Source organism: Panulirus ornatus, chromosome 5 (genome assembly GCF_036320965.1).
Source record: "Panulirus ornatus isolate Po-2019 chromosome 5, ASM3632096v1, whole genome shotgun sequence".
In the NCBI taxonomy this organism is placed as follows: domain Eukaryota; kingdom Metazoa; phylum Arthropoda; class Malacostraca; order Decapoda; family Palinuridae; genus Panulirus; species Panulirus ornatus.
In genome coordinates this window covers 38,272,879-38,561,236 of record NC_092228.1, presented here as the reverse complement: position 1 = coordinate 38,561,236, position 288,358 = coordinate 38,272,879, and the positions used below count along the sequence as shown (strand labels likewise).

The following is a 288,358-nucleotide window of genomic DNA, read 5'->3' as shown; positions in this document are numbered from 1 at the left end:
ACATTATGAAGAATGATATCTGACCTATGGTTCAGTAGGGAAGGTGTTATAACAGATCGGCAGGTGAGGATGAGTGATACAGAGATAAGGTCATCATGATAACATAGTGATGATATAGATAACCGTACTGAGTGGGACGAGAACTGCCGTAGTTAACTATAATCACTTAATATGGCCGTCAATGTTGTTACTCACATGAGCATGGTAACATGGAAGTCTTCACTTATAATGATGATGACTTCCTTAAAGTACAGCAGCTTTATTATGTTAGCTAAGATGCCACACGCATTTTATCGACCAACCCCAAGGGGTGGGTGAACAGCTGGGTTGACTGTGGACCGACTGCCGCATCCAGGATTGGAACCTACACGCTGGACCGTGACCGCCGGCCCGTGAATGCGTCATGGTCAGTATGGTTAACCGCCACACCACATCTACTGCCGTACATCTTCCTGGACTTGTTGGTTCCATGTAGGGAGGGGCGTGGGCGGCTCTGGGGGTGGTGTGTGCAGGCGTGGGTGGGTCTAGATGTGATGTGGGCGGTCGTGGGGTGGTGTAGGCGGCCCTGGGGGTGGCGTGGGTGACCGTGGGCGGGTGGGATGCACGTGGGTTTAGAGGCGTCACTCACTTGACGCACAAGAATTAATGAGCCGTGAAAAACAGATTGTCATTAGCCAAGCCTCACACTTACACGCTCACTTACCCTCTCTGTGTCAGTACTTGTCTTACCTACTGGTTATAGTGATCCACAACCATCACTACTGCTCTACCTACTGGTTATGTTGATCCACAACCATCACTACTGCTCTACCTACTGGTTATGTTGATCCACAACCATCATCACTGCTGCTCTACCTACTGGTTATGGTGATCCACAACCATCACTGCTGCTCTACCGCGTCCATTACATTAACACAGAGAATTGTTTTGGTAATATATATATTCCAACATTCTATAACATAACAACTTACAAGTATACCACAGGAACCTTTGACAGCACGTACCATCTAGATGGTTCTCGTGTTCTGCTTGTGGTTGTTATCTGTTAGCAACCATTTCCTTAACTGGTTCTACAAATGGAATGTTGCCTATCACTGTGAGGGGGACCTGGGGCAGCCACAGCAAGACCTAGTGAACATTGATGACCTGGTGAAAGACTGCAGGATTGGTTTTCACTTCTTAGCTAACAACTGTTGTGCTGGAAACAATCATTTTGTCTTCATCTGGTTGTTGTTTAGGTCAGGTATAGCGATAGATGGCTGTTTATTCCTGTTTCTTTTAAAAAATTGTAAAATGATAAAATTATCCTTACTAAACATTAATATTTACCCTTTTCTCTACAATATCAAGTTAGATGTTTCTCATGACAACATATGGGTAGGTGATGTTTCTCATGAGAACATATGGGTAGGTGATGCTTCTTATGACAACATATGGGTAGGTGATGTTTCTCATGAGAACATATGGGTAGGTGATGCTTCTTATGACAACATATGGGTAGGCAGAGTGGTTTGTCAGGCTCATGTGTTCACCTTCTTGCTTGGTCCTTGCCCTCGGATCGTGTGCATCAAGTTGTTTTGTTAAGTGTTGGCAGGTTTTCTTCCCACAACCTGCCTGGCCTCCTTCATACAGGTCTTGGGTAACAGTAGTTCTGGTAGTGTTGTCCAGATAACTTTCCCCACAACTTACAAGTTTTGTAAACACACTAGCAGCACTGGACCCAAGTTTACGTGTCGTCATACGATTGAGCAAGGTCTGGTGAGGTAGGTCATAATGATGATGTCTTTAAAGTTATGTACAACTTGTACACGAAGAAGATACACTAATGAACGAGCAAGTTGTGACAACACAGCTGGTCGCTAGATATACTGTTAGGTTCTCCAGTGGTCTGAAATGATGATAATGAAACGCTAATACTTCATGTTGGTAACTTTAGTGTTAACCATAACATGGTCTCTGTCACTAGAGAACATCATCTCCATCACTGGTATAAATATACAATATATACAGCTGCAATATATACACTGCGCCTAAGAAAAAAAACTAAGGAATACAACATGTTATAGAAATTCAATAGTATAATCTATTTTGATACACAATTCAGAAATAATGCAATAGAGAGGCCTAAGAATTCACATTTACCCTCAGAATGTGTATATATCATAGTGCAGATGACTCAATCACAAGTATAATGTGTAGCGCTCATACACGCCGCCTCATAATACAATTGTATAATGCAGGTTGTAAGTAATATGATACAGTATACTTGTGATGTATGACAGATGTAGGTTGTGGTGTAGACAGTCTAACTGGTAGACTTACCACTCGTGTTAAATTTGCCTCTATGATACTAGGGTTATAGTATATCACAACTCACGCTCCTCTTGGTTGTCACAACCACGTAAGAATTGTTAACATCCAAAAGATTTTCAGGTTGGGTCATTTTTGTCAGATTTAATAAGTTAACTGAATAATGATATCATGTTATCATGATGAGCAAAAACTTATCGTATATCCCGTTTTCATTGTAAGGTTGTTGAAACATTCTCACATTCGGTTATAACAGTCCGAGAGATTAATCCTTGGGAAGTTGTTATGTATTTTATCGTAACAACACCGATCCTACAAGTGTTGTTAATGTTAGTTCTGACTCGTTGTCCATCAGTTATGTACCGTGTGGGTACACCATCACTGCATGGTCAACAACACATGTATAGTGGCCATGCACAGTGATGTCCTGCAGTCTACAACACGTGGCGCCTACCATACAACTGTTGTAGGATGGTTCACTACGTACATTACGACACGTGATACCATACGACTGTTGTGGCATGGTTCACGACATGAACTATCTCCCATACTGGAGGTTTACACTCACTCCCAAATTTGAACTTACATTGAAAATGTGACTGTGGCCTGATGTAGATATTATCATTAGTGTGTGAACTGCACCACTACTGGGGAGAATGTCTCTCACTCACAACTTTGATAACTCATTAACGTCATCCTGAGTGAGGGACTCATGTGTCATGATATGATCATGAGTGAGGGACTCATGTGTCATGATATGATCATGAGTGAGGAAATGAACATTGGGGATGACAGTACGACCCCAGGGTAGGGTTATATTACATAATAATTAAGTATGTATCTCATACTAACAATGGAGGACGGCATTTGATTATGAGAATTTATGTTAATTGTTGAATAGAAAGAAAGATGTGATTAGCAGAAATGTTCATAATAAGTGAAATCTGATTAGTGAAGCAAATATTTACATCACTTACAAATGCAAGAGAGTTTTAGAAAAGAAATGATTTCATTATTAACTAAATGACGTAATAATTATCTTCATTAGTTTTAACTTGATAGTTTACTGAATATAAGGCACGTGAAGTGTGTTGTGGGAGACACTTACCAGGGTACTGTCTGCCTCACTGACCCAAACATTAAACATAACATATATATAAATTCTCAACAGTCAACACACATAGTTCCGTGCTGGTGTTTTACAAGTAATATTATTTACGTGACGTCTACATTCACCATACACTATGAATACTCTTCATTCATCCATCTTACCCATGAGTTTCACCAACTTCATAACATAGTTGTGAATTTCCCATTATCCTAGTGGACTGCTTAGCTCAGGCCCCACACAACCTGTTTATTATAAACGTGTTGCGATGCAGTTGTCCCTCACTGCCGTAGAATGTAGGGAAGAGTGGTATGTGTCATGAGGGCAAGTGTGTTCTCATATTGTCACTCATCATTACAGACATGAAGATGATGATTGTAATACATGTTACATGATAACCCCCCCCCCCCCATCCATCTCGAACAAGTCATATAAACAAACTTTTCATAGAAAACATTTTATTTTGTGTTTGTAATTACGAGAGTAAGCGGTGGTATGTATGTGTTACCATTACTAGGAGGAGGAGGAGGAGGTGTCCACACTGCTGTCTGGACCTGTGTCATGTTGGGTCGTGCAACTTGCAGAGTGGAACAGCCTTGTTGGGAAGGAAGATATACTGTTAAGGTCGTCTCTCACACTTTACTACAGGCAGGACAACCTTAGTGGCAAGGGAGTTCATCACATCCACTTGTTCTGGTTTTGTTTTTCTTGTATTTTTCCGCCGCCTTTTCTCGTGTGGGTCACGTGACTTATGCACTTTGGGTCAGGTCACAAGTTTCCTCCTTTCCTCCTCCACACTTCACTAATCGTTCCCACTGTACACCATGGGAGCCAATATCTGTGTTATCAGCTTGTCCAGGGAAGCATCAGGCACATTATCGTCTACTGAAGTACAACACATAATAAATACATTATCATTATACACCATAAGCAAAATATATTCATCTCCAAAAATAGCATTTGGCATAATTTTCATTTGTTAGTCTATAATGTATTGGTAGTCACAAGGCACATAGTTAGCCAGAGTGGGTTGCTTCACCCACCCAGGGTGGGTCTGCTACCTGCAGTTGCTGGGTGGCTGGGGAGAGCTGACCCAGTCTGGTGCAGGAGACGGTGAGTGGCCACGGCTAGTGAACCTCAGGTCAGGTCAGGTCACGGGCAAGTGCACTACCTGTGGCCGGGGTGGGTGGGCGTCTATCTGGAGGAGTAGTCGTGGTAGGTGGGTGGCTGGCGGTACAACTGGGAGTTGAGGTGTGGTGGTGTCGGGTAGGGTGGAGGGTATACTGGTGAGGTACGGGTGTAGGGTGAGGCCCGAGCCTTCATGGTGGTGGTGCTGCTGTAGGTGTAGGGACCGTACATCGGGACCGTAGGTGCACATGTCTGCAGCGTAAGGCTGGGTCAGGGAGGAACATTGACCTCCACTCCCACCACCCCCGCCCTCCAGACGGGGGTGGCTGTTGAGGGCGGGCGTCAGTGTGGGAGGCGACCCCTGCAGTAAACTGGTGGGCGTGGTCATACTCGAGCCGCCCATCATCCGTGACACCAGACCAGCCTCAACCTCGCAGTCATCTGTGGGACAGAGGTCAAGTGGGGTCAACGTGGGTCGGTACACACACACACACACATAGTGCGACACAGGATAATGAGTGACCTCACGTTTCGTGCCTTCATGAGAGAGGACCACTCTACACTGTAGTACATGAGAGAGGACCACTCTACACTGTAGTACATGAGAGAGGACCACTCTACACTGTAGTACATGAGAGAGGACCACTCTACACTGTAGTACATGAGAGAGGACCACTCTACACTGTAGTACATGAGAGAGGACCACTCTACACTGTAGTACATGAGAGAGGACCACTCTACACTGTAGTACATGAGAGAGGACCACTCTACACTGTAGTACATGAGAGAGGACCACTCTACACTGTAGTACATGAGAGAGGACCACTCTACACTGTAGTACATGAGAGAGGACCACTCTACACTGTAGTACATGAGAGAGGACCACTCTACACTGTAGTACATGAGAGAGGACCACTCTACACTGTAGTACATGAGAGAGGACCACTCTACACTGTAGTACATGAGAGAGGACCACTCTACACTGTAGTACATGAGAGAGGACCACTCTACACTGTAGTACATGAGAGAGGACCACTCTACACTGTAGTACATGAGAGAGGACCACTCTACACTGTAGTACATGAGAGAGGACCACTCTACACTGTAGTACATGAGAGAGGACCACTCTACACTGTAGTACATGAGAGAGGACCACTCTACACTGTAGTACATGAGAGAGGACCACTCTACACTGTAGTACATGAGAGAGGACCACTCTACACTGTAGTACATGAGAGAGGACCACTCTACACTGTAGTACATGAGAGAGGACCACTCTACACTGTAGTACATGAGAGAGGACCACTCTACACTGTAGTACATGAGAGAGGACCACTCTACACTGTAGTACATGAGAGAGGACCACTCTACACTGTAGTACATGAGAGAGGACCACTCTACACTGTAGTACATGAGAGAGGACCACTCTACACTGTAGTACATGAGAGAGGACCACTCTACACTGTAGTACATGAACTACACTGACTGGATGTGACTGACGAGAGATTCATTAATGACATGATTCATATATTACAACACCACACTGAATGATATTGACCAAAGCTAGATACAATCATGCTCAACTCGAATTAAAGATAGTAATGATAAAGATAAGATACTAATGATAAACATAAGATAGTAATGATAAAGATAAGATAGTAATGATAAAGATAAGATAGTAATGATAAACATAAGATAGTAATGATAAAGATAAGATAGTAATGATAAAGATAAGATAGTAATGATAAAGATAAGATAGTAATGATAAAGATAAGATAGTAATGATAAAGATAAGATAGTAATGATAAAGATAAGATACTAATGATAAAGATAAGATAGTAATGATAAAGATAAGATAGTAATGATAAAGATAAGATAGTAATGATAAAGATAAGATAGTAATGATAAAGATAAGATAGTAATGATAAAGATAAGATAGTAATGATAAAGATAAGATAGTAATGATAAAGATAAGATAGTAATGATAAAGATAAGATAGTAATGATAAAGATAAGATACTAATGATAAAGATAAGATAGTAATGATAAAGATAAGATAGTAATGATAAAGATAAGATAGTAATGATAAAGATAAGATAGTAATGATAAGAAATATACTTGCAGCAGGAATTATCTTGACGTGCTGAGGGAGGACTGTTTGATATGCACCTGCATGAGATTACTCCGCTAGTGGAAGTCGCCTTTGGCGTGGCTGTATTACTGTGGTTACAGTCCTACCAGATGATTTCTCACTGCAAAGAGGTTTACGTTACCCTGCCACAGGAAGTACCACAACCGTAGTCTCCAGTAATCTTAGCAAAGAGCTCCTGGTAACACGAGATTCTCAGAAATGGGTTCAGAGTAAATAATGACACGTCAAGAATGCCACATATCTCTTCCTAATCTTCACTATGTTTCAGTAAAGGGCCGGCTTTCATGTGGACTTGGGTCACTGACTGGAAGTTCCAACGTAAGAAAGTGATGAATGGTGTGATGGGAGGCGACTCATCAACGATATGAGTAATATTTTGTTGTCTTCCTCATGACAGTAAAATGTTTGAAGGCAGGAAACCTGTACGTATATGTACTGGTGTCGTCTTGGTTGGAAGAGATCATGAGAGTTAGTTACTGTGTGATATAACGAGGATGAAGGAGCTACAGAAAAAAAGGAAGGTGAAGAAATCTATTGAAAGTTTGGAAGGAAGTTACGATAATTGTGAACCATTAATGTGACTGAAGAATTGTAGGATGATGATATGTAGACAACAGAGGAACTGTACTAAATCCTCTGCCCATATGTTAACAACGTCTTATTACAAAAACGCGCATGCTTATATTTTCTTACGTTTGAGGTACGGTATCTATAATGATGTGGTGGTGGAGGAAGACAATAGATGTGTGTGGTGTGGTGGATTAAGGTCAACATTAATTCTTGGAAGTTGTGTCAGAAATGATCGATAATGTTGGCGTCGGGAACTGCTGACACTCACTCATAGCCAGAAGTGCCACTCTTTACCCACAGGTGTGGAGGCAGCCATAATTAGCAATCTTGATTATCGTGAAAATGATGGTAGTCGGAGGTGAAGCCATTACGAGGGGAGTGGTTGTGGCGTTGGTAGCGGTGGGTAGATGGCTGGGGTGTTGGTGGCACTGTAAGCAGTGCCATCATTTGGTGGTGAGAGACGGCAGCGTCAGCCGGGTATGTCAAGTATGTCGCCACACACACACACACACACACACACACACACACACACACACAAGGGAACTTCTCCTGCACCACCCACCACCCAGAGACAAGTGCTCTTAGCAAGACATGCAACACACACTCGCCGGGCAGCCGTAACGTTAATCGTTCCACTACATCCGTTGTCTGACCATTAAGACCAGGTGGGCTAGCCCCTCTACCGCAGCCTCAGTACTATGCTCCACCAGTCACAATGTCCTGGTGCGCGGCAGATTTCACATGTCTCACCAGTACCATAGTGCACTACAAGTCACCATCTCTCAGTGAGTTGCAACCCTTCATCATCACCAGTCTATACATACATTAACAACTTCCATACACTCCCAGCAGTTTGATAGTAGGAAGATCTCTGCCACACTTTAGCATCCTGCATACAGACACGCAAGACCTCTGTGGCTCTCTCTCTCTCTCTCTCTCTCTCTCTCTCTCTCTCTCTCTCTCTCTCTCTCTCTCTCTCTCTCTCTCTCTCTCTCTCTCTCTCTCTCTCTCTCTCTCTCTCTCTCTCTCTCTCTCTCCACCTTCGTTGACTTCACCAGAGCTTTGGACACAGTCAGCTATAACATGAACACCAACAAAGCCATCAACTGAGAAATGGCTTTCCTTCGTTCTGAGGCTTCCTCAGTAAGCATCGTCTGGCTGTACGTATCTGGAAGGCCATAAGGGAATTGTATTTCATCAACAATTTATCAAGCCAACTTTGGAGTACTTCTTGCAGTCCTTGTAAACTGATGGAAACGTAAGTTGCAGTCCCTCACCTGCAGCGTGGCAGGAGAGCAGAGCATGGGACCCTTGTCTCCTCCTCCCGTATAATGATGACCTGATGGATGCCATTGTACCATCAGAAACAAAGAATTATTCATAATTTACTACATAATTTATTTTCCTTATTTTCTGTATTTTGTCTTCTACTTTCCTCTTTGATTTTTCGTTCGTTCTGTTTACGTTCCAAGTTTTGTGTCTGTATTTATTTTCCTGTCTCGTGTGTGTGTGTGTGTGTGTGTGTGTGTGTGAGCCATGGTGACGCTTCCTCCTCCACTGAGGGCGCCCTCCTCCTCCTCCTGTGTTCCCCCCCGTCCATTCATCTGGTGGGGCAGCGCCTCAGGTTGGCTGGGAATCTTTATTTCCCTTGCTGGCTCACAGGGTCCTGCCCCGGGCACGTAACCCTCCCCGTCCCACACCTGCAGTAATGACCCTTACTGTTACCCTGGGTAAGGCTGGGTATGTGGTGGTGGGTGAGGGCTGGATCCTTCACCAAGCTTTATGGTCGACATTACCGAGGTAAAGGGTTCAACCCACACCCAGAATGACAAACATTTTACTTAGTGGAGCAGCAACATTGACGGCGGGGCACGTGTCACCCAGCTTAACCAGCCCACCTAACATGCTAGTGCCACACCACAGATTTGCATACTGTTACTGCTCGATCTACAGGTATTTGAAGTTAAGACTTGCTTAAAGCCTCTACCTTCTCTTAACAAGAGGCTGTCGGTGTGAAGGTTGTGGCCCATTACGTAGCGGCTCCTCATCCTCCACTGACACACTAACTAACCATAAACATGAAGAACAGACCACATAAATAAATAATAGACGACATAAACCTGGGAATACTGAGGGAAAATGGTTGACAGGCGTGTGGCAACAGCGGCCGCCCGCCCACCTCGTGCACTTGGCACTAACCATCGTACAGGCTAATTAGCTTGAAATATGAATACAATTATGGCCGGGAACTTCCCAACGACCAATAAAGCAGATATATAACATGGTCGGCGTCGCACATCCCTGCTGCAGGTCACATGACGACTGGGGCACGACCTGCAGGTCACATGACGGCTGGGGCACGACCTGCAGGTCACATGACGGCTGGGGCATGACCTGCAGGTCACATGACAGTACTTGGGTGATGGGTTGAGGACATTACCTACACACATCGTTAACTGGTACCTTATAGTCCTGGTATAACTATGTGATGTGTTGTTCGTACACGATCTTACTTGTATTTTCAAACATTTTAATGTTATCAAATACCACATGGAAGTCCTGAGTGAATAATAACCCATCATGTAATGAGAAATCAGTTGTGTTCTGTGTTGCATGTGAAGTTTGTAATAAGATGTATATTGGCCTAACTGGTTCATCTTTAAAGGATGATAAATATTCAGTCAGGACAACCTCACAATCCAACGTAGTATTCAGACATACAGAAGATGATGATGCCCATCTAATGCTTTAATGGGAGTTAAAAATTGCTTGCCTTTGTGTGTGACAGGAAGGCTTATTGTTGGCTTAACAAGATCAGCTAACCGCGTCATAAACATGAATAAAGGGACGAAATGTGGCATATTAAACAACGCGGGATGACCTGACCTCCATTGCCAGGTAGAGGGACAGGTCACTTAATCGTTGTGGTCAACCATTACTTGTTGGTCAGATCATGTGTTGCTTCCTTGTTTCCTCATTTTGGGTCAAGTCTGGTTTTGTATAGATTTATCTTCCGTCTTTATCCTTCAAAATGGCTGGAAATATCCTGGAAACCTTGAAGTTTTGCTATGTATTTTTCCAGCGAGGTTCATCGTAGGGGGCTGGGTCATCACCGGTACGACGGTACACTACGGGCACGTCACTATGATCCACTACACAACAACCCACATGGTTACTGCACGTGTGGTACGCACGTCCCTCACCCCTCTCCCGTCAAGACCGGGGCCTTCCTGTACGACCGACGACCCCAGCTTCACCTCCCCAGCAAGACGAGCCGTCGCACCCCCCCCCCCCCCCCCTACAGCACCATCAAGACATAGTACATACTTGCCTTCCTCATTACCCTGATGAACTACCCGACCTATTAATTCTTCTATAACTGAGCCCCGCAGGCAGGCGACGTCTGGGGAGCGTAGGTAACGTGTACGGTGTTAGGGGTTGGGTGATATATGGGAAGGGGGGGTTGGGTGGGGTGGCAGGAATGACGTAGAGGGGTGAGCAGGGTAGAATGTGTGGGGTGTATGTGAGGCTCGTCACACGTGCCTGAGCGTGCCACAAGCACACCTACCTGACCCTCCTGTGTGTGGGTGGGAGGTGACGGCTCACTGTGGTCGTGTTGGTCACCAGAGTCTGTCTACCACAGACAGGTAGACGGCACTAGTGCCGGCCAGGGGTTACCCTCCAAACTGTCTTGTAACACTGGATATTGTGGTGGAGAAGATACAGGTTGTGGTGGAGTCCAGGGTGACAGATTGTGGTCGTTGTATGTAAACACTCTGGGGTGCCAGGTCTTGCCTCCTCTGTGGTTCCTCAGTGATCATTAACATTGTATTGTTTTTATGATTCAGAGATTTTCATGAAATCAAGTCTCTTCTCAAAGTCTTCCATCTCGCTGTGTACTCAAGTGTTTCTTGATATTCACCAAATATTATCATGTTTTACGTGGTTCACGGGCGTACAGGTATAACACTGGTACAGGTCTGACATTGTGGTAGTAGTTGGTGAAGACTGTGGTGGTCAGCCCAGCACTACGTTGTCTTCAGGTCAGTGGTGTTCAGACTGCCAGAGGCGGCCAGCTTTCCTGAAGTGTTATGGATCATAGACTGACTCAAGTTGTTCACAACAGTCGACCTTCCTGACTTATTATCATGAACACATCAGGTAGGATCCGAGGCTGCCACAACCTGGCCTAGTAATGGCGCCATCTTCATGCTGATACCAAACTTGAATTTTATCATAACCAGTTTTCCCTGAACAACAACAACAACTTGTGCCACAATTAATGTTTATTTATCATTATCTCAGGATCATTTCCTGACACAGTAAACATGTTATTCGACCACGACCATTGTAAAGGCTCCTCTAGCCCACCACGGACGCGCTACTTACATTAAATGGGAAATGTGGACTACTTTGCAGTGAAAAGTTCTTAGAAAAGACTGTACAACCTCACCAGTGACCTTCCACTTGTGGTGTCATCTTGATCCGGCGGAGTATATATATATATATATATATATATATATATATATATATATATATATATATATATATATATATCAATAATGGAATCAGTGTAAATGCAGGTGGTTCATGTGTTTCATGGTGGGGCAATATAGCAACGGTAGTGGGTCTGGTGTGACAGAGCCACAGTAAAGAGGTTTGGACGCGTCAGGAACGTGTGTGAATCATGTTTGTGGCAGTACAGCCAATGTTTGACAGTACGGCTTCTGGGTCTGGCTGCTCTGGCAACACTGGCTGTCTGGGCCGCTGATCAACGGTGGACATAACTCTTGCTCCCCGCTACATACGCACCATTAGAAATAAATTGGTTCAAATGCTTGATTTGACATTTAATATTTCCTCTCCAATTTATTAAGTGGTTCCTTGTGTCACTTTGGTGTGCGTGTGGCCCGCTCGCCCGCCTCTCATATTCAACCAAGTTGTATTCGTCAAAAGGTTTGAATTAAGTTATTTTCAGTGAGCATTTCACCTTTAGACACGGTCTTTTCCGGCTGAGATCTTTGAAATTATTTGTACCAGTGTGAGTCATGATTGTGGCCTTGTTTATACATAGCGGGGTCGCAGGGTAATATATAAGCTATGTAGTTAGTGTTGTAAGTGTCACTTATAATGGTACAAGAGGGATGGAACACACAAGATAGTTCCCAAATACTTAGGTTTTTATGTGTTGGCAAGAATTTTTATCTGACATTATGTACAGTTGTTGGTTTTAGAAGTGTTGGCGGTAGGTTCAGTCCAAGTCAGTCATGGCTGACGGTCCGGCTGACTGATGATGTACCTTCCCTCACTCCGGTGGTCCAGACAACACAACATGGTTAGTAATGTGACTGAGTCAAACATTCATTATATCATGCCAGCTGGTTCCTGCTGATCCATATGTTCTTAGTGATCTTCACAAAGCTTTACATTGATATAAAGACGCGTCATGTATATGGTCAACAAGAATATTTACAAACATTTAATGTTAAACGTTCTTACTTACATTTGTTTACTCAGATATGAAGCCGTTAAGCTTCGTTAGTTTTTATATTTAACGGGACAACACTAACTGTATTAAAACATTAAAATGTTTGAGGAATGAATTTAGAATTGGGAGGTTAGCGTTCATCTTTCTTGACTACCACGGGACTGAACCGTTCAGCTGGGCGCAGTTCTCCAGCTGTGGTGACCGTATAGCGGAGGTTATTAGGACGTGACGCAATCTTGCCTTTCTTCTTGTACAGAATTTTCTCAACTCACACTTTCTCTCCTCCTCGTGGAGGCTTGTCTTGAGGCAGCCCATCTCTAGGAAGACGACCGCTCTTATCCCTTCAACTATTCCCCCATTGTTCTCATTTCTATTTTCTCCTAACTCTTTGGAACCTTCCTTTATCCTCACAGAGGGAGAGAGAGTAAAATGAGTGGAAATGGAGAGTAAAGTGAGAGGGGAAGGCATAGTAAAATGAGAGGGAAAGGAGAGTTGGGTTCCTCATGAGTTCTATAAGGAACAGATCCTAGTACATGTGGTTTATTATATATATATGTATAACATCGAGCAACCTTTCCTGCCATCAAGACTCACCGAGACACTATCTGTTCCACACCATTAATGACACAATACTTTGACTCACCGTTAAGAGAAAAAAGGTCATAAAACTTGGTTTAGTTTGCGAGTTGTGTCACACATTGTGTACTGTCACACAATGCGTAGTTTCACACAGTGTGTAGGGTCACACAGTGTGTAGGGTCACACTGTGTAGTGTCACACAATGTGTATTGTCACACTGTGTAGGGTCACACAGTGTGTAGTGTCACACTGTGTAGGGTCACACAGTGTGTAGTGTCAAGATTGTGTATACAACATTAGAGAAATCATTATGAGCAATAGTTGTTTTCTTATGACGATAATGTGAAGCCATCTACGTAGTTCATGCATATGTGGACGGTCTGTCTGTCTGTCACAAACATTTTCATAAGGTTACCAGCAGCCCAAGTGTTCCTCCTCCTCAATAAAGAAAACAATTTGTCACTCCAATTTGTTTTGAGTGTGAGTTGTTGAGGTCTAAGTGTGAGGTGGGGGGAGGGGGTCTCATTAAACCTTCATGTTGTCTATGACATTACTAGATGTATCTTCCAACATGGTAACGTACTTGGTAACAATCAGACTGATGAGCTGTTTGTAACTGGAGTTTGTAACGTAATAACGCAGAGAATTATTTGCATAATTCTTGTTGAACCTTTACAGTGAGAGCAGAGATTCGTAAGTAAATATTTGAGGATAATTAGGATTGGCAACTAATACTCCAATGAGCCACCAATACCCGGCACACCACGTGTTCTCGCGCGTCCGAATGTGTTGCCTTACCCTTGGCATTGTCCTGTGCTCTTCATTTGAATGTTGGTATAGTGATATCTGTACGGATACGAATGGTTGTGTTGTGGTGCAGGCCTGAGAATGATATCACTGCATATAACGAGGAGCCGTGTGTGTGTGTGTGTGTGTGTGTGTGGTGATAACCTGTGTATGGTAAGAGGCGTGAGGTAGGAGGAGGATGGGAAGCATGGTGCGGGTGGCAATAATTTGTGTCACGTGCCAACTGCCAGTGTCGTCCTGATGTGAGGCTCTTCCCTACCTCCTCCACTCCTCATCTTCACACCTACAACACCAGCCAGTCAGCCACTCATTGTTTGTGACTATTGTACTGGTTGTTGTATATACCATGTGAGACCGAGAGGAGCATACAAGCCAAGATCAGCCACTGCCACGAGGTAGCGCACTTCTGGCCTATCATGTTATTATAAGTGAAGACATCAGTAATTAGACTGCACCTGTGAGACGTATAACGGGGAGAGTTGAGCGGAGGAAAAGGTGGAAATATATTGAGAGGGAAAAATGGATGACACATGAACAGGTTCACTTTCCAACAAAATATATGCAAGATATCACTGTTATCCCATGATGTACAGTATGTTGTAACCTCTCATGATGTACAGTATGTTGTAACCTCTCATGATGTACAGTATGTTGTAACCTCTCATGATGTACAGTATGTTGTAACCTCTCATGATGTACAGTATGTTGTAACCTCTCATGATGTACAGTATGTTGTAACCTCTCATGATGTACAGTATGTTGTAAACTCATTATGTACAGTATGTTGTAACCTCTCATGATGTACAGTATGTTGTAACCTCTCATGATGTACAGTATGTTGTAACCTCTCATGATGTACAGTATGTTGTAAACTCATTATGTACAGTATGTTGTAACCTCTCATGATGTACAGTATGTTGTAACCTCTCATGATGTACAGTATGTTGTAACCTCTCATGATGTACAGTATGTTGTAACCTCTCATGATGTACAGTATGTTGTAACCTCTCATGATGTACAGTATGTTGTAAACTCATTATGTACAGTATGTTGTAACCTCTCATGATGTACAGTATGTTGTAACCTCTCATGATGTACAGTATGTTGTAACCTCTCATGATGTACAGTATATTGTAACCTCTCATGATGTACAGTATGTTGTAACCTCTCATGATGTACAGTATGTTGTAACCTCTCATGATGTACAGTATGTTGTAACCTCTCATGATGTACAGTATGATGTAACCTCTCATGATGTACAGTATGTTGTAAACTCACATGATGCACAGTATGTTGTATACTCTCATGATGTACAGTATGTTGTAACCTCTCATGATGTGCAGTATGTTGTAACCTCTCATGATGTACAGTATGTTGTATACTCTCATGATGTACAGTATGTTGTATATTCTCATGATGTACAGTATGTTGTAAATTCATGATGTACAGTATGTTGTAACCTCTCATGATGTACAGTATGTTGTAACCTCATGATGTACAGTATGTTGTATACTCTCATGATGTACAGTATGTTGTAAACTCATGATGTGCAGTATGTTGTAACCTCTCATGATGTACAGAATGTTGTAAACTCTCATGATGTACAGTATGTTGTAAACTCTCATGATGTACAGTATGTTGTAAACTCATGATGTACAGTATGTTGTAAACTCATGATGTACAGTATGTTGTAACCTCTCATGATGTACAGGATGTTGTAAACTCATGATGTACAGTATGTTGTAAACTCTCATGATGTACAGTATGCTGTAAACTCATGATGTACAGTATGTTGTAAACTCATGATGTACAGTATGTTGTAAACTCTCATGATGTACAGTATGTTGTAAACTCTCATGATGTACAGTATGTTGTAAACTCATGATGTACAGTATGTTGTAAACTCATGATCTACAGTATGTTTTAAACTCTCATGATGTACAGTATGTTGTAAACTCATGATGTACAGTATGTTGTAAACTCTCATGATGTACAGTATGTTGTAAACTCTCATGATGTACAGGATGTAAACTCATGATGTACAGTATGTTGTAAACTCTCATGATGTACAGTATGCTGTAAACTCATGATGTACAGTATGTTGTAAACTCATGATCTACAGTATGTTGTAAACTCTCATGATGTACAGGATGTTGTAAACCCATGATGTACAGTATGTTGTAAACTCTCATGATGTACAGTATGTTGTAAACTCATGATGTACAGTATGTTGTAAACTCATGATGTACAGTATGTTGTAAACTCTCATGATGTACAGGATGTTGTAAACTCATGATGTACAGTATGTTGTAAACTCTCATGATGTACAGGATGTTGTAAACTCTCATGATGTACAGTATGTTGTAAACTCTCATGATGTACAGTATGTTGTAAACTCTGCCAGTATACCCGTAAGAGCAACCATGATATCATGCCCGAGAATTGTACCGTTGTGCTCAAGGATCGTACCTACGGGCTCAAGGATCGTACCTACGGGCTCAAGGATCGTACCTACGGGCTCAAGGACCGTACCTGCGGGCTAAAGGATCGTACCTGCGGGCTCAAGGATCGTAGTTACGAGCTCAAGGATCGTACCTACGGGCTCAAGGATCGTACCTACGGGCTCAAGGATCGTAGTTACGGGCTCAAGGATCGTACCTTCGTATGAAAGCAGTACTTTTGTAATGATGTTAAGAGATTTTACAGGAAGATATGAAATGTACGTTTGTGTGTGTTGAAGTGTACAAGCGAGCATCACCTGTGTGTGTGTGTGTGTGTGTGTGTGTGTGTGTGTGTATCCCTCATCATATATCCTCTCCACCTTCCCGTTTTCTTCCTAGTAATTATTATCACAAAAGTCGTAACGTTGATACACAGTGTAATGTTAGGCGAGTGTACTGTATTGTGATGATACACAGTGTAATGTTAGGCGAGTGTACTGTATTGTGATGATACACAGTGTAATGTTAGGCAAGTGTACTGTATTGTGATGATACACAGTGTAATGTTAGGCAAGTGTACTGTATTGTGATGATACACAGTGTAATGTTAGGCGAGTGTACTGTATTGTGATGATACACAGTGTAATGTTAGGCAAGTGTACTGTATTGTGATGATACACAGTGTAATGTTAGGCGAGTGTACTGTATTGTGATGATACACAGTGTAATGTTAGGCGAGTGTACTGTATTGTGATGATACACAGTGTAATGTTAGGCGAGTGTGTGGTGGGGTGGTGTGGCCAACGTGTTGACCATCATGACCGAGTGTGTGGTGGGGTGGTGTGGCCTACGTGTTGACCATCATGACCGAGTGTGTGGTGGGGTGGTGTGGCCAACGTGTTGACCATCATGACCGAGTGTGTGGTGGGGTGGTGTGGCCAACGTGTTGACCATCATGACCGAGTGTGTGGTGGGGTGGTGTGGCCAACGTGTTGACCATCATGACCGAGTGTGTGGTGGGGTGGTGTGGCCAACGTGTTGACCATCATGACCGAGTGTGTGGTGGGGTGGTGTGGCCAACGTGTTGACCATCATGACCGAGTGTATGTATGGTGGTGTGGCCAACGTGTTGACCATCATGACCGAGTGTGTGGTGGGGTGGTGTGGCCAACGTGTTGACCATCATGGGACGAGGTGTATATCATGGTCTTGCCATCATCGAAGCCTCGTACTGTCTTAATGGTCGTATTCGTGAGATCAGGAGTATAAATGGAGGACCAGTGTATGTATTACTGCCACACAAACACAAAGACTTACTTGTAAGAAGCCATGTACAAATTATATTCTTTGTGGCTACTGTACCAACAGCAGTGTGTGTAGTGGAGAGTGCTGGGGTAAAGTGTGTTACTAGCAACAGTGTAGTGGTGAGTGCTGGGGTAAAGTGTGTTACTAGCAACAGTGTAGTGGTGAGTGCTGGGGTAAAGTGTGTTACTAACAGCAGTGTGTGTAGTGGTGAGTGCTGGGGTAAAGTGTGTTACTAGCAGCAGTGTAGTGGTGAGTGCTGGGGTAAAGTGTGTTACTAGCAGCAGTGTGTGTAGTGGTGAGTGCTGGGGTAAAGTGTGTTACTAGCACCAGTGTAGTGGTGAGTGCTGGGGTAAAGTGTGTTACTAGCAGCAGTGTAGTGGTGAGTGCTGGGGTAAAGTGTGTTACTAGCAGCAGTGTAGTGGTGAGTGCTGGGGTAAAGTGTGTTACTAGCAGCAGCAGTGTAGCAGGGGGAGGGAGGGGGGGCTGGAGTAAAGTGTAACTGGTAGGGTGCGTGTGGCAGCGTGGTAGGTTACTGTCTCAGCTCCTGACACCTTCCCCAGACACTAACTGCCCCCCCCCCTCCCCTCTGTGTGTGTGTGTGTGGGGGGGGTGTGTGTCTCGCTCTGTGTTGTCCCCCCCCCCCCCCCAGCTCACCAAATGCACCCACACGCTTTCCTGGCTCTGTTGATATAGGCTTTGTTCATGTAGGCTCTGTTGATGTGGACCTGTTGTTTCTGACCGTGTCGATGTTTTGATTTACACACACACACACACACACACACACACACACACATATATATATATATATATATATATATATATATATATATATATATATATATATATATATATATAGAGAGAGAGAGAGAGAGAGAGAGAGAGAGAGAGAGAGAGAGAGAGATGCAAATGTAAAGGGTTTCAGTGTGTCTTAAATGTATACAGTGGAGGGCCTTACAACACGAGTGGATGGCCTCCGGAGTTGTTGTTCTACGGTTGTGGATGGGATGTGAGGGACGGGGAGGGGATGTGAAGGAAGGAGTGACGTTTGTTTGTTTGTTGTGATAGTGAGGAGGGCGTCCCGTCGTGTATGTACTACCAGACAGTGTCCCCCTGCCAGTACTGGACCTTCTGTACTACCAGACAGTGTCCCCCTGTACTACCAGAAGACAGACATCATGGGTGTGAGTTATAAAGGTACACTTGTGGTGAGACTTTACCCACATGATGCTACGCCAGAAGGGGACTACCAAGATGAGGATGGGGAAGCAGGGACATCATGACGTGTGTGTTGCCAGTGTATTATACACCTTGACTACTACGGTACGACCCTCCCATGTGTGGCATGACCTTTGACCTGGCTATCATACCCTAAGGTCGTGCTAATGGTCTTATCGTCGTAGTCAAGGGTGGTAGAGTGGTGTGGTAGTTAGGGGTTCTACGGTGGTAGAGTGACGTGGTAGTTAAGGTGTGGTGTGGCAGTACTGTATTGGTCAGCGGGTCGTCGGTACATCAACATGATGTGTAGTGTTGGATTTTGGTCGAGTATGGTGTGAGGGAGGATGTTTGTGGAGACATCATCTCATGCTTGTCTCTGACTATATCCACAGGTCCTGTCCCTCATGCAACGTTAACCATCACACACAAGGTGGAGGTGAACGACCCACTCACAACTACCTACGATGGAGGGTTCCTCATTAAGCAAGGTTAGCGCGTAGTGCTCACTGCAGGTAAGCTTAGCATGAGGAGAGTGGTGTGACTCACATATCATCATGTGTTATGTGTGTGACATTATATGTATGGTTGTCCGTCACCCACGTGTGGACGACATACAGTACTTGCTAGCACTCCGTTATGTCTTGCATTATAAATATTGACCTTAAATTATCATGTCACAAATGTGAGCAAACCAGGCCTCCCCCTCTTTACGCTCGTTCAGACCCAACATGAAGTTTGGTGCCATTCTATATTGATAGTTCAAACATCGTCGTGATGTATTACTTCACAGTGATATTAGGTAATGGTCACATCTCCATTATGAACATTCACACAGACGTAGAGATGCGTCAAAACAACTGTCATCTCACAAGTCACTGGGAACGAGACAACTTTATACTACTTATGTTAGATTTTCCTCAGAGCAAACTGTGATGTTGATATAATTATTACCGCAACGCAGTGCGACGTGTCACTGTTGTGTACGTAGGTTTAATAATACGTGTATCCTCATGGATGACTCTCATACGTCATACCTTGGATCACCACATTGACCGTGTCTTGCTTATGATGATAATGATACTGGCTAGAGGAGAAGGGTGGGGTGCGGGGCGGGGGAAGGTGTGAGTGATGGATGGATGGGAGGCAGCCTCACCTCTCACTGTACGTACATACGTACGTGCACCTACCTACCTTCCTTCCTGACACGTAAACATTAGACAGGACCGACCTCCAGACCCACCCCTCCATCATGGCCGGTGTCGGATGTTCCATCCGTCTCCCGGGAATATACGTGCCAATTATACGATAAGCCTGTTTACACACGACACTCTCTACAAACATTAGCTTTGCATGAGGGTAAATCCACCCACCATGTGCAGGTAGGTATGGTGGAGATGACAGGATTTGGACAGTTGCAGCTTGGTTACCTGGGTGAGGCTTTGTAAACAGTCGTTAGTGTTATTCAGGATCGGCAGTGATGTCATATAAACATTTTCTTGCCATAAGATAAGTTTAGTAAAATCATATATGGAGGAAATCGAGTATGTGTACATTCGTTTTATTTTGATGAACAGATAACGCGCGACCAAGACGAGATCGCTTGAATAAGCCCCATAAAACGTGTCAGATATAGTTAGACCACGCAAGAATTCATTCCTCGGATACATTTATTGTGAGAGGATGTGCAAATAAGCCTTAACTACAAGACACCCACAAGACAATAAATATGAGAACGTACGATAGTTTGTGTAGGATCGTGCGTCCGGCAGCGGAGACAACAGCTTGAAGCTATAAATCTTGGGAGGACCGACGCTCGGGGTGTCGACCGTTACCACTCGTGCAATTGTTCACACACTTCACATTATACAGTTTTTCATAACATCTAACCAAATCAAATCAACGTTAGTTTGTGTCATTGAATATGATGGGAATCATGAAGTGTCTGGTAATATAGTGGAGTTGATGCACTGTCTTGTTATAAGGTTTGGATGATGATCACTAGTGGCCTGGAATGCTCGTTGTAGGGGACAACTGAATCTGCTTCTTGTAGCACTTGGGCAACATTTGTTATGTTGGGCTAATGTGAGAAGATTTAACCTAACCCAAGCAACCGGTACTTCACACGTCGTCTTATGCAAAATAGTTTAGTAAATTGTTTGTGTGGCACCTGGTGACCCGGCCTCCCCCGCGTCACATGACCTAAGGGCCAACTTGACCTATTCATCTTGGCGAAATGTTTATGCAATGAATAGTGTGTGTCACAGTCGTGATTAATGGCGGGGTCCTGGGGATGTGTTTATTGACGCGACGGGAGTCTAGTCCACCGCTCCCTGGGTGGTGTTGGGGATGGAGGTAATGGTGTTGGGGATGGAGGTAATGGTGTTGGGGATGGAGGTAATGGTGGTGGGGATGGAAGCAATGGTGTTGGGGATGGAGGTAATGGTGTTGGGGATGGAGGTAATGGTGTTGGGGATGATTGTGATCGTTGGTAATGGTAATGGCTTTCGAGGAGTCAACATGAGACTACAGGAATGGCAGTTGACGTGATGTTGGAGGAGGGACAGTTGACATGGTGTTGGAGGAGGGACAGTTGACATGGTGTTGGAGGAGGGACAGTTGACATGGTGTTGGAGGAGGGACAGTTGACATGGTGTTGGAGGAGGGACAGTTGACATGGTGTTGGAGGAGGGACAGTTGACATGGTGTTGGAGAAGGGACAGTTGACATGGTGTTGGAGGAGGGACAGTTGAAGTAGACATGAGAGTACAAGAGAGCAGAAGATGTAGTCATGAGAGCAGTTATAATGAAGGTATTATGGGGAGACAGTAGACTCATGTAGGGGAACACTTAGCTATGTATATTATGTTAAGAAGGCCCTTCTGATAGTGTGAGTGTGGTCAGGCACCAGCTGACCACCACACATCTCTCACTCAAACCATCTACAATATGAAGATAATGACGTCACTCCCGAACATCCTACATATAGCACATGAATCATAATGTACATATTTCCTTCTAGGAAATGACGTAGTAAGGCACCTCATGACCGTGAGTGCATCATATCTTACAGTACAACCCTCATCTGCTACTGTATCCTCCTGATCATGAGTGACTCACTCAGCAGTGTGAGGTAGGGAGCACCTCAGACATCTTACGTATAATGTAGATTACCCGCGTTAGTGAGGCTGTGTGGCAAGCAGGGGAGCACACAAAAACGTGAGAACCATGAGGTAAAGTGAGAATGACTGAGGCACTTGGTGTAGACAACACTGGTGGAGGAGGAGTAGTGAGGTAGTGACTGTATGACAGGGACGGTAATGTCCCACGTGGGTCAGTGGAGGAGGAGTAGTGAGGTAATGACTGTATGACAGGGACGGTAATGTCCCACGTGGGGTTTAGGACAGTTAGGGACGGGACGTGAGGCTTGGTAAGATGAACGCTGTACAGTTTGTCATCAACATTTTGACTGTAGAAAACGTGGAAATATGAGAAACAAGAAAATTAGAAGGAAAAACAGAATGTCGAAGAAGAATACTTGAGGAAGTTGGGAGAAGGAGAGTATAGACTCTGTGGTTGACATGACACGAGCGAGTGTTGTGTGTTGGATGATGAGGACATGATCGACGTACAGGATAACATGAGAAATATCAAGATGAAACAAGACGAACACTGTGCTACACAGAGACGGAGCAGGAGGAGGAGTGAGCCTGCAATTGTTAACATAGGAAGTAACGGTGTTTGATGATGTCCTGCAGGATGGTAAACATCCTATCCTCTGATAGGATAGGTCACCACCACACTACCCTTGTCACAGGATGAGAGACTATCCTCTAATAAGTCCTTAATCACTTGAGCATAAAGTTACGACCCTTGGGTATGATGGCTTAACCTTTCATCTGACCTTGAAGGTGTAGAGGAAGGTGATATAGGTCACTTGGTAGTAATGATAGGCTAGAGGGAGGTAAAACATTATCCTGAACACCACAGATGATAGGCATTAATGTTACAAGTGAGGCATCGTCTTGTGTGGCAGTGACCATACTATATACTGTACCTAACATTATAACCTTGTGTACTGCACACAAGATTATGATGATGATAACACTGAGGGAGGAGGTAGGTGGAGCACACACACTACACTGATGCCTGGTGTCGCTCTTGGTAAGGGAGAAGGTAGGGGGAAGGGAGTACAACGAGGCGTGGGGTCTCCACCCGTGCTACACAGGAAGAAGGAAGACTAAACGTAATGAAGGCAAACACGTCAAGGATGAAAACCAATATATATATATATATATATATATATATATATATATATATATATATATATATATATATATATATATATATATATATATATATATAAAGTTGAGGAAGGAAGGTAGATATGATGATATGTAGAATGACAAGTGAGGAAGAAAGACAGACAGACGAGGAGAGGCAGGAGGTCAGGGGAGGTTACGGGTCAGGCCAGGTTAGAGGGCCAGTGTGACGAGTGATGACAGACACAAGGTGTGCATCACGTCAAGATGTCAGCACCAGCCTTAGATGGTGTGGGAAATGTCTCCACAATAATTTGATCTTCATTTGTACAATCTTTATTTGTCTAACTAAACATAGACGAACTATTTGATGGCACGAGTGAGGACTGGGTGGTGGGTGACCACCAGTATACAACGTGCAGGAGGTACTACAATATATGGGTCTACGAGGGTGGCAGGTGGGCCCACAGTGGGAGCTTACGGACGCTGAAGGTACCCCTCCCGTCAGTGGGGGAGGGGAGGGGGGTGGGGGTAGGATACATAAGATACATCTGGCCAGGCAAGACAGACGTAACCCCTCACTCTGACCACAACCCTCACCAGGCAAGACAGACGTAACCCCTCACTCTGACCACAACCCTCACCAGGCAAGACAGACGTAACCCCTCACTCTAACCACAACCCGCACCACAACTCACAGGTTTCCCTTCCCTCTCATGTAACTCATCCTCCGTCCCCTTAGACGCTGTAATAACACACACACACACACACACACACACACACACACACACACCTCACTTGGACATCAGTTCAGGACAATATGTAAAGTTGTATTCCTCACAACCGCACAGTGTGCCCACCTGTCATCATCCTACGTTCATGTATTGTACCCACTGTACGTTCTAGAGTGGCCTCCACCCACCACTAGATACGTGTCCTTCACCCACACTCCCACTGGAACGCTTTCCCTATTTATATCAGTACAATAAACGTTTTAAAATTAAAGATGAAGAAAACCTTTCTTTCTGTCATCCTCACCTGGGATCCTGACAACTGGCAGGGTGGTTGTTGTGTGACGGCTGGGTGGTGGCGGCACTGACCAGTTCACACGTGTGCAGCTCCTGGGCACTGACCAGTTCACACGTGTGCAGCTCCTGGGCACTGACCAGTTCACACGTGTGGCAACCCTCGGTGGTTTACCCAGCTTTTTCAACTTTTTGTTGTTGTGGCGTCGCGAGCCACGCCAAACGTTTTCAGTTTTCTTTTCCCGATTATTACCATTGTGTGGAACATAGTGCCACCATAGTGGTGAGGAGATGGCTGGAACGTACTGATTAAAGGTGTAATCACCGTCCATTGTTGATGAGCACGTCCCAATAGACTACTGTTATGAAGGTAAGATATAAGTACGTACAGTGACTTCAGTGCGATTATACTTCCTTCACAACACTAGGACTAGGAATAAGGTGTTCTAGGCTGGGGGGGGGGGGGGTATGAAAGTCCGGTAAACCATTAAATAAGAGAAGCGTCTGTCTGGCCAGTCAGGTAGCAGCTGGCCCCAACCATCCACCAGTGTAAAACTCGTCTTTCCCAACTTACCACATCTTGTACCACACTAACACCTACCACATCTTGTACCACACTAACACCTACCACATCTTGTACCACACTAACACCTACCACATCTTGTACCACACTAACACCTACCACATCTTGTACCATACTAACACCTACCACATCTTGTACCATACTAACACCTACCACATCTTGTACCATACTAACACCTACCACATCTTGTACCATACTAACACCTACCACATCTTGTACCACACATATTTATAATTTTCTGACAATTTTTGTTCATGTAAATATGAAGAAACAGGATCCTTCGCAAAATATACATCTAACGTGAGAGAGAGAGAGAAAGCATTTCCGTGTTAGCTAATAACATTAAGGTTGTTGTTGTTGTTGTTGTTGTTGTTGTTGTGTAAGGAAGGGTAAGTAAGCAGTGCAACCTTTACATTACTGTCAGTAATTATAGCTATTAACGTGTAACTTGTATAAATAAACATTGTAAAAACAACTGGGAGATAAATGAGAGAAGGACTCTGATAAAAACAGTGACAATGAGTGAGTGATGCCAGTGAGTGGGAGGGTCAGCGCTGAGTGGATAATTCGCGTAGGCTACCACTCTCCGTTTTCTGTAAGTCATCCACCCACCAACATGTTTGTTGTGACACAGTCAAGTATATACCTAGTATACCTACATATATATATACCTATACCTACATACATATATACCTATACCTACATATATATTGATGTAACGAAATATGTGGCTCAGGATTAGATGGTGTTGCTCCTGTTTATGTAGGTTGAGGGGAGGGGTCACCACATGACAGCTGGGAGTGGGGGAGGGGTCACCACATGACAGCTGGGAGTGGGGGAGGGGTCACCACATGACAGCTGGGAGTGGGGGAGGGGTCACCACATGACAGCTGGGAGTGGGAGAGGGGACACCACATGACAGCTGGGAGTGGGAGAGGGGACACCACATGACAGCTGGGAGTGGGGGAGGGGTCACCACATGACAGCTGGGAGTGGGAGAGGGGACACCACATGACAGCTGGGAGTGGGAGAGGGGACACCACATGACAGCTGGGAGTGGGGGAGGGGTCACCACATGACAGCTGGGAGTGGGAGAGGGGACACCACATGACAGCTGGGAGTGGGAGAGGGGACACCACATGACAGCTGGGAGTGGGGGAGGGGTCACCACATGACAGCTGGGAGTGGGGGAGGGGTCACCACATGACAGCTGGGAGTGGGAGAGGGGACACCACATGACAGCTGGGAGTGGGGGAGGAGTCACCACATGACAGCTGGGAGTGGGAGAGGGGACACCACATGACAACTGGGAGTGGGAGAGGGGACACCACATGACAGCTGGGAGTGGGGGAGGGGACACCACATGACAGCTGGGAGTGGGGGAGGGGACACCACATGACAGCTGGGAGTGGGAGAGGGGACACCACATGACAGCTGGGAGTGGGGGAGGGGACACCACATGACAGCTGGGAGTGGGGGAGGGGACACCACATGACAGCTGGGAGTGGGGAGGGGACACCACATGACAGCTGGGAGTGGGGGAGGGGACACCACATGACAGCTGGGAGTGGGGGAGGGGACACCACATGACAGCTGGGAGTGGGAGAGGGGGACACCACATGACAGCTGGGAGTGGGGGAGGGGACACCACATGACAGCTGGGAGTGGGGAGGGGACACCACATGACAGCTGGGAGTGGGAGAGGGGACACCACATGACAGCTGGGAGTGGGGGAGGGGACACCACATGACAGCTGGGAGTGGGAGAGGGGACACCACATGACAGCTGGGAGTGGGGGAGGGGTCACCACATGACAGCTGGGAGTGGGAGAGGTCGTTCCTTAGATTGTTCCCGGCGCTACTTCGCTCACGTGCAAAACGGCGAACAAGTAAGAAAGAAAATGATGTAAAAACACCAGAACCCATAACCAGACCCTGGGAACCGAAACTTTGAGGTAAGGCTGAGAGAGAGAGAGAGAGAGAGAGAGAGAGAGAGAGAGAGAGAGAGAGAGAGAGAGAGAGAGAGAGAGAGAGAGAGAGAGAGAGAGAGAGAGAGAAGGTCTGAGGAAGTGGTCAGGTTGGTGACTTCATCAGTCGAGTGTGGGAGGTGGGGCTGAAGAGGTGGTCAGGGGTGGTCACTTCATCAGCAGACCAGAGGAAGGGGGGGGGTGGGGGGTCAGGGAAAAAAGGAGGGAAGAAACCAGTAATGTGATGCCCAGCATCAACACGTCCAGAAAGACAAATTGTGGGGGTGGGGGTAGCAGACAGCTGCTGGGACACACACACACACACACACACACACACATACGTGCTGGTCGTGCGGCCTGGTCGTACGACTAATACTACTGATAATAATGTTAATAATAATGATAATAATAATAATAATAATAATAATAATAATAATAATAATAATAATAATGATAATGATAATAATAATGATAATGATAATAATTAAAGATTCAATGCATTAACGATTGAATGCATTAACAGCAGGTAAAGGCCGAAATTTACCGAGAGAATTGGTAATATAAACATTATGGCCATGACGGAGAGGTGGTGGTATGGAAGGCTGAACGTACAGCACGTACACTGTGATGGTAGAGTGTAGATACTGTGATGGTAGAGTGTAGATATTGTGATGGTAGAGTGTAGATACTGTGATGGTAGAGTGTAGATACTGTGATGGTAGAGTGTAGATACTGTGATGGTAGAGTGTAGATACTGTGATGGTAGAGTGTAGATACTGTGATGGTAGAGTGTAGATACTGTGATGGTAGAGTGTAGATACTGTGATGGTAGAGTGTAGATATTGTGATGGTAGAGTGTAGATACTGTGATGGTAGAGTGTAGATACTGTGATGGTAGAGTGTAGATACTGTGATGGTAGAGTGTAGATACTGTGATGGTAGAGTGTAGATACTGTGATGGTAGAGTGTAGATATTGTGATGGTAGAGTGTAGATATTGTGATGGTAGAGTGTAGATATTGTGATGGTAGAGTGTAGATATTGTGATGGTAGAGTGTAGATACTGTGATGGTAGAGTGTAGATATTGTGATGGTAGAGTGTAGATATTGTGATGGTAGAGTGTAGATTATTACTGATGATGTTGACAGTTGTTGGGATGATATTATTCTAATAGCCGTCTGGTGGTGCCGAACTGCAACCTAGGAACGAGGGATCTCTGGTTGCAGGAGGTGATGGTGGCGTGAATGGTGTAGTTTCTTCCCTAAGTGTTGGATGAGGTGGATGTGATGGCTGGGAGGAGCAGTGTGTGTGTGTGTGTGTTGATAGGTTGTGTTAGATGGAGCGAACTGACCAACCTGGAGGAGGTTGGGGCCTGGTAGGGGATGGGACAGGGTTGTAAGTCATTGAGTTAATGAAAGAAATTTCCCCGCTCCCTATGGTTGACGCTTTGTTGTTGTTGTTGTTGTTGAGTGTGTGTGTGTGTGTGTGTGTGTGTGAAGGCGTCAGTGGTGTGTGTAAGCTGGGGAGGAACATGAGCTGCTCACCAGAGAAACTCATGTACACTTTACTAGTTAAGTCGGTCGCCGTGCTTGTGTGTGTGTGTGTGTGTGGTGGCAGCCTTTGTGTCAATAGAAACAACAGGCGTGGGCCTGAGTGTAACCTTCCGGTGGGAGGGGACCCCTGCTGGGACATTTGTCAGCCCGGGACACCCAAGGGTGGGACGGGAAGGACAGGAGAGGAAGATGTACGACGACAGGACAGAGAGGGAGAGGGGCAGGTGGAGTTATGGCTGGCGAACCTTGGGACAGTGATGGAACAGCTGGAGATAACTGAGAGAGAGAGAGAGAGAGAGAGAGAGAGAGAGAGAGAGAGAGAGAGAGAGAGAGAGAGAGAGAGAGAGAGAGAGAGAGATGAGTTTTCGCCATAATTTCTGCTGTTCCATGTAGCAGGTCATCATACCCAACTAATGGACCGTTGTGCTCAAGGATTACCCAAGCCTAAGGTAAGTGATTATGATAACCTGACTTACCCAAGTGTAAGGTAAGGTCAACATTGTAAGTAATGATTAAGTTACTATGAACCATAATGTATATCTATATGTTGTGGCTTGACGTGAGTGTTGGGCATGATAGTTGGCACATGTGACGGCCATCAAGACAGCATCATTAAGTAACGTAAGTCAATAATTTACTTTAAATAAATCTAAAGATTTTCCATTTTCGTCGTAAAAGTTACGAAATATTATAATTATATCTTGAGTTCAGCAGCCTTATAGCAGCTTCTACACACACACACACACACACACACACACACACACACACACACACACACACACACACACACAGAGTATAGACATTACACATGTATACTGCCTCCGTCAAGGTAACCTTCTCTCCTGCACAACACATAAACTATAACCCTTGACCACCACCATGGCACAACCGGCTGCTAAGCAACAAAGTTGTAAGCCTTGAGCAAGACCTTGCTTACCATGGTATGGCCTTTATACGAGTCTACAGGCTCAGATCAGAGGCCATGTCACCATACTAGTAACGCCTTGTTCAAGGGTTCTGTCGTCGTACTTAAGGGTCGTAATATGGCACTCAACGGACCTAGTGTCGTGCTCTGGGGTCGTGCTGTTGAGTCACTTGATGGTTGATACAATATTACTCATAAAACTGATAAAAGTTGAAGATATCATGACGCAAGAATCCCTCAGTGTGTTCTGGGCAGAGGGAGAGGGAAGCGTGCAGCGGGTTGGGTGTGTTTACAAGGTGGGTGCTGGAGCCTCTCCCTGCCTCACTGTTTACAATGGTCGTGATAAAGGCTATGTTGGCATGACAGAGGCCGTGTTGGGGTGGGTTGGGGGACGACCCCGACATACCTCCACCTGTAGTCAGTGCAGTAGGAAGGTCGGGAGCGACTCTTGGTGTAATACGGAGCAAAGCGAGGCGGACCAGATATGAGTGTTCACGGGAACTGTGTTGGTGTCATGATAAGTGCCAAGACCGCGTGAACAGCACCTTACTGCAGGAGCCTTATGATCCCGCAGGGTGACAGGTGGACCTGTGAGGAGTATATGGCCTCGGAGTAGGTGGAGCCAAGTGTACAATGGGTACAGTATCTGGGCATCTGGAAGAGGTGTTCACTACAGTGTTATGCTTGGCAAGTTATGATCATTGTCTTGGCTTGATGTTTACATCTCAGATACAGAAAGATATCCACGAGAGTTTCCTTCATTGTCATCAAGTTGCAGACTCTTCCTACCGGACCACATGTCAGTTTCAGCTTTTTATTTATATTAAATTGTATCTCGTAGAACGACATTTACTGGGAAACATGAAGCAGACGTGAGAAAGGAGAGTTCTCAAGTCATGGGGTGTCAGGGAGGGTCGTGTTTCCCATCTAAGGACAAACTTACCACAAGATCTCTTGTTGACGTGAGCGGGAAATATAACATTGTCTGCCTTCCTGCCCTACCTTACTACGACTGGGGCAGGATCTTACCTAACATTACGACCTTACCTTCCTGTGAGGACTGGGGCCTTACCTTACCTTCCTGTGAGGACTGGGGTAGGAGCTTACCTTTACTTTCCTTGATCGAGGCATGGTTCTGGTAGCCGAGGTAGGATGACATAACTGGTTGGTGCCGCTGCTGTTGCTGCTGCTGTTGCTGCTGTTGTTGTTGTTGCTGCTGCTGCCGCTGTACTCCTGCTGCCGCTGCTGCTGCTGCTGCTGCTGCTGCTGCTGCACGCTGCTGTAGCACAGTGCCCCCGCCGCCTCCCGCGCCAGGCTGCTGTAGTTGGTTCAGCACTTCCACCACGCTGTGAGGGAGGCAGGCACGGTGAGTCGGGATCAGTGTTGGATGATAACTGATCAGGTATTGTCCAACCCCTTCAACACCACCCGATGACCCTCGCCTACCATAGGTCAAAAGTCAGGTTATCATACCCAATGGTCGTACTTAATGGTTACATGGTCGTATGCTGGCAGTACTGGCGGAATACATTGACATCTTACGGGACCGGTAGAAACTATTGATGAATCCTACAGGATCAGCAGAATACATTAAGTAATCCTACAGGACCGGCAGAATACATTAAGTAATCCTGCAGGACCGGCAGAATACACTAAGTAATCCTAGAGTCCCTGTATAATACAATGAGTATAGTTAGTGTATTGTAGTGTAGTGTAGAGGCAGCCGTGGTTGGCGTGGTGAGATACAAGCAAGAGGAGTGTTACATAATAACAGTACAGCCAGGCAACACTCACCACTCGTCTGGGTCACAATCACGGAAGCCTTTAGCGAAGGGGTTGCTGGCGATCTTCAGCTGTGTTATCTGTGGGTCAGACAAGACGACGAGGTCAGTGTAGGTCACGACGGTACTACTACTGCTTTGTGTCACAGCTTGACCTGTGACATGACAGTCATCTGTAAGGTCAGTAAGACCCCCAGCTTGCACTTAATAGGGTCAACGACAATTCATCTTGAGTTATAAGTATTGTAGGAAAGTTTGCACATGAAATGAACTAAGGTGGATGGAAGTTGCTAGGGAAACGAGAGAGAGAGAGAGAGAGAGAGAGAGAGAGAGAGAGAGAGAGAGAGAGAGAGAGAGAGAGAGAGAGAGAGAGAGAGAGAGAGGTCTCCACACAAGACTACTACATACATACAGAACATGAAGAATGTAAGCAGGCAGCAGGCGGGCCGTCCTTCTTAACTACTGTTGCCAACCTTGTCTTGCCACATCACTTATCATATAATGAACATCTTGCCTACCATTATGACACACACACACACACACACACACACACACACACACTATTATGAAGCATTGAATTACCTGCCCCCTGCCTCCCCTCCCCCCCCCTACACAGTATTAACATATGTATAGTCTAGATGTACTTATGTCCCCCCCCCCCCCCCCCTCCCTCCCTTGTATTATGTAGAGTGTAGAAGTACATAACATGGTGGATGTTCCTTGATATGTGTCGTGAGACAGTGTTCAGTCCCTTACACCCCGGCTTCCCTGCCCCGCCCCTGCCCCCGGGAGGGAGCCACTAGCCGTGACCCGCCTTATCAGCCAGTATCAGCGGCAGTCACATGCGTCACGCGCCTTGACGCGCACGACAAATTGTTACGACGGTGTTACGCCCGCCCTCTTACCCGCCAGGGAAGGTGACGGCCAGTCATGTCATCATTAAGTGTCGGTCGGCGGATTTATTATAAACAAATTGTTGTAAATAGGAAGAGAGTAATTGTTCCCACACGTGCCACATGTATGATACTATGATATTTACACACACACACACACACACACACACACAGACCCAGTAGTGCGTGCGTGCGTGCGTGACTGACCCTATGGTTCTGGTAGGCGGTGACAGCAGTAAACTTGGTCTCTGGGAAGATGAAGGTGCTGAAGTTGTCAGTGTTGGAGACGTCCTCGGTTTTGGGGTTGACGTAGACCACGTGGAACCTGGGCTGGTAGCGATGCATCGAGTTGAGGATGATCTGCGGGCGAGGCGGGCTACGTCAGGTGGGTTGTGCCCTACCCAAGATACGGGCTACGTCAGGTGGGTTGTGCCCTACCCAAGATACCGTAACATGAACCAGTGATCACGAAGAAGAAGGTTAACAAGTGTATAAGGCGGGGTTCGTTGGCGACAGTGTTGATCATAATTTGATCATGAGTAATGTAAGGGTACCATGTAGGGCTCTCAGTCAGAAGGAAGATCATAACAAAATAGGACAAGTAACTTGTATATTGACATTGGAGGAGAACATAGTGTTAATGGTAAGAGGTGGATAACATAGTGTTAATGGTAAGAGGTGGATAACATAGTGTTAATGGTAAGAGGCGGATAACATAGTGTTAATGGTAAGAGGTGGATAACATAGTGTTAATGGTAAGAGGTGGATAACAAGATGATATTGAAGTTCATGCAAACGTCATAACCAAGAGTGTTAACACACACACACACACACACACACACACACACACACACACACACACACACACACACACACACACACATACGTCACTCAAGATATTGTCTTAAAAATGTGTTGACATAAACGCTTGACGCACTATTGCTCAAGGTGGAGTCAGGTAACACACACACACACACACACACACACACACACACACACACACACACACACACACACACACACAATATAAAGATGCCTGAGTATGATGAAATTATCTAATAGAAAATAAGCTTCAGGATTCAATGTAAGAGAAACTTGAAAATCTGCATCGTCCCTACCCGGTCGCCATGTACAATCTGTTGGCAAATATTACAGTGACATTCAAGTGTATGGATGAGGAAATATTGACAAAAGAAGCTAATCATATCCTACATAAGGTCAAAACTAGAGTCATCACACCTAAAGACACACAAAGAACTGGTAGATAATGTACAGAGGAGGGCGACAAAGATGGTACTGAAGTTAAAGTTGCTGAATTAAGGAAAAGACTAAAGGTTTATATTTGGTCACCTTGCAGGAGAGAAGAGTGAGAGGCGACCTGATCACCAGATGTAAATTTATAAATTAGACCGATGACGTGCACTGTAAACATTTCCTCAAGAGATGCGGGGACAGAGCAACCAGAGAACACAACATGAAACTTGTACAATAAAGATATAAAGAAGGACTTCGTATAGTAACAGATTGCTAGATGATTGAGGACATATGTAACGCCGACGACAGCATACTGAGTGTAACAGTGTGTATGTTACATGTTCAGTGAGCCACGTAGGAGTGTACACACCTCTGTAGGGAGTCGGGTCATGACGACAAACATACACAACGTACGTGGCCGTTGTCGTCCAATTGGTTGTTGGTCAACTTGAGCTTGTCGAAGGAGAGGACCTGCTTCATCCACTGACCGCCCTTAGCTGGGGAGTCTGGGTGTACGTGGATCCTGGGTGGTGAGTTGGGGTCTGCCTTCCCTGCCACGATCCAGGACGAGCTGTGGGAGGAGGTGATGGTGACGTGTGTAGATAGTGATGATGATGACTCATACAGACCAAGCTTGGGCGTGCAGACAGACCACTACAGGTACAGACTGGCATTTCTAAGACAGGGGTGACAGACCCACTGTTTACTAACACACACACACACGGGAGAACGAACGCCCTCTCATTCATACAAAGAAAGACATATAATTTTGAACATAGTGGAACGACTCACATACACACGAATATATCTAACACGTGTGATGTAATACACATGAAATGTGGTCTAAACTATTTGCCTCTAGGCATCCCGAGAATCGAACCCCAGTCATCAGTGTGATAGCCAGATAGCCAGCTAGCTCATCGTGGCCTGGGGGTTTGGTTACCTGGCTTCCACAGTGATGACCCGGGGTTCGATTCGCGGGGTGCCTAGTGGTAAATAGTTTACGGCAGATGAGTGCATTACAAGATGTATTAATACAACAGATATCAGTAGGTACACACACAGAGAGAGGCAGTGACAAACCTGTGAAAGGCGTATCTGTAGCGTTTGTCGTCCACAGGAACAAAATCCATCATAAGCATGTAGTCACTGCTGGCGTCCATACCAAGAAGCCTCACTTGGAACGTGGGAAACATCCGCCTGTTGACGTCACACATGATAACACATTACGACCACATGTTAGCATTGATGACGTCACACATGATAACACATTACGACCACATGTTAGGAATGATGACGTCACACATGATAATACATGACGACTACCTTACATGTTAGCAATGATACGGCACGAAATGTTACAGTAGTAGGGTCAGGAAGGTGGATGATTACAGATACGGTCAGGAGGATGGTCACTATTGTGGGTACGCCTAAACCTTAGCAGAATTTGCTGGTCATTATCCATGTGAGGACGCCACTATGATCCCTGGATGTGATGACCTGGCCATGTGAGGACAACAGTATGACCCCTGGATGTGATGACCTGGTCATGTGAGAAGGCCAGTATGACCCCTGGATGTGATGACCTGGTCATGTGAGAAGGCCAGTATGACCCCTGGATGTGATGACCTGGACATGTGAGGACGCCAGTATGACCCCTGGATGTGGTGACCTGGACATGTGAGGACGCCAATATGACCCCTGGATGTGATGACCTGGCCATGTGAGAAGGCCAGTATGACCCCTGGATGTGATGACCTGGTCATGTGAGAAGGCCAGTATGACCCCTGGATGTGATGACCTGGTCATGTGAGAAGGCCAGTATAACCCCTGGATATGATGACCTGGACATGTGAGAAGGCCAGTATGACCCCTGGATGTGATGACCTGGTCATGTGAGAAGGCCAGTATGACCCCTGGATGTGATGACCTGGTCATGTGAGAAGGCCAGTATGACCCCTGGATGTGATGACCTGGTCATGTGAGAAGGCCAGTATGACCCCTGGATGTGATGACCTGGTCATGTGAGAAGGCCAGTATGACCCCTGGATGTGATGACCTGGTCATGTGAGAAGGCCAGTATGACCCCTGGATGTGATGACCTGGTCATGTGAGAAGGCCAGTATGACCCCTGGATGTGATGACCTGGTCATGTGAGAAGGCCAGTATGACCCCTGGATGTGATGACCTGGTCATGTGAGAAGGCCAGTATGACCCCTGGATGTGATGACCTGGTCATGTGAGAAGGCCAGTATGACCCCTGGATGTGATGACCTGGTCATGTGAGAAGGCCAGTATGACCCCTGGATGTGATGACCTGGTCATGTGAGAAGGCCAGTATGACCCCTGGATGTGATGACCTGGTCATGTGAGAAGGCCAGTATGACCCCTGGATGTGATGACCTGGTCATGTGAGAAGGCCAGTATGACCCCTGGATGTGATGACCTGGTCATGTGAGAAGGCCAGTATGACCCCTGGATGTGATGACCTGGTCATGTGAGAAGGCCAGTATGACCCCTGGATGTGATGACCTGGTCATGTGAGAAGGCCAGTATGACCCCTGGATGTGATGACCTGGTCATGTGAGAAGGCCAGTATGACCCCTGGATGTGATGACCTGGTCATGTGAGAAGGCCAGTATGACCCCTGGATGTGATGACCTGGTCATGTGAGAAGGCCAGTATGACCCCTGGATGTGATGACCTGGTCATGTGAGAAGGCCAGTATGACCCCTGGATGTGATGACCTGGTCATGTGAGAAGGCCAGTATGACCCCTGGATGTGATGACCTGGTCATGTGAGAAGGCCAGTATGACCCCTGGATGTGATGACCTGGTCATGTGAGAAGGCCAGTATGACCCCTGGATGTGATGACCTGGTCATGTGAGAAGGCCAGTATGACCCCTGGATGTGATGACCTGGTCATGTGAGAAGGCCAGTATGACCCCTGGATGTGATGACCTGGTCATGTGAGAAGGCCAGTATGACCCCTGGATGTGATGACCTGGTCATGTGAGAAGGCCAGTATGACCCCTGGATGTGATGACCTGGTCATGTGAGAAGGCCAGTATGACCCCTGGATGTGATGACCTGGTCATGTGAGAAGGCCAGTATGACCCCTGGATGTGATGACCTGGTCATGTGAGAAGGCCAGTATGACCCCTGGATGTGATGACCTGGTCATGTGAGAAGGCCAGTATGACCCCTGGATGTGATGACCTGGTCATGTGAGAAGGCCAGTATGACCCCTGGATGTGATGACCTGGTCATGTGAGAAGGCCAGTATGACCCCTGGATGTGATGACCTGGTCATGTGAGAAGGCCAGTATGACCCCTGGATGTGATGACCTGGTCATGTGAGAAGGCCAGTATGACCCCTGGATGTGATGACCTGGTCATGTGAGAAGGCCAGTATGACCCCTGGATGTGATGACCTGGTCATGTGAGAAGGCCAGTATGACCCCTGGATGTGATGACCTGGTCATGTGAGAAGGCCAGTATGACCCCTGGATGTGATGACCTGGTCATGTGAGAAGGCCAGTATGACCCCTGGATGTGATGACCTGGTCATGTGAGAAGGCCAGTATGACCCCTGGATGTGATGACCTGGTCATGTGAGAAGGCCAGTATGACCCCTGGATGTGATGACCTGGTCATGTGAGAAGGCCAGTATGACCCCTGGATGTGATGACCTGGTCATGTGAGAAGGCCAGTATGACCCCTGGATGTGATGACCTGGTCATGTGAGAAGGCCAGTATGACCCCTGGATGTGATGACCTGGTCATGTGAGAAGGCCAGTATGACCCCTGGATGTGATGACCTGGTCATGTGAGAAGGCCAGTATGACCCCTGGATGTGATGACCTGGTCATGTGAGAAGGCCAGTATGACCCCTGGATGTGATGACCTGGTCATGTGAGAAGGCCAGTATGACCCCTGGATGTGATGACCTGGTCATGTGAGAAGGCCAGTATGACCCCTGGATGTGATGACCTGGTCATGTGAGAAGGCCAGTATGACCCCTGGATGTGATGACCTGGTCATGTGAGAAGGCCAGTATGACCCCTGGATGTGATGACCTGGTCATGTGAGAAGGCCAGTATGACCCCTGGATGTGATGACCTGGTCATGTGAGAAGGCCAGTATGACCCCTGGATGTGATGACCTGGTCATGTGAGAAGGCCAGTATGACCCCTGGATGTGATGACCTGGTCATGTGAGAAGGCCAGTATGACCCCTGGATGTGATGACCTGGTCATGTGAGAAGGCCAGTATGACCCCTGGATGTGATGACCTGGTCATGTGAGAAGGCCAGTATGACCCCTGGATGTGATGACCTGGTCATGTGAGAAGGCCAGTATGACCCCTGGATGTGATGACCTGGTCATGTGAGAAGGCCAGTATGACCCCTGGATGTGATGACCTGGTCATGTGAGAAGGCCAGTATGACCCCTGGATGTGATGACCTGGTCATGTGAGAAGGCCAGTATGACCCCTGGATGTGATGACCTGGTCATGTGAGAAGGCCAGTATGACCCCTGGATGTGATGACCTGGTCATGTGAGAAGGCCAGTATGACCCCTGGATGTGATGACCTGGTCATGTGAGAAGGCCAGTATGACCCCTGGATGTGATGACCTGGTCATGTGAGAAGGCCAGTATGACCCCTGGATGTGATGACCTGGTCATGTGAGAAGGCCAGTATGACCCCTGGATGTGATGACCTGGTCATGTGAGAAGGCCAGTATGACCCCTGGATGTGATGACCTGGTCATGTGAGAAGGCCAGTATGACCCCTGGATGTGATGACCTGGTCATGTGAGAAGGCCAGTATGACCCCTGGATGTGATGACCTGGTCATGTGAGAAGGCCAGTATGACCCCTGGATGTGATGACCTGGTCATGTGAGAAGGCCAGTATGACCCCTGGATGTGATGACCTGGTCATGTGAGAAGGCCAGTATGACCCCTGGATGTGATGACCTGGTCATGTGAGAAGGCCAGTATGACCCCTGGATGTGATGACCTGGTCATGTGAGAAGGCCAGTATGACCCCTGGATGTGATGACCTGGTCATGTGAGAAGGCCAGTATGACCCCTGGATGTGATGACCTGGTCATGTGAGAAGGCCAGTATGACCCCTGGATGTGATGACCTGGTCATGTGAGAAGGCCAGTATGACCCCTGGATGTGATGACCTGGTCATGTGAGAAGGCCAGTATGACCCCTGGATGTGATGACCTGGTCATGTGAGAAGGCCAGTATGACCCCTGGATGTGATGACCTGGTCATGTGAGAAGGCCAGTATGACCCCTGGATGTGATGACCTGGTCATGTGAGAAGGCCAGTATGACCCCTGGATGTGATGACCTGGTCATGTGAGAAGGCCAGTATGACCCCTGGATGTGATGACCTGGTCATGTGAGAAGGCCAGTATGACCCCTGGATGTGATGACCTGGTCATGTGAGAAGGCCAGTATGACCCCTGGATGTGATGACCTGGTCATGTGAGAAGGCCAGTATGACCCCTGGATGTGATGACCTGGTCATGTGAGAAGGCCAGTATGACCCCTGGATGTGATGACCTGGTCATGTGAGAAGGCCAGTATGACCCCTGGATGTGATGACCTGGTCATGTGAGAAGGCCAGTATGACCCCTGGATGTGATGACCTGGTCATGTGAGAAGGCCAGTATGACCCCTGGATGTGATGACCTGGTCATGTGAGAAGGCCAGTATGACCCCTGGATGTGATGACCTGGTCATGTGAGAAGGCCAGTATGACCCCTGGATGTGATGACCTGGTCATGTGAGAAGGCCAGTATGACCCCTGGATGTGATGACCTGGTCATGTGAGAAGGCCAGTATGACCCCTGGATGTGATGACCTGGTCATGTGAGAAGGCCAGTATGACCCCTGGATGTGATGACCTGGTCATGTGAGAAGGCCAGTATGACCCCTGGATGTGATGACCTGGTCATGTGAGAAGGCCAGTATGACCCCTGGATGTGATGACCTGGTCATGTGAGAAGGCCAGTATGACCCCTGGATGTGATGACCTGGTCATGTGAGAAGGCCAGTATGACCCCTGGATGTGATGACCTGGTCATGTGAGAAGGCCAGTATGACCCCTGGATGTGATGACCTGGTCATGTGAGAAGGCCAGTATGACCCCTGGATGTGATGACCTGGTCATGTGAGAAGGCCAGTATGACCCCTGGATGTGATGACCTGGTCATGTGAGAAGGCCAGTATGACCCCTGGATGTGATGACCTGGTCATGTGAGAAGGCCAGTATGACCCCTGGATGTGATGACCTGGTCATGTGAGAAGGCCAGTATGACCCCTGGATGTGATGACCTGGTCATGTGAGAAGGCCAGTATGACCCCTGGATGTGATGACCTGGTCATGTGAGAAGGCCAGTATGACCCCTGGATGTGATGACCTGGTCATGTGAGAAGGCCAGTATGACCCCTGGATGTGATGACCTGGTCATGTGAGAAGGCCAGTATGACCCCTGGATGTGATGACCTGGTCATGTGAGAAGGCCAGTATGACCCCTGGATGTGATGACCTGGTCATGTGAGAAGGCCAGTATGACCCCTGGATGTGATGACCTGGTCATGTGAGAAGGCCAGTATGACCCCTGGATGTGATGACCTGGTCATGTGAGAAGGCCAGTATGACCCCTGGATGTGATGACCTGGTCATGTGAGAAGGCCAGTATGACCCCTGGATGTGATGACCTGGTCATGTGAGAAGGCCAGTATGACCCCTGGATGTGATGACCTGGTCATGTGAGAAGGCCAGTATGACCCCTGGATGTGATGACCTGGTCATGTGAGAAGGCCAGTATGACCCCTGGATGTGATGACCTGGTCATGTGAGAAGGCCAGTATGACCCCTGGATGTGATGACCTGGTCATGTGAGAAGGCCAGTATGACCCCTGGATGTGATGACCTGGTCATGTGAGAAGGCCAGTATGACCCCTGGATGTGATGACCTGGTCATGTGAGAAGGCCAGTATGACCCCTGGATGTGATGACCTGGTCATGTGAGAAGGCCAGTATGACCCCTGGATGTGATGACCTGGTCATGTGAGAAGGCCAGTATGACCCCTGGATGTGATGACCTGGTCATGTGAGAAGGCCAGTATGACCCCTGGATGTGATGACCTGGTCATGTGAGAAGGCCAGTATGACCCCTGGATGTGATGACCTGGTCATGTGAGAAGGCCAGTATGACCCCTGGATGTGATGACCTGGTCATGTGAGAAGGCCAGTATGACCCCTGGATGTGATGACCTGGTCATGTGAGAAGGCCAGTATGACCCCTGGATGTGATGACCTGGTCATGTGAGAAGGCCAGTATGACCCCTGGATGTGATGACCTGGTCATGTGAGAAGGCCAGTATGACCCCTGGATGTGATGACCTGGTCATGTGAGAAGGCCAGTATGACCCCTGGATGTGATGACCTGGTCATGTGAGAAGGCCAGTATGACCCCTGGATGTGATGACCTGGTCATGTGAGAAGGCCAGTATGACCCCTGGATGTGATGACCTGGTCATGTGAGAAGGCCAGTATGACCCCTGGATGTGATGACCTGGTCATGTGAGAAGGCCAGTATGACCCCTGGATGTGATGACCTGGTCATGTGAGAAGGCCAGTATGACCCCTGGATGTGATGACCTGGTCATGTGAGAAGGCCAGTATGACCCCTGGATGTGATGACCTGGTCATGTGAGAAGGCCAGTATGACCCCTGGATGTGATGACCTGGTCATGTGAGAAGGCCAGTATGACCCCTGGATGTGATGACCTGGTCATGTGAGAAGGCCAGTATGACCCCTGGATGTGATGACCTGGTCATGTGAGAAGGCCAGTATGACCCCTGGATGTGATGACCTGGTCATGTGAGAAGGCCAGTATGACCCCTGGATGTGATGACCTGGTCATGTGAGAAGGCCAGTATGACCCCTGGATGTGATGACCTGGTCATGTGAGAAGGCCAGTATGACCCCTGGATGTGATGACCTGGTCATGTGAGAAGGCCAGTATGACCCCTGGATGTGATGACCTGGTCATGTGAGAAGGCCAGTATGACCCCTGGATGTGATGACCTGGTCATGTGAGAAGGCCAGTATGACCCCTGGATGTGATGACCTGGTCATGTGAGAAGGCCAGTATGACCCCTGGATGTGATGACCTGGTCATGTGAGAAGGCCAGTATGACCCCTGGATGTGATGACCTGGTCATGTGAGAAGGCCAGTATGACCCCTGGATGTGATGACCTGGTCATGTGAGAAGGCCAGTATGACCCCTGGATGTGATGACCTGGTCATGTGAGAAGGCCAGTATGACCCCTGGATGTGATGACCTGGTCATGTGAGAAGGCCAGTATGACCCCTGGATGTGATGACCTGGTCATGTGAGAAGGCCAGTATGACCCCTGGATGTGATGACCTGGTCATGTGAGAAGGCCAGTATGACCCCTGGATGTGATGACCTGGTCATGTGAGAAGGCCAGTATGACCCCTGGATGTGATGACCTGGTCATGTGAGAAGGCCAGTATGACCCCTGGATGTGATGACCTGGTCATGTGAGAAGGCCAGTATGACCCCTGGATGTGATGACCTGGTCATGTGAGAAGGCCAGTATGACCCCTGGATGTGATGACCTGGTCATGTGAGAAGGCCAGTATGACCCCTGGATGTGATGACCTGGTCATGTGAGAAGGCCAGTATGACCCCTGGATGTGATGACCTGGTCATGTGAGAAGGCCAGTATGACCCCTGGATGTGATGACCTGGTCATGTGAGAAGGCCAGTATGACCCCTGGATGTGATGACCTGGTCATGTGAGAAGGCCAGTATGACCCCTGGATGTGATGACCTGGTCATGTGAGAAGGCCAGTATGACCCCTGGATGTGATGACCTGGTCATGTGAGAAGGCCAGTATGACCCCTGGATGTGATGACCTGGTCATGTGAGAAGGCCAGTATGACCCCTGGATGTGATGACCTGGTCATGTGAGAAGGCCAGTATGACCCCTGGATGTGATGACCTGGTCATGTGAGAAGGCCAGTATGACCCCTGGATGTGATGACCTGGTCATGTGAGAAGGCCAGTATGACCCCTGGATGTGATGACCTGGTCATGTGAGAAGGCCAGTATGACCCCTGGATGTGATGACCTGGTCATGTGAGAAGGCCAGTATGACCCCTGGATGTGATGACCTGGTCATGTGAGAAGGCCAGTATGACCCCTGGATGTGATGACCTGGTCATGTGAGAAGGCCAGTATGACCCCTGGATGTGATGACCTGGTCATGTGAGAAGGCCAGTATGACCCCTGGATGTGATGACCTGGTCATGTGAGAAGGCCAGTATGACCCCTGGATGTGATGACCTGGTCATGTGAGAAGGCCAGTATGACCCCTGGATGTGATGACCTGGTCATGTGAGAAGGCCAGTATGACCCCTGGATGTGATGACCTGGTCATGTGAGAAGGCCAGTATGACCCCTGGATGTGATGACCTGGTCATGTGAGAAGGCCAGTATGACCCCTGGATGTGATGACCTGGTCATGTGAGAAGGCCAGTATGACCCCTGGATGTGATGACCTGGTCATGTGAGAAGGCCAGTATGACCCCTGGATGTGATGACCTGGTCATGTGAGAAGGCCAGTATGACCCCTGGATGTGATGACCTGGTCATGTGAGAAGGCCAGTATGACCCCTGGATGTGATGACCTGGTCATGTGAGAAGGCCAGTATGACCCCTGGATGTGATGACCTGGTCATGTGAGAAGGCCAGTATGACCCCTGGATGTGATGACCTGGTCATGTGAGAAGGCCAGTATGACCCCTGGATGTGATGACCTGGTCATGTGAGAAGGCCAGTATGACCCCTGGATGTGATGACCTGGTCATGTGAGAAGGCCAGTATGACCCCTGGATGTGATGACCTGGTCATGTGAGAAGGCCAGTATGACCCCTGGATGTGATGACCTGGTCATGTGAGAAGGCCAGTATGACCCCTGGATGTGATGACCTGGTCATGTGAGAAGGCCAGTATGACCCCTGGATGTGATGACCTGGTCATGTGAGAAGGCCAGTATGACCCCTGGATGTGATGACCTGGTCATGTGAGAAGGCCAGTATGACCCCTGGATGTGATGACCTGGTCATGTGAGAAGGCCAGTATGACCCCTGGATGTGATGACCTGGTCATGTGAGAAGGCCAGTATGACCCCTGGATGTGATGACCTGGTCATGTGAGAAGGCCAGTATGACCCCTGGATGTGATGACCTGGTCATGTGAGAAGGCCAGTATGACCCCTGGATGTGATGACCTGGTCATGTGAGAAGGCCAGTATGACCCCTGGATGTGATGACCTGGTCATGTGAGAAGGCCAGTATGACCCCTGGATGTGATGACCTGGTCATGTGAGAAGGCCAGTATGACCCCTGGATGTGATGACCTGGTCATGTGAGAAGGCCAGTATGACCCCTGGATGTGATGACCTGGTCATGTGAGAAGGCCAGTATGACCCCTGGATGTGATGACCTGGTCATGTGAGAAGGCCAGTATGACCCCTGGATGTGATGACCTGGTCATGTGAGAAGGCCAGTATGACCCCTGGATGTGATGACCTGGTCATGTGAGAAGGCCAGTATGACCCCTGGATGTGATGACCTGGTCATGTGAGAAGGCCAGTATGACCCCTGGATGTGATGACCTGGTCATGTGAGAAGGCCAGTATGACCCCTGGATGTGATGACCTGGTCATGTGAGAAGGCCAGTATGACCCCTGGATGTGATGACCTGGTCATGTGAGAAGGCCAGTATGACCCCTGGATGTGATGACCTGGTCATGTGAGAAGGCCAGTATGACCCCTGGATGTGATGACCTGGTCATGTGAGAAGGCCAGTATGACCCCTGGATGTGATGACCTGGTCATGTGAGAAGGCCAGTATGACCCCTGGATGTGATGACCTGGTCATGTGAGAAGGCCAGTATGACCCCTGGATGTGATGACCTGGTCATGTGAGAAGGCCAGTATGACCCCTGGATGTGATGACCTGGTCATGTGAGAAGGCCAGTATGACCCCTGGATGTGATGACCTGGTCATGTGAGAAGGCCAGTATGACCCCTGGATGTGATGACCTGGTCATGTGAGAAGGCCAGTATGACCCCTGGATGTGATGACCTGGTCATGTGAGAAGGCCAGTATGACCCCTGGATGTGATGACCTGGTCATGTGAGAAGGCCAGTATGACCCCTGGATGTGATGACCTGGTCATGTGAGAAGGCCAGTATGACCCCTGGATGTGATGACCTGGTCATGTGAGAAGGCCAGTATGACCCCTGGATGTGATGACCTGGTCATGTGAGAAGGCCAGTATGACCCCTGGATGTGATGACCTGGTCATGTGAGAAGGCCAGTATGACCCCTGGATGTGATGACCTGGTCATGTGAGAAGGCCAGTATGACCCCTGGATGTGATGACCTGGTCATGTGAGAAGGCCAGTATGACCCCTGGATGTGATGACCTGGTCATGTGAGAAGGCCAGTATGACCCCTGGATGTGATGACCTGGTCATGTGAGAAGGCCAGTATGACCCCTGGATGTGATGACCTGGTCATGTGAGAAGGCCAGTATGACCCCTGGATGTGATGACCTGGTCATGTGAGAAGGCCAGTATGACCCCTGGATGTGATGACCTGGTCATGTGAGAAGGCCAGTATGACCCCTGGATGTGATGACCTGGTCATGTGAGAAGGCCAGTATGACCCCTGGATGTGATGACCTGGTCATGTGAGAAGGCCAGTATGACCCCTGGATGTGATGACCTGGTCATGTGAGAAGGCCAGTATGACCCCTGGATGTGATGACCTGGTCATGGAAGATGGAAAATTAAACTTTTAAAAGAGATATGATGTCATGATTCCCCTCCCGCCATACCTGTATGAACTCTCACACAACAATGTGTTCATACGTTCGTGGGGTCAAGATGGCCGCCCATATAAACCTGCACCAACATTCTTCACTCAACCCAACACCATGGTCTCCTGTGTTATCACCCACACTATGGTCTCCGCTCCTGCCCGACACCAGCGCTTGCGTGAACATGATGTTCCTGTGAGGTCTCCCGGACCACAGCCCTGGTGACGTCCGTCCAACCCACCACCTCGGGGGACGTCCGTCCAACCCACCACCTCGGGTGACGTCCGTCCAACCCACCACCTCGGGGGACGTCCGTCCAACCCACCACCTCGGGGGACGTCCGTCGGACCCACCACCTCGGGGGACGTCCGTCCAACCCACCACCTCGGGTGACGTCCGTCCAACCCACCACCTCGGGGGACGTCCGTCCAACCCACCACCTCGGGGGACGTCCGTCGGACCCACCACCTCGAGGGACGTCCGTCGGGCGCACTAGCCTGAAGGACTCCAACTGCCACAACATCCGGACACAACACCACCGTTTATATAGAGGTGTCCGTGCGTCCGCCCGGCCGTGGCTGGGATTCATTGCATGTGATTTACGAGGCGGCGAACGTGACTGACAGATTAGCACAAGTGTTTGTGGTGGGCCCCGGCTGACCAGGGTCCCCACACAACGAGTCAATCATCCAGAGGGAGAGAGAACGTTACGATAAAGACATTATTACTGATAAAGATGGTGGATTATAGCTGTTGTTGCCATGGTCTACTGAGAGAGACTGTACAGTGCGCCACTGTATATGTACAGGATCACAGGGGCCAGGCCCTGGCTGGTATTACATGCTGAAGCAATGGTTTTCTGGAAGACTGATCATCTTGTTTCTAAAACTATTGACCGTTTTGGTCTGTTCTGTGTAACTTTCTCTCAAAAACTTTTATTGAAACGGAAACATGTGGCAACTTCAGTGGATTTCTAAGATTGATACCACAATTGTTATAATCAGTTACCAAACTCAAAACTGATACTTGGCTTTTTTTTCTCGTTATTTCCGGTCACAATCGTTAAATGATCAATTATATTTCCGTGTTGAATAATCCATTTTGATGATTGTAGGCAAACACCCAAGTGAGTCCTCCATGATGGCCTGTATCGCTCCTTAATGATATGAATTTCTCACCTATGATATATATAATTAAAGTTCATTTTATGTTTGGTCAGAAAAATGATATACAATTTGTTTTGATGTCTTGTTATGAGTTTGAGATTGTAAGAGTGACGAACTTTGTGTTAACTGAGGCTGAACTAAAGGACAAGTCATCCATGTGTGAACGTAAACATGAAACTCATGTAATATAATCAAGATATTCAAGTACAATCTCCATTACCGCCCGCTGGTTCCTGACTGACCCTTGGTGCAATAATTATCTAAATGTAATCTACACTTTCTTATAAAATTTCCATGGTAGTACAGATATAACATTCTTCTTATTATTATCGATATTATTGATATCATTATCATTATTATTATTATTATTATTATTATTATTATTATTATTATTATTATTATTATTATTATTATCCCTTCGTACAAGATGGCGTTATCTCTCATGGGGTTTGCCTGTTGTTGTTGTTGTTGTTGTTGTTGTTGTTGTTGTTGATGTAAGGACTGGTGGCTTCTGCTGTCTGTGTGACTTGAAACATCGAGGAATGTAAATCCTCTTTCTCTCCTGCAGCAGTTAATCTGGTCATGGACCATCAAGTGTCGTGTTCTCTCTCCTGCCAGATACCACCAGGCCTTCCTATACACCTCGCCAGCTTCTCCCCGACTCCCTCCTCCAACCACTTCCTGCAGCCCCTCCTACCGTGCCTCCCTGCCCGTCCCTCGCCTCATAACTCAGGCTTGTTGGGCCAAGCGTGAGTCGTAGGCATTAGAGAAGTTACACTAGAGAAAAGCTTGTTGACAGTGGCTCTCAGTGGTGGGACAGGCGCGGGCAGAGGGCGTGTGATAGTGTCGTGTCCCGCGAGCGAGACAATCTGCCCTCCCGACCCAACCCGCCTCTTAATTGGATTTTCTGAAGGGCGTGTGGGCAGGCGGCCCTGGGAACGATAGAACATGGCAAGTGGCACACTCCCAACCCTTCCCATCCCGGGCGCGACAGAACGTAGGGCAAGTGACACTCCACGTCCGACGGCGACGCTGTAGGAGCGGGGGTTCGTGTGTCAGCCAGCCAAGTGGTGGTCAGGAACCGCTGGTCAACACAGGTGGCCAGAAACACCTCGTCCCGGGCCACAGCAGGGCCGCCCGCTGGCCCACTCAGCACGGGATGGTAGGCCACCCTGAACTGGGAGATGGGCCACCCAGTACAGGGACTTGGGCCACCCAGTATTGCGAGTTGGGCCACCTTGTACTGGGAGTTGGGCCACCCAGTACTGGGAGGTGGGCCACCCAGTACTGGGTTGTAGGCCACCCAGTACTGGGAAGTAGGCCACCCAGTACAGGGAGTTGGGCCACCCAGTACTGGGAGGTGGGCCACCCAGTACTGGGAAGTAGGCCACCCAGTACAGGGAGTTGGGCCACCCAGTACTGGGTTGTAGGCCACCCAGTACTGGGAAGTAGGCCACCCAGTACAGGGAGTTGGGCCACCCAGTACTGGGAGGTAGGCCACCCAGTACTGGGTTTTGGGCCACCCAGTACTGGGAGGTGGGCCACCCAGTACTGGGTTGTAGGCCACCCAGTACTGGGTGATGGGCCATCCAGTACTGGGAGGTGGGCCACCCAGTACTGGATTGTGGGCCACCCAGCACTGAGTTGTGGGCCACCCAGTAATGGGTTGTGAACCACCCAGTACTGGGTTGTGGGACCACCCAGTACTGGGTTGTGGGCCACCCAGTACTGGGTTGTGGGCCACCCAAGAGATAATTAGAGGGCAGGAGCCGGCCTTGACGTGGGGGGCGGTCTGGGGCCGCAACTCGACCCTCGCCTGTGCTAAGTGCAACTGCAGCCCCTGGCCCCCCCAGACCCCCCACCACCCACGCACGTGCCACATCATTTATCCCAGGACGAGCAGTGACATCTCAAGAAGTAACTAATGGCGATAATGTTTTCACAATAGACTTACTTGTCAGTGTATAAACAAACCAAGATTTTGAAAGTCAAAGATAAGTCATCAGAAGGAGGCAATACGGTCGCTATCAGGTGTACGTCCACACTGATAACCTCCTCATCTCTGGCCAGGAGAAACATCACGAGTGTTTTGTTTACTGCGTCATCCTCGTGTAACTGGTCCAGTAGTAGTTGGAATGACTTTCGTTACCCAGGACATACAAGGCTACCCCATTATCTTCCCCAGGATGAACAAGGACACCCATACGTTCTCTACCTCGCAGTAATACAGAAATCCCCTTGTATATCCCGGGACGAACAAGGGCGAAATATTCTCTGCCCTGGGACAAACTGGGATAAAAGTATTGGTTTCCTGAGGAGGGAGAATAACGGGCTATATCGTGCCCCAGGAACAGACGACGTCATGTGGTTAGTAGCTAGTCGTGCTCGGGTTGTTGGAGGAGCAGGAGACTGATGTGTTGAGAAGGTTAGCCTCACCTACCCACGTTAACCTGGCAACAGGTGAGGTGAGTACTTCAGTGTTGCTTGGTTCTTACTCTTGGTGAACCATGACACTTGCAACACCACCTGATCCCTCCCTCCCTCCCTCCCTCACTTATCCTGGCTCGTATTAACACTACTTTATGATAAGTCTTGTAGTGGTCAGTCATGATGATACCTGCAATGCACCATAACAAAACCCATAATGAAGTTTGTTCTTACACTAATGGTGGCCACTGTGGTTGAAGAAACTCTCTTAATCTTGTTATTCTCCAGTGGGACACTTGGCCAGGTGTTTCTCAATGATCATATTATGTTTTCCTCAATCATACTAATTTTACACAGTGTTCTGCCCTGCTTCCCTCTTCCTGTAGTCCTCCAGCAATGTTATTATTGAAGGATTTTGGCTATGTCTGTGTACGAAGCTGTCTTTTGTTTAATGTTTGTGTACGAAGCTGTCTTTTGTTTAATGTTTGTGTACGAAGCTGTCTTTTGTTTAATGTTTGTGTACGAAGCTGTCTTTTGTTTAATGTTTGTGTACGAAGCTGTCTTTTGTTTAATGTTTGTGTACGAAGCTGTCTTTTCTTTAATGACATTTTGTTGATTTGTCCACCATTACCACAACACGTCCATCATTACCTTCCTGAGGCAAACGATGCAAGCCTATAGTATAGTGGTACACCTGCTGACCTGCTCCATGAGGTGCAGGTCAAAGGTCATACCATCATACCCAAGGATCGTGGTCCTCCTACAGCTGATCTCTCTCTCTCTCTCTCTCTCTCTCTCTCTCTCTCTCTCTCTCTCTCTCTCTCTCTCTCTCTCTCTCTCTCTCTCTCTCTCTCTCTCTCTCTCTCTCTCTCTCTCTCTCTCTCTCTCTCTCTCTCTCTCTCTCTCTCTCTCTCTCTCTCTCTCTCTCTCTCTCTCTCTCTCTCTCTCTCTCTCTCTCTCTCTCTCTCTCTCTCTCTCTCTCTCTCCTCTCTCTCTCTCTCTCTCTCTCTCTCTCTCTCTCTCTCTCTCTCTCTCTCTCTCTCTCTCTCTCTCTCTCTCTCTCTCTCTCTCTCTCTCTCTCTCTCTCTCTCTCTCTCTCTCTCTCTCTCTCTCTCTCTCTCTCTCTCTCTCTCTCTCTCTCTCTCTCTCTCTCTCTCTCTCTCTCTCTCTCTCTCTCTCTCTCTCTCTCTCTCTCTCTCTCTCTCTCTCTCTCTCTCTCTCTCTCCTCTCTCTCTCTCTCTCTCTCTCTCTCTCTCTCTCTCTCTCTCTCTCTCTCTCTCTCTCTCTCTCTCTCTCTCTCTCTCATTCATCCAACCTATACAAAACTGGTCCTGTACTGCACAAAACTGGCCTCGTACTGTGATGGTGTACAGCACTGGTCGTGTACTACACTTAACTGTCATATCGTCCGCCCTACACATCAGCCTCGTCTTGTTTTCTTCCTCAATATTTTCTTAACATACAGAGATGTTGTCTTGCCCAAGACTGGAGAGGCAAGTGAAGCTATCACACACACACACACACACACACACACACACACACACACACACACACACACACACACACACACACACACACACACACACACACACACACACACACACACACACACATACACACACACACACATACAGAGATGTTGTCTTGCCCAAGACTGGAGAGGCAAGTGAAGCTATCACACACACACACACACACACACACACACACACACACACACACACACACACACACACACATACACACACACACACACACACACACACACACACACACACACACACACACACACACACACACACATACACACACACACACATACAGAGATGTTGTCTTGCCCAAGACTGGAGAGGCAAGTGAAGCTATCACACACACACACACACACACACACACACACACACACACACACACACACACACACACACATACACACAGTTAATTTCTAAATCGAAAAACACTTTCACTGGGTCGCTGCAGCTCCAGAGTTGCGTTGCAATAAGTAGCAGGAAAAGCTTGGACCCATTTAAAGAGATAATCTCTCCGACGTAATGTACTACCTTTCTTCCACTGACGATGATACAACTGTACATAAGGTAACTTTGACGGACAACCTAACCACATGCAGGCAGAGTCCAATGACGTCCTGTATATAACATACATGTATACTGCCCCTACACCCTCTACCACAGTGGGCCGAGTCCACGTGGATACTGCCCCTGTAGCCTCTTCCCAGCATCTATGTAGCCTCTCTCCTAGCACCTCCAGTCCTTCTACAATCTCCCTACCTACCGTCCACACCACCTTGTGTGAACTACACCCTAAACCCTCTCCCCGGCACCCATGGATTCATTCTAGCACCCCAAGCATCTACTTCACCCCTGGACCCCTCTACCCAGAATCTCGAATGTGTTACCACACCTGATCCCTCTCCCCAGCACTTCTAGACACTCTCCCCAGCAACCCTAGGCACTCTCCCCAGCAACCCTAGACACTCTCCCCAGCAACCCTAAGCACTCTCCCCAACACCTGTGCTGTGTATACCCCATGCTTGAACATGTGCACCCCTCCGTGATATCTGCACCATCCCTGGACTGTCTCCACCTCTCCTGGACAATCTTCACCACCCTTAGACCATATATAATGGTGTATACGTTTCCATGTAGGGATGGTATACGCACCATATATAGTGGCGTATACATATATAGTGGTACGTATACGTTTCCATGCAGGAGGGGTTTACGTACCATATATAGTGGGGTATACATTGCATGTAGGGGTGGTATATGTACCATATAGAGTGGAGTGTAAGTTGCATATATGTGATGTGAGAGGGACTTGTTGAGCAGGCAGGTATGGATGATTCATGACTGCCACAACTCACCTGAACACTACCTACCTAGTCATGCATGAGTGTGTGGGGCAGCTGTAGGTCAAACCTGCTCATATACAACCTTATAGTAAGTCATACACCTTGTGAGTGACACAACAGATAGTGTGTTATATTCTTTACAACACCTCTGCTCCTCCTCCTCTGATGACACATAAACCAACACTTTCTGCCATGTTATCAACATTGTTGTGAGCGGTACTGACCCAGTCTGTACCCCAGGGTGGTACAGTATCACCATGTGTACCTGTACTGGTCCAGTACAGGGTGGTACAGTATCACCATGTGTACCTGTACTGGTCCAGTACAGGGTGGTACAGTATCACCATGTGTACCTGTACTGGTCCAGTACAGGGTGGTACAGTATCACCATGTGTACCTGTACTGGTCCAGTACAGGGTGGTACAGTATCACCATGTGTACCTGTACTGGTCCAGTACAGGGTAGTACAGTATCACCATGTGTACCTGTACTGGTCCAGTACAGGGTGGTACAGTAGTATAACGTGTTCATCTGCAGATATACTTAGGTTCTTCCTCTTATGTTTATAGTGTTGAGGCTTGTCAGGCCTTGTTAATGTTACGTCTTAACGTGAAGGTTTAAGGCAAATTACCTCATGCATCACTGTTGGCACACCTCATAACTACTACCCAATAACCTCATTACCCATAAATCATCATGATAATAGACTTCAAAATGTCAAAAGAAGTTGGTCCAATATATATAGTTGGGGAAAAACTCATTAAGAAGTGTGAGGGGAAGTCAGTAATGTGGCCCCAGGCAAATTGGTGTCACGTGGGTTCCCCACTAATGGCCCCGGCTCTCGTTAAGGGCGGCAACCACACATTAAAACCCTCCATCCAAAACAATAGAAAACGACCAATGTAAACATTGGCCAGAAAAGACTGGGGTAAACTACAACCGTGGCACCCCCTGCCCTGGTGCCCCGCAGCCTTCCCTACCCTGCCCTGGTGCCCCCCAGCCTTCCCTACCCTGCCCTGGAGGCTCCCAGCCTTCCCTACCCTGCCTTGGTGCCCCTAAGCCTTCCCTACCCTGCCCTGGAGGCTCCCAGCCTTCCCTACCCTGACCTGGTGCCCCCCAGCCTTCCCTACCCTGCCCTGGTGCCCCCCAGCCTTCCCTACCCTGCCCTGGAGGCTCCCAGCCTTCCCTACCCTGCCCTGGTGCCCCTAAGCCTTCCCTACCCTGCCCTGGTGCCCCCCAGCCTTCCCTGCCCTGCCCTGGTGCCCCCCAGCCTTCCCTACCCTGCCCTGGAGGCTCCCAGCCTTCCCTACCCTGCCCTGGTGCCCCTAAGCCTTCCCTACCCTGCCCTGGTGCCCCCAGCCTTTCCTACCCTGCCCTGGAGGCTCCCAGCCTTCCCTACCCTGACCTGGTGCCCCCCAGCCTTCCCTACCCTGCCCTGGTGCCCCCCAGCCTTCCCTACCCTGCCCTGGAGGCTCCCAGCCTTCCCTACCCTGCCCTGGTGCCCCTAAGCCTTCCCTACCCTGCCCTGGTGCCCCCCAGCCTTCCTACCCTGCCCTGGAGGCTCCCAGCCTTCCCTACCCTGCCCTGGTGCCCCTAAGCCTTCCCTACCCTGCCCTGGTGCCCCCAGCCTTTCCTACCCTGCCCTAGAGGCTCCCAGCCTTCCCTACCCTGCCCTGGTGCCCCTAAGCCTTCCCTACCCTGCCCTGGTGCCCCCCAGCCTTCCCTACCCTGCCCTGGAGGCCCCCCAGCCTTCCCTACCCTGCCCTGGTGCCCCCCAGCCTTCCCTGCCCTGCCCTGGTGCCCCCCAGCCTTCCCTACCCTGCCCTGGTGCCCCCCAGCCTTCCCTACCCTGCCCTGGAGGCCCCCCAGCCTTCCCTACCCTGCCCTGGTGCCCCCCAGCCTTCCCTACCCTGCCCTGGTGCCCCCCAGCCTTCCCTACCCTGCCCTGGAGGCCCCCCAGCCTTCCCTACCCTGCCCTGGTGCCCCTAAGCCTTCCCTACCCTGCCCTGGAGGCCCCCCAGCCTTCCCTACCCTGCCCTGGTGCCCCCCCAGCCTTCCCTGCCCTGCCCTGGTGCCCCCCAGCCTTCCCTACCCTGCCCTGGTGCCCCCCAGCCTTCCCTACCCTGCCCTGGAGGCCCCCCCAGCCTTCCCTACCCTGCCCTGGTGCCCCCCAGCCTTCCCTACCCTGCCCTGGTGCCCCCCAGCCTTCCCTACCCTGCCCTGGTGCCCCCCAGCCTTCCCTACCCTGCCCTGGAGGCCCCCCAGCCTTCCCTACCCTGCCCTGGTGCCCCTAAGCCTTCCCTACCCTGCCCTGGAGGCTCCCAGCCTTCATTGCCCTGCCCTGGTGCCCCTAAGCCTTCCCTACCCTGCCCTGGAGGCTCCCAGCCTTCCCTACCCTGACCTGGTGCCCCCCAGCCTTCCCTACCCTGCCCTGGTGCCCCCCAGCCTTCCCTACCCTGCCCTGGAGGCTCCCAGCCTTGCCTACCCTGCCCTGGTGCCCCTAAGCCTTCCCTACCCTGCCCTGGTGCCCCCAGCCTTTCCTACCCTGCCCTGGAGGCTCCCAGCCTTCCCTACCCTGCCCTGGTGCCCCTAAGCCTTCCCTACCCTGCCCTGGTGCCCCCCAGCCTTCCCTACCCTGCCCTGGTGCCCCCCAGCCTTCCCTACCCTGCCCTGGAGGCCCCCCAGCCTTCCCTACCCTGCCCTGGTGCCCCCCAGCCTTCCCTACCCTGCCCTGGTGCCCCTAAGCCTTCCCTACCCTGCCCTGGTGCCCCCAGCCTTTCCTACCCTGCCCTGGAGGCTCCCAGCCTTCCCTACCCTGCCCTGGTGCCCCTAAGCCTTCCCTACCCTGCCCTGGTGCCCCCAGCCTTTCCTACCCTGCCCTGGAGGCTCCCAGCCTTCCCTACCCTGCCCTGGTGCCCCTAAGCCTTCCCTACCCTGCCCTGGTGCCCCTAAGCCTTCCCTACCCTGCCCTGGTGCCCCCCAGCCTTCCCTGCCCTGCCCTGGTGCCCCCCAGCCTTCCCTACCCTGCCCTGGTGCCCCCTAGCCTTCCCTACCTTGCCCTGGAGGCTCCCAGCCTTCCCTACCCTGCCCTGGTGCCCCCCAGCCTTCCCTACCCTGTCCTGGTGCCCCCCAGCCTTCCCTACCCTGCCCTGGTGCCCCTAAGCCTTCCCTACCCTGCCCTGGTGCCCCTAAGCCTTCCCTACCCTGCCCTGGTGCCCCCCCAGCCTTCCCTACCCTGCCCTGGAGTCCCCCAGCCTTCCCTACCCTGCCCTGGTGCCCCCCAGCCTTCCCTACCCTGCCCTGGAGGCCCCCCAGCCTTCCCTACCCTGCCCTGGAGGCCCCCAGCCTTCCCTACCCTGCCCTGGAGGCCCCCAGCCTTCCCTACCCTGCCCTGGTGCCCCCCAGCCTTCCCTACCCTGCCCTGGTGCCCCCCCAGCCTTCCCTACCCTGCCCTGGAGGCCCCCAGCCTTCCCTACCCTGCCCTGGTGCCCCCCAGCCTTCCCTACCCTGCCCTGGAGGCCCCCCAGCCTTCCCTACCCTGCCCTGGAGGCCCCAAGCCTTCCCTACCCTGCCCTGGAGGCCCCCAGCCTCCCCTACCCTGCCCTGGAGGCCTCCAGCCTTCCCTACCCTGCCCTGGTGTCCCCCAGCCTTCCCTACCCTGCCCTAGTGCCCCTAGGCCTTCCCTACCCTGCCCTGGTGCCCCCCAGCCTTCCCTACCCTGCCCTGGTGCCCCCCAGCCTTCCCTACCCTGCCCTGGAGTCCCCCAGCCTTCCCTACCCTGCCCTGGAGGCCCCCAGCCTTCCCTACCCTGTCCTGGTGCCCCCCAGCCTCCGCTACCCTGCCCTGGAGCCCCCAGCCTCCTCTGCTCTGTTGCCCCCCAGCCTCTCCTGCCGAGCCCTGATGCCCCCAGCCTGCCTTGGTCGTATGTATGTATGTACGTTTTCGTGACAATAAACACACATATTTATCTGTCTTAATAAACTGGTTTGATCGAGTCTTTTGCTTCAGTTGGATAGCACTGTATTCCCTCCAAAGGCTGGCAGTTATATTGCGTGTGTCTTCACTGTGTTATAATAATAAGAACGTCGTCTTCTCTCCTTTTGTCCAAAACATGTTTTGTGAGATACTGATATCTGTGGTCAATATTTCTCAGATACTGATATCTGTGGTCAATATTTTGATATCTGTGGTCAATGTTTTGATATCTGTGGTCAATATTTCTCAGATACTGATATCTGTGATGAATATTTCGTTGGTTCAGAGTGACTTGATGAAGTAAACACGAGGCTTTTGGTCGTAGTGTTAGGTTAAGTTAGTAACATGTTTTAGTGTTAACTTTCCCTCTTAATGTATTCGTTATCTGACCATCACTCATTTTCTTTCGTAAATTCCATGAATTGTTCGCTCTCTCAGTTCGTTATGTGCTACAGGCGGGTTGACCCTCACACACCCCTCCTCGCTGGTCTTGACTCCGCCCTCATCCCATGTGTGTGACCCCATATGTGTCACCTGGGCCAGCATGACCATATGTGGCCCCATATGTGTCACATGGGCCAGCATGACCATATGTAGCCCCATATGTGTCACCTAGGCCAGCATGACCATATGTGGTAGAAGTAATGTCTATCATGTTTTTATCATGTGAAGTAATTGGTAAATGTCATTAATGTCTCTGATAACCAGTTATCGCTACCCAGACTCACCCCTGCCGCGGTTTACTACTTCCTCTCTCTCTCTCTCTCTCTCTCTCTCTCTCTCTCTCTCTCTCTCTCTCTCTCTCTCTCTCTCTCTCTCTCTCTCTCTCTCTCTCTCTCTATTTTTGTTTCTTTTTTTCTTTTTTCTTCGTACTATTCGCCATTTCCCGCACCAGCGAGGTAGCGTTAAGTACAGAGGACTGAGCCTTTGAGGGAAGTCCTCACTTGGCCCCCTTCTCTGTTCCTTCTTCTGGAAAATTAAAACCGAGAGGGGAGGATTTCCAGCCCCCCGCTCCCTTCCCTTTTAGTCGCCTTCTACGACACGCAGGGAATACGTGGGAAGTATTCTTTCTCCCCTATCCCTAGCCTCAGGGAAGCAAGTTGTTAGAAGCAGTGAAAAGTTTTTATCGAGGATGTAAGTCATGTGTGCGTGTAGGAAGAGAGGAAAGTGATTGGTTCTCAGTGAATGTAAGGTTTGCGGCAGGGGTGTGTGATGTCTCCATGGTTGTTTAATTTGTTTATGGATGGGGTTGTTAGGGAGGTGAATGCAAGAGTTTTGGAAAGAGGGGCAAGTATGAAGTCTGTTGTGGATGAGAGAGCTTGGGAAGTGAGTCAGTTGTTGTTCGCTGATGATACAGCGCTGGTGGCTGATTCATGTGAGAAACTGCAGAAGCTGGTGACTGAGTTTGGTAAAGTGTGTGAAAGAAGAAAGTTAAGAGTAAATGTGAATAAGAGCAAGGTTATTAGGTACAGTAGGGTTGAGGGTCAAGTCAATTGGGAGGTAAGTTTGAATGGAGAAAAACTGGAGGAAGTAAAGTGTTTTAGATATCTGGGAGTGGATCTGGCAGCGGATGGAACCATGGAAGCGGAAGTGAATCATAGGGTGGGGGAGGGGGCGAAAATCCTGGGAGCCTTGAAGAATGTGTGGAAGTCGAGAACATTATCTCGGAAAGCAAAAATGGGTATGTTTGAAGGAATAGTGGTTCCAACAATGTTGTATGGTTGCGAGGCGTGGGCTATGGATAGAGTTGTGCGCAGGAGGGTGGATGTGCTGGAAATGAGATGTTTGAGGACAATGTGTGGTGTGAGGTGGTTTGATCGAGTAAGTAATGTAAGGGTAAGAGAGATGTGTGGAAATAAAAAGAGCGTGGTTGAGAGAGCAGAAGAGGGTGTTTTGAAATGGTTTGGGCACATGGAGAGAATGAGTGAGGAAAGATTGACCAAGAGGATATATGTGTCGGAGGTGGAGGGAATGAGAAGTGGGAGACCAAATTGGAGGTGGAAAGATGGAGTGAAAAAGATTTTGAGTGATCGGGGCCTGAGCATGCAGGAGGGTAAAAGGCGGGCAAGGAATAGAGTGAATTGGATCGATGTGGTATACCGGGATTGACGTGCTGTTAGTGGATTCAATCAGGGCATGTGAAGCGTCTGGGGTAAACCATGGAAAGTTCTGTGGGGCCTAGATGTGGAAAGGGAGCTGTGGTTTCGGGCATTATTGCATGACAGCTAGAGACTGAGTGTGAACGAATGGGGCCTTTGTTGTCTTTTCCTAGCGCTACCTCGCACACATGAGGGGGGAGGGGGATGGTATTCCATGTGTGGCGAGGTGGCGATGGGAATGAATAAAGGCAGACAGTGTGAATTGTGTGCATGGGTATATATGTATGTGTCTGTGTGTGTATATATATGTGTACATTGAGATGTATAGGTATGTATATTTGCGTGTGTGGACGTGTATGTATATACATGTGTATGGGGGTGGGTTGGGCCATTTCTTTCGTCTGTTTCCTTGCGCTACCTCGCAAACGCGGGAGACAGCGACAAAGCAAAATAAATAAAAAATAAATAAATATATATATATATATATATATATATATATATATATATATATATATATATATATATATATATATATATATATATTCCTATGAGTCCACGGGGAAAATGAAACACGAAAAGTGTTTCATTTTCCCCGTGGACTCATAGGAATATCTTGATCACGCGCAAAATTGTGATCCTTTCCAATATATATATATATATATATATATATATATATATATATATATATATATATATATATATATATAATGTGTTTTTTAGGTTGGGATGGTGATAGGCAGGCTGCAGAACATGAGAGAATGTAAGGTAATAATAAACTGTGGGAAAGGCAGTGTTGGCCAGTTTATTTACCGAAGCTGTAGCAATAAACCCACAACACTAAGACTAAAGGAGGTCACTATGCTCACCCTTGACCCCTGTAGTCTCAACTATATAATTAGGGAAGTTTGGTGTGATGACTCCCATACTGGTACACACACACACACACACACACACACACACACACACACACCAGGTTCCACAGTTCTGGTACCAATGTTTGGATCACTGACCCAGCAGCACTGGTGGAAGATCATGTAATACTGGTGAGGTAACAGCGGTAGCAGCAGCAGCAGCAGCAGGGTAGACAGCGTGGTAGACAGTGTTGTCATGTGGTACGCACGTTGTCCTTCATGTTGATCAACAACAGTTGGTGAAGCAGGTGTGTGGTGAGGAGGTGACAGGTGAGGAAGCAGCTCTGGTGGCGGGCAAGGGTCGGAAGAGCCGTGATGACAGCCTGCACTCACAGGTCAAGCTGCCGCGCTGCTCATGAATGACAGTAATGACCAGGGTCATCACCTAAGGAGGAGTCTGTCCACTTGCAAACCTTCTCCAGTCCAGCCTCTTAATGACCACAAGGGCCAGACCTCAGGGGCCAGACCATGCTTCTCAACACCTAGCTACATACAGGTCCTGAACCACAGCCATCCCTCACAGGTCCTGAAGCACCGTATTGAGCCGTTAACGTGCCTCACATGCCTGACACAGGATGACAGTCTGGTGCAGAAGTGAACCTGCCGCTTCCTCACACACCAAACATATTCCTTAACACATTACAGCAGGACACTGCCGCCCTCACCTCCTGCAGGATACTGCCGCCCTCACCTCCTGCAGGATAATGCCGCCCTCACCTCCTGCAGGATACTGTCGCCCTCACCTTCACCTGAGCCCCAGTAGTACGTGAGCAGACGCGTGTCCTCCTGCTCTTGTGGCACACATCACCATCATCACACACTTGTCACATATCCTGCAGTCATGAAGTGTGAAGGACGTTCCTGTCGTGGAAACCCTTAACCTGTGACCCAAGCCATCGTCACCCCCCCCCCCCCAGCACCGTACACTTCTTCAACCCACCTAACCTAATTAAAACCTCTCCCGCACACCCCAGCGTGCGCTACGTACTTCATCCTCACCGTTAACAGACCATTATCGTCAGTTTAGTAATACGTTAGCGGTAATTTGCGTTGTCTGCAGTATCAACTACTGTTATTGAACGTTACTGGCTCCAGCATCTCGTGTTATCCTTCGTCGTGAACATGGTTCAGCGCGGCCGAGGCCAATTTTTTTTTATTCATAGGTGAACAGATAAATGATTAACAGAATGTATAAATTGCCTTCATAACTTGATCAGCAAGTTGTAAGAACCCTTGATGGTAATACTGAGCGTGTATGTAAGACTTATATAGGAAGACTGTAAGTAAGGTTGTCCAGTGGGTGGGTCTTATATAAGGGTTATGTATGATCATAACTGATACGCCACACGGGCAACTGAATGCCTTCAGCAGGACCATCTCATTATATGTAAACTGTCGTGAAAAAATAATAAGTTTACAATCACAGTTCACGTGATGATATATTTCCTACGTCACCCGTTACGTGACCATGTGAGGTAGTGTCACGGGAAGGTCACAATTATGTTTGAAGTGGTTCCAACAATGTTATATGGTTGCGAGCCGTGGGCTATAGATAAGAGTTGTACAAAGGAGGATGAGGAGATGGAGTGAGTATTTTGAAGGTTTGTTGAATGTGTTTGATGATAGAGTGGCAGATATAGGGTGTTTTGGTCGAGGTGGTGTGCGAAGTGAGAGGGTCAGGGAAAATGGTTTGGTAAACAGAGAAGAGGTAGTGAAAGCTTTGTGGAAGATGAAAGCCGGCAAGGCGGCGGGTTTGGATGGTATTGCAGTGGAATTTATTAAATAAAGGGGGTGACTGTGTTGTTGACTGGTTGGTAAAGATATTCAGTGTATGTTTGGTCCATGCTGAGGTACCTGAGGATTGGCGGAATGCATGCATAGTGCCATTGTACAAAGGCAAAGGGGATAAAGGTGAGTGTTCAAATTACAGAGTATAAGTTTGTTGAGTATTCCTGGGAAATTATGTGGGAAGGTATTGATATATATGTATATATATATATATATATATATATATATATATATATATATATATATATATATATATATATATATATATATATATATATATATATACACACACACATTAGAGGCGATGGTGGCGTAGCGGGTGTACCTGGGTGATCACACACACACACACACACAGTACTGAGTGAGTGACTGACCTGCCAGCCTTGGTGACGATCATTTCTGTGCCCAGTTCGTTGAACTCGTCCCACAATGCCTTCATCTCCAGACTGGCCGACACGTTCACCAGTTTAGGATGTAGCGGCTTCTTCTGTTGTTGTTGCTGTTGTTGTTGTTGCTGCTGCTGCTGGTGCTGCTGGTGTTGGTGGTGATGCTGCTGCTGGGGTTTCTCTCCCAGGGACATAGGCTCCTCCTTCTGGACCTTGAGAGGCGAGCGAGGAGAGCCGGCCCTGGTCTTGGAGAGGTCGTCCTGTTGGGTTTGGGTGCACGTCAGCTGAGACGGGTGGTAACCGCTGGTGGTGTAGTCTTGCCTGGTCTTGCCGGCCGCCAGCAGGCACGCTGAGGGCAGAGAACCTCCGTCTGAGTGGCTACAATACGTTCTCAGTCAGGCAGGGGTGGGGCAGGTACTCGATTGGAGGAGAACGCAGGGGGACAGTGGGCTGGGGAACATGGGCAGGTCATCACTCACTCTACAGAACATACTTCAACAACAGTTACAAGAACAGTGGTACAGCTGGGGTTGATGGTACAACTGGGGTTGATGGTACAGCTGGGGTTGATGGTACAGCTGGGGTTGATGGTACAGCTGGGGTTGATGGTACAGCTGGGGTTGATGGTACAACTGGGGTTGATGGTACAGCTGGGGTTGATGGTACAGCTAGGGTTGATGGTACAGCTAGGGTTGATGGTACAGCTGGGGTTGATGGTACAGCTAGGGTTGATGGTGCAGCTGGGGTTGATGGTACAGCTGGGGTTGATGGTACAACTGGGGTTGATGGTACAGCTGGGGTTGATGGTACAACTGGGGTTGATGGTACAGCTGGGGTTGATGGTACAGCTGGGGTTGATGGTACAGCTAGGGTTGATGGTACAGCTGGGGTTGATGGTACAGCTGGGGTTGATGGTACAGCTGGGGTTGATGGTACAGCTAGGGTTGATGGTACAGCTGGGGTTGATGGTACAGCTGGGGTTGATGGTACAGCTAGGGTTGATGGTACAGCTAGGGTTGATGGTACAGCTGGGGTTGATGGTACAGCTGGGGTTGATGGTACAGCTGGGGTTGATGGTACAGCTAGGGTTGATGGTACAGCTAGGGTTGATGGTACAGCTGGGGTTGATGGTACAGCTAGGGTTGATGGTACAGCTGGGGTTGATGGTACAGCTGGGGTTGATGGTACAGCTGGGGTTGATGGTACAGCTAGGGTTGATGGTACAGCTAGGGTTGATGGTACAGCTGGGGTTGATGGTACAGCTAGGGTTGATGGTACAGCTGGGGTTGATGGTACAGCTGGGGTTGATGGTACAGCTAGGGTTGATGGTACAGCTGGGGTTGATGGTACAGCTAGGGTTGATGGTACAGCTGGGGTTGATGGTACAGCTGGGGTTGATGGTACAGCTAGGGTTGATGGTACAGCTGGGTTGATGGTACAGCTGGGGTTGATGGTACAGCTGGGGTTGATGGTACAGCTGGGGTTGGTGGTACAGCTAGGGTTAGTGGTACAGCTGGGGTTGATGGTACAGCTAGGGTTGATGGTACAGCTGGGGTTGATGGTACAGCTAGGGTTGGTGGTACAGCTGGGGTTGATGGTACAGCTAGGGTTGATGGTACAGCTGGGGTTGATGGTACAGCTAGGGTTGATGGTACAGCTGGGGTTGATGGTACAGCTGGGGTTGATGGTACAGCTAGGGTTGATGGTACAGCTAGGGTTGATGGTACAGCTGGGTTGATGGTACAGCTGGGGTTGATGGTACAGCTGGGGTTGATGGTACAGCTAGGGTTGATGGTACAGCTGGGGTTGATGGTACAGCTGGGGTTGATGGTACAGCTAGGGTTGATGGTACAGCTAGGGTTGATGGTACAGCTGGGGTTGATGGTACAGCTAGGGTTGATGGTACAGCTAGGGTTGATGGTACAGCTGGGGTTGATGGTACAGCTGGGGTTGATGGTACAGCTAGGGTTGGTGGTACAGCTGGGGTTGATGGTACAGCTGGGGTTGATGGTACAGCTGGGGTTGATGGTACAGCTGGGGTTGATGGTACAGCTGGGGTTGATAGTACAGCTAGGGTTGATGGTACAGCTAGGGTTGGTGGTACAGCTAGGGTTGGTGGTACAGCTGGGGTTGATGGTACAGCTAGGGTTGGTGGTACAGCTGGGGTTGATGGTACAGCTGGGGTTGATGGTACAGCTAGGGTTGGTGGTACAGCTAGGGTTGGTGGTACAGCTGGGGTTGACGGTACAGCTAGGGTTGGTGGTACAGCTGGGGTTGATGGTACAGCTGGGGTTGACATAAGTAAAAGGCGAACGCAACAGTCAAATGGGGGCATTATGACAACAGTTATGTTGTGAGGAGACTGTGCTGACTCTGTAACAGCAGTTATGTTGTGAGGAAACTATAACAAAGTCACATCATATAAGACTTTAAAACAAACACAGTGTTGTTACCTGGCCCAAGGGTTCTTGAGTCAAAATGTTACATTCCCAGGGTTATAATCTCATTTTCTCCAGTGTGTGATGTCTCCATGGTTGTTTAATTTGTTTATGGATGGGGTTGTTAGGGAGGTAAATGCAAGAGTTTTGGAAAGAGGGGCAAGTATGCAGTCTGTTGTGGATGTGAGAGCTTGGGAAGTGAGTCAGTTATTGTTTGCTGATGATACAGCGCTGGTGGCTGATTCATGTGAGAAACTGCAGAAGCTGGTGACTGAGTTTGGTAAAGTGTGTGAAAGAAGAAAGTTAAGAGTAAATGTGAATAAGAGCAAGGTTATTAGGTACAGTAGGGTTGAGGGTCAAGTCAATTGGGAGGTGAGTTTGAATGGAGAAAAACTGGAGGAAGTGAAGTGTTTTAGATATCTGGGAGTGGATCTGGCAGCGGATGGAACCATGGAAGCGGAAGTGGATCATAGGGTGGGGGAGGGGGCGAAAATTCTGGGAGCCTTGAAGAATGTGTGGAAGTCGAGAACATTATCTCGGAAAGCAAAAATGGGTATGTTTGAAGGAATAGTGGTTCCAACAATGTTGTATGGTTGCGAGACGTGGGCTATGGATAGAGTTGTGCGCAGGAGGATGGATGTGCTGGAAATGAGATGTTTGAGGACAATATGTGGTGTGAGGTGGTTTGATCGAGTAAGTAACGTAAGGGTAAGAGAGATGTGTGGAAATAAAAAGAGCGTGGTTGAGAGAGCAGAAGAGGGTGTTTTGAAATGGTTCGGGCACATGGAGAGAATGAGTGAGGAAAGATTGACCAAGAGAATATATGTGTCGGAGGTGGAGGGAACGAGGAGAAGAGGGAGACCAAATTGGAGGTGGAAAGATGGAGTGAAAAAGATTTTGTGTGATCGGGGCCTGAACATGCAGGAGGGTGAAAGGAGGGCAAGGAATAGAGTGAATTGGAGCGATGTGGTATACCGGGGTTGACGTGCTGTCAGTGGATTGAATCAAGGCATGTGAGGCGTCTGGGGTAAACCATGGAAAGCTGTGTAGGTATGTATATTTGCGTGTGTGGACGTATGTATATACATGTGTATGGGGGTGGGTTGGGCCATTTCTTTCGTCTGTTTCCTTGCGCTACCTCGCAAACGTGGGAGACAGCGACAAAGCAAAAAAAAAAAAAAAAAAAAATATATATATATATATATATATATATATATATATATATATATATATATATATATATATATATATTTTTTTTTTTTTTACTTTGTCGCTGTCTCCCGCGTTTGCGAGGTGGCGCAAGGAAACAGACGAAAGAAATGGCCCAAGTAAGTAATGTAAGGGTAAGAGAGATGTGTGGAAATAAGAAGAGCGTGGTTGAGAGAGCAGAAGAGGGTGTTTTGAAATGGTTTGGTCACATGGAGAGAATGAGCGAGAAAAGATTGACCAAGAGGATACATGTGTCGGAGGTGGAGGGAACGAGGAGAAGTGGGAGACCAAATTGGCTTCACATGCCCTGGTTCAATCCATTGACAGCACGTCGACCCCGGTATACCACATCGTTCCAATTCACTCTATTCCTTGCACGCCTTTCACCCTCCTGCATGTTCTGGCCCCGATCACTCAAAATCTTTTTCACTCCATCTTTCCACCTCCAATTTGGTCTCCCACTTCTCCTCGTTCCCTCCACCTCTTACACATATATCCTCTTCTCGTTCCCTCCACCTCTTACACATATATCCTCTTTGTCAATCTTTTCTCGCTCATTCTCTCCATGTGACCAAACCATTTCAAAACACCCTCTTCTGCTCTCTTAACCACACTCTTTTTTTTACCACACATCTCTCTTACCCTTTCATTACTTACTCGATCAAACCACCTCACACCACATAGTGTCCTCAGACATCTCATTTCTACCACATCCACCCTCCTCCGCACAACTCTTTCTAAAGCCCATGCCTCGCAACCATATAACATTGTCGGAACCACTATTCCTTCAAACATACCCATTTTTGCTTTCCGAGATAACGTTCTCGCCTTCCACACATTTTTCAACGCTCCCAGAACTTTCGCCCCCTCCCCCATCCAATGACTCACTTCCGCTTCCATGGTTCCATCCGCTGCCAAATCCAGTCCGAGATATATAAAACACTTCACTTCCTCCAGTTTTTCTCCATTCAAACTTACCTCCCAATTGACTTGTCCCTCAACCCTACTGTACCTAATAACCTTGCTCTTATTGACATTTACTCTCAGCTTTCTTCTTTCACACACTTTACCAAACTCAGTCACCAGCTTCCGCAGTTTCTCACCGGAATCAACCACCAGCGCTGTATCATCAGCGAACAACAACTGACTCACTTCCTAAGCCCTCTCATCCACAAGAGACTGCATACTTGTATGTATATATATATATATATATATATATATATATATATATATATATATATATATATATATATATATATATATATATATCTTGACTCTCGTCAAGGCTCCGGCAAATGTTACCTATGAAAAGTTACATTTATAACATGCTTGCTCAAGTATAACCTATTTATGTAGAACTGATAACAGATTCATTGCAATTGATAATAATAATGATAATAATAATAATAATAATAATAATAATAATAATAATAATAATAATAATAATAATAATAATAAGTTAAGAGTAAATGTGAATAAGAGCAAGGTTATTAGGTACAGTAGGGTTGAGGGTCAAGTCAATTGGGAGGTAAGTTTGAATGGAGAAAAACTGGAGGAAGTAAAGTGTTTTAGATATCTGGGAGTGGATCTGGCAGCGGATGGAACCATGGAAGCGGAAGTGGATCATTGGGTGGGGGAGGGGGCGAAAATCCTGGGAGCCTTGAAGAATGTGTGGAAGTCGAGAACATTATCTCGGAAAGCAAAAATGGGTATGTTTGAAGGAATAGTGGTTCCAACAATGTTGTATGGTTGCGAGGCGTGGGCTATGGATAGAGTTGTGCGCAGGAGGATGGATGTGCTGGAAATGAGATGTTTGAGGACAATGTGTGGTGTGAGGTGGTTTGATCGAGTAAGCAACGTAAGGGTAAGAGAGATGTGTGGAAATAAAAAGAGCGTGGTTGAGAGAGCAGAAGAGGGTGTTTTGAAATGGTTTGGGCACATGGAGAGAATGAGTGAGGAAAGATTGACCAAGAGGATATATGTGTCGGAGGTGGAGGGAACAAGGAGAAGTGGGAGACCAAATTGGAGGTGGAAAGATGGAGTGAAAAAGATTTTGTGTGATCGGGGCCTGAACATGCAGGAGGGTGAAAGGAGGGCAAGGAATAGAGTGAATTGGATCGATGTGGTATACCGGGGTTGACGTGCTGTCAGTGGTTTGGATCGGGGCATGTGAGGCGTCTGGGGTAAACCATGGAAAGCTGTGTAGGTATGTATATTTGCGTGTGTGGACGTATGTATATACATGTGTATGGGGGTGGGTTGGGCCATTTCTTTCGTCTGTTTCCTTGCGCTACCTCGCAAACGCGGGAGACAGCGACAAAGCAAAAAAAAAGAAAAAAAAAATAATAATAATAATAATAATAATAATAATAATAATAATAATAATGATAATATTACTAACAGTAATAATAATAATGATAATGATAATAATAAAATATGATTAACGTTGTAATTGATAATAATTATCACTTTTACTGTCATTGTTCTACTGCTTTTCAAATTTAGTTTATGTGAATGAGAGGCGCGCTATTAAGCAAGGTTCAGCCCTAGCTAGTGTGGGCCAGCCTACATATCTTCATCTGTATCTTATCAACACATTAAGCTCACCAGCCTGGCACAACTGGCTGACCCTCGCCCGGCACAGCGAGTGCACTTTTCCCAGCATAAATCTGGCCGCTGTGTAAGTCAGCAGTGAGCAGCGACACCCGCCATCATAACAGATGAGCCGTTGGTTCACTCAGCACTTCTTTCGTGCACACATGTTCTTGTTGTATGGTGCAATCCTTTATCATAATGGCCTGTTGTTGTGTTTATTATTAGTGGGTTATTCCTGTATGTAGCGACCTGGAGTATGGATGCATTTACGCATCCCAGACTCCCTTCATCCTTTAGCTACTGTCTCTCAAGGATGGCGGCTCAGGATTTGTTTATTTATAGTGGGTTGTTTCAGAAAAACTTAATGGTACGTATGAGTAAACCAGCACACACACACACACACACACACACACACACACACACACACACACACACACGGTCTTATAGGAAGGTTAAGGAGCATATTATTGTGTATGGGTTGAAGTGTTTATCATGTTTACTTAGTAAGGTAGATGTGGGAAACTTACATGAAGACTTGGACCTCATAAGGTCTCTACTTCGTGTTTCTTGTCTGGAATTATGACTTTATTATTATTATGGGTTATCTCAGGATTTAGTGAGACACAGAGATAAAATCTTTCTATGAATAAATTGCGTTCCACTGGTCTCATGGTTGTGTTCTTATGTTATATTGTACTTTATAGTATATGAACATTTGTTTCAGTGTCAGGAAACTACAGCCAAGATGAAATTAACATAAAACTTGGTTTTCAATTTTCGCAAGAACAAACATTTAATTCTTTGCCATATACATTGTATGATGTTTGTAGTAATATATCATCCCGTATGTAAACGTGTTCAGGTTGTTTACTAATGAGAGCAACACTGGACAATGTACCATTTCTACTGTTTGTATGGCCACTCGAATGTGACATAAACCACCAGACTCCTTCAACATGTGGTCACCTGCTCGGCTTCTGGCCTACACACTTAACATGTACACATACCACGATGAAACGACCATGCAATTATACTACTAATCTACGGTTTTCCTTGTAACATTTTCAGTTTATTATAAAAGAAAAATTGAAAAATACTTTTAGTGAAACACAAGTTGGTGTTGTGTTGTATTGTGTTGGCTAGGGTTGGAGCGCCGGTGTTGGCAGCTTGGGTCGGAGCGCCGGAGTTGCTTATTTTTCTTACATTAATTATGGAGTCAAGCTCTCCACGCTTGACTGTTACAAGAAGCCATGTTTTTGTTGCAACACTGAGGAGCCTCTGCTTGCAGGACGAGCTTGGAAAAACAAATTCAGGTTGTCAGGTTGTTACAGCAGGCCTCAGAGCAGAAGTAGCGTGTTCTTATGATACATCAACCTCAGCCATCACCTGTAACATACTCTCCTGCGTAGTCCAACCTCATCAACATGGCATCAGTAACCATCCTACAACAACACAACATCACCACCATCGGTAAGCTTACCAACATCAATATCATGTTATCGGCAAACGTACAATGACGACATCAACACCGTACCATCATCATAATATCGGGAAGCGTAATGTACATCAACAGTGTAGCAGCATCAGTTTATCGTCGAGTGTAGGGAAACATCAACACAAGAACAACATCATCATATAAGGTAAAGTTAGCTACATGAACATGGCTCCTAGATCATGTCACCATAACACAGAACCAGGAGCACAACATGTTGTGATGTGACACACACACACACACACACACACACACACACATACACACACACACACACACACACATCGTGTCCTCAGGAACGCTGAAAAACAAACACAATATAAAGATGCGTGCATGGCTCCCTCGTCGCAAGCGGCACATGTCACACATTGCTTCATCTTTTCCTGTATCCAAATTGAAGATAGCAATCTGACATTTATTCTCCAGTCAATACACACACACGCACATGTTGTACATAACTCTGAACATTTATATTTTGCTGGAAAAGGATATAAGTAATAATGCAGTTTACATCGGATGTTCATAAAACGTTTGTAAACATCATATATATATATATATATATATATATATATATATATATATATATATATATATATATATATATATATATATATATATATAGGGTTTCTTGGTCAGTGTGAAACTTTTATATACGTCATATATAGGGTTCTTGGTCTGTGTGAAGGTTTATATATTCATTATTAACATAAAAATGGTCCTCCACAATTGTTTAGTGGTGTCAGTGTAAGACTGTTAATATAGACGGTTAATAACAATTGACAACTGATGTTTTTATGGATGTTGTTAGTAGAGACACGATGGCTACATCTTAATCATTGTTTACGTTGCTTCTAGGTTGTGTGGGGAACAGCAGCTCGTAGCTGCTGGTAAATCTCAGAACAGAGCAGCTTACTAAAGTACATTACCAGGCTAGTTTTTCTGTCGTATATTTTATCTTGCCGTAGCCACTCACAGCATTCCTTTGAAATTGGTTTGGGTCAATGTTTCTCCTCCGTAGATGTGCTGACATAAGATAGTAGCCAGCCAGCCTACAGCGGTGGTGGCCACCAGTCCACCCACAACTCCATTCCTTCTAGCCAAACTCAGGGACGCTACTCACTGTGTCTCGAGGTATCAACAAAACCAACACTCGCTCTATCTCCCACAAGCAAACACAGCACGTTAACCACACCACTGTATCAGCTGGTAGGCTTATGAATTGGTTATAACAACACTTGGCTGGATGGACAAACAGTAGAGGGGTAATGTTATCAACTGTTGATCGCAGGATCTGAATTTGATCTCGGCGTCTGAATTTGACTGTTCCATCCCTGTTGTTCAGGTCTGGCGCTGTGTTCCATCCCTGTTGTTCAGGTCTGGCGCTGTGTTCCATCCCTGTTGTTCAGGTCTGGCGCTGTGTTCCATCCCTGTTGTTCAGGTCTGGCGCTGTGTTCCATCCCTGTTGTTCAGGTCTGGCGCTGTGTTCCATCCCTGTTGTTCAGGTCTGGCGCTGTGTTCCATCCCTGTTGTTCAGGTCTGGCGCTGTGTTCCATCCCTGTTGTTCAGGTCTGGCGCTGTGTTCCATCCCTGTTGTTCATGTCTGGCGCTGTGTTCCATCCCTGTTGTTCATGTCTGGCGCTGTGTTCCATCCCTGCTGTTCAGGTCTGGCGCTGTGTTCCATCCCTGTTGTTCAGGTCTGGCGCTGTGTTCCATCTCTGTTGTTCATGTCTGGCGCTGTGTTCCATCCCTGTTGTTCAGGCCTGGCGCTGTGTTCCATCCCTGTTGTTCAGGCCTGGCGCTGTGTTCCATCCCTGTTGTTCAGGCCTGGCGCTGTGTTCCATCCCTGTTGTTCAGGTCTGGCGTAGCAATATCTTTCCCCATGTAGGATGCTTGGTAGTATTAACATGTGTATAAGCCTATACTATACCACTAGTCTGACCTCAAAAGAATGAAAGTTCCTTGTTTGTAATCTCCAGTAATGATGATGATGATGATGGGGGAGGTGACCGCATCTGTGGTCGTTGTGTGGACAGTGTGCATGGCTGTCATACTTGACCACCTCAACAGGTGGTGGCGGTAGCACCAGTGTGAAGAGCCGGGCTCACAAGTACGTACTTAGAGAGGGTATTTAACTCGTTGTTGGGTTGGTAATCGTCCGCAGACCGACGACCACAATCTGTTAAGTAGTCGTTTACTTATTTAACCTTAACACGTGTGGTGACACGAGCAGAGGATGGTCACCCTGGAGTATATTAACCATACCAGCAGAGTGTGTACTGATGATGCTGTATCACTTGTATGTGGCAACACACACCTACCAGTACACCATGACAACCATTACCCCAGCTACCAGTTACCCAGCACACCATGACAACCACTACCCCAGCTACCAGTTACCCAGCACACCATGACAACCATTACCCCAGCTACCAGTTACCCAGCACACCATGACAACCACTACCCCAGCTACCAGTTACCCAGCACACCATGACAACCATTACCCCAGCTACCACTACCCAGCACAACATAACAACCATTACCCCAGCTACCAGTTACCCAGCACACCATGACAACCATTACCCCAGCTACCAGTTGCCCAGCACAACATAACAACCATTACCCCAGCTACCAGTACCCAGCACAACATAACAACCATTACCCCAGCTACCAGTTACCTAGCACACCATGACAACCATTACCCCAGCTACCAGTTACCCAGCACACCATGACAACCATTACCCCAGCTACCAGTTACCCAGCACAACATAACAACCATTACCCCAGCTACCAGTTACCCAGCAAACCATGGCAACCATTACCCCAGCTACCAGTTACCCAGCACAACATAACAACCATTACCCCAGCTACCAGTACCCAGCACAACATAACAACCATTACCCCAGCTACCAGTTACCTAGCACACCATGACAACCATTACCCCAGCTACCAGTACCCAGCACACCATGACAACCACTACCTCAGCTACCAGTTACCCAGCACAACATAACAACCATTACCCCAGCTACCAGTTACCCAGCACACCATGACAACCACTACCTCAGCTACCAGTTACCCAGCACAACATAACAACCATTACCCCAGCTACCAGTTACCCAGCACACCATGACAACCATTACCCCAGCTACCAGTTACCCAGCACACCATGACAACCACTACCTCAGCTACCAGTTACCCAGCACAACATAACAACCATTACCCCAGCTACCAGTTACCCAGCACAACATAACAACCACTGCCCCAGATAACAGTACACCATGACAACCACTACCTCAGCTTGCAGTACCCAGCACACCATGACAACCACTACCAAGCACTTGTTCCCCTCCAGCCACATGTACTACCACAAACACACCAGCAACTAACCGTACTGTATCTAACCTCTTCCTCACAGGTGTTTCTCTCCCATCCATCCACCACCTACGGGTGTTGTACTGGACAGTGAAAGGGCCGGGCATAGGGGTGTGGTTGGGGTGGCAGTAGGTAGTGAGAGGGCCGGGGGTAGGGGTGTGGTTGGGGTGGCCTGTTAGTATACAAGACCCTAAGTTTACCTTAGTGGTCCGCCACACTATCCTCCCCCCACCCTGGGTCGTCCTTCTCTCCACCAGCAGCTACTGACGCTCCTCATTCCTCATGTTCCCTGGGTCGTCCACCAGCAGCTACTGACGCTGCTCATTCCTCATGTTCTCTGGGTCGTCCACCAGCAGCTACTGACGCTCCTCATTCCTCATGTTCCCTGGGCCGTCCACCAGCAGCTACTGACGCTCCTCATTTCTCATGTTCCCTGGGTCGTCCACCAGCAGCTACTGACGCTGCTCATTCCTCATGTTCCCTGGGTCGTCCACCAGCAGCTACTGACGCTCCTCATTCCTCATGTTCCCTGGGTCGTCCACCAGCAGCTACTGACGCTGCTCATTCCTCATGTTCCCTGGGTCGTCCACCAGCAGCTACTGACGCTGCTCATTCCTCATGTTCCCTGGGTCGTCCACCAGCAGCTACTGACGCTCCTTATTCCTCATGTTCCCTGGGTCGTCCACCAGCAGCTACTGACGCTGCTCATTCCTCATGTTCCCTGGGTCGTCCACCAGCAGCTACTGACGCTGCTCATTCCTCATGTTCCCTGGGTCGTCCACCAGCAGCTACTGACGCTCCTCATTCCTCATGTTCCCTGGGTCGTCCACCAGCAGCTACTGACGGTGCTCATTTCTCATGTTCCCTGGGTCGTCCACCAGCAGCTACTGACGCTTCTCATTCCTCATGTTCCCTGGGTCGTCCACCAGCAGCTACTGACGCTGCTCATTCCTCATGTTCCCTGGGTCGTCCACCAGCAGCTACTGACGCTGCTCATTCCTCATGTTCCCTGGGTCGTCCACCAGCAGCTACTGACGCTCCTCATTCCTCATGTTCCCTGGGTCGTCCACCAGCAGCTACTGACGCTCCTCGTTCCTCATGTTCCCTGGGTCGTCCACCAGCAGCTACTGACGCTCCTCATTCCTCATGTTCCCTGGGTCGTCCACCAGCAGCTACTGACGCTCCTCATTCCTCATGTTCCCTGGGTCGTCCACCAGCAGCTACTGACGCTGCTCATTCCTCATGTTCCCTGGGTCGTCCACCAGCAGCTACTGACGCTCCTCATTCCTCATGTTCCCTGGGTCGTCCACCAGCAGCTACTGACGCTCCTCATTCCTCATGTTCCCTGGGTCGTCCACCAGCAGCTACTGACGCTCCTCATTCCTCATGTTCCCTGGGTCGTCCACCAGCAGCTACTGACGCTCCTCATTCCTCATGTTCCCTGGGTCGTCCACCAGCAGCTACTGACGCTCCTCATTCCTCATGTTCCCTGGGTACCAGTCGTTTTCTTGTGTTCTTTATGAGGATTATCTTTGGAAGATTTCTTAACATGATTTTTTATACTTGTTTATAGTTGCTTGGTTCTGTGTGGCTTTGACTGGTGCGCTCTCTCCGGTGGGTTCTGTCACTTACCTCTTCACTATACGTTGAACAGTGATGTGTGGTGAGTTGTGTGTGACGGGTTATGTGTGCTGGGTTGTGTGTGACGGGTTATGTGTGGTGGGTTGTGTGTGACGGGTTATGTGTGGTGGGTTGTGTGTGACGGGTTATGTGTGGTGGGTTGTGTGTGACGGGTTATGTGTGGTGGGTTGTGTGTGACGGGTTATGTGTGGTGGGTTGTGTGTGATGGGTTGTGTTTGGTTGTGGATAGGAAGCTGTAGCGTCGATGTGTTACACATGACAGCTAGAGAATGGATGTGAGCTGATGAAGCTTTTTTTCGTCTGTTCTGTCCTGACGCTAATGCAGGAGACGGGGAACAAGCAAGACGAGGTAGCTTCAACAACACACGAATATAAACCGGAATAAGAGCCTTACATCTGGAGCTAAGTCCCACAAACTACTACGCCTTGCCTGCTTCATATGTCATGGTTCAGACTATGGACAGCACGTCACCCCTTATATACCACATCGATCCAGTTACTTCTGTCCAGAGCACGCCTATCGCCCGGGTACCCCGGGTACCCAAAGGCAAATCACTGCATCCTTTCATCTCTTCCTCCGTCTTTCTCTGACACAAGACTCCTGTCAGTCTTTGCTCATTCTCTCCTCACGGCCTAACCCTTTCAGCATAGCCTGGTCGGTGCTCAGAGTGAGCCTGCTGACCTTACCACCACACTCCACTCTTACAGCAACACTCCCTGCACAGTCAGGCCGCCTTACATCACATATAGACCGTCCTCAACCAACACAACTACTTACCTACCTTCCTCCTTTCCTTCATACATCACCATCTTTTCTCTGATTTACACTGACCTGACCTCTCCTTACACTAAACTACTTAAAGCACGAGAGAGAGAGAGAGAGAGAGAGAGAGAGAGAGAGAGAGAGAGAGAGAGAGAGAGAGAGAGAGAGAGAGAGAGAGAGAGAGAGAGACTTTTGCTGTTGAATAATAATTTATGGACAGCAGGAGTGTCGGGGAGGAGTAGATGATAAAGCTGTGAAGATAAAGAATTACGTGCATGATTGACAACGTGTGGTGAGGGAGTGAGGCCTGCCTGAACTACTACTGTTGCTGCCACCGACGGGTTACAATGACTGGAGAGAGTGTGAGGAAGGAGGTGGATAAAACTGTTGTGTCTCAGTTTAGAGTAGGAACTTGGGTCAGTTATGATAAGTATGTTTGTAAGAAAGTGATGTGCTGATGGTCAACAGTCACTAGGGTGTTAGCGTCATGTAGGTTGTAGCAGTGTGGCCACTCTACCATACGTCGTCGTATGTGGTGAGATGGAGGGGCGTGGCCGGGTATACGTGTCAGTTGTTTGTTTTGATTGTGTCAGTGAGGAAGACAGTACACCTCCATGCCAGAGTGTTGGTCACCATCAGGAAGCCATCATGACCTTGTCTTTCCTATCACCGACCCTTGTTATGTTGCCACACACTTGTCAACTACCTGGCTGAACATTACATCTCTCAAATTTTTCTTGCATTGTATTCTCTCTCTTGAATGTTTTTTATTCGTTTAGTGTATCTCATTTATATTCGAAGTCATATACCGTGTCTTACTTAAGTTTCAGCGTATGTATTGTTACATTGTAGTGTGTATTGGTGTTATTAGTGAACATATACGAAAGAAAAGAACAAGAACTTCGTTCCAGATGCTATGAACACAGGTCATATACTGTATATACAGGTCACACACTCTATATATAGTGAGATACTCTGCGGACAGGTCAGATACTCTATATACAGGTCAGATACTCTATATATAGGTCAGATACTCTGTATACAGGTCAGGTACTATGTATACAGGACAGATACTTTATATACAGGTCAGACACTCTATATACAGGTATTATGCTTAGGGGCAAGAATTACAGTTTGTTGATTGTTTTGAAGTGTTTACGTTCATGAACTACATTTCCCTTACACTTGTGAATTAGTGTTTTATTGTTATCTGTTAGAGTGTATGTCACATTGTATGTACAACTGGCATTAGATATTGAAGGTAAGAATGTTAGGGTGTATGTCACATTGTATGTACAACTGGCATTAGATACTGAAGGTAAGAATGTTAGGGTGTATGTCACATTGTATGTACAACTGGCATTAGATATTGAAGGTAAGAATGTTAGGGTGTATGTCACATTGTATGTACAACTGGCATTAGATATTGAAGGTAAGAATGTTAGGGTGTACGTCACACTGTATGTACAACTGGCATTAGATACTGAAGGTAAGAATGTTAGGGTGTATGTCACATTGTATGTACAACTGGCATTAGATATTGAAGGTAAGAATGTTAGGGTGTATGTCACATTGTATGTACAACTGGCATTAGATATTGAAGGTAAGAATGTTAGGGTGTATGTCACATTGTGTGTACAACTGGCATTAGATATTGAAGGTAAGAATGTTAGGGTGTATGTCACATTGTATGTACAACTGGCATTAGATATTGAAGGTAAGAATGTTAGGGTGTATGTCACACTGTATGTACAACTGGCATTAGATATTGAAGGTAAGAATGTTAGGGTGTATGTCACATTGTATGTACAACTGGCATTAGATATTGAAGGTAAGAATGTTAGGGTGTATGTCACATTGTATGTACAACTGGCATTAGATATTGAAGGTAAGAATGTTAGGGTGTACGTCACACTGTATGTACAACTGGCATTAGATATTGAAGGTAAGAATGTTAGGGTGTATGTCACATTGTATGTACAACTGGCATTAGATATTGAAGGTAAGAATGTTAGGGTGTATGTCACACTGTATGTACAACTGGCATTAGATATTGAAGGTAAGAATGTTAGGGTGTATGTCACATTGTATGTACAACTGGCATTAGATATTGAAGGTAAGAATGTTAGGGTGTACGTCACACTGTATGTACAACTGGCATTAGATATTGAAGGTAAGAATGTTAGGGTGTATGTCACATTGTATGTACAACTGGCATATATTGAAGGTAAGAATGTTAGGGTGTACGTCACACTGTATGTACAACTGGCATTAGATATTGAAGGTAAGAATGTTAGGGTGTATGTCACATTGTATGTACAACTGGCATTAGATATTGAAGGTAAGAATGTTAGGGTGTATGTCACATTGTATGTACAACTGGCATTAGATATTGAAGGTAAGAATGTTAGCGGCTTTACGAGAGCAGGAAAGTAAGTGGTCACGCTAGGCTGAGCAGTTCATTGGTTTTGGTTTGTCATTAATGTTTTCATTAAGAGGCTTCACTTAAACCATGGCTTATGGGTCCCCCATGTTAATGTTAAACTGATCATCATCTACTGTCCACCAACGGTTGAAGGGCAGGTTAATATGTTGCATTTGTTACAATTACTTATGGTTACGTGGGTCTACTGTGACCACCCATCGTATGGACACCATGATCCCTGCCTAGTCTCGTGGTACGTCTACTACAATACTACATAAACCATGTACAACAATGGTTACATATTCACTATGGCGGTTGTCTATAACACCAGGAAATATTCAATAATATATAGGATTCTCTCTCTCATAGTGCAAGGCCTTGGATACAGTGAACTAGTGGTGTATGTATCCTTGTTGCACTGAGCGAGAGGTGTTCGATGGTTTTCACTGTCGTAAATATTACATATTGTTCGTTATGTGTCAAAGCTGTAACGCTGTAGAATAAATGTATGAAGACTTTATGTTTCCCCCAGACATAACCAAACCTGTAAACGGTATATTATATAAGCGGAGAACACGTTAACCTTCCTATATAAGTTGGCAGCGTAAACTACCGGTCATAACTACCGCCACACACGGTTGACGTTTGGTGGTGGTGGTGGTGAGTGAAGCACTTAGTGTCGCGCTGGCAGTCTTACCGGCCGGTGTGGTGACTGCCTGCGTCGTCCTTCCTTGTCATATTTTGGTCAGTTGTGGATATGTGTGTTGAACATTAGAGAACACCTGTGTGTGATGGTGATGCCCGGCCCGGCACGAGTGGCCAAGCTGCCTCATCCAGCCACACCACCCGCCGTTGTGGTGATGCCCGGCCCGGCACGGGTGGCCAAGCTGCCTCATCCAGCCACACCACCCGCCGTTGTGGTGATGCCCGGCCCGGCACGGCACGGGTGGCCAAGCTGCCTCATCCAGCCACACCACCCGCCGTTGTGGTGATGGTGGTGTCTGTACATTGTCCTGGCGCCGCCCCCACACATGCAACTATCCTAAGGTGAGTTTTCTTATGTAGGTACGAAACCAGGAAGTAATCGTTTGTCATTTGGTTTATGTTTAAGTACGAGACCATGAAGTAATTGTCATGTACCACCGGCCAGTTCTCATGTCACGAGGAAAATGTGGAAACTCTTAACCATGGAAGTAGGAATAGTTTTAGTATTGCATCCTTATTTGCAAACGATCGCTGGCTGTTACGTCTTCGTTGTTAAAACCATGGAACTGCTTCTAATCGGATAAAACAATCAAATCGTTTACAAATTTATTTTCAAATATGGAAAATAATTTCGACAGATACAGGTTTGGTGAGGTTGTAACAGGTTTCGTTAGTCACATTAGGTTTACACTCGTTAACCCACACTTCTTCCCTCTTATCTTCTGCTGCCCGTGACGGTCCCCCGCTCTAATTGTATTATATAATCACGGGATTGTAACTTGTGATGTATCTCTACTTTAAACACGACAGTTGAGAAGCTGGCAAGAGTTATTAAGCTGTTGTCAACATTTCACGAATATAAAGTAAGATAAAAAGAAATACTTTTGATAAAGTTACATGTCCAGTTGTAAAATCTAATAGTATATGATTATTTATCATTATTGGTTTATGTCAGTCATCAATATTCACACTAGGGGATGGTCATAAAGTATGAGCACATATTTACCTGGTCATAAAGTATGAGCACATATTTACCTGGTCATAAAGTATGAGCACATATTTACCTGGTCATAAAGTATGAGCACATATTTACCTGGTCATAAAGTATGAGCACATATTTACCTGGTCATAAAGTATGAGCACATATTTACCTGGTCATAAAGTATGAGCACATATTTACCTGGTCATAAAGTATGAGCACATATTTACCTGGTCATAAAGTATGAGTACATATTTACCTGGTCATAAAGTATGAGCACATATTTACCTGGTCATAAAGTATGAGCACATATTTACCTGGTCATAAAGTATGAGCACATATTTACCTGGTCATAAAGTATGAGCACATATTTACCTGGTCATAAAGTATGAGCACATATTTACCTGGTCATAAAGTATGAGCACATATTTACCTGGTCATAAAGTATGAGCACATATTTACCTGGTCATAAAGTATGAGCACATATTTACCTGGTCATAAAGTATGAGCACATATTTACCTCTGTTTGCTGTTCATTTATTTAGTGGTTTCGTCTTTGTATAATTTATTTGAAATCATTATTCAGCTGAGCAGGGCACAGTAGGCAAGTGGCATAACAGGTCATGTTGATGTTCTCACCGGTCATGTTGGATGATCACTCAGGTCATGTTAATGTTCTCACCGGTCATGTTGGTGATGATCACTCGGGTCATGTTAATGTTCTCACCGGTCATGTTGGTGATGATCACTCGGGTCATGTTAATGTTCTCACCGGTCATGTTGGTGATGATCACTCAGGTCATGTTAATGTTCTCACAGGTCATGTTGGTGATGATCACTCAGGTCATGTTAATGTTCTCACAGGTCATGTTGGTGATGATCACTCAGGTCATGTTAATGTTCTCACAGGTCATGTTGGTGATGATCACTCGGGTCATGTTAATGTTCTCACAGGTCATGTTGGTGATGATCACTCGGGTCATGTTAATGTTCTCACAGGTCATGTTGGTGATGATCACTAGGGTCATGGTAATGTCCTCGTAGAATTAAGAATAAATTTAAGATTTATGAATGTTGAACTAAATGTGCGTGTTGATATTACTTTATTGATACTTGGTGAAAATTAGGACATAAATGGTCATAGAGATCATACTGGGATATGTTGAACTGAGTGTAACTGTAAAACATGAACACCACTGCACAGCCTGACCATAGTTGGCAACCAAACCTAACACTATCGACTTGCTTGACCTTATTAGAAAAATTAATTAACGTTCAGGTAAGTTAATCAAGAATATTGAAATGAAATTAAACATAACACTACATTTAGGTCACAACAGTTTATGTAGTGGACGGCCATTGTAAATTGCAATAGTTTATATATATGTTATATATTTGTTCTTACATAAAGGGTTAGATTTTGTTAGATGTGGATTTTGTTCATTAGAAGATGGTTATAGGAAATGAAGTTAAGAATATTAAGGAAGAAATATTTTGACCTTTTTTTCGACTTCATACATTACTGCATTATACATACACCTCCCTGATCAGTGATACAGTACTGCAGTGAACGTGCACCTTCCGGATCAGTGATACAGTACTGCATTATACATACACCTCCCTGATCAGTGATACAGTACTGCAGTGAACGTGCACCTTCCGGATCAGTGATACAGTACTGCATTATACATACACCTCCCTGATCAGTGATACAGTACTGCAGTGAACGTGCACCTTCCGGATCAGTGATACAGTACTGCATTATACATACACCTCCCTGATCAGTGATACAGTACTGCAGTGAACGTGCACCTTCCGGATCAGTGATACAGTACTGCATTATACATACACCTCCCTGATCAGTGATACAGTACTGCAGTGAACGTGCACCTTCAGGATCAGTGATACAGTACTGCATTATACATACACCTCCCTGATCAGTGATACAGTACTGCAGTGAACGTGCACCTTCCGGATCAGTGATACAGTACTGCATTATACATGCACCTCCCTGATCAGTGATACAGTACTGCAGTGCTGGCTTATTTTAGCCTATTTCAGCTGCAGGTGTTAGCTTGTGTCTATAGGTAGTTAGGTAGTTAGGAAGGGTCTTGAGAAACGTCACTGCTGAGGTCTTACATACGGGTCAGCAGGTGTACACGTACGTACATGGTCATCATATTTCTACGGACGTTTAGGGCCAATATCTCGTGCAGAGTCATAGGTTTGTGTGTCAGCCGGGAGGGATGGTGTCAGCCGGGAGGGATGGTGTCAGCAGGGAGGGATGGTGTCAGCCAGAACATCACTCAGGCAGGGAAAGTCAGAAGCCGTCGTCAGCTGGGCGGCTTTTCTCACCGCTATCATGTGGACGATTGATGATGCCCTCCTTACCATCCACCCTCCCCATGGTTCACTACCTCACCCCACCCTTCCCATGGTTCACTACCTCACCCCACCCTCCCCATGGTTCACTACCTCACCCCACCCTCCCCATGGTTCACTACCTCACCCCACCCTCCCCATGGTTCACTACCTCACCCCACCCTCCCCATGGTTCACTACCTCACCCCACCCTCCCCATGGTTCACTACCTCACCCCACCCTCCCCATGGTTCACTACCTCACCCCACTCTCCCCATGGTTCACTACCTCACCCCACCCTCCCCATGGTTCACTACCTCACCCCACCCTCCCCATGGTTCACTACCTCACCCCACCCTCCCCATGGTTCACTACCTCACCCCACCCTCCCCATGGTTCACTACCTCACCCCACCCTCCCCATGGTTCACTACCTCACCCCACCCTCCCCATGGTTCACTACCTCACCCCACCCTCCCCATGGTTCACTACCTCACCCCACCCTCCCCATGGTTCACTACCTCACCCCACTCTCCCCATGGTTCACTACCTCACCCCACCCTCCCCATGGTTCACTACCTCACCCCACCCTCCCCATGGTTCACTACCTCACCCCACCCTCCCCATGGTTCACTACCTCACCCCACCCTCCCCATGGTTCACTACCTCACCCCACCCTCCCCATGGTTCACTACCTCACCCCACCCTCCCCATGGTTCACTACCTCACCCCACCCTCCCCATGGTTCACTACCTCACCCCACCCTCCCCATGGTTCACTACCTCACCCCACCCTCCCCATGGTTCACTACCTCACCCCACCCTCCCCATGGTTCACTACCTCACCCTCCCCATGGTTCACTACCTCACCCTCCCCATGGTTCACTACCTCACCCCACCCTCCCCATGGTTCACTACCTCACCCCACCCTCCCCATGGTTCACTACCTCACCCCACCCTCCCCATGGTTCACTACCTCACCCCACCCTCCCCATGGTTCACTACCTCACCCCACCCTCCCCATGGTTCACTACCTCACCCCACCCTCCCCATGGTTCACTACCTCACCCCACCCTCCCCATGGTTCACTACCTCACCCCACCCTCCCCATGGTTCACTACCTCACCCCACCCTCCCCATGGTTCACTACCTCACCCCACCCTCCCCATGGTTCACTACCTCACCCCACCCTCCCCATGGTTCACTACCTCACCCCACCCTCCCCATGGTTCACTACCTCACCCCACCCTCCCCATGGTTCACTACCTCACCCCACCCTCCCCATGGTTCACTACCTCACCCCACCCTCCCCATGGTTCACTACCTCACCCCACCCTCCCCATGGTTCACTACCTCACCCCACCCTCCCCATGGTTCACTACCTCACCCCACCCTCCCCATGGTTCACTACCTCACCCCACCCTCCCCATGGTTCACTACCTCACCCCACCCTCCCCATGGTTCACTACCTCACCCCACCCTCCCCATGGTTCACTACCTCACCCCACCCTCCCCATGGTTCACTACCTCACCCCACCCTCCCCATGGTTCACTACCTCACCCCACCCTCCCCATGGTTCACTACCTCACCCCACCCTCCCCATGGTTCACTACCTCACCCCACCCTCCCCATGGTTCACTACCTCACCCCACCCTCCCCATGGTTCACTACCTCACCCCACCCTCCCCATGGTTCACTACCTCACCCCACCCTCCCCATGGTTCACTACCTCACCCCACCCTCCCCATGGTTCACTACCTCACCCCACCCTCCCCATGGTTCACTACCTCACCCCACCCTCCCCATGGTTCACTACCTCACCCCACCCTCCCCATGGTTCACTACCTCACCCCACTCTCCCCATGGTTCACTACCTCACCCCACTCTCCCCATGGTTCACTACCTCACCCCACCCTCCCCATGGTTCACTACCTCAACCCACCCTCCCATGGTTCACTACCTCACCCCACCCTCCCCATGGTTCACTACCTCACCCCACCCTCCCCATGGTTCACTACCTCACCCCACCCTCCCCATGGTTCACTACCTCACCCCACCCTTCCCATGGTTCACTACCTCACCCCACCCTCCCCATGGTTCACTACCTCACCCCACTCTCCCCATGGTTCACTACCTCACCCCACTCTCCCCATGGTTCACTACCTCACCCCACCCTTCCCATGGTTCACTGAGTATCATATTCAGTACTAGAGTGAAGTATACAACACCCAACCCAAGCCACAACCTAAGGCAACACGTATGTCTTGCCTGGTGTGGGCCAGGCTACTACCACCATCCTCATGTTCAGTGTTACAGTCATAAGAGGAAGGTGTTGCCGGCACCACTGTACATTAGGCCACTTAACTACCCTTCCTGCCTCACACAATATATTATCATGTAGCCAGCCTACCCTTGACAGTCTTGCAGGAGGAGTGATCAATTCATTAACTTAATATTGACGATCACTTGTACTAGTTACTCTTGGAAAATTAAAATGTCCCGACCACTGTTTAACTGGCGATATAAGGTAACCTGCAGTGCCACCTTGCTCAGCTTCCCCAGTCACTGTTCTCGCTAGCCAAGTGTGTGGCTTTCATTGTGTTTCCTCACACGATCAAGTGTCACACCATATACTCTTTATAAGTCTGCCTCGTGTATAGGTCGAACATTGATTTTTGATCAAGAAATCATTAATTTATGATATGCCTCATGTGTAGGTCGATCCAAGTTTTTGAGGATAATGGAACCACAAATTAGGGTAATAAAGCACCACATTTTATTACATATAAAATAATTTCTCTACAATCCTCACTACAAAACTCTCTACGTCCTGTTGATGAGGGTCGCTGAGCGAGCGCCGCCGGTAAATTGTTTACCATTTATCATTACGGCACTTTACGTTGAAACGCGGGAAAGGCCAGCAAAAGTATTGTATATATCCATTCAAGTATTTGTCAGTCAGGACAGATTAAAAGTTTTTTAAAGTAAAATATATTTGTGATTTAAGTATTTTTAACCGAAAATAATTTTAAAAACACGTAGCATGTAGCTGATACGCCAGAGCCCTGGTCACGAAGACTTTGCCTTTACATCGGCCATTTCTATGCAGCCTTTGATATTACCGTATGTTGAAATTGTTTATATTCTTATCATTTTGCATATTTTTCAGAAATATGGCAAGTTTATATATAATACAATGTTGTGGTACTTTTAATTTACAAATACCAGTCCGGGTATTTGCGTAACTCCCGCCACAAAGAGCAAGCCGCTGGTACTGTTGTTATAAACATTAAGATGTGGATTATTATAGGAAATATCGCAAAGGTTTTTACTACAGAAGTGTAAGTTAGTTTCATGTACTGAAGGCACTGCGCAGCTTCTCATTATTAATTGGTACATACTTTACGTTTCCATTGTTTACTGGCAGTATTGTTCATGTCTGAATCCTAAAGTTGTTCTTAGCCCTTCCTCTCATGCATAGGTCGACCCCCTTCCCAACATGCACAGATTTCAACCTAACGAAATTATTTCCCATGCATAGGTCGACCCCCAAATTTTTTGTCTAGAATTTTGGTCTTAAAAACTAAGTATGCACGAGTATATACGATATAGACATTTCCAACGCATGCACCCTCTTCTTTTGCGCTCAAGGCCCAAGTCTCGCGTCCGTACATTAATGTCGAGACAAGTATACCATCAGACAAGCCCATCTAATCTCTACCAGACACTCTTCTTTCTTTCCATACTCTCCTTAATACATAAAGGACCTCAGCCCCGTTTTCCACCGTATGATTCACCTTAGACCCAATGATTTCACCTTTTGCCTAAATCCATTCCTAGGTAGTACCTACAAGCACTCTAGTTCCTCCTTATTCAGACATAAACACATCGTTTCCCATCTTCCTTCTGCACCTCACTATGTTTTGTTTACCTTCACTATCTGCTTTGTTCACACTCGTAATCTGTCAGCAGCTTCTGCAGTTTGTCTCTCGACTCTGTTACCAGAGCCACGTCGTCTGCAAACTGCAGCTGATTCACTTTCCAGCCCTGCTTCCCAAGCACACCATAGACCCACTGCTCAATACAGGATGCACACATTTACCTCCATCACAACTCCATCCACGAACAGATTAAACAGCCATGGTGACATCAAGACACCTTTGACGCAGACTTCATCTTCCCCGGGAACGAAAAACACTCCTCCCATCCTTCTCGCATGCGTGTCTTATTTTCCTGAGGTAAAACTTTCTCACTGCACTGGTAACTTTATCCATATGTAACGTCTTCACCAACGCCTCTCAACTCATCATACATTCGCTCCAGATCCATCAATGTTATACATAACTCTCTCTCTCTCTCTCTCTCTCTCTCTCTCTCTCCCCGTAAGTTTTATCACAAAAGTTCAAGGCAGATGATGATAATGATAATTATTTTTGATATTTGAAGTATACATCCATGTACAAATAGGACCATATTTGTGGTGTAGCGAGATGTGGTGTGGTGTAGTGTGGCTGGGCACGGAACAAAACCTATCCTCCAGGATGGAGCCCAAACTTGGCCTGTCAATAATGATAATTTCATGACAAATAAACGTGGAGGTGGACGCGACTTTGACCTGTCCACGTGCACACGTGTAACACGTGTATAGACAAGTGACATACTTGCATGTTCAGACATGCACATGTACACAGAAACTATGTAGTTTACGGGAATCATTATGCATGACCTGTCATGTTGGTCACTATGGTATTACAAGTTGGTATCATAATAGGTATAATATAGTGTAACCCTTCCTTTCTCCTTACTCACTAACTACGTCGACAATGTCTCTACTCGCAAGGTTTACAATGTCTCTTTACTCGGTGTTTACAACGTGGCTCCACTCGCTAGGTTCACAATGTCTATATAATCATACCCTGGCAACAAATACCATAAATTAAATCATTTGCTAATGATTGTTATTTAATGGTACTGACATGGACGCCCTTCACTGATCTGTAAAAATGGCAACATCGACATGCCATGCTGTATATATAGATAATTTGTTTTATAGTAAAAGATCTTGCTTCATAAATGAAGTGAGAGAACATTGAGTACTGACAACATTCATTAGTTTGATTATTGATAAGATACAACTAATGTCGATATCATGGTAAATATCATACTGTATTGATATGATGGTGCAAATATTGATATTTATGATACATATATTGATGGTACAAATATTGATATGATGGTACAAATATTGATATTACTAATAGTGATGTTATTACATGTATTGAAATATGTACAAATGGGTAACTATTTATATTCCTCGTGATTGCAGTTCAGTGTTCTGTATTTCCGTATCTGGCGATCTTTACAGTATATGTATATATTTACGTATCATATTGCATGGCTGTAGTATACAGTATATAATGTTGAAGTTGCAACATTTACCTCAGTTACTCACCTCTTATATCATCCTTGGAAAGCATGAAAAATAGAATCATATTAATGTCTTCATCATACATTATACATCATATTACTATCATACATTATACATCAGTACTTTGCAAGTTTATATCATATTCTCACCGTCTGAGAAATTTTTCAAATGAGATTTACATTTCATGAAGTATTATCTGTATACGAATATTAGAATGATTACGATAGCATATATTGGTCTTTAACATTATATATATATATATATATATATATATATATATATATATATATATATATATATATATATATATATGTTTTAAATATCTGGGAGTGGATTTGGCAGCGGATGGAACCATGGAATCGGAAGTGAATCATAGGGTGGGGGAGGGGGCGAAATTTCTGAGAGCGTTGAAAAATGTGTGGAAGACGAGAACGTATCTTGGAAAGCAAAAATGGGTATGTTTGAAGGAATAGTGGTTCCAACAATGTTGTATGGTTGCGAAGCGTGGGCTATGGATAGTGTTGTGCGGAGGAGGATGGATGTGCTGGAAATGAGTAATGAAAGTATAAGAGAGATGTGCGGTGATGAAAAGAGTGTGGTTGAGAGAGCAGAAGAGGGTGTTTTGAAATGGTTTGGTCACATGGAGAGAATGAGTGAGGAAAGATTGACAAAGATGATGTATGTGTCAAGAGGTGGAGGGAACGAGAAGTGGCGAGACCAAATTGGAGGTGGAAAGATGGAGTGAAAAAGATTGAGTGATTGGGGCCTGAACATGCAGGAGGGTGAAAGGCGTGCAAGGAATATTGAATTAGATGGATTGAACCAGGGCATGTGAAGCATCTGTGGTACACCATGGAAAGTTTTGTGGGGCATGGATGTGGAAAGGGAGATGTGGTTTCGATGCATTATACATGGCAGCTAGAGACCGACTGCGAACGAATGTGGCCCTTGTCTTTTCCTAACGCTACCTCGCGCACATGCGGGGGGAGGGGGGAAGGGGTTGTCATTTCATGTGGCGGGGTGGCGACGGGAATGAATAAGGGCAGACAGTATGAATTATGTACATGTGTATATATGTACATGTCTGGTGTGTATATATATATGTATACGTTGAGATGTATAGTTATGGATATGTGCGTGTGTGGACGTGTATGTATATACATGTGTATGTGGGTGGGTTGGGCCATTCGTCTGCTTCCTTGCGCTACCTCGCTAACGCGGGAGACAGCGACAAAGTATAATATAAGACAGCAACAGAACGATGTGGCCCTCGTCTGGTCCTGGCATTACCTTGCAAGTACAGGAAACGGCAATCAAGTATGTTGGGTAAAAGAAACTCAATTTAAAGATCTTGGTGTTATCAGCAATGATATAATCAGGATGCTGGTGTTATCAATAATTGGTGTTAACAAGCTATATATAAGGATTTTGGTTTTATCAAAAATAGACTAACACTTCACATTAACAGTAACAATTCTTTTCTTATAGAAAACTTTGCGAGTCGTGAAGACTCTACCCAATATTCAGTTATGAGGTATGTTGATTTATGAACCCAATGAGTAAGAAATATAGATTCAATATTAGAAGTAGGAGTACGCAGTCTGTTGGGGATAAGAGGGCCTGGGAAGCGAGTCAGTTGTTCGCCGATGATACAGCTCTGGTGGCTGATTCGAGAGAGAGAGAGTGCTGAAGTTGGTGTCTGAGTTTAGGAAAAGTATGTGAAAGAAGGTTGAGAGTAAATGGGAATAAGAATAAGGTTAGGGATAAATTAATTGGGATGTGAGCTCTTGCTTCACATGATTACTATGTGGCCATTGGCCACCCAAGGGTGGGCCGTTTTGATAACTATTTCGTTCCCTTCACCTCGAAGCTTTGGAACTCTACCTTCTCGTGTCTTTTCCAGTAACTATGATCTGGCATACTTCTAAGACGAAAGATTTTTAAACGTGCGATAGAAGATGTTAGACGCAAGGCAGGAGATGTTTGATGAAAGTTCGTTAATGTAGTATGACGCTGCCACATGTTTGTCACTTTAAATGGTCATGAGATATGGTTGGTTCATGTCAGACGGTATGATCCCACATGCCGTTATCATGGCTACGATACCCAACACACTGCCTCTCCCAAACCAATAACCTCTTCCCGATTTCTGTACATTCGAAAAGAGTCGGTATTTGGCGACGTCATTTTCCTGTAGGTTTATGTCACATATGTTTTTGTTGAGCTATTCAGGTTAGCCTGGTAAAGACTAGAACCGAACCCAAGCTCTCAGACATTGTGTATTACCGGCTACCCAACCCGGAGGCGTTACCTGTTGTACACAAGTTACGCTCGGCTATGTCATTCGAGAACCGGACGAACACAATTTGTATGTTACATGGTTTAACAGAGCGGGTTTACCTGATTAATCTTAAGATTCTCAAGATAATCATTGGTGTTGATCATTATATAATATAAATCACGCGCAAAATTGTGATCCTTTCCAATATATATATATATATATATATATATATATATATATATATATATATATATATATATATATATATATATAATATAATAGAATCAAAAGTGTTTATGTTCATAAGTAAGTGTTGTCTTCTAATCATGATTATTTAACTAGGAGAAGCGTGGGGTAGGTGTACGGGCGGTGACAGTACCAGTACAACACTGAGAATTTTTGGTGGGTAATTGATAACAAGTTAAACGTCAAACAGTGTGTGACGTAACCTGGGTTGTGCTGCCACCACCACGTGTTGGAACGACCTGCTATGGTCTTGGCTGGGTTAAGGAATTCACTTCTAACTTTACACAAAGATCTTGGAAGGCCCCCACACTGCACGGCCCCACCCTACACTACCCACCGCTTGCTTGCCTCACTGCAAGAAAGACCTTACTACAACATTTGCACTTGAAGACATTGTCTCATTTATTATTATTGTTATTAACCGTGACGCATTCACGGCCCGCTCAAGGGTCGAGCACAAACAGGTTCGACTGCTGGTACGTTTAGCCGGTCTGCAGTTAACCCAGCTGTTCATCATGTGTCTGGGGTTGGTTACGTATATATGCTTGGTGTAATGAGGTAGAGCGTCCAGTAACCCGTGCCAACTGGCATAACGTTGTACGTACTCATCAACGCATTCGTTTACGATGACGAACGTTGTTGTACCATTAATGACACTTGTTGTAATTGTGCCAGGACCAGGCGCTACAACAATAGCCAACATATCGTATACGGGGCAGAAAAGTCTCCATTGTTTTTCCATGTTATATTGTTGTGGCTCAGGTGTGGGGAAGCACAATATAATGTACACGTGACCATAGCAGAAAATGTACGTCATAATGATACATCATGATTATTAGTTATGATAAATGAACATAATTATTGATTCCCAGGGTATGGCACTGTATTTGAGCAAAGTAATACTGTCATGGGCTCAGTAGTGAGGTTCGAGACACTACATATGTACGAGGAAGATTACGAGACACTGTACACATGTACGAGGAAGATCACGAGACACTGTACACATGTACGAGGAAGATCACGAGACACTGTACACATGTACGTGGAAGATCACGAGACACTGTACACATGTACGTGGAAGATCACGAGACACTGTACACATGTACGAGGAAGATCACGAGACACTGTACACGTGTACGAGGAAGATCACGAGACACTGTACACGTGTACGAGGAAGATCACGAGACACTGTACACATGTACGAGGAAGATCACGAGACACTGTACACATGTACGAGGAAGATCACGAGACACTGTACACATGTACGAGGAAGATCACGAGACACTGTACACATGTACGAGGAAGATCACGAGACACTGTACACATGTACGAGGAAGATCACGAGACACTGTACACATGTACGAGGAAGATCACGAGACACTGTACACATGTACGAGGAAGATCACGAGACACTGTACACATGTACGAGGAAGATCACGAGACACTGTACACGTGTACGAGGAAGATCACGAGACACTGTACACGTGTACGAGGAAGATCACGAGACACTGTACACGTGTACGAGGAAGATCACGAGACACTGTACACATGTACGAGGAAGATCACGAGACGCTCTACACATGTACGAGGAAGATCACGAGACACTGTACACATGTACGAGGAAGATCATCATGTGTGTGGGTTACCAACCAACGGCAGAGTGGGTAGGAGCAACAGTGTTGCATGACGTACCAGAGGCGCAGTCATACCTGGTGCCAGTGTATGGTTGGTTAGTGGTACATCATCATACCTGGTGCTAGTGTATGGTTGGTTAGTGGTACATCATCATGCGTGGTGCTTGTGTATGGTTGGTTAGTGGTACATAGTCATACCTGGTGCTAGTGTATGGTTGGTTAGTGGTACATCATCATACCTAGTGCCAGTGTATGGTTGGTTAGTGGTACATCATCATACCTGGTGTTAGTGTATGGTTGGTTAGTGGTACATCATCATGCGTGGTGCTTGTGTATGGTTGGTTAGTGGTACATAGTCATACCTGGTGGTAGTGTATGGTTGGTTGATACATCATACCTGGTGCTAGTATATGGTTGGTTAGTGGTACATCATCATACCTGGTGCTAGTGTATGGTTGGTTAGTGGTACATCATCATACCTGGTGCTAGTATATGGTGAGAGATGGTGAGACATTCGTCAGTCGGTATTCCAATCTTGCTATATCTGGCGCGTCACGGTATGTTATAATATATATATGAAGGTGCGCGTTCCTATGCACTTTATTCGTATACCTCCGCGTTGTACAGATAGGTTCGGTAAAATGCTATCTGCTGGCTATGTGCGCCTGTTGGGAAATAACCGGTGTAGACACCGTTGCTCACCAATGTGAGACGAAGGGTATTAGAGTACATAGTATTCGAATAGTTATTTCCTACAAGCCAGGCCCATAACCTAGCGGTAGCATTCCCGCCTGTGGCACAGGGGTCCCGAGTTCGATCCTGGATGTTGGAGGTTTGTATGTTCTATGAAGGTAAGCGTTCATATGCACTTTATTCGTGTATATATATATATATATATATATATATATATATATATATATATATATATATATATATCATACTATTCGCCATTTCCCGCATTAGCGAGGTAGCGTTAAGAACAGAGGACTGGGCCTTTGAGGGAATATTCTCACCTGGCCCCCTTCTCTGTTCCTTCTTTTGGAAAATTAAAAAAGGAGGGGAGGATTTCCAGCCACCCGCTCCCTCCCCTTTTAGTCGCCTTCAACGACACGCAGGGAATACGTGGGAAATATTCTTCCTCCCCTATCCCCAGGGAAAATGTATGTATATATATATATATATATATATATATATATATATATATATACATGGAAAAAAAAGGAAACGTGTATATATATATGTAATATATATATATATATATATATATATATATATATATATATATATATATATATATATATATATATGTTTTTTTTTTTTTTCCAAAAGAAGGGAACAGAGAAGAGGGCCAGGTGAGGATATTCCCTCAAAGGCCCAGTCCTCTGTTCTTAACGCTACCTCGCTATCGCGGGAAATGGCGAATAGTATAAAAAAAATATATATATATATATATATATATATATATATATATATATATATATATGTGTGTGTGTGTGTGTATGTATGCATATGTGCGTGTGTGGGCGTTTATGTATATACATGTGTATGTATATATTCTTTCGTCTGTTTCCTTGCGCTACCTCGCTAACGCGGGAGACCGACAAAGTATAATATATATATATATATTCTTTCTTTCATACTATTCGCCATTTCCCGCATTAGCGAGGTAGCGTTGAGAACAGAGGACTGGGCCCTTGAGGGAATATCCTCACCTGGGCCCCTTCTCTGTTCCCTCTTTTGGAAAAAAAAAAAAAAAAAAAAAAAAAAAAGTGAGAGGGGAGGATTTCCAGCCCCCCGCTCCCTCCCCTTTTAGTCGCCTTCTACGACACGCAGGGAATACGTGGGAAGTATTCTTTCTCCCCTATCCCCAGGGATAATATATATATATATATATATATATATATATATATATATATATATATATATATATATATAATTACCGTCAGTACAAGGCATGAGAGGTAAGAATATGTCGGACAAGGTTTAAAAGGTAACTTTTTGACTACACTTCTCTGGGTCTTCTGGTAGGAAATGTATATTTTGATGTGGCTCTCACATGTAGGGATGTTGACGAATGTGTGTGAGTAGGCACGTTTGGAGAGGAAGGTTCAGGTATATGTAAGGGTGGTGACAGGTGTATTTGTAGGTATGTTTGGAAGGGATGCAGAGGGATTTAAACTGCAACAGACCATAGTTTAGGTTCGAGTGTGTTTGTGAGAATATCATAAACTAGGATTAGTGTGCTCTTGTAGGTTAGAAGACGTACTCGCATTGTTACTAAGATGATATATATAGTGCACTTGAAGCGAAATATTAATTTTGTTAAACGTATCTATAGTTCAGCTTTCAACCAATCTTAGAAGTTATTCCATATGTTAACAATCCTGTTGAAGACTAGATATTTAACCTCACTCCAGGTAAAACGTTTACCCCTAAGTTTGTATGCATTACTGCGGCCTGCAAGACTCATCATCATTGTCTTGTACAGACAGACTAAATGGAAAGTTGAGGACAACTTGCCTTCACTTTACAGCCCTACCAGTGAATCCAAGAATTGTTTCTTTTGAGTGCTTTTCTACTCTAATTATTTGGCTTTAGCTTGCAAAGAAAGTAAAACGCCTAAGACGTTTACTTTATATAGATTTTTCCCTTCATTACAATGTACCTGACATTTTCGTGTTTACTGCCCATGTACGAAACTTTGTCACAGCTGCTCAGTATTCATATAAACTACGACCATCCCAGCATATCACTGTGACACTTTGAATCTGTTTGAAGTATATCTTACTGTCCACGAGTATAATATCCCGGTGGTGAAGTATATCACATTGTCCAGGAAGTATAATATCCCGGTGGTGAAGTATATCACATTGTCCAGGAAGTATAATATCCCGGTGGTGTTGGCCGTCATGAGTGGCTTGTGAGAGACAGTTGATACTGGTTAAGAGTTGCGTGTCACATGTTCCCGGTTATTATATAGTTCGCAGGAAATTACCAAGCGTCATTGTTCCCCTACAGTGAACACTGTCTAGAGTTAGTGATTACTGACCATACCCACTGCCGCCCTTAGGACAAGAGCACTGCAGTAACTTGTCACTTTTCTTCATGTTAAGTGATGATTGGCTAAGTTTTTGGGTCATTCTTGTGTGTGTGATCATATGTCGGGTCGCTCCCTCCTACACTTATTATTCTGTCAGTCTTGCCGCTAACCGCTCTGTGTTGTCCGCGGTCACTGCCGGGTCGGTGTTGTCCGCGGTCACTGCCGGGTCGGTGCTGTCCGCGGTCACTGCCGGGTCGGTGCTGTCCGCGGTCACTGCCGGGTCTGTGTTGTCCGCGGTCACTGCCGGGTCGGTGTTGTCCGCGGTCACTGCCGGGTCGGTGTTGTCCGCGGTCACTGCCGGGTCGGTGCTGTCCGCGGTCACTGCCGGGTCGGTGCTGTCCGCGGTCACTGCCGGGTCGGTGCTGTCCGCGGTCACTGCCGGGTCGGTGCTGTCCGCGGTCACTGCCGGGTCGGTGCTGTCCGCGGTCACTGCCGGGTCGGTGCTGTCCGCGGTCACTGCCGGGTCGGTGCTGTCCGCGGTCACTGCCGGGTCGGTGCTGTCCGCGGTCACTGCCGGGTCGGTGCTGTCCGCGGTCACTGCCGGGTCGGTGCTGTCCGCGGTCACTGCCGGGTCGGTGCTGTCCGCGGTCACTGCCGGGTCGGTGCTGTCCGCGGTCACTGCCGGGTCGGTGCTGTCCGCGGTCACTGCCGGGTCGGTGCTGTCCGCGGTCACTGCCGGGTCGGTGTTGTCCGCGGTCACTGCCGGGTCGGTGTTGTCCGCGGTCACTGCAGTATAATACTGTTCGGGGTCACTGTTGGGTCGACACTATCTGGGATCAGTTACCAACTGTATCATCAGTAAGTACTACCAGCAGTGTAGATATTAGGAACCCTTTATTATTATTATTATTATTATACCGTTGTATACATGTCGATTACGGTTTGTGGGAGAAGGCTGTTGTGACCTTGAGAGTTAGCAATACATGTTTAGAACATGTTAAGGGTAGTTGATGACGTATAATGTCATGGGTTGTGAACATGGGAGACGCGTTCATTTGTCCAGTGTTGTGGTTGTGGGTTATGTTGTGGCTGGATTAAGTAGCAGTGGTTGCTTACCTTCCATCTCCTTCATGGGCGTGGTGTAGTGGGCGGGTAGAGAAGTCCAGTCATAGCAACAGTCGGAGGACCGGGCGGCGGGCGGCACGAGGGCGGCGCCGCCCATCATGGCCACCTCGGCCGGGGCTCGCTCCTGCCCCGCGCCGTAGGTGGCGCCCGGGTAACACTGCGCCTCCATCCCGCCACAGTGGGCGTGCGGGCGTGCTCGCTCTCTCCCCGCCGCGCCCTGCCCTTGCTGATGGAACCTCGCCCACCAAACGCAAGATAAAAAAAAAAAAAAACTTTGGTTGTGGGAAGTTTAGGAGGGAGCGCAAGGGAGTGAGTGAGTGAGTGAGTGAGGGAGCACGAAGGGCTGAGTGAGGGAGCGTGTGTGAGGTGGTGGTGACAGCGGGGCTCGTCACCCCTCACTTGCACGAGCTGAGGATTGACTGCTGCTGGGCTGGCTCCCCTCACCGCTGGCCTCCCGGGACCTACCTCCTCCTCCTCCTCCCCTCATCACCATACACCCGCCCAGACGGCAACACCATCACCGCCCACCTTCCCTCAGGATTGGCTCACCTTAGGCTTATCTGTGTGGGACACTGGCGGATACTTCCTTGTTGTATCGTAGGCAGAACAATCGATGCTTTGGTATAATGACTGATATCAGTCATGGAGGGTCCCGCCCACACTGGCTTCCGAATTAAAGCTCTTTGTTTCCTGGCGCTCTGATTGGCTTTCCCCTCTGCGCCATACCTACAGTTCGTCGTCTCATTGGTGGTTGGCATCAAGTGGGAGGAGCTACGGTAAAAAGATAAGTTCGGAGGAGGAGATTGGGTCGTGAGCTCCGCCCACCGTGATGATGTGTTGCTCACCAAGCTTCTCAACACGTGATCAAACCCTCGCGACACTTTCTCTAACATGAGCAAGATTATCTTTATATATTGGTCCTGATCATGTGTTGGTGGCGGGACTAATACATGCATACACGTGTACCACAAGGACTTGCTTTTGTTATCTTTAAGTACATAGTTAAGTAAGACAGGTATACAACAAGTTGTCAGACACTGTGAGGTATGATACATAGGAGTATCGTGAACGATGGTACAGGAAAGTGAGCGATAGTGAGTGAGCGTAGGTGAAAGTTCCAATTAGAGTGGGCACTCATCACGCTCCTCATCACAACATCAACACCACCACACCAACAATTAACGACACGATCAACAACTTGATTCTCACACTTTTTCGTTTATTCGGTGAGAAATGATTCATGTACTGATCCATTGCCTCGTTAAACATGTATCAAATGCCGCCATAAACGAATGAGAATTTGGTAGTTATTTATAAGATCAGGCGAGACCAGTAGCACTGTTCGTTATTACTATCGTACATGTCTGATACATTATCTGTTTCCTGTTGGCCTGGGTAGCGCCAGTAATGGTTGACGGCAAGTATGATATATATATAATCTAAAACACTTCACTTCCTCCAGTTTTTCTCCATTCAAACTTACCTCCCAATTAACTTGTCCCTCAACCCTACTGTACCTAATAACCTTGCTCTTACTCACATTTCCTCTCGGCTTTCTTCTTTCACATTCTTTACCAAACTCTGTCACCAACTTTTGCAGTTTCTCACCCAAATCGGCCACCAGCGCTGTATCATCAGCAAACAACTGACTCTTCCCAAGCCTTCTCATCCACAACAGACTGCATACTTGCCCCTAATCTCCAAAACTATTGCATTCACATCCCAAACAACCCCATCCACAAACAAACTGAACCATGGAGACATCATACACCCCTGCCGCAAACACACATTCCCGGGGAACCAATCACTTTCCTCACGTCGTACACATGCCTTACATCCTCGATAAAAACTTTTCACTGCTTCTAGCAACTTAACTCCCACACCATATACTCTTAAAACCTTCCACAAAGCATCTCTATCCACCTATTGTATCCTTTTCCAGATCCATAAATGCTACATACAAATCCATCTGTTTTTCTAAGTAGTTCTCGCATATATTCTTCAAAGCAAACGCCTTAACCACACATCCTCTACCACTTCTGATACCACACTGCTCTTCCTCAAACTGATGCTCTGTACATGCCTTCACCCTCTCAATCAATACCCTCCCATATCATTTCCCAGGAATACTCGACAAACTTGTACCTCAGTAGTTTGAACACTCGACTTTATCCCCTTTGCCTTTGTAAAACGGCACTATGCATGCATTCCGCCAATCCTCAGGCACTTCACCATGATCCATACATACATTAAGTGGATAGGCCGTTCTTCGTCTGTTTCCTGGCACTACCTCTCTGACGCGGGAAACGGCTATCAAGTATATATATATATATATATATATATATATATATATATATATATATATATATGAAAAATGTACTTTTGATAAAAGATTAAGAGCAGAATGAAGTCAGTGTGTCACATGGGAGCAAATGATTGATGCAAGTGTAATGTGTCATATCAACAAACCCTCACACCCCTCTAGCATATAATAGTTAATGATGAAAATTTTCTTGTCCCAGTTTTAAGCCTAACACTTTTTTACTTGTATTTGGTCAACACACAAACTCGGTGCCTGTGTTCTGATACAACTGTAACATTTGTTATGGTATACAGGTCTGTCTTCTTTTGAATTATGGTATATATATATATATATATATATATATATATATATATATATATATATGTGTGTGTGTGTATTTGTCACCTTCTACGACACTAAAAGGGAAGGGAGCGGGGGGCTGGAAATCCTCCCATCTCATTTTTTTTTTTCCAAAAGAGGGAACAGCGAAGGGGGCCAGGTGAGGATGTATAACGTGTCGTAGAAGGCGACTAAAGGGTACGGGAGCGAGGGGCTAGAAAACCTCCCCTCCTTGTATTTTAACTTTCTAAAAGGGGAAACAGAAGGAGTCACGCGGGGAGTGCTCATCCTCCTCGAAGGCTCAGATTGGGGTGTCTAAAAATGTGTGTGGATGTAACCAAGATGAGAAAAAAGGAGAGATAGGTAGTATGTTTGAGGAAAGGAACCTGGATGTTTTGGTTCTGAGTGAAGCGAAGCTCAAGGGTAAAGGGAAGAGTTGTTTGGGAATGTCTTGGGAGTAAAGTCAGGGGTTAGTGAGAGGACAAGAGCAAGGGAAGGAGTAGCAGTACTCCTGAAACAGGAGTGGTAGGAGTATGTGATAGTGCAAGAAGGTAAACTCTAGATTGATATGGGTAAAACTGAAAGTTAATGGAGAGAGATGGGTGATTATTGGCGCATATGCACCTGGGCATGAGAAGAAAGATCATGAGAGGCAAGTGTTTTGGGAGCAGCTGAATGTGTTAGTAGTTTTGATGCACGAGACCGGGTTATAGTGATGGGTGATTTGAATGCAAAGGTGAATAATGTGGCAGTTGAGGGAATAATTGGGATACATGGGGTGTTCAAGTGTTGTCAATGGAAATGAAGAGCTTGTAGATGTATGTGCTGAAAAAGGACTGGTGATTGGGAATACCTGGTTTAAAAAGAGAGATATACATAAGTAGACGTATGTAAGTAGGAGAGATGGCCAGAGAGCGTTATTGGATTACGTGTTAATTGATAGGCGCGCGAAAGAGAGACCTTTCGATGTTAATGTGCTGAGAGGTGCAACTGGAGGGATGTCTGATCATTATCTTGTGGAGGCGAAGGTGAAGATTTGTAGAGGTTTTCAGAAGAGAGAATGTTGGGGTGAAGAGAGTGGTGAGAGTAAGTGAGCTTGGGAAGGAGACTTGAGGAAGTACCAGGAGAGACTGAGCACAGAATGGAAAAAGGTGAGAACAAAGGAGGTAAGGGGAGTGGGGGAGGAATGGGATGTGTTTAGGGAATCAGTGATGGCTTGCGCAAAAGATGCTTGTGGCATGAGAAGCGTGGGAGGTGGGCAGATTAGAAAGGGTAGTGAGTGGTGGGATGAAGAAGGAAGATTATTAGTGAAAGAGAGGGGAAAGAGGCATTTGGACGATTTTTTGCAGGGAAATAATGCAAATGAGTGGGAGATGTATAAAAGAAAGAGGCAGGAGGTCAAGAGAAAGGTGCAAGAGGTGAAAAAGAGGGCAAATGAGAGTTGGGGTGAGAGTATCATTAAATTTTAGGGAGAATAAAAAGATGTTTTGGAAGGAGGTAGATAAAATGCGTAAGACAAGGGAACAAATGGGAACTTAAGTGAAGGGGGCAAATGGGAAGGTGATAACAAGTAGTGGTGATGTGAGAAGGCGATGGAGTGAGTATTTTGAAGGTTTGTTGAATGTGTTTGATGATAGTGGCAGATATAGGGTGTTTTGGTTGAGGTGGTGTGCAAAGTGAGAGGGTTAAGGAAAATGATTTGGTAAACAGAGAAGAGGTAGTAAAAGCTTTGCGGAAGATGAAAGCCGGCAAGGCAGCGGGTTTGGATGGTATTGCAATGGAATTTATTAAAAAAGGGGGTGACTGTATTGTTGACTGGTTGGTAAGGTTATTTAATGTATGTATGATTCATGGTGAGGTGCCTGAGGAATGGCGGAATGCTTGCATAGTACTATTGTACAAAGGCAAAGGGGACAAAGGTGAGTGCTCAAATTATAGAGGTATAAGTTTAAGTATTCCTGGGAAATTATATGGGAGGGTATTGAGAGGGTGAAGGCGTGTACAGAGCATCAGATTGGGGAAGAGCAGTGTGGTTTCAGAAGTGGAAGAGGATGTGTGGATCAGGTGTTTGCTTTGAAGAATGTATGTGAGAAATACTTAGAAAAGCAAATGGGTTTGTATGTAGCATTTATGGATCTGGAGAAGGCATATGATAGTTTATAGAGATACTATGTGGAAGGTATTAAGAATATATGGGGTGAGAAGAAAGTTGTTAGAAGCAGTGAAAAGTTGAGGATGTAAGGCATGTGTAGGTGTAGGAAGAGAGGAAAGTGATTGGTTCTCAGTGAATGTAGGTTTGCAGCAGGGGTGTGTGATGTCTTCATGGTTGTTTAATTTGTTTATGGATGGGGTTGTTAGGGAGGTGAATGCAAGAGTTTTGGAAAGGGGCAAGTATGCACTCTGTTGTGGATGAGAGAGCTTGGGAAGTGAGTCAGTTGTTGTTCGCTAATGATACAGCGCTGGTGGCTGATTCATGTGAGAAACTGCAGAAGCTGGTGACTGAGTTTAGTAAAGTGTGTGATAGAAGAAAGTTGAGAGTAAATGTGAATAAGAGCAAGGTCATTAGGTACAGTAGGGTTGAGGGTCAAGTCAATTGGGAGATAAGTTTGATTGGAGAAAAACTGGAGGAAGTGAAGTGTTTTAGATATCTGGGAGTGGATTTAGCAGTGGATGGAACCATGGAAGCGGATGTGAATCATAGGGTGGGAGAGGGGGGCGAAAATTCTGGGAGCCTTGAAGAATGTTTGGAAGTCGAGAACATTATCTCGGAAAGCAAAAATGAGTATGTTTGAAGGAATAGTGGTTCCAACAATGTTTTATGGTTGCGAGGCGTGGGCTATGGATAGAGTTGTGCGTAGGACGGTGGATGTGCTGGAAATGAGATGTTTGAGGACAATGTGGTGTGAGGTGGTTTGATTAAGTAATGATAGGGTAAGAGAGATGTGTGGTAATAAAGAGTGTGGTTGAGAGAGCAGAAGAGGGTGCTTTGAAATGGTTTGGTCACGTGTAGAGAATGAGTGAGGAAAGATTGACAAAGAGGATATATGTGTCAGAGATGGAGGGAACGAGGAGAAGTGGGAGACCAAATTGGAGGTGGAAAGATGGAGTGAAAAAGATTTTGAGTGATCGGGGCCTGAACGTGCAGGAGGGTGAAAGGCGTGCAAGGAATAGTGAATTGGAACGATGTGGTATACCGGGGTCGACGTGCTGTCAGTGGATTGAACCAGGGCATGTGAAGCGTCTGGGGTAAACCATGGAAAGTTCTGTGGGACCAGGATGTGGAATGGGAGCTGTGGTTTCGGTGCATTATTACATGACAGCTAGAGACCGAGTGTGAACGAATGGGGCCTTTGTTGTCTTTTCCTAGCGCTACCTCGCGCACATGAGGGGGGAGGGGGTTGTTATTTCATGTGTGGTGAGGTGGTGATGGGAATGAATAAAGGCAGACAGTATGAATTATGTACATGTGTATATATGTATGTCTGTGTGTATACATATGTATACATTGAGATGTATAGGTATATTTGCGTGTGTGGACGTGTATGTATATACTTGTGTATGTAGGTGGGTTGGGCCATTCTTTCGTCTGTTTCCTTGCGTTACCTCGCAAACGCGGGAGACAGCGAGAAAGCAAAATAAATAAATAAATAAATATTTGTTTAGTTGGCTTTGATGGACGTTAAGGTTATACATGAGAAGTGTGGATGAGGGTAACTGCTGCACCTGCTGATGCTATTGGTGTTGAGACGTGTTGTGGGTGTGTCGTTATGACACCCTCCATCCCTACCCAAACCTTTAATACATCTGCTTCAACACTTGCGACACTTTATCATGATAAAATGTTGACACCTGATTTTGAACTGTCCTACATTTCTGACCAGAGGAAAATTTGTCTGGTTTTGATACTTTTGCGAACATGGTTATGATAGTTTGAGGAGTTCCTATATTAGGCAGATAACACAACAGCGATAGTTATGCATCAAGTGCTTCAAGACTTGCTTCCTTATCAATGACTTCAAGTGTTGGTTGGATGGTGAGTGACGTCTAGTGTAAGGTGTTGTCTGTGACCCGGGCATCACCAAGGACGTGTGGATGAACAGTTCACAAGATGTTCACATCTGAATGACTGACGTGGGCCTGGGATCTGTTTTGTTCATGTTGGATTGGGACGTTGCCCTGTTTTGACGGGGATCTTGCTGAGGCGTGGTGACGGGGATATAGCCCAGGTGTGGCTGGATGTCTGCAGGGGGTTGCTCAGATGTTGCAGAGAACTCCGTAGCAGAGTTGTTAGGTGTGTGTGTGAGGTGTGGGATGGAGAAGTATGAGGGATAAAGTGATCAGATAGGCCTAACGGTTCCTCATTATAACAATGGTGGACGACACTAATGCTATTCCTCTCCAGTAGTATTAATGAGCCACAAGTCGGATGTATCAGAGGTCATGGAAGGAGGCAGCAGCAGGAGAGAGAGACTGGTGAGAGGAGTCCGTCCTGGGAGAGGTGGTCAGATGTAGGTAGTGTGGGGCGGTAATGTGTGGTCGTGAGTGTGGAGCATGATTCGGCGATGATGGTCTTCATGTTCAGTGGAGTATGGTTCTCCGCAGACCAAGGTGTTGACGACCAGTGTTCAGTGGTGTGAGGTGCTGCTGGACTTCCTCGATAGTAGTTCTAAAAACGAGTAAGCCAGGAAGGGATGATACTGAAAATGGGAGGCAGATCATGTCGACAATATAAAGATAGGGTTGAAAATGGCTAGCGGGAGGGTAAAGTAGCGGTAAACTGCTGAGTTGACGGAGTTATGTTGTGCATGATTGGATGATCAGTAGGGCCGCGTGATTGACCTGTTAAATACAGGACGGGAACCTTGTATTTTATAATAGGAATGTGCGAGGATATATATTATGGCTTTTGAAAACTCTTCTGAAACTAGTTATAAACCCAGACCTCTCCGTCGTGTTCTTTATGCCAGCCGTGGAGGTCTTCACGAAGATGCTCGTCCTCAGAGCGGCGATCACCTACGTGGGAATTCAAGGTTGTATTCCTGTGTGAGCAGATGAAGTCTTTCATGAGGCTGGGTCACTTCGTGGCTAATATTGTAAACAGGAATAGTAAGGACGTACGTAGCTCATGTGGAACGTGAGAACCTTGTGGCACTCCACCTACGTAAAGTTGTCCTATTACATTGATCCTGAATACTGAGGTTTGATGATTCATGCCTCATACTACATAAGCACAACACTGCTACATAAGATTTCCAATTTAGTGGTAATTTCATGAATGTGTCATTATTATGAGTTTCATGTCGGTTACAACTTCGTTATTATCTGTGACTCATCGTCACGAGTTACATGGCCGCACCTGAACATTTTGTTACATCTTGATGACCAAGAACTAGGAAAACACACCATTACCCTATACCACCACTACACACACACACACACACACACACACACACACACACACACACGTTTAAGATATCCATAACTTCCTCAGATGCCAAACTTTAAGTTCTTAACCTGAAGTAACCAGTTACCACAATAGTGGGAGAAGTAACTAACTCATGTTATCCAAACGTTTACCATCGTCGTAGTCCATCAAGAAAAATGTTTTGTTTCTTTATTCTGTACTTTTTAAACTTAATACTTATCTCGTGTGAGGGGAAAGTTTCACATGTGCTGGGATGAGGGAGTGGCTGACCTGCGGAGTGTTGACATATTGAGGGGTTTACCAGGCCACCAGCTTCGGTATGGCAGGCGATGGGTGAGATCACGTGGTTCAGGTGTTGTTGATATGGTGTGGAAGGAGTGAGGGTTGACTCCTGCAGGCTGTAGGAAGAGAATATGAAGCCTGGGTTGGAGTGATGGTGGTCTGGCACCTGTAGGACCCGTCAAGGAGATATGGAATGGGTGACGCATGGTAACACCTCACACTGGTGCCCACACTGAGGGCACATGGTGAGAGTGAATTATAGGGATGTGGTGTAGTACAGGGTAGGAAGTGGTGTCACTGTCCAGACTGAACCTGGGCATATGAAACGGCTGGGGTTTTGGTACACACAAACAGGTCACACACCACACAGGTCACACACCACACAGGTCGCCCGCCACACCACACAGGTCACACACACAGGTCGCACACCACACAGGTCGCCCGCCACACGGAAACAAACAGCCAGGTTAGGTGGGGCAGCAGTCAGGGAGGGGCAGACACTAGCTCTCACTTGGGTCATTTGTAACGTCATCACATCCCACCTCAGAGTGTGTGTGTGTGTGTGTGTGTGTGTGTGTGTGTGTGTGTGTGTGTGTGTCACTACCTATTTATGTACACAGGAAAGAAGTTTTGCGCTGAGGGGATGTTTCTTGACTTTTTTCTTAATTATGATCAGTTAATATTTTGACCTGTCTGTCTGTCTGTCTGTCTGCTTTATTACTGATGCTTTACTTGTTCCACTACTCATCTTCTACTCGTCATTCTTTACAGGTGAAGTTTTCCTACTTTTTGATTTATTATTACAACTTTGTCGTGATGGTTAGGTTGCTTCACAGTACTGACGTTATCACACCTTACAACATACCAAGGATCTCTCTCTCTCTCTCTCTCTCTCTCTCTCTCTCTCTCTCTCTCTCTCTCTCTCTCGACTTCTGATATCCATATTTATCCTGAGTTACATTCAGTAAACGTTACTGCTGAGGGGATGCAATTCTCTTTAGAGTGGTATTACCACAGTGTTCATGTCTGTGTGATTTTAGACTACTACAATGATAATGGATTTTTCGGCGACCTGGATCAGGTATTTATCCACAAACGGTGATGGCGGCTCATCATTGATGGCCACACAACATACATGTGTCCTGTCTTCAAAATCAACATTTACGTGTCATACATTTGTGACAGCTCTCACACATTTGTTCATTCAAGTGTGACTCTTAAGTATTTAGTGATAAAACCCAAGGGTTATCGCCAAACATAAGGATCTACTCATCACACACAAGGGTTGTGATCAAACTTATGGGTAAAGTCATCACACACAAGGGTTGTGATCAAACTTATGGGTAAAGTCATCACACACAAGGGTTGTGATCAAACTTATGGGTAAAGTCATCACACACAAGGGTTGTGATCAAACTTATGGGTAAAGTCATCACACACAAGGGTTGTGATCAAACTTATGGGTAAAGTCATCACACACAAGGGTTGTGATCAAACTTATGGGTAAAGTCATCACACACAAGGGTTGTGATCAAACTTATGGGTAAAGTCATCACACACAAGGGTTGTGATCAAACTTATGGGTAAAGTCATCACACACAAGGGTTGTGATCAAACTTATGGGTAAAGTCATCACACACAAGGGTTGTGATCAAACTTATGGGTAAAGTCATCACACACAAGGGTTGTGATCAAACTTATGGGTAAAGTCATCACACACAAGGGTTGTGATCAAACTTATGGGTAAAGTCATCACACACAAGGGTTGTGATCAAACTTATGGGTAAAGTCATCACACACAAGGGTTGTGATCAAACTTATGGGTAAAGTCATCACACACAAGGGTTGTGATCAAACTTATGGGTAAAGTCATCACACACAAGGGTTGTGATCAAACTTATGGGTAAAGTCATCACACACAAGGGTTGTGATCAAACTTATGGGTAAAGTCATCACACACAAGGGTTGTGATCAAACTTATGGGTAAAGTCATCACACACAAGGGTTGTGATCAAACTTATGGGTAAAGTCATCACACACAAGGGTTGTGATCAAACTTATGGGTAAAGTCATCACACACAAGGGTTGTGATCAAACTTATGGGTAAAGTCATCACACACAAGGGTTGTGATCAAACTTATGGGTAAAGTCATCACACACAAGGGTTGTGATCAAACTTATGGGTAAAGTCATCACACACAAGGGTTGTGATCAAACTTATGGGTAAAGTCATCACACACAAGGGTTGTGATCAAACTTATGGGTAAAGTCATCACACACAAGGGTTGTGATCAAACTTGAGGGTAAAGTCATCACACACAAGGGTTGTGATCAAACTTATGGGTAAAGTCATCACACACAAGGGTTGTGATCAAACTTATGGGTAAAGTCATCACACACAAGGGTTGTGATCAAACTTATGGGTAAAGTCATCACACACAAGGGTTGTGATCAAACTTATGGGTAAAGTCATCACACACAAGGGTTGTGATCAAACTTATGGGTAAAGTCATCACACACAAGGGTTGTGATCAAACTTATGGGTAAAGTCATCACACACAAGGGTTGTGATCAAACTTATGGGTAAAGTCATCACACACAAGGGTTGTGATCAAACTTGAGGGTAAAGTCATCACACACAAGGGTTGTGATCAAACTTATGGGTAAAGTCATCACACACAAGGGTTGTGATCAAACTTGAGGGTAAAGTCATCACACACAAGGGTTGTGATCAAACTTATGGGTAAAGTCATCACACACAAGGGTTGTGATCAAACTTATGGGTAAAGTCATCACACACAAGGGTTGTGATCAAACTTGAGGGTTGCCGTCAGCTTTACGGATAAAGTTTCTGCCCAAAACTCGAGGGTTGTCATCAGATCCCAAGTGGAACATGTCTTTATACTTGAGGTTAAAGTAACACACTGGAAGGTTTTCGTCACACCTAAGGGTGAAGTCCTCAGACGTAAGAGTAAGATCATCAGACATGAAGATAAAATGAGACTTAAAGGTTAGGTCATCACTATTACCGAGATGGTATACTCATCATTAATATAAAGTAATAGTTTTCTATTAATAATATAAGTGGCAAGTGTAAACCTGATTAATAATGAACCAAACTAACTTGGTCACAAACTGTTAGAGGAATGCAAATATACTATATTTGCTTATTATTCTGAGGTGCAGCCTTAATCAATTTATTATTCTAATGAACAATTACATCTCATTAACTTGGCATTTCCTTCAGCTGTTAAATACTTCTTGTCCGTAATATATACCTGGCGAGCTTTTGAACCGTGTTTTTATTTTGCCTTGAGCGCCATGTCTGTCGGCAGCCAGATGTGACGTCATGGCCCGGGGGACCAATAGCCACCTCCCTCGACCCACAACAAACAGCTGGGATTTCCGGATCTGGATGTACGTACGTACGTACATTGGCTTTTGGTGGAGAACTCGTGCCAGATTGGATAAATTGTTTTGCTTCTTAGTGTCAAAGTTTTCTTGTAAATGCCTGTTATGCAGTTACCAAACCTAACCTTATGTAGAAGCATAGGTGTATGTTGTTACTTGGTCAGAATTTCAATGTTAGTAATTGTGTAGTCTCGCTCAAACAATTTTGGATTTTTTTTTTCTTGTTACATTTAGTTAGGGTTAGCACGTACAGTTACGTGTCCTTGGTTCAGCTGTTGTGCTGGGATATTCCTGTGGTGTGACCAGACTACGAACTTATTTTGAGGTAATTAATAAAACATTTCATTGGCATACATACCATCCATTACTCTCGTGTGTATATGTGACAAATTGTGTGTTTCATATTTTTACTCTGGGTTACGTATCATTGATTCATGCTAAGCAGTTTCCAATGGTTTACTTGCTTGATATGTTGGAATGAAGTAATGAAGTGTTGACACTTTACGTTAGTTCCTAAGGAACAGGGAGACAGTCAGGAAAGATAAAATCTTTTCGATTAAACAGAATATATATTGATTATAAGTTCTGGTATTATTGCAGTCTTAGCTCATAAACTTGCATCATGGTATTATAAATCATTAAGCAGACAACGGTTCGAGGGAATTCTTAACCTCTTAGTATTAGCTATTTCTGAAGTGGACGAACTCTTAGTTTACCTCAATTTTTTTTTATCTATTGTCAGTTTTGGTACACACATTTCACAGTCGTGAGGGAGATGTGTATATGCACAGTTAGTCAAGTATGTGTGTGGAGGAGGAGGTCTAGTGATCTTCGGGACACTATAATTTTTTCATTATATAAAGACCTCGCATGCTGCGGTGTTCTCTGTGTTTGTTATTCACTGTTAACTCCGTCATTTCTCCGTGCTTCTTGAAGAGAAACATTTTACATCCTTTTGTGTCGGTGAACATTTCCTCTCCCTTGCAGTTTCATTCATTTGTCCCAGATAAATGTTGTTCTTCCTGATTTACCCTCCCATGAGTTGCTCCCTGGCTGTCACTCCACAATTTACATATAATCTCAAGTTCACAAATCATCATCGTGTATCTCGCACAATTCCTTCATCTTAATGACCAGCAGAGTGAGGGTGTCCTACCTTGTCTCCTGAGTACTTACCAATGGTTTCCATAATGCTTGCCATCTTGTGGTCACCGCCATTCTCATCATTTTCATAATGCCATCTTGTGGTCGCCGCCATTCTCATCATTTTCATTGTTCCCAGGTGCACAACCCTCTCTCCCAGTTCCCCCCACTTCCCTTTACTGGTTGCCCAGTTTTTCACCATCATCTGGTTCCTCAGGTCTTTCAATTCCCGGTTCCCAGGTTTTGGTTTCCCAGGTCCCCTTCGCCGAGCGGTGTCCATGTCCCCTCTCTCTCATGTCGTCTGCTGCTCTTCCCAGCGGTGTCCAGGTCCCCTCTCCTGTCTACTGGCTCATATGTTCCGTCTCCCAGGTCTCCTGCCGTCTCCCAGGTCTCCTGCCGTCTCCCAGGTCTCCTGCCGTCTCCCAGGTCTCCACCCATCGGTCTGAGAGCGTCCCGCACCACCAAAATACCTCGGGTTTGGGCCAATATGGCGGCAGTCGTGTGTCCGTCACCACACGTCACGTGCCTCGCCAAGATTAATCAATAAATTTTCTTGTGTTTGTTTAGTCGCTACACGGCCGTCGGCGGCTTCCCCTCGTAACCACAGGGGAGGGCAGGAGATGGTGTGGGTAGGGGGGAACCACAGGGGAGGGCAGATGGTGTGGGTAGGGGGGAACCACAGGGGACGGCAGGAGATGGTGTGGGTAGGGGGGAACCACAGGGCGACGGTAAGGAGAGGGCAGGAGATTTTGTGGGTAGGGGGGAACCACAAGAGACGGAAGGGTAGGGACTGGAGGGAAGTGTGGAGACAGGAGGGAAGTGTGGGAGCTGGAAGGAAGTGTAGGGACTGGAGGGAATTGTGGAGGCTAGGGGGAAGTGTGGAGACTGGAGGGAAGTGTGAGAACTTGAGGGATAGGTGGGTATTGAGGGGAATTGAGAACTGGAGGGAAGTGTGGGGATTTGTGGCGAAATGTGAGGGCTGGAGGGAAGTGTAAGAAATGAAGTGTGGGGGCACGAGGAAAATGTAGGGATTGGAGGGAAGTGTGGGGAATGGAGGGAAGTATGACAATTGAAAAGTGTGGGAACTGGAGATAAGTGTAGGAACTGGAGGGAAGTGTGGGGACTGGAAGTTAGTGCGAGAAATGGAGGAAAGTTTGGGAGCTGGAGGAAAGTGTAAGAACTGGAGGATAGTATGGGGAATGGAGGGAAGTGTAAGAACAAGTGGGATGTCTGGGGACTGGAGGGAAATGTAAGAACTGTTCTTGGAGGGAAGTGCGGAGAATTGAGAGAGTGTGGGGACTGAAAGGAAATTTAAGAACTAGAGGGTTGTGTGGGGACTGAGGGAAGTGGTGGGAAGTGTGGGGAATGGAGGGAGCGGGAGGGTTAGGAGCGTGGCTGGCTGATGATGAGGTGTTTATGGTGCGGGTGTCTCAGGCTAAGGTCAGCCTGGTGTTGACACTGCTGGCTCCTGAACACTTCTGCCAACACTTCCACTAGTCTCCCAACACTTCCACCAACCTGCCAACATTTCTACCAGTTGCCAGTACTTCCACCTGCCTGCCAATACAGGTGTGCAGAATTGGAGAGTGCTGTAGGCGTGGCTGTGATGGTTATACTGCACTGTAAGATCATGCAGGTAAAATAATAAAGAAGGTAACCCACTGGTTCTTGTGTCACTTGTTCGTGCCTGAGAAAACTCTCTTCTGCACCAGGGTTGTTTATAACGCTGTAGGAAGCAACGCTCCACTCTTGTCTAGGTTTTACCTTGCCTCATAAACACATCCTTACTAGGAGATAACGAGGTGTGATCTACTGCTGCCTCTTACTCTTCAACCAGTAACAACTCTACAGGTTTTCCCAGTACCCTCAACCAGTAGCTGCTGTACAGGTGTTCCCGGTGTCTTCAATCAGTAGGTGTTGTACAGATGTTCTCAACCTTTGGCTTCTGTACAGGTGTTCCTAATGTCCTCGACCAGTAGCTGCAGTACAGGTGTTTCCACTTTTCTCAATCTGTGGCTACTGCGCAGATGTTCCCAGTGTCCTGAACTGTAGCTTTTGTACAGTTGTTTCCAGGAGCTGCTGTACAGATGTTCCCATTGTTCTCAACCAGTCACTCAAGTACATGTTTTTCTGGCGTTTCCAATCTGTCACTACTGTGTATAGGAGTTCCCGGTGTCAGAATATCTCCCCTGTACCAGGCGGCAGGGATGACACTAGAGCTACTCAGAGTGTACCAGGCGGCAGGGATGGCACTAGGGCTACTCCGAGTGTACTAGATGGTAGCGTTGGCATTAGAGCTACTTCCACTAGAAGGTAAGGATGGTGTTAGGGCCGCTCCTACTGTAACAGGTGAAAGGTATGTCGCTGCGGCAACCCCTGCATTAACAGGCAGCTGGATTTTCATATATATCCTGGGGATAGGGGAGAAAGAATACTTTCCACATATTCCCTGCCTGTCATAGAAGGCGACTAAAAAGGGAGGGACCGGGAGGCTGGAAATCCTCTCCTCGTTTTTTTTTTTTAATTTAACAAAAGAGGAACAAAGAAGGGAACCAAGTGAGGATATTCCCTCAAAGGCTCAGTCCTCTGTTTTTAACGCTACCGCGCTCATGCGGGAAATGGCGAATAGTATGAAAAAAAATAAATTTTTCTAATTATCTATATATACTGGAAAGAATCACAATTTTGCACGTGAGAAAGATATTCTACGAGTCCACGGGAAAAATGAAACAATATAAGTTCCCAAGTGCACTTTCGTGTAATCATCACATCATCATCAGAGGAGAGACAAGAGAGAAATACAACTCAGTTGATATACATCAAAGAGACGTAGCTAGGACGCCATTTGGAAAACATGCGATTAGGCAATAGCATGTTTTCCAAATGGCGTTCTAGCTTCGTCTCTTCGATGTATATCAACTGACTGTTATATTTCTCTCTTGTCTCCCCTGATGTGATTATCACACGAAAGTGCACTTGGGGACTTAGTGTTTCATTTTCCCCGTGGACTTTATATATATATATATATATATATATATATATATATATATATATATATATATATATATATATATATATATATATATATTATCCCTGGGGATAGGGGATTAAGAATACTTCCCACGTATTCCCTGCGTGTCGTAGAAGGCGACTAAAAGGGGAGGGAGCGGGGGGCTGGAAATCCTCCCCTCTCGTTTTTTTTTTTTTTTTTTTCTTTTTTTTAATTTTCCAAAAGAAGGAACAGAGGGGGCCAGGTGAGGATATTCCAAAAAAGGCCCAGTCCTCTGTTCTTAACGCTACCTCGCCAACGCGGGAAATGGCAAATAGTTTAAAAAAAAGAAAGAATATATATATAGTTCAATCAATGGATTGAACTAGGGCATATGAAACGTCTGGGGTAAACCATACAAAGTTTTGTGGGACCTGGATGTGGAAAGGGAGATGTGGTTTCGGTGCATTATACATGACAGCTAGAGACAGTGTAAACGAATGTGGCCTTTGTAGTCTTTTCCTAGCGCTATCTCGCACGCATAAGGGGGGAGGAGGGTGTCATGTGTGGCGGGGTGGCGACGAGAATGAATAAAGGTAGCAAGTATGAATTATGTATATATGTTTGTGTATATATATATATGTATACGTTGAAATGTATAGGTATGTATATGTGCGTATGTGGAAGTGTTTATATACTTGTGTGTGTTTGTGGGTTGGGCCATTCTTTCGTCTTTCTTTGCGCTACCTCGCTAACGCGGGAGACGGCGACAAAGCATTTTGTGTGTGTGTATATATATATATATATATATATATATATATATATATATATATATATATATATATATACTATTCGCCATTTCCCGCGTTACCGAAGTAGCGTTAAGAATAAACGACTGGTCCTTTGAGGGAAATCCTCACTTCGTCCCCTTCTCTGTTTCCTTCTGGAAAATTAAAAACGAGAGGAGGATTTCCAGCCATCCGTTCCCATATATATATATATATATATATATATATATATATATATATATATATAACGTCCTGAAACATTTCATTTCCAACACATTCACCCTCCTTCGCACGACCCTGTTTATAGCCAATACCTCGCAACCATATAACATTGTATTGATTGAGAGGGTGAAGGCATGTACAGAGCATCAGATTGGGGAAGATCAGTGTGGTTTCAGAAGTGGTATAGGATGTGTGGATCAGGTGTTTGCTTTCAATAATGTATGTGAGAATTACTTAGAAAAACAGATGGATTTGTATGTAGCCTTTATGGATGTGAAGGCATATGAAAGGGTTGATAGAGATGCTTTGTGGAAGGTTTTAAGACTATATGGTGTAGGGGTAAGTTGCTAGAAGCAGTGAAAAGTTTTTACCAAGGATGTAAGGCATGTGTACGCGTAGGAAGAGAGGAAAATGATTAGTTCCCAGTGCATGTCAGTATGCGGCAGGGGTGCATGATGTCTCCATGGTTGTTTAATTTGTTATGGATGGGGTGGTTAAGGAGGTGAATCTAAGAGTTTTGGAGAGAGGGGCAAGTATGCAGTCTGTTCTGGATGAGAGGATTTGGGAAGTGATTCAGTTTCTCACTGATGATACAACACTAGTGGCTGATTCAGGTGAGAAGCTGCAGAAGTTGGTGACTGAGTTTGGTAATGTGAGAAAGAAGAAAGTCGAAAAGTAAATGTGTATAAGAGCAATGTTATTAGGTTCAGTAGGGTTGACGGACAAGTTAATTGGGAGGTAAGTGTCATTGGAGAAAAACTGGATAAAGTGAAGTGTTTTAGATATCTGGGAGCGGAAGTGAGTCGCAGGGTGAGGGAGGGGGCAAAGGTTTTGGGAGTGTTGAAAAATGTGTGGAAGGTGAGAACATAATATCGGAGAGCATAAATGGGTATGTTTGAAGAGAATGAGCGAGGAAAGATAGACAAAGAGGATGTCAGAGGTGGAGAGAACAAGAAGTGGGAGACCAAATTGGAGGTGGAAGGATGGAGTGAAAAAGATTTTGAGCAATCGGGGTCTGAACATACAGGAGGGTGAAAGGCGTGCAAGGAATAGAGGGAATTGGAACGATGTGGTAGACCGGGGTCGACGTGTTGTCAATGGATTAAAACGGGGCATGGAAAGCGTCCTTCCACCTTCAATTTGGTCTCCCACTTCTCGTTCCCTCCTCCTCTGACACATATATCCTCTGTGTCAATCTTTCCTCACTCATTCTCTCCATGTGACCAAACCATTTCAATACACACTCTTCTGCTTTTTCAACTACTCGTTTTATTACCGTACATCTCTTACCCTTTCATTACTTACTCGATCAAACCACCGCATATTGTCCTCAAACATTTCATTTCCAACACATGCACCCTCCTCCGCACAACCCTATCTATAGCCCACTATTCCTTCAAACATACCCATATTTGCTTTCCGAGATAATGTTCACACGCTCCCTTCCCCACCGTATGACTCTTCCGCTTCCATGGTTCCATCTGTTGCTAAAACACTTCACTTCCTCCAGTTTTTCTCCATTCAAACTTGCCTCCCAATTGACTTGTCCCTCAACCTTACTGTACCTAATAACATTGCTGTTATTCACATTTACTCTCAGCCTTCTTTCACACACTTTACCAAATTGCCAGCTTCTGTAGTTTCTCACCCAAATCCGCCACCAGCGCTGTATCATCAGCGAACAACAGCCGACTCTCTTCCCAAGCCCTCTCATCCCCAACAGACTGCATACTTGCCCTCTCATCCACACCAGACTGCATGCTTGACCCTATCTCCAAAACTCTTCCATTCACCTCCCTAACATCCATAAACAAATTAAACAACCATGGAGACATCACGCACCACTGCCGCAAACCGACATTCACGGGGAACCAATAACTTTCCTCTTCCTACTCGTACACATGCCTTACATCCTCTTTAAAAACTTTTCACTGCTTCTAGCGACTTGCCTCCCACACCATATACTCTTAATACCTTCCACAGAGCAACTGTCATATGCCTTCTGCAGATCCATAAATGCTACATACAAATCCATCTGTTGTTCTAAGTAATTCTCACATACATTATTCAAAGCAAACACCTGATCCACATATCCTCTACCACTTCTGAAACCACACTGCTCTTCCCCAATCTGATGCTATGTACATGCTTTCATTCCTCCCAGGAATACTCAACAAACTTATACCTCTGTAATTTGAACACTCTCCTTTATCCCCTTTGCCTTTGTACAGTGGCGATATGCATGCATTCCACCAATCCCCAGGACCTTCACTTCACCCGCTCCCTTCCCTTTTAGTTGCCTTCTACGACACGCAGGGAATACGTGGGAAGTATTATTTCTCCCCTATCCCAAGGGATTATATATATATATATATATATATATATATCATTTTTTTTTTTATTATACTTTGTCGCTGTCTCCCGCGTTTGCGAGGTAGCGCAAGGAAACAAACGAAAGAAATGGCCCAACCCACCCCCATACACATGTATATACATACGTGTCCACACGCAAATATACATACCTACACAGCTTTCCATGGTTTACCCCAGACGCTTCACATGCCTTGATTCAATCCACTGACAGCACGTCAACCCCGGTATACCACATCGCTCCAATTCACTCTATTCCTTGCCCTCCTTTCACCCTCCTGCATGTTCAGGCCCCGATCACACAAAATCTTTTTCACTCCATCTTTCCACCTCCAATTTGGTCTCCCTCTTCTCCTCGTTCCCTCCACCTCCGACACATATATCCTCTTGGTCAATCTTTCCTCACTCATTCTCTCCATGTGCCCAAACCACTTCAAAACACCCTCTTCTGCTCTCTCAACCACGCTCTTTTTATTTCCACACATCTCTCTTACCCTTACGTTACTCACTCGATCAAACCACCTCACACCACACATTGTCCTCAAACATCTCATTTCCAGCACATCCATCCTCCTGCGCACAACTCTATCCATAGCCCACGCCTCGCAACCATACAACATTGTTGGAACCACTATTCCTTCAAACATACCCATTTTTGCTTTCCGAGATAATGTTCTCGACTTCCACACATTCTTCAAGGCCCCCAGAATTTTCGCCCCCTCCCCCACCCTATGATCCACTTCCGCTTCCATGGTTCCATCCGCTGCCAGATCCACTCCCAGATATCTAAAACACTTCACTTCCTCCAGTTTTTCTCCATTCAAACTCACCTCCCAATTGACTTGACCCTCAACCCTACTGTACCTAATAACCTTGCTCTTATTCACATTTACTCTTAACTTTCTTCTTCCACACACTTTACCAAACTCAGTCACCAGCTTCTGCAGTTTCTCACATGAATCAGCCACCAGCGCTGTATCATCAGCGAACAACAACTGACTCACTTCCCAAGCTCTCTCATCCCCAACAGACTTCATACTTGCCCCTCTTTCCAAAACTCTTGCATTTACCTCCCTAACAACCCCATATATATATATATATATATATATATATATATATATATATATATATTTTTTTTTTTTTTTTTTCATTTTCCAAAACAAGGAACAGAGAAGGGGGCCAGGTGAGGATATTCCTTCCAAGGCCCAGTCCTCTCTTCTTAACGCTACCTCGCTATCGCGGGAAATGGCGAATAGTATAAAAAAAAAATATATATGTATATATATATATATATATATATATATATATATATATATATATATATATATACTTGCTCGCTTTATATTATTCCCAGCATCCCCCGCCCCACAGGAAACAGCATCGCCACCCCTTACATAAGCGAGGTAGTGCCACAAAACATACTAAGGGAGAAAGGTATGGGAAAGATGAAAGGAGGAAAACTTCATAGTTTGGCTGTTTTAGAAAGGAGGTATCATGGTCAATCTTGAGTGAGTAGTCTACACACAGAAACAGTGGAAAGCAACATCCACATGCATGCCATAGATCCAAGCCTTGGAGGCTGGTACACATGCAGACAGCTTATGAGGTTGAGGACAATGGCCAAAATGATATCTGTACAACAGAGAGGAAGCAGCAACATGGTATGCAGAAAGAGTTTACTGAAGAGAGTTGATAGAAGAATTTTGATTATACTCTTGTTACAGAAAGGTGGAGAAAGGAACACCTCGAATATATGAGCAGTTCTGTATACTAAGGCAAATAAAACTCCTGTAGGTGTGAAAAAGCTGCTCACATGAAAAGCAATTAGATCTCTGTGCTTATTCAAGTGAGGTGACCAAGCTTGAGAAGCATATTCTAATTTGGTCTTGTGTGAAATGAACAACTTGCTAAATATTTTTGTTATATACTTGAGAGCTATCCTAATATTTGCCAGAAGATGGACCTCCATAATGTAGTGGTTAGCATTGCTGACTGTGACACATTCACGGGCTGCCTGGGGGCGAGTGAATAGGTTTAGAATCTTGATTGCAGCAGTCAGTCCACATATAACCCTGCTGTTTATTCACCCCCATAGAAGTTAGTTGATAAAATGGGTACATGGCTTAGACTAGAGTTTATAGTGAGTTAATGGGATGGTCTTGATTAGAGCATTCAGTTGTCTGTACCATCTCGCCTTCAAAAAAAAAAAAAAAGACTACTATTCTCCTAATGTGGTATTCTGATGAGTGGTAGGGACAATGCTGACTCCTTCTCACACACAGAACCTTGAAGCTTATTACCAGATAGATAATCATATTGAGGCCTTCTTTCATTGTGTCCCTTCTTCATTGCTTTACATTTGCTTGAGTTGAACTTCATCAGCCATGTATCCATGAACTTTAGAGTCTTGTTTAGGTCTGCAATCCTCCTGGATTTTCAATTCCTTCATGACCTATGCATCATCTGAATACATATTCAGGTACGAGTCCATACCTTCAGGCAAGTCATTCACATAATCAAGAAGAGGAAGAACCCTGGGGCACTCCACTGGTGACCACCCATTTGGGGAAGGCTCCTCTGACATGCCTCATTTGTTCCCTTCCACTAAGATGATCTAATCATGGAGGGGCTAGGGGCATGATTAGCAACCTTTGTGCTTGCATTGCTCAGTTGCTGTGGTTTTTGTCCACTTTGTGAGGCTGTAACTTCGTTCTGATAACTGGTATTCTCATATTTTGTATTTTATGTACCAGGCAAGCTGTTGTCCATCAAGCTTCCTAATTACATTACACGACAGGTAAAGCTTCTCGTAATTCACCTACACGTGAAGCAATGATGTAAGCTTTTAAGATTATTTTTCCAGGTTTACTCATGGCAGGTAGAGATTGGATGAGGCCATTGTTCCTTATTTCCTGACTACCTCGCTAAAGCCAGAAAAGCAACTGGGTAGAAAAAACATTCAGACTATTTTTAACCACCAGTTTTTATATTTTCTTACAAATGAAGATTGGATGTGCTGTATTAAAGGTAAAAATTACTGCATCTTTTAAGTATGACATAATATAGGGGAGAAAAAGCTATTGGTCTGTTGTATTTCAGAAAAGATTTTTGTCCATAGAGTAATGAGTAACAAAAATACTTGGGAAAGCTCTGCATGCACCACTGTGCTGTGAATAATGGAATGACATAATATATTTATTATAAATACCCTGCACACAGAAGTGTGCAATCGCACTAATGCAAGGCATCTTTGGTAAAGATTTCAAGAGTTTTCTTTTGAATTTTTCCCTGTAAAAGGGATGGATAGATAGTTTAAAATATTTAAGAAGGTTCATTATAATATATATATATATATATATATATATATATATATATATATATATATAGCATTTATGGATCTGGAAAAGGCATATGATAGTTGATAGAGATGCTCTGTGGAAGGTATTAAGAACATATGGTGTGGGAGGCAGGTTGATAGAAGCAGTGAAGTTTTTATCGAGGATGTAAGGCATGTATACATGTAGGAAGAGAGGAAAGTGATTGGTTCTCAGTGAATGTAGGTTTGCGGCAAGGGTGTGTGATGTCTCCATGGTTGTTTAATTTGTTTATGGATGAGGTTGTTAGGGAGGTGAATGCAAGAGTTTTGGAAAGAGGGGCAAGTATGCAGTCTGTCGTGGATGAGAGAGCTTGGGAAGTGATTCAGTTGATGTTCGCTGATGATACAGCGCTGGTGGCTGATTCATGTGAGAAACTGCAGAAGCTGGTGACTGAGTTTGGTAAAGTGAGTGAAAGAAAGTTGAGAGTAAATGTGAATAAGAGTAAGGTTATTAGGTACAGTAGGGTTGAGGGTCAAGTAAATTGGGAGGCAAGTTTGATTGGAGAAAAACTGGAGGAAGTGAAGTGTTTTAGATATCTGGGAGTGGATTTCGCAGCGGATGGAACCATGAAAGCGGAAGTGAATCATAGGGTGGGGAAGGGGGCGAAAATTCTGGGGGCCTTGAAGAATGTGTGAAAGTCGAGAACATTATCTCGGAAAGCAAAAATGGGTATGTTTGAAGGAATAGTGGTTCCAACAATGTTGTATGGTTGCGAGGCGTGGGCTATGGATAGAGTTGTGCGCAGGAGGCTGGATGTGCTGGAAATGAGATGTTTGAAGACAATGTGGTGTGACGTGGTTTGATCGAGTAAGTAATAATAGGGTAAGAGAGATGTGTGGTAATAAAACACTGTGGTTGAGAGAGCAGAAGAGGGTGTTTTGAAATGGTTTGGTCACCTGGAGAGAATGAGTGAGGAAAGATTGACCAAGAGGATATATGTGTCAGAGGTGGAGGAAACGAGAAGTGGGAGACCAAATTGGAGTTGAAAAGATGGAGTGAAAAAGATTTTGAGTGATCGGGGCCTGAACATGCAGGAGGGTGAAAGGCGTGCAAGGAATAGTGAATTGGAACGATGTGGTATACCGGGGTCGACGTGCTGTCAATGGATTGAACCAGGGCATGTGAAGCGTCTGGGGTAAACCATGGAAAGTTCTATGGGGCCTGGATGTGGAAAGGGAGCTGTGGTTTCGGTGCATTATTACATGACAGCTAGAGACTGAGTGTGAACGAATGGTGCCTTTGTTGTCTTTTCCTAGCGCTACCTCGCACACATGAGGGGGGAGGGGGATGTTATTCCATGTGTGGCGAGGTGGCGATGGGAATAAATAAAGGCAGACAGTATGAATAATGTACATGTATGTATATATATATATATATATATATATATATATATATATATATATATATATATGTACATTGAGATGTATAGGTATGTATATTTGCGTGTGTGGACGTGTATGTATATACATGTGTATGGGGTGGGTTGGGCCATTTCTTTCGTCTGTTTCCTTGCGCTGCCTCGCAAACGCGGGAGACAGCGACAAAGCAAAAAAAAAAAGAAAAAAAAAGAAAAATATATATTCTACTTTCTCTGGGAAATAACACGAGCAAAAATGTATGCAGTACCAGAGTGATGCATGTTTTTATGAAAGTAAAAGATAAGGTATGGTTATGAGACCAATATCCCTGTGCTTACTGAGCTTTGTTTTATAAATATACTTAATTCATTGCAAAAGAAGAAAAAAATGTTTGCTTAAGCTATGCAGTAAAGTTTTGTTTATAAAAGATTCTGCAAGCAAATAAGAAAATGGTTTTTGAGGGAAAAAATCACGGAAGCAATATGTCATTAACCCATTAATTCTGAATTTCCTCTAGGCCAACTAAAGTTATTTAAAATTCTTTCTATACACTTACAGCATCTATAACAGGCAACCATGAAAATAATAATAAGGGTTGTGGAAGGGTCTGTGGGTCCTGGATGGGGAGCTGTGGTTTTGGTACATTGCACATAACAGCTGAAGACAGTGTGAACGAATGTGGCCTTTTTTTTTTCTGTTTTCCTGACGCTACTTCTCTGAATTGGAGGGCAATGAGGCTGTATCCTGTGGGACAGGGTGGAGCTGGGAATGGACGAAAGACAAGTATGAATATGTACATAACTATATATGTATCTATATGTTTATGTATATGTATGGGCGTATATATATATATATATATATATATATATATATATATATATATATATATATATATATATATATATATTTTTTTTTTTCATACTATTCGTCATTTCCCGCGATAGCGAGGTAGCGTTAAGAACAGAGGACTGGGCCTTTGAGGGAATATCCTCACCTGGCCCTCTTCTCTGTTCCTTCTTTTGGAAAAAAAAAAAAAAAAAAAAAAAGTTAGAAGCAATGAAGTTTTTATCGAGGATGTAAAACGTGTAGGAAGAGGAAAGTGACTGGTTCTCAGTGAATGTTGGTCTCCATGAAGTCTCCATGGTTGTTCAATTTGTTTATGGATGGGGTTGTTAGGGAGGTGAATGAAAGTTTTGGAAAGAGGGGTAAGTATGCAGTCTGTTGTGGATGAGAGCGCATGGGAAGTGAGTTGGTTGTTCGCTGATGATACAGCGCTGGTGGCGGATTCATGTGAGAAACTGCAGAAGCTGGTGACTGAGTTTGGCAAAGTATGTGAAAGAAGAAAGCTGAGAGTAAATGTGAATAAGAGCAAGGTTATTAGGTACAGTAGGGTTGAGGGACAAGTCAATTGGGAGGTAAGTTTGAATGGAGAAAAACTGGAGGAAGTGAAGTGTTTTAGATATCTGGGAGTGGATCTGGCAGCGGATGGAACCATGGAAGCGGAAGTGAATCATAGGGTGGGGGAGGGGGGGCGAAAGTTCTGGGAGCGTTGAAAAATGTGGAAGTCAAGAACTTCATCTTGAAAATCAAGAATGGGTATGTTTGAAGGAATAGTGGTTCCGACAATGTTATATGGTTGCGAGGCGTGGGCTATAGATAGTTGTGCGGAGGAGGGTGGATGTGCTGGAAATTAGATGTTTGAGGACAATATGTGATGTGAGGTGGTTTGATCGAGTAAGTAATGAAAGGGTAAGAGATGTGTGGTAATAGTGTGGTTGAGAGAACAGAAGAGGGTGTTTTGAAATGGTTTGGTCACATGGAGAGAATGAACGAGGAAAGATTGACAAAGAGGATATATGTGTCAGAGGTGGAGGGAACGAGAAGTGGGAGACCAACTTGGAGGTGGAAAGATGGGGTGAAAAAGATTGAGTGATCAGGGCCTGAACATGCAAGAGGGTGAATAGTGAACTGGAACGATATGGTATACCCGGATCGACGTGCTGTCAATAGATTGAACCAGGGCATGTGAAGCATCTGGGGTAAACCATGGAAAGTTTTGTGGGGCCTGGATGTGGAAAGGGAGCTGTGGTTTCTGTGTATTATACATGACAGCCAGAGGCCGAGTGTGAACGAATGTGGCCTTTGTTGTCTTTTCCTAGCGCTACCTCGCGCACATGTGGGGGAGGAAATCCTTCCCTTGTTTTTAATTTTCCAAAAGAAGGAACGGAGAAGGGGGCCAAGTGGGGATTTCCGTCAAAGGCTCGGTCCTCTGTTCTTAACAATACCTCGCTACTGCAGGAAATGGCGAAATGAAAAAAAATTAATTTTCTGCATGTCGTAGAAGGTGGCTAAAAGGGGTGGGGGGTGGCTGGAAATCCTCCCCTTTGGTTTTAATTCTAACAAAAGAAGGAACAGAGAAGGGGGCTAAGTGAGGATATTCCCTCTAAGGCTCAGTGTTCTGTTCTTGACGCTACCTAACTAATGCGGGGAATGGCGAATATGTATGGAAAAAAAATAAATAACCCTTACTCTAGGCCCCCAGTATTTATCAGCTTTTTGACCAAATTGTGCACCATTATCACTGAACCTGCTACAATGGGAATTGAATTACCCAGTGACTTCTGATATAAATTCCATCTTTTGAAAGGTAACAGACTATATATAACCATGGGATGAGGTCACTTCTACACACAAATATAAATCCAATTCATCAAATTTTGGATTTGGTATATTTTGAGCCTAATTTTTGCTTAAGGGTAGAAAGTAATCATTATTTTGTTGTCTTTGGTGTTACTGTTCACAATAATAATGACACCCTGGAATTTGCAGATTAATACATTTCCACTTGTAATTTCATTCTTTTTTTTATCTATATTGCTCATGCTAGATAAGCTAAGAAGGGCATTAGTAAGTTTTCTGAATAATACCATATCAACAATCATATATTCTGATGTTAACACTACATGGTGTCACCATGATACAAGATTGTTTTGAATTCACCCCTCACGAGGCCACATTCTAAGCCTCGGCCATATAAGAGCTGGCAGGTGTTAGTGTATGAATAGCAAGTAATTCGTCTGCCCAAGACTTAGACAGCCCTTCTCAGAGGTACCAACCTACAAAACCAGTGACGTACAAGATTTCTTTTTACACTTCTTGTACAAAGACTGGACACATACAGGGTTTTTTTTAAAACCCTACAACTTTAAATAAAAAACTATTAATTTTTGGCCAGCAACTTCTCATACCAAGGAAAAAAAGACAAGGTATCTAGTGAAGTAAATTGTACAGTGTCTGTACCGCCTAGTGACACGAACATGAACTGCTGAGTGCAATGCAATGAATGTGATCATATGAAAAAAATGTACACGGCTATATAGCTGATCAATGCTTCTGTTCCACATCATGAACAAAATTGCTCTTAAAAGTTACAAAGTACTACAAATGAAAAAATAAACTCTTGGCAAAAGGATATAAGACAGATGCTTCTGTAAGTTAATGACCAATGTAGAGATAAAGATAGTGAACAAGACTTTCTTCTTGTATACAGTTGTTAAAGACTTCAGAAAATACAACTCGATACAACCATGGTATACTTTTGTTTGTGTTTACTACTCTATAAATGTATTACATGGAAAGAGTTTTGCATATGTAGAACCCACTACTCATATTATACTTACTTTCCTACCCAAGGAACCCCATGTATAGGGCTCCTGCAGCACTCATGAAGCAAATATCTATGCACACGTTGAGTGTATAGATATATATTACAATTTTGTTATATGATTTCAAGGACTCCCTTACTTAGGGGTTCCTGCAACTTTAAGGCTGTGCTAGGACTTGTAACAGGGAAAGTGTGGATGTCTTTGCAGTAAGACATTTTTCAATGAGATTGTACTCTGATGATACAACCTTGCTGAAAGTGACTCTTCGATCACAATGCAAGCACAAGCAGTTAAAATCCAGTAAATCATAAGGAACTGCGCTTTCAGTGCATTACACATAACATCTAGTGACTGAGTGTGAACGAATGTGGCCTTCTTTTTCTGGTTCTACCTTGCTAAAGCAGGTGGCAGCAATGCTGTTTCCTGTGGGGAGGGGTAGTTACGGGAATGGATGACGGCAAAGCTCGTATGAATATTTACATGTGTATGTATATGTCATGTACATGTGTGTGTCTGTATGGGCGTATATATATATATATATATATATATATATATATATATATATATATATATATATATATATATATATATATATATATATATATTCTTTTTCTTTCAAACTATTCGCCATTTCCCGCATTAGCAAGGTAGCGTTAAGAACAGAGGACTGGGCCTCTGAGAGAATATCCTCACCTGGCCCCCTTCTCTGTTCCTTCTCTTGGAAAATTAAAAAAAAAAAACGGGGGGAGGATTTCCAGCCCACCGCTCCCTCCCCTTTTAGTCGCCTTCTACGACACGCAAGGAATACGTGGGAAGTATTCTTTCTCCCCTATCCACAGGGATAGTATATATATATATATATATATATATATATATATATATATATATATATATATATATATATATATATATTACACTTTGTCGCTGCCTCCCACGTCAGCGAGGTAGCGCAAGGAAACAGACGAAAGAATGGCTCAACCCACCCCACATACACATGTATATTCATACACGTCCACACACGCACATACCTATACATCTCAACGTATACATATATATACACAGACATATACATATGTACATAATTCATACTTCTGCCCTTATTCATTCCCATCGCCACCCCGCCACACATGAAATAACAACCCCCTCCCCACGCACGTGCGCGAGGTAGTGCTAGAAAAAGACAACAAAGGCCACATTCGTTCACACTCAGTCTCTAGCTGTCATGTATAATGCACCGAAACCACAGCTCCATTTCCACATCCAGGCCTCACAGACCTAGGACGCCATTTGGTAAACATGCGATTGTCTTGGACAATCTCATGTTTACCAAATGGTGTCCTAGTCTCTTCATTGTATATCAACTGACTGTTATATTTCTCTTGTGACTTCCTTGATGTGATTATTACACGAAAGTGCACTTGGAAACTTATCGTGTTTCATTTTCCCCATGGACTCTTCGGAATATCTTGATCACGCGCAAAATTGTGATCCTTTCCAATATATATATATATATATATATATATATATATATATATATATATATATATATATATAATGTGTGTGTGTATACGAGTGGATGGTCCATTCTTTGTTTCCTCGTGCTACCTCGCTGACGTAGGAAAAGGCGATTGTGGAAAATTAATAAATATATATATATACGTATATATACATATCGGCATACACGGACATGTACGTGTACATATTCATACTTGCTTGCCTTCATCCATTCCTGGTGCTACCCCACCCCACAGGAAACAGCATCACTACCTCCTGCTTCATTAGGTAACGCCATGAAAACTGACAAAAAAAAAAGCCATTTATTGACACACTGTCTCTAGCTTTCATGTGTAATGCACTGAAACCACAGCTTCATATCCACATCCAGGCCCAACAGACTGACGTGGGTAAAACTGAAGAGGGAAGGGTGATTATTGGTCCTTGTGCATCTGGTCATGAGAAGACCATGAAACAAAAGTTTTGGGTGCAGCCGAGTAAGTGTGTCAGCATTTTGGTGCATGAGACCAGATATTAGTGATGAGTGATTTATATTAAATTTATATTAAAGAATGGCAAAAGGTGAGAGCAAATGACGTGAGGGGAGGGGGTGAAGAACGGGATGTATTTAAGGAAGCAGCAACGGCATGTACAGAGCACCAGATTGGAGAGTAGTGCGGTTTCAGAAAAGGTAGAGGATGTGTGGATCAGGTTTATGCTTTGAAGAATGAGAAAAATACTGTGAAAAACAGATGGATTTGTATGTAGCATTTATGGATCTGGAGAAGGCCATGATAAGGTTGAAAGAGATTCTTTGTGGAAGGTCTTAAACTATATATATGGTGTGGGAGTTAAGCTGCTGGAAGCAGTGAGAAATTCTTAAGGGTGTAAAGCATGTGCATGAGTAGAAAGAAAGAGTGATTGGTTCCTAGTGAAGATTGGTCTGCGGCAGGGGTGTGATATGTCCCCATGGTTAATATGTTTTTGGATGGGGTGGTTACAGAGGTGAGTACAAGAGTTTGAGAGGGGTGAGTATGCAGTCTGTTGGGAATAAGAGGACCTGGGAAGTAAGTCGGTTGTTCGTCGATGATACAGCACTGGCGGCTGATTCGAGTGAGAAACTGCAGAAGTTGGTGACAATTTGGAAAAATGTATGAAAGGAGAAAGTTGAGAGTAAATGTCAATAAGAGCAAGGTAAAATTCAGCAGGGTTGAGGGACAAGTTAGTTGGGATGTTTAGATATCTGGGAGTGGACTTAACAGCATGTGGTACCGTGGAATGGGAAGTGAATCATAAGGTGGAGGAGGGGGGCGAAGGTTCTGGGAACGATGAAAAATGTAAGGAAAGAGTGTTATTTCAGAGAACAAAAATTGGTGTGCTTGAAGAAAAAAGTTCCAAAAATATTACGTGGTTTCAAGGCATGGGTTATAGATAGGGTAGCACGGAGGAAGGTGAATGTGAATGAAATGTTTGAGGACAATGTGGTTTAATCAAGTATGAAAAGGTAAGAGATGTATGGATAAAGAGTGACTGAGAGAGCAGAAGAGGGTGTGTTGAAATGGTTTGGACACATCGAGAGAATGACTGAAGAAAGGTTGTCAAAGAGGATATATGTGTCAGAGGTGGAGGCAACAAGGAGAAGCAGCAGACCAAATTGGAGGTGGAAGGATGGAGTGAAAAGATTTTGAGTGGTCAGAGCCTGAACATACAGGTGGGTCAGAGGCATGGAAGGAATAGGGCGAATTGGAACAATATTATATACTGGGGTTGACGTGCTGTCAATGGACTGAACCAGGGCATGTGAAACATTTGGGGTAAACCATGGAAGGGTGTGTAGGTCCTGGATTTGGTTAGATAGCTGTAGTTTCAATGCATTATACATGACAGCTAGAGACTGTGTGAATGATTGTGGCCTTTCTTTTTTTTTTTTTTTTTTTTTTTTTTTTTATGCTTTCCTGGAGCTACCTCTCTATTGCCAGGGGATATCAATGTTGTTTCCTGTGCGGTGGGGGTAATGCTTGGAATGGATGAAGGCAAGCTAGTTTGAATATGTACATGTCTCTATTTATGTATATGGGCATATATATATATATATATATATATATATATATATATATATATATATATATTGGAAAGGATCACAATTCGATGTATATCAACTGACTATTATATTTCTCTCGTGTCTCCCCTAATGATGTGATTATCACACGAAAGTGCACTTGGGAACTTTTCGTGTTTCATTTTCCCCGTGGACTCATAAGAATATATATATATATATATACATATATATATATAATATGTATATATATATATATATATATATATTATTTTTTTCTTTTTTTTTTTGCATTGTAGCTGTCTCCCGCGTTTGCGAGGTAGCGCAAGGAAACAGACGAAAGAAATGGCCCAACCCACCCCCATACACATGTATATACATACGTCCACACACGCAAATATACATACCTACACAGCTTTCCATGGTTTACCCCAGACGCTTCACATGCCTTGATTCAATCCACTGACAGCACGTCAACCCCGGTATACCACATCGCTCCAATTCACTCTATTCCTTGCCCTCCTTTCACCCTCCTGCTTGTTCAGGCCCCGATCACACAAAATCTTTTTCACTCCATCTTTCCACCTCCAATTTGGTCTCCCTCTTCTCCTCGTTCCCTCCACCTCCGACACATATATCCTCTTGGTCAATCTTTCCTCACTCATTCTCTCCATGTGACCAAACCATTTCAAAACACCCTCTTCTGCTCTCTCAACCACGCTCTTTTTATTTCCACACATCTCTCTTACCCTTACGTTACTTACTCTATCAAACCACCTCACACCACACATTGTCCTCAAACATCTCATTTCCAGCACATCCATCCTCCTGCGCACAACTCTATCCATAGTCCACGCCTCGCAACCATACAACATTGTTGGAACCACTATTCCTTCAAACATACCCATTTTTGCTTTCCGAGATAATGTTCTCGACTTCCACACATTCTTCAAGGCTCCCAGAATTTTCGCCCCCTCCCCCACCCTATGATCCACTTCCGCTTCCATGTTTCCATCCGCTGCCAGATCCACTCCCAGATATCTAAAACACTTCACTTCCTCCAGTTTTTCTCCATTCAAACTCACCTCCCAATTGACTTGACCCTCAACCCTACTGTACCTAATAACCTTGCTCTTATTCACATTTACTCTTAACTTTCTTCTTTCACACACTTTACCAAACTCAGTCACCAGCTTCTGCAGTTTCTCACATGAATCAGCCACCAGCGCTGTATCATCAGCGAACAACTGACTCACTTCCCAAGCTCTCTCATCCCCAACAGACTTCATACTTGCCCCTCTTTCCAAAACTCTTGCATTCACCTCCCTAACAACCCCATCCATAAACAAATTAAACAACCATGGAGACTTCACACACCCCCGCCGCAAACCTACATTCACTGAGAACCAATCACTTTCCTCTCTTCCTACATGTACACATGCCTTACATCCTCGATAAAAACTTTTCGCTGCCTCTAACAACTTGCCTCCCACACCATATATTCTTAATACCTTCCACAGAGCATCTCTATCAACTCTATCATATGCCTTCTCCAGATCCATAAATGCTACATACAAATCTATTTGCTTTAAGTATTTCTCACATACATTCTTCAAAGCAAACACCTGATCCACACATCCTCTACCACTTCTGAAACCACACTGCTCTTCCCCAATCTGATGCTCTGTACATGCCTTCACCCTCTCAATCAATACCCTCCCATATAATTTGCCAGGAATACTCGACAAACTTATACCTCTGTAATTTGAGCACTCACTCTTATCCCCTTTACCTTTGTTCAATGGCACTATGCACGCATTCCGCCAATCCTCAGGCACCTCACCATGAGTCATACATACATTAAATAACCTTACCAACCAGTCAACAATACAGTCACCCCCTTTTTTAATAAATTCCACTGCAATACCATCCAAACCTGCTGCCTTGCCGGCTTTCATCTTCCGCAAAGCTTTTACTACCTCTTCTCTGTTTACCAAATCATTTTCCCTAACCCTCGCACTTTGCACACCACCTCGACCAAAACACCCTATATCTGCCACTCTATCATCAAACACATTCAACAAACCTTCAAAATACTCACTCCATCTCCTTCTCACATCACCACTACTTGTTATCACCTCCCCATTTGCGCCCTTCACTGAAGTTCCCATTTGCTCCCTTGTCTTACGCACTTTATTTACCTCCTTCCAGAACATCTTTTTATTCTCCCTAAAATTTAATGATACTCTCTCACCCTAACTCTCATTTGCCCTTTTTTTCACCTCTTGCACCTTTCTCTTGACCTCCGGTCTCTTTCTTTTATACGTCTCCCACTCAATTTCATTTTTTCCCTGCAAAAATCGTCCAAATGCCTCTCTCTTCTCTTTCACTAATACTCTTACTTCTTCATCCCACCACTCACTACCCTTTCTAATCAACCCACCTCCCACTCTTCTCATGCCACAAGCATCTTTTGCGCAATCCATCACTGATTCCCTAAATACATCCCATTCCTCCCCCACTCCCCTTACTTCCATTGTTCTCACCTTTTTCCATTCTGTACTCAGTCTCTCCTGGTACTTCCTCACACAAGTCTCCTTCCCAAGCTCGCTCACTCTCACCACCCTCTTCACCCCAACATTCACTCTTTTCTGGAAACCCATACAAATCTTCACCTTAGCCTCCACAAGATAATGATCAGACATCCCTCCAGTTGCACCTCTCAGCACATTAACATCCAAAAGTCTCTCTTTCGCGCGCCTGTCAATTAACACGTAATCCAATAACGCTCTCTGGCCATCTCTCCTACTTACATAAGTATACTTATGTATATCTCGCTTTTTAAACCAGGTATTCCCAATCATCAGTCCTTTTTCAGCACATAAATCTACAAGCTCTTCACCATTTCCATTTACAACACTGACACCCCATGTATACCAATTATTCCCTCAACTGCCACATTACTCACCTTTGCATTCAAAATCACCCAACACTATAACCCGGTCTCGTGCATCAAAACCACTAACACACTCATTCATATATATATATATATATATATATATATATATATATATATATATATATATATATATATATATATATATATATCCTTTTCTTTCTTTCAAACTATTCGCTATTTCCCGCATTAGCGAGGTAGCGTTAAGAACAGAGGCCTCGGCCTTTGAGGGAATACCCTCACCTGGCCCAATTCTCTGTTCCCTCTTTTGGAAAATTAAAAAAAATGAGAGGGAAGGATTTCCAGCCCCCCGCTCCCTCCCCTTTTAGTCGCCTTCTACGACACGCAGGGAATACGTGGGAAGTATTCTTTCTCCCCTATCCCCAGGGAATATATATATATATATATATATATATATATATATATATATATATATATATAAAATGAGTGGAAAGGCCATTCTTCGTCTGTTTCCTCGCGCTACCTCAGTGAAGAGGGAAACCGACCAAGTATAATAAATAAATAATAAAGCAGGGGATAACAATGATGTTTTCCTGTAGATCTGGGTAGCGACAAGAATGGATGAAGGCAAGCATGAATATGTACATGTGTATGTATGTAATGTCTGTATATGTGCGTTTGTGGACATTTATGTATACATGAGTGGATGAGCCATTCTTCGTTGTTTCCTGGCACTACCTCGCTGACGCGGAAAATGGAGATTATGTATAGTAAATAAATATACACACACACTTGTATACACATGTACATATTCATACTTGCTTGCCTTCATCCATTTCTGTCGCTACCCCGCTCAACAGGAAATAGCATTGCTACCCCCTGCTTCAGTGAAATACCACTAGGAAAACGGACAAAAAGGTCACATTTGTTCACACACACTAGCCGTTATGTGTTATGCACCAAAACCACAGCTCCCTATCCACATCCAGGCCCCACAGACCTTTCCATGGTTAATCCTAGGCGCTTGACATGCCCTGGTTCAGTCCACTGACAGCACTTCGACCCCATTATAGTACATCGTTCCAATTCACTATTTTCCTTGCACGCCTCTCACCCTCCTGCATGTTCAGGCCCCAATCGCTGACACACACACATACATACACAAAAACACATACACACGCACACAGACAAAAACAAACACGCAAACAAATACACGCAAACATACACATGCACGTGCACACACACACATATACAGGCGCGCGCGCGCACACACAAAAAAATCACAAAGCAGACGCGCGCACACAACAAACACGCAAACAAATACACACACACCAACACACACAAAACACAGACTAACCCATACACACACACACACGAACAAACGTACACACACACACATACAAACACGCACACACAAACAAAACACGCGCACACACACACATGCGGAGACATATACAGGGACACACACACGCGCGCACACAAGCAAAATACAAAAACACGAACGAACAAGCACAAACATACAAACACACACACAAACATGCACACACGCAAAAACGAACACACGCACATACATACTCACAAACAAACACATAAACACGGACACACGCACAGATACATACAAATACAAACACAGACACAAACAAACGTGGACACAGACAAACACAGACCCACGCGGACACACACACACACACACACACACACACACACACAGACGCGCGCGCACACATACACGCACACAAACGAAGACACACACAAAACACACACAAACAGACTCGCACACATACAGAAACACACACGCACACACAAACAAAGACAGATACGCACACCAACACAGACAGAAACAAACACACGAACAGACACACTTGTGTCTGTCTGACTTACACAAAGACACACACACACACACACACACACACACACACACACACGAACAGTCACACTTGGGTCTGTCTGACTTACACAAAGAAACACACACACAGACCGACAGACACAGATATACAGACACACACACACACAAACACACAGATACAGACATACATACACACACATACACGAACAGAGACACACACCTGTCTGTGTGTCTGTTAGTGTCTCTGTGTGTCAGACACGCACACACACACACATACAGACTCAAACACACAAGCTAACAAACGCACACATAGAGACAGACACAACTGTGGCTGTCTGTGTGTATGTGTCTTTATAAGTGTGGGTGTGTGTGTGTCTTGGTTTGTGTGTGTGTTTCTGTCTGTCTGTGTGTGGTTGTATATGTGTGTCACACACAAACACACACCCACACAGAGACATACTCACACACAAACACACATACATAGACACCTGTGTGTGTGTCTCTGTGTGTGTCTGACATCCACACAGACACACCCATACAGACACGCAAAGAAACACACACAGACACACCTGTGGCTGTCTGTGTGCGTGTCTCTGTCTGTCTACAAGTGTGGGTATGTGTGCATGTCAGTCTGTGTGTGTGTGTGTGTGTGTGTGTGTGTGTGTGTGTGTGTGTGTGTGTGTGTGTCTATGTGTGTGGTGTGTGTATATGTGTGTGTGTGCGCGTGTGCCTGTGTGTGGGTGTGTGTGTGTTTATTTGTGTGTGTGGTGTCGGTATATGTGTGTATGTCTGTGTGTGGGTATCTGTATCTGTGTGTGTCTTTGTGTATGTCTGTCTTTGTGTAATTGTGTGTGTGTGTGTCAGTGTCTGTGTATGTGTGTCACACAAATACACACCTACACAGAGACACGCACGTAAGACACACACACAGATAGGCACACACACACACACACACACACACACGGAGACACCTGTCTATGTGTGTCAGACATATACACACAAACACACCACACAAAGACAGATACACACACATAACCAGACACACAGACAAACACACACCCATTCATAGGCACACACATAGAGATGGACACAGACACACCTGTGGCTGTCTGTGTGTCTACACGTGCGTGTATGTGTTTGCATGTGTGTGTGTGTGTATGACTGTGTGTATCTCTGTCTGTCGGTGTGTGTCTGTGGTGTGGTGTGTGTGTCTGTGGGTGCGTTTCTGTGTGTGTGTGTGTGTGTGTGTGTGTGTGTGTGTGTTTGTGTATCTGTGTATGTCTGTCTGTTTGTGTTTGTGTGTCTTTCTGTCTGTGTGTCTGTTTGTGTGGGTGGGTGGGTGTGTGTCTTTGTCTATGTGTGGGTGTGTGTGTAGTGTCTGTGTGTTTTTGTCTGTGTATGACTGTGTGTGTGTGCATGTCTTTGTGTGTGTGTGTGTGTGTGTGTGTCTTTGTGTGTGTGGGTCTTTGTGTGCATGTGTGTGTGTGTGTCTGTGCTAGTGTGTGTGTGTATGTCTGTATGACTGTGTGTGGGTGGGTGGGTGTGTGTGTGTGTATGTATGTATGTATGTATGTGTGTCTGTGTGTCAGGCATACACACATAAAGAAACACATCACACAGAGACAGACACTCAAACACAGATACACACAGAAACGCAAGAAACACACATAGACAGACACAGACACACCTGTGGCTGTGTGTCTACAAGTGTGTGTGCATGTCTGTGTCTGTCTGTCAGGTTGTCTGTCTGTGTGTGGTGTGTGTGTGTGTGTTTGCATCTTTGTGTGTGTGTGTGTATGTGTAGGTCTGTGTGTGTGGGTGTGTCGATTGGTGTGTGTGTGTGTGTGTGTGTGTGTGTGTGATACACACACAGGCAGAAAGATAGCAACTCCACAAAGCCCTCACCTTCAACAGAAGCACCTAACAAGCATCAGAGAATAAACACTGCAGGAAGGCAGACTGGCCAACCTTCACTCACTACATAAAAACAAAGCTCCAAAACTTCAGTATAAAGGATTTTTCATTACATCATGCAATCTCACGCTTCATCAACATCTTCAAGCAAGACAGCAAAAAAAACAAACCACAAGGTCAGAGAAAGAGATGCAACTCAAATTTCTTCTCCCAAGCAAAGAAACCAACTCAAGACACAACCACTCTTAATTGGTAGAAATAACAGAACAAATCCAAACCCTGAACAACACTATCACTACTGAAAGAAAAACAAAGTTGGCTTTCCTTCCTCAACACAGTCAATCATGAAGTGCTCTTTACTCATTCCTGTGGAATCCCTTTTCCCAAAGAACACAAACTTGTGACACTACTAAAAATTCAGCCAACCACAAACCAACCACATCCATAAAGAGGAAAGTCATGGAAAACCTACATAAAATCTATCCAGAAACAACTGTCCACCCTCCTTTGACACCCAATAATACAATCAGCACAGTTAAAATCTTCAAGAACTCTCCTGCTACAGACCCTAAGAACATTTCAAACTCTCGCATGAAACACTGTGGCCTAGTTGAAATCCAAGCACTTAGATATCTTCAAATACCCCTGCCTACACAAGAAAACCCTCAACACAAGGAAACTTTCCAACCTAATACCAACCCTAAAACCTGCAAACTACCCTATTATTCCTAAGCCTACCACCCTCTATCACTTCTGTCTTTGGTATCCAAACTCTCTAGAAAAATGATGCAAAACAAATTCAAATAAAACATGCCAGTCACCCACAAAACATGGCTTCATACCCAGTCTACTACCACAGACCTCACAGAACATTTCCTAAATGAATTTAACCAACCACAACCCCACTCCCACACAGTAGCAATACACATTAAGAAGGCATTTGACACTGACTCATCTTTACACAAAAATACTTGTCACCACATTCCACATCAGTAACAGAAAGTGGTTGACCCCAATCACTCAATCTTTTTCACTCCATTCTTCCATCTCCAATTTGGTCTCCCTGTCAGCAAGTACTGATGTTAACTGTCTCTCTCTCTCTGAGGTGTTCCTAAGTATCATTACTAAGCAGTATCTCAAATCAAGATTGTAGTTTTTACTTTTCTAAGATGGATTAACATAGTTCGAACAGATTTAGTTATTTTCACAAGTTATGATGTTTTTTCATTCTATTAAAAAACACGGCAGATAAGTTTGGAATGGTAAAGTGTTAAATTTATGATAAAGAATGAATGTTTGGCATGCTTTCTATGTAAGTTAATTGGCAGATATATAAGCTTCTTTTTACTTTGGAAAAGTAGTAAAAAAAATCATTAACTACTACCAATTTTTAATGGTGAAATACCATCAATAGGGAATACCCAAGAAATCATAATGCACATCCAAAAGGTTAAACGGTTCTGGGGTTGCAAGTAATAATTGATTTTTACTTTTCTTTATTCCCAACTTCTTCTCAGGTCACCATGAAAAGAGTCAGGAACAAAAGAACAAGTGCTTCAGTTACAAACATCCATACTTTAGCTGTCATGTAAAATATACTGAAGCCAGAGCCTATCTATCACAGCCAAACACAATAGACATTCCATCATTAACTAGACTGCTTCATATGCCCGGTGCAATCTAGTAACAGCATAAGCAGCTGCTACCCAAATATACCACATTGACCCAATTAACTTAATCCAGTGCAAGCCTCTCACCTTCTGAATGTTCAGGTGTTGACAACTCAAAGCCTTATTTACTGTAACCTTCCATCTCTTTAGATTCCTGCTTTGTCCTCTTGCCATAAGTAGTACTTCTCCCTCCCTCAACTTCTGACATGCAGAGGTCCTTAGTCAGTCTTTCTTCATTCATCCTCTCTATCATGCATGAACCACTTTAGCAAATCCTTGTCAGATCTCTTAATCAGACTATACTTATTATTAAACCTCCCTTTTGCACTGTCATTCCTTACACAATAAACCTGCCTTACCATATATCCCCAAGCTTTTCATTTCCAGCATATCCATCTTCCTTACTCTGCATACAGGGCCCAAGACTCTCATCCATACAACAACATTGGGACTACTCTACCCTGAAGTATCCCTATCTGTGCCCTAGCAGACATTGACCTCTTATGTATGAAGGAAAGGTTATAAAGATAATAGTAATAATAATAATAATTCTGATACTCTGATGAAAGTAATAACCTATTAATAGATATATACCCAAACTTTTACCTGGTACCCATTATCAACCAATCTCACATAACCTATTAATAGATATATACCCAAACTTTTACCTGGTACCCATTATCAACCAATCTGAGGGTAAGGCTAAACAGTTGGTTATGAACCAGCTTCCCAGTCAGGCAGTCAAATGGGCCTGTGAGATTCATGGGCTGCAGCACTAACCAAGGCTGTGTGTGTGTGTGTGTGTGTGATATCTATTTGCCCTTTTTTCTCAAAATTGAAAATATGATGAAAGAAATATTGAGCTACAAGGTTGTGAATGTCTTGTGATTACTACTCTTTTCAAAAGAATAATAAAGGAATGTTCCAGTTGTGGGAGAATATAATGTTTGGAAAAGGGAAAAATGCTATTAAATCAGCAACAGATGAAAGTATGAATTACATGTCCTATGTACCTGCGTTCAAAACGCAGATACTTAATAATGTCGTACCAATGTCTATAAATATGTAGTAACAAATTCTGGAAAATATAAAAACCCAAACAACTTGATACTGCTACATTTACGTATTGCATTTGTAGCCTCTCGTTCTGAACTTCAAGATGAATAAGACTGCTTTGTCTCGTGTAACAGAATTATAAATTGATATACAGTACTAAAATAATATGGCATGAGGTGAAAGGAAGTTGCTATTCATAAATAACCACATAAAAACTCATTAATGCTTATTTAGAAGGCCCTTATCATAAGTGCATATCTTGAATGCATCCTTTAATCATACTGACTCTCGATGCCTTTCCCAGACAGTGACAGGCAGTCTGGTGAAAAAAAAAATTCCTAACAGTTATCACAGGTAATGAAGCAACACTAATAATTGTGTAGCACATACAAAGAAAGAGATGTTGATACCATTAAACAACATCATTTGTAATGTCCTAAGCTGCTTAAATATATACTCAAAAATGAAAAAAAAAATAATGCAGAGGCTCCTTAAATATATACCCAAAAATGAAAAAAAAATAATGCTTAAGCTACTTAAATATGTACTAAAGAATGAAAAAAATAAAGCGAAGAACAATTGTGACAGTCAAATTGCATCATAGTGAATCATGTAATCACTTAGGAACAGCTACAACTTGAAAACAGTTTAAACAAAGATACCACACACACAAAACTTGTTACTCCCCATACATTCATTCATACACATTAAAGATACAAGTGGGTAATAATCAATATACAGAAAAAAATATGAAGACTAGTGCAACATTAAGTTTCAGCTCTTTTCTATATCTCTATGTAAAACTATATAGTTTGTGTAATATATATATATATATATATATATATATATATATATATATATATATATATATATATATATATATATATATATGATGTATTTACGAAGCAGACACACAATGATCACATCTTACACAGTACTGTGTAAGAAGTAATCCTGTTAACATTTAATGGTATATCTGTATATTTATCTCCAACAGTGATTTGTTACTATTTGCTTCTGAAGATGTTGAAATACATGAGAGCACTTAAGTAAATTTTCCTGCTTTGATTTTCCTTTGTGGTCTACAAGTTCGTTCCTATGTGTGTGTGAGTGTGTAAGTATATATATATATGTATATATATATATATATATATATATATATATATATATATATTTAATCGCTGTTTCCAATGTCAGTGAGGTAGCGCCAGGAAACAAAGAATGGCCTATCCACTTATATACACATATATATATACATAAACGCCCATACACGCACATATACATACATATACATATCATCATATACATACATACATATACATACACAGACATATACATATATACACATGTACATATTCATACTTGCTTGCCTTTGTCCATTCCTGGTGCTACCCTAGCCACAGGAAACTGCATCACTACCCCCAGCTTCAGCTGGTATGACTGATAGAAAAACTTACTTGCTCAGCTGATATGACTGATAGAAAAACTTATTAACCAGGGCCACATCCTTTTCTGTGAAGTCTATAACTCACTTTACCAAATGTAATCTTCAAGTACTGTGCCAGAGGGGCTATTAAATGCTTCTAAATTTTCTCCTTTTATAAACTTTCTTCAAAAGACTATTTGAGTCATTTTCATTAAGTGTCTTGTTAGAGAATCCATCTTTTCTATGTGTCATCTGTTAACTTTCATTGTGTTCATCTGATATGTCACTTTGATCAATTTAATATTTACTATAATTTAGTATTTTTTTTTTTAATCTTTCCACTGTAGTAGCTAATTCTGTAATAAACAAAGATATGGCTGAAACTCTGTAGTCATGGAACATTCTCTACACTTTCTCAGAGTTACTGTCTCTGCTATGTTGACGTTGAAGTCCACTACTTCCTGTACCACTACTGCTGGAAGTACCACTAGCTGTTATGCCACTTGTAGAGGCAGTGCGTTCTTTTAATGATGAGATGGAGGTGAGAGTCTTTTGAAACCAGGTATTTTTTGTGGCCTGTAACTCTGTCATAGCTGTGTTCAACTGGTGTGTCAGATCCTGTGAGAAGGGATTCTAACTAGTTTCTAATAAAATGGAAAATATCCTACTAATGTTTAACTCACAGCTTGATAAACTGTGGATGCTTTTTAGTAAAATACAAATGCCATCACATGCTCTCTGCATACCTCCTTACATTAAGAAATTTACAATACAAATCCCCAAACTCAACAACTGTTCCATTTTGTTCTAATACATTAATGATTCGATTCTATGTTCCTTCTGATTGATGGCTGAAACAGCAAACTTATGGCTCTGAATTTACTTAAAAAATGGTAAGTAATATAAAACAATATTAGTATCACAACAAATATGAACTAACCTGGTTTTTACACTCAGATTCCACCAATGCTAACTTTGTCTGTGCCAGCTCTAGTTCCAGCTCACGAACCTGTTGAAGAAGCTTGGTCACAGCAGGCGATTCTTCAACACCCAGCTCTCCTGGTGGGCCACTGACAGGAGATAGAATACCGCTGCATTTCTCGCATGAAGACACTTTGGCCTAAATAATGGGGAAAAAAAATTACTATTATTTTCCTCATAGCCTAAGTAAAAGCTGAAGGGGTATAACACAAGCTGGCAATATGTACCTCATTAACCCCATTTTTCAGGATCAGAAAGGTGTTTTCCAAAGGGATTAAATCTCAAAAGAAATCTTCCAAAACGACTAAGTTTTGGTAATGAGAAACCCCTTTTAAATTTCAAAAGTATGGGAATATTAAATAATTTTTAGAACAAATTTCAAAGCAAAAAAAATCAGAATTATTTGGCAACCAAGAGCAATTGCTTGAAAGGAAAAGTTTGAAATGCTGCCAGGAGAAAAAAAAAGAATTAAGACTGAAAACCATAACTTGAACAAATCTTGACTATTAAGATGTATGGCAAAGTTTCACCCTACAGTAGCTTTATGTAGTTTACACTAGGTTTAATAAAAAATCTCAATGAACAAATGAAATAATTTCATATGATGATTGGATAAATTAAAGTTTGGGGAGACATGACCAAAAAAAATTTACAGACTGAACACTGAAACAGCATATATTACTCCCAAACCTCCATTTTCTCTAACGAATTATTTAACTTCCTCAGTTCATCACTCGCTATCCTTTTTTGTATGTCCACTTTCCATCTTCTGTCTCATCTGATCACATATGCAATGCTTCCCTGAATACCTTCCACTCCACTCCCCTGATTTCCTTTCTCTCAACTAGTCCCATTCACTCAGTCTCTCTTGATATATCTGGATACAGTCCACTCAGGTTAGTAACAGCTGAGTGGTTGTCAAGTTGCACTCCTATGATTTAGGTAGCTGTCTTTTCCTTCTGCCTCACCCACGTGTGGACTACTGGCATTCTCTCCACGAACATGCAATCTATCCTAGTCACACATGACATTTGACAACTCTTAATTCACACAGGTCATTCTTTGTAACACTAGATTTTCCTGAGGTGAGCACTATGTGCTAGCCCTGCCCTTTGGCAAAATGGTAGAAACAGTAGATAGAAATAGTAGAGAAATATTAGATAGGAACATTTAGATAGGAGCATTAGGTATAGTAGTAAGTAGGAACATTAGGTAAAAGCCTATGCAAACACTGTGCTTGACTTGCCCTCTGCCTGTGGCCTGTTAAGGATAAGGCACTATAGGATAGGAAGTGGCATTGGAGTATACTAGTTATGAACACTCTATTGTCATGGCTACCCCCTTAAGGGATTTCCAGAAGGGAACAGGCATCAGACATATACTAGATAGACTTCCTTCACATGCATAATTCATTAACCCTTTTTCTATACCCATCATAAACATTCACCCACACCTCCAGCATGAAATGATCAGACATTCCACCAACTACCCCTCAGTATGCTCATATCCAACAATCTCTCCTTTTTCATGCCTATCAATCAGCAGATACAGTAAACTCCCATTCAATGCACAGAATTCAGTTTCTAATGGACCCTTCAGACCTCACCAGACTATGTTTAAGATCTAAAAGAAATTACCATGAAAGCCCATTCCATCACAAATTTAGTATGGCAAGTTATGGGCCCATTAGACTAAGTTTGGGATGTGAAGTTTAAGTTTGTTCATTATTGACCTTGATGTGGTATCTCAGCACAGTTTCTCTTTATTTTAGTAGCATATGATGTCTTATGCACACATCAGTTTTACTGATTTACAGTAGCTTAATGGTGCAACATTTCCTTTTGTTTATTTACACCTCCAAAGGTAACTGAAATTTCAAGATGAAACAAGACATAGCTTGTTCACTGCCACTGAATTTTCAAGATGAAACAAGACATAGCTTTTCACTGCCTGCCAGTCTGAGATAAGGGCCTGCTTGGTCACATAAACAAACTTGATGCCTGTTTTCTCATGCAACTATTTTTATCATAAAAAGGGTTGTCTTTTTGTATTAACTCATAGCAGGTAAGAATGCTATCAGTGTTGCATGTGCTGAAAGGTCCTAGAAACACCGCAGCATTGCTACAGACCTGAACATGAACCATCCACCACCTTAATACTACACTTCTCAACGTCTTTTCTGACAAGCTTTTCACCCATCTTTCTGTTATAACCTCTGGTTACTTTGGTGCTGCATCTCTTGAAGAACTGTTACCAGTTAGTATCATCCAGCTGATTTAAAAACTTGTAGGCTGTTATCAGGTCCCTCCTTTGTCTCCTCATCCATGGTGGACAGCTTTGTAGCCCTCAGCCTCTCAGTGTGGCTCAAGTTTCTTAATTCAGGTACCTTCTATACATGTTCTCAACCAAATCTTTGAGCTTCTTTACGTGCAGTGACCGGACTTGAGGCATAACCCAGTTTTGGTTTGATTTATGTAGTGAATAATGTTATGAACATGTTCTTGTCCATATACTTGGATGTGATTCTTATACTTGCCAGTAGACCATACTTGGATGTGATTCTTATATTTGCCAGTAGACAATACTGGGATGTGATTCTTATATTTGCCAGCAGACAATTTACCTTTCACAGTTCTCCTTATGTGTAGCTCAGGCAATAAATTAGGCATGATGTCAATCCGTAGACCACTTTCACGTGCAGATTCTTGTAATTCATTTCCCACTTAGAAATATCATACCAAGGCCTACTTTCACTGTTCCATCCTCACTGCCCTGCATTTATTTGGAATGAATATAGCCATGGCTGTGGTTTCAGTGCATTACATATGATAGCTTGAGAATGAATTTGAGAAAGTAAAGCCTTTCTTTTGCCTGCACTGGGCGCTACCTCACTAATGCAGGAAACCGAGAATAAGCATGAAAAACCAATTCTATAGTAATGCTACAGCTATTGAATACAAAAACTGTTTTTGAAGTGTCATTACTAAACTTCAAACATCATGCATAAATTTTTCATAATTATTTTGCTGTGAATTTTTTTCAGCAAATCATATAATTATGATCAGCTGAAATTCATCCTTCTTTGCAGTTTTAAGCAAATTCTCAGTACAAGGAGGACAGTTAAAACTACTGAACTTCAGTGTACACAAACAACATGGCAGTGTCCAGTCATCCTAGGTCAGAGCCTGGACTTACTTTTTTTCTTTTTTAATACCTTTCTTTATTTTATTATTTTTTGCTTTGTCGATGTCTCCCACGTTACTGAGGTAGGGCAAGGAAACAGACGAAAGAAAGGCCCAACCCACCCACACACACATGTATATACATACACGTCCACACACGCAAATATACATACCTATACATCTCAATGTACACATATATATATACACAGACATATACATATATACACATGTACATAATTCATACTAGTCTGCCTTTATTTATTCCCATCGCCACCTCGCCACACATGGAATAACAACCCCTCCCCCCTCATGTGTGTGAGGTAGCGCTAGGAAAAGACAACAAAGGCCCCATTCGTTCACAATCAGTCTCCAGCTGTCATGTAATAATGCACCGAAACCACAGCTCCCTTTCCACATCCAGGTCCCACACAACTTTCCATGGTTTACCCCAGACGCTTCACATGCCCTGGTTCAATCCATTGACATCAAATTGACCCCGGTATACCACATCGTTCCAATTCACTCTATTCCTTGCATGCCTTTCACCCTCCTGCATGTTCAGGCCCCAGTGGCTCAAAATCTTTTTCTCTCCATCTTTCCACCTCCAATTTGGTCTCCCAATTCTCCTCGTTCCCTCCACCTCTGACACACATATCCTCTTGGTCACTCTTTCCTCACTCATTCTCTCCATGTGACCAAACCATTTCAAAACTCCCTCTTCTGCTCTCTCAACCACTCTCTCTTTATTTCCACACATCTCTCTTACCCTTACATTACTTACTCGATCAAACCACCTCACACCACATATTGTCCTCAAACTTCTCATTTCCAGCACATCCACCCTCCTGCGCACAACTCTATCCACAGCCCACGCCTTGCAACCATACAACATTGTTCGAACCACTATTCCTTCGAACACCCATTTTTGCTTTCTGAGATAATGTTCTCGACTTCCAAACATTCTTCAAGGCTCCCAGAATTTTCGCCCCCTCCCCCACCCTATGATTCACTTCCGCTTCCATGGTTCCATCCGCTGCCAGATCCACTCCCAGATATCTAAAACACTTTACTTCCTCCAGTTTTTCTCCATTCAAACTAACCTCTCAATTGACTTGACCCTCAACCCTACTGTACCTAATAACCTTGCTCTTATTCACATTTACTCTTAAATTTCTTCTTTCACACACTTTACCAAACTCAGTCACCAGCTTCTGCAGTTTCTCACATGAATCAGCCACCAGCACTGTATCATCAGCGAACAACAACTGACTCACTTCCCAAGCTCTCTCATCCACAACAGACTGCATACTTGCCCCTCTTTCCAAAACTCTTGCATTCACCTCCCTAACAACCCCATCCATAAACAAATTAAACAACCATGAAGACATCACACAACCATGCCGCAAACCTACATTCACTGAGAACCAATCACTTTCCTCTCTTCCTACACGTACACATGCCTTACATCCTCGATAAAAACTTTTCACTGCTTCTAACAACTTACCTCCCACACCATATATTCTTAATACCTTCCACAGAGCATCTCTATCAACTCTATCATATGCCTTCTCCAGATCCATAACTGCTACATACAAATCCATTTGCTTTTCTAAGTATTTCTCACATACATTCTTCAAAGCAAACACCTGATCTACACATCCTCTACCACTTCTGAAACCACACTGCTCTTCCCCAATTTGATGCTCAGTACATGCCTTCACCCTCTCAATCAATACCCTCCCATATAATTTACCAGGAATACTCAACAAACTTATACCTCTGTAATTTGAGCACTCACTCTTATCCCCTTTGCCTTTGTACAATGGCACTATGCAAGCATTCCGCCAGTCCTCAGGCACCTCACCATGAATCTTACATACATTACATAACTTTACCAACCAGTCAACAATACAGTCACCCCCTTTTTTAATAAATTCCACTGCAATACCATCCAAACCTGCTGCCTTACCGGCTTTCATCTTCTGTAAAGCTTTTACTACCTCTTCTCTGTTTACCAAATCATTTTCCCTAACCCTCTCACTTTGCACACCACCTCGACCAAAACACCCTATATGTGCCACTCTATCATCAAACACATTCAACAAACCTTCAAAATACTCACTCCATCTCCTTCTCACATCACCACTACTTGTTATCACCTCCCCATTAGCCCCCTTCACTGTGTGTTAATAATCTTTGGTGTTCTTCAATTCGGAAGTTACATAAAATGACACAAATGTTAACGTATTTTGACTAAAATCTAGATTATACCTTTCCTAACTTGCAGTCAGTGGTGTTTTTGATTAAATAGCAAAAAATGTTAAGCACAAATGAAATTTCCTATCTTTCTACCTAATTATTTTTATCTCTGAAACCCATGCAAGGAGGAGGCCATGGCAAGTGAGTCTCCACTTATCGCTGTCCTTATGTGCCTCCCTCGCATACACCATTCTAAGCATTCTTCCATTTCTGTCCCTCCAGTAATTTCCACTCTGTTTTTCCATGTTACAGATACTTTCTCTCACACTAACCTCTTTTAAGAGTACCACCATACTCTCTTCTTGTAAATTTCCGTCATGCATTTTTTTGTATATGCCTGAACCACCTCAAGTACTACGTTTCACCCACCCTACAACTCCACAATTCATTTCCTTTGCATTCCCTGTCATACCAACTCTCTCATACACCCCCTGATGACTTTCTTCATTCCATCTAGTCATACCACATACTCCTCTCAAATAACTCATTTCCAAAGCCTAGATTCTTTATCTCTGTGACTTGTGCCATGGCCATAAAATGTTCTTTAGTTTTTTAAACAGAGGGATTTGCACATTAAAAAATTTTGGAAAGCACCCTGTATGTAACAAGCTCTACTAGGTACAGAAATTGACATCAACGAGGAAGTTCACAAACAGTTTATCACAAGATTTTTTTACTGTTATAGTTGTAGCCTATTCCCTAAAATTTTTTTTTTTTTTTACTTCCCTTTCACCTACTTTTAATTTTGAATTTCTTAGAGTTCAGCAGCATGACATTCTTTTAATTCATTTGTTATTCAGTTTAATGATAGTTATTTTGCTTTATTCATGCATAGTTTGTAACTAACATTCAAAGAATATCAAAAAACATCCTTTTAAAATCAGATATATAATTCAAGGGCTAAAATATGGAAACCAGGAGGCATCAACATAAATAATGAAAAAGATCAGATTTCATGTCTATCGGACAAAAGTTAGTCTAGCATTTCTTTTGAAGTGAATTTCTTTGGATTACATTCCAAAATCAATATACTATACCCATACAAATCATTAACTTAATAATAAACACATTTCATACCTACCTTGTACATATTAATAGTCTGAGTATTTGCAGCTTGCTCTTTGTCTAATCTCTCAGACAACTGGGAGCATATCTTCTTGTAGTCAGCAATGATGGCACTATTTCTTTGAGCTTCCACATCACCTTTTTCCACTTCACGTTTCAACAACTCCTTCACCTGCAAGATATGTCTTAATAAGCGCAAGTATTGAAATAAGAAACTCTTTGCATTTACCTCCCTAACAACCCCATCCATAAACAAATTAAACAACCATGGAGACATCACACACCCCTGCCGCAAACCTACATTCACTGAGAACCAATCACTTTCCTCTCTTCCTACACGTACACATGCCTTACATCCTCGATAAAAACTTTTCACTGCTTCTAACAACTTTCCTCCCACACCATATATTCTTAATACCTTCCACAGAGCATCTCTATCAACTCTATCATATGCCTTCTCCAGATCCATAAATGCTACATACAAATCCATTTGCTTTTCTAAGTATTTCTCACATACATTCTTCAAAGCAAACACCTGATCCACACATCCTCTACCACTTCTGAAACCACACTGCTCTTCCCCAATCTGATGCTCTGTACATGCCTTCACCCTCTCAATCAATACCCTCCCATATAATTTACCAGGAATACTCAACAAACTTATACCTCTGTAATTTGAGCACTCACTCTTATCCCCTTTGCCTTTGTACAATGGCACTATGCACGCATTCCGCCAATCCTCAGGCACCTCACCATGAGTCATACATACATTAAATAACCTTACCAACCAGTCAACAATACAGTCACCCCCTTTTTTAATAAATTCCACTGCAATACCATCCAAACCTGCTGCCTTGCCGGCTTTCATCTTCCGCAAAGCTTTCACTACCTCTTCTCTGTTTACCAAATCATATATATATATATATATATTATCCCTGGGGATAGGGGAGAAAGAATACTTCCCACGTATTCCCTGCGTGTCGTAGAAGGCGACTAAAAGGGGAGGGAGCGGGGGGCTGGAAATCCTCCCCTCTCGTTTTTTTTTGATTTTCCAAAAGAAGGAAGAGAGAACGAGGCCAGGTGAGGATATTCCCTCAGAGGCCCAGTCCTCTGTTCTTAACGCTACCTTGCTAACGCGGGAAATGGCGAATAGTATGAAAGAAAAAAAGAAAAGATAAGATACTTTATTCGTCAAATTGTTATACAAAATGTAATACAAAATGAAATTTGTTTTGGCTTTAGAGCTCCTTAGTAGTTGTAAAAAAAAAAAACATTAAAATATTAACAAGAAATATTTCGTATAAAATGTTACTTTGCTATTGTGTACATGCGATATCAGCTTGTCACCATCCCTATCATGAACCATCACCTACAGTTATGAAACTTAAAGCTAGAAGTTATAGTGATGATAGATGATTGAAAAGCAGAATGCTTTTAGGTACAAACGACTTTTTGTATCTATCAGTGCGCAGCTTGGGCAGAGCTAGCCTTCTACCAGATTTAAGATACGTGTAACAATTATGTAGCGGATGCGTTACATCTTTCATCATTCTGTCTACTTGTTTCATTGTACCTTTTTGATAAAGCTTATTCAGTGATGTGGTCTCTGCACCTAGTTTCCTTGCTTTCTTAACAATCCTTCCCAACTTCTTTTTATCTTTGCAAGTAAGTTTTCCATACCAGGCAGTGATTGAAAAATTTATAACTGATTCTAAAATTGATTTGTAAAATAGGCTAATGACCATTTTATCTACATGTAGGTTATGCAAGATACGTACAAAGTGTAATCTTTGGTTACATTTCCTTGACACCATATCTGTATTAACACTTTCCTTCAACTGGTCATCAATCATAAAGCCCAAATACTTATACTGGTTTACTCTTTCTACGTTTTCTTCCTCAATTGTTAATAGGTCTGGTACGTGTTTATTTTTAGTTCTGAAATCAAATATCATCTCTTTCGTTTTCTTTACATTAAGCTCCAAAAAATTTTGTTTACTCCAGTCAACGAATTTTTTAACTTGAGTTAAATAGCCTTCATAATTATTATTTACAATTTTTCCTAATATAACTGTATCGTCAGCATATTTTATAATAGTACAATCATCAATTTCACTTCTACAATCATTTGTATACAAGGTGAAAAGAGCTGGGGACAATACACAACCTTGGGGGGCTCCTGTGTTGGTGACTATCACATTAGACTTAACATTATTTACATTGGTATATTGGGGTCTCTGGGTTAATAAGCTAAAAATCCATATTAAGATATTTCTATTTACACCCAATTTTAGCATTTTATTGAGCAAAATATGAGGTTGCATTGTATTAAATGCTGAACTAAAATCAATGTATAGTGCTCTAATTTGTGATTTGGGCTTATCTAAATGCTTATTAATATCATTTAATAGTACAAGTGTTGCATCCTGTAAACTCCTATTATTACGATAAGCAAATTGCATAGGGTCTTTTAAATTATTTGTTTTTTCACAGATCTAGTTTTTCACAATGCTTTCTAAACATTTCATAATATTTCATAATACTACTCCAATATTTTGCCTTATTGAAGGAAAGGCTGACTTATTATGATTGTCCAAACTAACCAAGTTTTGGAAGTGGAATGGGAATGAGTATCGTTCTGAATGATTAGAAATGACATAACTAACATAAATCAATAAAAAAATTCACAGCAAATACAAATACCTAAATCATCATATTCAAACCAATAACTATCTCATTTCTTGAGATGACCATCACATAAAAAATAAATAAATTTCTTTCAAACTTTGACTCATCTTAGTGAATCCACCTACAGTGTATTCACTAATAACTTTTTTGGGGATCAATTCACTGATACTTCTAAGATGATTAATCAGAATCCTTCATGCACCTTATGAACTGTGATAAAAGACATTTATTTATTTATTTATTATACTTTGTCGCTGTCTCCCGCATTACATGGTATTGCAAGGAAACAGATGAAAAAATAGCCCAACTCACCCACATACACATGTATATACTGTTACGAACGTGTGTGTGTGTGCCCACATGTTCGTCTTTATGTGTGTGTGTTTTTGTAGTTATGGTGTAAGTGTTATTTTAGGACAGGATGACCGAGGGGAGAAACAGGACCCCTTAGGCACAACACTTGAACCCCCATACCTCCGAGAGGAGAGACCAGATGGCCACACCGGGCCATCAATCCAGTCCACCTCGACACTCGGACCTTTCATCCAAGGTACAAGGTCAAGTTGGGGTCAACCTACGGCCCCTATACAGCGTCGTCGCTGTCAGGATGAGAAGGTGGAGCTCTAGGCAGATGTGGGACGAACTTGAGTTCCTTTCAGCCAGTCAGCTGTTTCATGGATAACCCCTTCTCCAATCACTGCCGGACCTGTGGCCCTCCAGCTAAATAGGAGTGGAACTTGGGAGCCACCCTCCTCCAATCACAATTGGACCTTAGGCCCATAGCCAATCAAGGGTGGCATTATAAGGTAACAGGGCGGACGCAAGTCGTTCCTGTTTGTAATAAAAACCCTCTGACACCCGCTGAGCCGCGATTCCTTCTCCAGCCCAGCGAGGTAAGCGGTTTTCCCTCTCCCTGTTACCCAAGTGAAGTGCCCATCACCCGAGTGGTGCCCGCTACCCGAGTGAAGTGCCCGTTACCCGAGTGAAGTGCACACTATAGACTCTACAATAATTTCGATTGTCAGAGTATTGTAACTTGCCACAGAAGTGCCTAACAACTTTGTATCTTGCATCATGTTATTGAAGATAAATTGTCATAAAAGAAAGAGATCTGGTTTGAAATCTTATCTGGAATATTAACTCATGTTCAATATTTCAATGTTAAATTCATGTTCAATGTTAAACTCATGTTCAGTGTTAACGTAAATGAAAGTAATTCTGATGTTGGTGTTTGTTTTAATCCCATAACAATAAGATAGTGTTATCCTGTGTTGTGAAACATGACAAATCTAATGTCCTTGCAAGACAAGGATCAGTACAGTATTTGTAACATATATATGTTACTGGCGACCTTGCTAGAATAACTCTTGAGTTCGTAATAATACATACATGCCCACACACATACTTGTACATACCTATACATTTCAATGTATACATTCACATACATAGATATATACATATATATACACATGTACATATTCAAAGTTGGGGTGAAGAGGGTGGTGAGAGTAAGTGAGCTTGGGAAGGAGACTTGTGTGAGGAAGTACCAGGAGAGACTGAGTACAGAATGGAAAAAGGTGAGAACAATGGACGTAAGGGGAGTGGGGGTGGAATGGGATGTATTTAGGGAATCGGTGATGGACTGCGCAAAAGATGCTTGTGGCATGAGAAGAGTGGGAGGTGGGTTGATTAGAAAGGGTAGTGAGTGGTGGGACGAAGAAGATTATTAGTGAAAGAGAAGAGAGAGGCATTTGGACGATTTTTGCAAGGAAAAAATGCAATTGAGTGGGAGGTGTATAAAAGAAAGAGACAGGAGGTAAAGAGAAAGGTGCAAGAGGTGAAAGAGAGGGCAAATGAGAGTTGGGGTGAGAGAGTATCATTAAATTTTAGGGAGAATGAAAAGATGTTCTGGAAGGAGATAAATAAAGTGTGTAAGACAAGGGAGCAAATGGGAACTTCAGTGAAGGGCGCAAATGGGGAGGTGATAACAAGTAGTGGTGATGTGAGAAGGAGATGGAGTGAGTATTTTGAAGGTTTGTTGAATGTGTTTGATGATACAGTGGCACATATAGGGTGTTTTGGTCGAGGTGGTGTCCAAAGTGAGAGGGTTAGGGAAAATGATTTGGTAAACAGAGAAGAGGTAGTAAAAGCTTTGCGGAAGATGAAAGCCGGCAAGGCAGCAGGTTTGGATGGTATTGCAGTGGAATTTATTAAAAAAGGGGGTGACTGTATTGATGACCGGTTGGTAAGGTTATTTAATGTATGTATGACTCATGGTGAGGTGCCTGAGGATTGGCGGAATGCGTGCATAGTGCCATTGTACAAAGTCAAAGGGGATAAGAGTGAGAGCTCAAATTACAGAGGTATAAGTTTGTTGAGTATTCCTGGTAAATTATATGGGAGGGTATTGATTGAGAGGGTGAAGGCATGTACAGAGCATCAGATTGGGGAAGAGCAGTGTGGTTTCAGAAGTGGCAGAGGATGTGTGGATTAGGTGTTTGCTTTGAAGAATGTATGTGAGACATACTTAGAAAAGCAAATGGATTTGTATGTAGCATTTCTGGATCTGGAGAAGGCATATGATAGAGTTGATAGAGATGCTCTGTGGAAGGTATTAAGAATATTTGGTGTGGGAGGCAAGTTGTTAGAAGCAGTGAAAAGTTTTTATCGAGGATGTAAGGCATGTGTACGTGTAGGAAGAGAGGAAAGTGATTGGTTCTCAGTGAATGTAGGTTTGCGGCAGGGGTGTGTGATGTCTCCATGGTTGTTTAATTTGTTTATGGATGGGGTTGTTAGGGAGGTGAATGCAAGAGTTTTGGAAAGAGGGGCAAGTATGAAGTCTGTTGTGGATGAGAGCTTGGGAAGTGAGTCAGTTGTTGTTCACTGATGATACAGCGCTGGTGGATGATTCATGTGAGAAACTGCAGAAGCTGGTGACTGAGTTTGGTAAAGTGTGTGAAAGAAGAAAGTTAAGAGTAAATGTGAATAAGAGCAAGGTTATTAGGTACAGTAGGGTTGAGGGTAAAGTCAATTGGGAGGTAAGTTTGAATGGAGAAAAACTGGAGGAAGTAAAGTGTTTTAGATATCTGGGAGTGGATCTGGCAGCGGATGGAACCATGGAAGCGGAAGTGACTCATAGGGTGGGGGAGGGGGCGAAAATCCTGGGAGCCTTGAAGAATGTGTGGAAGTCGAGAACATTATCTCGGAAAGCAAAAATGGGTTTGTTTGAAGGAATAGTGGTTCCAACAATGTTGTATGGTTGCGAGGCGTGGGCTATGGATAGAGTTGTGCGCAGGAGGGTGGATGTGCTGGAAATGAGATGTTTGAGGACAATGTGTGGTGTGAGGTGGTTTGATCGAGTAAGTAATGTAAGGGTAAGAGAGATGTGTGGAAATAAAAAGAGCGTGGTTGAGAGAGCAGAAGAAGGTGTTTTGAAATGGTTTGGGCACATGGAGAGAATGAGTGAGGAAAGATTGACCAAGAGGATATATGTGTCAGAGGTGGAGGGAATGAGGAGAAGTGGGAGACCAAATTGGAGGTGGAAAGATGGAGTGAAAAAGATTTTGTGTGATCGGGGCCTGAACATGCAGGAGGGTGAAAGGCGGGCAAGGAATAGAGTGAATTGGATCGATGTGGTATACCGGGGTTGACGTGCTGTCGGGATTGAATCAGGGCATGTGAAGCGTCTGGGGTAAACCATGGAAAGTTGTGTGGGGCCTGGATGTGGAAAGGGAGCTGTGGTTTCGGGCATTATTGCATGACAGCTGGAGACTGAGCATGAACGAATGGGGCCTTTGTTGTCTTTTCCTAGTGCTACCTCGCACACATGAGGGGGGAGGGGGATGGTATTCCATGTGTGGCGAGGTGGCGATGGGAATGAATAGGGGCAGACAGTGTGAATTGTGTGCATGGGTATATATGTATGTGTCTGTGTGTGTATATATATATATGTGTACATTGAGATGTATAGGTATGTATATTTGCGTGTGTGGGCATGTGTGTGTGTAAATTGTGTATGGGGTGGGTTGGGCCATTTCTTTCGTCTGTTTCCTTGTGCTACCTCGTAAACGCGGGAGACAGCGACAAAGCAAAATAAATAAAATAAAATACATATTCAAGCTTGCTGCCTTCATCCATTCCCATCGCCACCCTGCCACATATGAAATGACAATCCCCCTCCCCAGGCGCACATGTGCGACATAGTGCTAGGAAAAGACAACAAAGGCCACATTCGTTCACACTCAGTCTCTAGCTGTCATAAGTAATGCACCGAAATCACAGCTAAAAGACATATTTCTATGTAATCCTTAAAGTCACTTTTATTCTCAATGTACTCTGGCATAATTTAACGTATGAGAAATAAAAGTTGAAAAACCATACTGAGAACAATTATAATGCTACAATCTTTATCATATAATATCAAGACTACCACAAATGTCAACAATATCCAACAAGCTTTAACAAAACTCATGGTTAACTTACCTGATTAGCTTCCAAAAGGAGACGTTTCTTTTCATCCTCAGCATCATTCAACATTGAGCTCAAGTTTGCCACTTCCTTAGTTAGATTATCACATTTATCTTCAAGCTGGAAATTACATTTTGGTAAATTTACAGAATGTACATTTCTAAATGTTCATAAATTTTTCACACATTTGGATCAATGTATATTAACATTAACAGCTTGGAAAGGACACTTGTACCAGCTCATTAATAAACCTAATACCAAATCACGGGAAAACCCTAATGTAGCAACTAATTTTCAGCCAGTATCCTTTCTCAAAGTCCCAGGCAAACTTTTTGAAAGATTAATTAATAAAAGACTGTGTAACTATTTGGAATGGAATAACATGCATATGATACTCAGTTCAGATTCACATATGAAAGGAAACACAAAGGCAATAGCACTCACAACAGAACAGATTGCACAAAACAAAGCAGACGGGGGACAGTGCTAAATAATTTTCAGAGACATCACTAAAGCTTTTGATAAAGTTTGGAACTTAGGATTGAAATTCAAGATCCTTCATCTTAACCAACCTATAACCAAGGAAAAACTGTTATGTGATTTCCTAGACGACAGGGAGGCAAATACTAAAACTGGCAATCACATTGGCACACCTTTTGACTTACAATCCAGAGTATCTCAGGGGAGTGTCCTCTCCCTGACACTCCTCACCACATACACTAGAGACATACCCAAACCATCAAAAGGCTTCAACCTTTGCTATGCTGATGACATAATACAAGTAGTTGGATATCATGGGAGATCGAAAGAAGTGACAAATAAAATTACAGCAAAGGAAATCACAATTAATAAATTTGGAGAAAATTAAGACAAGCACCCAAAAGTTTACTCCAATACACATGGGGGCAAAAGTTACTCAGCCATTTATAGTTAATGATGAAATTATAGACTTTCAAGGATTGGAAAAATGCTTGGCCTCAACATCAGCTCCAGTGGCTACATATGTAATGTGAAAGATTGCATACAAAAAGGTACAACAGCTTTCACCAAACTTTATAGACTCGGAAATATGCCAATAAATATAAAAACACATCTTGTCAAGGCCTTAGTCCTCCCTGTAATAGATTATCCCCCTACACCCACTCACACGCTCAGCAATACACAACTTAAATCACTTCAGAAAATCCAAAACAAAGCACTTAGATTTGCCACAAACCAAAGATACCATTACATCCTCAACACAGAACAAATTCACGAATGAACACAAACTCGATCCTTCAATATAAGAGCACAAAATGCTGCAATTAAAAGCCACATTAGAAATTCAAGAAAATGAAACATTTAAGAAATTAAAAACTTCCCTCAACACAATACAAAGATTCAATAGAAACTTCCCCAGCAACCTAACAAAAACTAAACAACCCATCCCTTCCAGTATATAAATGAAAAACCTTATGACTTTAGCTAGTTTAAAAAAAAAAGAAAAAGCAAGGTGGACTGCCAACCAACTGCCCCTCTCCCCCACTCCTTCTTTCCCATTATACCTTCATCTGTCCCAACTATTCAATTCTTCACTTTTCTATATAAAAAAAAAAAATGGGTGATGAATGGGATGTATTCAAGGAAGCACTGATGGCATGTGTAAGAGATGCATGTGGCATGAGAAGGTTGGGAGATGGGAAGATTAGAAAGTGGGAAGATTAGAAAATGGTAGAGTGGTGGGATGAAGAAGTAAAGTTGTTAGTGAAAGAGAGAAAAAGAGGCATACAGACAATACTTGCAAGGAAAGAGTGCAAATGACTGGGAGATATATAAAACAAAGCAGCAGGAATAGAGTGAATTGCAATGATGTGGTATAACACGGTCGACATGCTATCAATGGACTAAACCAGGGTATGTGAAACATATGGGGTAAACCATGGAAAAGGTCTATTGGGCCTGGATGTAGATTGGGAGCCGTACTTTCAGTGCATTACACATGACAACAAGAGACTGAGTGTGAAGGAATATGACTTTTTTGTCTGTTTTGCTGGGGCTACCTCGCTAAATCAGGGGTAGCGATACTGTTTCTTGTGGGGTGGGGAAACACAAGGAATGTATGAAGGCAAGCAATTATGAATATGTACATGTGTATATATGTATATGTCTGTGCATGTATATATGTATATTTTGATATGTATATGTAAATGTATGTATATGTGCGTGTGTGTGTATGTACATATGTGTCTAGATGGGTAGATGGGTCTTTCTTCCTGTTTCCTGGCACTACCTCACTGGTGCAGGAAGCAGTGGTCAAGTATAATATAAATGATAATATTTTTTACATATGATAGTGTATAGAGATGCTCTGTGGAAGGTATTAAGAATATATGGTGTGGGAGGCAAGTTGCTTGAAGCAGTGAAAAGTTTTTATCGAGGATGTACGGCATGTGTATGTGTAGGAAGAGAGGAAAGTGACTGGTTCTCAGTGAATGTAGGTTTGCGACAGGGGTGTGTGATGTATCCATGGTTGTTTAATTTGTTTATGGATGGGGTTGGTAGGGAGGTAAATGCAAGAGTTTTGGAAAGAGGGGCAAGTATGCAGTCTGTTACGGATAAGAGAGCTTGGGAAGTGAGTCGGTTGTTGTTCGCTGATGATACAGCGCTGGTGGCTGATTGATGTGAGAAACTGCAGAAGCTAGTGACTGAGTTTGGTAAAGTGTGTGAAAGAAGAAAGTTGAGAGTAAATGTGAATAAGAGCAAGGTTATGTACAGTAGGGTTGAGGGTCAAGTCAATTGGGAGGTAAGGTTAAATGGAGAAAAACTGGAGGAAGTGAAGTGTTTTAGATATCTGGGAGTGGATTTGGCAGCGGATGGAACCATGGAAGCAGAAGTGAATCATAGGGTGGGAGAGGGGGCGAAAATTCTGGGAGCGTTGAAGAATGTGTGGAAGTCGAGAACATTATCTCGGAAAGCAAAAATGGGTATGTTTGAAGGAATAGTGGTTCCAACAATGTTATATGGTTGCGAGGCGTGGGCTATGGATAGAGTTGTGCGGAGGAGGGTGGATGTGCTGGAAATGAGATGTTGAGGACAATATGTGGTGTGAGGTGGTTTGATCAAGTAAGTAATAATAGGGTAAGAGAGATGTGTGGTAATAAAAAAAGTGTGGTTGACAGAGCGGAAGAGGGTGTTTTGAAATGGTTTGGTCACATGGAGAGAATGAGTGAGGAAAGATTGACCAAGAGGATATATGTGTCAGAGGTGGAGGGAACGAGGAGAAGTGGGAGGCCAAGATGGAGTGAAAAAGATTTTGAGTGATTGGGGCCTGAACATGCAGGAGGGTGAAAGGCATGCAAGGAATAGAATGAATTGGGACGATGTGGTATACCGGAGACAACGTGCTGTCAGTGGATTGAACCAGGGCATGTGAAGCGTCTGGGGTAAACCAGGGAAAGTTAGGTGGGGCCTGGATGTGGAAAGGGAGCTGTGGTTTCGGTGCATTATTACATGACAGCTAGAGACTGAGTGTGAATGAATGGAGCCTTTGTTGTCTTTTCCTAGCGTTACCTTGTGCACATGAGGGGGGAGGGGGTTGTTATTTCATGTTTGGCGAGGTGGCAATGGGAATGAATAAAGGCAGACAGTATGAATTATGTACATGTTGTTGTTGTTCGCTGATGATACAGCGTTGGTGGCTGATTCATGTGAGAAACTGCAGAAGCTGGTGACTGAGTTTGGTAAAGTGTGTGGAAGAAGAAAGTTAAGAGTAAATGTGAATAAGAGCAAGGTTATTAGGTACAGTAGGGTTGAGGGTCAAGTCAATTGGGAGGTGAGTTTGAATGGAGAAAAACTGGAGGAAGTGAAGTGTTTTAGATATCTGGGAGTGGATCTGTCAGCGGATGGAACCATGGAAGCGGAAGTGTATCATAGGGTGGGGGAGGGGGCGAAAATTCTGGGGGCCTTGAAGAATGTGTGGAAGTCGAGAACATTATCTCGGAAAGCAAAAATGGGTATGTTTGAAGGAATAGTGGTTCCAACAATGTTGTATGGTTGCGAGGCGTGGGCTATGGATAGAGTTGTGCGCAGGAGGATGGATGTGCTGGAAATGAGATGTTTGAGGACAATGTGTGGTGTGAGGTGGTTTGATCGAGTGAGTAACGTAAGGGTAAGAGAGATGTGTGGAAATAAAAAGAGCGTGGTTGAGAGAGCAGAAGAGGGTGTTTTGAAGTGGTTTGGGCACATGGAGAGGATGAGTGAGGAAAGATTGACCAAGAGGATATATGTGTCGGAGGTGGAGGGAACAAGGAGAAGAGGGAGACCAAATTGGAGGTGGAGAGATGGCGTGAAAAAGATTTTGTGTGATCGGGGCCTGAACATGCAGGAGGGTGAAAGGAGGGCAAGGAATAGAGTGAATTGGAGCGATGTGGTATACCGGGGTTGACGTGCTGTCAGTGGATTGAATCAAGGCATGTGAAGCGTCTGGGGTAAACCATGGAAAGCTGTGTAGGTATGTATATTTGCGTGTGTGGACCTATGTATATACATGTGTATGGGGGGGGGGTTGGGCCATTTCTTTCTTCTGTTTCCTTGCGCTACCTCGCAAACGCGGGAGACAGCGACAAAGTATAATAAAATAAATAAATATATATATATATATATATATATATATATATATATACTCCACCTCCGACACATATATCCTCTTGGTCAATCTTTCCTCACTCATTCTCTCCATGTGCCCAAACCATTTCAAAACACCCTCTTCTGCTCTCTCAACCACGCTCTTTTTATTTCCACACATCTCTCTTACCCTTACGTTACTTACTCGATCAAACCACCTCACACCACACATTGTCCTCAAGCATCTCATTTCCAGCACATCCATCCTCCTGCGCACAACTCTATCCATAGCCCACGCCTCGCAACCATACAACATTGTTGGAACCACTATTCCTTCAAACATACCCATTTTTGCTTTCCGAGATAATGTTCTCGACTTCCACACATTTTTCAAGGCTCCCAAAATTTTCGCCCCCTCCCCCACCCTATGATCCACTTCCGCTTCCATGGTTCCATCCGCTGACAGATCCACTCCCAGATATCTAAAACACTTCACTTCCTCCAGTTTTTCTCCATTCAAACTCACCTCCCAATTGACTTGACCCTCAACCCTACTGTAATATATATATATATATATATATATATATATATGTGTCTGTATGTATATTATGTATACGTTGAAATGTATAGGTATGTATATGTGCGTGTGTGGACATGTATGTACATACATGTGTATGTGGGTGGGATGGGCCATTCTATCGTCTGTTTCCTTGCGCTACCTCGCTAACGCGGGAGACAGCGACAAAGTGGAGGTGGAAAGATGGAGTGAAAAAGATTTTGTGTGATCGGGGCCTGAACATGCAGGAGGGTGAAAGGAGGGCAAGGAATAGAGTGAATTGGAGCGATGTGGTATACCGGGGTTGACGTGCTGTCAGTGGATTGAATCAAGGCATGTGAAGAGTCTGGGGTAAACCATGGAAAGCTGTGTAGGTATGTATATTTGCGTGTGTGGACGTATGTATATACATTTGTATGGGGGTGGGTTGGGCCATTTCTTTCGTCTGTTTCCTTGCGCTACCTCGCAAACGCGGGAGACAGCGGCAAAAAAAAAAAAAAAAAAATATATTGAGATGTATAGGTATGTATATTTGTTTGTCTGGACATGTATGTATATAAATGTGTATGTGGGTGGGTTGGGCCATTCGTTCATCTGTTTCCTTTGCTACCTCGCTAATGCGGGAGACAGCGACAAAGCAAAATAAATAAATGAAATATTTTTTACATATCTATTATACTTGATCGCCATTTCCCGCATCAGCAAGGTAGCTCTAGGAGACAATTGAAAAATGGCCCATCCACTCATATACACATTTATATACATAAATGCCCATATACATACATATACCTATCCAGGACCCACAGACCTTTCCATGGTTTACCCCAAACATTTCACCTGCCCTGGTTCAGTCCAGTGACAGCAAGTCAACCACGGTATACCACATCATTCCAATCCACTCCCTTCCTTGCATGCCTCTCACCCTCCTGTATGTTCAAGCCCCGATCACTCAAAATCTTTTTCACTCCATCCTTCCACCTCTAATTTGGTCTCTCGCTTCTCCTTCTTCCCTCCACCTCTGACACACATATCCTCTTTGTCTATCTTTCCTCACTCATTCTCTCAATGTGTCCACACCATTTCAACACACCCTCTTCTGCTCTCTCAACCACACTCTTTTTATTACCACATATCTCTCTTACCCTTTCATTACTTACTAGATCAAACTACCTAACACCACATAATCTCCTCAAACATTCCATTTCCAACACATCCACCCTCCTCTGCACAACCCTATCTACAGTCCATGCCTCGCAACCATATAAGATTGTTGGAACCACTATTCCCTCAATCATACCCATTTTTGCTCTCTGAGATAATGTTCTCGCCTGCCACACATTCTTCAATGCTCACAGAACCTTTGCCCCCTACCCTACCCTTTGACTCGCTTCCATGGTTCCATCCGCTGCAAAGACCACTCCCAGATATTTAAGCACTTCATTTCCTTCAGTTTTTCTCCATTTAAACTTACTCCCAATTAACTTGTCCCTCAACCCTAGTGAGCCTAATAACCTTGCTCTTATTCACATTTACTTTCCAATTTCTTCTTTCACACACTTTACCAAACTCAGTCACCAACTTCTGCAGTTTCTCACCCAAATCAACCACCAGCGCTGTATCATCAGCGGACAACAACTGACTCACTCCCCAAACTATCTCAACCACAACAGACTGCATACTTGCCCCCCTCTCTCCAAAACTCTTGCATTCACCTCCCTAATCACCCCATCCATAAACAAATTAAACAACTATGGAGACATCATGCACCCCTGCTGCAAACCGACATTCACTGGGAACCAATCACTTTCCTCTTCCTACTCGCACACATGCCTTACATCCTTGGTAAAAACTTTCCACTGCTTCTAGCAACTTACTTCCCACTACAGATACTCTTAAAACCTTCCACAAAGCATCTCTGTCCACCCTGTCATATGCCTTCTCCAGATCCATACATGCTACATACAAATCCATCTGTTTTTCTAAGTATTTCTCAAATACATTCTTCAAAACAAACACGTGATCCACACATCCTCTATCACTTCTGAAACCACACTGCTCTTCCCCAGTCTCATGCTTAGTACATGCCTTTACCCTCTCAATCAATACCCTCCCATATAATTTTCCAGGAATACTCAACAAACTTTTTTTTTTTTTTTTTTTTTTTTATACTTTGTCGCTGTCTCCCGCGTTTGCGAGGTAGCGCAAGGAAACAGACGAAAGAAATGGCCCAACCCCCCCCCCATACACATGTACATACACACGTCCACACACGCAAATATACATACCTACACAGCTTTCCATGGTTTACCCCAGACGCTTCACATGCCTTGATTCACTCCACTGACAGCACGTCAACCCCTGTATACCACATCGCTCCAATTCACTCTATTCCTTGCCCTCCTTTCACCCTCCTGCATGTTCAGGCCCCGATCACACAAAATCTTTTTCACTCCATCTTTCCACCTCCAATTTGGTCTCCCTCTTCTCCTCGTTCCCTCCACCTCCGACACATATATCCTCTTGGTCAATCTTTCCTCACTCATTCTCTCCATGTGCCCAAACCATTTCAAAACACCCTCTTCTGCTCTCTCAACCACGCTCTTTTTATTTCCACACATCTCTCTTACCCTTACGTTACTTACTCGATCAAACCACCTCACACCACACATTGTCCTCAAACATCTCATTTCCAGCACATCCATCCTCCTGCGCACAACTCTATCCATAGCCCACGCCTCGCAACCATACAACATTGTTGGAACCACTATTCCTTAAAACATACCCATTTTTGCTTTCCGAGATAATGTTCTCGACTTCCACACATTTTTCAAGGCTCCCAAAATTTTCGCCCCCTCCCCCACCCTATGATACACTTCCGCTTCCATGGTTCCATCCGCTGACAGATCCACTCCCAGATATCTAAAACACTTCACTTCCTCCAGTTTTTCTCCATTCAAACTCACCTCCCAATTGACTTGACCCTCAACCCTACTGTACCTAATAACCTTGCTCTTATTCACATTTACTCTTAACTTTCTTCTTCCACACACTTTACCAAACTCAGTCACCAGCTTCTGCAGTTTCTCACATGAATCAGCCACCAGCGCTGTATCATCAGCGAACAACAACTGACTCACTTCCCAAGCTCTCTCATCCCCAACAGACTTCATACTTGCCCCTCTTTCCAGGACTCTTGCATTTACCTCCCTAACAACCCCATCCATAAACAAATTAAACAACCATGGAGACATCACACACCCCTGCCGCAAACCTACATTCACTGAGAACCAATCACTTTCCTCTCTTCCTACACGTACACATGCCTTACATCCTCGATAAAAACTTTTCACTGCTTCTAACAACTTGCCTCCCACACCATATATTCTTAATACCTTCCACAGAGCATCTCTATCAACTCTATCATATGCCTTCTCCAGATCCATAAATGCTACATACAAATCCATTTGCTTTTCTAAGTATTTCTCACATACATTCTTCAAAGCAAACACCTGATCCACACATCCTCTACCACTTCTGAAACTGCACTGCTCTTCCCCAATCTGATGCTCTGTACATGCCTTCACCCTCTCAATCAATACCCTCCCATATAATTTACCAGGAATACTCAACAAACTTATACCTCTGTAATTTGAGCACTCACTCTTATCCCCTTTGCCTTTGTACAATGGCACTATGCACGCATTCCGCCAATCCTCAGGCACCTCACCATGAGTCATACATACATTAAATAACCTTACCAACCAGTCAACAATACAGTCACCCCCTTTTTTAATAAATTCCACTGCAATACCATCCAAACCTGCTGCCTTGCCGGCTTTCATCTTCCGCAAAGCTTTTACTACCTCTTCTCTGTTTACCAAATCATTTTCCCTAACCCTCTCACTTTGCACACCACCTCGACCAAAACACCCTATATCTGCCACTCTGTCATCAGACACATTCAACAAACCTTCAAAATACTCATTCCATCTCCTCACATCACCACTACTTGTTATCACCTCCCCATTTACGCCCTTCACTGAAGTTCCCATTTGCTCCCTTGTCTTACGCACCCTATTTACCTCCTTCCAGAACATATATATATATATTATATCTTATATTTTTTTATTATACTTAGTCACTGTCTCCCGCACTAGCGAGGTAGCGCAAGGAAACAGACGAAAGAACGGCCCAACCCACCCACATACACATGTATATACATAAACGCCCACACATGCACATACACCTACCTATACATTTCAACGTATACATACATACACACACACACACACACACACACACATATATATATATATATATATATATATATATATATATATATATATATATATATATATATACACATGTACATACTCATATATGCTGCCTTCATCCATTCCCGCCACCTCCCCGCCACACATGATATGGCACCCCCCCCAAATTTGCACGAGGTAGCGCTAGGGAGAGACAACAAAGGCCACATTCGTTCACACTCAGTCTCTAGCTGTCATGTATAATGCACCAAAACCACAGCTCCCTTTCCACATCTAGGCCCTACAAAACTTTCCATAGTTTACCCCAGACGCTTCACATGCCCTGGTTCAATCCACTGACAGCACGTCGACCCCAGTGTACCACATCGTTCCAATTCACTCTATTCCCTGCACGCCTTTCACCCTCCTGTATGTTCAAGCCCCGATCACTCAAAATCTTTTTCACTCCATCCTTCCACCTCCAATTTGGTCTCCCACTTCTTGTTCCCTCAATCTCAGACACATGTATCCTCTTTGTCAATCTTTCCTCACTCATTCTCTCCATGTGTCCAAACCATTTCAATACACCCTCTTCTGCTCTCTCAACCACACTCTTTTTACTTCAACAAATCTCTCTTACCCTTTCATTACTTACTCGATCAAACCATCTCACACCACATATTGTCCTCAAACATCTCATGTCCGACACATCCACCCTCCTCTGCACAACCCTATGTATAGCCCATGCCTCAACCATATAACATTGTTGGAACCACAATTCCTTCAAACACACCCATTTTTGCTCTTTAAGATAACGTTCTCACCTTCCACACATTCTTCAATGCTCCCAGAACCTTTGCCCCCTCATCCACCGTGTGACTCATTTCCGCTTTCATGGTTCCATCCTCTGCTAAGTCCACTCCCAGATATTTAAAACACTTCACTTCCTCCATTTTTTCTCCATTCAAACTTACCTCCTAATTTACTTGTCCCTCAGCCCTACTGAACCTAATAACCTGCTCTTATTCACATTTACTCTCATCTTTCTTCTTTCACACACTTTACCCAAGTCAGTTACCAACTTCTTCAGTTTCTCACCCGAATGAGCCACCAGTGCTGCATCATCAGCAAACAACAAATGACTCGCTCCCCAAGCCCTCTCATCTACAACAGACTCCATACTTGCCCCTCTCTCCAAAACTCTTGCATTCACCTCCCTAACAACCCCATCCATAAACAAATTAAACAACCATGGAGACATCACACACCCCTGCCGCAAACCGAAATTCACTGGGAACCAATCACTTTCCTCTCTTCCTACTTGTACACATGCCTTACATCCTTGATAAAAGCTTTTCACTGCTTCTAGCAACTTAACTCCTACACCATATACTCTTAATACCTTCCACAGAGCATCTCTATGAGATCCATAAATGCGACATACAAATTCACCTGCTTTTCTAAGTATTTCTCACATACATTCTTCAAAGCAAACACCTGGTCCACACATTCTCTACCACTTCTGAAACCACACTGCTCCTACTCAATCTGATGCTCTGTACATGCCTTGACCCTCTCAATCAATAGCCTCCCATATAATTTCCTAGGAATACTCAACAAACTTATACCTCTGTAATTTGAACACTCACCTTTATCCCCTTTGCCTTTGTACAATGGCACTATACATGCATTCTGCCAATCCTCAGGCACCTCACCATGAGTAATACATACAATGAATATTCTCAGCAACCAGTCAACAACACAGTCACCCCCTTTTTTTAAAAATTCCACAGCAATGCCATCCAAACCCGCTGCCCTGCCGGCTTTCATCTTCCACAAAGCTTTCACTACCTGTTCTCTGTTTACCAAATCATTCCCCTGACCCTCTCACTTTGCACACCACCTCGACCAAAACACCCTATATCTGCCACTCTACCATCAAACACATTCAACAAACCTTCAAAATACTCACTCCATCTCCCTCTCACTTAACCACTACTTGTAATTACCTCCCCAATTGCCCCCTTCACCAATGTTCCCGTTTGTTCTCTTGTCTTATGCACTTTGTGTACTGCCTTCCAAAATATCTTTTTCTTCTCCCTGAAATTTGATGATACACTTTTGCGCAAGCCATCACTGCTTCCCTAAATACATCCCATTCCTCCCTCACTCCTCTTACGTCATTTGCTCTCACCTTTTTCCCTTCTGCACTCAATCTTTACTGGTACTTCCTCACACAAGTCTCCTTCCCAAGCTCACTTACTCTCACCACTCTCTTCACCCCAACATTTTCTCTTCTTTTCTGAAAACCTCTACCTCTACAGCTATCTTCACCTGTGCCTCCACAAGATAATGATCAGACATCCCTCCAGTTGCCCTTCTCAGTACACTAGCATCCAAAAGTCTCTCATTTACACACCTATCAATTAACACATAATCCAATAATGCTCTCTGGCCATCTCTCCTACTTACATATGTATACTTAGGTATATCTCTCTTTTTAAACCAGGTATTCCCAATCACAAGTCATTTTTAGCACACAAATCTACAAGCTCTTCACCATTTCCATTTACGACACTGAACACCCCATGTACACCAATTATACCCTCAACTGCCACATTACTCACCTTTGCATTCAAATCACTCATCACTATAACCCGGTCCCGTGCATCAAAACTGCTAACACACTCACTCAGCTGCTCCCAAAACACTTGCCTCTCATGATCTTTCTTCTCATGACCAGGTGCATAGGCACCAATAATCACCCATCTCTCTCCATCTACTTTCAGTTTTCCCCATATCAATCTAGAGTTTACTTTCTTACACTCTATCACATACTCCCACAACTCCTGCTTCAGTAGTGCTACTCCTTCCTTTGCTCTTATCCTCTCAACAAACCCTGACTTTACTCCCAAGACATTCCCAAACCACTCTTTCCCTTTACCCTTGAGCTTCATTTCACTCATCTGCCAAACATCCAGGTTCCTTTCCTCAAACATACTACCTATCTCTCCTTTCCACACACATTTAGACACCCCAATCTGAGCCTTTGAAGAGGATGAGCACTCCCGCATGACTCCTTTTCCTGTTTCCCCTTTTAGAAAGTTAAAATACAAGGAGGGGAGGGTTTCTAGCCCCCTGCTCTCGTCCCCTTTAGTTGCCTTCTACATGTGTATATATGTATGTGTCTGTGTGTGTATATGTATGCATATGTTGAAATGTATAGGTATCTATATGTGCATGTGGGCGTTTATGTATATACATGTGTATGTGGGTGGGTTGGGCCATTCTTTCGTCTGTTTCCTAGCGCTACCTCACTAACGTGGGAGATGGCAATTAAGTATAATAAAAAAGAAAATAATGAAAAAATATATTTTTTCTTACTTTGTCTTTTCCTGGCACTACCTTGCTGGAAGGTGGGGGGTGTGCTGTTCCCTGTGTGGCAGGGTGGCAACAGGAATGGGTGAAGGCAGCAAGTATGAATACACAGTGTATATATGTATATATGTATTATCCCTGGGGATAGGGGAGAAAGAATACTTCCCATGTATTCCCTGTGCGTCGTAGAAGGTGACTAAAAGGGGAGGGAGTGGAAGGCTGGAAATCCTCCCCCTCCCGTTTTTTTAATTTTCCAAAAGATGGAACAGAAGGGAGGCAAGTGAGGATATTCTCTCTAAGGCTCGGTCCTCTATTCTTGGCGCTACCTCGCTAATGTGGGAAATGGCGAATATGTATGAAACAAAATATGCATATATTATGTATGTACACATTGAAATGCACACATATGCATATGTGCGTGTATGGGCATTTATGTATATATGTGTGTATATGAGGGGTTGGGCAATTCTTCATCTGTTTCCTTGTGCTACCTCGCTGATGCAGGGAAACAGCAATTAAGTATAATGAAAAAAAAATTTCATACTAGAAGTCAACTTCCTGTGTTAGTAAGGTACAAATATATGTAACGTAAAAACACACACATACACACACACATACCTATAAACTCTCGGGGAGCTTTCTGAGAGCTCTTGGAGGCCCAAAGAAGGGGATCAAGTAGCAAGAAAGTTAAGTAAGTATTCATATCCATACCTTATCCATACTGTGTCTCATACTTATCTTGCTTGTGACAAGCTCATGGGCCAAGTCATCATTTTCTCGTTCAAGGCGCATGCTGTCATCTAGGAGTCGACGATTTTCACGTTCCAGGCGTATGACAGGGTCTTCTTGCATTGCCTCTTGTTCTACAAAATAAAACTTTACATCAGCGTAATTTGGAAGTCAGGCAAGTCCAAATGAATAGACAAATAATACCATGCTGAAAACTCTTGAGTAGATACACGTGTACACTATTTAAGACAAAGCTACATCAGTCATCTGCATAATGCAATAAGTTTAAGTATTAATGTAACAGAGTTCTGGAGTGAGTTTGTACAAATATTACAAGCATGCTTATTTCTGAAAAAGGTTTGTCCTTCTTCCAGTTTCGAAAGTATATTATGATACATATTCATTAAATTGTATATTAATTTATAGTTACGTTTTTACTTCATAGTTATATTTTTGTTTGTATGTAGCATTTATGAAATGCGTCTAGAAAAGGCATATGACAGAGTTCATAGGGATCTGGAGAAGGCATACGATAGAGTTGATAGGGATCTGGAGAAGGCATATGATAGAGTTGATAGAGATGCTCTGTGGAAGGTATTAAGAGTATATGGTGTGGGAGGTAAGTTGTTAGAAGCAGTGAAAAGTTTTTATCGAAGACTACTGTAGGGCATGTGTACAAGTAGGAAGAGAGGAAAGTGATTGGTTCTCAGTGAATGTTGGTTTGCGGCAGGGGTGCCTGATGTCTCCATGGTTGTTTAATTTGTTTATGGATGGGGTCATTAAGGAGGTAAATGCAAGAGTTTTGGAAATAGGGGCAAGTATGCAGTCTGTTATGGATGAGAGGGCTTGGGAAGTGAGTCAGTTGTTGTTCACTGATGATACAGCGCTGGTGGCTGATTTCGGTGAGAAACTGCAGAAGTTGGTGACTGAGTTGGTTAAAGTGTGTGAAAGAAGAAATCTGAGAGTAAATGTGAATAAGAGCAAGGTTCTTAGGTTCAGCTGGGTTGAGAGACAAGTAAACTGTGAAGTACGTTTGAATGGGGAAAACTTGAGGAAGTGAAGTGTTTTAGATATCTGAGAGTGGATTTAGCAGCAGATGGAACCATAGAACCTGAAGTAAGTCACAGGGTGGGGGAGGGGGTGGATGTTCTGGGAGCACTGAAGAATGTGTGGAAGGCGAGAACGTTATCTTGGAGAGCAAAAATGGGTATGTTTAAATGTATAGTGGTTCCAACAATGTTATATGGTTGTGAGGCATGAGCTATAGATAGGATTGTGCGAGGATGGAAGTGTTGGAAATGAGATGTTTGAGGACAATATGTGGTGTGAGGTGGTTTGATCAAGTAAGCAATGAAAGGATAAGAGAGATGTGTGGTTGAGAGAGCAGAAGAGGGTGTATTGAAATGGTTTGGTTACGTGAAGAGAATGAGTGAGGATAGATTGACAAAGAGTATATATGTGTCAGAGGTGGAGGGAACGAGGAGAAGTGGGAAACCAAATTGGAGGTGGAAGGACAGGAGTTAAAAAGATTTTGAGCAACTGGGGCCAGAACATACAGTAGGGTGAAGGGCATGCAAGGAATACAGTGAATTGGAACGATGTGGTACACCAGAGTCGACATGCTGTCAATGGATTGAACCAAGGCATGTGAAGCGTCTGGGATACAGCATAGAAAGTTTTTTGGATGTAGAAAGGGAGCTGTGGTTTCGGTGCATTATACATGACAGCCAGAGACTGAGTGTGATTGAATATGGCCTTTGTTGTCTTTTCCTAGCGCTACCTCGCGTGCATGTGGGGGGAGGGGGTGCCATTTCATGTGTGACGGGTTGGCAGCGGGAATGGATGAAGGCAGCATGTATGAATACGTACATGTGTATGTATGTATGTATATATATGTCTGTGTATGTATATGTATGTATACATTGAAATGTATAGGTACGTATATGTGCGTGTGTGGGCAATTATGTATATACATGTGTAAGTGGGTGGGTTGGGCCATTCTTTCGTCTGTTTCCTTGCGCTACCTCACTAATGCAGGAGACAGTGACAAAGTATAATATATAATAACAAATAAATAAGTTATGTTTTTGCATTTCCTCACAGTTCCCACCCTAGTAAGACACAATTAGACACAGAACAATGAGCCTTTAAGGAAAAACCCTTGTTGGCTACTACTGTTCCCCATTATATAAAGCTAACACAAGTAACAAGGATTTGCTGCCCCCCATCACCCCTTTTACAACTTACTCTTTTACAATACACGGGAGTATTCTTTCTTCCCTCTCTCCGAGGAGGTAAGGAAGGAGAACTAACCTGAATGCTAATCCTTGAAAGACTTACAGGCAAAGCAGAATTTGTCTGGCTCAATGATAAATGTGAATCTAAGGTTTCTGTTAAATGAAACCCTCATCTGCATTTCCTTTAAAAGGTGAAACCACTACAAAAAGTTGAAGGGTGTCAAAGCCATTGTACAGATGTTTCAGGATATAGCATGACTGGATACAATGATTTTGATAAAGCACCTAAATTACTCCCACCTTTTTATTATAACGCAAGCCATTGTGATACAACACGAGCCCAGATGATGCTGCCCATGCCACACTGACCACCATGTCATTTCTCTGGTAGCATTCATTGAGAAAAAACCTATTGTTTGCAACTCGTATAATTTAACACTAGTGCACACTCATACAAGTCAACACGATGCTTATGCATCTAGCAGTACCCTTATTACAATTAATCTGCTAAGATGGTTAGGAAAACCTTTAACTTGCACGAAAAGGTTAAAAGACTGAATGAACTTGAACATGGGTCTGGCACTTCAGCAGTTGCTTCCCATTATAGCAGCATCTTCACCACTGAGCAGAAAAGTGAATCAATCAGGATAGCTTTTTCTCAGCCAGTCAGACAAAACTCTGTAATATGCTGAAATCGGTTGAAATTAGCCAAAATTAGCCAAAATATATCTGAATAACATGGTATGTCATCCAAATCACCAACATCTTGTTCCATTGGGATGGTTAAAACAACCTATGATATAAAAAAGAAATACTCTAAGCCAAAGAAAAAATAATTATTTCCCCTTCATGCTCTCACCAAATTGGTCTCCCTAAATCCAATACACATATTTAACAGCAAAATAATAAAGTAAAGAGCCATTTCTCTCTTACAGAATGAAAGAACATCATAAAGCAATAATAAAACATGAAACAACTCATTTTTTTTTTTTTTTTTTATACTTTGTCGCTGTCTCCCGCGTTTGCGAGGTAGCGCAAGGAAACAGACGAAAGAAATGGCCCAACCCCCCCCCCCCATACACATGTACATACACACGTCCACACACGCAAATATTCATACCTACACAGCTTTCCATGGTTTACCCCAGACGCTTCACATGCCTTGATTCAATCCACTGACAGCACGTCAACCCCTGTATACCACATCGCTCCAATTCACTCTATTCCTTGCCCTCCTTTCACCCTCCTGCATGTTCAGGCCCCGATCACACAAAATCCTTTTCACTCCATCTTTCCACCTCCAATTTGGTCTCCCTCTTCTCCTCGTTCCCTCCACCTCCGACACATATATCCTCTTGGTCAATCTTTCCTCACTCATTCTCTCCATGTGCCCAAACCACTTCAAAACACCCTCTTCTGCTCTCTCAACCACGCTCTTTTTATTTCCACACATCTCTCTTACCCTTACGTTACTTACTCGATCAAACCACCTCACACCACACATTGTCCTCAAACATCTCATTTCCAGCACATCCATCCTCCTACGCACAACTCTATCCATAGCCCACGCCTCGCAACCATACAACATTGTTGGAACTACTATTCCTTCAAACATACCCATTTTTGCTTTCCGGGATAATGTTCTCGACTTCCACACATTTTTCAAGGCTCCCAAAATTTTCGCCCCCTCCCCCACCCTATGATCCACTTCCGCTTCCATGGTTCCATCCGCTGACAGATCCACTCCCAGATATCTAAAACACTTCACTTCCTCCAGCCTCTCACCATTCAAACTCACCTCCCAATTGACTTGACCCTCAACCCTCAACAACTCATATAAGCCTAAATTTAACCAAGGAGAAATAAAATTCTAGGGGAATAGTATTTCCTTACCTTTTAGAGCTAAATATTCTTTCTCATACTTCTTCAATTTTTTAACCTTGACAGAAGTAGCAATCTTGAACAACTGCCTTGCAACTTCTTCATTTCGATACTTCTTGGGTAATGAGACTCGGAAGTACTTGAGAATCCCTTCAAAGTCTAAAGAGAGGAGCTCTTTCTTTGACATCTATGGTAAAAATAATATATATAATAACTACCACATTAAAACAATGAAATCTAAAGAAATGTTTTTTCTTCTATAACTAATAGCTTCTTCCATCATGGCAAGGAAGCATAAAAAACAAATTAGCAATAGCTTCACTTGCACCCACTATTCTGTTATGGGTACTGACACCAGCACCAACAATGTACAGCCAAGCCCCACAAACTACTCCATGATTCACCTTGATGACCTATATGCCCTGGTTCAGCCAGTTGAGAGCATGTTAATCAATCCAGGTCATTCCATCCCATGCATGCCTCTCACTCTCCTGAATGTTCAGGTCCCAGTACCTCAAAACCTCCTTAATTTCAGATGAACCTAGAATAGGCAACTATGCCAGAGGAGTAACAGCAGAAAAGATAGGGTAGGGGTCAGGGAGAGGCAGTTGAGAGAAACATCATTTGTCAACATGCTAATCAAGTAGTGAGAGCAAAGCCGCAACAGCAAAATCTTGTCACAGGGTCTCATACAGTGGTTGGTACTACAACTCCCTCTCCTCTCTCCCTTGCTAACCCCATCTCTGATCAGTAGATACTCTTAGTCAGCCTCTTTTCCCTCATCATCTCCAAACTGTTCAAACCATGTCAATGCATTCTGGTCACCACTCTTAATTAGACTCCATATACTACCATACCTCTCTTACAGTCGTTCCTTATATGATCAATCTGCTGCACATCACATGTCCTAAGGCATTTCATTTTAAACATGTCCATCCTCCCCCTTTTTTTTTCTGCATTCAGGCCCCAGAATCACACTCGTACAACACTTTCAGGACTATTATATCTTCAAGTATACACATCTTTTCCTGACAAACACTTAATGCAACACAAACTTTGGCCCCCTTTTCAGCCCTTGTGGTTCAATCTGCTGCCATATTCACTCCCACGTACCTTAAGCACTCCACTTCCTCCAGATCCTACCCATTCAGTCTTCACTCAAACCATCCAGTTTCATCACCTTGCTGCACCTTATTACCTTACTTTTGTTTACAATTACTCCAAACTCTCTCCTTTCAAACATGCTTCTAAATTCTGTCATCACATTCTGGAGCTTCTCTCTGGAATCTGTCAACAGTATCATCTGCAGATAATGAATAACTCATCTCTCATGATACTTCACCTCAGCACACCACAGACCTGTCCCATGCTCTACAGTCCTTGCATTTACCTCCCTCTCTATGCAATCCATAAATAAATCGGACATCTATGATGTCATCACAAATCCTTCACCAACAACCAATCCTCCTCCTGCTCTCTACCTGCTCAAATACATGACTTACTCTCACAGCAAATCTCTTCACTATATCTGGTACCTTTCCATTTATCCCATATACCTATACCAGCTTCTCTAAGGCCTCTCTGTTAAAACTCTAAAAGGCTTTCTCCATATCTATATATGCCTCATCCAGTTAATTCTCCCTAAATACTTCTCGCACAAATTCTTTGGGGCATCTGATCCACACATCCTCTCCCTCTCCTGCTCCCCTCAAGTCAGATATTCTGTGTATGACATCAACTTTTCAGTCATCATTCTCATACACACCTTGCCAAGTATATTCAACATACTTGTATCCCTCGAATTTGGGCATTCACATCTGCCCCTATTTGCCTTTATATAGTAGCATTATACATGCATTCTAGCAGCCATCAGGCACATCACTTTGGATCATACACAAAACAATGACTAGCCTCAGTAACCAATCAATGACACCTTTCATGAGAAGCTCAATAATAGTACCAACCACTCATGCCAACTTGCAACATTTCATCTCATGCAAGGCTTTCACTACCACCTCTGTTTTCAACATGACTCATTTTACATGTCATCTCATCTCCCTCTCTATCACCCAACATTGTTGTCCCAAACCATTTTTTTATGGTGATTCATTTTGTTTTTTTCAAGGTTACTGTCACTATATGAATAAAGCATCTTATTTATATTTATCAAAGCTATGGTAAATAAGGGAATTAGGATTGCTGAATATAACAGAGCAAAACAACTCAGGTTTAATGACACTTAAGAAATACATTGACAAAGACCTGCCAACTTTGGCAGTAGTGCAGATATCTTTTGACCAATTGCTGGTGACCCCACTTAGGGTCATCAGGACCAAAGGGTTGGAAGCCCCTTACCTAATACATTCAACAATCCCTCAAAATACTCACTCAATCTACCTTTTATCTTATCTGCTTCCCTAAATACCCCCACACCCTACATTTCATTTACTTTCATCCTATGACACTCTTCATTTGATCTCTCTTGGTATCTCTCCCCACAGGTCTCTCTTCAAACCACTCACTGTCATCACTTATTTCACACATCATTACCCAATTTTCAAAAACCTATAAATATTTCACACCATGAAATGTGAAGACATTCTAACTGCTGCCCTCTCATTAGCATGTTCACATCCAGCAACATCTTTAAATGTTTGTGATCAGCATATAATCCAGAAATGCCTGCTAACCCTCAACCCAACTCAATTATGTATACTTATGTATGCTTCTGTACACCAAATATATTTTATTCTGCAGGATAGCATTAATTATGCTAATACTAGTTTCAATACATGTAGGAAGAGAGGAAAGTGATTGGTTCTCAGTGAATGTAGGTTTGCGGCAGGGGTGTGTGATGTCTCCATGGTTGTTTAATTTGTTTATGGATGGGGTTGTTAGGGAGGTGAATGCAAGAGTTCTGGAAAGAGGGGCAAGTATGAAGTCTGTTGTGGATGAGAGAGCTTGGGAAGTGAGTCAGTTGTTGTGTGCTGATGATACAGCGCTGGTGGCTGATTAATGTGAGAAACTGCAGAAGTTGGTGACTGAGTTTGGTAAAGTGTGTGAAAGAAGAAAGTTAAGAGTAAATGTGAATAAGAGCAAGGTTATTAGGTACAGTAGGGTTGAGGGTCAAGTCAATTGGGAGGTAAGTTTGAATGGAGAAAAACTGGAGGAAGTAAAGTGTTTTAGATATCTGGGAGTGGATCTGGCAGCGGATGGAACCATGGAAGCGGAAGTGAATCATAGGGTGGGGGAGGGGGCGAAAATCCTGGGAGCCTTGAAGAATGTGTGGAAGTCAAGAACATTATCTCGGAATGCAAAAATGGGTATGTTTGAAGGAATAGTGCTTCCAACAATGTTGTATGGTTGCAAGGCGTGGGCTATGGATAGAGTTGTGCTCAGGAGGGTGGATGTGCTGGAAATGAGATGTTTGAGGACAATGTGTGGTGTGAGGTGGTTTGATCGAGTAAGTAACGTAAGGGTAAGAGAGATGTGTGGAAATAAAAAGAGCGTGGTTGAGAGAGCAGAAGAGGGTGTTTTGAAATGGTTTGGGCACATGGAGAGAATGAGTGAGGAAAGATTGACCAAGAGGATATATGTGTCGGAGGTGGAGGGAACTGTCTGTGTCAGGATCCGGTTACTTCCACTGGAAATCAATATCCAGGATGTACAATTTGAAATATTTTGAGTACACAAAGACGAAAACAATAAATCATTTTGTCTTCACATTAATACTATTTCCACTTTCAAACTCCAAGGCAAATCTTACTTCGTTTGCCACATTACGGCACCTTTACAAGTTCTTAATAAAAGTAAAACAAAAGAACTTGAGAACTCACCTGTAGCAGAGCCATAGCCACCTGGAAGACTGAGTCTACACCAGTAAGCAAAAACAAATCAAGGTAATGGAAAACCATGAATAAAGGGAACTTGGCAGTGTATAGTGTAAGGAACCATTGGCTAGCAAACATGTGAATCTCAACTCCCTGGTCCTGGAAGTGCTGCCACAACTCTGGTAGCTGTTCCTGTTAGCCAAAGAGAAAAGCAAGGTGTGAGTTCATGAAAAATCTACCATAGGCCAAATAAAAAGATTTATTGGAAATTATATACCTAAGAACAATATATGGTGTGAGGAAATGACAGAGTAGTAGACAGCTGTAGTAATAAGCACAACATGACTGAGTGAGCTGATCATGGTTTGATGAAATGATTTGGACATACATTTGGTCCCCAGTTAACACTGGAAATGCATTACTCTCTATCTAACTATATCTCTGACAACTATTCCCTCCAGGAACGCCCATCAAGGAAGTAGCTATGGCAAACATGTCTCCACTTATCTCTGTTCTTACATGCCTCCCTTGCATATACCATTCCATGCATTCTTCTCCCATTTCTCTCCCTCTAGTACTCTTGTACTCTCATTTCCCTATGTCACAGGAGGTCATCCTCTCACACCATCCCCTTTAAATGCACTATCATACATTCTCCTTAAACTCCCTCTCTTGCATTCTTTCCACATGCCCAAACCACTGGTAAGTTTTACGTTTCTCCCACTCCACAATTCATTCCCTTTGCATTCACTGGCATACCAAATCTCTCATACACCCCTTATAATTTTCATCATTCATTCTAGTCATACCACATGCTCCTCTTAAATAACATTTCTAAAGCTTACATTCTTGACCTCTATGACTCATATCCATGTTTTACCTGCAAAGGTCAGGGCCATGAAAACTATGCTTTCCCTTAATCCTTTCTACCTTTCCATACTTACAGTTCTACCCTTCATTATTCTATAAAGGAAACCAATGATAATTCTAGCCTGTACTGCTCTCTAGCTTATCTTTCCTTCCATATCACCAAACCTTCCCAAGATAGTTCCCAAATGCTTAAATTCTGTCACCTCCTTCAGTCTTCCTTCCCTAACATCTATAAAGTTTAGTGCACATTCTTCTTTCACTCTATAGAGCTTTGCAAAATCTTTGTTTTCACTCTGTCTCCATTTAAACACCACTACTTTTCAACTGTTTAAGCTTACACACATCACCAAACACTTACAACCTTCTGCAACTCCTCTTCACTTTCAGCAAACAGGATCATCTGCACAGGCTTGTCATTAGTCACCATACCTTACAACCACACTCTACACTATAAGTAGAGAGAGTATGCATAAATGTTTACAATGTGTGTGTGAGTGTGTATATAGGGGAGAAAGAGTGCTTCCCACGCATTCCTCACCTGTCATAGAAGGCAACTAAAGGGGACGGGAATGGGGGGCTAGAAACCCTCCCCTCCTTGTATTTTAACTTTCTAAAAGGGGAAACAGAAGGAGTCATGCGGGGAGTGCTCATCCTCCTCGAAGGCTCAGATTGGGGTGTCTCAATGAGTGTGGATGTAACCAAGATGAGAAAAAAGGAGAGATAGGTAGTATGTTTGAGGAAAGGAACCTGGATGTTCTTGCTCTGAGTGAAACGAAGCTCAAGGGTAAAGGGGAAGAGTGGTTTGGGAATGTCTTCAGAGTAAAGTCAGGGGTTGGTGAGAGGACAAGAGCAAGGGAAGGAGTAGCACTACTCCTGAAACAGGAGTGGTGGGAGTATGTGATAAGAGTGTAAGAAAGTAAACTCTAGGTTGATATGAGTAAAACTGAAAGTGGATGGAGAGAGATGGGTGATTATTGGTGCATATGCACCTGGGCATGAGAAGAAAGATCATAAGAGGCAAGTGTTTTGGGAGCAGCTGAGTGAGTGTGCTAGTAGTTTTGATGCACAAGACCGGGTTATAGTGATGGGTGATTTGAATGCAAAGGTGAGTAATGTGGCAGATGAGGGAATAATTGGTGTACATGGAGTGTTCAGTGTTGTAAATGGAAATGGTGAAGAGCTTGAAGAGTTATGCACTGAAAAAGGACTGGTGATTGGAAATACCTGGTTTAAAAAGAGATATATACATAATATACGTATGTAAGTAGGAGAGATGGCCAGAGAGCATTATTGGATTATGTGTTAACTGATAGGCACCCAAAAGAGAAACTTTTGGATGTTAATGTGCTGAGAGGTGCAACTGGTGAGATGTCTGATCATTATCTTGTGGAGGCGAAGGTGAAGATATGTACAGGTTTTCAGAAAAGAAGAATGTTGAAGTGAAGAGAGTGGTGAGAGTAAGTGAGCTTGGGAAGGAGACTTGTGTGAAGAAGTACCAGGAAAGACTGAGTACAGAATGGAAAAAGGTGAGAACAAAGGACGTAAGGGGAGTGGGGGAGGAATGGGATGTATTTAGGGAAGCAGTGATGGCATGCGCAAAAGATGCTTGTAGCATGAGAAGCGTGGGAGATGGGTAGATTAGAAAGGGTAGTGAGTGGTGGGATGAAGAAGTAAGATTATTATTGAAAGAGAAGAGAGAGGCATTTGGATGATTTTTGCAGGGAAATAGTGCAAGTGACTGGGACATGTACAAAAGAAAAAGGCAGGAGGTCAAGAGAAAGGTGCAAGAGGTGAAAAAGAGGGCAAATGAGAGTTGGGGTGAGAGTATCATTAAATTTCAGGGAGCATAAAAAGACATTTTGGAAGGAGGTAGATAAAGTGTGTAAGACAAGAGAATAAATGGGAACATCGGCGAAGGGGTATAACAGGGAGATGTACAAAAGAAAGAAGCAGGAGGTCAAGAGAAAGGTGCAAGAGGTGAAAAAGAGAGCAAATGAGAGTTGGAGTGAGAGTATCATTAAATGTTAGGGAGCATAAAAAGATGTTTAGGAAGGAGGTAGATAAAGTACGTAAGACAAGAGAACAAATGGGTACATCAGCGAAGGGGGCTAATGGGGAGGTAATAACAAGTAGTGGTGATGTGAGGAGGAGGTGAGTGAGTATTTTGAAGGTTTGTTGTATGTGTTGGATGATAGAGTGGCAGTTACAGGGTGTTTTCACTGAGGTGGTGTGTGAAGTGAGAGGGTCAGGGAAAATGGTTTGGTAAACAGAGAAGAGGTAGTGAAAGCTTTGAGAAGATGAAAGCCGGTAAGGCAGCGGGTTTGCATGGTATTGCAGTGCAATTTATTAAAAAAGGGTCAGTGTTGTTGACTGGTTGGTGAGGATATTCAATGTACGTATGGTTCACGGTGAAGTGCCTGAGGATTGGCAGAATGCATGCATAGTGCCATTGTACTAAGGCAAAGGGGATAAAGGGAAGTGTTCAAATTACAGAGGTATATGTTTGTTGAGTATTCCTGGGATATTATATGGGAGGGTATTGATTGAGAGGGTGAAGGCATGTGCAGAGCATCAGATTGGGGAAGAGCAGTGTGGTTTCAGAAGTGGTAGAGGATGTGTGGATCAGGTGTTCACTTTGAAGAATGTATGTGAGAAATACTTAGAAAAACAAATGGATTTGTATGTAGCATTTATGGATCTGGAGAAGGCATATGATAAGAGTTAATAGCGATGCTCTGTGGGAGGTATTAAGAGTCTATGGTGGGGGAGGCAAGTTGCTAGAAGCAGTGAGAAGTTTTTATCGAGGATGTAAGGCATGTGTATGAGTAGGAAGAGACGAAAGTGATTGGTTCCCAGTGAATGCTGGTTTGCAGCAGGGGTGCATGATGTATCCATGGTTATTTAATTTGTTTATGGATGGGGTTGTTATAAAGGTGAATGGAAGAGTTTTGGAAAGAGGGGCAAGTATGCAGTCTGTTGTTGATGAGAGGGCTTAGGAAGTGAGTCAGTTGTTGTTTGCCGATGATACAGCACTGGTGGCTGATTTGGGTGAGAAACTGCAGAAGTTGGTGACTGAGTTGGGTAAAGTGTGTGAAAGAAGAAAGCTGAGTGTAAATGTGAATAAGAGCAAGGTTATTAGGTTCAGTAGGATTGAGGGACAAGTAAATTGGGAGGTAAGTTTGAATGGAGAAAAACTGGAGGAAGTGAAGTGTTTTAGATATCTGGGAGTGGATTTGGCAACGGATGGAACCACGGAAGCAGAAGTGTCACACGGTAGGGGAGGGGGTGAAGGTTCTGGTAGCATTGAAGAATGTGTGGAAGGTAAGAATGCTATCTCGGAAAGCAAAAATGGGTATGTTTGAAGGAATAGTGGTTCCAACATTGTTGTATGGTTGCGAGGCATGGGGTATGGATAGAGTTGTGCGCAGGAGGGTGGATGTACTGGAAATGAGGTGTTTGAGGACAATATGTGATGTGAGGTGGTTTGATCAAGTAAGTAATAATAGGGTAAGAGAGATGTGTGGTAACAAAAAGAGGGTGGTTTAAAGAGCAGAAGAGGGTGTTTTGCAATGGTTTGGTCACATGGACAGAATGAGTGAGGAAAGATTGACCAAGAGGATATATGTGTCAGAGGTGGAGGGAACGAGGAGAAGTGGGAGACCAAATTGGAGGTGAAAGATGGAGTGAAAAATTTTGAGTGATCGGGGCCTGAATATGCAGGAGGGTGAAAGAAAAAGAGTGAATTGGAATGATGTGGTATACCGGGGTCGACGTGCTGTCAATGGATTGAACCAGGGCATGTGAAGCGTCTGGGGTAAACCATGGAAAGTTCTGTGGGGCCTGGATGTGGAAAGGGAGCTGTGGTTTCAATGCATTATTACATGACAGCTAGAGACTGAGTGTGAACGAATGGGGCCTTTGTTGTCTTTCCTAGCGCTACCTCACACACGAGGGGGGGGAGTGGGTTGTTATTCCATGTGTGGTGATGTGGCAATGGGAATGAATAAAGGCAGACAGTATGAATTATGTACATATATATATATATATATATATGTATGTCTGTGTGTGTATATATATGTATACGTTGAGATGTATAGGTATGTATATTTGCGTGTGTGGAGGTGTATGTATATACATGTGTATGTGGGTGGGTTGGGCCATTCTTTCGTCTGTTTCCTTGCACTACCTCGCTAACGCGGGAGACAGCGACAAAGCAAAATAAATAAATAAATAAATGACGAGAACTACTATTGACGTTTGTGTAAATGAATTATACATTTCCCTTTTCCATAGCCAGAGGTTGAACCATTATGTGACATTCATTTTTTCATTTCATTTCAAGCTAGAAGTTTCAGTTTTCTAAATTATTTCTTACATTTTTCATATTCTTTTTTTTTTTTTTTTTTTTGCTTTGTCGCTGTCTCCCGCGTTTGCGAGGTAGCGCAAGGAAACAGACGAAAGAAATGGCCCAACCCACCCCGTACACATGTATATACATACGTCCACACACGCAAATATACATACCTACACAGCTTTCCATGGTTTACCCCAGACGCTTCACATGCCCTGATTCAATCCACTGACAGCACGTCAAACCCGGTATACCACATCGCTCCAATTCACTCTATTCCTTGCCCTCCTTTCACCCTCCTGCATGTTCAGGCCCCGATCACACAAAATCTTTTTCACTCCATCTTTCCACCTCCAATTTGGTCTCCCTCTTCTCCTCGTTCCCTCCACCTCCGACACGTATATCCTCTTGGTCAATCTTTCCTCACTCATTCTCTCCATGTGACCAAACCATTTCAAAACACCCTCTTCTGCTCTCTCAACCACGCTCTTTTTATTTCCACACATCTCTCTTACCCTTACGTTACTTACTCGATCAAACCACCTCACACCACACATTGTCCTCAAACATCTCATTTCCAGCACATCCATCCTCCTGCGCACAACTCTATCCATAATCCACGCCTCGCAACCATACAACATTGTTGGAACCACTATTCCTTCAAACATACCCATTTTTGCTTTCCGAGATAATGTTCTCGACTTCCACACATTCTTCAAGGCTCCCAGAATTTTCGCCCCCTCCCCCACCCTATGATCCACTTCCGCTTCCATGGTTCCATCCGCTGCCAGATCCACTCCCAGATATCTAAAACACTTCACTTCATCCAGTTTTTCTCCATTCAAACTCACCTCCCAATTGACTTGACCCTGAACCCTACAGTACCTAATAACCTTGCTCTTATTCACATTTACTCTTAACTTTCTTCTTTCACACACTTTACCAAACTCAGTTACCAGCTTCTGCAGTTTCTCACATGAATCAGCCACCAGCGCTGTATCATCAGCGAACAACAACTGACTCACTTCCCAAGCTCTCTCATCCCCAACAGACTTCATACTTGCCCCTCTTTCCAAAACTCTTGCATTCACCTCCCTAACAACCCCATCCATAAACAAATTAAACAACCATGGAGACATCACACACCCCTGCCGCAAACCTACATTCACTGAGAACCAATCACTTTCCTCTCTTCCTACACGTACACATGCCTTACATCCTCGATAAAAACTTTTCACTGCTTCTAACAACTTGCCTCCCACACCATATATTCTTAATACCTTCCACAGAGCATCTCTATCAACTCTATCATATGCCTTCTCCAGATCCATAAATGCTACATACAAATCCATTTGCTTTTCTAAGTATTTCTCACATACATTCTTCAAAGCAAACACCTGATCCACACATCCTCTACCACTTCTGAAACCACACTGCTCTTCCCCAATCTGATGTATATATATGTATATGTGTGTGTGTGTGTGTATATGTGCGTATGTATGTGTATGTATATATATATATATGTATATATATACATATATATATATATATATATATATATATATATATATATATATATATATATATATATATATGTGTGAAAGAAGAAAGTTAAGAGTAAATGTGAATAAGAGCAAGGTTATTAGGTACAGTAGGGTTGAGGGTCAAGTCAATTGGAAGGTAAGTTTGAATGAAGAAAAACTGGAGGAAGTAAAGTGTTTTAGATATCTGGGAGTGGATCTGGCAGCGGATGGAAACATGGAAGCAGAAGTGGATCATAGGGTGGGGGAGGGGGCGAAAAATTCTGGGAGCCTTGAAGAATGTGTGGAAGTCGAGAACATTATCTCGGAAAGCAAAAATGGGTATGTTTGAAGGAATAGTGCTTCCAACAATGTTGTATGGTTGCGAGGCGTGGGCTATGGATAGAGTTGTGCGCAGGAGGATGGATGTGCTGGAAATGAGATGTTTGAGGATAATGTGTAGTGTGAGGTGGTTTGATCGAGTAACGTAAGGGTAAGAGAGATGTGTGGAAATAAAAAGAGCGTGGTTGAGAGAGCAGAAGAGGGTGTTTTGAAATGGTTTGGGCACATGGAGAGAATGAGTGAGGAAAGATTGACCAAGAGGATATATGTGTTGGAGGTGGAGGGAACGAGGAGAAGTGGGAGACCAAATTGGAGGTGGAAAGATGGAGTGAAAAAGATTTTGTGTGATCGGGGCCTGAACATGCAGGAGGGTGAAAGGAGGGCAAGGAAAAAGTGAATTGGATCGATGTGGTATACCGGGGTTGACGTGCTGTCAGTGGATTGAATTAGGGCATGTGAAGCGTCTGGGGTAAACCATGGAAAGCTGTGTAGGTATGTATATTTGCGTGTGTGGACGTATGTATATACATGTGTATGGGGGTGGGTTGGGCCATTTCTTTCATCTGTTTCCTTGCGCTACCTCGCAAACGCGGGAGACAGCGACAAAGCAAAGAAAAAAAAAAATATATATATATATATATATATTATCCCTGGGGATAGGGGTGAAAGAATACTTCCCACGCATTCCTCGCGTGTCGTAGAAGGCGACTAGAGGGGACGGGAGTGGGGGGCCAGAAATCCTCCCCTCTTGTATTTTTTTTAACTTTCTAAAATGGGAAACAGAAGGAGTCACGCGGGGAGTGCTCATCCTCCTCGAAGGCTCAGACTGGGGTGTCTAAATGTGTGTGGATGTAACCAAGATGTGAAAAAAGGAGAGATAGGTAGTATGTTTGAGGAAAGGAACCTGGATGTTTTGGTTCTGAGTGAAACGAAGCTCAAGGGTAAAGGGGAAGAGTGGTTTGGGAATGTCTTCAGAGTAAAGTCAGGGGTTAGTGAGAGGACAAGAGCAAGGGAAGGAGTAGCAGTAATCCTGAAACAGGAGTTATGGGAGTATGTGATAGAATGTAAGAAAGTAAATTCTCGATTAATATGGGTAAAACTGAAAGTTGATGGAGAGAGATGGGTGATTATTGGTGCATATGCACCTGGGCATGAGAAGAAAGATCATGAGAGGCAAGTGTTTTGGGAGCAGCTGAATGAGTGTGTTAGTGGTTTTGATGCACGAGACCGGGTTATAGTGATGGGTGATTTGAATGCAAAGGTGAGTAATGTGGCAGTTGAGGGAATAATTGGTATACATGGGGTGTTCAGTGTTGTAAATGGAAATGGTGAAGAGCTTGTAGATTTATGTGCTGAAAAAGGACTGGTGATTGGGAATACCTGGTTTAAAAAGCGAGATATACATAAGTATACGTATGTAAGTAGAAGGGATGGCCAGAGAGCATTATTGGATTACGTGTTAATTGACAGGCGTGCGAAAGAGAGACTTTTGGATGTTAATGTACTGAGAGGTGCAACTGGAGGGATGTCTGATCATTATCTTGTGGAGGCTAAGGTGAAGATTTGTATGGGTTTTCAGAAAAGAAGAGTGAATGTTGGGGTGAAAAGGGTGGTGAGAGTAAGTGAGCTTGGGAAGGAGACTTGTGTGAGGAAGTACCAGGAGAGACTGAGTACAGAATGGAAAAAGGTGAGAACAATGGAAGTAAGGGGAATGGGGGAGGAATGGGATGTATTTAGGGAATCAGTGATGGATTGCGCAAAAGATGCTTGTGGCATGAGAAGAGTGGGAGGTAGGTTGATTAGAAAGGGTGGTGAGTGGTGGGATGAAGAAGTAAGATTATTAGTGAAAGAGAAGAGAGAGGCATTTGGACGATTTTTGCAGGGAAAAAATGCAATTGAGTGGGAGATGTATAAAAGAAAGAGACAGGAGGTCAAGAGAAAGGTGCAAGAGGTGAAAAAGAGGGCAAATGAGAGTTGGGGTGAGAGAGTATCATTAAATTTTAGGGAGAATAAAAAGATGTTCTCGAAGGAGGTAAATAAAGTGCGTAAGACAAGGGAGCAAATGGGAACTTCAGTGAAGGGCGCAAATGGGGACGTGATAACAAGTAGTGGTGATGTGAGAAGGAGATGGAGTGAGTATTTTGAAGGTTTGTTGAATGTGTTTGATGACAGTGGCAGATATAGGGTGTTTTGGTCGAGGTGGTGTGCAAAGTTGAGAGGGTTAGGGAAAATGATTTGGTAAACAGAGAAGAGGTAGTAAAAGCTTTGCGGAAGATGAAAGCCGGCAAGGCAGCAGGTTTGGATGGTATTGCAGTGGAATTTATTAAAAAAGGGGGTGACTGTATTGTTGACTGGTTGGTAAGGTTATTTAATGTATGTATGACTCATGGTGAGGTGCCTGAGGATTGGCGGAATGCGTGCATAGTGCCATTGTACAAAGGCAAAGGGGATAAGAGTGAGTGCTCAAATTACAGAGGTATAAGTTTGTTGAGTATTCCTGGTAAATTATATGGGAGGGTATTGATTGAGAGGGTGAAGGCATGTACAGAGCATCAGATTGGGGAAAAGCAGTGTGGTTTCAGAAGTGGTAGAGGATGTGTGGATCAGGCGTTTGCTTTGAAGAATGTATGTGAGAAATACTTAGAAAAGCAAATGGATTTGTATGTAGCATTTATGGATCTGGAGAAGGCATATGATAGAGTTGATAGAGATGCTCTGTGGAAGGTATTAAGAATATATGGTGTGGGAGGCAAGTTGTTAGAAGCAGTGAAAAGTTTTTATCGAGGATGTAAGGCATGTGTACGTGTAGGAAGAGAGGAAAGTGATTGGTTCTCAGTGAATGTAGGTTTGCGGCAGGGGTGTGTGATGTCTCCATGGTTGTTTAATTTGTTTATGGATGGGGTTGTTAGGGAGGTGAAAGCAAGAGTTTTGGAAAGAGAGGCAAGTATAAAGTCTGTTGGGGATGAGAGAGCTTGGGAAGTGAGTCAGTTGTTGTTCGCTGATGATACAGCGCTGGTGGCTGATTCATGTGAGAAACTGCAGAAGCTGGTGACTGAGTTTGGTAAAGTGTGTGAAAGAAGAAAGTTAAGAGTAAATGTGAATAAGAGCAAGGTTATTAGGTACAGTAGGGTTCAGGGTCAAGTCAATTGGGAGGTAAGTTTGAATGGAGAAAAACTGGAGGAAGTAAAGTGTTTTAGATATCTGGGAGTGGATCTGGCAGCGGATGGAACCATGGAAGCGGAAGTGGATCATAGGGTGGGGGAGGGGGCGAAAATTCTGGGAGCCTTGAAGAATGTGTGGAAGTCGAGAACATTATCTCGGAAAGCAAAAATGGGTATGTTTGAAGGAATAGAGCTTCCAACAATGTTGTATGGTTGCAAGGCATGGGGTATGGATAGAGTTGTGCGCAGGAGGATGGATGTGCTGGAAATGAGATGTTTGAGGACAATGTGTGGTGTGAGGTGGTTTGATCGGGTAAGTAACGTAAGGATAAGAGAGATATGTGGAAATAAAAAGAGCGTGGTTGAGAGAGCAGAAGAGGGTGTTTTGAAATGGTTTGGGCACATGGAGAGAATGAGTGAGGAAAGATTGACCAAGAGGATATATGTGACGGAGGTGGAGGGAACGAGGAGAAGTGGGAGACCAAATTGGAGGTGGAAAGATGGAGTGAAAAAGATTTTGTGTGATTGGGGCCTGAACATGCAGGAGGGTTAAAGGAGGGCAAGGAATAGAGTGAATTGGATCGATGTGGTATACCGGGGTTGACGTGCTGTCAGTGGGTTGAATTAGGGCATGTGAAGCGTCTGGGGTAAACCATGGAAAGCTGTGTAGGTATGTATATTTGCATGTGTGGACGTATGTATATACATGTGTATGGGGGTGGGTTGGGCCATTTCTTTCGTCTGTTTCCTTGCGCTGCCTCGCAAACGCGGGAGACAGCGGCAAAAAAAAAAAAAAATATATTTATTTTTTATTTATTGATTTTGCTTCGTCGCTCTCTCCCGCGTTAGCAAGGTAGCGCAATGTGTATTTCATACATATTCGGCATTGCCCATGTTAGCAAGTTAGCGTTAAGAACAGAGGGCTGATCCTCCGAGAGAATATCCTCACTTGGCCCCTTCTCTGTTCCTTCTTTTAGAAAATTAAAAATGATGGGAGGATTTCCAGCCCTGCCCTCCCTCCCCTTTTAGTCACCTTCTATAACACACAGGGAATACATGGGAAGTAATCTTTCTCCCTTATCTCCCATTATCATTCAATAATAAATGATGAATTCAAGCCTTGCTGAAATTGCTACATAAAAAATCACAATTTTGATTAATCTAAGAGAATACTACATGATCCTATTGTGCTGACACACTTACTTCTATCAGTTTTCGAAGTTGATAAAATCTCATGTGGAGTATCTCAAAGCCATCTTTGAACAAATCCCGTAAGCCATATTCAAACATTATCTTGACTAATATACAAAATGTCTGTTCCTCTGGCATCTGTGAAAGAAGTGAAAATTAAGCATTTTTTATCCACATATAACAATGTACCTCTGGCATCTGTGAATGAGGTGAAAATCAATCCTTTTTATCCACATATAACAATGTTTCATTTTTTCACTCATGTTTCACTACATCCACTGACAGTGAACAAACTACACTAATATATTTCAAGATTTTTCTTGATACATCTATTATCTAGTAAAAGAAAAAATAGAGAATTTAAAATCTAATTTTATGAGCACACAAGTATAAGTTGAGCAATGAGGGAGGAAAATGTTTACATGGAATACACAGATAATTCAGTAATTTCAAGCTTACCGATATATTCAGTCTTCTTCAAAATATATTCTACAACTTTTATCAAATATTCTAGGTTACTACACACAACAGTTTTTCCTTACACAATTCATACATTTCTTGACTACCCCTTAAACATATCTTGCTTTTCCTTACAATCAACAACAATATATCCTCTCTAACCTAGTCACTATGAATGTTGGACATTCAAATAAGTTGGACACTTTGATAGCCTGCCAGCTTTCAAAAAAAATAAATGCGAGGACATTTTGTCAAGTGATGTGAATAATGGAGCTTGATTTTTTCTTCCCAAATCCTGAATATGTCCCTTAACATGATTTTAGAAGATTATAGGTTTTTCCAAAAGCTTGGATTACATCCCAAACTTGACGCTTGCACACTAATTAGTCTAGGTTTAGGAGGGTACATTGTGTGCACTTGAAGTGCACCTTTCTCAATATTCTCCCTGAATAAGATAGTTTTCCTTGATGTAGCCTCTGGTCAAAAACAAAAGTCTTGTCTTGGCTTCCCTATAAATCATCAATGACTTAACTTTAATCATGTGATACTAAAGCTTACTGTCAAGATTCTGATAATTCCAACAGAAAAGATAAGCCATGAGCACTACACAATAACCCTGCCATTTTGGAAAAAAATCTCAACATAAGTAGACAAGTACTCGCAGTCATCATCTGCGACATACAGGAGACATAGATTGTTTACTTTCTCAACTATCCCCTTGGATAAATAAAAACAATACTTGCCGTTAATTAAATGTAGCTAACAAGTAATCTAAGCAATCCATGAAGTTACCTCCTGCTAACAGAATCTTTTACCTAAGCAACAAAATCTAGTTTTAAGTCACAAGATCACACTGTCAATATAATGCCATCTTATTCTTGCTAATACTGTTCTCTGTTGTTGCTGTTAGCAAACTCCGAAAATCCTATACCACTCAAGTTGAGCAACTGTCAATTCAGGCCACTTATGACCTGAATTTTAAGTCTTGAAGAGGGAGGAGAAACTCGTGAAGAAACCAGTACTAACTTATACAAAACATTATTGTTTCACATTTTAGCACTTTACATAATTCTTTGCAATTATACATAGTTAACAGAGATATCTTTCATTGTTACTCCTTTAACAGTTATGCCCTTAAAACTAGCTATACATCAACCAATCATTTTCAAGGATGAGAATTTCATGGACAGACTGTTTATATTCATGGCAAGGTTGTGGTTGTGCTTTTACTGGTTCTAGTGTTGAAGTATGAACTTTAAGGCAAAGGCACCTGGGATGATGGAAAACTAATGGTAAACATTTACCTTGTAAACAGTTGTTTTCATTTGTTAATTTATCCAACTGGAGCTCACTCTCTGTCATAGATATAAGAAACCTTATTTCAGGAGAGTTATTTCCTAACTATGCATATCACTTTCACAAATACTTAAAGCTTACATGTAACAGTAGGGCAGCAGCTAGAAAAGATAATCCCTGGCAGTAGCCAACTTCTTCGTCATAGACAGCATAAGCCTTGCTGATTTTGTAAAGTGCATCTTGACCCACACCTCCAGCCTCCTTGAAATAATCATGAGCAGGGAAAGTTCGATTGATATCTCGAAGGATTACTTGTTCACTGGGACAGTCCTGAGGAAAGAATGCAAACATTTACTTTCACAAATATAAGAGAGGAAACATGTTTTTAGGGTTGTCGTTATAAACATAAAGTGTCGGCGGAAAGAAATGACACCTACAATGAAAACGAACACCAAATATGGGAAATAGGAAAAAAATTACCAAACAGGGTATTTATATTCATCCTACTACTTCGTGATGTCTCCTCTGAGCTTCCTAACTTCTTCAAGACGGTCTAGCATGCTCCTGGCCAAGGATCTGAAGTATTCTTTGTCAATATTTTTCCACACCTTGGTGATTGCCTCTTTTAGGCATGGGATGGACGTCGTCTGGATAAGGGATAACTCATACTGGATGTGTGCCCAGCCATTCTCAATCGGGTTAAGATCTGGGGAATTTCCCGGCCACTCGAGCACTTCCATGTTTGTGTCCTCTAGCCACTTTTTGACGAGGTCTGAGCCATGACAAGGGGCCCCGTCATGCATAAACACGCCTTCGGGTCGATGAAGGTCATAGAAATGGTGCATGCGATCCTTCATCATATCCAAATAATTTGCAGCACGCATTGTCTCGTTTTCAGGGAGAAAAAAGTAAGTCCCCAGCTGGGTTGGCACCACTGAAAATTCCCCAAACCATCAGTGAAGGAGGGTGTTAGATGACTTTTGCGGTGTATCTAGGATGGTACTGCTTGGAGTTTAGGCTTCGGCAGTAGCGCTTAACACAAACACGTACTGTCTTAAAGGTCGATTCATCAGAGAAACAGGTCTGCATCCATTTCTCTGGGATCCAGTCTTGGTATCTTCATGCAAATTGAAGTCTACGGCACTTCATGCCAGCTGTTACAAGTGGCTTCACTACCGCGTGTCGTGACGGGAGGTGGTGACGCTGGTGCGGGTAGCAACATTACCTAGCAGCTCAGGGTACATTTTCTTGAGTTCTGTGGACGTAATGAACGGGTTTTTTAATACTTCACGCCGTAGGATATTGTCTGTCTTCTGAGAGTTTTCTCTCGGCCTCCCAAAGCATGATTTAGGGGCTGGAACCTGGTTGGGGGTAAGCGCCCTGCCGGCAGCGAGAAGCCTCAAGATGGTCGACTGAGAACGTCCAAGTTGGGCATAAATATCTTTAATGGAGACGTTTTCCTCCCTCAAAGTGAGGATACGGGACCTCTCCTCGTTCGACGTCATGGTTCAACCCATATTTACTGATGTGGGGCACTATGGGTACACGAAATGGCGTTGGGTGGCATCTGGGAGGTAGCACAGGCAGGAGTGCTAAAATGATACATCAGCACCCCACAGAATTTTCAGACAACTGGGGCAGTCTGTCACTCGCCCTGAGCTACGCTCGAGGCGTGAAAACATGCCACATGTCACCAGAGAGAGCCACCACTAACATAAGGTGGTTTGTGGTGGTGTTTTTTGAGATGTATTTTCCATTGCATTTCAATGGGATGTGTCGTTTCTTTCCACTGACACTGTATTTCATCTTAACAAAAGCACAGAAGCCTTGCATATGTTGAACACAATAATCTATATGTTACCAAGTTATTGCAAGCTACATAACATCTAATACCTGCACTTTTCATCAAATACCTATCAAAAAATAAATACAGCATCTTACCTTTGTTATAAGTACTCGATAAGTTTCCATCATGTCTACATCATTGGAGCAGCCAGCCAACAGCTGCCAGACCTCGCCTCGTAGGGCCTCAGGGATACCTCGTTTCACCAACCCTGAAACACCTTTGGGCAATTGCTGAGGTACAGCTTGCAACTTGGGAAGGACCTGGAAAGACAAGAATAGAAAACGAGTAATAAGAAACAGACAGTTCTAATTTCTCATTTGTAATGAAGGTCTAGTTACTTCGACAAAGATAAATGAGATAATCACATCTTGTTCAAATATATCATTAACAATAATGATCTATTTATTATTTATTTATTTTGCTTTGTCGCTGTCACCTGCAAATGAGAGTTGGGGTGAGAGAGTATCATTAAATTTTAGGGAGAATAAAAAGATGTTTTGGAAGGAGGTAAATAAAGTGCGTAAGACAAGGGAGCAAATGGGAACTTCAGTGAAGGGGGCTAATGGGGAGGTGATAACAAGTAGTGGTGATGTGAGAAGGAGATGGAGTGAGTATTTTGAAGGTTTGTGGAATGTGTTTGATGATAAGAGTGGCAGATATAGGATGTTTTGGTGGAGTTGGTGTGCAAAGTGAGAGGGTTAGGGAAAATGATTTGGTAAACAGAGAAGAGGTAGTAAAAGCTTTGCAGAAGATGAAAGCCGGCAAGGCAGCAGGTTTGGATGGTATTGCAGTGGAATTTATTAAAAAAGGGGGTGACTGTATTGTTGACTGGTTGGTAAAGTTCTTTAATGTATGTAGGATTCATGGTGAGGTGCCTGAGGATTGGTGGAATGCTTGCATAGTGCCACTGTACAAAGGCAAAGGGGATAAGAGTGAATGCTCAAATTACAGAGGTATAAGTTTGTTGAGTATTCCTGGTAAATTATATGGGAGGGTATTGATTGAGAGGGTGAAGGCATGTACAGAGCATCAGATTGGGGAAGAGCAGTGTGCTTTCAGAAGTGGTAGAGGATGTGTGGATCAGGTGTTTGCTTTGAAGAATGTGTGTGAGAAATACTTAGAAAAGCAAATGGATTTGTATGTAGCATTTATGGATCTGGAGATGGCATATGACAGAGTTGATAGAGATGCTCTGTGGAAGGTATTAAGAATATATGGTGTGGGAGGCAAGTTCTTAGAAGCAGTGAAAAGTTTTTATCGAGGCTGTAAGGCATGTGTATGTGTAGGACGAGAGGAAAGTGATTGGTTCTCAGTGAATGTAGATTTGCAGCAGGGGTGTGTGATGTCTCCATGGTTGTTTAATTTGTTTATGGATGGGGTTGTTAGGGAGGTAAATGCAAGAGTTTTGGAAAGAGGGGCAAGTATGCAGTCTGTTGTGGATGTGAGAGCTTGGGAAGTGAGTCAGTTATTGTTTGCTGATGATACAGCGCTGGTGGCTGATTCATGTGAGAAACTGCAGAAGCTGGTGACTGAGTTTGGTAAAGTGTGTGAAAGAAGAAAGTTAAGAGTAAATGTGAATAAGAGCAAGGTACAGTAGGGTTGAGGGTCAAGTTAATTGGAAAGTAAGTTTGAATGGAGAAAAACTGGAGGAAGTAAAGTATTTTAGATATCTGGGAGTGGATCTGGCAGCGGATGGAACCATGGAAGCGGAAGTGAATCATAGGGTGGGGGAGGGGGCTAAAATTCTGGGAGCCTTGTAGAATGTTTGGAAGTCGAGAACATTATCTCAGAAAGCAAAAATTGGTTATGTTTGAAGGAATAGTGGTTCCAACAATGTTGTATGGTTGCAAGGCGTGGGCTGTGGATAGAGTTGTGCGCAGGAGGGTGGATGTGCTGGAAATGAGATGTTTGAGGACAATATGTGGTGTGAGGTGGTTTGATCGAGTAAGTAATGTAAGGGTAAGAGAGATGTGTGGAAATAAAAAGTGTGGTTGAGAGAGCAGAAGAGGGTGTTTTGAAATGGTTTGGTCACAAGGAGAGAATGAGTGAGGAAAGATTGACCAAGACGATATACGTGTCAGAGGTGGAGGGAATGAGGAGAAGTGGAAGGCCAAATTGGAGGTGGAAAGATGGAGTGAAAAAGATTTTGAGTGATCGGGGCCTGAACATGCAGGAGGGTGAAAGGCGTGCAAGGAATAGAGTGAATTGGAACGATGTGGTATACCGGGGTCGACGTGCTGTCAATGGATTGAGCCAGGGCATGTGAAGCGTCTGGGGTAAACCACGGAAAGTTCTGTGGGGCCTGGATGTGGAAAGGGAGCTGTGGTTTCGGTGCATTATTACATGACAGCTAGAAACTGAGTGTGAACAAATGGGGCCTTTGTTGTCTTTTCCTAGCGCTACCTCGCACACATGAGGGGGGAGGGGGTTGTTATTCCATGTGTGGCAAGGTGGCGATGGGAATAAATAAAGGCAGACAGTATGAATTATGTACATGTGTATATATATATATGTCTGTGTGTATACATATGTATACATTGAGATGTATAGGTATATTTGCGTGTGTGGACGTTAATGTAGTTAGAAGTTAATGGAGAGAGATGGGTGATTATAGGTGCATATGCACCTGGGCATGAGAAGAAAGATCATGAGAGGCAAGTGTTTTGGGAGCAGCTAAATGAGTGTGTTAGTGGTTTTGATGCACAAGACCGGGTTACAGTGATGGGTGATTTGAATGCAGAGGTGAGTAATGTGGCAGTTGAGGGAATAATTGGTATACATGGGGTGTTCAGTGTTGTAAATGGAAATGGTGAAGAGCTTGTAGATTTATGTGCTGAAAAAGGACTGGTGATTGGGAATTTTTTTTTTTTTTTTTTTTTTATTTTTTTTATTTTTTTATACTTTGTCGCTGTCTCCCGCGTTTGCGAGGTAGCGCAAGGAAACAGACGAAAGAAATGGCCCAACCCCCCCCCCATACACATGCACATACACACGTCCACACACGCAAACACACACACCCACACAGCCCTCCATGGCTCCATGGGAATACCTGGTTTAAAAAGCAAGATATACATAAGTATACATATGTAAGTAGGATAGATGGCCAGAAAGCGTTATCAGATTACGTGTTAATTGATAGGCGCATGAAAGAGAGACTTTTGGATGTTAATGTGCAGAGAGGTGCAACTGGAGGGATGTTTGATCATCATCTTGTGGAGGCGAAGGTGAAGATTTATAAGGGTTTTCAGAAAAGAAGAGAGAATGTTGAGGAGAAGAGAGTGGTGAGAGTAAGTGAGCTTGGGAAGGAGACGTGTGTGAGGAAGTACCAGGAGAGACTGAGTACAGAATGGAAAAAGGTGAGAACAAAGGAGGTAAGGGGAGTGGGGGAGGAATGGGATGTATTTAGGGAAGCAGTGATGGATTGCGCAAAAGATGCTTGTGGCATGAGAAGCATGGGAGGTGGGTTGATTAGAAAGGGTAGTGAGTGGTGGGATGAAGAAGTAAGATTATTAATGAAAGAGAAGAGAGAGGCATTTGGACGATTTCTGCAGGGAAAAAATGCAAATGAGTGGGAGATGTATAAAAGAAAGAGGCAGGAGGTCAAGAGAAAGGTGCAAGAGGTGAAAAAGAGGGCAAATGAAAGTTGGGGTGAGAGAGTATCATTAAATTTTGGGGAAAATAAAAAAATGTTTTGGAAGGAGGTAATTAAAGTGCGTAAGACAGGGGAGTTTTGGAAAGAGGGGCAAGTATGAAGTCTGTTGGGGATGAGAGAGCTTGGGAAGTGAGTCAGTTGTTGTTCGCTGATGATACAGCGCTGGTGGCTGATTCATGTGAGAAACTGCAGAAGCTGGTGACTGAGTTTGGTAAAGTGTGTGAAAGAAGAAAGTTAAGAGTAAATGTGAATAAGAGCAAGGTTACTAGGTACAGTAGGGTTGAGGGTCAATTCAATTGGGAGGTGAGTTTGAATGGAGAAAAACTGGAGGAAGTGAAGTGTTTTAGATATCTGGGAGTGGATCTGGCAGCGGATGGAACCATGGAAGCGGAAGTGGATCATAGGGTGGGGGAGGGGGCGAAAATTCTGGGAGCCTTGAAGAATGTGTGGAAGTCGAGAACATTATCTCGGAAAGCAAAAATGGGTATGTTTGAAGGAATAGTGGTTCCAACAATGTTGTACGGTTGCGAGGCGTGGACTATGGATAGAGTTGTGCGCAGGAGGATGGATGTGCTGGAAATGAGATGTTTGAGGACAATGTGTGGTGTGAGGTGGTTTGATTGAGTAAGTAACGTAAGGGTAAGAGAGATGTGTGGAAATAAAAAGAGCCTGGTTGAGAGAGCAGAAGAGGGTGTTTCGAAATGGTTTGGTCACATGGAGAGAATGAGTGAGGAAAGATTGACCAAGAGGATATATGTGTCGGAGGTGGAGGGAACGAGGAGAAGAGGGGGACCAAATTGGAGGTGGAAAGATGGAGTGAAAAAGATTTTGTGTGATCGGGGCCTGAACATGCAGGAGGGTGAAAGGAGGGCAAAGAATAGAGTGAATTGGATCGATGTGGTATACCGGGGTTGACGTGCTGTCAGTGGATTGAATCAAGGCATGTGTATGGGGGTGGGTTGGGCCATTTCTTTCGTCTGTTTCCTTGCGCTACCTCGCAAACGCAGGAGACAGCGAAAAAAAAAAAAAAAAAAAAAAGACAAGGGAGCAAATGGGAACTTCAGTGAAGGGGGCTAATGGGGAGGTGATAACTAGTAGTGGTGATATGAGAAGGAGATGGAGTGTGTTTGATGATAGAGTGGCAGATACAGGGTGTTTTGGTCGAGGTGGTGTGCAAAGTGAGAGGGTTAGGGAAATGATTTGGTAAACAGAGAAGAGGTAGTAAAAGCGTTGCGGAAGATGAAAGCCGGCAAGGCAGCAGGTTTGGATGGTATTGCAGTGGAATGTATCAAAAAAGGGGGTGACTGTATTGTTGACTGGTTGGTAAAGCTATTTAATGTATGTAGGATTCATGGTGAGGTGCCTGAGGATTGGCGGAATGCTTGCATAGTGCCATTGTACAAAGGCAAAGGGGATAAGAGTGAGTGCTCAAATTACAGAGGTATAAGTTTGTTGAGTATTCCTGGTAAATTATATGGGAGGGTATTGATTGAGAGGGTGAAGGCATGTACAGAGCATCAGATTGGGGAAGAGCAGTGTGGTTTCAGAAGTGGTAGAGGATGTGTGGATCAGGTGTTTGCTTTGAAGAATCTATGTGAGAAATACTTAGAAAAGCAAATGGATTTGTATGTAGCATCTATGGATCAGGAGAAAGCATATGATAGAGTTGATAGATATGCTCTGTGGAAGGTACTAAGAGTATATGGTGTGGGAGGCAAGTTGTTAGAAGCAGTGAAAAGTTTTTATCGAGGATGTAAGGCATGTGTACGTGTAGGAAGAGAGGAAAGTGACTGGTTCTCAGTGAATGTAGGTTTGTGGCAGGGGTGTGTAATGTCTCCATGGTTGTTTAATTTGTTTATGGATGGGGTTGTTGTGGAAGGTGAATGCAAGAGTTTTGGAAAGAGGGGCAAGTATGCAGTCTGTTGTGGACGAGAGAGCTTGGGAAGTGAGTCAGTTGTTGTTCGCTGATGATACAGCGCTGGTGGCTGATTCATGTGAGAAACTGCAGAAGCTGGTGACTGAGTTTGGTAAAGTGTGTGAAAGAAGAAAGTTAAGAGTAAATGTGAATAAGAGCAAGGCTATTAGGTACAGTAGGGTTGAGGGTCAAGTCAATTGGGAGGTAAGTTTGAATGGAGAAAAACTGGAGGAAGTAAGTTTGAATGGAGAAAAATTGGAGGTAGTAAAGTGTTTTAGATATCTGGGAGTGGATTTGGCAGCGGATGGAACCATGGAAGCAGAAGTGAATCGTAGGGTGGGGGAGGGGGCGAAAATTCTGGGAGCCTTGAAGAATGTTTGGAAGTCGAGAATGTTATCTCGGAAAGCAAAAATGGGTATGTTTGAATGGATAGTGGTTCCAACAATGTTGTATGGCTGCGAGGCGTGGGCTATGGATAGAGTTGTGTGTAGGAGGGTGGATGTGCTGGAAATGAGATGTTTGAGGACAATATGTGGTGTGAGAGGGTTTGATCGAGTAAGTAATGTAAGGGTAAGAGAGATGTGTGGAAATAAAAAGAGTGTGGTTGAGAGAGCACAAGAGGGTGTTTTGAAATGGTTTGGTCACATGGAGAGAATGAGTGAGGAAAGATTGACCAAGAGGATATATATGTGTCAGAGGTGGAGGGAACGAGGAGAAGTGGGAGGCCAAATTGGAGGTGGAAAGATGGAGTGAAAAAGATTTTGAGCGATCGGGGCCTGAACATGTAGGAGGGTGAAAGGCGTGCAAGGAATAGAGTGAACTGCAACGATGTGGTATACCGGGGTCGACGTGCTGTCAATGGATTGAACCAAGGCATGTGAAGCGTCTGGGGTAAACCATAGAAAGTTCTGTCGGGCCTGGATGTGGAAAGGGAACTGTGGTTTCGGTGCATTACTGCATGACAGCTAAAGACTGAGTGTGAACGAATGGGGCCTTTGTTGTCTTTTCCTAGCGCTACCTTGCACACATGAGGGGGGAGGGGGTTGTTATTCCATGTGTGGCGAGGTGGCGATGGGAATAAATAAAGGCAGAAAATATGAATTATGTACATGTGTGTATATATGTCTGTGTGTGTATATATATGTGTACATTGAGATGTGTAGGTATGTATATTTGTGTGTGTAGACATGTATGTATATACATGTGTATGTGGGTGGGTTGGGCCATTCTTTCGTCTGTTTCCTTGCGCTACCTCGCTAACGCGGGAGATAGCAACAAAGCAAAATAAAATAAATAAAATAAAAATATATATATTGTGCGTAAGACAAGGGAGCAAATGGGAACTTCAGTGAAGGGCGCAAATGGGGAGGTGATAACAAGTAGTGGTGATGTGAGAAGGAGATGGAGTGAGTATTTTGAAGGTTTGTTGAATGTGTTTGATGATAGAGTGGCAGATATAGGGTGTTTTGGTCGAGGTGGTGTGCAAAGTGAGAGGGTTAGGGAAAATGATTTGGTAAACAGAGAAGAGGTAGTAAAAGCTTTGCGGAAGATGAAAGCCGGCAAGGCAGCGTTTGGATGGTATTGCAGTGGAATTTATTAAAAAAGGGGGTGACGGTATTGTTGACTGGTTGGTAAGGTTATTTAATGTATGTATGACTCACGGTGAGGTGCCTGAGGTCTGGCGGAATGCGTGCATAGTGCCATTGTACAAAGGCAAAGGGGATAAGAGTGAGTGCTCAAATTACAGAGGTATAAGTTTGTTGAGTATTCCTGGTAAATTATATGGGAGGGTATTGATTGAGAGGGTGAAGGCATGTACAGAGCATCAGATTGGGGAAGAGCAGTGTGGTTTCAGAAGTGGTAGAGGATGTGTGGATCAGGTGTTTGCTTTGAAGAATGTATGTGAGAAATACTTAGAAAAGCAAATGGATTTGTATGTAGCATTTATGGATCTGGAGAAGGCATATGATAGAGTTGATAGAGATGCTCTGTGGAAGGTATTAAGAATATATGGTGGGGGAGGCAAGTTGTTAGAAGCAGTGAAAAGTTTTTATCGAGGATGTAAGGCATGTGTACGTGTAGGAAGAGAGGAAAGTGATTGGTTCTCAGTGAATGTAGGTTTGCGGCAGGGGTGTGTGATGTCTCCATGGTTGTTTAATTTGTTTATGGATGGGGTTGTTAGGGAGGTGAATGCAAGAGTTTTGGAAAGAGGGGCAAGTATGAAGTCTGTTGGGGATGAGAGAGCTTGGGAAGTGAGTCAGTTGTTGTTTGCTGATGATACAGCGCTGGTGGCTGATTCATGTGAGAAACTGCAGAAGCTGGTGACTGAGTTTGGTAAAGTGTGTGAAAGAAGAAAGTTAAGAGTAAATGTGAATAAGAGCAAGGTTATTAGGTACAGTAGGGTTGAGGGTCAAGTCAATTGGGAGGTGAGTTTGAATGGAGAAAAACTGGAGGAAGTGAAGTGTTTTAGATATCTGAGAGTGGATCTGGCAGCGGATGGAACCATGGAAGCGGAAGTGGATCATAGGGTGGGGGAGGGGGCGAAAATTCTGGGAGCCTTGAAGAATGTGTGGAAGTCGAGAACATTATCTCGGAAAGCAAAAATGGGTATGTTTGAAGGAATAGTGGTTCCAACAATGTTGTATGGTTGCGAGGTGTGGGCTATGGATAGAGTTGTGTGCAGGAGGATGGATGTGCTGGAAATGAGATGTTTGAGGACAATGTGTGGTGTGAGGTGGTTTGATCGAGTAAGTAACGTAAGGGTAAGAGAGATGTGTGGAAATAAAAAGAGCGTGGTTGAGAGAGCAGAAGAGGGTGTTTTGAAATGGTTTGGGCACATGGAGAGAATGAGTGAGGAAAGATTGACCAAGAGGATATATGTGTCGGAGGTGGAGGGAACGAGGAGAAGAGAGAGACCAAATTGGAGGTGGAAAGATGGAGTGAAAAAGATTTTGTGTGATCGGGGCCTGAACATGCAGAAGGGTGAAAGGAGGGCAAGGAATAGAGTGAATTGGAGCGATGTGGTATACCGGGGTTGACGTGCTGTCAGTGGATTGAATCGGGGCATGTGAAGCGTCTGGGGTAAACCATGGAAAGCTGTGTAGGTATGTATATTTGCGTGTGTGGACGTATGTATATACATGTGTATGGGGGTGGGTTGGGCCATTTCTTTCGTCTGTTTCCTTGCGCTACCTCGCAAACGCGGGAGACAGCGACAAAGCAAAAAAAAAAAAAAAAAAAAAAAAATATATTGTAGTGTATAGGTATGTATATGTGCGTATGTGGATGTGTATGTATATACACATGTATGTAGGTAAGTTGGGCCATTCTTTTATCTGTTTCCTTGCACTACCTTGGTAACGCGGGAGACAGCAACAAAGGATAATAAATGATAAATACAACATTTAAGAGATCCCATCAATTCTGTCTGGCCTCAAGCCTGTGAGAATATTTAGGAATTTCAAAAAAAGCTCTGACCTAATCCTCAAAGATAAGAATTTAAAAATATTAGTATCAATCCCATAGTTCATAAGCCATTTAAACAACAGGCTACAGCCTTTATCACAAATATAATCGTTCAAAGATATATCAAAACCAATATGTCATTAAAATAATTTCCTCAACTGAAAACTTATGAACAAAAAGTGACTGCAAATAAACATTAGACCATTACAAGATCTTTGCCATCTGAGCTAAAAGGCAGAGAGAGCTCCTTTCACTTTATTCAGCATACCTGTCTCCACATGTCCAACTCTCCCTGGGGACAATCCTTGGACACCTCTCCTGACCCACTTAGTAGAGGCTCATCATCATCTGTGGAAAGCCATTACACACTTTAAATTTGGTTCATTATAAAGAAAAAGATAATTACCAAACATCTGGATAAGAAGAACCAGGTAAAATAAAAATATAATCCAATGACACTGTTCCTATAAGCTTTGTTGTTTTAATTCACATTTTAAAGAGATGTGTGGAAATAAAAAGGGCGTGGTTGAGAGAGCAGAAGAGGGTGTTTTGAAATGGTTTGGGCACATGGAAAGAATGAGTGAGGAAAGATTGACCAAGAGGATATATGTGTCGGAGGTGGAGGGAACGAGGAGAAGAGGGAGACCAAATTGGAGGTGGAAAGATGGAGTGAAAAAGATTTTGTGTGATCGGGGCCTGAACATGCAGGAGGGTGAAAGGAGGGCAAGGAATAGAGTGAATTGGAGCGATGTGGTATACCGGGGTTGACATGCAGTCAGTGGATTGAATCAGGGCATGTGAAGCGTCTGGGGTAAACCATGGAAAGCTGTGTAGGTATGTATATTTGCGTGTGTGGACGTATGTATATACATGTGTATGGGGGTGGGTTGGGCCATTTCTTTCGTCTGTTTCCTTGCGCTACCTCGCAAACGTGGGAGACAGCGACAAAGCAAAAAAAAAAAAAAAAAAATACATACAAAACATACTAAACATGTGAGATGTCTTTTCTTTCTGTCTCAAGCTTTTAATATGACCTCCAAATCCCATATTAAATTTCTTTCTTTCTCAGTCTTTAAATATGACCTGCAAATCCCATGTTATATTCAATAAGTTTTCTTTCCTTTGCTGGGTAAGCTGAAGACCTATTTAGAGGTGCAATCATTTTCCACCTCCTGTAGAGTGCTAGCAATGCATGTTCAACCTAAGACCTTGTTATGAATCTGTGTTGTTCCATATGTAAGTTGCTGTAGGTAATGTTTATATTGTAAATGTAGGGCGGCATGGGGTGGCCAGGGGTCAGCAAGCTAAGCGAGCACTCCCCCTTCATGACGAGGGCATGGGCCCTCTGTCTCAACACTTCCTTGTCCACAACAGGTCCTGTGCCAGGTTAGTCTTCCCAACAGGGCCTCTGTTATCTCAGCTTGGAATTCATTCCCTCATTGTGTCATCACTCAAGTTATATCTGGCACTTAGGCCGAACATTTTTTCCCTCACCTGCGGTGCCCCATGGCCAGGGTCAGCTAAGAGGTCAAGCCTGGGGAAGATCATCTCCCAACAATCATCATTTCACTAGTGAGATGAGGGCCAGGCATTAGGCAACTCAAGCCAATCAGGAATGGCACTATGTGGCTCCCCTCCTCCAATCACAATCGAGATGAGGGCATGTTCAACCTGACTTCAGCCGATCAGGACTAACTGTACATGGTCATTTCTTCCAATCACAGATGAGAAGAGGAAGGCCAGGGTGGAGCCAGCCACTCATAAGTGGCTCACCCTTCCATAAAAGCCCATGACGACAGCTTAACCACAATTCCTCCAATCATCACATGTCCAGCAAGTAATGTAGTTTCCTTTGTCTCATTCCCATAGCCACTGAATTCACACTGAGTGATGTGGCACTACACTGCACTCTACAGTGTTGGACTTGTGTCTTGTATTCTTTGTTTCTTTTAATATAAGAAGTTTTACTCCTGCTGTTTAATTTCACCCCTTACCTTTAAAGTAGCATTATCCATGTTGCATAATAGACCTTCTGTGCTTTCTTTTCATTGATATATGTTTGCTGCATATTTGGAGTACCAGAATGGTCATGCCTTCTGGTTTCCCACAGTGTTGCAGTCATATCATACACAATTTTGTAAATACCATATTTCCTTTACATGTCTCAGACTGCCAGTCTAACCTGATTCATATCCTAAAATCTCAACGGGCCAGAAAACCTGAAAAGTAGGAAGATGATGAGCAATGCATTTATATACAAATTTCTGCTCCTGCATAATTCCTTGCTTTGTGGTCATCTTCAGTCCCAGAGTCATTTCCTAGTTCTTGGCCCTCCTTCTCTACTTTGTTAATTGTTCTTTGAAAAATGAACTGACTTTGTACCCACAATGAGAGCATCCTCCAGTTTTTTACATATAAAGTCATGCCCCATTTCAATTTTATTTAGTTTGTCCTCTTGTGTTATCTGGCATTTTTCATGCAATCTAACAGTGTTCTCATATTTCTCCACCCTTGCCTCTTTGTGGTATATTCTCAGCATAAGCTTTCTTTTACTGCAGCCATAATAAGGGTGCTATTAGCACTCCCATTATGGCTTTGGTAAGGCTGTATCATTGTTGACAGATGGAAAGGAGTACATTATGGCAGAAAGCTTCTTATTCCAAAGGAGTCCACCATTTCCCTGCTTTTGCATGGAATGAAGCCTAGAAGTTGTATAAGCCTCATTAAAGAGGTCCTAGAGTTGTATAACACTATATATACATATGCACATACACATACAAACATCACCTTATTTTCTGCCCTCAGACCCTTCTCTATTGGGATTCCTCACCTCAGAGTAAGCCAACCTTGTCCACCAGGCAGGAACACAGATCAAAAAGTGTAGTGATGTCGTCTGTTTGTATTTATGGGGTGAGTGCTAGACACTTGAGGAGTACAATATAAGCATCTTGAGTGCTAGACACTTGAGGAGTACAATATAAGCATCTTAAGTCTGAAAATTGCATCTTAGGCATGATATGTATACCTGATGAAGTCTTCAGGGATCTTCACCCTTACAGCCCAGACTGTGGTATGTTAAACTGCTGTTTAACTTTGGAAAGATGGACTATGTCCACATTCCAGAAAATAAAAAGTGTCTAGGGAGTGTAGTTTCAGATAAGCACCTGTCTGGTTGAATGGAGCTTCAGACTGGGTTTGGGCTCAGCTGTTTAGTGCATGTTAAGTCAGTCTGTGAGAATGCTTAGTCACTATGGTACTTGCATGGGGTTGGGAGGTCTGTAAGTGAAAACATGTAGCTGAAGTATATGGAATGGGTGAATTTTTTTCTGAGAGGCAGCTAGTGGGTAGCTGAATGGGTTTTGGGTAGGAGCTGGCAAGAACTGTTGTAAAGAACTGAGTGTTGAGTATTTTGATGGGGATGGTACTGGAAATATTTTTTTCAATGTGCAAGTGGTGAATGTCTGTTGTTGCTGTACCTAACCCTCAAACTCACTCTCGTTTATTTCATCCTTTTAAGAACACTCACTTATATCGAAGTGCCTTACCTGTATCTTCATCACATCCTGGAGTTTCGATTGATGCTATCGATGGTGAGCGGCCAGTAGAAAGTGAAGACAGTGTTGAAGAAGTTAAGGAAGAGAGATTAAGGGAAAGTGACATTGTAGATGGACGCCATCGTTCCACCTCCCCTAAATTGTCAACACTTGTAACAATGTACTGTTGATCACCCTGGGGAGAATGATCTACCTGAAAAGAAAAAATCCTGTCTGGGTCTCAGAATTTTTTTTCAGATGAGACTACAACATGAGTCATATGAAAAACAAGACCTTCAGTAATGCAGTTAGGTTGGTCAATACCTTCAGAATGTGAAAAAAATTCCAGGTTGTAGCCTTCTCTCCACCAATCTATATCTCTGACACCTGTTCCCCTAAGAACTCCCATGAAGGAGGTAGCCATGGCAAAAAAAAGTCCACTTATCCTTGTCCTTCTATGCCTCCCTCACATATACCATTCCATGCATTCCTCCCCCATTTCTCTCCTTCCAGTCATCTTCTAATGACCAGTACTTTCTATGATGTACAAGAAAACAATTTCCATAATAGAGATCAGCAGTCACTTTCTCTCATCAAGCTTGAATACCTTCTGAAGTATTGTCACTCTTTCTTGGGGTAAACTGCTTAGGCCACAGTGATGTCCTGATTATCTAGAGCCTATCTGTTTACATCTCCAGATAGAACTGATGAAAAATGTTTGGATAAATAGTGATACATTGGTGTATGCACAAGTGGATCCAGATGTATTTCAACAAAAAAGAAAGCATTATGTACATAAATTCTAATGTATATCCATTTATCTTTTTTATACTTGATCACCATTCCCTGTGTTAGCGCCAGGAACAGATGAAGAAAGGCCACATCCACTCGCATCCATTCTCTAGCTGTCATACATAATGCACTGAAACCACAGCTCCCTATCCAGAACCATGCCCCCCCCATAGACCTCTCCAAAGTTTAACCTGGATGCTTCACATGCCCTAGTTCCGTCCAGTGACAACACAACGACCCTGTATACCACATTGTTGCAAGTCACTATCTCATGCACACCTGTCACCTGCCTGCACATTCAGGCCCTGCTCACTCAAAATCTTTTCCACTCCACGCTTCCATTTCCAATTTGATCTCCCTATTCTCCTTCTTCCCTCCACTTCTGGCACATATATCCTCTTTGTCAACCTTTCTTCACTCATTCTCTCTATATGTCCAAACCACTTAAGCACACCCTCTTCTACTCTCTCAACCACACTCTTTTTATTTTCATACATCTCTCTTACTTTTCATTACTTACTCGTTCAAATCCCCTCACACCACATATTGCCCTAAAACATTTCATTTCCAACACACCCACCATCCTCAGTACAACCCTATCTATAGCCCATGTAACAGTGTTGGAGCTACTATTCCTTCAAACATACCCATTTTGGCTCTCCGAGATAATGTTCTCTCCTTACACATTCTTCATCACTCCCAAACCCCTTAAGCACACCCTCTTCTACTCTCTCAACCACACTCTTTTTTATTTTCATACGTCTCTCTTACCTTTCATTACTTACAAGTTCAAACCCCCTCACACCACATACTGTCCTCAAACATTTCATTTCCTACACACCCATCATCCTCCGTACAACCCTATCTATACCCCATGTAACATTGTTGGAGCTACTATTCCTTCAAACATACCCATTTTGGCTCTCTTTGATAACGTTCTTTCCTTACACACATTCTTCATCACTCCCAGAACCATCCTCCGTACAGCCCTATCTATAGCCCATGTAACATTGTTGGAGCTACTATTCCTTCAAACATACCTATTTTGGCTCTCTGAGATAACATTCTCTTCTTACACACATTCTTCATCACTCCCAGAACCTTTGCCTGCCCCCCCCCCCCCCCCCCCCCACCCACCCACCCACACACACACACACACACACACACACACACACACACACAAACACACACTGTTACTCACTTCCGCTTCCATGGTTCCATCTGCTGCTAAATCCACTCCCAGATATCTAAACACTTCACTTCCTCAAATTTTTCTTCATTCAAACTTACCTTCCAAATAACTTGTCCCTCAACCCTACTGAACCTAATAACCTTGCTCTTATTTACATTTACTCTCGACTTTCTCCTTTCACACACTTTTCCAACCTCTGCAGTTTCTCATATGAATCATTAACCAGTAATATGACTCCCTGATTGATGGTTGCCTACCGGCTACTACCTCTTAGTACACATTTACATATATTACAGATCAGCAAAATCAAAATAAATGTCTCTGTCCAGTTCCAGGGGATCTGAACTGGAGATCTACCAGCATCCTCTCACTAAATAACACACAAGTTTCCCACTGATAGTCGTTTTCACAGATAAAAATTACACTGCATCACCATAAGGAAGGATGTCACACATACATACTAAACTATCATTCATTTATTACTATTTTTCACTCAATTGTCTTTCATTATTTCCTTTAGCTTCTATCTCGGTATTTCCTCATTTTCCCTATAAATACATGCAGATGCAATCTTAATTTCTTTCGAATATTCACTTTCTTAGTGTAAGCATGCAGAACCTGCTTCTGGTAAAAATTTGCAAACTTAAAAAAGCCTTTGAGAGCTCTAGGTATTTTAATAACCTTCACTGGGAAACTCCAATTAAGATTCTACCTATGTCACTATGCAGTGATGCAGAAAAACATTCAAAGTACATACCTGACTGTGACAACACAAGGCAAAATAAATATTATCATTTATTTATTATACTTTGTCGCTGTCTCCTGCGTTAGTGAAGCAGTGCAAGGAAACAGACGAAAGAATGGCCCAACCCACCCACACACACGTATATACATACGCATCCACACACGCACATATACATACCTATACATCTCAACATATACATATATATATACACACACAGACATATACATATATACACATGTACACAATTCATACTGACTGCCCTTATTCATTCCAGTCGCCACCCCACCACACATGAAATGACAACCCCCTCCCCCCGCATGTGTGCAAGGTAGTGCTAGGAAAAAACAAAGGCCACATTCGTTCACATTCAGTCTCTAGCTGTCATGTATAATGCACCAAAACCACAGCTCCCTTTCCACATCCAGGCCCCTAGTTCAATCCACTAACAGCACATCGACCCCGGTATACCACATCATTCCTATCCACTCTATCTCTTGCACGCCTTTCACCCTCCTGCATGTTCAGGCCCCGATCACTCAAAATCCTTTTCACTCCATCTTTCCACCTCCAATTTGGTCTCCCACTTCTTCTCGTTCCCTCCACCTATGACACATATATCCTCTTTGTCAATCTTTCCGCATTCATTCTCTCCATGTGACCACACCATTTCAAAACACCCTCTTCTGCTCTCTCAACCACACTCTTTTTGTTACCACACATCTCTCTTACCCTTTCATTACTTACTTGATCAAACCACCCCACACCATATATTGTCCTCAAACATCTCATTTCCAGCACATCCACCCTCCTCCACACAATTCAATCTATAGCCCACGCCTCGCAACCATATAACATTGTTGGAACCACTATTCCTTCAAACATTCCCATTTTTGCTTTCTAAGATAACCTTCTCGACTTCCACACATTTTCCAAAGCTCCCAAAACTTTCGCCCCCTCCCCCACCCTATGATTCACTTCCGCTTCCATATTTCCATCCGCTGCTAAATCCACTCCCAGATATCTAAAACACTTCACTTCCTCCAGTTTTTCTCCATTCAAACTTACCTCCCAATTGACTTGTGCCTCAATCCTACTGTACCTAATAATCTTGCTCTTATTCACATTTACTCTCAGCTTTCTTCTTTCACACACTTTACCAAACTCAGTCACCAGCTTCTGCAGTTTCTCACATGAATCAGCCACCAGCACTGTATCATCAGCGAACAACTGATTCTCTTCCCAAGCTCTCTCATCCACAACAGACTGCATACTTGCCCCTCTTTCCAAAAATCTTGCATTCACCTCCCTAACAACCCCATCCATAAACAAATAAAACAACCATGGAGACATCACACACCCCTGCCACAAACCAACATTCACTGAGAACTAATCACTTTCCTCTCTTCCTACATGTACACATGCCTTACATCCTCGATAAAAACTTTTCACTACTTCTTACAACTTGCCTCCCACACCATATATTCTTAATACCTTCCACAAAGCATCTCTATCAACTCTATCATATGCCTTTTCCAGATCCATAAATGCTACATACAAATCCATTTGCTTTTCTAAGTATTTCTCACATACATTCTTCAAAGCAAACACCTGATCCACACATCCTCTACCACTTCTGAAACCACACTGCTCTTCCCCAATCTGATGCTCTGTATATGCCTTAACCCTCTCAATCAAAAGCCTCCCATATAATTTCCCAGGAATACTCAACAAACTTATACCTCTGTAATTTGAGCACTCACCTTTATCCCCTTTGTCTTTGTACAATAGCACGATGCAAGCATTTCCCCAATCCTCCGGCACCACATCATGAGTCATACATACATTAAATAACCTTACCAACCAGTCAATAATACAGTCACCCCCTTTTTTAATAAATTCCACTGCAATACCATCCAAACCCCCTGCCTTGCTGGCTTTCATCTTCTGCAAAGCTTTTACTACCTCTTCTCTGTTAACCAAATCATCCTCCCTAACCCTCTCATTTTGCACACCACCTCAACCAAAACGCCCTATATCTGCCACTCTGTCATCAAACACATTCAACAAACCTTCAAAATACTCACTCCATCTCCTTCTCACATCACCACTGCTTATCACCTCCCCATTAGCCCCCTTCACTGATGTTCCCATTTGTTCCCTTGTCTTACGCACTTTATTTACCTCCTTCCAAAACATCTTTTTATTCTCCCTAAAATTTAATGATACTCTCTCACCCCATCTCTCATTTGCCCTCTTTTTCACCTCTTGCACCTTTCTCTTGACCTCCTGCCTCTTTCTTTTATACATCTCCCACTCATTTGCATTATTTCCCTGCAAAAATCGCCCAAATGCCTCTCTCTTCTCTTTCACTAATAATCTTACTTCTTCATCCCACCACTCATTACCCTTTCTAATCTGCCCATCTCCTACGCTTCTCATGCCACATGCATCCCTTGCGCAAGCCAGTACTGCTTCCCTAAATACATCCCATTCCTCCCCCACTCCCCTTACGTCCTTTGTTCTTATCTTTTTCCATTCTGTACTGCATAAATATAGAATCTGTAAAACAAACATGAAGACAAATGATAATATGGATGAATAGGTGCAATGAAACTTCAAACATCTATTCATAAATTAAGAAAAATTTACCATTAAATGACAGGGTGATTAACTCCACTGAAAATGAAAGTTTTTTACTACTGAAAGCATACAACTAAAACCCCAGAAAATAATATGCCATAACAATGATACTTCTGTTTCCCCTTTTAGAAAGTTAAAATACAAGGAGGGGAGGGTTTCTGGCACCCCGCTCCCGTCCCCTTTAGTTGCCTTCTACGACACGTGAGGAATGCATGGGAAGTATTCTTTCTCCCCTAACCCCAGGGCATGTTAAGCGTCTGGGGTAAACCATGGAAAGTTCTGTGGGGCCTGGATGTGGAAAGGGAGCTGTGGTTTCGGTGCATTATTACATGACAGCTAGAGACTGAGTGTGAACGAATGGGGCCTTTGTTGTCTTTTCCTAGCGCTACCTCGCACACATGAGGGGGGAGGGGGTTGTTATTCCATGTGTGGCAGAGTGGCGATGGGAATAAATAAAGGCAGACAGTATGTATTATGTACATGTGTGTATATGTATATGTCTGTGTGTGTATATATATATGTGTACACTGAGATGTATAGGTATGTATATTTGAATGTGTGGACATGTATGTATATACATGTGTATGTGGGTGGGTCAGGCCATTCTTTCACCTGTTTCCTTGCGCTACCTCGCTAATGCGGGAGACAGCAACAAAGCAAAATAAATAAATAACAATGATACTTTCTCTATGGACTCTGCTTGCTTATTGTTACACTGCAAGAGAAAAGCTACCTTCAGTGAAGTCGTATCATCATCAGCTAACAAAAGGGAGTACAACCTTGACAAGGTACTTCTCACTCTAATGGTGTCCATCATTAGAATTATGATGTGCATGACTGATTTTAATAAGAATAATTAAAAAAAACATTAACCTACTCATACTCACCTGTTTGAGCTTAAGAGAGAAGAGATGGATAAGTGGCTTCTTACTGAAGTACCAGAACCTCTCATTTTGGGGATATACACGAACTTTGGTTTCAATTACAAAACGAACAGGCTCTTGGATACCTCCTGTTGATGGAGAACATGTAAATCCTTTGACAGTTCAAGATTTTCAAGGCAAAAATGTGCTAAAAATTTAAGATATTTCTAAGTGGCAAGTCTTTTGGTGAAAAAGAGAAGAGGTGGTGAATACCTTACATAAGATGAAGAGAAAAATCAGCAGGAGTGGATGCAACTGCACTGGAACTTCTCAAAACAGGGAATGACAGTGTTGCTGGCTGGTTAATTAAGATATTAAAATATCATTCACTGACTATGAGATGAATGTTTTTAACGAAAAATGATGCTAGACTCCCAGGACCACAAGCATTCATTTTCTATATAGTACTCAATTTCTGCAACCATTTTCACCATTATTTTCCTGAATATGTGAATTATTATCAGCTAGTGAGTTAGGTGGGAACCTAGTGAAGAGAACTGTGTAGAAAAAAAAATACGAAAAATACAATTTAGCATATCATTCGCCAGGGAGGGGCTAAGTGAGGAGTATTCATCCTCCTCAAATGCTCTGATTGGGAAATCTGAATGTGCTTGGATATAGCCAGAATGCGAAGAAGGCACTGAAAGGATGTATCTTTGAAGAGTTGTACCTGCATGTTCTAAACTTTAGTGAAACTTAGCTCAAGGGGATGGAAGAAGAAGAATGGTTTGAGAATGTCTTTGAGGTTTTAAAGGCAGAGGTTAGAGTAGGTACCTATGAGTACCTCTGATGACACTCGCCTAACATATTAATCACTTTTGAATTCATTACCCATCATTAATACCAGGTCTCTATCATCAAAATTACTGACACACTCACTCAGTTATTCTCAAAATAATCACCTCTCTTAGTTCTTGTGGCCAGATGCACCAGCACTAATAATGAACCCCCTCATACATTCCACAGTTAATTAGTATGTTCTACAGAAATTAAGTAAATATGCACAACACTGGTTTCGGTGCAATATACATGACAGCTAGAGACTGAGTGTGAACGAATGTGGCCCTTGTTGTCTTTTTCCTGGCGCTACCTTGCGCGCGTGCAGGGGGAGGGGGTAGTCATTTCATGAGTGGCTGGGTGGCGACGGGAACAAATAAAGGCAGCAAGTGTGAATTATGTACATGTGTATATATGTATATGTCTGTGTATGTATATATATGTATACATTGAAATGTATAGGTATGTATATGTCTGTGTATGTATATATATGTATACATTGAAATGTATAGGTATGTATATGTGCATGTGTGGACATGTATGTATATACATGTGTATGTGGGCAGGTTGGGCCATTCTTTCGTTTGTTTCCTCGTGCTACCTTGCTAACGCGGGAGACAGCGACAAAGTATAATAATAAAAAAAATGCACAACACTATTCCTGGTTATCAAGAAAATGATTATGTACACAAGGTAACTTCACCAAATCGTTTAATGAAACTTAGTGAAACATCAACAAATACTGTAACTGATAACATGAAGCTCCTTCATACATAAACAATGATAACATTTCTTTACAGTAAAAGTAGCAGGTCCAATGCAGGGAGGGTCAAAGTAAGGCAGAGATGGAGAACCATCTCTCTCCTGCTGCTGCACATGCAGACATTAACAGTGATAATACAAACACTCGTACAAACAGTACATAAAAGGCACATTCAGTCCATAAATCAACTCCAAGGAAAATGAATTTAATATACACAAATGCCCAGAGCATCATTATGAATCATGAAGAACTTATGTCCCATGCAGTTACTGAAAAACTGAACATTATTGCAATCTAAGAAACGTGGGTAAACTCAGAATAAACACTTAAATGCTGAGTTACCAACACCTGGGTACAAACTATTTACAAAAGACTGCTTATACAGGGTAGGTGGTGGTTTTGATCTAGATTGATAACAATCAAAGTGCTATTAAGATGACCAAAGTAGGCACACACACACACACTTATGACTCTCTTTATACTGACATTAATGACTAGTTCAAAAGTAAACTACGTCTCAGCATTAATTATGGACCTTACAAACAAAATGAAGATGACGATGCTATGCAATGAAATCAAAACTATAATAAACAGTACAGAGGTTATAATAGTAGGAGATTACAACACTCCAAACATAAATCGGAGCACATTAACAGGTGATTGAGAGGAAACAAGACCAACAGAACTGATTGAAAATGCATTTCTAGAACAGATAATTAGAAAACCAACCAGAGGTAAAAACATTCTTGATCTCTTCCTCTCCAGTAACACAAACTTAACTCTTGCAAAGTAGGCAAGAGTTTGTCAAACAGCTATCATAGTTTGATTAGATTAGAGATAAATTTATATTATGAAATAAATAACTAACTCCTAGATCCCAGATTAAAGGCAAGCAAATTCTGGAAACATTAGACACGAAATTCGCAGTACCAACTGGACAAAACTTCTTGACATTCACACAGTAGGAGAAACGTGGAATAATCCTAAAAACACACTACTCGAGACTGAAAAAGCACATTCCACGAATTACAAAGAAAACTTGCAATATTTCAAAACAATCATGGAGGAATAGGAGAAAAGGACTAATTTGCCAAAAGAAAAGAAAACATATCAGAAATTCATATCAATAGGGACTATGAAAATCGCCATGAATCAATCAAAATCCAAAGAGAGTGTAAGAAGGTCATAAAAGAGAGTAAACACGAGGAAAAAAAAAAAGAATTTCCTTGAAAGTTAAGAATAATTCTATGGAATTCTTCAAATATATAAGTCCAAGGAAGACAGTAAAAGAAGAAATTGAACTATTACGAAATGAGCGTGACATACTAACTACTGATGACAAGAAAATGGCTACCATACTAAATTATCATTTTCGACGTGCTGCCAATGGACTGAACAAGGGCATGTGAAATGTCAGGGGCAAACATGGAAAGATCTGTTGGGCCTGCATGTGGATAGAAAGCTGTGGTTTTCGTGCAATACACATGACAGAGACTGTGAACAAATGTGGCCTTTATTTGTCCGTTTTCCTGGTGCTACCTCGCTAATGCAGGGGGGTGGTAATGCCGTTTCCTATGGGGTGGGGTGGTGCCGGGAATGGATGGAGGCAAACAACTATAAGTATGTACACGTGTATATGTGTACATGTCTGTGTATGTGTATGTATGTATATGTGTATATGTATATTTGCCACAAGCAAAAGATGCTTGTGGCATGAGAAGAGTGGGAGGTGGGTTGATCAGAAAGGGCAGTGAGTGGTGGGATGAAGAAGTAAGATTATTAGTGAAAGAGAAGAGAGAGGCATTTGGACGATTTTTGCAGGGAAAAAATGCAATTGAGTGGGAGATGTATAAAAGAAAGAGACAGGAGGTCAAGAGAAAGGTGCAAGAGGTGAAAAAGAGGGCAAATGAGAGTTGGGGTGAGAGAGTATCATTAAATTTTAGGGAGAATAAAAAGATGTTCTCGAAGGAGGTAAATAAAGTGCGTAAGACAAGGGAGCAAATGGGAACTTCAGTGAAGGGCACAAATGGGGAGGTGATAACAAGTAGTGGTGATGTGAGAAGGAGATGGAGTGAGTATTTTGAAGGTTTGTTGAATGTGTTTGATGATAGAGTGGCAGATATAGGGTGTTTGGGTCGAGGTGGTGTGCAAAGTGAGAGGGTTAGGGAAAATGATTTGGTAAACAGAGAAGAGGTAGTAAAAGCTTTGCGGAAGATGAAAGACGGCAAGGTAGCAGGTTTGGATGGTATTGCAGTGGAATTTATTAAAAAAGGGGGTGACTGTATTATTGACTGGTTGGTAAGGTTATTTAATGTATGTATGACTCACGGTGAGGTGCCTGAGGTTTGGCGGAATGCGTACATAGTGCCATTGTACAAAGGCAAAGGGGATAAGAGTGAGTGCTCAAATTACAGAGGTATAAGTTTGTTGAGTATTCCTGGTAAATTACATGGGAGGGTATTGATTGAGAGGGTGAAGGCATGTACAGAGCATCAGATTGGGGAAGAGCAGTGTGGTTTCAGAAGTGGTAGAGGATGTGTGGATCAGGCGTTTGCTTTGAAGAATGTATGTGAGAAATACTTAGAAAAGCAAATGGATTTGTATGTAGCATTTATGGATCTGGAGAAGGCATATGATAGAGTTGATAGAGATGCTTTGTGGAAGGTATTAAGAATATATGGTGTAGGAGGCAAGTTGTTAGAAGCAGTGAAAAGTTTTTATCGAGGATGTAAGGCATGTGTACGTGTAGGAAGAGAGGAAAGTGATTGGTTCTCAGTGAATGTAGGTTTGCGGCAGGGGTGTGTGATGTCTCCATGGTTGTTTAATTTGTTTATGGATGGGGTTGTTAGGGAGGTAAATGCAAGAGTTTTGGAAAGAGGGGCAAGTATGAAGTCTGTTGGGGTTGAGAGAGCTTGGGAAGTGAGTCAGTTGTTGTTCGCTGATGATACAGTTTCATGTGAGAAACTGCAGAAGCTGGTGACTGAGTTTGGTAAAGTGTGTGAAAGAAGAAAGTTAAGCGTAAATGTGAATAAAAGCAAGGTAATTAGGTACAGTAGGGTTGAGGGTCAAGTCAACTGGGAGGTAAGTTTGAATGGAGAAAAACTGGAGGAAGTAAAGTGTTCTAGATATCTGGGAGTGGATCTGGCAGCGGATGGAACCATGGAAGCGGAAGTGAATCATAGGGTGGGGGAGGGGGCGAAACTCCTGGGAGCCTTGAAGAATGTGTGGAAGTCAAGAACATTATCTCGGAAAGCAAAAATGGGTATGTTTGAAGGAATAGTGGTTCCAACAATGTTGTATGGTTGCGAGGCGTGGGCTATCGATAGAGTTGTGCGCAGGAGGATGGATGTGCTGGAAATGAGATGTTTGAGGACAATGTGTGGTGTGAGGTGGTTTGATCGTGTAAGTAACGTAAGGGTAAGAGAGATGTGTGGAAATAAAAAGAGCGTGGTTGAGAGAGCAGAAGAGGGTGTTTTGAAATGGTTTTGGCACATGGAGAGAATGAGTGAGGAAAGATTGACCAAGAGGATATATGTGTCGGAGGTGGAGGGAACGAGGAGAAGTGGGAGACCAAATTGGAGGTGGAAAGATGGAGTGAAAAAGATTTTGTGTGATCGGGGCCTGAACATGCAGGAGGGTGAAAGGAGGGCAAGGAATAGAGTGAATTGGATCGATGTGGTATACCGGGGTTGACGTGCTGTCAGTGGATTGAATCAGGGCATGTGAAGCGTCTGGGGTGAACCATGGAAAGCTGTGTAGGTATGTATATTTGTGTGTGTGGACGTATGTATATACATGTGTATGAGGGTGGGTTGGGCCATTTCTTTCGTCTCTTTCCTTGCGCTACCTCGTAAACGTGGGAGACAGCGACAAAGCAAAAAAAAAAAAAAAAAAAAAATTTTTTTATACCATTCACCATTTCCCACATGGAAGTCGAGAACATTATCTCAGAAAGCAAAAATGGGTATGTTTGAAGGAATAGTGGTTCCAACAATGTTGTATGGTTGCGAGGCGTGGGCTATGGATAGAGTTGCGTGCAGGAGGGTGGATGTGCTGGAAATGAGATGTTTGAGGACAAACTTTCAGTTTTACCCATATCAATCTAGAATTCACTTTATTACACTCTATCACATACTGTTTCAGGAGTAGTGCTACTCCTTCCCTTGCTCTTGTCCTCTCACTAACCCCTGACTTTACTCCCAAGACATTCCCAAACCACTCTTCCCGTTTACCCTTGAGCTTCGTTTCACTCAGAGCCAAAACATCCAGGTTCCTTTCCTCAAACATACTACCTATCTCTCCTTTTTTCTCATCTTGGTTACATCCACACACATTTAGACACCCCAATCTGAGCCTTCGAGGAGGATGAGCACTCCCCGCATGACTCCTTCTTCTGTTTCCCCTTTTAGAAAGTTAAAAAGGTAAGAGAGATGTGTGGTAATAAAAAGAGTGTGGTAGAGAGAGCACAAGAGGGTGTCTTGAAATGGTTTGGTCACATGGAGAGAATGAGTGAGGAAAGATTGACAAAGAGGATATATGTGTCAGAGGTGGAGGGAACGAGGAGAATTGGGAGACCAAATTGGAGGTGGAAAGATGGAGTGAAAAAGATTTTGAGTGATCGGGGCCTGAACATGCAGGAGGGTGAAAGGCGTGCAAGGAATAGAGTGAATTGGAACGATGTGGTATACCAGGGTCGACGTGCTGTCAATGGATTGAACCAGGGCATGTGAAGCGTCTGGGGTAAACCATGGAAAGTTCTGTGGGGCCTGGATGTGGAAAGGAAGCTGTGGTTTTGGTGCATTATTACATGACAGCTAGAGACTGAGTGTGAACGAATGGAGCCTTTGTTGTCTTCTCCTAGCGCTACCTCGCACACATGAGGGGGAGTGGGTTGTTATTTCATGTGTGACGAGGTGGCAATGGGAATGAATAAAGGCAGACAGTATGAATTATGTACATGTATATATATATATATATATATATATATATATATATGTCTGTGTGTGTATATATATGTATACGTTGAGATGTATAGGTATGTATATTTGCGTGTGTGGACGTGTATGTATATACATGTGTATGTGGGTGGGTTGGGCCATTTTTTCGTTTGTTTCCTTGCACTACCTCGCTAACGCAGGAGACAGCGACAAAGCAAAATAAATAAAATAAATATACCATTTCCCGCATTAGCGAGGTAGCATTAGAACAGAGGCCTGAGCCATTGAGGGGAAAGCCTCACTTGGCCCCCTTCTCTGTACCTTCTTTTGGAAAATTAAAAATGAGAGGAGAGGATTTCCAGCCCCCAGCGCCCTCCCTTTTAGTCGCCTTCTACGACACGCAGGGAATACGTGGGAAGTATTCTTTATCCCCAGGGATAAATATGTGTATATGTTGATATGTATATGTATGTGTACGTGTATGTACGTATTGGAAAGGATCACAATTTTGCATGTGATCAAGTATATTCCTGAGTCCATGGGGAAAATGAAACACAATAATTTCCCAAGTGCACTTTCGTGTAATAATCACATCAACAGGAGAGATACAAGAAAGAAAGAAATATAAGTCACGAACTCACCGAAAAATTCTCCTGGATGTATCTATAAGGTGCCATGTGGAAATTGTGATAAGTTTTATGTTAAGCAGACTGGTAAGGATCTTTCTGTTGGACTTAAGAAACATAAATATTGTACAGGAACAGGGCATGAATCAAATGCCTCGTTTAATCACATGAAAAATTACGATCATTGTATTGACTGGAGTAATGCCATCTCAGTTATTAACTCTAACTCCAGTACCACAAGAAATATCATCAAATCTTCTATGATTAAATACACAAAGAATTATAACCTTAATATTAGTGATGGGCTACACAAATTGGATATCTTTATTGTTGATAAAATTTCAAAACAATTCCCCTTCTTGTCCACATAATAAGTTTATGATATACTCATTGTCTGTTTAGGACATTCATGTGTTTACCAAATGGCATCCTAGCTACGTCTCTTTGTTGTATATCAGCTGACTTATATTTCTTTCTCGTATCTCCCCTGATGATGTGATTATTACACGAAAGTGCACTTGGGAACTTATCATGTTTCATTTTCCCTATGGACTCATAGGAATGTACGTATATGTATATATGTGTGTATATGAGTAGATGGGTCTTTCTTCATCTGTTTCCTGGTACTAGCTCACTGACACAGGAAACAGCAATCAAGCATAATAATAAAAAATACTAAATTATTCCTTTCTTTCAAACTATTCGCCATTTCCCGCATTAGCGAGGTAGCGTTAAGAACAGAGAACTGGGCCTTTGAGGGAATATCCTCACCTGGCCCCCTTCTCTGTTCCTTCTTTTGGAAAAAAAAAAAAAAAAAAAAAATAACGAGAGGGGAGGATTTCCAGCCCCCCGCTCCTTATTCCTTTAACCCCGTATTCACAACTGAAGAAACATCTTGAATACTGAAACCAATGAAACTGTTTCAAGGATCTGATGAAGAAGAATTGAAGGTTAGAGAAATAAAGAGCTCTGAAGTACCTGGACCAATTAAATTCTAACAAATCCAATGACCCAGATAACTTAGCTCCAAGATTTTTAAAAGAGGTTAGGAGACAGCTGATATACCCCATAACAAAAATATTCCACAAATTTCTATCAGATGGTTATGCGCCAACTGACTGGAAACTAGCAAATATTACTCCTATATATATAAAAGGAGACAAAAATGTGCCTTGAACTACCGCCCAATTAGCCTTACATCAGTGTTAAGTAAAACGAAGGAAAAATTAAGAGATGAAATTGTCACATTCCTAGATCACAAAATTATATTGGACAACCAACACAGTTTCCAGAATAGAAGAGCCTGCCTGACAAATTTGCTGGAATATCTTAAATGTTAATTATCAGAATTGGGACAAAAAAGTACCATCTGATGTAGTATACTTAGATTTCAAAAAAGGCTTTCGATAAAGTACCTCATAAATTACTTTTACATGAACTTAAAGCACATGGAATCGGTGAAGAACTCTGTACATGGATCAGAGCCCAGCTTACCAGAAGAAAGCAGCGTGCAGTATTAAACAGTGAAGCCTCAGATTGACTAGACGGATCAAGTGGTGTGACACGGGTCGGTCCTAGGCCTAATTCTTTTCATAATATACATTAATGACCTAGAACTTGATCTCATATCTTAGATTTCAAAATCTGCTGATGATACTAAACTAGGAGGTACAGCTGTAAACAGGCAGGACTGCAAAATGATTCAGAGATCTTACTTACTAGCAGAGTGGTCAGACAGCTGACAAACAAAGTTTAATGTAGACAAGTTTAAAGTTATGCACTTTGGAGACAAGTATATACATTACAACAACAGACTATTCAGAAGCTCTCCAACTAAAGTGAATGAAGAAATGGATCTTGGAGTTGTCATTACCAGCAATCTGAAATACACTAAAACAGTGTCAAGCAGCAAGTAAAAAAGGCAACCAAATGTTAGGTGTCACAGCCAGGAACATGTATTACAAGACACCAGAAACAATGCTCATACTTTATAATTCTCTAGTATGACCACACCTTGAATATGCAGTCCAGTTTTGGTCCCCAAAATATAAAAAGGACGAGGAAAATTTAGAGCACAATGATACACGACGAAAATTATTCCATCCCTTACAAATCTGGCATACGAAGAGAGGCTAAAACAATTGGATCTCTGCTCCCTTAAAAACACAGACTTTGCAGCAACTTAATTCAAGTGTTCAAAATTCTGAACAAGTTTGATAAAGTATATTATGAACATCTTTTTGAAATACAAGAAAATACAGTTACCATGACAAATGGAATAAAACTCAGACAGCTAAAGGATGTAGTACAGACATGGATAAAGCTTCTTTTCCTATAAGTGTGTTCAGCCCTGGAATAAGTTATCAGACGTGGTGACTGCTAATAATATAAATACCTTCAAAATTCGTTAAGACAAATATTTTATAAATTCATGAAAACTCTGAGAAAAATGTCAGAAATAAACTGTATGAATGACAGTGGTAACAAAGACAGTAGAAAGCTAATGTGCAGCAGCAGGGAGTCTATGATACCTTAAAAAACTGTTGAGTGGATTACATTCTCTTGTCAAGTTAAACTCTTTTTTTTTTTACCAGACAACCCAGTTGCAGGCCAATGAGGCCTCCTGTTGTCTGTCTTTCTCATGTAAACTCATGAGAGCAAATATGTACTGTAAGCCATAAAGCCTTAACTCTCAAATCCAGTTAACTGAGTATTCATTTTAATCATTATGATTTATTACCACATGACCCTTTTGAGAAAGTCTTGGTGTTACCCTAAGACCCCTTTTCTAAGGGCTCCTGCAGCTCCAAGGCTGTGCTACACTCTGTTACAGGGACAGATGGACTCTTCTAATGCTTAAAGTTCTCTGGTAAGATTGTATTCTGTTTCATCACCTGCTGAAGATGCAGCCTTGCTAAATATGACTTTTCCCCTCATGGTGTAAGCTCAAGCAAGCATAATGCAGTAAGAACTTTATTATAATTTTTCATTATATACATGATAGAGTACTTTTAAAAGACAACCAGTCTTTAAAGATTTTCCTATCAAAGATTACCAAATTAATACACATCATATCTTTTATAATGTTCCTAGTTTTCTGAATTCATAAATCAGTTTTCACTTACTTATGACTAGATCTATGGCAACTGTCATGAAGACTCTCCGATCCCTGGGAGTTTCCTGATTAAGTACAACAAAAACAGGGTCGGTAGGATCCCAGTGTCCTGATATGATGTAACTTTTCTTGTCACTTACATTGCTACCCATAGATACCTGAAAAGGAGAATTAGTTAGTTATTCCAATATTTAACCCTTACTAAAATTCATAATCAAGATAAGTGCATCTTCCTTTACAACCATCTGACTCAGCAGTTTTAATGCTTTTAGAAAATACTGCAATATGGCTTCATTCCCATATTTTTTTTTAATATTCCTTAATAAATAAATAAAAAAATCCCCCATCCTAAATTTTTGTCTCTGACACTTAAAATTAATTCTTTACAATGGTTCTAAATGAAGATAAAATAAAAATGTTGTATGTACAAATTTCTTTCACAATGACTAAAAATTTTTAAGTATAAGAAAATAACGCTCTACAAGAGGGACACTGATGCTAAAAACTTATAGGTTATCTTGCTCAGGTATCAAGTTCAATGGATTACTACAGAAAATTAGGGTAATTTTCTTGTTCTGTCTATGGTAGATCTACCACCAACTATTAAGTCTTGAATCATGCTCCAACTTCAGTCTCCTAAATTTTCACCCATATTAATAAGCACTACATGATTCTGCTTATTAATTCACAAAATACTGGATAAACATATATTTGGATGTATTTCCAACTTCAGTATCCTAAATTTTCTCTTAAATTAATCTCAAATTATTAAGAATTACATGATTTTGCTTATTAATCTGCAAACCACTGAATAAACAAATGATTGATAAATAAGTGATGAGTTCATGTAAGCCTTAAAATTTAATAGCAATCCTGTTTTCATTTTACTCTTAATAAAATAATCCTACTGGTATACTTGATTCTGATGCAATCTAATGATTTCATTTTATAAGACCTCTGATCACAAGGGATAAAAATATATAACCAATTCAGTTTCACATTTATATCAAAGAGAAGTATCATAAAAACATCTTTCAGGAACTTTAGGATGGACATGGTGAATCTCCTCCATATCTACCTCCCACTGCACTTCACATTACAAAAATATTCTGTGCTTTACTCACCCATCTCCCATCCCCAGTACAGTATGTTCCATCATGCCCTGGTTTCTTCATACATGTGTCTGCACATATCTAAACTCATGGGGCCCATTTCTTAAACTTTCTGTATTACCATATAACTCAAGAAAATGTCATAATTCAGTACTTAGCTTATTCAATCATCTACAACTCTGTTACTAAGGAAGTACTCACCTTACATCTTTTCAAACAAGTTCCTTATTCAGTTTGACAATAAAACCTCCTTTTACTCTTTCTTTTCCTTTTTCAAAGTACTGTTCATGGTCAACCTGTAACTGATGAAACTCAAAGGCTGTTATCACCTTCCACCATCCATCTTTCTTCTTTGGTGCAAAACTTTTTGGGATCCAATATATCTTTTTAACTCAGCTTTCTTATTTCAGGCACATTCTTTGTTACCTTCCTCAGAACTTTCACTGTGCAATCTTAATGTTTCTGAAGCATAATGATCCAATTTGAGATCCACACTCTAATCTCAGTCTAATATAAGCTTTAGATAATGTAATTTACTGGACATTTCTTTATTCATGTAAACGTAACTTTAAGAATAATTATTAGATTATTTGCCTCCTAAACAATGTTCTAGCAACAGCTTGAGAACTATTTTGACTCCAAAGTCCTTTGACAAACAGATTCATGAAGCATTTTTTACCAAATCATAGTTATACCTGGGTTTTCTTTCCCCATTCCCCTTCATTACACTGCATTTGCTTAAACTGAACTTCACTGACCATGAATGTAACAACCTGTAGACTATTTAACCCTTAATGCCTCCAAACAGATATTTCTGTAACCTGAGAAATGCCCCTAATTACCTATTTGTACTATATGAGAAGGAAGTTTTACACTCATGGAGTCCCAAGTCTTGAACATACAAACTCATAAATCTGCAAACTGTCTACAATGACCATGTCCATGGTCTTTTCACTCCATTCATCTACCACTTTCATACTATAAAAGTATTTCTTTATATACTTTTTAAAAGGCTTCTTACTCAATCTTATGTTATGTCCTCTGGTTGCTCTATCCTAAAGCTCTCAAAGAACTGTTCATCGTCCATATCATCTCTTTTAAAAACTTAAAGCTTGTAATCAATCTGCAAATATATTCACATAAGGTTATACCTTCAGGCATAGATCAAGAAGAGTATGGTTCCAGAACCCAACCTCTGTTTCCTCTAACTGAGATAATCTTCTTTCATTGAAGGAGTGTCCCCTCATTCCTATCCAGCCATCCAGCTTCTTAATCAGCCTACCATGCTTTACAGAGTCAAATTCTTTCTGGCAATCCAGATACAAGCAATCCATCCAACCTTCCTTCTGTCCAGGACTGAGCTTACTCTCTTATAAAACTCTAAGAGATAAGTTACATATGACTTCTCACTAAAACCATGCTGTCTTCCTCCACAGAAAGCCATGTACTTACTTTCTAATAATCTTTTCCAGAACCTTACACAGAACACTCAGTAGTGAGACAAATGTATAGTTCAGTGCCTGGTTCCAATTCCTGCTATTCCATAACAACAGTCTTCTAATATCTTTCATAGTTTGTTTGTATTAGTCTGTTGAAAGCTTTCTTTAACTCTAAGAAAGCCAGCCATCTCTTCTTGTTCCATTTCCAACATTTTCATACTAAGATCTTAAGGGCAAAAAATAAATCACTATTTCCTCTATTACGATGGATAGCATTTAGGATTCTCATAACTTATCTTCTACAAGTATTCTTTAACAGTTTTCTATTCTCCATTTGTTATTACAATGCAATTCCTCTATAACTTCCGCAGTAGTTCTTTTCTCCTTTCTTACAGACTGGACAAATAATAGTTTTCTGCCAGTCTAATAGCATCTCTGCCTGATTCCATGTAGTGTTGAATATATGCTTAAGTAATTCTATTGCATCTGTATCAGTTGCATTAGAATCTATTGGAATTTCTTCATTCTCTCCTGCTTTTACATTTTTCATCTTGACCACTCTATCCACCTCTTCAGTACTTAGCTCAGGCTGTGGGATTTCATACAAATTCCCTTCTGTTTTCCTCAGTTACGTACAGTAGCTCTCCAGTATCTTCACTTTCTCTTCAGAATATTCTTTACAATGAGAGGCTACATATTCTGATTCTTATTATATATTTTTATTTATTATACTTTGTCGCTGTCTCCCACTTTAGCGAGGTAGCGTAAGGAAACAGACGAAAAAATGGCCCAACCCACCCACATATACATGTATATACATACACATCCACACATGCAAATATATATACCTATTCATTTCCATGTACACATATATATACATACACAGACATATACATATATACACATGTACATTATTCATACTTGCTGCCTATATTCATTCCCGTCGCCACCCAGCTACACATGAAATGACAATCCCCTCCCCCCCACATGCGCGCAAGGTAGAGCTAGGAAAAGACAACAAAGGCCACATTCGTTCACACTCAGTCTCTAGCTGTCATGTATCATGCACCGAAACCACAGCTCCCTTTCCACATCCAGGCCCCACAAAACTTTCCATGGTTTACCCCAGACACTTCACATGCCCTGGTTCAATCCACTGAACACACATCGGCCCCGGGATATCACTTAATTCCAATTTACTCTATTCCTGGCACGCATTTCACCCTCCTGCATATTCAGGCCCTGATCACTCAAAATCTTTTTCACTTCATCTTTCCACCTCCAATTTGGTCTCCCACTTCTCGTTCCCTCCACCTCTGACACATATATCCTCTTGGTCAATCTTTCCTCACATATTCTCTCCATGTGACCAAACCATTTCAAAACACCCTCTTCTGCTCTCTAAACCACAATCTTTTTATTACCACACATCTCTCTTACCCTTTCATTACTTACTCGATCAAACCATCTCATACCACATATTGTCCTCAAACATCTCATTTCCAATACAGCCACCCTCCTCCGCACAACTCTATCTATAGCCCACGCCTCGCAACCATATAACATTGTTGGAACCACTATTCCTTCAAACATACCCATTTTTGCTTTCCGAGATAATGTTCTCGCCTTCCACATATTTTCAACACTCCCAGAACTTTCACCCCCTCCCCAACCTGTGACTCACTTCCACTTCCATGGGTCCATCTGTTGCCAAATCCACTCCCAAATATCTAAAACACCACTTCCTCCAGTTTTTCTCCATTCAAACTTAACTCCCAATTGACTTGTTCCTCAACCCTACTGTACCTAATAACCTTGCTCTTATTCACATTTACTCTCAACTTTCTTCTTTCACACACTTTACCAAACTCAGTCACCAGCTTCTGCAGTTTCTCACCCGAATCAGTCACCAGCGCTGTATCATCAGCGAACAACTGACTCGCTTCCCAAGCTCTCTCATCCACAACAGACTGCATACTTGCCCCTCTTTCCAAAACTCTTGCATTCACCTCCCTAACAACCCCATCCATAAACAAATAAAACAACAGTGGAGACATCGCGCACCCCTGCCGCAAACCAACATTCACTGAGAACCAATCACTTTCCCCTTTTCTTACATGTACACATGCCTTACATCCTCGATAAAAACTTTTCACTGCTTCTAATAACTTGTCTCCCACACCATATACTCTTAATACCTTCCACAGAGCATCTCTATCAACTCTTGTCATATGCCTTCTCCAGATCCATAAATGCTACATACAAATCCATTTGCTTTTCTAAGTATTTCTCACATACATTCTTCAAAGCAAACACCTGATCCACACATCCTCTACCACTTCTGACACCACACTGATCCTACCCAATCTGATGCTCTGTACATGCCTTCACCCTCTCAATCAATACCCTACCATATACTTTCCTAGGAATATTCAACAAACTTATACCTCTGTAATTCGAGCACTCACCTTTATCCCCTTTGCCTTTGTGCAATGGCACTATGCATGCATTCCGCCAATCCTCAGGCACCTCACCATGAGTCACACAGTGTTGTTGACCAAGCAGTCAACACTGTCACCCCCTTTTTTAATAAATTCCACTGCAATACCTTCCAAACCCACAGCCTTGCCAGCTTTCATCTTCTGCAAAGCTTTTGCTACCTTTTCTCTGTTTACCAAATCATTTTCCCTAACCCTCTCACTTCGCACACCACCTCGTCCAAAACACCCTATATCTGCCACTCTATCATCAAACACATTCAACAAACCTTCAAAATACTCACTCCATCTCCTTCTCACATCACCTCTCCATTAGCCCCCTTTACTGATGTTCCCATTTGTTCTCTTGTCTTACGCACTTTATTTACCTCCTTCCAAAACATCTTATTATTTCCCTAAAATCTAATGATACTCTCTTACCCCAACTCTCATTTGCCCTCTTTTTCATCTCTTGCACCTTTCTCTTGACCTCCTGCCTCTTTCTTTTATACATCTCCCAGTCATTTGCACTATTTCCCTGCAAAACTCGTCCAAATGCCTCTCTCTTCTCTTTCACTAACAATCTTCCTTCTTCATCCCACCACTCACAACCTTTTCTAATCTGCACACCTCCCACGCTTCTCATGCCACAAGCATCTTTTGCGCAAGCCATCACTGCTTCCCTAAATACATCCCATTCCTCCCCCACTCACCTTAAGTCCTATGCTCTCACCTTTTTCCATTCTGCACTCAGTCTCTCCTGGTACTTCCTCACACAAGTCTCCTTCCCAAGCTCACTTAATCTCACCACTCTCTTCACCCCAACATTCTCTCTTCTTTTCTGAAAACCTCTACAAATCTTCACCTTCACCTCCATAAGATAATGATCAGACATCCCTCCAGTTGTACCTCTCAGCACATTAACATCCAAAAGTCTCTCTTCTGAGTGCCTATCAATTAACACATAATCCAATAACACTCTCTGGCCATCTATCCTACTTACATACGTATACTTATGTATATCTCTCTTTTCAAGCCAGGTATTCCCAATCACCAGTCCTTTTTCAGCACATAAATCTACAAGCTCTTCACCATTTCCATTTACAACACTGAACACCCCATGTACACCAATTATTCCCTCAACTGCCACATTATTCACCTTTGCATTCAAATCACCCATCACTATAACCTGGTCTCGTGCATCAAAACTACTAACACACTCACCCAGCTGCTCCCAAAACACTTGCCTCTCATGATCTTTCTTCTCATGCCCAGGTGCATATGCACCAATAATCACCCATCTCTCTCCATCCACTTTCAGTTTTACCCATATCAATATAGAGTTTTCTTTCTTACGCTAAATCACATACTCCCACCACTACTGTTTTAGGAGTAACGCTACTCCTAATATTTTACTCATAAATTCTCTCCGCAATGATCCTTTGTGGCATACACTGTATTTGTTCCTTCTCTGTAGTTCAATGTTATACCGTAAAGCAGTTTCTGAGTTCCAGCCAAATCAATCTGTAGGTCTTGTTCAATAGCATCCTTGACTTCTTTTTTAGCCCTCCCCTTAAACATCTCAGCTTATGTTTGACCTTTGACATACCTTAACCAATACTGTAATTCTCTAGTCTTCTTCCACTTTCTACCTATCTATCTGTATACCTACCTGTCTACCTTTATCTCTGATGCCCATTGCCTCCAGGGACTCCTATCAAGGGGATGACCATGGCAAAAGTGTCTTCACTTATCACTGTCCTTATATGCCTCCTTTGCATACACCAATGTGCACATTCTTCCCCCATCCTCTCCCTCCAGTACTCTTCCACTCTAGTTTCCCATGTCACCTGTGATCTTTCTCTCAAACCAACCCCTTTTAACAGTACCATCGAACACTCTCCCTGCTCCCTGCAAACTCCCCATCTTGCATTATTTCCATATGCTCAAACCACCTCAAAGTATTTTGTTTCATTCACTTCATCTATCTAATCTATATCTTTGATGCCCATTCCCTCTGGGAACTCCCATCAAAGGGGTGACCATTGCAAAAGAGTCTTCACTTATCCCACTCCTTACATTTACGTAAGTGCACATTAGTGGAATTCCCAAAATAAAGTGGCGGCTTGGAAGAATATATAAAGATCATCATTCCCTTATGATAGCCTGAGGCACACTGAGTCGCACTGCTGGTGCTCACCTCGTTAGAAACACTAGTCTTAACGACCAGATATAGGAAGATTTCACCCTGAGAGTGTCATGTGCTTATACCCACAATAAATCTTTGCTATGTGTTGCCTCTGAAAATATATTGGGGGCAGACAAGGCTTACTGTGGACTCTATATGGTAAAAAGCAATGGTGGAATCACACAGCTCTGCCTCACGTCCATATGTATACCAAGTACCAAAACTTTCGCTCAACTCTCTACCTTGACACATGATAACTGGAAAAAGGATCTGAATGCATGAGACTGTTATTCACCTGTTCCTGGTGCTATTTCACTGTGAGGAAAACAGCAAAAAGAAGTATGAAGAAATCAGAAGATGCAGAATCATTCTACGATGAAAACAATAAATGCAAAACTTAATCAAAAAGCTGTGGTAGTATAACCATCCTCAAAAAGCCTAAATCATTACCATATTGTCCATATTGTAATAACTGACACCAGTGTAGTTTCCAGGTACATTAGTTCTGAAAATACAATAAAGTGATGATTCATGTCAGGAAAAACCCATGAGTAGGAAATTTCACCAATCTGGCCATGAGTAGGAGATTTCACCAATCTGGCCCATAAATTTAAAGCCACAAACAAAGAAGATAGTGGAAGCCAACGTCAAGCAAGGTCTAAACAGCAACAATGAAAAAGTGTACATAAATGTGATCATGAGGTTACTTGGTCCTACCTCACCTATGTGCCATGTGCCTGGATGGGTTACTAAGTGGTCACTAAATCCTGAAAAAGTTTGCCTGCCTCTTATTTTTCATGATGATCAACAGAATGAATCCTTTTGGATATACCTCATTTCAGGAGGTAAAACAATATTTCAACCCTCCATTAACAAACGGTCTCTCTGAAGCTCATAGGTGAGAAAGTAGATGGAAAAGCGAATGTGGTTATGCTCATGATACAATACAACCTTGGGAGTTCAACAACTGATGATATAATATATCCCCTACTTAATGGATTAAGAAATTTAGGTGTAACACTGAACCTACCACAATCAAGAATACAAACAGACTAAAAAGGAACAAAATGGGTAAACTAAAGGGAATAATATATCATTCAACCAACAATACATACAACCCCAAAAATGAACACTATCATCCTGTAATATGTCTCCTAAGTAATTAATTACTAATTTTTTCATGAACTATCTAATATTTTTGTTTCTAGTTAACAATGAAATGATTTTAAAGACATCACTTACAGCAAGATAATTCAGATATCTGAAACACCTCAATGATGTGGTATACCAGGGCTGACATGTTGTCAATGCACTGAACCAGGGCCTGTGAAACGTCTGGGGTAAACCATGGAAAGGTCTGTGGGGCCTGGATGTGGATAGGGAGCTGTAGTTTTGGTGCATTACACACAACAGTTACAGACTGAGTGTGAGTGAATGTGGCCTTTATTCATCTGTTTCCTGGCACTACCCCACTGACACAAAGGGTGGCAATGCTGTTTCCTGTGGGGTGAGGTGGTGCCAGGAAAAAAAAAAAGGCAAGCAAGTATATGTACATGTGTTTATATGTATATGTATGTATACATGAATATGTTGTTATGTATATGTATGTATATGTACTTATATGTGCATCTATGTATGTATGGCTGTATAGAAGTGGATGAGTCTTTCTTTGCCTGTTTCCTGGTGCTACTTCGCTGACAAGGGGACGGTGATCAAGTATAATAAATAGATAATAAATAATTAAAAATTAATCCTTCTATAGAGATTATTCAACACGAACATCCAAATATCAACAAAAAGGCACGGTACAATCTGAACACCTTATCCTTAATGAAAAAGTATTCATTTGATCCATCCATTTCTTTGCAGTATTACCATTACTCAAACCTCTCCAACATGATGAATGAAAACATTTACATTCCCTGCACATCCTCCCTCAACAACTTTTCAATTATCTGGTCTTCACCTCTTATCACCTTAACTACATCCTTGTTCTCAAACTATACTGAATGTTCTCCCTTTATCCAACCTGCTTCCATCTAAGCCCAATATAGATAATATTACTTCCCCCAATGACAATCATGAACACTTCTAAGTATCATTTGTTCTAATCTATCAACCTATCATCTTCTCCATTGACAAAGGCTGGCTACAGTTTGTACATTTACATGTTTTGGAAATTAATTTTGCTTAACTGGGGTTCCCTGTCCCATTCCTGCAGGATGGCAAGAAGACAGAGGCACCCAGTTTCCCTAAGACAAATCTGGTAAACTGTGACCATATCCTAAATACATACTTATTTTACTCACAACTGATCATCCCCATTACTTATTTTCTCTTCTCGCTCCTTGCTTTCTTTTTCCAATCTTGGAATATTTCCATATATTCCTTAATTTACATCAAAGTCAGTGCAACACATTCTCTCCAAAACCTAAACTTACCCTCTTTTTCCCCTTTCCTTATAACCATTTTTCTTTTTTCCTGTTATATACCTCTGTTTAATGCATTATGATTTTACCAGAAATCACTCCAAGTAAAATATTTCATACGTGTTTTTGATTATATCTTTCTCACTCCACAATGCAAATTTCCAAAGAAACAAAAAAAACATAGATATCCATGATTGAGATATGATTATTTTGAAATTCAGAGAAATAAAGCTGAAAAATTTTTACTATCAAAAGCACAAATACTATATACGGAGGAGATTCACTCCAGTGCCTCATCCTCAAGTAAAAAGAAATAGCATACATCATGTTCTCAGTAACAGGTGCCCCAAAATCCCCATGAGAAGTATACTGCCTTAACATTTTACCTCTTAATGATCACTCAACCTGTTCTAAATAAATTTCATTCAAGGATCAATCCACAGTAAGTACAGTGAATCTTGAAAATATGAATCTGAGTCAATAACACATGCTAACAGTCCAATAACCAACTGCCCAATTAATGTAATTATTTAAGGGTCTGTACTCAGTCTCCACAGCATAAATATATGCAATGCCAAGGACAGGTTATGAATCAATACAGTTGTATGGAAAAACTTAAAGCATTTTCTGAAAAGTCAAAACATCAGAAATTCTGCTCCAGTACAGCCTGATGACAATAGCCAATTAATTACATTATATGGCTACAGACTAAAAAGTATGGGATTCTCTCATATCAGAGAAACATAAACAAATTTCAAAGCTTACATGACATACCTGCACCTCATTTACCCCAAAAACATGGGATGCGTTAGAAAATCCAAGTTCACATCCTTTCTTAGAAATCGCACTCTCTTCGAGTGTTTTTTCATTCCGGCCCATTTTCTTGATGGGTGCAGGGGGAGTGACAAAAAAAAAAAAAATAATGGAAATGTATCAACAGGAGGTAAAAAAAAGACAGAAGTATCAGGTCTTTCAAGATCTTAAATGTGAATTTCCAAACTGATGGGCAGAGGATGGGGATTTAATGATTCATACAATAATTATCTCATTTTCATAATTTGATTGCTGTATCCAGCATCAAAATATTCAAACATTTGAAATATTCTATTGTAAAATTTTCTTAAATAAGTCTTGTACATGAATTTGGAGCCTTGTTAACAATGACCCAATCTGAAATCTGTCATAATGTGAAAGAGGGGTGAACATAAACAAATGACAACTCTTGCTTAACGGGCTAAGTTATTGCCAAGTTACCCCCCCTGGGAAGAACCTAACTGGTCAGTCCCCTCCCTCTCCCCTAAGAAATAATATATTTGGTAAAAAAAGAAAATATTAAGCATCATCAAGCTCAGCCTGAAATTAATCAATATACATGCCACTCAATTTTGATATACTGTGCTACTTCTTTACATGCCTCTAGGACATTGTAAAATAATTATGAGCAAACCAAATTATTTTCACTGCTTTATCTCTCTTCATCAATACTTCCTTTACATATCGTCTCTTGTTTGTTCTCAGCCTCTTCTCCATATTTCTTACATGTACATCTATGCTATGAGTCTCATTCCTAATACCATTTACCAATTCATATATGGCAAATTAGAAAATTCACAAATGCCAAAACTGTAAAGCGACATCTCGCTACCTATTTTTGTCTCCGTTTTCTGTATCAACACATACATGAGGATCACATGGCTAAATGGAAAAAAAAAAATTAACTACCTTTCAATAGTCAGCAGTAAAAGGATATCAGCTATCTTCAGCTTTAAAACACAGTATTGGAATATGAAATCCTTAAAATTCCTATGATGATCTACTCCATAAAATGCAAGACACTACCTTGAGATGCTACTCTCCAGTTATCCAAACTCTCATAAGGATTGATCATTACACAGCACCATAAATGAAAAATGGCATTTGCACACAAAATGTGACACAAATTCACCTGAAACAGAACACTACGTATCATGATCCAGTATCCACCAGTGATGCAGAATCTTAGAGAACGTAGGAAATAGCTGAACAGCCTTACTTATAAAGTCTGGCCCTAATTAGCTCACTGTCAGCCTAACAATAATCTTGTCTAAACCTCAGATCATCAGTCCTTTAATCAAGGGACAACCTTTGTAAAGAAACATAAGAAACTATAGACACAAGAGCAGGATGACAAATCACCCTTTAACCTAATACCATTCATACTTCCATGAAAGGCACCTCTACCAAACTATGTGAGCCACCATTGTACATAAGACTGCTTACTTTAGCCTACGTTTTCTAAAATGCACAAGTCAGTCTTAGCACTATATTAGTGAAAATGGCAGAATTTGTAGTAATCAGATTGTTGCAACACTTAGCATGAACAAAGTTTTCTTTACTGCTATTGTAGGAGCAAATTTGAGAAACTGCCATGCAATGGGCAGGAAAGTGAATGAGAAAGAGAAAATTATTCCAATGACTGTTTTTGATGCTCTGACTTTAGTGTCCTCTAAAAATCTAGTATCCAGTTACCCTTTTTGTGGACATGGTAAAGTTTATCAAGATTATATCAAGTGGAAAGAAAATGGATTTTGAATCTGACCTGCACCAACTTATTAAATTCCTTCTTTTACTCAGTATTGTCATTCAATAAGAAAGGAAAATAGCACTCATATAAGCAATTCAATTCTGAGTCTGGTGAAAATAAAATTGCAGTGATAAAAACACTTTAGCAGTATCCAACTATTGAGGTTTAAACTGAAAAGGAACATTACAAATAACCTGAAATAGGTTGGCAAAAGTTTGGCTCCGAGTGAAACGAAGCTCAAGAGTAAAGGGGTAGAGTGGTTTGGGAATGTCTTGGGAGTAAAGTCAGGGGTTGGTGAGAGGACAAGAGGAAAGGAAGGAGTAGAACTACTCCTGAAGCAGGAGTTGGGGGAGTATGTGATAGAATGTAAGAAAGTAAACTCTAGATTGATATGGGTAAAACTGAAAGTGGATGGGGAGAGATGGGTGATTATTGGTGCCTATGCACCTGGTCATGAGAAGAAAGATCATGAGAGGCAAGTGTTTTAGGAGCAGCTGAGTGAGTGTGTTAGCAGCTTTGATGCGCGAGACTGGGTTATAGTGATGGGTGATTTGAATGCAAAGGTGAGTAATGTGGCAGTTAGGGTATAATTGGTGCACATGGTTGTTCAGTGTTGTAAATAAAAATGAAGAGCTTGTAGATTTGTGTGCTGAAAAAGGATTGGGGATTAGGAATACCTGGTTTAAAAAGAGAGATATACATAAGTATACATATGTAAGAAGGAGAGAAGGCCAGAGAGCGTTGTTGGATTACGTCTTATTTGATAGGCGTGTGAATGAGAGACTTTTGGATGTTAATGTGCAGAGACGGGCAACTGTAGGGATGTCTGATCATTATCTTGTGGAGGCAAAGGTGAAGATATGTAGAGGTTTTCAGAAACGAAGAATGTTGTGGTGAAGAGAGTGGTGAGAGCAAGTAAGCTTGGAAAGGAGACTTGTGTGAGGAAGTATCAGGAGAGATTGAGTGCAGAAAGGAAAAAGGTGAGAGCAAATGATGTAAGGGGAGTGGGGGAGTAATGGGAGGAATTTAGGGAAGCAGTGATGGCTTGTGCAAAAGATACCTGTGGCATGAGAAAGGTGGGAGGTGGGCAGATTAGAAAGGGTAGTGAGTGGTGGGATGAAGAAGTAAGATTGTTAGTGAAAGAGAAGAGAGGCATTTGGACAATTTTTGCAGGGAAATAGTGTAAATGACTGGGAGATGTATAAAAGAAAGAGGCAAGAGGTCAAGGGAAAGGTGCAAAAGGTGAAAAAGATGGCAAATGAGAGTTGAGGTGAGAGAGTATCATTAAATTCTAGGGAGAATGAAAAGATGTTTTGGAATGAGGTAAATAAAGTGCATAAGACAAGAAAACAAATGGGAACATAAGTGAAGGGGGTAACATTCGCTCACACTCAGTCTCTAGCTGTCATGTGTAATGCACCAAAACCAAAGCTCCCTTTCCACATCCAGGCCCCACAAAACTTTCCATGGCTTACCCCACACACTTCACATGCCCTGGTTCAATCCATTGACAGCACATCAACCCCGGTATACCACATCGTTCCAATTCACTCTATTCCTTGCACGCCTTTCACCCTCTTGTATGTTCAGGAACCGATCACTCAAAATCTTTTTCACTCCATCTTTCCACCTCCAATTTGGTCTCCCACTTTTCCTCGTTCCCTCCAGCTCTGACACATATATCCTCTTTATCAATCTTTCCTCACTCATTCCCTCCATGTGACCAAACCACTTTAATACACCCTCTTCTGCTCTCTCAACCACAGACTCTTTTTATTACCACACATCTCTGTTACCCTTTCATTACTTACTTGATCAAACCACCTCACACTACATATTGTCCTCAAACATCTCATTTCCAACACATCCACCCTCCTCCGCACAACACTATCTATAGCCCACGCCTCGCAACCTATAACATAGTTGGAACCACTATTCCTCCAAACATACCCATTTTTTGCTCTCTGAGATAACATTCTCACCTTCCACATATTCTTCAACACTCCCAGAACCTTCGCCCCCTCCCCCACCCTGTGACTCATTTCCGCTTCCATGGTTCCATCTACTGCCAAATCCACTCCCAGATACATAAACACTTCACTTCCTCCAGTTTTTCTCCATTCATGCTTCCCAATTAACTTTCCCTCAACCCTAGTGAACCTAATAATTAACCTTGCTCTTATTCACATTTACTCTCAGCTTTCTTTTTTCACATACTTTACAAAACTCAGTCACCAACTTTTACAGTTTCTCACCCGAATGAGCCACCAGCACTGTATCATCACCAAACAACAAATGACTCACTTCCCAAGCCCTCTCATCCACAACAGCCTGTATACTTGCCCCTCTCTCCAAAACTCTTGCATTCACCTTCCTAACAACCCCATCCATAAGCAAATTAACCATGGAGACATCACGCACCCCTGTTGCAAACCGACATTCACTGGGAACCAATCACTTTCTTCCTTACATTCTTGATAAAAACTTTTCACTGCTTCTAGCAACTTCCCTCCCACACCATAACTCTTAACACCTTCCACTGATCATCTCTATCAACTCTATCATATGCCTTCTCCAGATCCATAAATGCTACATACAAATCCATCTTTTTTTCCAAGTATTTCTCACATACATTCTTCAAAGCAAACATCTGATCCACACATCCTCCACCACTTCTGAAACTACACTGCTCTTCCCCAATCTGATGCTCTGTACATGTATATGTATGTTTATGTAGAAATGTATATATGTAGAAATGTATATGTGCACGTGTGGACATTTATGTATATACATGAGTATGTGGGTGGGTTGGGCCATTTCCTCGTCTGTTTCCTTGCACTACCTTGCTAACGCAGGAGACGGCCGTTAAGTATAATTAAAAAAATATATACATTTATTATTCATTATACTTAATCACTGTTGGACTACTATACATTCAATCATACCCATTTTTGCCCTTCCAGAGAGCAATCTCTCATTCCAGAGATTCTTGAGTGCTCTCAGAACCTACACTCTCTTATCCACCCTATGACTCACTTCTGTTCCCTTGGTTCCATTCATTGCCAAGTCCACTCCTAGGTATCTAAATTAAATTTCCTTCAATTTTTCTCCATTCAAATGCATCCTAACTAACATGTCCCTCAAGTCTGCTAAATCGAATAAACTTACTTTTATTCACATTTACTCTCAACTTCCTCCTTTCACACACTCTTCTAAACTCAGTCACCAACTTCTGCAATCTCACACTCGAATCTCCCACCAATGTTGCATCATTAGCAAACAAATGACACTTCCCAGTTCCTTTCATCACCTACAGACTGCATTGTAACCTCTCTCTCCAATACTTGGATCAACCTCCCTTGTCATCCCATCCATAAATAAATCAAACATGACTTTACAAATTACTTATGTTGAATAATTTGACATACAAATAATAAAACAAACTTTCCACTATCAATTAGGCCTCAGGAAGTTTGTTACAACTCTTTTGTCAAGCATTTAGTATACTGTAATAGTAGGCAACAGTCAAGACTGATGAAAGACTTTTCAACTGTGAAAAATTCCATAGTGAACAAAAATTAGCAGCACATCTAAGTACTATGGATACAAGAATACTTATTCAATCATATAATGACAAACTCTGGGCAGTAGTGTAGTCAACTAAAGACTTCAGAACTAAAAGAAAATTGTCTACATGGTATTACAATATTACATCACAAAAAAGTTGGCAATAATTACATAATTCAAACAAAAGAAGCAAAGATAGCAGTGACAATAGGAAGCTTTAAAAGGGAATGTCTTTAGCAACATCCTTTATTTCTCCATAAAAAAAGGCAGAGAAGGACCCTTTGCCCAGGTCCAAAGAGTGGCTGCAGGGTAACATTAGCAGGTAAGAGCTGTAAGATTACTGATGCTGACCATAACTAACCTGCCCCCTTCTTTTGTCACTGTTGTTAGCCTGCTCCTGCAGCTGAAGATTTTTGCAGTATTTACCATCCTAAAGTGCAGGAAATGTTTAAAGGAAGAGTAAGCATTTCAAAACATTTAAAAAAGCAGTGAATAATTGACCTTCTAAAACTTTGTCTAAACAAATATTCTCTGCATCCAAAAGGTCTAAGTATGGATATACACAGATCTTTACTTAATTAAACCATGAAAACATATTGTAATCCTTATATGATCAGGCAACTACTACTCAATGTAAACAATTTCAATAATAAAGAAAACAGTTTAAATTCTGAGACAATAACTGGCAGATGTGAGCAACACACAGAAAATTTTGCCAAGTTCCATTACCTGTTGATCAAAAAACCATTTCTAAAAAGGAAACCCAAGCAACAGGCAAGGAGAAAGTTCACAACTACTAACAAGCTGCAACTTCATATTCAGATAATGATAAGTCACAAAATGAAATTAAGCAAGTAGTCTGGCTAACCACTAAATGTGGTATCAAACTCATCTTGGTTTTGTTGATTTATCAGCTATGAACTCTTGAACCAATCAAAACAAGAAAGGACACTGGGTTGAAAACTATGGTGCATACTTTCTATGCAACTTACATCTGTCAAGTTGAAAAACTGTCTCACTGAAAATCAGTTTTCTGAAACTGGCATGCATACAGATGCAAGCCTCAAAACTAACTAATCAGCCACAGGTACTGAGAGATAACCTCCATTCTTTAAATAAAAAGGTCAACCAAAACAAAAGTAAAAGTTCCAAAGAAAAGGAACCTTAAGCTATAGGAAGTGTAACTGCCACCTGAAAGGTAGATATATCATTAACTTTAAAGATTAAACTGACACTTTTGATGTTAAAAAAAAAATCTATAAGTTCAAAAATTATTTTCTTGATGCATGTTAATACAAGTTTCCCCAGTTAAATACTGGAATGTTCAGGCAAGCTTCCAGTTCATTTCAAAGGCCAAAGATGAGAGCCTAAAACACAAAAAGATCAACGTTATTTCTTAAATGAAACATCAATATCATGCCACAGAAGGTGAAGTCATTTCACTCTTAGTCCCTGACATCAGCACCTCCATTCAGTAAGTTATGCACGAGCATTACTATCAAACTGTGATTGCTTGCTTCTTCAACTGATCAATGAAACTTGAATCACGAGCAGGATTATAATGAGACAAACTATTATTTACACAAACTCCACAGACTCAGGACAATCAACATCCTGTTAACCTGCCATTAATTATCATTTTAAATTACAAGAATATTTTGTCAGCAGTAATGACAAAAGACTGGAGTCAGAAATACTAAAACTGTACACTAAAGAGGCATACCCTTGATCATTTCTTCATTTTACCAAAATCTGAAGCAATCTTACTAACACAACCAGTCTCAACCCAATACATAATAACCATACTTCTGATAAATCAAAAGTAGACAACTAGGTATACATCCTTCTAAATCAAACAACTGTATGAGTTCTCCATCACACAGGGTGATGATGGTGTGGATGTCTGGCATAAAAGTCAACGGGGAGAGAGCCAAATTCGTCAAGATGTTATGGTCTGCAGATGGGCAAACTCTATCTGTTAAAACATCTTTCACTTACTTTGTACGATAGTTTTCCACAGTGAAACAGGTATCTAAAGGGTTCCTACGACAAGTCAGAAAGGCCTGAATCGCTGCTGTTCACATGTAAGTCAGATAAAGCAGTGGAGTTTTTAATAAACTTTATCTTTTAGTAAATATGAATAGGTAATGCATTTTAGTCATTAACAATTAGGTAAATTAGGTTAGGGTTAGAATTAATGTTACTTTTGTCAATATATTCTATCTATATCTCTGTTGCTTATTCCCTCATGGGGATGACCATGACAGTCTCTATAACTGGTGAACTCTAGTGCCACTTATTAGCCTTTCAGTGTATCACCCTTAACAGGCAATTTGCAGAGGGCAAATTCTTGTTTCAAAGGCTCCTACATAATATTCCCACTGACTACTTCTATCTAACATGTCTCCCTAATGTAATTTGCCAACTAACAGCAAAACCCAAAAAAAGTAGCATACACTGGTGGTTCAAGGCTTTTTGTTTTTCAAACTTGTTTCCTGTTTTCTATATTTGAGAGGTAGCACCAGAAACAGATGAAGAATGGCATCATTTGCTCACATCCACTCTCTAAATATTCTCAACCAGGCCCTAAAGATCTTTCCAATGTTCCCCTAACTGCTTCACATGCCCTTGTTCAGGCTATTGACAGCATATCATCCCCTGTATACCACAATACTTCAATTTGCTCTTCTCTCCCTTGTACACCTCACATCCACCTGCATGTTCGAAACCCAAACACCTAAAACTTTTTTCACTTCATCCTTCCACCTCCTCCTTAGTTTCCACAATCTCCTTCTTCCCTCCACTTCTAACATGTAGACCCTCTTAACTGTCCTCTCCTCACTCATCCTCTCCACATGTTCAAATCATTTCAGCATACCCTCTTCAGTTTTCTCATACATCCTTCTCTTACAATCACACTTCTCTTACAGTATCAATTCAAATTTTTTATCAAAGCAAATGATACACTAAAAAAGCAACAGCTAAATCAAATGTGTAATGAAGCATATCTTTAGGATGCTGGTCCCCTAAATAACATGGTATCCCCATGTAGCAGACTAGTTCAACTGAAGTAAAACAAAGAGATGAAATATTCATTGCATAATACACTCTGAATACTCAAACTCCATGTTTCTACAAACTGCAAACTCCCAGAATCAATGGTCCACCACATTTAAGATTACTGCTGACTTGGTGCATGAGATTGGCTGATGTTTTATATTCTGATCATTTCTTGGTTCTTGTGCAGGTGAGGATCAGGGAAAAGTGAGGGTAAGGTGTAAGGAAGCATTGAGAGGTAAAAATGTTGAAAAGCAAGAAGAGGAATGGCAAACAATGCAAGGAGGAGCATGAAAGGAGGGTGACCAAAAGTTTAGATGGAAATGCAGTATATGTAAGGATACTGTTATGTGAGAATGAGATGTTTAAAATGTTAAGAGAAAGACTGTTAAAAGTTATAGAATTAGTAGTTGGATGTAGGGTCATGAGGTGCAGGAATAAAAAGGGAAATGCATGGTGGATAGATGAGATTAAAAATGCTTTGGAAGGCATCCAGACTGGATGGGATTACGGCTGAAACGCTGAAGCACAGAAGAGCAAGTGTGATAGAGTACGTGCATCTGATATGTAATTTAGCATGGAAAAAGGAAGTTGTGCCTGAGGATTGGATGAAAGCTATTACTGTTACTTTATTCTAAGGAATATGTGCTAAGGATGTATGTTGCAACTACAGGTGAATACATTTGTTAATTATAACGAGAAAAGTGTATACAAGTGTTGATTGATAGTGATGGAAGTAACTGAATACAGAATAAATGAGGAGCAGGTGGTTTTAGGAAAGGTAGGGGATGTGTGGATCAGATTTACTTTGATGGTGATGAATGTTTAAAAGTACCTACTGAAAGGTAAGATGGATCTGGAGAAAGTGTATGACAAAGTTGAGTGAAATAATTCATTGGGTGTGTTACGGATACAAGGGGTGGGGTACAACTGTTGGATGGCATGAAAGCCTTCTATGGAGGAGCAAATGAATGTGTAAGAGTGCATGGAGAGTTCACTAAAAGTTTCTGTATAAACATGCGTGTGAAGCAGGGCTGCTTGGTGTCAATGTGGCTTTTTAATACACAAATGTTAGGCATTTATATGACAAAGTTATGGAACAGTTTAATCTTACTGAAATGTACTGCTAAGCACTTGCATGGCAAAGTTATGAAATAGCTTAATTTTACTGAAATATACTGAAGGTAAGATATCAGGGATGTTAGTTGGTCCATATGATTATACAATGGAAGGAGATGAATTCTGCTGGCAGATGAGTAATCTGAAAAGCTGTATAACAGAAAATAGGTTAGGACAAGGTCATTAGTTAGTTATGATATTTAAGTGTGACAGGCTTAAAATAACTTGAGAGATCTTAAAAGAAAAGTTGAGACAGTTAAATCAGGAGAAAGGCTCTAAATTAAAAGCAGCTTGAATGGAATGATGGTTGGAGGGTGGTGTTACATGAGAAACAGGTAAGTATAGGGTCTATTTACCTATCTATGTATAGGGTCTATTTACCTATCTATGTATAGGGTCTATTTACCTATCTATGTCTATGACATCCATTCCCAGCAGGAACGCCCAATGAAGAGGCTAACACATCAAAAGAGTCTCCACTTATCCCTGTCCTCCCTCACGTACACCATTCACATATTCATCCCCCATTTCTCTCCCTCCAGTACTCTTCCACTTTATTTACCTGTCACAGGTGGTCTTCCTCTCACACCAAACCCTTTAATCATATCATATACTCTCCTTGTAAACTTCCCATCTTGCATTCTTTTCACATGCCCAAACCACTTCAATTTATTATGTTTCACCCACTCTATCACTCCACAATTCATTCCATTAGCATTCCCTGCCATATCAAACCTCTCATACACCCCAACATTTCTTTCTTCATTCCATTTAGTCATACTGCATGGTCCTCTCAAATAACTCATTTCCACTCCCTGAATTTCTGACCTCATCCCATGTTCATGTTTTGGCAGCACTGTTCAGAGTCAGGAGGACTATATTATCCTTTAATTCTTTCCTTACTTCCATACTTACACCACTACCCTTCATTATCCTATTAAGGGAGCCAGTGATTTTTCTTCCCTGTACTGCTCTCTCCCTTATATCTCCTTCCATATCACCAAACTTTTCCATGATAGTTCCCAAATACTTAAAATTCTGTCACCTCTTCCAGTCTTTCTCCTATCATATCAACAACATAGTTTAGTACACTTTCTTCTTGCAAAATCTAGACTTTCACTCTGTTTCCTTTTAAACACCATTAATCTACCTCTACTCACCTAAGCTTACACTCATTGTAAAACAAACTTATAAGCTTCTGCAACTCCTCTTTGTTCTCAGCAAATAGCACAGTATCATCCTCTAACAGGCTTGTCACTAGCCACCATACCTCACCACCACACTCCATCCCTAAACCCCTGTTCCCTAGTTTTGCTTTCATCTCTTATATCATTCTATCCATATTTTTATCTATTTATTTTGCTTTGTCGCTGTCTCCCACGTTAGCGAGGTAGTGTAAGGAAACAGACGAAAGATTGGCCCAAGCCACCCACATACACATGTATATACATACACGTCTACACACACACATATACATACCTATACATCTCAACGTGTACATATATATAATCTTTTTTTTTTTTTTGCTTTGTCGCTGTCTCCCGCGTTTGCGAGGTAGCGCAAGGAAACAGACGAAAGAAATGGCCCAACCCACCGCCATACACATGTATATACATACGTCCACACACGCAAATATACATACCTACACAGCTTTCCATGGTTTACCCCAGACGCTTCACATGCCTTGATTCAATCCCCTGACAGCACGTCAACCCCGGTATACCACATCGCTCTCTCAAGCACGCTCTTTTTATTTCCACACATCTCTCTTACCCTTACGTTACTTACTCGATCAAACCACCTCACACCACACATTGTCCTCAAACATCTCATTTCCAGCACATCCATCCTCCTGCGCACAGCTCTATCCATAGCCCACGCCTCGCAACCATACAACATTGTTGGAACCACTATTACTTCAAACATACTCATTTTTGCTTTCCGAGATAATGTTCTCGACTTCCACACATTCTTCAAGGCTCCCAGAATTTTCGCCCCCTCCCCCACCCTATGATCCACTTCCGCTTCCATGGTTCCATCCGCTGCCAGATCCACTCCCAGATATCTAAAACACTTCACTTCCTCCAGTTTTTCTCCATTCAAACTCACCTCCCAATTGACTTGACCCTCAACCCTACTGTACCTAATAACCTTGCTCTTATTCACATTTACTCTTAACTTTCTTCTTTCACACACTTTACCAAACTCAGTCACCAGCTTCTGCAGTTTCTCACATGAATCAGCCACCAGCGCTGTATCATCAGCGAACAACAACTGACTCACTTCCCAAGCTCTCTCATCCCCAACAGACTTCATACTTGCCCCTCTTTCCATATATATATATATACACACACAGACATATACATATATACACATGTACATAATTCATAGTCTGCCTTTATTCATTCCCATCGCCAACCTGCCACACATGAAATAACAACCCCCTTCCCCTCATGTGCGCGAAGTAGCGCTAGGAAAAAACAACTAAGGCCACTTTCGTTCACACTCAGTCTCTAGCTGTCATGTAATAATGCACTGAAACCACAGCTCCCTTTCCACATCCAGGCCCCACAGAACTTTCCATGGTTTACCCCAGACGCTTCACATGCCCTGGTTCAATCCATTGACAGCACGTCGACCCCAGTATACCACATCGTTCCAATTCATTCTATTCCTTGCACGCCTTTCACCCTCCTGCATGTTCAGGCCCCAATCACTCAAAATCTTTTTCACTCCATCTTTCCACCTCCAATTTGGTCTCCCACTTCTCCTCGTTCCCTCCACCTCTGACATATACATCCTCTTGGTCAATCTTTCCTCACTCATTCTCTCCATGTGACCAAACCATTTCAAAACACCCTCTTCTGCTCTCTCAACCACACTCTTTTTATTACCACACATCTCTCTTACCCTATTATTACTTATTCCATCAAACCACCTCACACCACATATTGTCCTCAAACATCTCACTTCCAGCACATCCACCCTCCTCCGCACAACTCTATCTATAGCCCATGCCTCGCAACCATATAACATTGTTGGAACCACTATTCCTTCAAACATATCCATTTTTGCTTTCCGAGATAATGTTCTCGACTTCCACACATTCTTCAACGCTCCCAGAACTTTCGCCCCCTTCCCCACCCTATGATTCACTTCTGCTTCCATGGTTCCATCCGCTGCCAAATCCACTCCCAGATATCTAAAACACTTCACTTCCACCAGTTTTTCTCCATTCAAACTTACCTCCCAATTGACTTGTCCCTCAACCCTACTGTACCTAGTAACCTTGCTCTTATTCACATTTACTGTCAGCTTTCTTCTTTCACACACTACCAGAAAGCTGAGAGTAAATGTGAATAAGCTTTACTTTCATTCTATCCATATATATGTTAAAAATGTTAAAAAGCCATTGTGACAACACACAGCCCTGCCTCAAACCCTCATGTAAACCAAAACCTTTGCTCAACTCTCCATCCACAACTCTCCATCCACTCTTACACATGCATAGAAGTCTTTCACATCATCCAACAATTGTCCTCCTACCCCATACAGTGTCTCCTAATAAAAATAACAATGCTCCAATGACAATACATTAGCAGATATAAATGTTGCACATACATAACTTAATAACTAAGCTGTCCATAATTACACATATCACTAATACTGAAAACAATGAGTAGCCAAGATAGAATGTGACTTGGGACAAAATTACTGTAGTAATCAGCTACTGCTCAAACTAGAAGTTTAGAATGAACCAGATACTGGGCAATGGCAAGTAGGTTACTTATCTTTATTAAAGGTTGGGACTAGATGAGGTTCAATAGAAAGTAACAGGAAGATATTCAGTTGGGACTGATGAATTTTCTATAAAATAAAAATGCTGCTTTTGCTGAATAGATCTGCCTAGCATGCATCTTTCACACTCAAACTTTATGAATATGCATTCATCAACCTCTTCTGAATACATAATATGGCATAATGATACAGATTGACAGAATGAAACTTGCAGGAAAATGAGTAGAACTTTTCCAAACATACTATGATTCTCCTAAAGCTATAAGTGTTACTGATCTGCTTATTTACCAAACCAGTGAATAACTGAAATAAGAACAAATTATCATAATATCAATGCAATATATCTTTAAAGGTGTATGTTATCATATACATATGTAGTTTTTTCACATTCAATTCACAAAGGAAAAAATCCCCAACGATTAAAATATACAGTTCTTCCTACAAAAAATAAGCCTAATAAATCAATATCCCTGTCCATTATTATCACAAGGAGGTATCAAAACTTGCAAAAGTACATACAAAAAACATACCAGCTCAACATTAAAAGTAATGCAAAAAGAATAATTTACATTAAATTATCAAATCACTACGGATTTTTTTAAGTAGAAAACAATATAACATACCATCTCAAGAAGATTCATGTCAGCATGTTTCACTCTTCGCCCTGGAGCTACGAGAAGCCCAAAGCATCTTTCCACACAAAGCTCATCTATGTTTGCGGATGTTGTACTGGTCTGTGTACTAGGGGGTGCTGGAGTGACTGTGAGGACAAGCTGCTTTTCAGTATTGCTACGTAGTTTGAAGAATTCTTTGTCCCTTGGCACAGTGTTCAAGTTTCCCTATGATGGAGGTTTGTGTTACATTGTTTGTGGTATACTAATGCAAGATAACATCAATGCAAATTACGAACTCTTTCTTAGACAAAAAATTTGTGTCAACAATGTTTTGATATCAAAAATGGTTAAGGACAAAATAATGCTTCAGCAGGGGAGACAGAAGACTTCCCATGCATTCCCCGCTTGTCGTAGAAGGCGACTTAAGGGGACGGGAGCGGGGGGCTAGAAACACTCCTCTCCAAGTATTCTAACTTTTTAAAAGGGGAAACAGAAGAAGGAGTCACGCAGGGAGTGCTCATCCTCCTCAAAGGCTCAGACTGGGGGTGTCTAAATGTGTGTGGATGTAACTACAATGAGAAAAAAGGAGAGATAGATAGTATGTTTGACGAAAGGAACCTGGATGTTTTGGCTGTGAGTGAAACGAAGCTTAAGGGTAAAGGGGAAGAGTGGTTTGGGAATGTTTTGGGAGTAAAGTCAGGGACTGGTAAGAGGACAAGAGCAAAGGAAGGAGTAGCCCTACTCACGAAACAGAAGTTGTAGGAGTATGTGATAGAGTGTAAGAAAGTAAACTCTAGATTGATATGGGTAAACCTGAAAGTCGATGGAGAGAGATGGGTGATTATTGGTGCCTATGCACCTGGTCATGAGAAGAAAGATCATGAGGGGCAAGTGTTTTGGGAGCAGGTGAGTGAGTGTGTTAGCAGTTTTGATGCACGAGACCAGGTTATAGTGATGAATGATCTGAATGCAATGGTGAGTAATGTAGCAGTTGAGGGAATAATCGGTGTACATGGGGTGTTCAGTGTTGTAAATGGAAATGGTGAAGAGCTTGTAGATTTGTGTGCTGAAAGAGGCCTGGTGATTGGGAATACCTGCTGTATAAGTAGGAGAGATGGATAGAGAGCATTACTGGATTATGTGTTAACTGATAGGCAAGCAAAAGAGAGACCTTTGGATGTTAATGTGCTGAGAGGTGCAACTAGAGGGATGTCTGATCATTATCTTGTGGAGGGAAAGGTGAAGATATGTAGAGGTTTTCAGAAAAGAAGAGAGAGAATGTTGGGGTGAAGAGTGTGGTGAGAGTAAGTGAGCTTGGGAAGGAGACTTGTGTGATGAAGTGCCAGGAGAGACTGAGTGCAGAATGGAAAAAGGTGAGAGAAAAGGGCATAAGGGGAGTGGGGGAGGAATGGGATGTATTTAGGGAAGCAGTAATGGCTTGTGCAAAAGATGCTTGTGGCATGAGAAGTGTGGGAGGTGGGCAAATTAGTGAGTGAGGCATTTGGACAATTTTTGCAGGGAAATAGTGCAAATGACTGGGAGATGTATAAAAGAAAGAGGCAGGAGGTCAAGAGAAAGGTGCAAGAGGTGAAAAAGAGGGCAAATGAGAGTTGGGGTGAGAGAGTATCATTAAATTTTAGGGAGAATAAAAAGATGTTTTGGAAGGAGGTAAATAAAGTATGTAAGACAAGGGAATAAATGGGAACTTCAGTGAAGGGGGATAATGGGGAGGTGATAACAAGTAGTGCTGATGTGAGAAGGAGATGGAGCGAGTATTTTGAAGGTTTGTTGAATGTGTTTGATGATAGAGTGGCAGATATATGGTGTTTTGCTCAAGGTGGTGAGCAAAACGAGAGGGTTAGAGAAAATGATTTGGTAAATAGAGAAGAGGTAGTAAAAGCTTTGCAGAAGATGAAAGCTGGCAAGACAGCGGGTTTGGATGGTATTGCAGTGGAATTTATTAAAAAAGGGGGTGACTGTATTGTTGACTGGTTGGTAAGGTTACTTAATGTATGTATGACTCATGGTGAGGTGCCTGAGGATTGGAGGAATGCTTGCATAATGCCATTGTACAAAGGGAAAGGGGATGAAAGTGAGTGCTCAAATTACAAGAGGTATAAGTCTGCTGAGTATTCCTGGGAAATTATATGGGAGGGTATTTACTGAGAGGGTGAAGGCATGAACAGAGCAGCAGATTGGGGAAGAGCAGTGTGGTTTCAGAAGTAGTAGAGGATGTGTGGATCAGGTGTTTGCTTTGAAGAATGTTTGTAAGAAATACTTAGAAAAGCAAATGGATTTGTATGTAGCATTTGTGGATCTGGAGAAAGCATATGATAAGAGTTGATAGAAATGCTCAGTGGAAGGTATTAAGAATATATTGTGTGGGGGGCAAGTTGTTAGAAGCAGTGAAAAGTTTTTATCGAGGATGTAAGGCACGTGTATGTGTAGGAAGAGAGGAAAGTGGTTGGTTCTCAGTGAATGTTGGTTTGTGGCAGGGGTGTGTGATGTCTCCATGGTTGTTTAATTTGTTTATGGATGGGTGATGTGAGAAGGAGATGGAATGAGTATTTTGAAGGTTTGTTGAATGTGTCTGATGACAGAGTGGCAGATATAGGGTGTTTGGGTCGAGGTGGTGTGCAAAGTGAGAGGGTTAGGGAAAATGATTTGGTAAACAGAGAAGAGGTAGTAAAAGCTTTGCGGAAGATGAAAGCCGGCAAGGCAGCAGGTTTGGATGGTATTGCAGTGGAATTTATTAAAAAAGGGGGTGACTGTATTGTTGACTGGTTGGTAAGGTTATTTAATGTATGTATGACTCATGGTGAGGTGCCTGAGGATTGGCGGAATGCGTGCATAGTGCCATTGTACAAAGGCAAAGGGGAGAAGAGTGAGTGCTCAAATTACAGAGGTATAAGTTTGTTGAGTATTCCTGGTAAATTATATGGGAGGGTATTGATTGAGAGGGTGAAGGCATGTACAGAGCATCAGATTGGGGAAGAGCAGTGTGGTTTCAGAAGTGGTAGAGGATGTGTGGATCAGGTGTTTGCTTTGAAGAATGTATGTGAGAAATACTTAGAAAAGCAAATGGATTTGTATGTAGCATTTATGGATCTGGAGAAGGCATATGATAGAGTTGATAGAGATGCTCTGTGGAAGGTATTAAGAATATATGGTGTGGGAGGCAAGTTGTTAGAAGCAGTGAAAAGTTTTTATCGAGGATGTAAGGCATGTGTACGTGTAGGAAGAGAGGAAAGTGATTGGTTCTCAGTGAATGTAGGTCTGCGGCAGGGGTGTGTGATGTCTCCATGGTTGTTTAATTTGTTTATGGATGGGGTTGTTAGGGAGGTAAATGCAAGAGTCTTGGAAAGAGGGGCAAGTATGAAGTCTGTTGGGGATGAGAGAGCTTGGGAAGTGAGTCAGTTGTTATTCGCTGATGATACAGCGCTGGTGGCGGATTCATGTGAGAAACTGCAGAAGCTGGTGACGGAGTTTGGTAAAGTGTGTGGAAGAAGAAAGTTAAGAGTAAATGTGAATAAGAGCAAGGTTATTAGGTACAGTAGGGTTGAGGGTCAAGTCAATTGGGAGGTGAGTTTGAATGGAGAAAAACTGGAGGAAGTGAAGTGTTTTAGACATCTGGGAGTGGATCTGTCAGCGGATGGAACCATGGAAGCGGAAGTGGATCATAGGGTGGGGGAGGGGGCGAAAATTTTGGGAGCCTTGAAAAATGTGTGGAAGTCGAGAACATTATCCCGGAGGGCAAAAATGGGTATGTTTGAAGGAATAGTGGTTCCAACAATGTTGTATGGTTGCGAGGCGTGGGCTATGGATAGAGTTGTTCGCAGGAGGATGGACGTGCTGGAAGTGAGATGTTTGAGGACAATGTGTGGTGTGAGGTGGTTTGATCGAGTAAGTAACGTAAGGGTGAGAGAGATGTGTGGAAATAAAAAGAGCATGGTTGAGAGAGCAGAAGAGGGTGTTTTGAAATGGTTTGGGCACATGGAGAGAATGAGTGAGGAAAGATTGACCAAGAGGATATATGTGTCAGAGGTGGAGGGAACGAGGAGAAGAGGGAGACCGAATTGGAGGTGGAAAGATGGAGTGAAAAGGATTTTGTGTGATCGGGGCCTGAACATGCAGGAGGGTGAAAGGAGGGCAAGGAATAGAGTGAATTGGAGCGATGTGGTATACAGGGGTTGACGTGCTGTCAGTGGATTGAATCAGGGCATGTGAAGTGTCCGGGGTAAACCATGGAAAGCTGTGTAGGTATGTATATTTGCGTGTGTGGACGTGTGTATGTACATGTGTATGGGGGGGGTTGGGCCATTTCTTTCGTCTGTTTCCTTGCGCTACCTCGCAAACGCGGGAGACAGCGACGAGGTATAAAAAAAAAAAAAAAAAAATGGATGGGGTTGTTAGGGAGGTGAATGCAAGAGTTTTGGAAAGAGGGGCAAGTATGCAGTCTGTTGTGGATGAGAGAGCTTGGGAAGTGAGTCAGTTGTTGTTCACTGATGATACGGCACTGGTGGCTGATTCGGGTGAGAAACTGCAGAAGCTGGTGACTGAGTTTGGTAAAGTGTGTGAAAGAAGAAAGCTGAGAGTAAATGTGAATAAGAGCAAGGTTACTAGGTACAGTAGGGTTGAGGGACAAGTCAATTGGAAGGTAAGTTTGAATGGAGAAAAACTGGAGGAAGTGAAGTGTTTTAGATATCTGGGAGTGGATTAAGCAACGGATGGAATCATGGAAGCAGAAGTGAATCATAGGGTGGGGGAGGGGGCAAAAGTTCTGGGAGCGTTGAAGAATGTGTAGAAGTCGAGAACATTATCTCAGAAAGCAAAAATGGGTATGTTTGAAGGAACAGTGGTTCCAACAATGTTATATGGTTGCGAGGCGTGGGCTATAGATAGAGTTGTGCAGAGGAGGGTGATGTGCTGGAAATGAGATGTTTGAGGACAATGTGTGGTGTGAGGTGGTTTGATTGAATAAGTAATAATAGGGTAAGAGAGATGTGTGGTAATAAAAAGAGTGTGGTTGAAAGAGCAGAAGAGGGTGTTTTGAAATGGTTTGGTCACATGGAGAGAATGAGTGAAGAAAGATTGACCAAGAGGATATATGTGTCAGAGGTGGAGGGAACGAGGAGATGTGGGAGACCTAACTGGAGGTGGAAAGATGGAGTGAAAAAGATTTTGAGTGATGCTGGGCCAGAACATGCAGGAGGGTGAAAGGCGTGCAAGGAATAGAGTGAATTGGAACAATGTGGTATACTGAGGTTGACGTGCTGTCAATGGATTGAACCAGGGCATGTGAAGCGTCTGGGGTAAACCATGGAAAATTCTGTGGGGCCTGGATGTGGAAAGGGAGCTGTGGTTTCGGTGCATTATTACATGACAGCTAGAGACTGAGTGTGAATGAATGTAGCCCTTGTGGTCTTTTCCTAGCGCTACCTCGTGCACATGCAGGGGGAGGCGGTTGTTATTTCATGTTTGGCGAGGTGGGGATGGAAATGAATAAAGGAAGTCAGTATGAATTTTTTTTAATTTTCCAAAAGAAGGAACAGAGAAGGGGGCCAGGTGAGGATATTTCCTTAAAGGCCCAGTCCTCTGTTCTTAACGCTACCTCGCTAATGCGGGAAATGGCGAATAGTATGAAAGAAAGAAAGAAAAGTATGAATTATGTACATGTGTATATATGTATATGTCTGTGTGTGTATATATATGTATACATTGAGATGTATAGGTATGTATATTTGTGTGTGTGGACGTGTTTGTATATACATGTGGATGGATTGGGCCATTCTTTCGTCTGTTTCCTTGCGCTACCTCGCTAACGCGGGAGACAGCGACAAAGCAAATTGAATAAATAAAATAATAATATTCAATTTCTATGGTCACATAATTCCATAAATTCCATTTCTATGTTGTCTCATAATCTTATGCAGTTTTGCAGGAAGAAATAAGCTCGCTTTACCTTACTGTCTTCCTCTTTAATCTCTAAAGATATATCAAAGAGGTGAACATAATCAGCCAATTGCCGGTTTGGACAAAGTTCCTCTTCTCTCTTGACCAGTTTACTCCTTGGCACTCTTCGGAAAGCTGCTGCAAAGGTGATCAACACACGTGCTACCTAAACAAAAAGGAAATTTTGAAAATTCGATTTAGTAAGGCACAGGTGTAAAAACAGGACTAAAAATGTTATATTGGCTATCTAGTAAGTGATGAAAATTCAAATGGAAAAAAAATCTAAAATAATCATAGTTATCATAAGTTTTAATAAGATATTATATTTTGTTTAATCACACACAATATGATTAATGGATCTGGAGAAGGCATATGATAGAGTTGATAGAGATGCTTTGTGGAAGGTATTAAGAGTATATGGTGTGAGAGGCAAGTTGCTAGAAGCAGTGAAAAGGTTTTATCAAGGATGTAGGGCATGTGTACAAGTAGGGAGAGGAAAGTGATTGGTTCCTAGTGAATGTTGGTCTGCGGCATGGGTGCATGATGTCTCCATGGCTGTTTAATTTGTTTATGGATGGGGTTGTTAGGGAGGTGAATGTAAGGGTTTTGGAGAGAGGGGCAAGTATACAGTCTGTTGTGGACGAGAGGGCTTGGGAAGTGAGTCAGTTGTTGTTCGCTGATGATACAGTTCTAGAGGTTGATTCAAGTGAGAAACTGCAGAAGTTGGTGACTGAGTTTGGTAAAGTGTGTGAAAGAAGAAAGCTGAGAGTAAATGTGAATAAGAGCAAGGTTATTAGGTTCAGTAGGGTTGAGGGACATGTTAATCGGGAGGCAAGTTTGAATGGAGAAAAACTGGAGGAAGTGAAGTGTCTTGGATATCTGGAAGTGGACTTAACAGCGGATGGAACCATGGAAGCGGAAGTAAGTCACAGGGTGGGGAAGAGGGCGAAGGTTCTGGGAGCGTTTAAGAATGTGTGGAAGGCGAGAACATTCTCTGAGAGAGCAAAAATGGGTAGGTTTGAAGGAATAGTGGTTCCAACAATGTTATATGGCTGCAAAGAATGGGTTATAGATAAGGTTGTGGGGAGGAGAGTGGATGTGTTGGAAATGAAATGTTTGAGGACAATATGTGGTGTGAGGTGGTTTGATCGAGTAAGTAATGAAAGGGTAAGAGAGATGTGTGGTAATAAAAAGACTGTAGTTGAGACAGCAGAAGAGAGTATATTGAAATGGTTTGGTCATATGGAAAGAATGGGTGAGGAAAGATTGCCAAAGAGGATATATGTGTCAGAGGTGGAGTGAACGAGGAGAAGTGGACGACCAAATTGGAGGTGGAAGGATGGAGTGAAAAAAATTTTGAGTGATCATACAGGAGGGTGAAAGGCGTGCAAGGAATAGAGTGAATTGGAATGATGTGGTGTACCAGGGTGGACGTGCTGTCAATGTATTGAACCAGCATGTGAAGCGTCTGGAGTAAACCATGGGCATGGATGTGGATAGGGAACTGTGGGTTTGGTGCATCACACATGACAGCTAGAGACTGAGTGTGAACGAATGTGGCCTTTGCTGTCTTTTCCTTGCACTACCTCAAGCGTCCATTGGGGGGGGGGGGTTGCTGTTTCATGTGTGGTGGGATGGCAACAGCGATGGATGAAGGCAGCAAGTATGAATATGTACATGTGTATATATTCCCATGAGTCCACGGGGAAAATGAAACATGTTAAGTTCCAGTGGACTCATAGGAATATCTTGATCACGCTCAAAATTGTGATCCTTTCCAATGTGTATATATGTATATGTCTGTGTATGTATATGTATGTAAACGTTGAAATGTATAGGTATGTATATGTGCATGTGTGGGCATTTATGTATATGCATGTATATTTGGGTGGGTTGGGCCATTCTTTTGTCTGTTTCCTTGTGCTATCTCGCTAACGTGGGAGACAGTGACTAAGATATAATAAATAAATAAATCATCAAGGAAAATTTCAATGATAAATCAAGAGTGATATGTGGTTTGGATTAATTAACTGTACTCTATGCTCACTTAGTAAATGATCATTCTTTGGAAATTAGTTCTTTGTACATCCAAGTTGCTATTAATTCAATACCAAAACAGTTACACCATCTTTATCATATCCACATTTTCCTGGATACAAAGTATGTTACAAAAAAAAAATCCATATGTTTTTGCTGCTGACCACTTCTTCATCAAGTATCAAAGAACCAGCATCAATGCTTCACATATATTTACAAATTTTGTATGCTGGTTTGACTCCTGTGTCTTAAGTGGCACAGCGGCCATTCTTTCTTCAATATCAAGTTTATAATCTTAATATTAGTGATGGTCTATACAAATTAGGTAACTTTATTGTTGATAAAATTTGTAAAATGATAAGTTTATGAACGCCCGTTGTCTGTCTTGGACAATCACATGTATACTAAACGGCGTCCTAGCTTCGTCTCTTCGAGATATATCAACTGACTGTTATATTTCTCTCTTATGCCTCCCCTGATGATGTGATTATTACACAAAAGTGCACTTGGGAACTTATCGTGTTTCATTTTCTCCGTGGACTCATAGGAATGTGTATATATGTATATATCTGTGTATGTATATATGTATAAATTGAAATGTATAGGTATGTATATGTGTGTGTGTGGATGTGTATGCATATACATGTGTATGAGGGTGGGTTGGGCCATTCTTTCGTCTGTTTCCTTGCGCTACCTCGCTGACGCGGGAGGCAGCGACAAAGTATAATAAATTAATAAATAACGGCTAAAATCTTCATCGTACAGAATAACATATCATAATACTTCTCAACAAAACCTTTTATATCTAGTAACTGTATAATTAAAACAGATTGACCATAATATATATATAAAACCACTGTAACTACACTTAAGCATTTACACTTAAATACTTCCACTCACAGCTTCAGGAATTTGACAGCGAAACACATGACACTGGAAAATTGCTGTTTCTTGTGTGTCTCCATGAGAAGATGTGAAGGCAAAGCATCGGGCTTCTGATGTTTCAACTTTTCCTCGTGCACAGAAAAGGATTCGATGTATTTTGAAACGAGTCATCTCAGTGCTTGTTGTGGCATCATAAATTCTGTTGATTGATCAATGGTTTATATTAATACATGGGGAATGGGCAAATCAGAAAGGGTAGTGAGTGGTGGGATGAAGAAGTAAAGTTGTTAATGAAAGAGAAAGAGAGGAGTCTGGAAGATACTTGCAAGGAAGAAGTGCAAATGACTGGGAGATGTATAAAAGAAAGTGGCACAAGGTTAAAAGAAAGGTGCAAAGGTTGAAAAAAAGGGCAAATCAGAGCTGGGGTGACAGAATCATTAAATTTTAGGGAGAATAAACAGATGTTTTGGAAGGAGGAAATTAACGTGCGTAAGACAAGAGAACAAATGGGAACATTGGTGAAGGGGCAAGTGGGGAAGTAATAATAGGAAGTGATGAAGTGAGAAGGAGATGGAGTGAGTATTTTGAAGGTTTGTTGAATGTGTTTACTGACAGAGTGGCAGATATAGAGTGCTTTGGTCATTGTGGTGTGCAAAGTGAGAGGGGTCAGGGAGAATGGTTTGGTTAAGAGAGAAGAGGTAGTAAAAGCTTTGTGGAACATGATATCTGGCAAGGCCGCTGGTTTGCATGGTATTGCAGTGAAAGATATCAAAAAAAAAAAAAAAGATGACTATGTTGTTGATTGGTTGGTAAGGATATCTTATATATGTATGGATCATGGTGAAGTGTCTGAGAATTGGCAGAATACATGCATATTGCCAATGTACACAGGCAAAGAGGATGAAGGTGAGTGTTCAAACTACAGAGGCATAAGTTTGTTGAGTATTCCTGGGAAATTATATGGTAGGGTATTGATCGAGAGGTTGAAGGTATGTATAGAGCATCAGATTGGGGAAGAGCAGTGTGGTTTCAGAAGTGGTGCAGGATGTGTGGATCAGGTGTTTGCTTTGAAGAATGTGTGTGACAAATACTTAGAAAAGCAGAGGGATTTATATGTAGCATTTATGGAACTGGAGAAGGCATTTGATAGGGTTGATAGAGATGCTTTGTGGAAGGTCTCAAGAGTATATGGTGTGGGAAGTAAGTTGCTAGAAGCAGTGAAAAGTTTTTACCAAGGATGTAAGGCATAAGTACAAGTAGGAAGAAAGGAGTGATTTGTTCCCAGTGAAGGTCGATCTGCAGCAGTGGTGTGTGATGTCTCCATGGTTGTTTAATTTGTTGTTTATGGATGGGGTGGTTAGAGAGGTAAATGCAAGATATTTGGATAGAGGTGAGTATGCAGTCTGTTGCAGGATGAAAGGGCCTGGGAAGTGAGTCACTTGTTGTTTGCCGATGATACAGCTCTGGAGATTGATTCAAGTGAGAAACTGCAGAAGTTGGTGACTGAGTTTGGAAAAGTGTGTTGAAAGGAAAGTTGAGAGTAAATGTGAATAAGAGCAAGGTTAATAGGTTCAATACAGTTAAGGGACAGATTAATTGGGATGTATGTTTAAATGGAGAAAAACTGGAGGAAGTGAAGTGTTTCAGATATCTGAAAGTGGACTTAGCAGCGAATGGAACTATGGAAGCGGAAGTGAGTCATAGGGTGGGGGAGGTAGCGAAGGTTCTGGGAGCAATGAAGAATGTGTGGAAGGAGAGTACATTATCTCGGAGAGCATAAATGGGTATGCTTGAAGTAATAGTAGTTCCAACAATGTTATAAGGATGCGAGGCATGGGCTATAGATAGGATTGTATGGAGGAGGGTGGATGTGTTGAAAATGAAATGTTTGAGGACAACATGTGGTGTAAGGTGGTTTGATCGAGTAGGTAATGGAATGGTAAGAAAGACGCGTGGTAATAAAAAGACTGTGGTTGAGAAGGCAGAAGAGGGTGTGTTGAAATGGTTTGGTCACATAGAGAGAATGAGTGAGGAAAGACTGACAAAGAGGATATATGTGTCAGAGGTGGACAAGGAGAAGTGGGAGACCAAATTGGAGGTGGAAGGATGGAGTGAAAAAGATTTTGAGTGATCAGGGCCTGAACATGCAGGAGGGTGAAAGGCGTGCAAGAAATAGAGTGAATTAGAATGATGTGGGATACCAGGGTCAACATGCTGTCAATGGATTGAACCAGGGCATGTGAAGCGTCTGGGGTAAACCATGGAAAGTTTTGTGGGGCCTGGATGTAGAAAGGGGGCTGTGGTTTCGGTGCATTATACATGACAGCTAGAGACTGAGTGTGAACGAATGTGGCCTTTGTTGTCTTTTCCTAGCGCTACCTCACGTGCATGCAGGGGGAGGGGGGTGTCATTGCATGTGTGGCGGGGTGGTGACAGGAATGAATAAAGGCAGCAAGTATGAATTATGTACATGTGTATATATATATGTATATGTCTGTTTATGTATATATATGTATAAGTTGAAATGTATAGGTACGTATATGTGCATGTGTGAACGTGTATGTATATACATGTGTATGTGGGTGAGGTGGGCCATTCTTTCATCTGTTTCCTTGCGCTACCTCCCTGATGCGGGAGACAGCGACAAAGTATAATAAAAAAAATATGAAATAATGTCTGTGTACGTATATATGTATATGTTGATATGTACATGTATGCATATGTACAGTGCTTGGTCTATATAGAACGGTGTTGGATGGTGGGAATTAAGTGTGATGTTGGGATTAAATAACTTTGTTAAGTACTGGCACCTGACGAAGTGAACTGTCTCCATGGAACATGTGCCACATGTAGAGAAAAATTACATATTAAATAAAATTGTATGAACTCCAACTGAAGTGCAATTTCACCTTCATACTATCATCACATACAAGTGCGATCATCACATCTACATGTGTGTGTGTATATATGAGTGGATGGGTCTTTTTTCGTCTGTTTCCTGGCACAACCTTGCTGATGCAGGAAAAAGCAGTCAAGTATAATATGATGAATGAAATTATGTGAAGAGATACATGATATGTTAAAACTTAGAGAAAAGACATTACTAGACCAATTAAGCAACCTGACTCATACAAAATTCATGATCCTGACAAAGTCTCTCCATATTTGATAAAGTCATGTGCAGAGACACTGACTGGGCTACTGTTCAATGTCAATGGAGAAAGGAGTGGAAGGGGACATATGCTGTGCCTATATTCAAGAGAGGTGATAGGGAAAGAGCTGTACTACAGATGGCTCTCCCTAACAAGAATGGTCTGTAAGATGCCAGGATAGATAATCTTGAACATATGGATGACTCTTTGGAGAGGATAAAACTATGTAACTGAGGGAATCAGGGAAAGGAGGTCATACATTTCGAACCTCAAAGACCTCTATGCCAAAGTAGAGTGTCTAAGATCATGCAGCCCTGATCATGCAGGAGGATGAAAGACATGCAACAGATAAAATGAACTGGAGCAATGTGGTAAAGGGGTGATGTGCTATCAATGGACGGAACCAGAACATATGAAGCAGGCAGAGGAAACCATGGAAAGATCTGTGGGACCCAGATGTGGTTAGGGAACTGTGATATTGATAAGTGAAACATGACAGCTAGAGAATATATATGAGCATATGAAGCTTTTTTTCATCAGTTCCTGGTGCTACCTCACTAATGCAGGAGTAGCAAGCAAATAGGAAAAAAAGAAATTTTTTTGTTATCCTTTGTGTATTCACTGATTTAACTAACTTTGATTCTAGAGTTCTCACTTATTAGAATTTGTATGATTATAAACATTGTTTTCCAAGGATTTTCAACTTCCTTATTAATCCTCAGCTAGTTTTGGTACTGTGTCTAATCTGGGTAGTAATGGTGATATTTCTTATTTCAACTCATTCTCATGTTCTAATTTGTCATAAGTCTTTTGTGTTCTTGCCAATAAAGATTCATACCATCATACCATTCTGGGTTTTTGATAAATGGTGGTACAATAATCTTACAATCATATTTTGGCCATTCTTGATTTCATTTTTGCATGGCATCTCCAGCTATCTCTATATTTTTAAACTGTGTTTGTTCCTTATTTCCTCCTTTAGTTTTCAATAAATAATCTCCATCTCTGTTCAAATCTGTTTCGTACATTTATGTTGGATGCTCTAAACATGGACAAAAGTCAACACCAAGGTCTGGCCTTCATTGAAATTGAGAGGAATATAAAACAGTAAAAGAAAAGACAAGGAAAGTATTTACGAATTTTGGTGGAAGTGAAAAACCTGTATCTAAAATGAGCAAGATCACAGTCATTGGGAAAGGAACGAGAGGGTAGGGAGTTCCAAAGCTTCAAGGTGTAGGGGAAACAAGTTTTCAAAACACCCCACCATTGAGTAGCCAACAGCCACACAGTAATCATATGATGCAGCAGCTTGTAGAGTACTGCATGGTCTAGCTAGTGGTGGGGGCACACACACACAGCTAGCTTTCAGGAGCAAAAACCAAAGTAACACCTGCAGAAGAGGGAAGTGAACCAACATTGCATTGTAGGGCAAAAGGTCAAGTTCTGAAGTTACATAGGAGAGTTTATAAATCAGACCTCTTTTGACTCAACTCTGTCAAGTATGGAAGCAGAGCTAGAACCACCCCAAAAATGAAAGCAGTGCTCCATACAAGGACGAATCAGTCCTATGTATAAATAGAGCAACTGTTCAGAAGAAATTTCAACATCTAAACAGGACTTCCAGTTTCTTAGAGGCAAACTTTGCTATTTCATGTGGTGTTTCTAGGAAAGAGTGGCTGTTAAAGTAGTACCAAATAAGTTCACTGAGTCAAGAAGTGGAATTACACAGCCATTCAAGGAGAGGTGAGAGTTGTGAGGAGTTTTCAAAAGAGAGATGGGTAGAAACTGGGTCTTGGAGATATTAAACTTATCTAGATTTTGTCTACCCCAATGAGATATCATGTGCAAGCCTGAGTCTACTGAGGAACCTGTGTCAAGACGAGATGCAGAATAAGTGAAAGAAGGAGGAGCAGAATTGAAGGATGTGGATGAATGCAGTGTTAAGTCATCAGCATATGAGTTCATTTGGTTATTTGTAGCATAGAGGAAATCATTGATAAAAAGGAAGAAAAAGAAGGGGACAGGACAGAACCTTGAGGGACAATGCTGTTAATGGAGAATGGTGGGGAGGTTGATCCATTGACAACCACAGAAATGGATCAGCTGGAGAGGAAGGAAGAACTGAAGGGGCAGAGTGAGAGAGGGAAGTCAAAAGAGGGGAACTTAGAGATAAGACCTCAATGCCACACACTGTTAAAAATTTTATATATGTCAAGGGCAACTGCAAAAGACCCCCCAAAATCTTCCAGGGATGATAACCAAACATTGGTAAGGTGGGAAAGAATATCACCAGTGGATCTCGCCTTATGGAACCCATACCGGTGATCAAAGAGAAAAATATGAGATCCAAGATGTCTAAGGATATGGGAGCTGAGGAGGGATTCAAAGACTTTGGAAACGGTAGACGTCAAAGCAATAGGACGACAGTGAGAAGGGTCAGAATGGTCACCCTTCTTAGGAATGGGATGTATCAACACATGCTTCCAAAATGAAAGAAAAGTTTTGCTTTTAAAGAAAAATGACAGACAAGTAAGCACAGATGCAAGTTGAGAGGTACTTTCTTTCAGTACACGGAGATGGATGCCATCAAGACCAAATGTCTAGCTCGTATCCAGAGAGAGAAGCACTTTTGGACAGTCCAAAAAGAGATTAAGGGTAAGGGCATAGGATTAATAAGATGAGCATCAAGAGGTGAAGGAATGTTAGAGTCATCCAAGGCGGAGTCAGAGGAGAAACGGGAAATAAAAGAGAGCTGCTCTGTGAATGGAAGAGACAGCTATAGCATCATCAGAATGGAAAAGTGGAAGAAACATAGAGCCACAGAAGTAGTTAGATATGCTCTTAGCTAAAGACCAGAAAGACATATCAGTGGATGACGAGGAGAGGTCATTGCACTCAAGTAACACTTTGCCTCATGTCTAACATACTTGTAATGATGCGTCTTCATGTCTATGGTAACTGTCATCTTCCAATATCTTCTTATAATTTGAGATGAACATCAATTCATATTGTTCAATCAACATCATGCATATTTCTTTGGGGTTATTTTCATATTCATCTCCTATGTTAAAGGGTCCAATCTCTGATGTTCTGTTTTCTGCTTTGTTCGCATATGTGAATAATAACTTTGGATTCCTTTCCATGTTCTCCATTCATGTTTCATTCTCTTCTTGGAATTTTAAAATTTCTACATCTATATTCTTTATTTTTTGTGAGAAGGAGAAAGAGAGGGGTTGGGGGGATAGAGATAAAACTATGGCCTTCTGTTGAAAGGGCTAAAACAATACCTCACATAACTATGTCAGTTTGCTGAGCCAAAGGTATACTGCCAAATATCTGGGCATTTCTAGGTAGAGAAAACCTGATAAGAGCAAAGTCTACAACTATCAACTTCATGCAACCAATCAAAAATTTACCCACTTCACTGCATAACCACTGAACATCTGAAGTGTAATCTTGTATAAATAATCCCTGAGAACTGGGGTAGCATGTGAGATGGTAAAACCATCAATAACCAGTACAAGTGACATTTTATCAACAAGACAAACAGTTTAACATCATGACCACTATTGGCAAAATAATGAAATTTGGACTAATGAAATTAGCATTAACATCATTACTTATAAGTGAATCTGCCATGTCACATAATCCAAACGAGCTCAAAATAAAGATGATAGTGTAAGGTATTCAGCTAATCATACAAACTATGAATGTGTATGAATTATGGAAAAGCTACTGTATTACAAAAAACTCACATGACATATCCTTCTGAATTTGATGGCACTGAAACAGAAACTTCCAGAGCCTGTTCCTGAGCTTGAGCATTAAGTATTGCCATATTTCGTTGAATCTCCGCTTCACTTCGTGGGGCATTAATTGATGCAGCTCCCAAGTAGGTAACTCTGTTGAATATTGTGTAGTCCCCACTTCCATCTTCTGTCTGAATCCTCTCCACTAAAAGTAAGTATATTTTACACAAGAAATCACTCTGAATAAATCATTAAGATCATGACGATATATAAATCTTTACCTCTGTGTTAATCTTTTTTCAGCTATGCAAATTTACTGCAAGTTTTTAAAGTCCAATGCCACTTCTGTTAAAAAAACAAACTGTGAGAGGTTCCATGAAAATAGTCTTAAAAATGTAAGCATAAGCTGTTACAATTTACCTGCATTTTTCACTGAAGTAAGATTGCATCAGAAATGAATGAATAATGGTCTCATTCACAAATATCCTCTCTCTAGCAACCATCTACAGCCAAACCCCTCCAGACTACTTGACTGCTTCATACTAACTGATTCATTCCATTTACTCTGTTATCCCAATATACCACATTGCTTCAGTTATTTCTATACTACACAATTTTTGCCCTCCTGAATGTTCATGCCCTAAATATTCCAAAGCTTCCCTAATTTCATCCTTCCACCTTTTACTCTCTCTCATCCTCCCTCCCATAATCTTCATTTCTTAAGCAATGATCCTTTTTGTCAGTCTCTCTTCACTCATCCTCTCTTTGTGCCTGAACCATTTCAACACACCCTAGTCAGCCCCCTCCATCAGTGTGTGCTTACACACGCGCGCACACACACACACACACACTCACTAACAATCATTTTCTTACATTATTAACTCATTTCATGCCACACATCATGCACAGGCATTCAATTTTCAATAAATCCAACCTCTTCTTTTCATCTGCATTCAAGGCCCAAGACTCACAACCAAACAATGTTGTCAGCACAACTATACCTTAAAACATACCCATTTTTGCTCTTGTAGGCCATGACATTTCTTTCTACAAGCTCTTAACACACCCAAAACCTTAGTCTGCTTCTCCACCCTGTGACTTACTTCAGCCCCCATGGTTCCATCTGATGCCACATCTACTCCTAGGTACCTAAAGTACTCCACTTCCTCCAAGTCCTCCCAATTTCAATTCATACTCAAACCATTCTGGCTTACCACAGTTCTGAAACACTCTCATTATCTTAAATGTGGTAATATTTACTTTCAATCTTCTCATTTTACACATTTTCTTGAAATTTGTCACGAACTATTGGAGTTTCTCCCTGGAGTCTGCCACCACAGTTGTGTCAACCACATTCAGTAACTAATCCACCTCCCGTGTCCCCTTCCAACCCCAGCATGTTACAAATCCATCCTTTACTTCAAGACCCTAGCATTAACCTCCCTTATCATCCCTTCCATAAAAAGATTACAGTAAATAGCCATGGTGTCATTACACATCGTTGAAGGAAACCACTTACTCTCCTTCCTTCCTACAGAAACTTATGCTTTGTTCTCTCAGTAAACACTCAGAACTGCATTCAACAGCTTCCCCTTTATGCCATACATTCATAGCACCTTCCATAAGGCACATCCGTTACCCCTATCATACACTTTGTCCAGAATCATGGGTGTCATACACAAGTCTCACTTTTCTTTAAGTATTCTGCATTCTCTTTCTTTAAAGTCCACATACCCTCTAACTTTCATGGCACAACACTCCTCCCCAGTCAAATGCTCTGTGCATGATGTTACCTTCTCAATCACAACTTTCTCAGGCACCTGACCAAGTATATATACTCAACATATTTTTATTTTTTTTTTTATTTTGCTTTGTCACTGTCTCCCGCGTTAGCAAGGTACCGCTACCTCAACATATTTATACCCCTATATTTCAAAAATTCATTTTTGTCTTCTCTACCTTTATACAAGCACTATGCCAAGCCTCACTTGCTTCATCTTAGGGTATACAAAAAAAAATACTGTTAAAATTTTTCTGAAGGCATAAACAATTTCTAAGATTTGTTCAGGATGTGAAACCTTACACAAAATGGCCATAAGTTATTGGAACATGCCATTAAGAAGGAATATACAAGCTTTTGGATGTACAGTATCTAATACTCATTTCATGTGGCTTTCTAGCAAAAAAAAAATCCCAGTTCTTGTCAATCTTTCACCTGCAAATACAATACTCACTATCATCATCTGAAGGCATCTGAGAAAAACTTGGATTATTTTCTCCAAGATTTCTGTCATCCATCCGAACATCTTGGCTACTGCAAGCATCTTCACTTAGGGTGGAAACCTGAGAGACCTGAGTTTCTAGCAAAGGCAAGGAGAAGCATGAAGCATCCTCATCCTTCTTTGTGCCAGATTTTGTGCAAGAGTCCATGCTATTTGGAGAAGAACTTTCTGAGCCCTTTTCTCTCATTACCTGCAAAATACCAAGGCTGAAAAAATAATTCTAAACAAATTTGCCTTCACTACCTTCGTGAAGTACAATGGCTCATGATGAGGTTATCTGTCAATTGATTTTCTAATTCTAATCAAATTTCCATTCATGATATAAGGTTAGTATAGAACAGGAAGATGACTTTACACCCTCCACCATGTAGTGTTAAATTAAACCAAGCATAGAATTTTATTGGAACAAAGGAAAATGAATACTTATTGGCTCCTATCTATACTATTTTTTTTATCTATTTATTTATTATACTTTGTCGATGTCTCCCATGTTAGCAAGGTAACGCAAGGATACAGACAAAAGAATGGCCCAACCCACCCACATGTATATACATAAACGCCCACACACACACATAAACATACCTATACAATTCAAAGAATACATACATATACATACACAGACATATACATATATACATAGGTACATATTCATACACGCTACTTTTATTTATCTATTTATTCATTTATCATACTCTGTCACTGTCTCCTGCATTAGCAAGGTAGCACAAGGCAACAGACAAAAGAATGGCCCAACCCACCCACATACACATGAATATACATAAACGCCCACACACGCACATATACATACCTATACATTTCAACATACACATAAATATACATTATTATCATTATTTTTTTCCTATTTTACTTTGTACTTTGTCGCTGTCTCCCGCGTTAGCGAGGTAGCACAAGGAAATAGACGAAAGAATGGCCCAACCCACCCACTTACACATGTATATACAAACACGTCCACACACGCATATATACATATCTATACATTTCAACACATACATATACATACATACACAGACATATACATATATACACATGTACACAATTCATACTTACTGTCCTTATTCATTCCCATCTCCACCCAGCCACACAAGAAATGACAGTCCCCTACCCCCCAGATGCGTGCGATGTAGCGTAAGGAAAAGACAACAATGGCCACATTCATTCACACTCAGTCTCTAGCTATCATGCATAATGCACCGAAACCACAGCTCCATTTCCACATCCAGGCCCCACAAAACTTTCCATGGTTTACCCAGACGCTTCACATGCCCTGGTTCAATCCACTGACAGCATGTCGACCCCGGTATACCACATCGTTCCAATTCACTTTATTCCTTGCACGCCTTTCACCCTCCTGCATGTTCAGGCCCCGATCACTCAAAATCTTTTTCACTCTATCTTTCCACCTCCAATTTGGTCTCCCACTTCTCCTCATTCCCTCCACCTCTGACATATATATCCTCTTGGTCAATCTTTCCTCACTCATTCTCTCCATGTGACCAAACCGCTTCAAAATACCCTTTTCTGCTCTCTCAACCACACACTTTTTATTACCACACATCTCTCTTACCCTATTATTACTTATTCGATCAAACCACCTCACACCACATACTGTCCTCAAACATCTCATTTCCAGCACATCCACCCTCCTGCGCACAACTCTATCCATAGCCCACGCCTCGCAACCGTACAACATTGTTGGAACCACTATTCCTTCAAACATACCCATTTTTGCTTTCCGAGATAATGTTCTTGACTTCCACACATTCTTCAAGGCTCCCAGAATTTTCGCCCCCTCCCCCACCCTATGATTCACTTCCGCTTCCCCGGTTCCATCTGCTGCCAGATCCACTCCCAGATATCTAAAACACTTCACTTCCTCCAGTTTTTCTCCTTTCAAACTTACCTCCCAATTGACTTGACCCTCACCCCTACTGTACCTAATAACCTTGCTCTTATTCACATTTACTCTCAACCTTCTTCTTTCACACACTTTACCAAACTCAGTCACCAACTTCTGCAGTTTCTCACATGAATCAGCCACCAGCGCTGTATCATCAGCGAACAACAACTGACTCACTTCCTAGGCTCTCTAATCCACAACACTGCATACTTGCCCCCCTTTCCAAAACTCTTGCATTCACCTCCCTAACATCCCCATCCAAAAACAATTTAAACAACCATGGAGACATCACACACCCCTGCCGCAAACCTACATTCACTGAGAACCAATCACTTTCCTCTCTTCCTACACATACACATGCCTTACATCCTCGATAAAAACTTTTCACTGTTTCTAACAACTTGCCTCCCACACCATATATTCTTAATACCTTCCACAGAACATCTCTATCAACTCTATCATATGCCTTCTCCAGATCCATAAATGCTATATACAAATCCATTTGCTTTTCTAAAGAGCGTTATTGGATTACGTGTTAATTGACAGGTGCGCAAAAGACAGACTTTTGGATGTTAATGTGCTGAGAGGTACAACTGGAGGGATGTCTGATCATTATCTTCTGGGGCGAAGGTGAAGATTTGTAGAGGTTTTCAGAAAAGAAGAGAGAATGTTGGGGTGAAAAGAGTGGTGAGAGTAAGTGAGCTTGGGAAGGAGACTTGTGTGAGGAAATACCAGGAGAGACGGAGTACAGAATGGAAAAAGGTGAGAACAAAGGACGTAAGGGGAGTGGGGGAGGAATGGGATGTATTTAGGGAAGCAGTGATGGCTTGCGCAAAAGATGCTTGTGGCATAAGAAGCGTGGGAGGTGGGCAGATTACAAAGGGTAGTGAGTGGTGGGATAAAGAAGTACGATTATTAGTGAAAGAGAAGAGAGAGGCATTTGGACGATTTTTGCAGGGAAATAATGCAAATGAGTGGGAGATGTATAAAAGAAAGAGGCAGGAGGTCAAGAAAAAGGTGCAAGAGGTGAGAAAGAGGGCAAATGAGAGTTGGGGTGAGAGAGTATCCTTAAATTTTAGGGAGAATAAAAAGATGTTTTGGAAGGAGGTAAATTAAGTGCGTAAGACAAGGGAACAAATGGGAACTTCAGTGAAAGGGGCTAATGGGGAGGTGATAACAGGTAGTGGTGATGTGAGAAGGAGATGGAGTGAGTATTTTGAAGGTCTGTTGAATGTGTTTGATGATAGAGTGGCAGATATAGGGTGTTTTGGTCGAGGTGGTGTGCAAAGTGAAAGGGTTAGGGAGGATGATTTGGTAAACAGAGAAGAAGTAGTAAAAGCTCTGCGGAAGATGAAAGGCGGCAAGGCTGCAGGTTTGGATGGTATTGCAGTGGAATTTATTAAAAAAGGGGGTGACTGTACTGTTGACTGGTTGGTAAGGTTATTTAATGTATGTATGATTCATGGTGAGGTGCCTGAGGAGTGGCGGAATGCTTGCATAGTGCCAGTGTACAAAGGCAAAGGGAACAAAGGTGAGTGTTCAAATTACAGAGGTATAAGTTTGTTGAGTATTCCTGGGAAATTATATGGAGGGTATTGATTGAGAGGTTAAAGGCATGTACAGAGCATCAGATTGGGGAAGAGAAGTGTGGTTTCAGAAGTGGTAGAGGATGTGTGGATCAGGTGTTTGCTTTGAAGAATGTATGTGAGAAATACTTAGAAAAGCAAATGGATTTGTATGTAGCATTTATGGATCTGGAGAAGGCATATGATAGAGTTGATAGAGGTTGCTCTGTGGAAGGTATTAAGAATATATGGTGTGGGAGGCAAGTTGTTAGAAACAGTGAAAAGTTTTTATCGAGGATGTAAGGCATGTGTACGTGTAGGAAGAGAGGAAAGTGATTGGTTCTCAGTGAATGTAGGTTTGCGGCAAGGGTGTGTGATGTCTCCATGGTTGTTTAATTTGTTTATGGATGGGGTTGTTAGGGAGGTGAATGCAAGAGTTTTGGAAAGAGGGGCAAGTATGCAGTCTGTTGTGGATGAGAGAGCTTGGGAAGTGAGTCAGTTGTTGTTCGCTGATGATACAGCGCTGGTGGCTGATTCATGTGAGAAACTACAGAAGCTGGCGACTGAGTTTGGCAAAGTGTGTGACAGAAGAAGGTTGAGAGTAAATGTGAATAAGAGCAAGGTTATTAGGTATAGTAGGGTTGAAGGTCAAGTCAATTGGGAGGTAAGATTGAATGGAGAAAAACTGGAGGAAGTGAAGTGTTTTTAGATATCTGGGAGTGGATTTGGCAGTGGATGGAACCATGGAAGCAGAAGTGAATCATAGGGTGGCGGAGGGGGCTAAAATTCTGGGAGCCTTGAAGAATGTGTGGAAGTCGAGAACATTATCTCGGAAAGCAAAAATGGGTATGTTTGAAGGAACAGTGGTTCCAACAATGTTGTACGGTTGCGAGGCGTGGGCTATGGATAGAGTTGTGCGCAGGAGGGTGGATGTGCTGGAAATGAGATGTTTGAGGACAATATTTGATTTGATCGAGCAAGTAATAATAGGGTAAGAGAGATGTGTGGTAATAAAAAGAGTGTGGTTGAGAGAGCAGAAGAGGGTGTTTTGAAATGGTTTGGTCACATGGAGAGAATGAGTGAGGAAAGATTGACCAAGAGGATATATGTGTCAGAGGTGAAGGGAACGAGGAGAAGTGGGAGACCGAACTGGAGGTGGAAAGATGGAGTTAAAAATATCTTGAGTGATCGGGGCCTGAACATGCAGGAGGGTGAAAGGTGTGCGAGGAACAGAGTGAATTGGAACGATGTGGTATACTGGGGTCGAGGTGCTGTCAATGGATTGAACCAGGGCATGTGAAGGGTCTGGGGTAAACCATGGAAAGTTCTGTTGGGCCTGGATGTGGAAAGGGAGCTGTGGTTTCGGTGCATTATTACATGACAGCTAGAGACTGAGTGTGAACGAATGTGGCCTTTGTTGTCTTTTCCTAGCGCTACCTCGCACACATGAGGAGGGATGGGGTTGTTATTCCATGTGTGGTGAGGTGGCGATGGGAATAAATAAAGGCAGACAGTATGAATTATGTACATGTGTATATATGTATATGTCTGTGTGTGTATATATATGTATACATTGACTGGTTGGTGAGAATATTCAATGTATGGTTCATGGTGAATTGCCTGAGGATTGGTGGAATGCATGCATAGTGCCATTGTACAAAGGCAAAGGGGATAAAGGTGTGTTGAAATTATATGGGAGGGTATTGACTGAAAGGGTGAAGGTATGACTACAAATTGTAAAACATAGATTTAGATTATGATGGTACAAGGAAAATACCTCTCTGAGCTCCTGCTTTAAGTCCTCCATATTGCCGTCGTTAGCTATGTTCAATTGGGGTTCAGAGTCGTGAACTGTAAGACTCTCCACAATTTCATACTCTTCACTGGTACCTGCAGAATCACTTGACCTCAGGCTGGAACACTCTTCCATACTTCTCTAGAAAAAAAAAAAAAGCTTAAATTATTAACTCATGCACAGATGTCTCAATGTGTCCTCCAGAAAACTTATGCTGGTGTACAATGAATCCACTATCCATCCAAAGCTTTAAAATTCAATAACATCCCACTTCTGGGTCTGCAGACATGTCAAGTTAAAGGTGCAAACCAAACTTTCTTGTGCATTATCTGGCAATGCCAGTTCACTGAGATTACTTCCCCACACCTCACATCAGTAGCTTTTCTAATCTAACACAGGTAAATAAGTAAATATTTATAGCAGGATTCAACAAACTTGCTTTGTAAATGTGATACTGGTATAAGATTTACTTTTAGATACATACAAAAGAACAATCACTTATAAACAAACATTATTTATATTTTTACTTATTTTACTTTGTCGCTGTCTCCCGCATTAGCGAGATAGCACAAGGAAACAGATGAAAGAATGGCCCAACCAACCCACATACACATGTATATATGTACACGTCCACACACGCACATATACATACCTATACATCTCAATATATACATATATATACACACACAGACATATAAATATGTGAACATGTACATAATTGATAATGTCTGCCTTTATTCATTCCCATCGCCACCCCGCCACACATGAAATAACAACCCCATCCCCGCACATGTGCACAAGGTAGCGCTAAGAAAAGACAACAAAGGCCACATTCGTTCACACTCAGTCTCTAGCTGTCATGTATAATGCACCGAAACCACAGCTCCCTTTCCATATCCAGGCCCCACAGAACTTTCCATGGTTTACCCCAGACGCTTCACACACCCTGTTTCAATCCATTGACAGCATGTCAACCCCTGTATACCACATCCTTCCAATTCACTCTATTCCTTGCACGCTTTTCACCCTCCTGCATGTTCAGGCCCCGATCACTCAAAATTTCCAATTTGGTCTCCCACTTCTCCTCGCTCCCTCCACCTCTGACACATATATCCTCTTGGTCAATCTTTCCTCACTCATTCTCTCCATGTGACCAAACCATTTCAAAACACCCTCCTCTGCTCTCTCAACCACACTCTTTTTATTATCACACATCTTTCTTACCCTATTATTACTTACTCGATCAAACCACCTCACACCACATATTGTTCTCAAACATCTCATTTCCAGCACATCCACCCTCCTCCGCACAACTCTATAGCCAACGCCTCGCACCCATATAACATTGTTGGAACCACTATTCCTTCAAACATACCCATTTTTGCTTTCCGAGATAATGTTCTCGACTTCCACACATTCTTCAACGCTCCCAGAACTTTCGCCCCCTCCCCCACCCTATGATTCACTTCCGCTTCCATGGTTCCATCCGCTGCCAAATCCACTCCCAGATATCTAAAACACTTCACTTCTTCCAGTTTTTCTCCATTCAAACTTACCTCCCAACTGACTTGTCCCTCAACCTTACTGTACCTAATAACCTTGCTCTTATTCACATTTACTCTTAACTTTCTTCTTTCACACACTTTGCCAAATCAGTCACAAGCTTCTGCAGAGTCTCACACGAATCAGCCACCAGAGCTGTATCATCAGAGAACAACAACTGACTCTTCCAAGCTCTCTCATCCACAACAAACTGCATACTTGCCCCTCTTTCCAAAACTCTTACATTCACCTCCCTAACAACCCCATCCATAAACAAATTAAACAACCATGGAAAAATCACACACCCCTACCACAAACATACATTCACTGAGAACCAATCACTTTCCTCTCTTCCTACATGTACACATGCCTTACATCCTCGATAAAAACTTTTCACTGCTTCTAACAACTTGCCTCCCACACCATATATTCTTAATACCTTCCACATAGCATCTCTATCAACTCTAACATATGCCTTCTCCAGATCCATAAATGCTACAAGTAAATCCATTTGCTTTTCTAAGTATTTCTCACATATATTCTTCAAAGCAAACACCTGATCCACGCATCCTCTACCACTCCTGAAACCACACTGCTCTTCCCCAATCTGATGCTCTGTACATGCCTTTAACCTCTCAATCAATACCCTCCCATATAATTTCCCAGGAATACTCAACAAACTTATACCTCTGTAATTTGAGCACTCACTTTTATCCCCCCATACAATTTCCCAGGAATACTCAACAAACTTATACCTCTGAAATTTGAGCACTCACTTTTATCCCCTTTGCCTTTGTAAAATGGCACTATGCAAGCATTCCACCAATCCTCAGGCACCTCACCATGAGTCATACATACATTAAATGACCTTACCAACCAGTCAACAATACAGTCACCCCCTTTTTTAGTAAATTCCACTGCAATACCATCCAAACTTGCTGCCTTGCCGGCTTTCATCTTCCGCAAAGCTTTTACTACCTCTTCTCTGTTTACCAAATCATTCTCCCTAACCTCCTCACTTTGCACTCCACCTCAACCAAAACACCCTATATCTGCCACTCTATTATCAAACACATTCAACAAACCTTCAAAATACTCACTCCATCTCCTTCTCACATCACCACTACTTGTTAACACCTCAAGACCCAAAATAATAATTTCAAATATATTTTTTTTTTTTTTTATTATACTTTGTCGCTGTCTCCCGCGTTTGCGAGGTAGCGCAAGGAAACAGACGAAAGAAATGGCCCACCCCCCCCCATACACATGTATATACATACGTCCACACACGCAAATATACATACCTACACAGCTTTCCATGGTTTACCCCAGACGCTTCACATGCCTTGATTCAATCCACTGACAGCACGTCATAAATCATAAATATTTACCCAATAGCAGTAGTAAGTATCCCAATAAACTCGTTTCATAATGGCGATGTTAATTCACAATCTGCTACTTGGTGTTATAGTACAGAGTAGTCGTTTACAAGTAAATGCATGTAAAAAAAAAGTAAGACCAAAAATAGCATCACAAATATAAAATCACCAATATCACAGACATCTACTCTTCCCTATAATGATGGAACACATCCTAAACAAGTTTGCTGTACTAGTAATGGTGATGATGAATGATTTACTTTTTAGTGTAGCTATGTAGTAAGCAGTAAAACAGTAAGGGAGAGGTGTGGTAATAGGAAGAGTGCAGTTGAAAGAGCTGTAAACGGTGTATTAATATGGTCTGAGCATATTGAGAGAATGAGTGAGGAGAGACTGACATAGAGAATGTTAGAGTCAAAAGTGAAGGGAACAAGGAGAAGGGGGGGTGATCAAATTAGAGATGGAATGATCTACTCAAAAAGATTTTGAGTTCTAAGGATCTGGGCATACAGGAGGGTGAAAGGCTTACACAGGATAGACTGTATTGGGATGATGTGTTACACGGGGTTATGCAGGGGTTGACAAGCAGTCAATGGAATGACCCAGTCATATGGACCAGCAGGGAGATAATATGGAAAGGGCTGAGGGGCCTAGTTGTAAATATGGCACTTTGGTTTTGGTGCAATGGACATGAAAGCGAGAAATAGGATGTGAGTGAATGAGGCTTTTTCTTTGTCTGTTCCTGCACTAAAGCCAACATGGGATTGGATGAACAAGTACGAAAGAAAGAAGTAAATAATATGTCAATAGTACGGAGGGCTATGAAACTAAAGGAGAATGTGGAGTTTATTTGTCATATGAGTAGGTGAAACACTTCTAGAAATCAATGGAACCTAAGAAAATCTCACCTAACTTACCTTTGCTGCTGAGATTCATCTTATACTTCCATGCTTAAATATATGTGACACTGTTGTCCTCTACTGTGTGATAAGAATGTTCATGGTACACAGTCTGTTCATGTTTGAATGCACTCATACCCAGAAAGAAAAGCTCCCAGCACCTAAATTAAACCATGAGAAAATATTACTAATTATTTTTGAAATACCATCAAAACTATGGTAACTGTCATCTGCTCAGGAAAGTTATATTAAGTTTTCATAAATTCTCTTCATCTCTTGATCTTTTTCACCTGTACCAACCTCACAATTTTACCAGGCAGGATGAGGCAATCTACCTGAAGTGTAAATCGCACAGCTTTACCTCCAGCCACTGCCCCTAGCTTACCTCTGCACACCCTACAGGTGACACAAAAAGGAAATAAAATGATGTTGGAAACTCGTTAGCAAATAAAAAAAATAATGTTGAAAGGGGAAACAGAAAAAGGAGTCACGCAAGGAGTGCTCATCCTCATTGAAGGCTCAGATTGGGGTGTCTAAATGTGTGTGGATGTAACCAAGATGAGAAAAAAGGAGAGATAGGTAGTATCTCTGAGGAAAGGAACTTGGATGTTTTGGCTCTGAGTGAAACAAAGCTCAAGGGTAAAGGGGAAGAGTGGTTTGGGAAGGTCTTGGGAGTAAAGTCAGGGGTCAGTGACACAACAAGAGCAAGGGAAGGAGTAACACTATGCCTGAAATAGGAGTGCTGGGAGTATGTGATAGAGTGTAAGAAAGTAAATTCTAGATTGATATGGGTAAAACTGAAAGTGGATGGAGAGAGATGGGTGATTATTGGTGCATATGCACCTGGGCATGAGAAGAAAGATCATGAGAGGCAAGTGTTTTGGGAGCAGCTGAGTGAGTGTGTTACTAGTTTTGATGCACGAGACCGGGTTATAGTGATGGGTGATTTGAATGCAAAGGTGAGTAATGTGGCAGTTGAAGGAATAATTGGCATACATGGGGCATTTCAGTGTTGTAAATGGAAATGGCGAAGAGCTTGTAGATTTATATGCTGAAAAAGGACTGGTGATTGGGAATACCTGGTTTAAAAAGACAGATATACATAAGTATACGTATGTAAGTTATTGGATTACGTGTTAGTTGATAAGCACGCAAAAGAGAGACTTTTGGATGTTAATGTGCTGCGAGGTGCAACTGGAGGGATGTCTGATCATTATCTTCTGGAGGCGGAGTTGAAGATTTGTAGAGGTTTTCAGAAAAGAAGAGAGAATGTTGGGGTGAAGAGAGTGGTGAGAGTAAGTCATCTTGGGAAATGATCATTATCTTCTGGAGGCAGAGTTGAAGATTTGTAGAGGTTTTCAGAAAAGAAGAGAGAATGTTGAGGTGAAGAGAGTGGTGAGAGTAAGTCATCTTGGGAAAGAGACTTGTGTGAGGAAGTACCAGGAGAGATTGAGTACAGAATGGAAAAAAGATGCTTGTGGCATGAGAAGCGTGGGAGGTGGGCAGATTAGAAAGGGTAGTGAGTGGTGGGATGAAAAAGTAAGATTATTAGTGAAAAAGAAGAGAGAGGCATTTGGACAATTTTTGCACGGAAATAATACAAATGACTGGGAGATGTATAAAAGAAAGCGGCCGAAAGTCAAGAGAAAAGTGCAAGAGGTGAAAAAGAGGGCAAATGAGAGTTGAGGTGAGAGAGTATTACTGAAATTTAGGTTGTTTAATTTGTTTATGGATGGGGTTGTTAGGGAGGTAAATGCAAGAGTTTTGGAAAGAGGGGCAAGTATGAAGTCTGTTGGGGATGAGAGAGCTTGGGAAGTGAGTCAGTTGTTGTTCGCTGATGATACAGCGCTGGTGGCTGATTCATGTGAGAAACTGCAGAAGCTGGTGACTGAGTTTGGAAAAGTGTGTGGAAGAAGAAAGTTGAGTAAATGTGAATAAAAGCAAGGTTATTAGGTACAGTAGGGTTGAGGGTCAAGTCAATTGGGAGGTGAGTTTGAATGGAGAAAAACTGGAGGAAGTGAAGTGTTTTAGATATCTGGGAGTGGATCTGGCAGCGGATGGAACCATGGAAGCGGAAGTGGATCATAGGGTGGGGGAGGGGGCGAAAATCCTGGGGGCCTTGAAGAATGTGTGGAAGTCGAGAACATTATCTCGGAAAGCAAAAATGGGTATGTTTGAAGGAATAGTGGTTCCAACAATGTTGTATGGTTGCGAGGCGTGGGCTATGGACAGAGTTGTGCGCAGGAGGATGGATGTGCTGGAAATGAGATGTTTGAGGACAATGTGTGGTGTGAGGTGGTTTGATCGAGTGAGTAACGTAAGGGTAAGAGAGATGTGTGGAAATAAAAAGAGCGTGGTTGAGAGAGCAGAAGAGGGTGTTTTGAAGTGGTTTGGGCACATGGAGAGGATGAGTGAGGAAAGATTGACCAAGAGGATATATGTGTCGGAGGTGGAGGGAACAAGGAGAAGAGGGAGACCAAATTGGAGGTGGAAAGATGGAGTGAAAAAGATTTTGTGTGATCGGGGCCTGAACATGGAGGAGGGTGAAAGGAGGGCAAGGAATAGAGTGAATTGGAGCGATGTGGTATACCGGGGTTGACGTGCTGTCAGTGGATTGAAGCAAGGCATGTGAAGCGTCTGGGGTAAACCATGGAAAGCTGTGTAGGTATGTATATTTGCGTGTGTGGACGTATGTATATACATGTGTATGGGGGGGGGGGGTTGGGCCATTTCTTTCGTCTGTTTCCTTGCGCTACCTCGCAAACGCAGGAGACAGCGACAAAGTATAATAAAAAAAATAAAATAGAAAATAAAAAGATGTTTTGGAAGGAGGTAAATAAAGTGCGTAAGACAAGAGAACAAATGGGAACATCAGTGAAGGGGGCTACTGCGAGGTGATAACAGGTAGTGGTGATGAGAGAAGGAGATGGAGTGAGTATTTTGAAGGTTTGTTGAACGTGTTTGATGACAGAGTGGCAGATATAGGGTGTTTTGGTCAAGGTGGTGTGCAAAGTGAGAGGGTTAGGGAGAATGATTTGGTAAACAGATAAGAGGTAGTAAAATGTCCGAAAGCCGCAATGCAGCGGGTTTAGATGGTATTGCAGTGGAATATAATAAAAAAGGGGGTGACTGTATTGTTGACTGGTTGGTAAGGTTATTCAATGTATGTATGACTCATGCTGAGGTGCCTGAAGAGTGGCGGAAATTATATGGGAGGGTATTGATTGAGAGGGTGAAGGCATGTACAGAGCATCAGATTGGGGAAGAGCAGTGTGGTTTCAGAAGTGGTAGAGGATGTGTGGATCAGGTGTTTGCTTTCAAGAATGTATGTGAGGAATACTTAGAAAAGCAAATGGATTTGTATGTAGCATTTATGGATCTGGAGAAGGCATATGACAGAGTTTACAGAGATGCTCTGTGTAAGGTATTAAGAATATTTGGTGTGGGAGGCAAGTTGTTAGAAGCAGTGAAAAGTTTTTATCGAGGATGTAAGGCATGTGTACGTGTAGGAGGAGAGGAGAGTGATTGGTTCTCAGAGAATGTTGGTTTGCAGCAGGGGTGCGTGATGTCTCCATGGTTGTTTAATTTGTTTATGGATGAGGTTGTTAGGGAGGTGAATGCAAGAGTTTTGGAAAGAGGGGCAAGTATGCAATCTGATGTGGATGAGAGCTTGGGAAAAGAGTCAGTTGTTGTTCGCTGATGATACAGCGCTGGAGGCTGATTCATGTGAGAAACTGCAGAAGCTGGTGAATGAGTTTGGTAAAGTGTGTGAAAGAAGAAAGCTGAGAGTAAATGTGAATAAGAGCAAGGTTATTAGGTACAGTAGGGTTAAAGGACAAGTCAAGTGGGAGCTGAGTTTGAATGGAGAAAAACTGGAGGAAGTGAAGTGTTTTAGATATCTGGGAGTGGATTTGGCAGCGGATGGAACAATGGAAGCAGAAGTGAATCACAGGGTGGGAGAGGGGGTGAAAGTGCTGGGAGTGTTGAAAAGTGTGTGGACGTCGAGAACGTTATCTTGGAAAGCAAAAATGGGTTTGAAGGAATAGTGGTTCCAACAATGTTATATGGGTGCGAGGCGTATGCTATAAACAGAGTTGTGCGGAGGAGGGTGAATATGCTGGAAATGAGATGTCTGAGGCCAATATGTGGAGTGAGGTGGCTTGATCGAGTAAGTAATGAAAGAGTAAGAGAGATGTGTGGTAATAAAAAGAGTGTGGTTGAGAGAGCAGAAGAGGGTGTTTTGAAATGGTTTAGTCACATGGAGAGAATGAGTGAGGAAAGATTGACCAAAAGGATATATGTGTCAGAGGTGGAGGGAACGAGGAGAAGTGGGAGACCTAATTGGAGGTGGAAAGATGGAGTGAAAAACATTTTGAGTGATCTGTAGGAGGGTGAAAGGCGTGCAAGGAATAGAGTGAATTGGAACGATGTGGTATACCGGAACAGATGTGCTGTCAATGGATTGAACCAGGGCATGTGAAGCATCTGGGGTAAGCCATGGAAAGATTTGTGGGGCCTGGATGTGGAAAAGGAGCTGTGGTTTCAGTGCATTATACATGACAGCTAGAGACTGAGTTTGAACGAATGTGGCCTTTGTTGTCTTTTCCTAGCACTACATCACGCACATGCGGGGGGAGGGGACTGTCATTTCATGTGTGGTGGGGTGGTGACGGGAATGAATAAGGGCAGACAGTATGAATTATGTACATGTTATTATATGTATATGTCTGAGTGTGTATATATATGTATACGGTGAGATGTATAGGTACGTACGTGTGTGTGTGTGTGGACATGTATGTATATACACGTGTGAGTGGGTGGGTTGGGCCATTCTTTTGTGTTTCCTTGCGCTACCTCACTAACGCAGGAGACAGCAACAAAGTATAATAAATAAAATATATATATATGGCAACTTGCCAGCAAAATAATATATTACCCATTAGCACTGTCTAGTCAATGATGTAATCACTACAAAACCCTTAGAGAAAAGTTTCTCTTACAAGTCATTAACATTAGTGAAACTCCAAAAGAAGCGGCATTATGCTCGTCTTATTAGAGAAAAAATTTTAAAACTATAATTTTTTTCTTCATTCCCCAATATGTCTGCTAATTTTTGACAATATATTCCTAACAACCATTCTTCTATTATGTAAGTCAATAAAACTGCAAGTAGGGTGGCACAAGAGATAAATAATTTTCAATCCTACCAATAAACAAGCAAATCTACTAATTTCACAGTTAATATGGTTACAGCACAAACATACACAATTAACAGAATTAAAAAGATATGATTAAAACATACTTTACACTATGACATTCTTTACAAATCTGAAAAAAGAGTCATCTTATAAATCACCCAGGTACATTTTGAGAGAAACAAGTTATGAGCAAGAGTTATCCGATGATGACCCCTGCCTAAATTAATCAAATACCTTTGTGAAAATTTTTATCATTATGTTCATACCCTTCTCACAGATTTTAGTTTTTACTTACTTCCAACATCTATTCTTCTATATGATGTCGGTAAAACTGCAAATAAGGTGGCACAGAGAAATGAGAGAATAACCTTACTTACCGGTGTCACATTTGTAAAATAACTTTCCTCACCTACTCTATTTTAAAATATTAAGGATACATAAGGTATGATGGCTGTACTATGTTCTTGGTGTGTTGTGGGTAACAGGAAGAAACGCCGCTGCAAACATGCCAATTCAGTTTGCTTCAATTAAAAAAATTGTACTTTAATAATGGGGTGGTGAAATTCTAAAGATACAAACCAGAAACTGTCGAATCTCGAGCACTGCAACACTATCTTATTAAAGACAAAATATGATCGCGCATATTAATTTCATTGATAAACAACTGCCTGAAGTTTTACTCACGAATGAGCCCGTAATAAACCACAAACAAAAGTAAGTGAATCTGCATTTCCTCTAAGGATCTGTGCAGACTGGTTTAAGCCGAAGCGAAGTCCTTAGAAAACAGTTATCGTTGTCTGCTTAAAATATTTGCTACAAACCTAGTAACTGATCCATAAAGCAAATAAATTGCCTGAAATTCGCTTTACTGTTATGGATGAACACTGGCATTCACAGTCACTTAAAAAGACAGTGTTTACTCACCTAAATAATAAACGAACATTGGAAACAGTCATCTGACATTTGTCAACAACACTATCAACACCATGAACCTAAACAACAAATATTGAAACAAAATAGCATCGCTAGAGTATATCAAGAAGCACTCTGGGAGTCCATCATGGCTTCCAATATATCATATGATATATTCTATCACGTCTCCGGGAAGACTTATACCTTCTTCGATTTCATCCAAATTCTGCTACAACATGGACTTGGTCATAGGCCGATGAAAGGATTTCGTGCCAGTCTCTGATTAGAATACGAAATAAATAGAATGTATATAGAATGTATATGGATAGTAATTCTATTTACATTTTACTTATTTCTGTAAATATATAAAGGGAAAACTGTCATGAAATTAGAAATAACCATTATAACAACTTAATCAATCTGCCTTTTCGAAAATTACAAAGTAAATGACATCAAAAAGATTGGTAGAAGGGGGCGTTTCTGTATCACTCCCTCCCCTCGGGCGTATAAACCTCCGACGGACAAAAAACTTTTAAAACTTCCATTACTAATTCGATCGCTGCACTAGCATACGATAACTTTCGTGGAAAAAGGAAAAGACCTAAGACATTACATTACTTTTCTTATAGCAGCTGACTTGGTACGAGTAATATAAGCCTCAATCATGGCCACTTCGGATTATAGGTATGGAAAAAAATATCAAGAGCCAACTCGAAGATGAGAGAAAGGATAAAAATGAATAGTTTAGTTTGTGTACTCATTTTGAGGAAACGAGTACCGCAACCATATTTCACAGTCTTTCATTGTTGCTTCGGTGGGCATTATGAAATTCAGCTAAATATTGATTTGTTAGTATCTTATCAAAGCTACAATGAAAAATATTAAGATTGAACTAGCAAAACTTCTTTACAAAATTCTTTTTACAATAAATCTATGTGATTCTTAACCAGAAGCCTGTTTTAGAATGCATCTAGCCTGGTATGAAGAGTCAATGAAACAATAGGAGAATAATATTATATCTATGTGATTTTGGTCTAGAATGGTCATTAAAAAAGGGAAAGACAAGAGGAGAAAAATAATTCCATGTTAAACGCCTCGAGAGATGAAATTGTATAATTGTCAATTTTCGAGTGGCTGATCACAGAAACTGCTTCAAGTAACAACCAAACGCGTGCCGCTGGTCCAAGGGCTGGGGGCGAATACAAATGCAGACAGCTCGATAGAACACAGTCCATAATAGTACCTGAAGAATGAAGAGAGAGAGAGAGAGAGAGAGAGAGAGAGAGAGAGAGAGAGAGAGAGAGAGAGAGAGAGAGAGAGAGAGAGCCTGGATGTGGATATGGAGCTGTGGTTTCGGTGCATTACACACGACAGCTAGAGACTGTGTGAATGAATGTGGCATTTTTGTCTGTATTCCTGGCGCTACCTCGCTGTAGCAGGGAATATCGATGCTGTTTTCCTGTGGGGCGGGGTAGCGAAAGGAATGGATGAGGGCAAGCAAGTATGAATATGTACATGTGTATATATATATATATATATATATATATATATATATATATATATATATATGTGCAGATGAGTGGATGGGCCATTCTTCGTCCGTTTCCTGGCGCTACCTCGATGACGCGGGAATCAGTGATTATGTATAATAAATATATATATTGGTTCTCAGTGAATGTAGGTTTGCGGCAGGGGTGTGTGATGTCTCCATGGTTGTTTAATTTGTTTATGGATGGGGTTGTTAGGGAGGTGAATGCAAGAGTTTTGGAAAGAGGGGCAAGTATGAAGTCTGTTGGGGATGAGAGAGCTTGGGAAGTGAGTCAGTTGTTGTTCGCTGATGATACAGCGCTGGCGGCTGATTCATGTGAGAAAATGCAGAAGCTGGTGACTGAGTTTGGTAAAGTGTGTGAAAGAAGAAAGTTAAGAGTAAATGTGAATAAGAGCAAGGTTATTAGGTACAGTAGGGTTGAGGGTCAAGTCAATTGGGAGGTGAGTTTGAATGGAGAAAAACTGGAGGAAGTGAAATGTTTTAGATATCTGGGAGTGGATCTGGCAGCGGATGGAACCATGGAAGCGGAAGTGGATCATAGAGTGGGGGAGGGGGCGAAAATTCTGGGAGCCTTGAAGAATGTGTGGAAGTCGAGAACATTATCTCGGAAAGCAAAAATGGGTATGTTTGAAGGAATAGTGGTTCCAACAATGTTGTATGGCTGCGAGGCGTGGGCTATGGATAGAGTTGTGCGCAGGAGGATGGATGTGCTGGAAATGAGATGTTTGAGGACAATGTGTGGTGTGAGGTGGTTTGATCGAGTAAGTAAAGTAAGGGTAAGAGAGATGTGTGGAAATAAAAAGAGCGTGGTTGAGAGAGCAGAAGAGGGTGTTTTGAAAATGGTTTGGGCACATGGAGAGAATGAGTGAGGAAAGATTGACCAAGAGGATATATGTGTCGGAAGTGGAGGGAACGAGGAGAAGAGGGAGACCAAATTGGAGGTGGAAAGATGGAGTGAAAAAGATTTTGTGTGATCGGGGCCTGAACATGCAGGAGGGTGAAAGGAGGGCAAGGAATAGAGTGAATTGGAGCGATGTGGTATACCGGGGTTGACGTGCTGTCAGTGGATTGAATCAGGGCATGTGAAGCGTCTGGGGTAAACCATGGAAAGCTGTGTAGGTATGTATATTTGCGTGTGTGGACGTATGTATATACATGTGTATGGGGGTGGGTTGGGCCATTTCTTTCGTCTGTTTCCTTGCGCTACCTCGCAAACGCGGGAGACAGCGACAAAGTATAATAAAAAAAATAAAATAGAAAATAAAAAGATGTTTTGGAAGGAGGTAAATAAAGTGCGTAAGACAAGAGAACAAATGGAACATCAGTGAAGGGGGCTACTGCGAGGTGATAACAGGTAGTGGTGATGAGAGAAGGAGATGGAGTGAGTATTTTGAAGGTTTGTTGAACGTGTTTGATGACAGAGTGGCAGATATAGGGTGTTTTGGTCAAGGTGGTGTGCAAAGTGAGAGGGTTAGGGAGAATGATTTGGTAAACAGATAAGAGGTAGTAAAATGTCCGAAAGCCGCAATGCAGCGGTTTAGATGGTATTGCAGTGGAATATAATAAAAAAGGGGGTGACTGTATTGTTGACTGGTTGGTAAGGTTATTCAATGTATGTATGACTCATGCTGAGGTGCCTGAAGAGTGGCGGAAATTATATGGGAGGGTATTGATTGAGAGGGTGAAGGCATGTACAGAGCATCAGATTGGGGAAGAGCAGTGTGGTTTCAGAAGTGGTAGAGGATGTGTGGATCAGGTGTTTGCTTTCAAGAATGTATGTGAGGAATACTTAGAAAAGCAAATGGATTTGTATGTAGCATTTTATGGATCTGGAGAAGGCATATGACAGAGTTTACAGAGATGCTCTGTGTAAGGTATTAAGAATATTTGGTGTGGGAGGCAAGTTGTTAGAAGCAGTGAAAAGTTTTTATCGAGGATGTAAGGCATGTGTACGTGTAGGAGGAGAGGAGAGTGATTGGTTCTCAGAGAATGTTGGTTTGCAGCAGGGGTGCGTGATGTCTCCATGGTTGTTTAATTTGTTTATGGATGAGGTTGTTAGGGAGGTGAATGCAAGAGTTTTGGAAAGAGGGGCAAGTATGCAATCTGATGTGGATGAGAGCTTGGGAAAAGAGTCAGTTGTTGTTCGCTGATGATACAGCGCTGGAGGCTGATTCATGTGAGAAACTGCAGAAGCTGGTGAATGAGTTTGGTAAAGTGTGTGAAAGAAGAAAGCTGAGAGTAAATGTGAATAAGAGCAAGGTTATTAGGTACAGTAGGGTTAAAGGACAAGTCAAGTGGGAGCTGAGTTTGAATGGAGAAAAACTGGAGGAAGTGAAGTGTTTTAGATATCTGGGAGTGGATTGGCAGCGGATGGAACAATGGAAGCAGAAGTGAATCACAGGGTGGGAGAGGGGGTGAAAGTGCTGGGAGTGTTGAAAAGTGTGTGGACGTCGAGAACGTTATCTTGGAAAGCAAAAATGGGTTTGAAGGAATAGTGGTTCCAACAATGTTATATGGGTGCGAGGCGTATGCTATAAACAGAGTTGTGCGGAGGAGGGTGAATATGCTGGAAATGAGATGTCTGAGGCCAATATGTGGAGTGAGGTGGCTTGATCGAGTAAGTAATGAAAGAGTAAGAGAGATGTGTGGTAATAAAAAGAGTGTGGTTGAGAGAGCAGAAGAGGGTGTTTTGAAATGGTTTAGTCACATGGAGAGAATGAGTGAGGAAAGATTGACCAAAAGGATATATGTGTCAGAGGTGGAGGAACGAGGAGAAGTGGGAGACCTAATTGGAGGTGGAAAGATGGAGTGAAAAACATTTTGAGTGATCTGTAGGAGGGTGAAAGGCGTGCAAGGAATAGAGTGAATTGGAACGATGTGGTATACCGGAACAGATGTGCTGTCAATGGATTGAACCAGGGCATGTGAAGCATCTGGGGTAAGCCATGGAAAGATTTGTGGGGCCTGGATGTGGAAAAGGAGCTGTGGTTTCAGTGCATTATACATGACAGCTAGAGACTGAGTTTGAACGAATGTGGCCTTTGTTGTCTTTTCCTAGCACTACATCACGCACATGCGGGGGGAGGGGACTGTCATTTCATGTGTGGTGGGGTGGTGACGGGAATGAATAAGGGCAGACAGTATGAATTATGTACATGTTATTATATGTATATGTCTGAGTGTGTATATATATGTATACGGTGAGATGTATAGGTACGTACGTGTGTGTGTGTGTGGACATGTATGTATATACACGTGTGAGTGGGTGGGTTGGGCCATTCTTTTGTGTTTCCTTGCGCTACCTCACTAACGCAGGAGACAGCAACAAAGTATAATAAATAAAATATATATATATGGCAACTTGCCAGCAAAATAATATATTACCCATTAGCACTGTCTAGTCAATGATGTAATCACTACAATACCCTTAGAGAAAAGTTTCTCTTACAAGTCATTAACATAAGTGAAACTCCAAAAGAAGCGGCATTATGCTCGTCTTATTAGAGAAAAAATTTTAAAACTATAATTTTTTTCTTCATTCCCCAATATGTCTGTTAATTTTTGACAATATATTCCTAACAACCATTCTTCTATTATGTAAGTCAATAAAACTGCAAGAAGGGTGGCACAAGAGATAAATAATTTTCAATCCTACCAATAAACAAGCAAATCTACTAATTTCACAGTTAATATGGTTACAGCACAAACATACACAATTAACAGAATTAAAAAGATATGATTAAAACATACTTAACACTAAGACATTCTTTACAAATCTGAAAAAAAGAGTCATCTTATAAATCACCCAGGTACATTTTGAGAGAAACAAGTTATGAGCAAGAGTTATCCGATGATGACCCCTGCCTAAATTAATCAAATACCTTTGTGAAAATTTTTATCATTATGTTCATACCCTTCTCACAGATTTTAGTTTTTACTTACTTCCAACGTCTATTCTTCTATATGATGTCGGTAAAACTGCAAATAAGGTGGCACAGAGAAATGAGAGAATAACCTTACTTACCGGTGTCACATTTGTAAAATAACTTTCCTCACCTACTCTATTTTAAAACATTAAGGATACATAAGGTATGATGGCTGTACTATGTTCTTGGTGTGTTGTGGGTAACAGGAAGAAACGCCGCTGCAAACATGCCAATTCAGTTTGCTTCAATTAAAAAAATTGTACTTTAATAATGGGGTGGTGAAATTCTAAAGATACAAACCAGAAACTGTCGAATCTCGAGCACTGCAACACTATCTTATTAAAGACAAAATATGATCGCGCATATTAATTTCATTGATAAACAACTGCCTGAAGTTTTACTCACGAATGAGCCCGTAATAAACCACAAACAAAAATAAGTGAATCTGCATTTCCTCTAAGGATCTGTGCAGACTGGTTTAAGCCGAAGCGAAGTCCTTAGAAAACAGTTATCGTTGTCTGCTTAAAATATTTGCTACAAACCTAGTAACTGATCCATAAAGCAAATAAATTGCCTGAAATTCGCTTTACTGTTATGGATGAACACTGGCATTCACAGTCACTTAAAAAGACAGTGTTTACTCACCTAAATAATAAACGAACATTGGAAACAGTCATCTGACATTTGTCAACAACACTATCAACACCATGAACCTAAACAACAAATATTGAAACAAAATAGCATCGCTAGAGTATATCAAGAAGCACTCTGGGAGTCCATCATGGCTTCCAATATATCATATGATATATTCTATCACGTCTCCGGGAAGACTTATACCTTCTTCGATTTCATCCAAATTCTGCTACAACATGGACTTGGTCATAGGCCCATGAAAGGATTTCGTGCCAGTCTCTGATTAGAATACGAAATAAATAGAATGTATATAGAATGCATATGGATAGTAATTCTATTTACATTTTACTTATTTCTGTAAATATATAAAGGGAAAACTGTCATGAAATTAGAAATAACCATTATAACAACTTAATCAATCTGCCTTTTCGAAAATTACAAAGTAAATGACATCAAAAAGATTGGTAGAAGGGGGCGTTTCTGTATCACTCCCTCCCCTCGGGCGTATAAACCTCCGACGGACAAAAAACTTTTAAAACTTCCATTACTAATTCGATCGCTGCACTAGCATACGATAACTTTCGTGGAAAAAGGAAAAGACCTAAGACATTACATTACTTTTCTTATAGCAGCTGACTTGGTACGAGTAATATAAGCCTCAATCATGGCCACTTCGGATTATAGGTATGGAAAAAAATATCAAGAGCCAACTCGAAGATGAGAGAAAGGATAAAAATGAATAGTTTAGTTTGTGTACTCATTTTGAGGAAACGAGTACCGCAACCATATTTCACAGTCTTTCATTGTTGCTTCGGTGGGCATTATGAAATTCAGCTAAATATTGATTTGTTAGTATCTTATCAAAGCTACAATGAAAAATATTAAGATTGAACTAGCAAAACTTCTTTACAAAATTCTTTTTACAATAAATCTATGTGATTCTTAACCAGAAGCCTGTTTTAGAATGCATCTAGCCTGGTATGAAGAGTCAATGAAACAATAGGGGAATAATATTATATCTATGTGATTTTGGTCTAGAATGGTCATTAAAAAAGGGAAAGACAAGAGGAGAAAAATAATTCCATGTTAAACGCCTCGAGAGATGAAATTGTATAATTGTCAATTTTCGAGTGGCTGATCACAGAAACTGCTTCAAGTAACAACCAAACGCGTGCCGCTGGTCCAAGGGCTGGGGGCGAATACAAATGCAGACAGCTCGATAGAACACAGTCCATAATAGTACCTGAAGAATGAAGAGAGAGAGAGAGAGAGAGAGAGAGAGAGAGAGAGAGAGAGAGAGAGAGAGAGAGAGAGAGAGAGAGAGCCTGGATGTGGATATGGAGCTGTGGTTTCGGTGCATTACACACGACAGCTAGAGACTGTGTGAATGAATGTGGCATTTTTGTCTGTATTCCTGGCGCTACCTCGCTGTAGCAGGGAATATCGATGCTGTTTTCCTGTGGGGCGGGGTAGCGAAAGGAATGGATGAGGGCAAGCAAGTATGAATATGTACATGTGTATATATATATATATATATATATATATATATATATATATATATATATATGTGCAGATGAGTGGATGGGCCATTCTTCGTCCGTTTCCTGGCGCTACCTCGATGACGCGGGAATCAGCGATTATGTATAATAAATATATATATTGGTTCTCAGTGAATGTAGGTTTGCGGCAGGGGTGTGTGATGTCTCCATGGTTGTTTAATTTGTTTATGGATGGGGTTGTTAGGGAGGTGAATGCAAGAGTTTTGGAAAGAGGGGCAAGTATGAAGTCTGTTGGGGATGAGAGAGCTTGGGAAGTGAGTCAGTTGTTCGCTGATGATACAGCGCTGGCGGCTGATTCATGTGAGAAAATGCAGAAGCTGGTGACTGAGTTTGGTAAAGTGTGTGAAAGAAGAAAGTTAAGAGTAAATGTGAATAAGAGCAAGGTTATTAGGTACAGTAGGGTTGAGGGTCAAGTCAATTGGGAGGTGAGTTTGAATGGAGAAAAACTGGAGGAAGTGAAATGTTTTAGATATCTGGGAGTGGATCTGGCAGCGGATGGAACCATGGAAGCGGAAGTGGATCATAGGGTGGGGGAGGGGGCGAAAATTCTGGGAGCCTTGAAGAATGTGTGGAAGTCGAGAACATTATCTCGGAAAGCAAAAATGGGTATGTTTGAAGGAATAGTGGTTCCAACAATGTTGTATGGCTGCGAGGCGTGGGCTATGGATAGAGTTGTGCGCAGGAGGATGGATGTGCTGGAAATGAGATGTTTGAGGACAATGTGTGGTGTGAGGTGGTTTGATCGAGTAAGTAAAGTAAGGGTAAGAGAGATGTGTGGAAATAAAAAGAGCGTGGTTGAGAGAGCAGAAGAGGGTGTTTTGAAAATGGTTTGGGCACATGGAGAGAATGAGTGAGGAAAGATTGACCAAGAGGATATATGTGTCGGAAGTGGAGGGAACGAGGAGAAGAGGGAGACCAAATTGGAGGTGGAAAGATGGAGTGAAAAAGATTTTGTGTGATCGGGGCCTGAACATGCAGGAGGGTGAAAGGAGGGCAAGGAATAGAGTGAATTGGGGCGATGTGGTATACCGGGGTTGACGTGCTGTCAGTGGATTGAATCAGGGCATGTGAAGCGTCTGGGGTAAACCATGGAAAGCTGTGTAGGTATGTATATTTGCGTGTGTGGACGTATGTATATACATGTGTATGGGGGTGGGTTGGGCCATTTCTTTCGTCTGTTTCCTTGCGCTACCTCGCAAACACGGGAGACAGCGACAAAGCAAAAAAAAAAAGAAAAAAAAAAAATATATATATATATATATATATATATATATATATATATATATATATATATATATATATATATATATATCTTTTTCTTTCATACATATTCGCAATTTCCCTCGTTATCGAGGTAGCGTTAAGAACAGAGCCTTAGGGGAAATATTCTCACTTGGCCACCCTCTCTGTTTCTTCCTTTGGAAAATTTAAAACTGGAGGGGGGTATTTCAAGCCCCCCCCCCTCTCCCTCCCCTTTTATTCGCTTTCTACGACAACACAGGGAATGTGTGCGAAGTATTCTTTCTCCCCTATCCCCTGTAAACCATATCGTTCCAATTCACTGTCCCGTGCACGCCCTTCACCCTCCTCAAGGTTCAGGCCCCGATTCCTCAAAATCTTTTTCACTCCATCCTGCCACCTCCAATTGGGTCTTTTCCTTTTTTCTTGTTCCCTCCTCTTCTGACACATATATCCTCTTTGTTAACCTTTTTTCATTTATTTCTTCCATATGTCCAAACATTTTCAGCTCATCCTCTTTGCTCTTTCGACCGCACTCTTTTTGTTATCACACCCCTCTCTTACCCTCTATTACTTACTCAACCAAACCACCTCATACCACACATTATCCTCAAACATTTTATTTCCAACACATCCACACTCTGCACATCCTTATCTACATCCCATGCCTCACATCCCTACCACATTGTTGGGACTATTGTACCTTCAAACTTACCCATTTTCGTCCTTCTGAATAGCGAAATCTTTTCCCACTCATTCTTTAATGCTTCCAGAAGTTTGCCTCCTCACCTACAATATGACTCACTTTTGTTTCCATGGTTTCATTTACCGCCGTGTCCACTCCACCGTATCTAAAACACCTCATTTCTTCCAACTTTTCTTCCATCAAAGTGAAACACAACTATCTTTATCTACCCTGCTAAACCTGGTAACCTTACTTTTATTCACATTTTCTCTCAGCTTCCTCCTTTCACACACTATCCCAATCTCAGTCAACAACTTCTGCAGTTTCTCACTCGGTCTGCACCAAAACTATGACATCAGGAAATAACTAACGCACTTCCCAGGCCTTCTCATACCTAACAGACTGCATATTCGCCCCTCTCTCCAAGACTCTTGCATTTACCTCCTTTACCACCCTATCCTTAAAAGAATTAAACAGTCATGGTGACATCACACACCCTCTCCTCAGACCGATCTTCACTTGAAACCACTCACTCCCCTTTCTTCTTACACGTACGCATACCTTACACCCTTAAAAAAACTTCTCACTGCTTTTAGCAGCTTTCCTCTCACACCATATATTGTTAAGATCTTCCACAAGGCATTGCTGTCAACCCTAACATATGCTTCCTCCAGATCCAAAAATGCCACACACAAATTCTATTTCTCTAAGTATTTCTGACACACATTCTTTCAAGCAAACACCTAATCCACACATCATGTACCACTTATGAAACCACAATGGTCCTCCATAGTCTGATGTTCTGCACATGCCATCACTCTCTCGATCCCTGCCCCCTTATTGAACTTACTAGGTACACACAACAAACTTATACCTCTGTAATTTGAACAGTTACCTTTGTCCCCCTTGATCCACATTTACAATCAAATTCTAACTGCCTAAACAACAACACAGTCATCCCTTTCTTAAAAGATTCAAGTGCAATATCATCCACTTCAGCCGCATTGCTACATTTCATCTTACATAAGGCTTCATCACCTCTTCTTTCTTCACTAAAATTCTCTCCATGATTCACTGTGCACAAAATCCCGACCCAAACACCCAACTTCTGCCACTCTGTCATCAAACACATTCAGCAGTCCTTCAAAATACTAAGTCCATCTCCTCTTCACTTCATACCTACCTATTACCGCTTCCCATTTGCCCTCTTCACTGATGTTCCCATGTGTTCTCTCTTTTTTTTGCGCTTTATTAACCTCCTTCCAAAAACTCGTGTTCTCCCTAAAGTTTTATGATATCCGCTCAATCGTACTCTAATTTGCCCTTTTTCTATTACCTCTGTACCTTCCATTTAACCCCCTGCAGCTTTCTCTTATACATCCAGCTATCATTTGTACTCCTCCCCTATAAGTGCCGCCCATATGTCTCTCTTTTCTCTTTCACTATTAACTTTACTTCTTCATCCCACCACTCACTACCTTTTCTAACTTGCCCGCTTCCCTAATGCATCTCTCGCACATGTCAGTACTGCTTCCCCATATACCTCCCATCTTTACTCTCACCTTTTGTTATCATACACTCAATCTCTCCTGGCATTTCTTTGCACAATTCTCTTTTCCAAGCTCACTTACTTTCACCACTCTTATGTCACCCATTACGTTTCCTCTTTATTTCGAAAACCTCCACAAATTTTCACCCATCGTCTCCAAAAGGTGATGGTTAGACATCCCACCAGCTGTTCATCTCAACACAGCCACACCCAGAAGTCTCTCTTTTGCACGCCTATCATTTAGTACGTAATCCAACAATTTACGTGTGCATGTCCCTCTTTTTAAGTCAGGTATTCCCAATCACCAGCCCTTTTGCAGCACACAACTCCACAAGCTGTTCATCTTTCCACTGGCATTACTGAATACCCGATGCCCCCTGATTATACCCTCAACTGCTACATTACTCACCTTCGCATTTATATTGCCCATTACTAATACCCAGTCTCTTGCATCAAAATTGCTGACACACTCACTGAGCTGAACCTTAAACATCTGCTTCTTATGATCATTCTTCTTATGGCCAACTACATAATCACCCATCTCACGTGATCCATTTTCATTTTTACACACATTAGTCTGGAGCTCTCACTTTCTTACACTCTTTCAAACACTCCTATAAGACCTGTTGCCCTTCAGCTTTGTTTCACTCTGGGCCAAAAATTCATATTCCTTTCCTCAAACATGCTACTTATGTCTTTTGCCTTCTCATTTTGTTTACGTCCCCACACATTCAGATGACCCAGCTTGAGCCTTGGAGGAGGAGGAAGAGCACTCCCCACGCGCCGCCTAGCCCTTCTGTTCCATCTCTCAGAAGCTGAAATACAAAAAGTGGGGAAGGCGCTTTCCAAACCCCTGAGGTCGAGTGATTTAAGGTGTATACTGTACATGAACAGTGAGAGGCCGACCTGAGGTCGAGTGTTTTAAGGTGTATACTGTACATGACCAGTGAGAGGCCGACTTGAGGTCGAGTGTTTTAAGGTGTATACTGTACATGACCAGTGAGAGGGCCGACCTGAGGTCGAGTGTTTTAAGGTGTATACTGTACGGGAATAGTGAGAGACGGACCTCCTCCTGGCTCGGGGAAGTCCGGCTGGCCCACAGGTTCTCATGATTTGAGCCAGTAGGCTCCTCCTCCTCCTCCTCCTCTTCCTCCTCCTCCTGTGCCACAGTTACGAATTAATGCAGTATTTTCAGTATTATATTCTCTTGTAAGACTGGACATAGATAGACTGGGATAAGCTACATCAGAAGATAGTAGGTAGTCAGTCCCACACCTGAGTGGTTGATGTCAGGGTACAGGTACACATCCTCTTGCATGAAGTTTGTCATGAGAGAGGGAGATCATTCTGCAACGTTCTCTCCATCCCTTCCTTATTCCCCGTCCTTGAACTTACAATCATTCCTCCGGCAATATTGATGCTTTCTTGCCACACTCAGACTAACAACAACCTAAGTTTCCTGAAGTGTGAAACACAGACCCAAATGGTTGTTTGAGAATTTCGTCATACATCATTATTGATGAGGTACTACGAGTACGCACAACGCCAAGTGATGATGACGCACTACGCCACACCCACCTCCGGCTCCTGCCTGGTTTTCTTCCAAAATGACTAATCACAACATTGCCTTTGACGAATTTATTGAGAAATTCACTACGCTCAGTTCCTTTTGGCTAGTGGTTAGGGTAGTATGAGTATTATGCAAATCTCTTTTCACCTCACCATGAGAAAAAGGATTCTAGAGCTTTTGGCATCAACATGCTTACAACTCAAACTTTTTTATTCATCGTAACTGTATCATCAAATGTAGAATAAATTGAATAACTTCTTAATAGATTATGATTATATCCTTCTTCATTCTTGAAAAAACGGACAAGAGCTTCTAAACAAAGACACAGCAGCAGGTGTGAGGGGGAGGACACAGCAGCAGGTGTAAGGGGCCGGACAAAGCAGCAGGTGTGAGGGGCAGGACACAGCAGCAGGCGAAAGATGCACAACACAGCAGCACGTGTGAGGGATGGGATACAGCAGTAGGTGTGAGAAGCGGAACACAATAGTAGGTGTGAGGGGCAGGAAACAGCAGCAGGTGTTAGGGGCGGGATACAGCAGCACGTGTGAGAGGCAGGATACAGCAGCAGGCGTGAGAGGCAGGACACAGCAGCAGGTGTGAGGAGCGGGACACAGCAGCAGGTGTGAGGGGGCAGGACACAGCAGCAGGTGTACGGGGCAGGACACAGCAGCAGGTGTGAAGAGTGGGACACAGCAGCAGGGGCAGGACACAGCAGCAGGTGTGAAGAGTGGGACACAGCAGCAGGTGTAAGGGGCAGGACACAACAGCAGGTGTGAGGGGCAGGACACAGCAGCATATGACGCAGTAGCAGCAGCAAGAGCCGGATGTGAAGCGTAAGTTTAACCTCGACGCTGCTGCTGCTGCCTGCGGTGTAAACAATAGTTGAGGCGGATCTTGCCAGCTCATGTGTTGGACCTCTGGTGGGCCAGGGACGGGAGGCCACTGCAGGGCCAAGAATGGGTTGGCCCAAGGAGAGCCATGTATGGGAGGCCATTGGAGGGCAAGGGACTGGTGGCCTCCTGCAACTGAACCCTCCTCACCACCCAAACGATGGCGTAGTGGCTCCAGGGCGGGACTCAACATATCCTGCTAGAGGTCATTGTCA

General features: G+C 42.9%; 2 protein-coding genes across 7 annotated transcripts; both read right to left on the bottom strand.

Moving 5' to 3' along the window:
* Window positions 1–1,917: 1,917 nt before the first annotated feature.
* Window positions 1,918–95,216, bottom strand: LOC139748666 (uncharacterized). Its single transcript, XM_071661930.1, is given in 9 exon segments — window positions 1,918–4,780; window positions 4,782–4,987; window positions 30,521–30,759; window positions 31,208–31,275; window positions 32,295–32,447; window positions 33,756–33,912; window positions 34,425–34,541; window positions 60,905–61,265; window positions 94,638–95,216. Coding segments are annotated over 9 exon segments (1,647 nt in total). The 5' UTR covers window positions 94,816–95,216; the 3' UTR covers window positions 1,918–4,612.
* A 26,357-nt stretch (window positions 95,217–121,573) lies between these two features.
* Window positions 121,574–280,442, bottom strand: LOC139748664 (rab GTPase-activating protein 1-like). Of its 6 annotated transcripts, none has more exons than XM_071661926.1 (22): window positions 280,424–280,442; window positions 264,596–264,754; window positions 259,288–259,525; window positions 257,060–257,258; window positions 250,168–250,351; window positions 247,241–247,396; window positions 241,288–241,503; window positions 227,335–227,442; window positions 216,926–217,073; window positions 206,662–206,786; window positions 200,418–200,619; window positions 197,141–197,220; window positions 187,936–188,100; window positions 186,136–186,324; window positions 184,252–184,377; window positions 172,811–172,996; window positions 168,987–169,161; window positions 164,839–164,990; window positions 151,354–151,458; window positions 144,200–144,355; window positions 137,637–137,816; window positions 121,574–137,314 (listed from the first exon to the last, which is right to left on the bottom strand). In XM_071661926.1, the coding sequence occupies exons 2-22, from the start codon at window positions 264,746–264,748 to the stop codon at window positions 137,102–137,104; spliced, it is 3,456 nt and encodes a 1,151-aa protein (XP_071518027.1). In that variant the 5' UTR covers window positions 264,749–264,754; window positions 280,424–280,442; the 3' UTR covers window positions 121,574–137,101. The 6 variants fall into 6 exon arrangements, with proteins under 6 accessions (XP_071518027.1, XP_071518028.1, XP_071518024.1 ...); XM_071661927.1 differs by lacking the exons at window positions 227,335–227,442; window positions 280,424–280,442 and adding exons at window positions 233,052–233,120; window positions 274,556–274,683; XM_071661923.1 differs by lacking the exon at window positions 280,424–280,442 and adding an exon at window positions 274,556–274,683.
* Window positions 280,443–288,358: the final 7,916 nt, after the last annotated feature.

Bases quoted from the DNA above. Each gene is read 5' to 3' on its own strand.
- LOC139748664 (XM_071661926.1), bottom strand. From the start codon at position 264,748: ATGGAAGAGTGTTCCAGCCTGAGGTCAAGTGATTCTGCAGGTACCAGT. The intron at 257,259-259,287 runs GTGAGTATTGTA...ACTTACTTTTAG, and splicing joins GATGCCTTCAGATGATGATA to TGGAGAGGATTCAGACAGAA. The intron at 241,504-247,240 runs GTAAAGCGAGCT...CCTCCATCATAG, and splicing joins TTAAAGAGGAAGACAGTAAG to GGAAACTTGAACACTGTGCC.